We start from the raw sequence: 288,358 nt of genomic DNA on the forward strand, positions 1-288,358 counted from the left end.
AACTGCTTTGGAGCTAAGATGGGCCACAAAGTCCTAATGAACTGTACCTTGAATAAAAAAAAAAGTAATGTTCCCTTTCCATGCAAACCCAGAAGCAGCTTGATAAAAGCTAGGTATATAACCATGTTCCATGATAAAGTATGATTTCAACTGCAAAAAGAAAGTTACTGGCATTCTTTCTAAATACATCAAAGATGTGGATTGCCTCTGAAGTTTTCTTATCGTGGTAGCACACATTTACCTGCTGTAATTGTGATTACAGTCCCTGTGCTTTTTTTACCCAGTGATTAATGAGCTGTACCTGAGCTCTGATAACTGCTTCCATGGAAATAAAACCAGTGTAAGCAGTTTAGTGTTTTATTTAACTTTATTCTTTCAATAACAATACTGCTAAATAATCTTTCTATGTATTTCAAATAAAGTGGGTTATTCACCTGCACTAAGGCAGTTGTGCTTACTCAAATAAGAATTACCAGTGATTAGACAACCTGGGTATAATGAAACAAACAGGAGAAAAGAGGCCTTAAATTATTTACATCATTCATAAGAATAAAATATACATTTTTTAAAAGTATATATCCATGTGTGTTGGATAATTAGGATTTTACTACTAATTTAAATTTTCAGTTTCAGATTCACACCTAAAAATGCTCAAAGTATAAACACCTATAAAACTAGTAAATCTCAAAACATGAGAATTTGTAAATAATTTTCCCCACTTATTATTGTTGTTAGAAAAGGACAATAAACAACTTTTTTTTAAAGTCCATTAAGTTAGAAGTCATTTGACAAAGCGCTTAAACATATAAGCTAAACCAGAAGATGACAGGAACCAGGCTTTGTTACGTTTCAAACACTTCTCACACCAGGGTATTTAAGGAGGAGGTGAGGGTTATTTTCATTACATAGTAACTAGCATCGTAACTACATTTTCTACAAGTTACCTCAAGAAAGAAGAAAGAAAATGTTCTCAGTTGTGCCCAAAGTACCAAATACACAACAAAAGTGCTTATTACTTTGATCAGCAAACTAACACAACGGTTCCTTACTGTGCCCCTTCAGGCTGCTGTTTTAAAAGGCTCTAAAGTGATACCTACAAGTTCTCTAATTATCAATACAAATGATAAACACTTGCTTATCAAAATAGTGCAAATAGGAACAAAGAAAAGTGCTGTCAACGTAAGTAAACCGCAGGGGGAAAAAGGCAATTGGACATCACGACCTCGCACCATTGCTTCAGAAAAATCAGTAGTACTTTTCTCAGCACGCCAGACCACTTATTGTATTATACCACCACATCACCATTTCACGGGGAAGGGACTGGGACTTCTACAAACCCTCCTTCATGAAAGTAAATGTGCCTGTTCTTTGTATTGTGCACTAAATAAGTCTAAAGACTTTCTCAAAACATTAATTGATCAAATCATTAGAGTAATTAATACATAAAATTCTGTCTTCCCTTTTTCCCTTTATAGCTTTCTTTGGAGTGCATAGAAAAGGCCACAGTGACACATCACATACAAAAATCAAGTTTAAGTTCTATTTAAAATCCTCAAGTATTTCTAGCATTTATGTATATAAATTTATTTACCATACATTCTTTCTCACTCTTTCCTTAGATACATTTTTATCTTGTTTCTTGGACATATTTCATCTATCAAGTTAGGCATTTAATCCTAGTATAAATAAGAGAACTTAGGGGAAATAAATGTCAGGAGAATCTCATTACAGAACAAGGAACACTGTCACTGCAACACTCCTGTCCTTGCGTGTCACAGTGCAACAGATCATAAAACAGAGCAGGTCTTTTCTGTGTTTTAGACTCAGGTCTAATTTCAGAGTAGTTTGAAGACGTAAGGTAGAATGCAGTAAGTCTTTCTCTAAATACTACTTTAAGTGCAGTTTTAAAAATCTTATTTAATTAATGCTTAGGTCCAGATACTGATTTTCACTGTAAACATTCCTGCTCTTTGTGCTTTCAAAGGTTTTTGAAAGGAGCTGTGAAAAGAAACTGAACCACTTAAAGAACAGTTATGTCACAGGATAAAACAACATTCATGCCTTTGCTTTTATAGGGCCAAGGCTTTTATTGTAACCTGAGTTCTGCTTGTGTTTGCAGTTAGCCCTTAACGGGTACCTTTGTTAGCCCCACTACCACCTTCAGGGGATAAAATTAGTGATCTGCCAGCTTGCGACAGTCTCAGGCTTCAAACACTCCGTTTATTTAATTTACTCCTAGATGGTGTAGCTTTAGAGCAGGGTATTCCTCATAACTCTTTATTCAAAATATACATTCTAAGGAAGATTCTTCTCTCACTACTATAACATGATTTTTTTACATGTGTCTTTGGGGTGCGGGGGGGAAATCACAATATGGTCTTCCTCCACTATAACAAGAAAATTTAAGTACCTAGTTGTCTGTTAACACACTTCTCCCCTGCTATATCAAAATCTATAACCGCTTATTAAAAAAGTTGCTACACAAAGATATGTTTGTCTCCTATTTATCATCTTTGTGTTAATTTCTACAGGTTAACCCAATGCTAGCAGCAGAACTCTTACAGCATATCAAAATGTTACATAATTTGGCATGAAGTTATTGATGGATAATTGTACAAAGTTACAGAATTCATGTAGCAATTTTAAGTGCATTAATTAAGGTGATATTGCATGAAGTACTGTTTGCATTAATTATTCCATTAAAAACTCTTTCCAGTAAAGAGAGAAAATACTGTAAATTAAAAAATATTACAGAACTCTAGAAACTTTGCACTTTAAATGGCTGAGGCCAAATGTCAATAATTACCATGGACTTGAATAAAAATTGCACTTGTATAAAAGAACAAAACTTAGCTCTCATTAATAACCTTCTTATTACTTTTCCAAAAAGAAGTAATAAAACATCAAGTAGTTCATTCCTTATGGCTTCACACAGTGAAGTTCATGCTAAATTGTCCAGAAGGAACAGTTTCTCAATAGCTATCTTTTGTGAACACATCAGTTTCATCATCGTTCATCCCTCTTTGATAGCGTACTGAAGAGAAGGCACTCCAGTGAAGATGCTTCTTTTTATAGAGATACCATACCAAGACAACAATGACGACCAAGACAATTAGCAGGACAAATGCTACAGCCACCCCAGTGTGATTAGAACCTGTAACAGAACGAAACACAAATAGTTACTCTTTAACAGTCTTAGTAAGAATATTTTGTCATGGGCTTGACACCTAGGTTGGCTCTACACTAATACTGCATGCATTTAGTTGAAGTTAAGGGCAAACTGCTTCATCATATAGTCTTCATCACATGGTAGTTAGGTTCCCATACAAATTAGCTCCTATTAGCTTATTTTTGATCATTCTGTTGTTAATTTCCTCATCTTTCAGTTGGAAGGGACCCTAGAGGTCCAAAACACCTATTAGTAAGTGCTGCACTCAGCACTATACTTCAGAAATCTAGTGAGTTCCTGGGCTCTCTTGGAGTGGAAGGGAATTATGTTTCCTTTGGATTGAAAAGATCTTGTTGATGTCTTCTTTAGCAGTATAAGTCAAATCTATTACTGCATTTCCAATTCAGTGAAGACTTATATAAAATCAGGAAGATTCCACTGCTTCTCAGGAACTTGATTGCTTAATGCTCAGGTAACTCCTTTTTCCTGCACACAGCAAAGTTGGAAGAAGTAGCATGAGGCCCAACGGAGCTGTGGGGCACCATTTTCAGAAGGTTCCTCAAGACTGAAAACACAATCTGCAGTACCTGCTTACTTGGCATCTCTTACAAGCAGGTCTTTCTGTTCTCACCTACACAGACTCACCCATGAGAGATACCCCGTGGTAAGAAGTGACAGCAACTACTCTAAGCTGTCTTCCAAGTGAAAATTTCAGTTCTCTCCCTTACCCTTTATGTGGATAGGGAGAAGTAAATTTCTAGAAAATTTGGTCCTGAAATGCAATTTTATGGCAAAACAGCAACAGAAGGGTCCTGCTTAGGCAGAGGTACTTGGTAGATTCTTTTGTGAATTGCACTTCCATTATTTCAACACAGACTTTCACCACCAAAAAAAAAGAAAATCCTGAATATAGTCACTAAAAATTAAGTTTCTGCTAAAAATCAATGTTTCCATACCTAAAGGAGCTTTACAAACCACTCTGCTTTGACTATGACTGCAGTCAACTTTGGACCACGTGCCAGTTGTGGACAGGATAACACCACATTTTTCATTGACTTCTGCAGTTTTATTTTCCCAGTTGACGTAATTTACTGATGAGCCATCAAGCCAGTTCAGAGACTGATCTGTTGAGGAAAAAAAACCTGCTTAGTTTAGATCACCAAACCATGCTGCAATGCTACACAATGTTATTCACTTTATGTTGCTAAAAGAAGCAGGGCTGACTATCCCATATATTAAAAGCAATAAATATGAACCCATCACTTTTAGCCACACCTGTTTTCCCAGATTTTTAGCATTTGCATCAATGACACTGTTGGGGATAATGAATTTCAGTGGCTCCTGTTTACCTTAAGTGTGCAACAGGAAGAGACTTAAGCTACAAGGAAGTCCAAAGGGCTTTATAATCCTAAATGAGGGGCTCTCAGGCAGAAGTTACTGTAGGCCGCCAACACTACAAAACTGTATTCTTGTTTGAGGATTTAAGTATTCTTATTTACCATGTGGGACACTCAACTCATACGTGGTTGCTACTTCTTACCCTTAGAGCTCTGAGCCAGGCCAAGCCACACGTTCTTGGTGATGAGATCATTTTCCTTTATGTGTGTGCTCACAAATGCATTTTCTTCAGCATCCACAATAGTCAGAAGGGTCGCTGAAGGATCTAAGGGGAAGAGGAAACTGGTCAGAACTGCAGCTTCAGAGATTTTTTTTATGGTGCTTGTACATTGAATTTTCTGTGGGAAAAGATTTGCTGATCTGGGCTTGTAAAATTAGCTTGAAGTAACCTGCGGAATAAAGACGTAAACCCCCCTGTTCCCTAAAATACAGCGTAAGGCAGTTTCAGATGACTGGTTATTCAAGTAAGTCATACAAAACAAAATGGGAGTAAAACTGGAGCTGTGGACTACGTACCTGGAAGATACACCACATTCTGAATTACTAGTCTTGTCCAAGTAATAAGCCCTTTTCAAAAACACAGGTGAAGAAAAACTCAGCGTTTTGCTGAGTCAAGTTAATTTCTGAATCAATCCCTCACTGTGCCTCAGGTTTTATACAGTGTTATAGCAATTAAGAAATAAGAGGGAAGAAAGGGTATACTGGAGACAGGCTCAGAGCACTTTGTTTACAAGTATACAGAGATTCCTTACAAGTATATGCAAATACAAGCCAAAAGCTTAATTTAGAGAAAGATCACTTTCTCTTTCAACTACCAGGCCAGGTAAGATTGACTATAAAACTGCATCCAGGACTGGAACTACTTGCACTTTTTCTTTTTCATCCTACATAGGGAGTTCAAGTTCACACCTTAAGACAATTCAATAAAAGTTATGACAGCCACTAGCTTCTAAGCTAAGAAAGTGATTAAAAATTCTGTATACGAGACTGCTTAACACCGTCATCTACAATATAATTCCCCACATAGCTTATCAAAGAAGAGAGAAAAATCCTTTAATTTGACGTAAAATTAAGTTTTTTAGTGATATTATGAGCCTTAATAATATCTATAAAATACATGCTTTGAACCATTTGATAGGTAGCAAGTTTCCTATTAGCAAGCAGCTAATGCAAGGATATAAGAAAACACGGCTAACAGCACTAACTTTATAATAAATTAATTATATACAAATAAAATGTTTTCCTTCACACTGTAAGCTGTAAATTTCTGATTCTTTTATCAATTGCTATCTGCATTTTACTTGCAGATGTCCCTACACAAACAAACTGTCAGCACACTGCAGAGTCTTACTAAGAATATTAACCTTAATCAAATGTGCAAAAATAACGCTTGCTGTTACTTTTCCTAAACTAAAGCAGCATAAAAGCTAAAGCATAACCAGTGTATTTTTTCCAATTGTTGGATTGTTTTTGTTTTTTTCTTTTCTTTTCAAATAATGGACTAAACAATTTGTAACGTGATAGAGTCTAAACATACTCAGTTTCTGGCAGACTTTTTTAGCATCTTCCACATTATATACTGAAAAATTGTAGAACGCCATGTCAAATGCATAACAGTGATCCTTATACTGTATCCACTGTAGGGTACCACCAATTTGCGGACATCCCGGGGCTCTGCTCACTTGCTTTGGCTCTAACTGTCTCTCTGCAAAGACAAAGAAATTGACATTATTTCTGCTGCAGGAGTTTGCGCTTACTCTCTTTGTATTAACAGGACAGTAAGTATTAACAAGGACTACTCCTGCCAACAACCATGATTCCATTAGTTTGCATTCCTTCTTCATGTGTCATAGATAAATTTATTTGAAAACGAGCACAAGACAAGTTCCAAAGACTTGGGAACCATTTTTTCTTGCCTTTTAGGGGGTTTTTGAAGTTTGGTGTATGTGGTTGATACAGATTAGAATTTAGAAAAGATACATATAATTTAATATTCCTATCACACGTGATCAAAAAGTGATCAGGATCAGTTTAGATTTTCACCACTGGAACAGAGAGAATTCATCTCCCTTAAGTATCAAAAAGTGTTTTATCATTCCTGATAAACAACTCTTCTTAAAGAGGGAATCGCATGCGGCATTTCAGCCTTCATTTCTAGTTCTAAATACAGCATGTAAAGATAGAATACCTAAGACAACTACACAGCACATGAGAAATAACACTTACTGTTTGGAGGGCTATAGCAAATGGCACCTTCAGCAATGTATGTACATTTTGTACGCTTCCAAGATCCTTTAGTATCCAATAGAACACAGTTCTCAGTAGTATTTGAGTTTTCTAATTCCCAAGGGAAGTAGTCAAAGTCACTTCCATCTGACCATTCAAAATTAGCTTTACTTCCCTAATTAAAGAAAAAAACCACAACTTTTAAACCACTGCATACTAGATCTTGCCAGTCATTAGTAAGTCATGTAGAAATATTTTTTTCACTTGTAGAGTGACAAATTAAAGTGCAAGAGCCTCATTTTTTAAATCCATACTGAATAAATGTACAATGTATTTTGCATTTTCCATTCAAGTACAAATCTCACTTCCTTGTGCCACAAGGCATGATGTGAGACCTTTATATTACTTCAAAATTTCCAGGATTTGGAAAAATATGTCAGTGTGACTACATATGCTAAAACTTAATATACTTTAACATATGTTACATGGGGTTGAAAAAGGTCATTTACTACATGGAATAGAATTTCCAAGAAACTGAAAAAAAGCATCTGAAAATATTTCGTATCCTGTACAGAAAGTTATTTACAAGCTCTGATACTGAGCTCACCAGCAGTATATACTTACATCATGAATTGACAACCCAAGCCACAGAGGATAGCCATCCCGCTTGACAATATCTTCTAGAAATAACTGTTGTGATTCACTGTGTACACTTGCTAAATCACTCCTGTTGTGTTTGCATTCTCTCAACGCCTCATACCATGTTAACTTTTTCTGAAGGATCCTGTATGTTCTGTTTCCGTGTGGGATAGATTCAGGCAATGGAGGCTTGTGCTGTTGGGGTCCTATTTCAAAGAATAAGAAGAAAACAAGTTCTTCATTCACGTTACTAGGAACATACAGAAAGCATTAAAATCCACCTCTATCAATGCCATTCAAGCATTAAAGTGTTCAGTGCAAGCCACTCTATCAAGCAAATTATCTTTTGCTACTTTGACCACTGTGAGCAGTTGGAGTGCAGCAAACACATTGCTCCCGATCAGAACATGACAGCAGTGATGCACAGGCTGACCATATAACCCCAGAAGCCTATCACAGCTGTGATACGTGTCTCACTGGAAGCAAAATCAAAGCCTTTTATAGCAGCTACTGCACAACCAGGACTTAAATTATGACCCTCATCCAACACTTGAACAGTATACATAAATCTTCTCTACTACCTACCCTTTTCGATCTTACAGGCAAGAATACTGTACACGTTATAGTGATGAGCATGCCAACTTAGAGAGTAATTATAAATATCCCAAAAACCATCAAGATTTACACCAGCAAAAAAACTGTTCTTCTTTATGTTAGGTCTTCCCAGCCTCCAGTTATTGTAAGTCAGATGAGTTTCATCATACCACTTGAGAACTTTATCTGTGGAAAACATTGCATATTTATTAAAATGTTGGCATTATGTGCACAAATACCATTTAACTTTGCATATATTAATGACACTAACAGATATTCACTTTGGAAAAAATGCAGCGATACTCTGTTACTGTAAATCACTTCCATATACAATGCTAAGTATGTTAGCATTACTAATCCAGGCCTTTTTAAGCCCTGCTTTCCAGGGAAATCAAATCTAAACTAAACAGAACATACTGAATCTAATTATCACTCAAAAAGAAAGCATGTCCAGTTATTTTCTTCTAGAAGATAAAACAAATATAAAGCATTATTATAGGTTTGCATTCAGTTTGACTTTAGTTGTATACTGAAACACGCAAGAAATATGCATTTAAGGCTGCAAACTTTGTCTCCAATCCAATTATTAAGAAAAAAAACCTTAAATCTTACCACTGTCATCATAAATCACACCCAGCCAGACCCACATAGCCAGACCGCTGAATGAATGAAGCTGCTCAGTAACAAAGTTGTTCTCTTCTTCATCTCGAACGCTCAGAACAAATGCTTCTGGGTCTGTTGAATTTTTTTAAAAATAAGTTCCTTATAAACTCACTTTTCAGTTACAAAATAAATTAAATACTTTTTTGCTATTATTTTTAATAATTACTACAGACGGGTCAATATGTAAAGGCTAGACCTTTATAACACAATAACTAAATGAACAGTGCAAAAACAATTTTCAAAGGCATTATCAACAGTGCTTTCCCTGATTTTGTGGACAAGTGAAAAACATCAGCTCCAGAGATATTTGTGGGTTCTACTGTCACTTCAAGTTGTTTGTAGTGAAAAATTCTCTGCATAGCACATAAAAATATCAGCAATCTCTCATTATTTTCTTGAACTGCCTAGTAGAGAAACATACTAAGAAAAAGACTGAATTTAAGTCAACTCATGGAAAATAAAAACAGTTTCTGGAAAGATGCACACCTGACATGCCACGAGCAGTGGTTTATTATAAGAGGGAAGCTGTTCCTAAGCCTACACTTTGTTCAGGATGGACAGGAAAAGCCCACATGCTTTTCTCACTCTGTTCACATAAGTGTTCCACACAGCAAGGGACTGGGGCAGGGAACCTCATGAAGTAAATGTGACTGCAAAGCCAGAATGTTGCCAAGGGGATAACAATTACCCAACCTATTTAAAGTGTGCATATTATAAAGACGGGAAAAAAAACTTCCCAAACTTGCAATTTTCCAGAGATCTCGGAATTCAATAGTTCCTAGCCATCTCTCTTTCAAACTCCTACCCATGCTCTGGCCCTTTTTATCACAGCAGTACAAGGGAAAACAGCATCAGGCAGTGCAAAACCAATACACATTTCCAAATGCTACAACTTTTCCCAACGCTCGCTTTGCTGTCATTGTAAGACAGTGACTCAGATCTAAAACTCCTCTCCCTCAGGCTGATCTAAGTCCATAAATACCTGTAATATGACAAAGTACTTACTCATTTTCTTGCATAAATGATGAGCTTCTTGAGACTTCAGTTCTCTCCATCTATTTTTCGTGATCATGAAAGAGTAACAGTTGTTTCTAAATGATATCCAGGGTGTATTTTTAATCTTATGTGGGCACTTAACTTGTGTAACTTGTTCTTTTTCAGTCTTCTCTAAGGAAGGCAAAGACAATATTCAGGACACGACTTATTAATAAAAGAACACTTAACCTCACATACCACAAAACACTTTCAGGTGCCATTTGAAAATGTGCAAGACAAATTAAGTGCCATCCTCTAAATATGTAATACATTGTTGCTTTCAGTTTCCCCATGATGGTGATTTTTTTAAAAGTAACAAAACCAGCAGTAAGCATTATTGAAGAATATAGATGGTTGTAACTTTTCACAATTGTTATGTTATATAGGCTTAAGAATAAAATCCCTACATAAGAGTGCTACGTATGGACTAGTAACTGAAAACTCTTTTTGCGTCTTGTATGAAGGCAGATCACTGTAAGAAATAAGGTCCTTCATAGCTGGCAACACATCTCAGTTCTGTGGCTTTATCTAATACTTGAGCAGCGAGAACGACTCCTGCAGTTGCTCAGGTTGCCATCACAAAATAGTTAGACTGTCATAACGCCAAGTATACAATTTACTGTGACTCAGGATGTACAACAATGGCTTAACTGTGTCCCTTCATGGAAAAAAAAAAGGCCAAAACAAATTGTAATGGTCTCATAGGGAAGAAATCTGTGATGATCTCTCAGAAAGATCTTTTTTACTTTTCAGAAAAGGGTCATGCTACATGTTTCCCCCCAAAAAGATGTTCTGCTATATCCCTACCTATCTTGCTGTAATTGGTATATATTTAGAAGGGGTTTGTGAACTGCAGATGACTAATTTACACCTTTCAATTCAGTGTCTACCTGCCATCTTCGTTCTCCATGTCGTCATGTACCTCCACCCTGTACAGACTTTCAAGTCTGAAGAGATTTCAGGAGGTCCCTATATTAAGATGTAAATAGTACAGAGGTAGCTGAATCTTCCACATGCAAGTGGGAGAGATTATGGAGGGTACAGTCTGGCCCAACGCACCCGTGACGAATTCATTTGTAACGTGTATGAAGACCAACAGGTGCATACCACCCCATCCCCATTTCAAGTTTGTTTCCTGGCACGCAAATCAGCCTGTGTGAGGAAATGTAAGTTGTCATTTTGAAGTTACAATCTGCAGTTACCAAATATGCTCCATAATAAAACACTTTTGTAAGTATTATGCTAGGATACGTACTTTCTGATGCGTAGCAAATAGCACCTCGATTTTCAGAGGAACAGTCAGAAGTTTTCCAGAAGCCATCAGTATCCAAAAACACACACTCTTCACCTGTTTCTTCATCATCTTCAGACCAACGACTAAAACTAACATGTTTCCCATCCAGCCAGCCATAATGTTTTCCACCCTAGCATTGTATAAGTGAAAAGGATGAGCTTACATAGTAAAAAATATTAGGTACAAAAAAATGACATGATAATAGATTTACACTGGCTAGACCTTACAGTCTCTCTGGTGAGAACTGTAAGTGTTCCACTGCCTTTGCAATCTGATCTGCTGCTCACAATATAACAAGCTCCATTATTTTAAGTTTTGCAGTTGCAAAAACATGAATTAGCTGAAGTTGATGGCAAATTATCAAATGTTGACGTGGAACTACTAAGCATCAAATGTTGATGCTTATGGAGGAAGGCCTGGCAATGAGATGTCCAAATTACATCATTTGTACCTGCAAATCAATGGTGGATATAATTATCTGGTCTTAGAAAACTCATAATACCTGAGAATAAGGCCCAGTCTCAGTTACTCCACACTGAGTTGAAAGTAATCTATTATTACTTAACTGATTTATTAAAATCAGATGCGTTCCTGCCCTGGAAGACGCAGGAGGAATAAGAAAAAACCCACATTCAACAAGTACACCATCCTTTAAGAACCTTACATTTGAAAGTTTTTTTTTCAGGAAATCCCCCTGCTGCTTTGTAATTTAGTTTAGCTTGTATCTTTCTTTTCTGTCTATGATTCCAGCACTGGAGTAACAAGTTCTGTTGACCAGTTTCATTATAATTTCCTTTCATGTGCCTTTTTAATTGTGCCCAAATAATGAAGTGTTGCAACAGTGAAAAGCTAGTGCATGCCTGAGTTGTACACAGCAAAATGAATCATTTGATCTTCACTTGCAGATAACAATTCAAAAGAGATTAACATGAAGTAATAACAGAGTCTAAGTTGAGCTTTAGAAATGTATCTCCAGAAGTGTTCAATTTTTCTTTTTTTTTTTTTTGTTTGTTTTGTTTGCTACTTCTAGTTTCTCCCTTTTAAAACAGATTTTGGGTTGCCCTTCTACAGGGGCGATGATATTAAATGGCAACACTAATTACTCATTCATTAACCAAAGAGAAAAAGATGATTCGGTGATCTATGTTGCTGCTGCCCTACAACATATCCCTTCATCCTATATCTTTTTAAAGAATTGTCTCATCATCAATGTGGAGTTCAACAGCTATGTAACTTGCAGAACAGAAGATTTAGAACATCTTGGGACCTTTCAGACGGTTATCCCTAAACAAAAACAGTTACTCCAGAAATTAATTCTTCATTGCATTTCTTTATCCCAGTTTCTTTTCCACACAACTCTAAAAGCCACCTTAAGCCGCAGTCTGAGGGGAAAACAAAACTTACATCTCTGCTGAAGAGTCCAATCCACAGTGGGTAATTATGAAGGGCAGCCTGAACAGCAAGAAAAGCCTGCTGGAACTGATCTGTGATGCTAACCAGCTGCATCTGGTTATTTATGCATGCAGTCATTGCATCATTCCAGGACAAATTCTTCGGAATTACCATGTATTGAACATTTTGATAGCTCAATGTTTCATTAAGGACTTGCTCCATCTGGTTATCAGCAGTTCCTATATGTAGGAAAGAAATGTGGATATTAGGTTGTTAAATACTGGAGTATGTTTTAAATGCCAAATTTTTCTGTAACAAACAGAAAAACATGTTTGAATTGCCCCTAGAAAAATAATTAAAAATATTTTCTTAGAGAGTAGATTAGTGATTCTAGTTAGAAGCAAGTATCTTTGACACTTTAGACAGAAAATAGAAAAAAAATAAGGATTATTTTCAGCCAATCTTTTTATATTTCCTATTCTTAACCAACTGCTAAATAATGTTAAGAATTATATTTACTGCATTAAAACCATATTATACAACTTTAAATAAATATAAGAATGGGAGAGAGTGCCTGTTCTCTGCTGCAATACAGCAACAGCTAAACTTCACTCATTTATCTCTGTGGAGCCTGTGGATTTACGCTTATGTGAATCTAATGGGGCACAAAAGTTGTCTATGCAGATCTTACAGTGTACAGCACAGTCCCACAATTCCTTACTACCATCCATGGGGATACCACAAATTGATTTTGCCTCCACATGTGCCTAACTAACAGCAGAAAATCCACCTTGCACAGGGAGGGGCACAATTCACGATTTGTGCTCTAAGCTGTGAGTGCATTCAGTTACCAGCACCACGCTGAAGGCATACAGCTCAGCGACGCAGAGCAACTGCACGTAATGGAAGATGCAAATATTCCCATGGGTGGTAAATTAAGGCATGCAAACTTAGTAACCCCAACAATTTTATACACAATCAAAAATAAATTGGCTCTCCAAAAGGGAGTAAAAACCTGACATTTGAAATATCTCAAGCAGAAAAAGGCTCACTGAGGGGTGGGGGGAAATCACTCTATAAATAACAGGATATAAATGGCTGATTGATAGACTGACAGGGCCATTTTCCAAAACACAAGACAACAGAAACACAGCATTAATTTTATATTTATATGCAATTTACAGCTTTCAATAGATCAGAAAAGTGACAAGACTGAAACAGATTGTTTGAAGGGGTTTGTGTCTGCTGCCAAGTGCTTTCACTCAGTAAACAGCTACAAAAAGAACCAAGGAACCAAGGGTGCCATCACACATCAAGGTGTATCAAATTGGAAACAGGGTATAAGGGAAGTGTCCCTTTCTGAAAGAAGTAATTGTCAATGATTAACATCTCAAGAAGTTCTCCACATCACAATCATGCCAAGATTTCCAAGGAACCCGAATCATCTTTTTCCCTAGGATAAAGCCCTAGGCAACCTGGACTCTTTCACAGCTGTCCCTGCACCCTGCTCAGGTCCCTTCCAACCTGAATGATCCTTAGATAATGATGATGCAAGACCAGATCGTACCAGGACACATTCTCTGGCAGTTAACCCCCCTTCTCATTACACCTTCTACAGCTGTGGCTAGGAAGAAGTGCTTAGTATTTCAGTTGGCCGAGACTAGTAATATATTGATCTACACAGATACATTGTTAACCTTCTCTTAATAAAAATCCCTTTTGTGAATTTTTATGACTACACTTCTTCCATCCAGACTTCTAATCTGGGCACGTGGAATTTCTGAAGTATTTGGCACTGAAATAAAGAAGACTTTTTGTGTTAAAGTGTGGAAGGGGAAATCTCTTTGTGTATTTGAGAAAAAAGAAGGTGGACATATTCTTGGGTCTTTCGCACACCTGTTTTTTTTTAGAAGATAGCATGCTAGTTACTTAAAAGGATTATTTACATAGGGGAACATACTTAGAAGTGGGTATGCCACATATTAGTCCATAGCAGTAATTAAATACATTATTAATAGCTATATGTGTTTGATCCAATTCCAGTACTTGGTGTCGACCAACCCACATGGCTACATCAGAATATTATTTTTAGTTAAGATTAAGACAACCCACTCACTCCAACAGATCTGTATGAAGCAAGGGAAAGCTGCACGACTCCAAATTATCACTCTTCATGTATTCCCTCAAGGTTTTGCCTGGGAAGACCAATTTCAACATTAAAAGTACATGATACCTCGTATTCTGACAGTGCTAAAACGCATAGGATATGTTAAAAAGGACTTAAAGATAAGATTCCTTCCCTCGTCTTCTCACTTCCAGAGTTTTGAAGAGGAAAAAGGAGTCACTTGTTCCACTGCGTGATGTACATGACCTCTATGACCACAGAACATTAAAGGCACTGAAATCACACAGAGTCTCTCAGGAAAACAGACTCCCACCAAACTGGGCTATGAAAAACAAAAGGAAAAACTCTGATAAAATAGGTCCCAGATCATCCTCCACACTCTGCTTTTCCAAAATTTACCTGCTCAGTCTATACAAGAATCTTGCTCTTCAAGTGCAACAATTTACATGCCTTAAAAGATCTCCTAGCACACACATCTTAACTGCAGACTCTGGCTGTAATTTATTCTGACTCTTCAGACTTACCTATAGGCCGCTGGCATATACCCAAGAAGTGCTTGTCAGCACAAGCAGTGAAATTCCATGTTCCTACATACTGTGATTTGGGATCATTGAGGATTACACCACACTGATTGTTAAATTCTTCATCAAAAAGCTGAAAACCAGAAATATGTTTATCAGACTCAAATAAGGCATAAACATACTTGTATAGAGAAAGTGAAGGAACAATAGACTAGGAGAACTCGAGCTGTCTGAACTTGTTTAAGAAGCTTCAAAGGAGTAGTGCAATAGAGCTTACCTATTTTACAAACACTACCAGGTGCCTGGACTCAAAACGAATTCGTAAGTTAAATAAAGAAGAGAATACTAAATTAAATTATTTAATACTTAAAATAAATCTTGTTTGAGGGTGTGATTCAACTACATTTATTATACTTCACCTTGGGTAGCACAGTGATGTATAATGGTTTATAGATGCATCCTAAGTGTAACTGAACCGAGAATTTTTTATGACATCTTTTTGATGACTGTTTTCATATAGTCTTTAAATTGCAAATAGAAGTTCCAGAAGAGTCATTAAGGAGTTGTTTCAGCTTATTTCTTTCATCGTTTGGTGTTTCGTATCCCAGTTCAGAAGCTGTCATCATTACTGTCAGTCCCCTTGTTTACCAGTTAAAACCACTAACTGGGGGATTTGGTCTGTTTATATATATAAATATATATATATAGGTTTTTTATGATACAGTCAATATTCCAAATTTCATTACTCAATAGTCAAGAGAAATAAAATGTCAGAACTCACATCCAGTGGAATTTTCCTTAATCTTCCCGTCAGGAGTGGGTGAAAGTTACTATACAACAGTCTACTCTCATCTATCCATTTGTTTTCCCTTGTGCTGAACAGAAACTGCAAACCAATCCAAATATCTTTCGACATACCAGGAAGCAAGGATGTTATATAATCTGTTGGGTAGAACATTAAATGTACATACTGTGGTTCAGACAAAAACAGTAAACATCTGAAAAAAACACTTCACATAAATAAGATAATGCAACCCCTGCTTGTATTAACTTAATTTTCCCAGCCCTTTGATTGCCAAATGCTTATCATCCCTTGCTTCCATAAGATGGCACCTTTCATGTCGATTTTATCTGAAAGGAGAAGACTACTGCTATTTGTCCTCCAGATTTTCAGTTGAGGAGCAGGTAGTGGATTTAACCTATTTCTCTGCCCACTACTTTGTATCCTTGCACTTACATCCAAGTTTTGGAAGCTGCTTTTCCACAGGTCTGCAAGATCTTCTATTGTCTCCCTGCAGAGATAATAGAAGAGCTCCCTCCCTGCCCTCTCTGAATTGATGGAGGAAGTCTTATCTCCCATCTTCCTCTCCTACTGCTGTATGCCATAAAGCAGAAACATTCCTTGGATTCTGGCAGAGTTTGCCCATCCCATCATCAGAGAAAGCAGGACAGGATAAAGGAATTCAGGTTTAGCTGGAGAAAACTGCAGCCAGGAAAACCTTAAATCAGAACCCTCTTAGTGACCATGCTAGCACAAAACAATGGGCTTCAGTAACCTCCCAGGCACCAAAGGCATTCACTGAGTTGTCTAAATTAGGAAGACAAATTGAATCCACGTAATTAGCTACTGCTGACACGTCTCGACTATCGGCCACGTGCCAAACTAGCCTCAACCCATTTTCTGAGCTAGACAAAGCCATTGAAGATTTACATGTCAGAGCTAGCCAGCCACCTAATACCACTGGGAAGAGTAGAAGCAGCCCACAGAAAGAGGCAAGCTTCTTAAAGAGGACTGTGCCTTCTTTCCATATAGGTGACCTCCACTACAGTAGGGAAAGAGAAACAACCAAGAAAACACTTCCATATGCACCAAACTTGACAAAAGACCATGCTATGTAGCATTTCAGAATGGCTATGCTTTCGCAATCTTAAAAGCATCCAAAAACACACAAGTCTTAGACATGTATAATCCTGTATGGTCACAACCCTATTCCTCCCCAATAACAGTAGCAAAAAATAAAAAAAATTAAAAAAATAAAAAAAAATCATAATTCAGCTGCTGCCTGCAGGTACACTAGTGGCCTTCCTAGTCCACTTTCCATATTCCATTTGGCCAGAGGTTACTTGCTTATAAAGAAAATACACACTGTGCACATTGCAAAATTCAGCTGAGCTACTCCAGATACAGCTGCAGAGAACTGTTAGTTACCTAGAAGAACACAGATGCAAATACAGGTGTCTCATTCAGCAGTTTATCGCTGAACTTTACTTGCAGCCAACGTAAACGCACTTCTTCCTCACTGCATTTACCTCAATGACTCTAGCTTGTATGACAGCTGAGAGACAGGTCCCAAAGGTGGAACAGCTCTGTGTTTTGCAGTTCCCCTGCCTTCCATCGTCCTAGCAATGCTCTGCAGAGATGCAGGTGGTTGGTTTAGACACACTGCCATATCAAGCTGCTCGGCACGCTTAGACAAAGAGGGTTCTATGTGCGCCAGCACGCATTGTGTTCACCATCTCATTCACGGACAGGCAGCTGAGCTTGTCTTGGAAGCAGCTCCTAAGGTGGTTTTCACAGTGCAAAGTCTACCGTTTCAGTTATGTTTTAACTTGCAAAGCAAAACATGGGAATTCTTCATCCCTCAAGCCTTAATGCAAGGTTTTACAATTTTTTCTTTTTATAACAGGTTAAGATCATACAGAGAAGCTGCTATTCAAACCGGCTCAAATGTTTGCTGACTGCATTTCCATGTTATGTCCCCAGTGATGCAAACAACAACAGACAACACATTTTTAACTGGTCTTGGATTTTGACAATGCTCCCAGTATGCCTATAGATAACCAAGTGATTTAATGCTCAAGTTCTTGAGCTGAACTACACTGAATTTGGAAGAGAAGCTGCATACTAAAAGTGCCCCCAGTTCACCACAGTACCTTGCTCAGCTTGGTTTGAGATAGATGGAAGAGAGCCTCCGAAAGTTACACACTTTTCATTCGCTGCATTAAATGTTAAATATTCAGGTTTCATCTTTAGAAAACACTGCAAAATAAACAAAATGAAACTGATTTTAATCATGCCATTGCTTCCTAAGAAATAACTCATAAGAAAATGTTCTTAAACTAACTCTGAAAACTCACTTCTCATTTCCTGCAATAACATATAATTATTCTCAGAAAGTAAGGGAACTGATACTACCTGCATGCATGCATTTCTTATTAGATTCAACAGAATAGCTACAGATAAAATGATGAATAATCCCACAGACTAACTCCTCATTCACTGAGGACTAGAATTCAGTAATTTTTAATTGGCTACATCAGGATCAGATGCTGTTTTAAGAATGAGAATTCACACGTGAATTCTAAAGACAGACAGAGTTGGGCCAGGAACCTGTATTGTCATGCGTTACCTTCTGGGAGAAACTACGTGGGAACTCAGAAGCTATATTCTGCAATGACATCAAGCAAATCTGCAAACCTTGGCATAGTGAAATGTGCAGATTTGATGCACTTTCCTTCTTATGTACAGAATAATGGTGGGTCAAATAACAGGAATCAGTCTCACCAAGACTTTAGATGACTGCCTTAAAACACAGTACTGAAACACAGTATGCTGTGGCTTCTGACCTCTGTTGGTTCATTCTTAGAAGCTTCTTCTAACTCTTAAATGAATTAAGTCCTTAAGGCAACTTAGGAAGCAGAGTGGCTGCCAGCTTGCTGCCTGACTACGATAACTCAGCAAGAGAATCAAGACGCTTTTGCCACAGAAACCTCATCCCTTCCCTTTCTAATCTTTATCTTCCTTCAAAGCAAAGCCCAAGGTTAGACAATACAACTGATGTTCTTGGACTTAAACATGTGGCAATGGGATAACAAAACACCTGAAAATTACTGCTTTGAAATTAAGAAACCATCAATCCTGACTAAGGGACAGAGAAGTGGGGAAGACAATTTTAACCACTGCACATAGTTTTCAAAAGCCACCTCCCAGACAATTCCTGAACACGGGTTACTTCTTCACCTCTTTCAGCAAGGCAGTCCAGCTCATTGGATTATGAAAAATAGGTAAGAATGATTTATCTTATTGTCTCTATACCTTATTCCGGAACTGACGCCAACCTTTAGGGCAACCTCCTCCGACTGGGCGGTAACTGGGATCGTGTTTCTCTAGTAAGGAGGCATTATTTTTTTCACAGATGAAGGGCAGTTTCATATTACAGTTAATTGGGTAGTCTGCAGAAATACAAGTTTTAAAAAACAGTTATGGTAATGCCTATCACGCTTCAATTGCCATTATGACATGACAAAGACCAATCTGAAGTGAAGTCCTTTTACAGAGCAACCACAGTGAAGCACTGTGCAATAAAGCATTAAAAGTAACAGCAGAGCATAAAACAAATAAATTATTTATATCAGACAGCAATGTAATATTCCTAAAGATCCAGAGCCTGACCTCTCACTTCCAGTAGTAACACTTCATATAGGCAGAGATAACTTCAAACAGAAAAACCATGAAATAAGATTCTGAATATGAGGACTAAATCTCAGGTTCTGGCATAAAATGCCTGTAACCTAAAGGTCACTAAAGCCAAAACATTATTGTTTAACATCTATAAGGAGAGCATCTGGCCTGTACTGCTTTACATGACTCTTACAGTAACTGGACTGGCTTCCTAGTCAAGAGTCATTTTTGGCTAACAGGGATGAAAACAGGTCAGCAGCATACAACAGAATTATGTGCTTTAGACTGGAAATGGTAGCAGGCAGGAGGAACTCTTTGATCTTCACAGGTTACACATTTTCTTCCATATAAAACAATGTTGAAAAAAGGAAGTAAGAAGCTTTAAGTGCCACCAGGCAGCATTTCCATTACTTTGTGTACCTCCTCCAGGGTGACTCCACTACTTAAAGAAATTAGCATCTCCAGACGCATAGGAGCTCCAAGTATTCAGCTAAGCTCCTGTAACTAACATAACTCTAGGAGTTAATTTCCAGAGCGCAGAGTATGTAGCATAAACACAAAAAGGTAACCACCAAAACCAGATTTCACCTAATCAATTTATGTTGCAAAAAAAAGAGTGACAATCAATCATAAAAAATTGTCATCTGAATTCAAGTTTGCCTCTGGTCATCAAGAAATATTATCATGGCTTCTACCATAAGGAAGAAATAAATTTTTCAAAATTCAATCAGATTATCATCATCAAGAAGCCATTCACTTCCATTTCAATATTAATTTGCATTCAATATAGAAGTTTGGTTAGAACAGTAATTACTTTTTAAAAGAACATAATAATGACAGAAGGGTGAAAAAATAAAAATAACCTTACCTCTATACCAGTTCTTTCTAGAAACGTACCAGCAATCCCTCAGGAATCGATCATGGAAGCGTGAAAATAACTGTAAACTGGATACAAACATTTCAGAGTCAATCTCCAATCCAATGTGATCTTCAAGTGGAAACTCTGATAGTAACAGAGCCAGTGCAAAAAAAAATTTGGGCTCGTAACTGTTTCTAGGAGATGCCCTACAACACTGGAAAGGACAGAGTAGGGAAAAAGCTATACTAGGAACAACTATCTGGTAGGTTCAGTAGTTATGTACAATGCCCAAGTTGACTGCATTGAGGACAGGCGCAGAACAAGGGTGGGAGGTCATTTATCACCATGGTGCAATCGCTGGTACATTGTCAGGATAAATGAGGAGAATGGGGAATAGCCTCTGTTTTATTTTCACAGTAGTATATTGCTACGGTAAGTGAAGAATTTTCCTTGTAAGAAGCCCATGATCCTCTGGTGCCACCATGAACAGCATGATGAGGGAGCTGTTTGCTGAGAGTCATCTCAGCTCTACTGGGCTATATTATAAGCCCTCCAAGACTCTGACGTTACCTGACTGGAAGAGTGATATCTTAAATCAATGTCACATTCTCTGTTCTCAAGCATTTCTCAGATACCCTCTGAGCCAACAGACAGGGGTTTTTTAGAGAATTTTTTTTTCAGTTCCCCAACTATTAACAGAACACACAAGTGGGCTTAAAAAACCAATAAAAGCATTTTAAAGGTCAATGGAGTATGTTAGCTATTAGGCCCACAGATTTCAAGGATTCACATGACAAGACTAAGATGTCAAAGCCCAAAAACCTGACATCTAGAGGCTCCGACAGACACACAAGAAATGGATTACAAATTCAGTTATTATCAAGTTATTATGAATTAAATTTTTTATGTCAATAACGCTTGTAATGGGACTAGAAACCAGAATTTGGGAGCTAATTAAAATATTTCAACAATACTTTGAAATAAACCCACTTTCTGATTGTACACACAAACTGTCTTAACCACTACGTGCTTTGCCTGAGCACTGCACAGTTCTGCTCCCTCTGGTTTAGATACTCTGTGATCTAAGTTTAGCATAGCAAGAACAGGTGCAGGAACACGTGAGCAAAAGCGGAGAACAGTGGTCACTGAATAATGCTGTATTTTTCTAGCTCAGTTAAAATTATTTATCATACTTCTCTGGGATGACACAGACGAAGTAACCTTTCACAAATGTGCAGACAAAGTACTTTCCTTTGGAAACTACTCTAGTTAACTATATTCCTAAAAATTGCATAAAAAAAAAAAGCTTACAATAAAGCATTCCGTAATTATTCTACGTACGGTGAATGATAGCTGTAGCCATGATCAATAAACTTCAGCCACCACTTCTGTTCACTGTTTGATAACTGTTGAAATAAAGAACAAACAACTCAGTATTTGTGGTATTTTACAACCCATAGAGAAAGATCTCCAGACTCTACCAAGGATAAATCAATGACAACATTAATTAATCTAAAACGTGCAGGAATTACTATTCTTCAGTACTATGAAAGGATACAGTTTGAGACTGATGTGCCAAGTAGATGGACCCCTGCACCTACTAGAAAAAAAGCCACTGTGCTGGATAAAGCTACAGAAAATCTTGCAGCACTGTCGTAAGTGTGAGCTAGACACATCATTCCCACAAAATTCATAGCAGGAACTCTACCAGACAACTAGGACATAGCTGCAAGCTGCCTTAAAGCTGACATGGTTCCACAGGACCAACCTTCTTTCCTCAGAATAATCCTGTTCTTCCAGCAGATAGCCTAACAACAAATAGTTCATGAAAAGGCTAGAGATTATGCAGGTTAAATCCTCAATTTCTCCTTCCAGGTAACTTCCTATCAGGAGAAATTTCATTAAGAGAGCTTGCCAGCTGCTAGCTTCAGAAAGTACTGTCGTCTCACAAGCAGCAGCACTGAAGAAAGGTAGTAACAGAGGTGCTGAAACTTGAAATGTTTTGGTAAGATTGTACTTTCATGCCATGAACACCACAAACCTCTTTCAGTAAAGGCTATCAGACCATCATGCATTTCTCTTTAAGTGATCTCATCAGGTAAAAAATTATGGGCTTTCCTGTGCATGAAATTAGGAACCGACACAATTGTTAGTGAAGTATTTGCAGACAATGGGGTGCTTACATGGTGGTTCTGTTATGACACTTTCTCTTCATTTGGAGGTGTAGGTTTTTTCATGTTTTTAAGGCTATTTTTAAATTTAAAAATTATTTTTACAATACTGACATTAAAATAACGCTCTTTCAACTCATCTTTTCAAGTAAAATTAAAAATATTAAGGCCAACAGGAAAAATAAAGACATTAAGGATTAACATTTTCTTATATTGAAAAAACTGGCAAGAACATTTCCCTATAGTGGAAAGCACCCGTTAGACTGATTATACCTCCTTACCTTTTCTATTTGAGATAGTATTGTCCTGAGTTTTGGGTAAGACTCCACAGAGGCTAAATCACTATCATTTTTTTGACAGTAGAAAATAGCTTCCTGGAAGCTCAGGTTTTTATCTGGTACAAACCACAGCTCTGCTCCATCAACAACAAGTGGGGCTCCATGAATTCCAATTTCATCTATGCAGAAGAAATATCACGCACATAAGAAATCAATTCTGAAAAACTCATCCTTCTTTTTCCGAATGTAATAAGAAATTTCAGATGCATTCTGAGCTCTCTCAGAACCAAATTCTATCAGTCATGACCTTTTCTGGTATCAAACAGGTATTACAGCAGTAATATAACAAAACGAATAAAAGACAGAGTATTAACAACTATATACACTTAGCAGAAGAATATGCAAAAAGTCCACTTACCTGGTATATACCACTCAGGTGTCTTTGGAGTGCTACCTGTCCAGAGGGAAAAAAAAGGAATAGTCACTTCAAGTTCACCTTCTACCAAGACTGTGGTCACCAATAATGGAAGCGATGTATTGCACTAAAGCTTCTCAGTATGCATGATGGAAAAAATAAAATGAGAAGGAAATCATAGACAGGTTTAATAGTTTAAAATAAGCTGACAAAACTAATGGGAGTTTTGCATACCTCAGTCTTAAATATCTGTAGATTTTTTTTCCTCTCAAGAAAACACAAGCATCAAAGTGGGGTATCTACCCGTACCTCCCCACAACAAGAAAGTGGGCAAGTATCCCATGCCATTCTTCTGTAGTCCCACTCCTCTGTCTCACTACAATGAGCAGCTTTACCAGAAGGCTAAGGCTGAAGCAAACTGTACACCCAAGGTGTTTGTGGCCATTTAGTTACAAATATCACTAAGAAAGATTCAGTAAAGTCAACAAATGCTGCAACTTGATGGCTTATATCACCTCAGCTAGTAAGAAGCCACTTCCCGCTTCATGGGACAAGAAAGAATATGGGACCACTGACACTGCACCCTCTTGATGGTCATTTTCCATTATAACTTTGAATATTCTAAGTGCACATCTGTTTGCACGTAACATATGTGAGACATCTCATGTACTGACCTCTTAACAGTTCAGAGAAGAAATGTTAAAATATTTTTTGCAAAGTTTGCAAAGTTTCTGTTATTGGGCAACAATGACAAGTCAGTGGCAATAAATAATACGCTCTTTTACACGAATAAATTGATGTAAATGCAGTTTACCTTTTGTTATCTGGCAGACCCATTCAAGTTTAGCTTCGCAATCAAAAGGCCTGAAGTAAAATTCCAGGTCTCTGCCTTCATGGAAATAAAATCTCCAAAATGATCTCCGTGAAAACTGAGAGGTCTGTAGAAAATAAGGAACAGAGAACGGAGTTAGTAAGGCACAGGCCTTTGAAACATGAAATGGAATTATTAAAAAGGCACTTTGGCAAAGTCAGTATGTGTCACTGTGCTGTTAGTCCTGCACAACTTCGTTGCAAAAATGAGCAGTCACAAACGTAACTCTTCAACTATAACTCTCCACACTAGCCAAGCTTGTGAAGCAATCAGGTAAAGGGCTCAAGGTCAGTCTACATACCAAAGTCCCTTCTTGAAATGCTGTTCCTTTGCTTTTTTGTAGCACACAGAATCTCATCAATGCTTGTTACTGAATTATCTGTTGCAACTTGTTGCCCTGAAATTATTCTGATCTCTGCTCAAAAGAAGCAACCATCTGAACTGGCACAGAAATAATCTTTCTTATTTAAGATTATTTCTTACAATTAAGCTTAAAATATGACTTCACTTTAACTGATCTCTCCAATAAAGAGAATTTTTACCACTTAGTGAAAGAACATGTCTATACCTAGCACGTAGGGGAGGGAGGTTACTATATCCACAGTGTCCCCTTCAAACTGCTCTCCTCTGGTCTAAAATTTTAGTAGCTTAATGCTGACAGCTTCTTGGCCTAGTGTCATGAACACAGGAGAAGAGAATGAGAGGAAACAGCTGTGGACAGAAGTAAAGAGAAGCAAGGATCCTTCAGTAAAAGCAGAGGTGATTCTAATGAGGCTAAAAGAAGGGATGGTATTGAAATGATCTTATAAAAAGTTAGGTGATGCTTCAGAAAAGTTAAAAGCCATTTTAAGACTCATGCCATCAAGCCTAAATTAAACAATGAAGAACATAATTAGGAATTAAGCAGAAGCCTGCTTTGAATTAGAAACTGACAGTTTATTTCCCAAGTAAACAAGGAAACACACAGAATAAACACAAACAGTCCTGGCTACTGCATTCCCCTACTTTAGGTTTCAAACATTTTCTTAGCTTGCAGTTCAGAAAAACTAACGTATATTTTTAAAGTTACTGGTAGGGGTCTGTTTGCTTTTTTTTGGTTTAGACTCCATGTTACATCCTGAAGCGTCATATGTAATACACAAGAGATACACAGTATTGCATGATGCAATACAGAATAATATTATTACTAACGTATCTGGTAGTTCAAAAGAAGTCTTATGAAGGTTATCATTAGCATAGCACTTGGCTCATAAAAAAAAACTGCTTGAATAAAGGAAAATTGATAACAGGTGTGGACTGATAAAGGGAATGAACACTAGCAACTTTTTCACTATGCAAAGAAAACATCTCAGCAGCCAACCTAAATTCAATATGTGGCTGGCGTAAGTATTTTTTCCAAGCACTTCCATGTAAAAATATGCATCCTGTTATTAAAAATCTTGAAACTAACCTTTAATGCAGCACAGTCTCTTGTATCATATTCATCTTCCAGATAATCGAGTGGCATAACAACGCTAGTTACCTACAGGACGGACAGGATGAAAGAATCATTACTTTAGGACTATTTTTGCCATAGTAATACCTAGAGACAACCATTCAAAGCTGGGATCCCATAATGTTTATCACTATCAAAATATGTGTTAAATGGCAGTTTGTGGATCAATTTTGAGTCTGTGTACCTGTCATTATGGGGGGCATGAGGGGGAGGGAAAGAACTCACAATTTCAGGCAAATAAATCAATTACAATAAGGAAGATGTGTTCAGGAAAAGTCTGATATATCAAGGAGATGAACTGATAAATCCTCCCCTCTGTTGTGGCATGAAGACATCTTGTTCCCTCCACCAGCAATTTGATGTTTACTACTATATTTCTGCTAAAATATTTTAATGCAATAAAGACAGAAATCAGGTTAACCTTATTAAAGATATGTTTTTAATTGGAAATTTGCCTGGATGGCAGCTCTTAAGTGCACAATCTTCTTCTGAATTATTCATCTGTTGAAGGATCTGCCATATTTTAATTAAAATATTTATCAATTTACTTTCAATCCAGTCCAAGCTGAAACAAATCAGGACATGACATTTCCTGGTTAAAAGTTAACTTACGGGTTTATCATCACTCCATTGCCAGGTTCCCAAAGAATCTGGACTCCTCTTATTCATTCCAATCCATACCCATCTGTCATTGCTGTAAATAAACAAGATAAAATCTTAAGCCAAATATATGGTTCAGCTAATTTAATAAAAAGTCTGACCCATCTGATGGCATTACTTAGGATCAAGCGGCAAACCAAAGGCTTACTACTGCAAGTTGTAGCAGTTCAAAGAGAATATGGGCGTAAGGGCTAGGACCTCTTCTGCACTTCTCTTTAAGAAGATGTGTAGGTTGTCTTTCCCTGACCACAGAGAAAATTAAATCAGGTAATTCCTTTGTTCACTGCATCACCACTTAATCAGTTGTCACTTGATATAAAGGTCTCTTTTCTAAACTTTTCTTCCAGAATCACACACACAGTGTTTATTTGGCTTGCTTCTCTCTCTCGTCCATCTCAGGTTGTCTCCCTCTACAACATCAGCTCAAATACACTCTTCTTCAAACCACACAAAAACTTCTACTCATACAGAATAACCGGCTTCATATTTCCCTTAAGTTCGTCAGTGATATAAACAACCCAAGCATAGGCAGATATTTCAATCATGCACATTCAAAAAAGAGGCATAAACATGAATGAGCACATAACTCCACCGACTCCAATGCTTGCATGAAAGAGTAGCGATAGAAATTTTACTCCATTTTATAGGATTACAGTCAGAACTGTATTTTTTTTTCTAGATTTTACTTATTCATTTTTCATAAGCAGAGGACGCTTAAATTCAAAATTTCAGCTATGCTACAAAATACAGTTACCCAAAAAATGGGTTTATAATGTAAATACTTAAATCTGCAGTAATAGCCTTTATCATACTCTTTACTATTGCTTATGAATCTAAAGATACTATAACAAAATGAAGTATATGCTAGTCAAACTGCAAGGTTAGTTTTGTACTGCAACCTCTACTTCTCAAAGTATCAATTTTGTGCTACGTACTGAATTTTACAATAATTCACTCCAATCTGCCACCCTTTCCAAGGAAGGCAACAGACACTTTTCTGAATGATGGTATCACCTGGGAGCAGCAAAGGGGAGAAAGACCATGAGTCTTCCATGAAATCATAGACTATGTGGAACCCTACTGCAATCGAGCTGTGGAAAAGGCACTCTCATCAAGGTGGTCTGACAGTGATGGTAAAGTATTGATGCCACAGCACAGGGTTCTTGTAAAACTCTATCAGGAGTACTATTCCATAAATTTATGTTGTATCAAATACAGAGAAGGAATACAGGATATTTGAGGAAATGAGAGTTTAGGTTATTAACAAGAATTAAGGATTTTCTTGTCTAGCTTTGACAAAGAAATACAGGGAAAGGATATAATTATTCTTCACAATATAGTAGGAGACTAAATCCCCAAGAAAATGAGCTATTTGCGCAAAAAGGACACTATGTCTGAAGGAACCGCAACTCAGAAATAAATTTAGGCTCAAAATTGGAAAGAGATGTCTGACCAGCAGAGGTCAGAGTTTGGAAAAGGCTCCCAAAAAAGTAGTGCAGATAAACTTAAAAGTGATTTTAAGACAGAACTTGGAAAGTTTATGAAAACAAGTTTACTACATGAAGGGATGGAATCAGACCTAGGCTTACCTGCATAAGCAATGTTATGAAATCACAGGGCAACATTAAGAAATTCTTAAATAAGATTGAGCCACTACCTTTCCACACATATCATCATAAAGATGCTAAATTGAGCCTGAAATGGCTGACAGCACAGCACCAACAAACAAAAACTTAGTCCAGAGTATGTGCACTCAGTACATGAAATCCAAAAAGGGCAACAGCATTTTATTTGATAGGGTTCCCTACCATACAAAGAAAAGTATAAGCCACCAACAAATCTCCTTTCTGTTCTTTTCTCAACTCCAGTATTAATTTTCTGACATTGATATGACAATGTGATCACACTAGTGTGGTCTTATAATACCGAAGAGTCTTTAGTCTTTTAACGATATCACTAAGGAGCCTTTAAAGAGCCTAAATGCCCCATACCACTCCAGAGGGAAATCTGTGAGCCAAACATTCACAGCTGACAAGAAGCTAAGTGGCTTTTGGCAATTTGCCTTTAGGATTTTATTTTTCTGTGATTGCTCTTTCCATTTATGAATCAGACATTGCTTAACCCTGCCCTCCTAATTGTCACCTACAGGCTTAGTGCGGTTTAAGCAACTGATCATCACAGAGGAACATCTGCTAAAAAGAAAACTTGAAACACTCATCTCAAAAGGCTCTGCAGTAATTACCTGAGGAACTACAGCAATTTTTCAAAGTCTTTCAACTTGTATTTGGCTTTTATGTAATAAATATTTTTTTTTTTAATTAAAAAGGTGTGCCAAGTCAAGAATTTCTCCAGTTTATCTCCCTACTTACAATTACTGGTTTGCAAATACAATAATGGTTTTTAGCGACTGGGCACTTACACATTAACACACATTTTTGCTTCTTTTGGAACTGTTCAGACACAACCACAAGTAAGTCAGTAACTGCTACACTATCCTTGATAGCACTTTTAAGCTTAAGTAAAACCTTGTGGCAGCCCTTGGAAATTATACTATCACTGCATCACAGAAAAGAATTCCACCAACTATTTAAGACAAATAGGAATTAAGACTCCCTATTGCAACTAAGCTTGCAGCAAGGACTTTGCTTGTACTTTAGGTACCTGTCTCCTCACTGCAAAGCATGCAAAATTTATCCTATATCCTGGTATCAAAATGGGTTTATCAGTGCCAGAGTATTCTTTGAACTACATTCCCAAAATTGTCTCTGAAACCTAGATTATCCTGAGTTTTAACCTAAAAAATAGGTGCAATTTGTGCTTTACAACGGACTCCATGCTGATTAACAATGAAAGACCCTAAATCTCCAGCAAATCCTGCAGAATACTGGTGGCTTCTCTCTCACACAAAACTAAAACTTCCTAAAAATCAATGTTGTGCAGGAGTGGATAAACAGAGTTGAGATCAATGTGAAGGGAATATAAATCAGTAATTTTCTACTGTCATACTCTAACTGCTGAAACAGGAAAATTATTTTTTTCTGACCCTCACGTCAGCTCCAACACAAGATTAAGGGTCTAAGTGAAGTCACTGTGGTTTGTAGTTCAACCTACTTCTTGACGGTAGGTAACGCGTGTACATCTGGGCCAACTCCCTACCAATGCAATTTAAGCCACCATTTAATCCTAGGCAGTGCTGGCCTAAAAGTATATATGAAGCCCATCTGACCCCCTGCTCTTCCCTCTGTAACAGCCTCCTGCTAGTAGCTGAGTGCCCATCCTGCTCATCACCTACCCTTTCACAGGAGAAAGCAGAAGCTGTATTAATGCAATTACTACCACTTGCATCTCAGATTCATTGCTGTTTTGCCCAGTGTGTTGAGAATAAGAGCAGTTTTTTCTTCCAAACTCAAGTGTTAGTGAGGCTTTCTAGATTCAGAACAATTGCAGCAGCAGAGCTGTGCATATGAAAGGCAACTGATTTTTTTTTTCCAGTAAGGTGTCCTCATTGAAATGTTATTTCTAACCAATCCAAGCTGTTACTCTCCTCGCACCCAGCGTCGCTGCCAGCTATAAGCTGCAGAATGCTCACAAAAACAATCCTAAAAGAATGGAAATAACAAAACTGGATTTGCTCTGTCTGTATCATGTCTCTCAAAGTGAAAAGAGGTTATCTCCTCTTTCTTTCAGACAGGGGAAGGCTGGCAAGCAAATTTTATTTTCCTTTCCAATGGCAATCACCCGACTTGGCTGGAGCAATTCTGGCTCTTATTTGCCTCTAAGGTGGAATTCGAGTAAAGAACAGAATGGACTAGGCAAGCTGCCCTTTTCCTGGTGAACCAAACTGACTTCTGCTAACATTTAAAAACAAACAGTTCTCAATGAGTCACTGGAGAACTGTGCAAGGGGAAAAAACCTGAAACCAAAAAAGCCAAGGTGTGGCTCCTTCCCCAAGCTGAAATGAATAGTTTAGGTCAGAGTTTGCACTGAGCAAATGCAGGGAACATGGACAAACTCCATGCCAGTGCACTCCAGCAGCTAATCATTCCTAGCATTATCTTAGGACAATTTCTCCCAGTTACCTAAATTATTTGTTCTCGGTGAAATAATTCACTTGGTTTCTTCTCTCCTTTCTCAAACAAGCTATTTTCAAACAAGCTACCCTTCACTCTTGATCTCCAAAATACTTTATATAATCGCCACCTCTGAGTAATTTAAAAGCCTAAATAACTTAAACACTTCATATGTTATCCAAACAAACAAACATTATTTAAAAGACTTTGGACAATATCAAATATGTAGCATTTCTGTTCAGGAAGTTCTGTAGTGCTTGAAAAGTGGTTAACGTAGATGAAAGCACTGTGGTTTGGGTTACATTTGACACATGCAGTCACTGTAACACTGATTGCAAAGTCAGTTTCTACTGGACTCAATATATTGTCCCTTATTTACATACTGGGCTCAACACATTGCCCCTTATTTCAGTTCTGGTAGAATAATACTGAAGTACTGGGACTTTCCTTCTTCCACGCTAAGTTCAAGTTTTCTGAAAAATGGGAACTGCAGTAGCATCATGTGCCAGCTGACTTTCTAGAAAGACCAGCTTTAAACTCCTAACAAAAAAAAAATGGCCAGTAACTATAGTTAATACCTCAGATGATGTGCAAGCTGAAAAGTAGTTCTAAGTATTTGTAGGAAAACAAGATAAGTTACTTATCTATTCATGTTTCATAGTAGATTAGGTAGAATAAAACAAAATTTGTAACTGCAAAACAATATAATAAGATCTATAGCTAAAAATAATTTGTGCATGAAGTTTTATTTCAGGGACTTTAATCACTTTACCAAAGGAGTCACAGGTGGCTTTTATACAAACTAAACCATCTATAGATAGAGCATACAAGTTTGTTTTTGTCTCTTATTAACATAAACATTGAGTAATTTTCTTGACTTGTGCACTTCTAAAAAAAGTTCACTGGGTTTTCAAGAAGGTATCTCTTCAGTCATCAAGTTTTAAAATGTAATCACCATGTTGTATGTTGGCAGCTTCTGAAATAATCCTAATTTAGTTTGTTGATGAAAAAATTTAGATCATATAACTGGCAGCATTTGAGTTTAAGTTGGCAAAAGTTCTGAAAAACCAGGCTGCCAATCAAAAAAAACATATTACACAAGGATCTGACATCACACCAGTGCCTAATAAAGCTTTGCAGTGACAGTTCCTTTGATTAAAAATAGAGCCTTAGACTCATAAATTATGTAGCATTTAATTTGTTGATACCAGAAAACTCAACACACCCATCTAATGCCCATATAGTGTTATTGCAGTTATGCCAAATGGGATCCGTGCCAACCAGATTGCTGGACACTACCTTATTCACGTTTTCAAATGACGTTTAGTCAGGAAGTATTTCATAAATAAAGATAAGACCTATCTGAAAAACTGAAATAATAACCCATCTCTAAAGACTGTATCAGTAAGGAATAGGAAAACTATCAGCCAGTTGTGCCAAAATTCAACATAAAGAAGGAAACACTTATTATAACAACACAGACTAAATTCATGTAAAGGAAGATGCCCAAAGCAAATCTCTCTTTTCCTGCGCTCCCTCTAGCAACGTGAAACATTTGCCCAGGACATACTCCCTTGACATTTTCCAGGAAGGCAGTGACATGATCAGCAGTTCAAATGCCGCATCTAGCTGTTTCTAGTGTGGGAAACACAGTCACTGCACACTATCTCATACTTGCCATTTGGGGTCAGCAGCAGCATTTGCGATCTACTGCAGAAAGCAACTGAAAGAAAAATTTCAGTGACTAGCCCATGGCTAGTTTGTTACCTTATTATTTTTCTCAGGATAGAATGAAGTGCCTTGATTTCTTCTGAGTGACTAAAACTAGGCAGATGGCCTCCAAGTGCTTCACAGAACCTTTCTGCCTCTTCCCAAGTCCTGGTTCGCAGCACTCTTTCACTGTGGAAGAACTTCACAACAGCCAAACATCAGAGTAGAAAATGACAGAAGTAACAGCATTTTTAAAACACTCCTGTACTACTCAAATATGACCACCCTAGGTAAGAATGAATAATTGGTATTTCCATAGGGAAAGAGCTTGACTTCTTAACAATTATTTTATGTTTTTCAGTTTGTTTGACAACAGCCAGACTCTGAAGTTTAGCTGACAAAATTTATTTCAAATGCAATGTACTCCATATGGCAGACTTTCTCTGTTTTTCTTTACCAGAAAGACTTTAGAAAACAACACCCAACTCATTCCAAAATTGCAAGCCAAATTATAGGTTTTAAGGAATGTTGTTCTTTCAAATTCAGGTGAATTGCAAAGACCGGTTTTCACCGAAACAAGGCCCATTTGGGTGCTGCAGGTGAAGAAAGTCCTTCGGCATGTCCTTCACTACCTGTATGTATCAGAGCGGCACAATGGCTCATATATCTCAGCTAACATGTCCACTTGATCCCCTTGACTTCAGTCCAAGCCAATTCCCATCAGTCGGATCTCTTTGCACAGACACGCTGCACTTGGTCAACAAGAGATTTGGAGAAACTGCCAGGGCCAGCTGTCACATCCCATCAGCTATGGGACAGCTATGCTCCACATCAGCCAGACTCATCCCTTTGGGATCCTTGCCCACAGCCTTGTTATTCAAGCTGGGTTTCCCCACTCTGCTACATAAGTTGTTTACAAGACACAGCTCATTGCAGACACTGGGTCCAGAAATAATGAATAAACAATCCAATAAACAGCCTCAATTTTAACTTGATTTGATTGTTTACAGGAGGGGAAAAACCTGCATTTCTAAATACAAACTTGCTCAAGCCATTCCAGCTAACGGCATGGCTGCTTACTTCCACTATTTAGTTCAAAAACAGTAAAAACAACTGAGGCTGCACTTTTTTGAAAAAGTTTAATACTCATATTCAAAACAGAGAAAATCCCACCTCTGCTATCTACACTCTTGGAGTATAGAAAGGAGAAGGACAAGAGAAAGCGACACAAAGCGCTTTCCTTCCCTATTCAAGCGTCTCTGCATGTCAGATGACGGCAGGCAGGCAGGGATACAGACACGGTACCCACACCCCATCAGTACCAGGCTCCCAAGACGGCAGCACGGGGTGAATGCTGTCCCGTTCTCAGAACCCCACTCAGTTCTGACGTGCAGGGCTGGTCACAGAAAGAGCAGGGAGAGGAATCTCTCAGGATCTCTCTGCATCTTTCAGGAACTGACAGAGGATGACACATGAGAATATCTGCAGGCAGTCAACCTGAATCAACATTAATTCCTCCTCCCAGTGTAAAACATCTTTGAAATACCCTTCAGAGCAGCTGTAAAGCCACAAAATGGGTAATCACACACTTGCTGCAAGACAAGAGAGTAATTAACAATTAACATCTAATAGGAATAACATTTTACCTTGTAGCAGGCAAGGCCGGATCCGTTGTGCCACCCAGGGGGACAGGGATCTGTTGGCTTTGGGAGCACTTCCGGCTCCTTGGGCAGCCCGATATATTTTTTGCAGACAGAAAATGCTTTAGTGGTTTTACAGTCCTTAGTTTCCCACTTTCCAAGAGACTTTCCACTGGGCATGGCCACACATCCTCCTGAAAACTCTAAGATTTAAGCCACCAAAGATATATTTAAAACTACTGTCTGGTTTTCAAAAAAGTCCATAGGTTTCTGAACTACTATTTTATTTCATCCTTGGAGTTCTGTAACGTGGTACTCTAATGTTTGCTCAATGTAAAATGATAGTATTTTTACCTATTTTTTTAATTGTTAAATTTACCTGGTTGCAAGGAATTCCAGTTAGTGTACGTCACAGCTTCAGTTTTTTCCCCATTCACTGTACCCCAGGAATATATTCCCGATTTGCTAATATCCTGCAAACCAGTCCAGAAGTATTTTTCTTCAACTTTGCTGTGTTTTCTAATTAGACTGTTTATAAATTCTTGCTCAAATCTGAAAATTCACAGATTAATTTGAGTTAATATTTGAAAGATATCTGAAACTACTGAGACAATCTGAAAACCAGGAGCATTATTACATGAGTTATTTCAAGGGGTTGTTCAGGTAGTCCCATATTCAACATGGGGTCAGCAGCCTGAGAATTCACATACTCCCAACAAGGTTTTACACTGGAGGTTTACTATTGTCACATCATGGAAAATACCATTTGCTAGTTCTCTGCGAAAGCAATTCTATCTCTGTTTTGTTCTTTACAAACCACTAATTAGCATACAGAGGTTTTAATATCTGACTGTATCACCTGGATCACGTTGTAAAACATGCCCATGAATTACAGAGATGTGCTTTACCTGTTCATCACTGTAAGATTGCACTGTGCTCCAAATGAAACTTCTGATTTATAAATCTTGTAACAGTAGTTTCCATGTCTCTCCCATCCCTGGTTAGAGAATGAAAACCACATTTATACGTAACAACCTAACTGAGACATTATCTACAGGAGAAAATAAATCATTGCTAACATTCACTGGTGCCCACAACGTGGCACAGCATACACAATAAATAAATGCAGTGCATCATACACAAGGTCCAGCATCATCAACTCTCAGATTCACAGTTCTAAGAAATAATGCAACCATGGGAATAAAATACATCACTGTTTTAGCCTGACTGTGCAGTCTTCTGATTGCTATGTGCATTTAAAGAGAGAAACACAAGGGTGACCGCCTAGTCCCATTCAAAACAATAGGAGTTTTCATGCTGTTCCACCAATGCCAGGATTCAAACAGAGGAATAACGAGAGAGCATTACTAGCGTTTCTTTACTTCTGCAAAATATATTTTATACTAAAAATGTGTGAACTTACAGAATTCCTCTATTATTCAAATCTTTTCCTCTATATTTACACTAAAATTTCAAGGAACATTAATGTTTTACCTCTTTGCTAGCCTACCAATGCCACTGGTGTCTGAACAGCACAGAAAGCTGTAACTCTACATGCTGGCAGTCTCTGAAGAGACAGAGTGAAAAATACCCCGAGGCTGTGCAGAAGGAAAGATAAGGGGTAAACATGTTTCCTGTTGCAGGCAATATGCCACACAAAACTGAACCAAAGAACTCTGAAGTAGCTAGTAACACCATCCCAAGATTGTTCAAAACAGAAAAGACTTCTTTTCCAGCCTTATTTATGCTGTAACATGTTATACTGTAAAAAAACACCCAACAAAAAATCAGAACAACCAAAAAACTCCCTACCTTCATTCAAGTTGAAGAATAAAAATGAGAGCTAAGTGAAGCGTAACAGAAACCTAATCTCAGTTATTAATCTCTGCATAGCTTTATGTTGCATAGTGCTTATCCGAAATTTTAAAACATCCTTAAAGCAAAAGCCACAGAACAAATAGCATGAACAATAACATATCTAGTAAAAGCAATTTTTGTTTTCAAGCAAATAAGTAAAACACAACATCTCCTGGGTCCAAGCTCATAATACTTTAATCAATAAACAGAGTGGTAAGACATCTAGAGCCTTAGGACAATCTGAAATTTGGCTCATGCTATATAAATGTCCTTTTTCAGCTAAAATGTTTCATAGATGCTATTGCTTGGGCAAGAAGGAAATGGGAAGTAGAGGAAATAAATTATTTTATGCAGGTTTCTGAAACAAGCAAAAGAAATATAGACTTCTTATTACCTCTTCCAATGAACAACTTTTATCTGATTTTGTTTCATTCAAAATCTCTCCTTTTTTCTTGCACACATATTTCAATTTTTCTTCACAGGATTTCACTCTCCACTGTCCCAACTGTGAGAAGGAAAGGGAAAAAAAAGTATTTAAAATTCTAGAATCTTTATATTTCCATAGTGCAGAGGCTGAGTTTTCACAAGGGGGAAAGCCAAAATGCCTCTAGTAAAAACACTGGGGGCAGAATGCCCTGGACTGTATGCATTGGTCTATGTTTGGAAGGGAGAGAGAAAGCTGACAAATGTGGAGATGGGAGGATTCTGGATCACATCTGAAAATGGAAGAAAAGGCCAGGTTTGTGTCAGCTTTCTCTGATAAGGGAGGGAATGAGTGCAGAAGGTGTGCTCAGCTTACTGCGGAGGCATAGAGGAGGCATCTCAGAGAAGCTGGGCACATGAGCTCCACTGCAAGCCCGACAGCACAGCAGGCAGACACTTGCCCCAGTTTTCTACTGAATATGGGACATGGGATACAGCCTACTTCCCTCTCCACTCATCTTTGAGACCTCCTTCGCCCACCCACCCCCCTTGCTTCTTCTGTACTATATTCCCTCAGCATGTCCTCTCCTCTTACAGAGGTTTCTCACTACCCATCCTCAGACAGGGTGGCCCAAATTGGTCCTGGAGATGACCAAACTCAGCTTTTCCTTCCAACAGTTCAGCCCACCTCCTTCCTAGCTCTCTGTCACAGACATGCAAGAATACAACAACCCAAAATGCAGAGTGACAAGGACAACCGGCTGGCCAACAGCAGTGGCAGTCTCAGAGCTGTGAGCAATTTCTTCCATTCTTTGCAGGACACGGCTACCAAGTATCAGCTAAATAATTTTAAGAAATTTGCTTGTAGAAAAATTATTATCTGTATTTTAAAGATTATTCCAGAAATAAAATGTTATCTGCTTTACCCCCTCCTTGACTTTCACACACATCAATGTTCCCTCTACCATGACTGAAAAAAAACCCTAAAAAACTCAACACCGTATTCCTACCTCGCCTGAATACGCCACACAGTTAGGAGTGCTGTTAAAAGGAACTTTTGGTTCATTCTGATCCCAATATGTAAAAACCACAACTGAGTCATCTGACCATTTGAAGAAGGTTGGTACATCTTCGTTCCTGAGACCTATCCACATTTCTTCTTTAGCATCTGTAATTTAAAATTAGAACAATATTGTAGTTTCAAAATAATATTCAAACTAATTGGAAAGGAATGGGAAATCAGCAAAATTAGGTTTTTAATCACTATATTACACAACATAAACGCTACAATTTTTTTTTTTCCTTACAGTGGGAAAGGCGATTTGAGACAAGTACAGTGTTGCTCTTTATCTCATATTCATGAATATAACTAAGTTTCACAGACAAGGTAACAAACACGAAAAAAAAAATCCAGAAATAATGAACACACAAACAAAAAAAACTTAACCAAATTTAAGTTTTAGAGTACAGACAAAAACATAAGACCAAAGAGTACCAGTAATATTTATTAGTTCAGTGACCCAGTAGTCAAATTATTGACCCAACTATCTACAATTATCTTTGAAGAAGAAAATTAAACACAAGGTATTAGGCAACTAGAAGTAGGTTAGCCCAGCAAATAAGCAAATAAATAAATAAAATAGATCAAACCAAAAGAAGAGCTAACACAGAGGGTCTGGACCCAAACAGCAACACTCAGCACTAACCTGGGTACAAGCCCAGCATTAGCACCTTCATTTAAAACCTAGAAGTTATGAAAATCATACACTACAAGAGGTTTGTAATTTATGGTGTGCAGCAGTTGCTGCTTGATCTTTACAAGTTTCCCAACTCACCATTATGAAGCTTTGTAACAACCAGTTCGACATCTGCTAACGAGTGTATGCTGATGAGGTTACTCCTATTTGCTTTGCACAACTCATCCGCTGCACTCCAAGGTGCCTGGTTGTCTATTAGCATGTAGCAAAAACCATTATGGGGAAGCCAGCCCGAATCACAGCGAGTATCCAAGTGTCTCCAAAACTCTAACAGTGGAGAGAAACAGGATTAGAGGCTTTTGTTTTACCCTGGCTGCTACAACAGGTCGGCATTTTCTTTGTGTTTTAAACTCAGCAGCACCTTGAAAACAGCCAAAATGCAGCGACCAAAACATGTCAACATCTCTTCAGGGCTAATGTTTTAAGAAGGGTTACGGTTTTGTCAAGCAAATGGACTTGATGGAGCAGCATTACGGAGACTGGTAATATTTTGGGGCCACAAAGCAGGCAGAAAGGGAAATAAATTAGTGGGAGTGAAAGTAAAAAGCTGGAATGCATTACATTAAACTGGTCTTAGTGCAAGTGAAAGGTTCAGAAGTAATTGTAAGCAGGATTTCAAAAGCAATTAAAGGCAAATCAAGTCATTTCATTGCAGGACAGCAGCTTCAAAAAAAGCTGCTTGTTTCGTTCTAGCAGGGGTTTGCACTTTTCTAGTTCATGTTATCTATATGCACCACCACACGTAAGACCCATTTTGAATAGCTGGTAGTGAAACAAATGCTTAGTTTTAGGTATTTTTTTTCTTCTGAAAACTAAGATATTCAAAAATTCAAACTGGTTTTAAAGCATACTGAAAAAAGATATATACTAATTGCCCTTGTGGTTCAAAACACACTATAAAATACACCAATCACAAGAATTTTGGTTTTTAATAAAACACTGTACAACTGGAGAAAAACTCCAAATACCCCACTGAGGAGCCAGAGAAGAGATAAGGATGGTTAATTGACAACTAGTTTAAGAGGGACATTTAAAAATTTGAATCAGTTTAGTTAAATTTAAACTGCTTACTAGTTTTTTTTTCCTCAAAGGCACAAACCTCTCCTGAGGGAGCTGGAGAGAACACGTCTTAGCCAGAGACACTCCATGACACTTTCCACCTCCATGACACTGCTTCACCTCTTATCCCCTAGTCCTTCCGCTCATCCAAGGACTATCATCTTCCAGTAAGTTTTCCCACAAGAGCCCCACAAGCATGAGCCCTGGACACCGGTAAGGCCAAAGCACATATGGAAGAACAGGCCATGGACAGAAGATGGCTTGGACATCCAGGTGTAGGTAAAAGGCCAAAAGCATGGAAGCAATTATATGTCACAGCTGGACACTGTAAAAACTGCAGGACTGTATATGTGTGTGTAGGGAGGAGAAAACAAGCATCTTGTAAGAGCCATTATAGATCCAGTAGAGATTACAAACTGGGCAAGCTACCAATTCTTGCACTGATTTCCAGTGCTGGGCCTGTTTCAAAAGATAGTAAGGTCATTTAACTACTTCTATTTGAATTCCACAGTTTGATCCAAGGTCCCATTTTATGTCAATACACACGAAGACTGAGAGAAATGGGCTTAAAGCAGAGATGGAAAGGTCTGAGGTGCTACTGCCAGTTCCAGGCTTCCAGTAGCACATGAAAGAAGGCACAAGCTATGGAGGAAAATGTGAAGAAAAGGGCAGGACTGTGCTGAGAAATGCTTTACACGTGAATGAGAAAGCTGCAAAAAATGAAAGCTGTTTGTGACGCATCATCTTGACACCGAAGACACAGAGTTTGCTTCTGTTCTGTTAAAAAACTCAAAGCTGTTGTGTAAGTGTTCTGGCAGAGACACCTAAGAAGGCTTGGAAAGGGAAAAGAAGACTCCATAAGTGAACATTACACTCATATTGACATACAAAAACAAAAATTCAAGCTGTCCTACCTGGGAGGCTTGAAACTTCATTGAGAGACTTCTTGCAAATATATGGAAGTGGAGTCCCACAATGGTAACTCTGCCACTGACCTGAGGCAGCATTCATCACCACACAGCTAGTCCCATCCAGCAGGGACAAACTCTGCATATCTATAGACAGGAATAGAGAAAAACAGAAGAGCACAAGTTATCAAACAGTAAGGTAGCGACTGCTTCTTTTTTCTATTGCTTTTCAATACAAGAATAATATACTTTGCACAGTAGAGCACTTCGTATTTCAAGAACATAACTTACTTTGGCTGAAGGCACCTGTCCTACCCTAGGTCCCACAGAAAAGTTTTTTGTAAGAGAGAAAGTTTCAGAATCAAGGAATCTGGACTTCTTTTCCAATGTTTAATCATAGAACCAGGAGGAATGTTCTGTTTACAATACAACAAACCCTTGGCTGTGCACTTTCCCAGACCAGAAATTTCTCAGGGGAGAACCCTTTTTGCAGCCCTCAGTTTCCTTTGGCAGCCCCTTTCCAGCCCCACTCCCAACACAGCTCTGCACTCTTTCTCTCAACACTAACCATAACCCTTACCTTAACAGAAACATGAGACAAGTCCCCAAATTAAAAATATCGCAGAGAAGAACTCATTTTTGCACTTCCCAGCTTCCCCTAGAGCCCCTTTCCAACAGTAATTTTGGCTTTTTCTTTCTTTGAGCCCCAGTGCAAACCCAGGCTGTGTCCTACACCCCAGCTCCCCCTGCACTAGGTTTGTTCATCTCACACAGAAAAGGCTCAGGGTGGATCTTGGTTGTTCATGGGAGAACACAACGGAGACAAGGCCAGGCCTTTTCAGAGGCGTACAGTAAAAGGACAAGAAGTAACGGGCAAAACTTGCAGCTAGCAAAGTTCCTGTTAGATACTAGTAAGTATTTTTCACAAGATGGGTAGACATCAGTATGTCTGCCATGACTGCGGACTAAATTATGCCACTGTAACTCGGGAAAGCCTCATCTCTAGCTCTGCATTACAGTCCTACAGTGTCATCGCACTTCCAGAAGAAGGTGCAGCCAGTCGCATCAGCAGCAGCAAAGTCCTTAACCTTTCCAAAAGACAGACCACATTTGGAAAATCTCACAGAAATTTCTTAGTAAAGCGTTCAAAGAAGTAATAGAAACCACTTCTTATCTTTTCACAGAATTCATGTCGCAGCACTATTGTAGAAACTGAAGGAAAAAGATAATCCCACTTTTAAAAGGTCAAATCCAGCTTGAATGACAGAACAATATTAGCTTCAGTGTTCCTGATTATTATTGCTCCAGAATTCTCATATATACACACCCATGGCATATTTTTGAGAATATTACAAATACATGCTGAAAATTCCAAACAAACAAGACTCTCACTAATTCTATTAGGAACTTGGGAATAATTAAAAAAGGTTTTTCAAAGGTTTTATACTTCTTCCACCTTTACCTCAAAATACATTTAACCAACCCTGAAGTTCAAAAATACAAGTTAGGCTTCTAAGTAATCACATACATCAACAATTGTAACATTTCAGGGAAGTCAATGACATTCTGTCAGCGGGAGAAGTAATTTAGCAGCTAGGGAAGCTGCAGATTCTTTACTAAAATGGACCCCAAAGATACTACTTAACTTTTACCTTTATAGAGATTTATTAACCTAATCATCCATAAATACAGAACAAGTGCAGAAAGATTCACTGGCTAGGAGGAAAAGATGCGTCTGAACTTTAACAGAAATGGAACAATGATTGTTTTGATGAACTCTGATAGACAAGGGTAAACAAACAAACAAAGCAAAATACAAGTTAGTGTTGCGAATACTGTTAATACCACCAGAAACATCATTACCTGGATGCCAGTTGAGAAAATTCAAAGGTCTGTGATCTGACCACTGCCAACCTCCAGAAACGTCCAGTTGATTTAAGCCAATCCAAAAGATCTCAGCAATGTCATTCTTAGCTGGAGACAAGTTTATTTTATTAAGAAAACAATTAGTAAAAAATGCTTATCCTTTATTGGTCTCCTTTATAATAAAAATGTGATCTGAAAGAGCAGGCATTTGAGGAAAAAAATAATGTTACTATAATCAGACATACAAACTTTCTTGAAATGAAAAGGAATTCACCCACAGAAGTCTTCCCTCCCAATGCCTTCAGATGTTTGTCGTTTGGTTTTATATTCCCAAAGGCACACTGATAATTGCTGCAGGCCAAGCCTGAACATCAGTGAGGACAATTTCATAACAGTGTTTGGATAACATGCTGCTAAAACACCAGCTGCCACTCTGGTCCGTATTTGAGATTTTGTGGACATTCCTCATTATAAATACGAACAACAGCTAACCACTACAATGAAATCACACAGGTAAATAAATAAAAAAAACCTCTGAAGTGAGATTAGCAGCTTATTTTTGCTACACAAATGAAAGAACCAATGCATTTTAAGTACAATCGAGTTTTTAACCCAGAATTTTAAGACAGGAATTAAAATGTTGTCTTTGCTCTACATTAATTTGTCAAGATCTCCTGATATATGTATGTGAATAATTACACCTACCTCGTATGTAACTTAATTCAGATGCATCTTGGATACTAAGTAAATCTCCCCGTTGCCTTTGACATGAAATATAAGCTTCCTTCCAAGAAAGAGCAGACTGCGTATTAAACTGGTAGCAACTTTCAGACCCCAGATCATGTTCCCAGATGTCATGACAGCCATCCTCTGTTTAAAGGAAGCAGAAGGTATTTGTAACTACAATTATGCTGAAACATCTTGAAAGTTTCAAAAGGAAAATTATAACACAGAAAGTCTATCGATTTTTATACTGGTAATCACATATAGTGCAGAGTAAGTGTGTGCTGATCGTCCTGCCGATGCTACAATAGAAAAGGGACCTGCTTTTACCCAGCCTAACAGCAACGTGCTACACCAAGGTGGAGTCGTACATACATGAAGTGACAGAACACTTTTAGGATGTCCATTTAGAAACCCAACATGCCTGGTTGTAAGCAGACTCCCCATTTTCCATCGTGAGTATAATCTTCAGATGTGGCGCACCATTTCCCACCCGTACGTGTTCCATCCTGAATGCAGTCATGATGCCACGTCTCATTATACAGAAAGGGGAACTCACAGGGTTTTCCATAGGAGTTCCCATCTTTGGTATAAACCTCTGCAGAAAAAAAAGAAATAATTGAAATAGATACAAGTTGCTTAGGGGAGGAAAGGATGGCAAATCAATGCTACTGCTTGTACAGACATAGTTAACTTAGAAGTATGCAAATGAGAGGAAAATATTTTTCTGTACTTTTTCTTCTGAGTGGGGCATAACACAGTAGAAACTTGTTTCCCCCTTCCTGGTAAGTTAGGGACAAATATATCGTCCTATTGAAATCCAGATTGTTTGCACAGAGTACTACAGAACAAGACTCTAGGAATCAACAGGATTTGGAGAGGGAAAACACAGGAGAGGGAAAACATTTCAAACAGGAGCCTACCGGGCTCTCCAGACTGGCCACTCTGAACAATTCACATACAAAAAAAAATGTTGCTCTTAAATACAGTAAAGCAAGTTTTCACCACTTCTTCCAGCAAGCATGAGATTTCAGATGAGACTGGCTTCCACAACAAGTGGACAGACTGCCAGACCAACAGTTTGTGAGCTCGCCACAGGCACTGCATTTGACTGTACAGCCTACCAGTAAAGGAAACACCCTCAAACCCACCTAACAGCAAAATTCACATCACTGTGAAGAGGACAGTGTCAGTTCCAATAGAAGGTGGTTCATATTTCATAATTAAATAGGCTCTCACTAAAATATAGGGAGAGGGATTTAAACATGCTAAGAAAGCCACTCAATAACACAACTTCTGCAGTTGTGCATACCTATTTTTTATTAAATACAGTTAAAGTTTCAAACTTGAATATCAATATCTCTCTACAGCAAATCATTCTATTGCTTTACTGATCAGTCTTTTCATATAATTAATTTTAAGAATTTATTGACATAGATATACAGCAAAGAGCCCTTAAAAAAAAACACCAACCAAAAAAACCTCCAAGCCCCTGTGCAAAACTTACCATGGTAAGGATGCCGACATATATCGTCAGAGGAACTGTTGCTTCTCCACTGGTCTGTAGCATTTATGTTTGCAGTTACATATGAATTCATGATAGTCACTTTGTACTGAGATGCACCAAGGATGGAAGCATCAGCACATCGCCACCACAGCATTAGCTCTGAGTTACAATCAACCATTTTCAGGCGAGATGGTGATTTGGTGAATATATCAAGTCCCAGGCACTGCCTGGACCCCAAATGAAAGAGGCGATTCTGGGATACCCATTTCCATAAAGCTTCACTTGTCTCCCTGCAGTCATCTATCACTATCCGTGAGTTTTTAACTTGTATGCACTTGTTCAGTCTCTGATGGCGAATGGTAAAAGCATCATTGCCTGTGTAAGAACAAATATCCACATTTGGGTATGATTTGGCATCTCTTTCACAGGAAGTTCATTTTTTAAAACGTAATCACGTTCTGAGACATGCTACCAGAAAAGCACAGCAACTGCTGTTTGCACATTATACTACCTCTTTTGTACATGCCATGTTAAGCACATTTTCCTGCTCTTTAGTGAGTATTCTTTACTTCGGGGTGGGGGGAGATCTCTTTCAAGGTCATTTTATAATGAGGCTGTTTTCTAAGTCCAATTCTATCAATGAGAACTCTTCCTTTAATTTTAACACATGCTGATTGGATCAAACCCTGACTGACTTGCAGGCTTACTGGCTCAAGACTGTTGTTTCCACACCTCTATGCAAATGCAGTAACACACAGCAGGTACCATAAAATATAATTAATAATCTTCACTTACTAAGCACTTTAAAAAAACCAACTATGTATCATACGTGATACACAGCATGATAGACTCATACCAGTTTGTGGGTGCAACTGCAGTATCACTAAAATAACTGGCACTATTTTCAGGAGAGAGTTTTAGAACTAATATCCCACCAAAGACACCACACAAACATTAGGAGTATCATTTTCAAAATGATACAGGAACCCTAGTTTCATTTTCAGTTGTGACAGCTTGTCATTAAAAAGAAAAAAAAGTTGATAAAGCATAGTAAACAATTTTAAAGTGATACAGGCTGACACCTCAGCCAGTACAAGAACATCTCTATGACAAGTGGCAGTAGATTTAAGCTAACCAAGAAAAAAAAAATGCCCTAAAACTATTTCTGTGCCACAATAAAGATGGCCTCACAGTATAAAACTTTCACTAACCAGGCTGAAATGAACCTTGGCTGTCCCAGATCCACAAGGCTATTACTCTGCTGTTTAAATAAGAAATCTGCTGAGCAGTGTTTTGTATTTAATAGTAATGCACCGTCAATCACATTCCTACTGCGTTTTTTTAATATGACTTAATAATAGGTTTGGCTGAACAGCAAGGAAAATATTCAGTGATGTTATGCAGTGAATTTTGCCACTACTTCCCAGTATACTTGTGAATTTTCCACTGTGTAAATGCCAAACAATATCTAAATAGTACTGAGCTGGTCACACTGTGAAGAAAAATCTCTTAAGTCAGCCACCTACCAGAGTGACTTTTTCTAAATACCACATTTCAACCTCTCTAGTAACTAAACAAGAAATTTTAACAACCAATCCTGCTTTTGTGGCATCTTTATATTCCATGCATTTTCAGCACTGTATCTGCTTTTCACTTTTTTATTCTCCCCTCCAGACCTTCTTCTGCTTTTCAGTTTCTTGTAACATATTCTCTGCCTTTTCCCAGACCTTCATTTTCCTCATTCCTCTTTCACTTCTTCCCACACAACCTTCATTCTGACATCAGGAAGAAAACCACTTTTTAAAATTTCCCGAGAAATATTGCTGATACTCTCTCACTAAACTCCTCCGTAGAGCGACTTATTAATACCGCTGCTCAGTGACTCCAGTTCAACAGTCCTGGCATGAAGTTTTACCTGACATCTTCAGCTACTGAACCGAGCCTGATACTGTCACAGGATATAAAAATACGTGAGGTGCAACTATTTAGCACAGAGCTGAGCTCGTTTCCCAGCAGCTCTCACCAAGCTGGCGGCTTTGGCTTGCAAGAATCTGCCCAACGCGAAACTTTGCCACCTGCCTGCCGAAGGCCGGGTAACCCTACTTCCTCTCCCGCCCGGCAGAAAGCTGCGAACAAAAATGACGGCTCGACGCCCTGCGGGGACCTGGCCCAGCCCGGGTCAGCAGGCCGAGGCCCGCCTCCCTCCCGCCGCCCCGCACCGCCGCGGCCCGCAGGCGGGCAGCCGGAGCGTGGCACCGTGCGACGGCCCAGGCGAAGCGCACGGTCCGGGAAGGAGGGTCGGGTCTGGTTCGGCTTTTTTGGTTTGTTTCTTTTTCCTCGCTTTTTTTTCGCTCCTCCTTCTAAGTTTCCCACGTTCCTTACACGCAGTTGGACTTTGCCACCCAGCGCAACGCCCCGGGCGCCGGGAACCGGCGGGGCGGAAGGGCCGTCACCGCGCTGCCTTCCCCCTCCTCAGGCCGCGGTGGAAAGGCCCCTTCGCACCCCTAACGCCGCAGCGCACCCGCGCAGCGCCTCTCCCCGCATCGCAAGCTAGGAGCCCGGCTTACCTGAGGGGTCCCGGCGGGCCGCGCAACAGACGAGGAACCAGGCGAGGCCGCAGGCGGCCAAGCAGAGCGCTGCCGCCCTCGCCATCCTCCCGCGGCGCGGCGCGCAGGCTGCGCGGAGCGGACGCGCTGCCCGGACGGCTCTGCCCGAGCGTCGCGCCCGCCGCCGGCTGGCCGGCACAGCGAGCGGCCGGCCGGATTGGTCCGCCCCGGAGAGCGTCACTTGTTGTCAAGAGAAAAAACGGCCCCGGGTTTGCGGTGAGGTGTGGGGCGGGGCCGGGCCTGGGCGGCGGCCGGGTGTGAGGGGTCGAGGCCGCCGGGAAGGGCCGGCCCCGGCGGGAGCGGGGGTAGGGCTGAGGGGCGCGGGACGTAGGAGATGGAAAGGGTCTGGCAGGTGAAAAAATGAGAGCAAGGATGGGGAAAGCATGGGGGGGGGGGGAAATGAAGGGAAAATGAGGAGAGGGGGAAAAAAAAACGGAGGAAAAGTGAAAGAAAAGAAGGAAGGGAGGAAAAAAAATGAGGAAACCTCCAGGAAAAGTGAAGAAAAAATAGAAGAGCAAACATAATTATGACTTCATAATTAAAGTCAAAACTAAAAAAAAAAAAAAAAGTTTTTAGAAGTTCAGTTGAAAAAGACAGGGAAAGCATAAGTGCTAAAGTGAAGAAAATATAAACAAAAAATAATAAATAATAGGAGACACTGAAGTAAAATACCTAAAAACGGCTCAAATAATACATTTCTAAATATTACCCTGTGTTCCTCACCCCTCTCCGGCTGCGGGGCCGCGTGCTGGCCGGGCCCGGCATGAGGGCCACGACGCCATCCCTGAGGAAGGGGAGATCCGGGCCAGGGGTTGTGGGGCAGGGGGCTGTTCCCACAGGGCAGGGGCCCAGGGTCGCTGCCCTGCCGGGGAGGTGGCCAGAGATGCCTGGCGTCACCATAGGGTCCCTCGGTGCTGCATCAGTGCTTGCTTTGGGGACTCAGCCCTCAGCACCACGGGACCCATCAGAGACCCCCAGGCCTCTAAGCCGGCCGCTCCCTACCCTGTTACAGGTGTGCTTGCTTGTGGGGAGCAGGGGCAGGCTGGGCAGCCTTGCCATACTTTCTAAGAGTTTTCTCGTAGCTAGCAGCTGAAATTGCAGTTGTCTGATCTGTTTCTGCCAGGGAAGGGGGAGAAGGGGATGAGATTGGGAGCAGTTGAAATAACTGTTGCTGAGAAAATTACGATGCTGGCTACAGGGAGTTACAGAAACCAAAAATGAAAACACAAAGACACAGAGAACCAGTTAGCCTGAATGAGAAAAAGAGAAAGAAGGGAAACTGATGGAAAGTATGTAAAATAAAATCATGTCTTCATAGCTGCACGTTGGGTGATTTGGCGCTGACCTGGAAAGGCTGTATAGCTCAAACCCCAGCTGTGCAAGAAAGCACTTTGCAAAATTGCAAGAACAAAAATTTTTGGCTAGGAAAATCTATTTCGATCAGACTTGGAGGAGCAGTCGTTCAGGGAAAGAAATACTAGATTTTCATAAAGACGGAAGCACAACGTGCAGTCTGTTTTATCAATTTCAAATGTGCCCATCACGCAGGAATCTGGACATGCAGGGAACGCAGGAGTGGAGGGTGTGCCGGGCTGGGAATTGAGCGGAAAGACAGTGAACAAAACCAGGCATCTGTAAGTGAGCAAATGTTCTCTCCTGCTGGAAACCGCAGAGCAAGACCTGGCTGCCAAGGCAGGAGCTATTTGAAAAATCAGAAATTAGGTTCAGGCAGAGAGGGGTCCATAGCTGCAGCAAAATCGAAGCTGTGCTACCAGAAACGGTTTGTTTTGTGGAAGAGCAAAGCTTTAAAGTCTCCACGCAGAGAAGGGACCCCACTGATGAGCCTGATACAAAAGTAAGCTATTGAAACTAGATGGTGGTGGGATGCTGTGTCTTTTTTCAAACAAAACATCATAACAAGAAACAGTAGGTGTGAACTCTTCATCTCCATGAACCTTTCCAAATGCATGCTATTTTTAATACAATAACTGAATGTCCCAGTTTTGGTATGGACAGTAGTAAAGAGTTTAACTTTGAAACTAAGAGCGGGCAGTGCATATTTAATGAATGTACACCAGCAACTCTGAAATTAACAGTATCCGATTTACCAAACATGTATGAGCAAATAAATGTATTAATAGAGGGGATGTTCTCTTAAGGCATCTTAACATATATAACATATGCTCTCCAACATGCACTTCCCATTTGAGGTCCTTTTTCTTTTATCTTTTTATAAAATACCATGCTAGATAACACCGGATCAGACTCTGATCCTGACTCAAAAATTAAAGAATGCCCAAGGACAAGAAAGATTGCTGTTTGGACTGGTGCCTTTTAGTTTCAGTTTTGTGTGCGTGTGTATGCTCTACACTTAAACTCTGTCGTACATTCATGTAAGAGGAGATAAACAATGTACAGCCCTGCTCAGCCCACCGACATACATCCCTTCGCTCCGACCTCAGCCCAGCAGCAGACAGATAAGAGCGTATAGACTCACACCTGTACAACTGTTCAGTTAAAGCGCTTTACGCACAAAACAAGTGCTCAGTGTTTTGATGACAGAAGTTTAAAAAAAAACAGGAAGTTTCTGAAAATCACATGTAAACAGTCATTTTACCGCTTTTTAGATCAAGAGCATTTAAAAGAAAGCCTGAACACAAATATTTATTTTTTGCTGTGTTGTTTCTTTCTTTGTTTTGTCTTCTATGAAGATAAGTTGCCTACAATGTTTTGTGGTCTGTGGAAATGGCCAATTAAAAGCTAATATGCAAATTGTGGTTGTTAACCTTTCAGTGGGCTTGCACAGTGTCTCTGGCTAAGCGAATTTTGTGCCCTCTGATGCCATACACTCCCCCACTAAGGCAGGGGACTGTCAGCTTACCTGGTAGCCTGTGCAGGGCAAAACCCACCGTGACAACACTGATCTCTGTAGGACACACAGACCAGTGCTACAGGAGTTAGAAGGATCTGGGCACTAGAAAATATCCTTTGGATAGAGCAGTGTAGGCAGCATCCAAATGCAAGGCCAAATATTCCTTGCAGAAGGATGCTCCCAAAAGCCAGCTATGTTCCAAGAGCTCAACCAGAAATCCACACAACCTACCCAGAAAAGCCAGCCCCCATATCCATTACAAGACTGAAAATTTCTCACGCATCTCTTCCTAATGGAGCCAGCTTTTAAAGGCAGTATCTCAAACAACGGTTCCTCTGCTGAATTTGTTGATCCTCTGACCTAAGCCATGTGCCTCTCTCCTGTAGAAGACTCCTGTCCTCCTCTTGTCATTCATGTTTTAATCATGCCAGATATAAAAAAGGAGGATTCAAAATATTTCCTCAAGGTAGATGGTTGTAAAGGAAACAATCACTCTGCAAACAAACAAACAAAAAAAAACCCAAACAAACAAACTAGTATTTTGGAAAGAATAGTGCAGGAAAAATAAAAAGCAATGTATGTTGCGTGATCACTTATGAAAATCGTCTACAGCTTTCTGTTAATTGGAAAAGTGGTTTGTCAAGCTCATAACAATGCCAAAGCCTGCTTTTTAAAGGGTTTATCCAGGCTTTATCAGTGAGGCTTCTGCATTTAATGTGAGCTGCGCAGCAGCATTACTGACAGCATAATCAGTGAACAATTTCTGTATTGCAAATCACAAACATTATCACGTCCCATAAATACATACTGCTCATTGCAAAGCAGCACTAATAGCAGAGCAAACGTCAGCCATGCCTACAGAGATAACCAAATACAGAACTTCAGACACAGGAGGGACTCCACCACAGAGCTGACAGTACTGCACAGCAGCCTTTTTTGTTGCTTCCAAGCAGATTACTTTGCCTTTCCAGTCAAAATAGCCTTTCAAGGTGCCAACATCATGACTAAGAGCCTTGTATTTCTAGCAGGAGTCTTTCCTGCTCATCAGCAGATAATTTCTTTACTTTTATGCCCATATGTTTATAACAACAGCATTACTTGCAGAAAGTGTCAACACCTGTCTATCCATAAATCTCCACCCCATCTCGCTTCTGCTCACCACGTGAAACAGATACTTTGCATAAGCAACTTTCCTCCCTCTTTTACAATCAACACATTGTAATCCAGTTTTTCTGGCTAGGTTGAGCACATCCACATGCCAGTGAGCACACAGGGAATACTGGAAAAGGATTTGCTACCTCCAGCATCTCCCATGAGTGGAAAGAGGCTCTGGAGATGGTAACTTCAGCTCTCCTCTGCTTCACCCAGCAGTGACTTTGAAACTGTGACATCTGAACAGGGAACACTAGTTGTTTATTACTTTTTCCACTTTGCAATATCGGTGCTTGCAATACTCAGGCCCTTACAGAAAAAAAATCCAGCCCAAACCAACCAACCAACCAAAAAACCCCACCAAACAAAGGAGGGCTGATGACAGTTGCAGGAGCAGAGTTATTTCCTGAGGCAGAGCACTTTCTCTCAGAAAGTCATCGTGCCCAGAAAGCATCCAGCAGACAAAGATTTCAGTCCTGCCTAGACTCTGCTGCTAAGTTAAATATTATAATATGGCTCTGGTTTGAGTAAAGTGTCTGCTAACCATGTAAAATATCAGCCCTGGACTTGTTTATAGAAGTTTAATGGAACAGCAAACTGGACAATTGCAACTTTTACCATAAGTATGGCTAAAAGCCAAATGATTCTTTTTTGACATATACCAAGTTTGGTTTGAGTGAGTTAATCCCATACATGGCCATGAAAAAAAATATCACTAAAATTCAAAGGGGAGGTGACAAGCATCCAGCAACGGATTTGGACACAGAGAGATCACATCCAGAGATGTCTTCAAGCAATAACTATGACTTGGTTTTGCGTTAACTCCACCTGGATGGTCTTTTCTTCATGGAACTTACTTTATTTGCTAGCTTGCTTTTTTAACTGGATGTTGAGGACTTCATTATTTTTAAAAAAATTAAAGAATATTTTGCTTTTAGCAAAAAGAGAGCACAAAGGAAAAAGGCTTTTCTTTGTTGTTGCTTTAGATTTCCTGTTTCAGTGGCACATTATGAAACTGTTGTATTGCACAGTAAACTTCAGATGAAATCGCACACTCTCAGCTGAATGTTGATGTATTTCTTACATCTCTTTAACAATCTCTATACAAATCTTTGGGACAAGTTCCAAAGTTTTGAGGTTTTCATTGCATTTGAAGGTTTATTATTGTTAGGGATCCTTACATTTGACTCTTTTAAAGTGTCATCATTCATAATAAATAGGCTAGATGTTATTCTAGCATTTTTGAGACTGTTCTGTTTCTCCCACTACACAGAAACATGGTAGGTAACTTCCAGAAATAATAAAAGGAATTACAAACCTTTATTCTAATACTAACCTCCTTTTTTACTCAAATGTGATGGTGCCAACTTCTGTAGTGCTGCCTCCGGCTCTGTACTGCTGTGTATTCAAACTCAGGTTAGACAAAGCCTACTAAAATACGAAAAACAGGTTTGAGAAACAAGACAAAGAAAGGAGCGTGGACACATGTGCCCTCCATCTTTATCTGTTGATAGCAGGGTATGCCTTTCTCTGTGTGTTGGTTTGGCTTTGACTCCTGCTGGGATCTCTGCATGCTCCTGGAACGACAACAGAATAATACAAGCAGTACTTTAACATTCAGAGAACTGCTTAAAGTCGTAAAGTAAGTGGAAAATTATATTCTTTGTAGCACTTTTAAAAAGGGTCTCTGACACCTGTACTGTGCAATTTAATGGAAATTGTGCTCTGCTGGCAGCGTTACTATGCTCAATATCCTCAAAAGCTGTTTTCTGTTGTTACTATGCCAGTGTAGAATTATTACTCAAATTATGATTGCGGGAGCTGGCAACTCAGATAATATTTTGTACCATGATACGTTTGTTGCAAAAAGCTTAGGTTGGAGGAATGGTTTAGAAGAAATCAGCAATAAATTGGGAAATGTTTTTAAGTAAATAAAAATAAGCTTAGGTGGAAGAGCTTTTAAATTCAAATGAAAAAGCTTTTTTTTTTTCTTCTTTAAACATGCAAAGCAGAACAGTTCCCTAAAAGTGCCTTGGAAGAACCTGTAGTTTTGAGTTTTGCATGAGGTTCTGTAGGCAAAATTCACCTTGTTGGAGGAAAGATGAAGATAAGACCCTTTCCAATGGCACTCTCCAAAAAGCCCCCACTGCTTTATGTGTGACCAGAAAGACACAAGCTTTCAACATGCAGCTGAGAGGATGGTGTACAGAGCAAAATTTCAGATGATCTGGATTTGAGAGCACTTCTGAGGTAAAAAGAGCCTGTGTGGAAAGGATGGACTCATTGGGGGCTAAACTGCTGGCATTTAAAGGTTGTGATTGATTAAACTATAAACTGAAGAGCAGCAGGTGTGGGGAACACACAGTTCAGCATGCCATCAGCAAAGGCTTAGAAATCGTGCCTTTCTGAGTGCAGGAGAGAAATAAGGAATGGAAAACAGAGTGCCTTTCAAATGGGAGATGAAGGAGGAAACAAACACTGCAACAACACATACTTTTACACAAATGCTAAAAATCCAATTAATAAAGTGAGGGAAATCAAATGCCTAATCTGACATGAAGACAATGATGTGCTAGACACATGTAGGACATCACAGTACCAGAATATAAAATATACAGAAAAGATAAGAGTTACCTCTTCTGGTGATTGGATAGTGAAATTTATTAGTGAGATCTTATAATCAAATGCAATGAAGAAAGTAAGGACCCAGCAGGCAACACCAAACCAGCATGGACCAAAACGTCAGCTTTAAGCGTATGCAGTACTGAGTCTGCAGACTGCCTGCCTGGCCAGAAGGACAGAGAGGGTATGCTGAGAGAGATCAGATGAGCAAAGATGGTGGGAAATACAGCTGAAACTGTACTTAAGGTAACCCCTGTGTTGCCTGGACACTGCAGCATTGGAATATGTTATTTAAATGGAGATGACATTAAACTCCATCAATACTGGTTCACAGAGTGGTTGGACAGGAAAGCCACAGAAGAGATGCAGCCCTTCATTTGGTCCTCATTAATGTGCAAGATCTTGTCCTACATTTTCAGGTCACAGATGCTGTTCCTGTGTTTGTATTCAAAATTCCCACAGGCTTGACAAAGGCCAAGCATTCACAGCAGTTGCATCCACCTTTGAAAGGGACAGAGACATAGAAATGGGAAAGCTTGTGAAGAGGAAACAGAAAAGGAGCAGCCAGGAATAGTAAATTCTTACAGGTGGAGCTAAATTTCCTGAAGAACACACAGCACCGCATCAGTGTATGCCATCTATTAAAATCTTGAGAATTGCTAAAAGGAAGTGGGCACAGATAATCTCACCACAGGGTAGATTACTAGAAACAAGACGTTGAAGTCATCTCCAATGAAAAACACGGAAAGGATCATAGTCCGACACACTAAAGGAAAGCACAGTGAAAGAACAATAAAAAAGTGTAAGCAGCAGCTAGCGAAAGGAATCCAAGTTAATATTAAATCTTTCCTTAGACACATCAAGACCAATAAGACCACTGGAGTCTGACAGATGAAACAACAACTGCAGAGTAAAAAAGAGGAGAGGCCAAAACACTTCCAGAGAAGCTAAATGAAGTATTTGCATGTGTTCAGTGGAATAAGCAGATGATCCTCGTACTTGAACCCTTCTTTCTAGGGGAGTTGGCAGAGACTCTGCCTGAATCTGTGCTAACTGGGAAAGGCTGTAATCCAAAGTATGCAGGGTAACAAGTCCCCAGGCACCCCAGCTTTCTAAGGGAGTGTGGATAAGAAGCAGCAGATCTACTAATGAACCTACCTTTCTCTTCAAGCTTTGTCTGTGCCCGGAGACTGGAAAGTGGCAATGTGAAGACAATCTCTAAAATCATTTCAGGGGGATAAATGAGGGGATAGTATGGATGATACTAAAGGCTGGTGAACCAAACATCAGTGCCAGGCAAAGCAGTAGAAACTGCGATCAAGGACAGGATTAGTGTGCACCTGGATAACTATGATCTATTTGGCCAGTGCCAGCACATCTTCTCTGAATATAGTGTTTACCATCTAGGTCTCTAGACAGTTTTTTGATGAGGTCAGCAAGCACACAGACAAGAGTGATCCAGCTGATATGGTCCATCGGTAGTGTCTTGATCTGGATGAAAGCTCCTACTGAGTGACTAAATCAGCAGGCACTTGTAACTGGAACTTGCTGTTCGCATTTTTCTATTGATTTGAGGGAGTTTTGTAAAGAAACTATTTGTACCTTACTCTTATTATTTCCAAGAGTGAGACTGAAATAGCTTTTGTTATTACCCACAGCTTCTATGAAGCTGGGACTTGAACAAGAACTACCTGTCTGTGACTCAACACTCACACAACTTGAGATAAAGTTTGTGGGTGGACAGTGCATACAAATGAGTTTATAGAACTTCTCTCTGTGCTTGACACCACGGGAGAGATTATTAGAGTATTGCTATCAGCTTTTCATCACTGCACAAGTACTGCTGGTGAGCTGGTTTCATGTGCTTGACGCAGGATGTATGAGGGAGCATGTGGAAGATGAAGATAGTACAGAACAGCATAGAACCCTTATGACTCAGATCTGCAGTGCTCTGCACATGCACTAACCATTAATAAGCTTCTAGACAAAACTTCAGAGTAGACTTTAAGCTATAAAGCCTTTAGGATATGGTCACTTCAGAGATGACCTCTGAGTATGACATACTCCCATTGTAGAGATCATCCATCATGTTCATGCTCAAGCTGAACCTGTTCCTGGCTTTGATTTTCAGCCCACTGTCTTTCCTTTGCTGAGGCTGTCAAGGAGTAAGGCTGCTCTTTATCGTAACTTACAGAAGACTTACTTTACAACACTGCATGAGTACCTCTAGTTACACTTTTTAAATGCAAAAAGAAAAAAAAAAGTAATACTATATAATCACTAAAATAACTAAACAGTGCTATTATCACTTTTTGATTTGTATACGTCTTTATTCTCAATATACCTAAATATACCTTAAAAAATTCTCAATATGCCTAAATAAATAACAAAATTCTAAAAAAAAAAAAAAAAAAAAAAAGGAGAATGAACGAAAGGTTATAGTAGTGAAGAAAATACAACTGCATATAGAGTTCTAGCTATCAATCTATTTACGTCATGCTTGATTAAATAGCCCTATCTATATTTCTTTTTCTTTTTGGGGGGCAATAGTATGCTCATAGTACTAAAACATCAATTGTTACATATATTCTATTAAACAGCAGCACCTCACTCTATGAAGTGTGTATTCTTAAGGTTTGTGTGTATTTTGCAGTGCTGAAACAGTGTGGCCATGCAGAATAACCTGGGGCTGGATCTATGATAGGCAATATTTAAATGTCCCGGTAGGAACCTATGGCCTATATTTAGGTCCCATGGGCGTGCACAAACTTTGGAAACATCAGAAATCTCTCCACAACCAGTGAACCTGGAAGAAATACTCACATGCTGTTGAAATGAATCCAAGTAACTAAGTAAAAAAAAAAATCACAGAGATTATCTAGTGCATCCCCCTGCTTAGAGCAGGATCAGCTAGAGCAGGTTGCCCAGGGCTATGTCCAGTTGCATTTTTAATGTCTCCACAGATGGAGACTCCACAGCCTCTTCAGAAAATCCACTCCAGTGTTTGATTACAGCATAAAAAAAAAAACTTGTTCTTCCATTTAAAAATAATTTCCTGTATGTCGGTTTGTGCCTCTTGCCTCTTGTCCCTTCACTGAATGCCACTGGGAAGAGTCTGGCTCTATCTTCTTTACTCTCCCCAACTTTAGGTATTTAAATACATTGATGAGATCTCCCTGAGCCTTCTCTCCTCCAGCTCTCAGCCATTCATATGACAAATGCTCCAGTCCCTTAATCACCTTTGTGGCTCTTTGCTGGATTCACTCCCGTAAATTCATCTCTTTCCTGCACTGGGAAGTCCAGAACTGGATCCTACACTGTGTCCTGCCAGTGCTGAGTAGGGGAATATGATCACCCACCTCATCCTGCTCCTCCTAATGCAGTCCAGGAAACTGTTGGCCACCTTTGCTGCAAGGGCACATTGCTGGCTCATGTTCAAGCTGGTGATCACCAGGACTCCCAGGTCCTTTTCTGTATAGCTGCTTCCCAGCAGTTGGCCCCCAGCCCCTAGTGATCTGTGGGGACATAACTCAACAGGTGGAGGATTTGGTATTTCCCTTTGTTAACTCTGTGAGATTCTTCTTGGCCAATCTCTCCAGCTTGTCAGGATCCCTCTGAACAGCAGCAGAACCATCTGGTGTATCAGCCACTCCTCCCAGTCTTCAACTGTCTACAAACTTGCTGAGGGTGCACTCTGTCCCATCATCCAGGATCATTAATGAGAGTGTTAAAAAGTATTGGCCCCAGTATTGACCCCAGGAGTACACCATTAGGGACTGGCCTCCAGCTGGACTTTGTGCCACAGATTATAATCTTTTGAGCCTGGCATTTCATCCAATTTTCATTCCACCTCACTGCCCACTTGTCTAGTCAGCTGTTTGTTAATGAGGATACTGTGATAGCCAGTGGTGAAAACCTTGCTACAATCAAGTTGATCAACATCCTCTGCTCTCTGCTTGTCCACCAAGCTAGTCATTTAATCATAGAAGGCTATAGTTTGGTCAGGCATGATTTTCCCTTCATCAATCCATACTGATGACTCCAAATCCTCTTCATGTCCTTAATATATTTGGAAATGTTTTCCAGAATTATTTGCTCCATCACTTTCCTGGGTACTGAGGTAAGGCTGACTGGCTTGTAGTTCCCCACATTCTCTTTCCTTTTCTTCTTGAAGCTGAAATTTGTGTTGAACTTCCAGTCCTCCTCTGAGCACTGTGACCTTTCAAAGATACTTGAGACTGGCCTTGCAATGAAATCTGCTAGCTCCCTCAGCACCTCATGGATGCAGCCCATTGGGTCCCATGGACTCATTTGTGTCCAGTTTGTTTAAATGTTTTGATCTTCTCTACTGAAAGTGAATCTCCATTGCTCCAGATGCTCCCACTGATCTCAGGGGCCTAGGATTCCTGAAAGCAAATCCTACTAGTAAAGACAGAGGTGAAGAAGACATTGAGTACCTCTGCCTTTTCCATGTCCTTTGTTACCACCACCCCACTCAGCAGCAGGCCCACATATTCCCTAGTCTTCCTTCTGCTGCTGACACTTGCAGAAGTCTTGACAGTGCAGAGCTAGTCAGTGCTTCACTTTTTCTCTAAACTCTGTCCATGGACACTAGGAAAGGTCCCAGAGAGAGAAAGATAAGATGCTATTGTCTCCTTTTTAACAAAAATGTGGACAGTTTGGGCATCTTTGCTATGAAAGACTCAAATACAATCCCTTTTTCTAAGAGGAATCTGAACCCACATTGATCCAGATTAATTCAGTAACTACCAGGCTAAAGCAAGTTCTCAGTGTCTCCTTTTGGAGCTGATCCACTTTATTCAAAGCACTGAAATATTTATTAGAGCACAAAATGGAATTTAGGTCTCCCCCTTCCCTTTCTCCACAAACGTCACTACTGGAGCACAGTCTCACTCGTATTCTCATTGTTACCTGTTGAACATTTACTTATCAGTATAAAGTCTGACGGTTAGACTATGTTCACCTTATGAATCTAGCCCTTGACTTGACAACCTGAAGTCCTTAGAAAGCCAAAGTGCTAAAAGTATATTGATTTTAACTTTAAACTTAGGCATGGATATGGAATGCAATTGTAATCCTACCTTAAAAATAGCATGATCCAAACACTAACTTCAGAAGCGAATCCTTATGGCAACACTAACCATATTTGTTAAACCTAGCATTTATCGTTAACCTTTACACGCACACGCTTTTATAGCCACGAGCCCTGCCAGAGAGGACACGACAGACATGGCAAACTAAGAACAAGCAAAAGGGAAGGCAAGAGCCTTGACTTTAAAAGCAAAAGTTAGCAGAGACTCCAAGTCAGAGTATATTTTATTCATCTAACAAAACATGTTTAAACACAAACGTTGAACATAAAAAGAAAGCTTGAGCAAACACAAACATAGTGCTAGAGATCCCTTTAAACAGAAGTTGCCTTCAATTAGTTTGTTTTTATAAACAATACCATGGATTTTGAAAGGTTGCTAATGCTGTAATATAACACCGTAACAACACTGTAATGAAACAAGTTTGGGATGGTAATCTCACATTTTTAAATTAATACACAACTGAAAATAGACTTGGTTTATCCATTTCATTACACTGTCGTTTTAGCTTCTTCCTATTACTGCTATTAGCCTGAACTGAGAACAAAAGTTACTTCAAGTTTAGTTGGAAAAAAGAACTTTGGAAATTTAATTTTACCAACAACTTTCTGGCACAACATGTATCTATCTGGCCTCAGCAGCAGTCTGGAAACAGTGACGGAATGAGATACTTCACACTGTTACTGCAAGGGGATTTCCCCTTAGTAACAAGGTGGTGTTTTTGCAACTTGCGTGGTATTTGGCAATCGTTCTCCCTAGAAGACCATCAAAGATTCCCCCCCCACCTCATTTTTGTGTGTAGAATACTGAAAGCAAAAAAACCCCAAAAAACAGCTGAGTTGGCCAAGACGACATAGTGATAGTAGCAAAGCCAGGAAACAGAGCCTGGACTTCCCCACCTTCCAGCATCAGGCAAATCCTTTTGCCTGTACCTACTACAGGTAGGTGGCATGGCTCTGCTCAGTTTTTCTCTGAAAGAGAGAAATAAAGACTGGTTGATTCTTGGGCCCAATGACTGACCATTGCTCTGATGTCAATTGGCTGCTTGTTTGTTATTAGTGTTGAACTGCCTAAGCAAAGACACAGCGATGCATGCCCACACGTGCTGAATATTCCACCTGCTGGATTTGTTTGCTTGGGTTGGTGGTGGTGTTTTTTCTCACAAGGGCAGGGTGAGAGCAGCAGGACCCACGATCTAAGGCATCTTGTACAACTGGCATTTTACTAGCAGGAGTCAGGGTTCGGTCCCTTTTGCACTAACTCCTGTCCAACGATGTGGATTTTCCCCTCTGATCGTGAAGTGTGTGGTAACACATTAAGCCTCTCATCTGTGGTCACTCTGGGATGGTTGACCTTAATGCTTTCTGTCAAAAGTATTCAGTTTACTTAACCAGTTGCAATTTCAATCAGTCCTAGGTGGAACAGGAGACTTTTGCAGCATTCTGGAAATGGCACATTTTATAATTACTCTAGTTCGTAATTTGCAATAGCTGTCAGTACACACACGTACACATACATGAATTATATGAAAGCAACTATGAGAGTTGTAAATAACTAGGGAATGGACAAGTTCAGAAGGTACTTTGCTAGCTACCGTATTGCCTACTGGATAGTACTTTAGCTAGGCTTGTAGTACCACCTACAGCATTAAAAACAAGTAAAAAATATGCACATCTCTGATATTAAATTAATTGTCAAGCAATTAAACTTTAAAAAGCTTGCCTAACAATAAGATTTTTCTCTAACAATCTGACACCTAAAACGACCACACACTGAATTACAAGGAACAAAACAAAAATCCGTTTTGCATCCCATATGATCTATTTGTTTTAAACAATAACACATTCTGCTACATCTATTTTGGCATGCACTTGCTAACAGCAGATGCCTCTGTGCTGCAACCAATGATATCAAGCAGGAAAAGAGCTCCAATGTTAAGCAAATGGTAAAAGCTCTTCTTAAGTTTCTTTTCTTCCTCCATCATAGTTTTTTTTTTTTGTACCAGGATATTTTTTCCTTTAATGTCTTTTCTTTCTGCTTCAATTTAATGCTATAATTATAGCTAAACTGACCACAAGTTACTGCCCATATTTAACTCTTCCTTTTGTCTATCCCTAAAACACCTGAAATCAGGGAAAAATACCTGCACATACTGTATAGCCACCCCTCTAGTCAGGTTGTAATGGTAGGATTAGAGCATTAAGGTAGAGCAAGATGTAAATATGTCACAGTAGAGCCTACTGCCCAAAGACTATTAATTAGGCTTTTTTTTTTTCCCTTTTCATTACTTACATTTTTGCATTAGGTATCTGAACATTTATCACAGTAGCTATAGAATACTATTTTCTAAGGCACAGTATGCAGTTTGATGCTTCTCTTCTCTACAGCTTTGAAAATCCTCCTTTCATTACTGCACAGTGGTCAAGAGGCTGACAGCAGTTTTTTTTCCCCCTCTATGATTTATATCACAATAAATGTATAACTTGTATTAATTCCCTAAAATCATTCCTTAATGTTAAACTTATTTCAACCTCAGGGCTGCTGAAGCGTACTACAGGGAGAAAACGAGTCTAAGACTGAATTGTTATCCCTCTTGAGGAATTCAGTCATATATCACAAATTGTCTCCTCCCTTTCTGCTAAAAATACAAGCCAGTGTAAGTATGTCTTTTTCAAAGAGATCTACGTTAATTTTTATATTTTCCCAGAATGTTTCATACGTACATTTCCAATTCAGTCTCTTCCCTAGAGGGTTAATAATTAGCAAACTGACTTCCCCAGCTGGTTTTGTTCAAAGTGCCATCATCCTCCTGAATTCAGTCAACATCTATCAGAAACAAAGACATCAAACAAAACATATTAGGCTTCAGTATTCTCTTGTGAAGTTTTGGCCCCCAGCCAGAAAAATTTGTTATTTTCTATGTAAGCTTTATTTTTCTTTCCCTGACCAGCAGTTAGTATGGATCAAAAGAACCACTGCTTTAAAATGCAATCATAAAACTAATAAACACTAGCACTGACATAGCACCATGGACCTTAGGTTAAATCTTGCATCTGTTTTGCGTGTCCTTGTATTTGGGAACACACTCCAATGTGGGCTTTCTGGGGGTCCAGCTTTTTTCAGTGTCCCATTAATGTTCCTCTGTCTCCAGAGGGAGACAGAAAACCTCCTAGCTGTGTTAGGACTCTGTTTAAATACCATTTACAGAAACGCTGGAAAATGATCACAACAGAATTAATTTGCTTCTTTTTTTTTTTTGTGTTGTTATCCAAATGCATTAAATGCATCCAATTTTTAAAATGAAATTTTTAATGATTTTATGATACTGGTAGAACTGGTGTCAACTGTTCCTGCCCTTTCTCAGAACTTGCGGTTTTGCTTTGAATGTCATCAGCCTTACAGTCTACGCAAATCTAGATCCAGATTTGGCCACAGGTACACTCCTCACGACCCACATGGAGCTAGGAACAGGTACGTGTAAGTCTGCCAGAAGCTGCCCTGTAAGTCAGTGGTATCTCAGTACTTCAAACTGGGCAGTTGCTGTGCAGGAAACTGCTGTTTCCACTACCACATTACCACAGAGGAAGAAAGGAGAGCCTGGGACGCTGCTGCCTCCTGCACAGAAGTGAGGGCTGCTGCTTCTCCCAGCAGGCTGTCCCCACTTGGGACCCAGCTCCAGACCTGCTGAGGCAACGAGATCACTCAAAAGTACATCACAGAGACACCTTCAACCTAGAACCCAAATAAATAGATCATCAGGCATCACATTGTTTGTGTCTGTCTTCTCTGGGGGAAAACAAAAACAAACCCAAAGAGAGTAAAAGAAACAAAAGCCAAAATAGAGGTTTATTTTTTGCATATATCCTTTTTTGTTGTTGTTCTCTTCATGTAGTGATTCTGGGCTTTCACTTAATTAGGCCATTAATTTCCTTTACCCTGGACGTGGGTTTAGGTGCCCAGGGCAGGTTGGGTGCCTGTGTCCCACTGGCTGCTGTGTAGATGAATTGGATGATTCAGCTTTACTCATTTCAGAACTGGCTCTTTCTATCCCGAGGCAGACCATAAAATTAACCAAAAGTGTTTCCCATACCCCAGTTTTATGGAATTTGTGTCCACAGAGATTCTAAATTCTGGCTGTTGAACACTTGCATGGGTCAGAAAGTTTGGGCTAGATGCATCAGCAGTCCCACAAACACATACACACCAATATTTTCAAGTCAGGCTTACTCGTTTTTACCCAAACTGAGCTGAAAGGGCCATCCAGCAGTGTTATGAATCTACTCTCCAGCAGCAGTGGTGGATTGATTTGTTTCTTTCTAAACCACAGTTATCCAATTTAACGGTGCAAACTGCCATTGAAAGGGATCCTACCACTTCTGTTGGCTGCTTATTGTTCGGCTTATTGTTATCTATCACATACCTCCTGCTGTGGTTTAGTCAGTTACTTCTCGTTCCAGTCTTCCCAAGTAGTAGGAATAACTGATCCCTGTTCTCATTATACTTTTACTTCCACCAATGATCAGCTCTTCCTGTCATCTTTCCATGAGGGTTTGCTTTGGGCTACATCAGAGCAAGCAGGCAAGCAACCTGTAAAAGCAGCTGAGCCACACCTTCTCATCTTCTCACCTTTTCAGAAATAATCCTTCTGATATTCTTGAATATTAAATACCAGAAAATATAATGTCTAGGTCATTGAAGCGTTTAGGTAGGTGTCAGATTTCAGATCTGTAATAGGTAAGCCTGTTAGCATCAGGGGAAACTCTCCAAAAGAAACTAGCACAGATACAGCAGAATTATGCATAACCTGTGCTAGAAGCATAACAAATGAAGCCTTACATGACACAGAATATACTTTTACTTTATCTTAAAAGTTTATGTACACCAGCTCATTATCCGTGTGCAACGTTAGGGATTCTGCTTGCATACCTGAATGAACCTGGAAGCATCAAGCTCTGGGATGGAGTCCTGAATCCAGCGTCTGTGAAGCCACGCAGCCCAGAGCTGCTGATGAGGTAGAGTTTGTCTTTTATCAACTCCGTGCAAGCTTGCTTTTGGCTTCCAGCGGCTTCTCACCTACAATGCAAACAGAGTTTATGGCAAGAAGAAGTGGCAGAGCAGAATTAATCAGGTTGTCACTGGGTTCAAAGGTCTACGGTCATGCTTTAGAACAAATTACCTGAATAAATAGCTTCACAAGAGGAACGTACTTGATGGGATAGTATCCAGTATTCACTAAAAAAAGAAAATAAAAAATACAGAAGATTTTTTGTACAGCATAAATGAAAACTTTTAATTTTTTTTAAGATGAATATCCATCTATAAAAAACACTGAAAAGCTACAGGGATAGTTTTGTTTTTCCAATGTATGGTCTGAGACATTGCCTCAGCTATTTCGTTCTACCAGTCAGCCCAGTGGTGGCAGATGGCCTCCAAGCTCCCAGTGACTGCCACCATTACCTGCAGGCTGGCCGCCTCCATGGAAAGCAGATCATTTGTTAGGCCTTTACATGCGTGATTCAGAGAAAGTCTTTCCCTTGTTTGCCTGTGCTAGCATGCAGAGGGGAGTAACTTCTAGCCCACTGCGTATTTCAAGATTCATCTCGTATCTACAAGTTTAGCTTTTTCTCACTAAAACTATGTTTTGAAGCATTTATTTCTGAGAACCGCAGAGGAAATTTAGTCTGTAGGCTGAGGTTAAGAAAAGAGTAGGATTTGTTACAATAGCAACAAGCCAACGAACAAAAATAGCATCAGGAAGAAAGGAAATGGTAGTAGAAGCAGTTTTGCTATTTTCTAGCTGTGCACTTTCAGAAACGATCACAGTTGAGAATCCCTGTAGTGGTTATAAATTATTACAAATTACCGCGGTGTAGGACACTGCCTTAGACAACTGCAGCTGCTTCGTCACAGGCGGACTGGGAAAGTTAAGAAGAGCTGCAGTATAAGGAAACAAGATTATAAAAACTAAGACTTTGAAGTGAGGCTTTATTACAAAACGATTCTCAATGCTCTTTCTGTTTTATGGTTCAGTTTCTAGGATCAGAATCCAAATCACAGTCATCCTGCATAAAAATAATGGATATAGAAAGGGATCAGCAAGTCTTACGCTCTAAGCAACTTGCAGAATAAATTGAGAGAAGGAGAAAATAAATCTGCTTTTAACAGTGCGGTGGAATGATTACTTTTGCAACGGATGTCTAATAATTTTCATTTCTAGGTCTTATTTTTCCTTTTCCCGTGTAAATTAAGTAAATGGCTGCATTGATACAGTCAAGAAATAAACCATTAAAACAAATCCATTTACAGTAAAGAGACCTGGCTGGAGCATTTTCAGTGAATTACATTTCCATCAAAGAGATCAGAACCAAAACATATCACAAAGATATATCTACTTACTTATTTAATACTCAGGAACCCAAGTGGATTTTCCCATTACTCACCAAACAAAAGAAAAACCCACAGACCAACATAAGGATTTGCATTATCCCATTCTAAGCATTTCCATGCATCCCATTAAAGTTCTTGAGAATCAACACTGGGACTTGGAAAGCTGTCTTAACATAGCTTTGTAAAGTTGCAGCCATGGCTAGGAACAGACACGAATATTTGCAGTCCTGCAAGCTGCTCATTTAATTCAACATCTAAAGGATCCGGAGCAGATCGCTCTGCTTTTTTCCCTTGCACAGCTATTTTTGTCTGCTCTGTGTGTACCACTACCATCTACCGGCCAAACCGAGCCTGACCGTGTTTCCAAGCCTCAAGAACAACCTCAATTCCTACCATCTCAGAACAGCGTCACACCTGCGAATTTCCTCCTTATGGTGACTTACACGAGGGTTGCATCAGATTGTAAGAGATCAGTGCTAGCTGGCAGGGGTTTAAAATCAACATTCCACTGATTACCAAAGGAATTATTATTATAGCTCAAGAAGAGGAATTTATCTTTTTTTTTTTTTTTTTAAGTGAGGATTTAGAGCCCAGTTGCTGAATGTGTGCAATTTAGCTTTTAACCAAAAAAATTCTGCTTACATATAAATGCCCTGAAGGAAGGGTATGCCACAAATTTCACTACAGTGGGTTCATTACTGCAAGACACTGAGGATGCCTGTTACTACACTGAAGGGAGGGGCAACAGGATGGAAGAAAAAAAGCAGGGGGCTAAATTAAACAGGAATTTGTGCGATGGTGCCCTGGGAACCAGAGCTGGTCAAGTCTCGCAGAGCCTGCAGAAACCTACTTTTTCCCTACACTCCCTCCAGGCTGTACTGCACAGATTTCAAGCAGCCCCACAGCTTCTCTCTCCTCATGACCCAGCCACAAAAGTGTGTGTGTGCATGCGAAGGCAGGGGAAGCGAGGAGAGGAGAAGGAAGGAGGATTCCTGTGCAAGGAAGGGCAGCACCACACTCAGGAGAGGCACAGCTGGAAAGGGCTTTGCTTAGGAGCCACACTGCCCACTTAACAGCCTTGTGCCACAACCCTGTGCTCTACCTGGTCGTGTGGGACACCTCCAGCATACGTATGTTCCCATTGCAGACTTCCATCCAGCTGCGATGTGACAGCTGCATCAGGCATCTCTTTCCCTCAGAGACATGCTGTAAGAACTGCTAAAGGGACCAGGAGGTAAATTTTATCCTGGAATGGAGCCTGCAAAAATAAGCACATGGATTTTTTTTTTCCCAAACCCTAGTATCTGGTAGACAAGGTTTGTCGTATGTTGGCCTGAATATATCTATCTCTGGAAGGGGGTTCCCATCCATCCCCCAGCAAGGGAGTGATATGAAAACATCTCATCCTTCTCTTTCAGTAAACACATTCAAAGAAGCTGGCACAGCAGAGGAAAACACAACATTCATTTGCGTGCTCGGGCTCTGGTGAACCCCATGCTTGGACATGGTAGCACTTCAGTGCTACCCATGGAAGCTACTGTGCTGCAGTCCATGTTTCTCCACCTCGTTTGTGGCAGAAACGAAAAGGCTCCCACACAATGCAGCCTCTGCAATCCAGCAGGAAAATTCCTCAGCCCATCACTCATCCCTGGTGGCCCCAGCTCCCAAGGCTGCAAGCAATGGGCTGGAAGAATATCTGTGCATCAGCACCATGCCCCCATCCATCATCCTCCCCAACGATGCTGTGGCTCCTTCCTCCTCCCAGCACCTCCTGCACACATGTGCTGGGGCATCCTCATCCATGTCCTGGGAGACATTGGGGCTACCACATATGTGGAGACCATCTCCAGCGCACAGGTCTGGGTCCAGCCATGTAGCCAGAAAGGAGTGTGGTGCAAGCTGCCCTTCTCCTACCAGGATGACCCAGTACAAAGCCTGAGAACTGCTCTTACAAGACACTGAAGCCTGGCAGCTAAAGCAAGCTGCAGAAAGATTCAAGAAAAATTGCAGCACAGAAAATTATTATTCACACTTTAATTTTCCAGTTGAAATAATACAGTGAATCTCGCTGCCAGTATCATCAAGGTCAGCAGTAAAAACATAGTCACCACACACTCTGATCAGGAATAGTACAGGAGACCTCTGGTTAAGGGAAAACAAACAAAAGCTACAGTAATAAAATCCAGAACAAGGACTAGAAAGCAATCATTACATTCTTGAGTGAATAATACCTGCAATTATAAAAGTTAAATGATGAAAAATTTAAAAATAAATTGAAGGGTCTGTTCCCTCAAAATAATTTCAAAGTATGAAGGAAACCCTATTTGAAATATTTTTCCCTTAATGGAAGATCATCTACATCAGAGTCAATGTTAATCAATAATCACTATTTTGAGGTTAGGGTTATTTTTTATACTACTGCCCTTCACATATATTTAAATGATTACAACATATCTCAAGGAAAATTGATTAAAAGCCTATGTCAAGTTTTGTAAAAAAAACCAGACACCCTCATTGACCACATCAAAATCTGACAAGAGTCTGCATAACTACGTAACAGCACTGCACCCCGACAAATACAAACCCTCAAGATGACGCAGCTTACTCTCACAAAGAAAAAACATCCTGCAAGCCACGACACTTGCAGTAAGAAGGCAGCAATTACACACTTGTCAGTGAATGTGATGAAGAGGATTTGCTGGTTTAAGTTCCTCCAACTGTAGTTTAAATGGGTGAAATTCTCATGGGGAAGGGAGACATGGTCACAACCTTTTTTCTTTTTTTTTTGGTAGTAAAGAAGCTATCACAGTCCATACATAAAACCAGCAGATTATCTGGCAACTGTATTCAAAAGTTGCAGTCCACAAACTCTAATAGTGGACTTCACATAAAACCAGTCTCATAGATAAATCAAGAGGACTAAAACCAGACTTTTAAAACTTTACCGAAGACTAATATATATGGTCAAACCATTAGACAAAATATACAGAGAAAAGCTATTTATATGATGGAAAAAATCAGATTAAGAACACCCACAGAAATCATCAAAAACAGTAAGCTGGAAATTATATTGGGATCAAAACCATCTGCAGTCTCTTTGACAACATTTTTGAACAGTTCCGTAAACCAGCACAGAAATATTCTAGGTACTAAATAATTTTTTAAAAATAACCCTATACATAATTATGACAGGAATGGGCAGTTTTTGCAATGTTTCTAGAATTGGCCATGTGAAATCTAACTGAGAGGGAGTAATACATTCCTGTGCATGTGCACAAATACAATGTAAAAACATTTCAGTTGGCCTTAGCTGCTTGCTTAATCCTGAGGAATGTACCTCCATCTTAGGGCTCTTGCAAAATTGTTAGAATGAGTCATCTTGAAACAAACAAACCAACAAACCCAACAACAAACGCAGCCCTTTGCAGCAGCTTTTAGAGACTAGTGAAGGCACAGTAAATCCATTCTGAAGGAACTCATCATGACTAACCATTTGTTTTTCAACACTGTGATTAAAAAAAAAAAAAAAAAATCCCTGAAAATCTTCCAGGTATTTTCAAAGACATGGCTGGAGGACGGGTTAGGGTGGTGGGACCACAGAGAGTAAGTGTTGCTGTCCTGGGCCATGGTAACTGAGGTAGTGCAGAGACCTGAGCTGGGTCCTTCACAACCATCAGCCTGCAGACCAACTTGTCAGTAAAATGTATCTCCTTCATTAGCACCTTAGGAAGTGAAGTGTGTCCTTCTGAGGGTTTGCTACATGGGGTTATAGGTCTATAGCACCTTTTGGGAACAGCAATGTGGCTCCCGCATGTACTGTCCTTAGCTTTTGAGAGCCGGGTCTCAGAAGAGCATACATGAATACTGCTTGCAGAAGTACTGTAGGTGAACAGTAAAGCAATTTATCACCTTAACTTCAGAAAGATTTGTAACAGTTTTTTTCTTCAAAGAGATATTGCCCAAAGATGTCTTTACAATAGGTTGATGGAATTAAATTTCTGAAATAAACTAGGTGAGACATCTCACAGCGAAATCTTTAACTGGATTCTGGACGCATCTCAAATGAATATATTGACTTCAGGATGACAAAGTCCATGTGTCATTATATCTCTAGACTGATTTATTTTATAACATGAACTAGGCATCTCGGGCCAAACTACCAAACTCTGGCACTTTCAAGTCAAAAGTTACTTCATCTCTGCAAGCTTGGAAATCCACCTGACAAGAATCCACTGTCTGAGAAATAACTGCTCGTTTTGCAGAAGGAATAGCTATTAAGAAAAAAAATCTACCCCATAATCCTTGGAATATGTTTCAGAGTTCCTAAATTCAAGGGCAAATTTTAATGCTGGCTCATTAGTAGATTCTGCAACGTATAAAAACAAAACATAAAAGCCCAAACATTCCCGAAGGAAAAAGCTGCATGAAAATCCCCACTGCTCTGGGGCTTCAGTCACGACAGCTCCATGTGAGCAGCTGGAGGTTTATGGTGTGGGAGTATTTTCAGTTCCTGGCTTGTCCCAAAGCAGCCAATTTCTCCATGGTTCTGCCTTGCACCCTCACCTCATCCTGCCACAAGGCAAAAGCTCTCCAAAGTAGGAAGCCCCTACGGCATTCATACTGATGGCTGCGAGGGTTTCTCTGGATATGGGTACCACAGGAGACTCCTGAGAAGGAGAAAACCACTGTAGATTGTGGAGTTTCACATGGAAGACGTGACCATTTGCTACTTCTGATCAATTAATTGCTGTCATTTCTTTCAAACTCAGAAATGAGGATGCTCTCTTCCAAAGCTGGAACGTCAGCATTAATCTGTGGCAAATAGGCATTTCTGACCCACAGTATCCTGTGGAAGAGTCGGTTATTCTGTTTGTAGAGGCACCACAGAAAAAGGGAAATGGCAGCCAGCATCACCAATGTCACGAGAACAGCCAGAGCTACAAGCCCATGGTATGATGCTGAAAGAGAAGGACAGAAATTAATATTAAGCAAATATAGCTATAATTATATATAATTCTAAATATCTACATATAGATGTTTTATGGAAAACACATTATTACTCCTTATGTCACATATTTTAAATTACAGCTTTAACAGTGGAAAAATGTTACTTCACAAAATATCAGCTCAAAATGTGTTATTACTCCTTATTAAAAAAAAATTAAAAGTACAGAAGAAACTTACATTTTTCAGAGGGTTCTGTTGCATCAGTATCTGAAATAGAATCAAGAACAGTCATAAAATTACCCATAAAGCTAACAAAAGTTACTATTTATGCTCATGGTAAAACTGATACTGAGAAGACAATCTAACTAAAACCATACCAGAGCAGGCTGCTCTTTGTTTAACTTCACTCATGTCAATGGGATTACAACTGGCCAAGTTAAACCTAACCTAATCTGTTATCTAAAATTCCTTAAATTTGGTGGAATATATGAATTGACATTTGTGCAAGGATGAGCAGCAGCATTTATCCACTTTTTAAAGTGCAAACGCATGAGCAGAACCATGCAGCGGTAGAGGAATCTAACTACTGGGTCTAGCAGCAACTTGGGCAGTTTGGGTGGGGCTCCTGAAACGCTTCAGCTTTCTCACAGCCCCACGTTCCTACTGACTACGTCTGTGTTTTTCTCCAGGGCTCCATCTGTGGAGATCATCCTGATGCTCTGCACATGGCTCACCCGTACAACAGAAAGCCTGTTGCAGTCAGCAATAACGCACCGGCTGCCCAGGTTCCTCAAAAGGAGATTACCCTGGCTGGCTGGGTTTTTTACAGGTATTGTTCCTAATACCAAAGGACATAATTATTTAAATGAAAACTAAGAGAAAGTAAGCAAGTGACAAGAAATATGTAAAATCATGGTTATAAGAACACAACCCTTCTTTTATGGAAGCACATACCTGCATCCATTTTGCACACAAATCCCTTTTTTTCTCTGCACGGAGATAATTGCCAGACTCCATCTGTGGTCCTCAGGCTGATACAGAAATTGCCTTTGAGATTATCAAATTCAGGCTCCCTGATGCCCCAGTTAGAAAAATTTAAGGGAGAGCCATCAAACCAGGAGATCGTCTCATCTAAGGGCAGAAGTTATAAATCTTTATAAAATATTGTAGTGTTTTGATAATTATCTCTGTTTCAGTCAGACTAATCCTCACATAAATAAATATTTAATTAAAGAATGCCAGTATTTTGTCTGGCCACTATACTACTTTTTTTTTTTAAAACAAGATTTTAAAATATCCTATGTAGTTGACACAGAAGACAGCCTGCAGTGCATCTTTAAGAAAATAAAGGCATTCACATACATGCATACCTACTGAGTTTTCAGAAATAATGATTTCAGAATGCTTGACTGGTTTTACTACATCATAAACAGGTAATAAGCAGTGAAAAAATCTCAAAGGATAACAGTGTTTTAGAAGATGGTTACACCAGCATTCAAATAAAAACCAAACCAAAACAGATTCTTACACGCAGTCCTCTTCCACCCAAAACTTACTGCCTGTAACAAGCAGGATGTTCAACCAAACCATTTGCACAGAATAACCAAAACCGTGCAATTCTTCCAGAATGAAGGCATTTTCATCTTCATCTTGAATAGTTAGGAGATTTGATCCTACAGATTAAACATAGAACAAATTTTGAAACAATCCATGCCGTTAAAATGTAACACTGCATTTCAAAAACTTAGTATTATGAGCTTTAATTGAAAAGCTTAAAACATCTGGTTATATGTTTTAAGTTCTTAAATTTGCAGTTAACATGAAAATGCTCAGGCTGATATAAAACTGTTCTCACATGATTTTAAAACAAGTTGGAAGGGAAAGAAACGCATTTGATGTGTTATTCCAGACATCAATCTTTTGACATGGAAAATAACATTTTTTTGAAGTACGTTGCCTCCAATTTCATAATTGGCTTATGAGCTCCACTATCATTATCTTGAACTAGAGAAAACACACACAATTATTTCAGTCATTTCAGAGAATATATAATTTTTAAGATATCACAATGACATTTTGTGGCTACAAAATAACTTACCTTGATTTTTGCAGACTTCATATGCAGTATCAAAACTTGTGCCCTGCACAACTGTGGAAAAGCTGTAGCAACTGTTTTTGAATTTGATCCAGGGAACAGTTTTTTCTGAACATAAACCTTTATAGGCAGTCAGTTTCTTTTCTGTGATGAAATAACAGAACAGCTTTATTGGCACAACAACATACACATTAATGTAACATTCCACACGCTGTTTTGGAGTAATGCTAATAAGTATGTTATTACGTTATGCCTCTATTTTTCAAAGTGAAAATCTAGTGGTTGTATATATTTGCATTAGAACAGTAAAGCTGTTTTTATTTCTGATCAAAAACCTTGCCAGATCGCAACAGCGTATCAGGACAATCTAACTGATACTGATGTGCACAGGGAGTTATTATGAAACTATGGGCGCATCAGAGCACTCCAGCCTGCCTAGCATCTCCCAGAGGGTTGGGGATTTCCAAGGGCTGCAGAGGTTTTCTCCACTAAGCCGCAAACACAACTTCATGCCAAATACCATGGCACAGAACAGAGTCTCCTGCCAGTAAGCAGCAGCCAGCCCTTCCAGCCTGCAACATGCTGTAGCAAAGAGTCACTCTGACTCAGAGCAACTCTACCAGCTCACTTGGCGATACCCAGCATCACTTTTTGGCAGTGCTGTAGATTCAGCTACGTTACCTCCAGTCTCACATGCATCTTACTTTGCTACAAAGCATAATTTTTAAAAATTAAGTAAACTTCAGGCTATATATGGTTACATAACTTGAGAAAGAAATAAAAAAATCGGTTAACTTCACTACAAAAAACCATGCTATTGAATAATTTTTGTCTTGAAGGATTCTAAAACATCCTTCTTCTCAACAGATCCAAAAGCTGCAGTAAGTTGTAGGTAAACCTCTGGGGATCAGTAGCACCCTACAGAGAATACCACCAATTTTGAGAACTGGATGCTGCCAAAGACACTGCAGTCCTGGACTGAATGGAGTTCCAGACCTGAATTCCGGATTCAAATGAAGCCCAGGTAATTGACAGAGCATTGCAGGAAACACAACATACTTTAGGATACAGGAAAACATTCTTATCTTCAGGAAAAAAAAAAGTTGCAAAATCTTTTATGTGCAATCAGTAAAGATATGACTCTAATTTTTCACTTTGCTCTAAATGCTTACCTTCTCCTATCACACAGATAATTGCAGCACACTGAATTTATTTCCCTTCGAGCTAGGTTATTAGCAATCATCACTTTTCACAGATAATATAGTGTTCACTCAAGAGAGAGTAATTAATTTTCCTGTTTCTTTTCTATTATCAAAGTTCTCCTTCCATTCTCTTACATATGAGATCTGATAGCCAGTATTTTATGGGGAAAAACGGTTTCAGAAATAAGAGATACAGCAAGGAAATGCCAAAAATCTATTTCCATTTTGAATAATACTATCATCATTGCTTAACCTCAAACCAATTAATTTCCTTTCATATACTTCCACTGTCAATACACACATTTGCACCTGCAAAGATTTAATATAAAACTTGACTGACTTACTAGGTGGCACATGGCAAATTGCTCCTTGCAGAAGTCGTTCACAGTTAGCACTTTTCCAGTGCCCCAAGGTATCCATGTAAACACAGCTGCCAAAGGCCTGGGACTCGTCATCTTCCCAGAACGTAAACAAAGACCTAGCTCCATCTGACCATTCAAAGTGAAGCCCGTTCTGCCAAATGAATGACACAGCTCATTAGCCTGTTACTGGAAAAACTCCTTTGCAGCACCATATTCACAGCCAGGGAGTCCACTACGTACATCTGAAGTGAACAGTCCAATCCAGTGGTTGTACCCCAGCCGATTCATCAGGACCGTGAGGAAAGCTTGGTGATACTGGTTTGTAATGCTGACCAACTCTGCACCGTTTGCCATGCAGGTTTTTAAAGCTGAAGTCCATGTAAAATTCCCACGTATTAATTTATATGTTCTGTTTCCATATTCTAAAGTATCTGGCACATTGTACATTTCAGATGCATTGATGACATGTCTGGATGTGTCTGTTACAAACAGAAAGAAAGGATTTTATTTGTAATTTTTTTTTTTTTAAACAGACAGCTTGAACATAGCAGAACAGCTCCTAAAAGTCAGAACTATCCTTAAAAACAAATCTAAAAATTGCAAACTCCTTGGTTTCAGGAAGGCACTGTGAACTTTAGAAAGACAATGATGACTACTAGAACAGTATCTGAAATTCCATCACAGCACAAAACTTATCACAGGAGTGAATTAGTTCAATGTATAACAAAAAAAAAAAGAAAACCTAGATGGAATTAGTTCCACTGATTGGATCTTTGAAGGTCAGTAAGAAATCATCTAGGATCTGGGCACATCCCAAAAGTCTCATAGCAGTGGGCTGCAGAATGCTCTTATCCCAGATACCTTGCATGTAATTTAGATAACTTCTTTTTTGGCCCGTTATTTTTAATAACTTCCAAGATCAGTTTACAGCACAAAGTCTGGCCTCACAAAGAACTGTACTGTCACAATGGAGAGGATGACAAACTGGGGCTCACGGTACAAGTGCTTGGGAGCTTCTTGAGCTCATCTTTACTATCCACGAGCCAATGTAGGGAAGATCACACGACTGGCACTTAAAGAGAAAACCTCTGTGCATGGAGACTTAAATCTCTATTTGATGATAAACTAACACAGCAACGTCAAAAAAAAATGAAAGGGAGAAGTAGACTTTTTAAATTCAAGAAATAAAGAGAGAGTCTCCCAGGAGAAAAAAATCAGGAGACAGAGACCATCTCCATCCCAGTCTGATTTCTGATGCTGCCACGCTAGCTCTTCTACAGGAGGCAAATGTCTTTGCTAATGTGTATGAATGCCCACAGTATTCTTTAAACAAGACTATTAAAGTAAAGCAATGCCTCAGTTTTAATCCCATTTGTCAGTCTGGATTCATAACTTCTGTCTGTAAAACTGCTCTGTGATTACAAAATGAAGCGGTTGCTTTGCTACAAGGTGGAGTGTTTTTAGACTTGGTTCCCTTTATGACTAAAAGAGGAGGAGTGTTAACAAGCATCTTAAAACAGTAAATTAATTTATTCTTTGTCATTCACAAATAATTTAAAATTAAAAATTTCTAAGCAAGATAACTGAGCTAACTGAAGCACTCTATTTCGTTCCAATTTTCAGTGTGTGTCACTGCTTAAAAAAAGAAAAAGCAGGAAATGCAGTAAAATGCTGACTCAGTCCTAACACAGGACTCTGTAAGAGATCAGAGCCAAGTCCAGATCTCCTGCTGGTTTATTTCATTTTAGTCTCCTACAAAAAATAATTCAAAGAAGAGGAGATGAGATGCAAACAGGATGGCAGAACCAAAGCACCAGCTCATCTTTCCAGAAATTGACACATTTGTTTGGACATCTGAGCAAATTTAGCAGTTCACTACTGCCAGCAAGAGGCTGTCTTCCTTCTCCCCTCCTTGCTTCTCGGCTCTTCTGGCTGCATGTTCACATGCACAGATTTGGCATTTGCCTGACCCTGCACTGGGCTGATGCAGCCTGGAAAAGCTACACAAATGACATCAATTAGAGGAGAAGGGGAAAAAAAAAAAAGAAAAAAAAAAAAAAAAGCAAAGTGGGGGAAAGGACCAGGAAATTTTTCTGCAGAATTCGCAAGCTGACCTGACTCACAGTTTGGGTGAGTGCTACGGGTGTCAGATGGGGGAGGCAGGACTGGTCCCCTCAGCCCCAGGAGGGCTCTGCTGCGCATGGGGCAGGTGGGCAGCCCAGGGGACAGCGCATTCCCCAACCCCACCACGCTTCGGCCGGGGTCTGTGCTCACATTCACCCAGCTGGGAAACACGGGGAGGGTCCTGAGCACCCACTGCAGACCCAGTCCCCTCGGTGCCCTGCAGCCTGGCCACCCAAAGGCAGCAGGCTCCCTTCCTGCCTTGTAAAGCCTTTTCCATCTGTCTGAAGCAGCAGAAGGGGTTAAAATACAAACATTCAGGAGGTAAACAGAACAAACCAGCAGGAAAATGCATTTATTTATTCTTCCTACACTACATGCAGGATTACTCCAGCACCCCTCACAACTGTAGTTCATAATAAATGATGTCAAATACGGCTATGGTTTACTAAGAGCCACCTGTGAGCACTGCCCAAAACTTGTATTTGTTTATTCTACTTCTGGACTCCCTCTCCCTCGCCTCCTAAGCAGCCAGCAGACCAGGACTGTCTCCTAGACCCAGGCTGAAGTAAGAGGTGACACAAAGTTGAGCAATATAAAACCACCCCGGCAGTAAGTACAGCACCTAAGGACACTCCTTACAGGCTCAGATTACAGCCCTCCCTTTGCCTAAGGGTTAATAATTTGCTGCTGGTCTATTTTGGTAACACGTTCTGGCAGCGTCCCGCTGGCAGAGCTGCAGCCATCCCAGGACGCGGCTCCAAAGCTTCCCCAGCTCCCTTGGAACAGCCAGTGGCTCCCACTCCAAGAGGCAATGCCGGAACGTGGCTTCAGGAAAGCAAACAACGCGTTTTCTCCGCAAAGGCTTCATGCTTCTGGCAAGTGAACTTTATGGTAATAGAATTAGGGACACGTGAAAGGAAAAGCCAAACTCCATTCAATCGGCCAGTCCATCCACTCTGCTCACAGAAACACATTTTCTAGAGTCTAGTCTGATCTAGTATTGTGAGTCTCATCCACTAAAAAAAAAAAGTTAAAAAAAAAAAAGGTGTATTTTCATCAAAGTTACCCTCAGTTTTGCCTTTTGTTTTGTAATTTCATGCTGTAACTCTGTTTACCATAACAGAGCACATGAAATTTCATCTCTATTCCTGAATCTAAGATACGCAACAGAAAGCTCAAAGTTAGGAAGAAAATTTAATAACAATATATTGTTTCAGAAATTACTTCTACATCACAGCTATTCATTTACTAAATATTGTAGAGCTAGTCTGTCTAAATAGCAGAGTAGAACTGTCTTAGAAATCTTTTCTTCTCCTGGTTCCAGAGACACCTATAACAAGCTGCTTCTAGATGAAAATAAATTAAGATTAATTCAATATAGTAGGAAAAGAGAACAGAAGCAAAGCAAAACAAAACCTTACCACGAGTCTTTTGGCAGACAAACCCGTAATTCTTCTGACAGTTTTCTAAGTACCATTTTCCCGTAAAATGAAAATTAGGGTTATTTGATACCAATGTACATAGTGGAAGTTGTTCTTGAATGTTTGCACTGTTAAAACGTTGTCTCTGCAATCAACACAGAACCTTATATTAATTTAAAAAAAAACACTGTGTAAAAACAATGCGTAATTATTACATTAAATTTAGAAGAATAACTATCTGAAGGTCACTATTATAAATATTTAGGCAGAACAATGAACACTCCCATAAATACAATTGAAACAATAATCTCATAATAAAGTCACAAGCTTTCACTGAACAAATTAAAATGCTAATCCCAACATGGACTAATGTGGTATAAAACAATATATTAAAATATGAAATTCACAATATTACTCCTAAGCTTTGCTCAGACCCAGCATATGGTACTAACCATGTAATTCAAACTTTGGTGCTTAAAAGCAATTGCAAGAGAATGCGACTATAGCCACAAATTATGTAAATAACTGTCTCAACAGTGCCTTGTTTCCTACTTCTAGTTATGCCCATAAATCTGTGCCCACAGTTGTCTGAAGTTGCAAAAACAGAGAAGACTAAGTTGCTGTAACAAGTTGGGCCTCGTCTTTGTGGCAGTCATGATTTTTCTAGATAAAACAACTTCCCACTGTCCTTAAACGCCTTGGAAATACTCACATCCACTACTTCAACTGGAGACCAGTTGGAGTAGGTTGGAGGATTTTCATTCACCCATTTTTCATAATCGTCACTCTGGAAACCTATCCAAACACTAGTTTTCTGTCCAAACAGATTCATTGTTATGAAAGCTGGAAAATGGAACAGGAATAAAATAGAATTAACTGGTAACCACTTTGGGACAGATGAAGTATTTTCCAACACACTAAAGCACTGAAAAATGTATTACTAATCAATGAAATTATATAGTGACTAGAAAATAAAAGCAGGAGCAGCTTTTCAGTGTCATCTAACTATAAAATTGATTAACTTCAGCTGGGTTAGGGTCTAGTGCATCAACCAGCAAGTCTTCCAGAAATGTTCACAACAGCTGGAACAACTTAAGTATTAGTTCAGGGTACTGTCCCACAGAAAACAAAACTTTTCTCAGTTTCAGTTGAAAGTAGGAGTTCTCAACTAAAGATAGCCAGTGAGATTCCTCCCACCTCCAAACAAGTGGTTTTACAAATGTATGAAATTATAGCTTATGTGCTATACTATAGATCAGATTTTAAGGACTATTAAAGGATAAAAATTAGATCGCTTTTACAACAATGTGATGTTGCATTCATAAGACAGAAATCTTACACAGCAAATTTTTAAATGAATATTCCATTATTTTTTGTATATTTAATGTACAACAGAAAATTACAGTAACTCCTCAAAACGTAACAGTCATGTAGCTCAGTGGATATTTAAATCTTTACATTTTGTAAAACCAGGAAAGAGAAATACTAATTTGTTTAAAGCAGTGTAACCCTGAGTAGGGTCTGAGGATTTTTTTCCTAAATCTGTATCTAAGATGAAACTTTGCTACAGCATCCTAATGAAGATGAAATTTTATTTATTTAACAATATTTTCAGTACTCTACCTTGTTCCAATTGATCTTCGAGGGAAGCGAGTGACCCATCATAGTTACCACAGAACTCTTGTGCAGAGTACCAGCTTCTCAGATGTTCTGGATCCTTCGGAATTTGTATCAAAAAGCACTGTTTAAAAAAAAAGAAAACATAGTTTTGTTTTTTTTTCTCCAGATCACTAAGAGTGATCGCTAAAACATTTCACACACTGTTACTGAAAACTAAGTATTTCATTAGTTTCTGTCCTGCAGTGGACCTCTCTAACATGCTTGGTATCAGTTTTTCAGCTGCAATCAGGCTTGGATTCCAATCAGTTGATTAAAGGCAAACACAATCTGTGTTAAATTTATCATTGCAGTCACTGCAGTTTAGCACTGGGATAAATCCAGACACCTTAATGCATGGTGCTTTTATGGAATATATGTATCTAAGAGAAGCCTGATAAAATAATTGCCTTTTGACCCTCAATTGTAAATAGACTTCCGTTTATAATTACATTTGATGAACCCTGTTTGAAACAGCATCTTTCGGAGGATGGCAGCAGTTTGGGACAATTTAGTACAAGGGGTCAGAGATCTGTTTTGAGACCATAAAAGACTCTTGCAATTGTCCTAAGCGGAAAAGAGAGGGTGGAACAGGCTTTTTACAGCAAAATGACAAATACACTTAGAAAGCTTTTGCATATATGTGTATTCATGTCCTTCAACTAAAGTAAAATTTTTGACACCTTATTAAGACGACTTCTGTGTGTAAAGCTACTTAATAGCTGTAACCTTTGTATCACTGTCAGTAGTTAAAAACCTAAGGGCCCTGCTTTCAAAAAGGAAGAAAATCTTCAAATACTGAATAATCCTTAAGAAATCCAATTTCTGTCATAAGTACGGAATGCATTTTGAATTATCAAACAACAGGAAAAAAAAATGTTTTACTTTGAATCCAAAGTGTAACCAGCCTTTGGGACATATTCCTTGTTGATTTTGGTCTTTTGGAATCTCTTTCTCTATTTTCCATGCAACTTTACGCTTACAAATACAGGGAAGAGAGACAGTACAGTTTTCATCGCCCCAGAGTCCTGTGTAAGAAGAAAAATCACAGTTCAATATTGGCTTGAGAAATGGAAAGGTTTTTTTTCTTAGCTAGCTTAGATATCGTTAAGAAGAGTATCCTTTAGTTGTTGAGTAAAACAAGATTCTGCAAATACATTTTTGGACATATTGCATGACAGTGGATTTGATCATCCTTGGGACTCATACTTTTATTCCCAGTTGGATTTTATTAAGTTAAGCCAATTCCTCTACTCAGAGTCATATAACATATGCCTATATCATCATGTATTTAAAAAAAAAATACTAGTTATGCCAAAAAAAAAAAAAAAAAAAGCTATAGAAATGATGCCTTCCAGATAAAATAGTTTGACTTCCTTATATTGAAAACTGCTGGCAAGATCCAGGTACTGACATAAAATGCTGACCTGCTGAATACACGCTGACCTGAAAATACTTTTTTTTCAGTGGAACACAGTGCACTCAACAAGTTGTTGACCAACTCCCATCTGCTAGCCAGCTGATGGGGGAGGGTGGGCGCCCCTTCCTTTTATCCAATAGTGACTATAGCAAAGCCAAACTCAAGCATTTGAAAGTCAGGAATCAAAATCTCGAGATTATGTGTGGGGAAAAAAAGAAGGTTTTACATTTTTTCAGTTTTAGCTCTTGACACTGGGATTACAAGAGTGCAACTGGATTAATTTTTTTCAGTCCTCCCAGATACAAAGCTGGGTATTTTTTCTTTCCATGGAACCTGACAGGTCTACTTTATCATATGACTTGCAGATCATCAGAAAACAGAGACTGAGAGATGACAGCAATCACTGGAACCGGCAGCACTGTATTTTTTTTTTTTATTACTCTAGCAAACTATAGAGCTATATGATGATGTAAAGACTAGTACCAAAACCACAGTACCCAAAAATCCCTTAGCGGACTGGCTATGGGATCAAAAAAAAGCCACAACCCTGAGTATAAGTTGTGAAAAAGCAGTTGTTAGAAAAGTAGTTCATAAACACAGGAAAAATTATTGCTCACGCATCTGGCTCATTTGGTTATGACAAAACTGACTGAAAACCAGCAATGCATTAACCTTTTGCTGTGCCACACAACAGATTCTTAAGTAAGACTAAAGATTCAGTATCACTGAAATCTTTATATTTTGACATAAGAGTACTGGAACTATTAATATACTTTTAAATTCGATAACCTAGTCTCTGAGCATATTCATTCATTATTTTAATATTATTTTCTTAACCATAAAAGCAGTTATGCAGATGATAACCATTATAACAGGACTATGTAATACAGGACCGTGTAATATTGATTGCATTTCTTGAAGGCAATTTAAAAAAATATAACTCCTTTGGCCAGCAACAGAATCAAGTCACAACTCCTGCAACAAAAGGAAATATAAAATAAACCTGTTTCTGATGAAATGAAGCCACATCTTTTCCCTGGTTTCTGCAGATCTCTGTCCCTCCCTTCATTCCAGTTCTGGTACATTACTGGTGATTCATCTCTCCAGCTGCACAGAAACATTTAGAGCGTAGTTACACTTTTTCCTATTCTTACCTAAAAATGCCATCTCCATCAAAATGTTTGTAAGCAGACAGTGTAGAAAGTGCCCCTTTAGTAACTAAGCTTTAAAAAAAAAGACAACCGACAAAAGTGAGATTCACATCTTTGGCTTGTATCTTTTATACCCCTTTTAGAAGAAACACTGTTAGATGGAGATGAATTAAGGGCAATACATTCTGAATAATATTTACATGAGAACTGAAGCTGTCTCTTGAATATCCCACTCAGAGATCAAACAGTTTTAGTCCATGAGACTGAACGGCAGCCTGTAAACAGGGCATGCCAAGGGCAACTCACAGCAGCTGAAGTGCAGGCGCTCTTACCTAAACTCACTGCTGACGTTTTCTGCGTGCAATCCAATCCACCAGTGAACATCACTATTCGATAGCTATAAAACAAAGAAGTTTTGCCATATGTTTAACTGTTGTTGCCCTCTTATTAAAGCATTAGCAAACCCCTAAAATTCAGGCTTTGTTTGTGTGCAGATGAATTACATCTCTATTGGGTTCCAAAGGGAAGAACAGGTGCTGAATCCTGCCTGTGTTAATTTATGTCATTCAATAAGGTTATTCACATAAGTAGAGCATTATTTAGCCCCCAGTTTCCATGGATTGCTGATGTATCTTCTGTAAACTAAGAATTTACAGTTTTAGGAGTTTACAGTCTGACTTGAAAAGGACCTAGGCCAGAATTTGTTTTTTCCCCGCTACTAAAGACAGAAAACAGCAAATATTTCCTTTTAGCATTAATATACTGCTGGTTTTTAATGTTTCCAAAATGTTTTCTATGAACATTTACTGACTTCATATAGCTCATTAAGAGATTCCTGGAGATGCTTTCCAGACTCATGAAAGGTTCTAGATCTCCAGTCCTAAAGGGTGAAGTATTATCATAAGTCACAGAAATAATGTTATTCAAACATCCACTTATTATCACTGCATTGACTTGATTCTGCCTTAAACTATGAATGAGCTTCACTTTTAGGGTAAGCCACTCATTAGTCAGCTTTGGGGTCTTTGGAAAAGGGCCAAAGGGAAAAAGAGTTCTGAATGTGTATGACAGGGAAAAGCCACCCGGTCTCTGAGAAGGATTTTTTTTTTTTCTGGAAAGAACTGAAGCACAGTCTATGTTGTGGCAGCCACACTGTCCTTGGGCTTACAGTTAGGATTTCACCAGCTTACAGCTTATATAGCAATATCAAATGACAAAAATAGACACTTCTGACAAAGAGACTCAAGAATGCTGTTTGATTTGGTATTGCCTAGCCCCTGAGTTTGGTTTTCTAATCACAGCACTTGGCCTACACATTACAGTTTTTAAAGAAATAGTTAAAAGTGTGATTTCAAATTCCACGCTAAGAAATTTTGACCAAGTTCTCCAATGACATATGCAAAGTCTATTCAGCCTGCTGAGTACTATTCTATTGATTGCCATCGTTACTCCTGCTTCCACAGGAAACCAGTTACAATCGCTTTGGGACACATCTGGCTATAGTGGGAAAGCTTAGCTAAAGGCAGTAGGTTTTAAAATAGCTGTGTATGTTTGTATCCTGAGACGGATACAAAGGAAATTAACTTGATTTCCCATGGCAAGGGAGTAAACTTGGCTTTTTCATTGCAGAATGCTCACAAACTGCCATAATACATACCCACTATTTTTAATGATAAACCTGCTTTTAAAAGATCTCTTGTAAGTAAACTTGACTTCAAAGAAGCTCTCCGATTAGCCATTTTAAGTGATCTTAAGTTGGAAAAATGCATCGGTTTTTAAAGTTATATAATTTTTTAAGTCATAAACATTCAGTGTTAGGTTAGGCAGCAATTACAACACATCAGTCTCTGGTAGATGTGGAAGAAGACAGCATAGCCAGTTGCGTTGCCCTTTCACTACAAGCTATTTCTGCCATGAACTGTTGGTTTAAATCCAGTTAATCATGTTTTAAAACAAAATTACTTAAATAGCAGATAAAAATGACACATAATTCCTCGTAAACTTAAAAATCCCATCTTAATACAACACAATTCTACTTCTGTTTTCTATTACAAGTTAAAAGCAGGGAAGGCTGTATACACTGCAACCAAAACTAAGTGTAGGTCAAAAGCTTTTTTAAGCAGCACTGTTCTTTTAAAGATTATGCTATGATATCCCTTTACATTACAGCCACAGAATTTTGCCCTCAGTAAGGCAGACAGAGTATTTTTATTCCATTTTTTCCCCTTTATTTTGCTTTTACTGAGAACACCTAAAAGAAAACAAACTTAGTTTTTTGGGGGAATTCATCTGCTTCTGCAGTTATTTCTCAGCAAGACAGCAAGAGAATTATTTCTAAAGTAAAAGCTCTTTCAGATTCTACCCGGAGCAGCAGGCAGCCAGATATTCCAAAAGATGCACCACAAAATAACCAGTTACTGCCTGAGGGTTTATTTTATTGAAGGAGTAGTTTTTGTTACCTTCTTAATTTTATTTTGAATAAAGGCTTGTTCACCGGAAGAATTTATTGTTGCCATTTCACTGTGAAGCCAGCCACAGACAAACTCATAAGTTTCCCAGTCTGCAGGACTGACATGGAAAAGATATTCTGCTCCTTGATAATATGACCATGGCAGCTCTAGAAAACAAGCAGAAGAGTCAGTGCTGTGCAGGGGTAAAAACTAATTTCAAATCTCATTCTTTGTGACCCCTGTGGCCTGCCTTCAGCCACATGTCACAGGACAAATATGCCACAACTAACAGCAGAACCATATTTGACATATCAAATTTTGAAAAAAAATCCCAAACAATGAGTAAATTTTGGTTTTATATTCTATCCTGTGATACTGCAGTAATGTTAACAGGGTTGCCCAGCTTTTGCAAAAAGGCAGTTTTAATGTGATGGAAAGGTTATCAGACTCCTGTGCTTATTACTGGCAACATTTAGTTACCTAACTGAAGTAGCATCCAATGCTTCAGTGTTCCTTAACAAAAGAGTGGCAGATTTTGATCTGTAGTAACAAGTCCCTATGGAGTTCCTTAATGTAAATTTTTAACTCAGAACATTTTAGTTATTTTATTTTTAGCAATGGCTTAGATTGTATTTCCAAGTTGCAACGTTTCAAGATGTGAAAAAAGAAAGTGTTTCCATACCAGCTATGTACCAAGTTGGAGTCTCTGGTTTAACACCTGCAAAAACACATAAATAAATAAAAACATTGCTGATTAAGAATGAAAAGAGATATTTCACTGAAATTGCTTTCTCCACACGGTAAGGATTTAATCAGAAACATGAAAAATACTGCTATGGTTGTTCAGGGACAGAAAAAGTTAAACATGGAATAAAATAAAATTGTTGCCACACTTACTAAACAACATTTTTAGTAACCTTTAAAAATAAGGACTTTTGTTAGCTCCTGCTAACTAACTGCTAATCATTACTATCCATTTTTAAACTAACTGCACATATTAGACCTGTTAACTGGCCAACAAACCCTAATGACCACATATAGCTTTGCCACGATACCCTGCAGAAGACCAGTGAGGAGAACTCCAGATGTAAGTAAAAAAGTAGGCTTTTAGACACTTTTTTCCTTGTCTCTCCTGAATTGTAAGTAATGGATATAATACACACTGTATGTTAATTAACATTTCACCTTTTGGTATTTTGCATATCCATTCACGCTTTTCATTGCAGTGTGCTGGAAAGACCGTTCTATTTACTTTGAATGCTGCGCAGTCTCTTGAGTCATCTTCAATGTACTTGCTCTTCAAAAATGAAGACACAACCTGAAAACAGCACATTCATTATCTTTCACCGAAAATCCAAGATGAAGCATTTCAAAATCTCATTATGGAGAAAAAGGAATAATTTGGAGATGTGTGTATAGTAAGAGGAGCTTGGAGATAGTAAGAACATCATAAGCAACAGCTAGAGGACAACCTGAATTAAGGTGGTAAAATCTGAAAAACAGGGTCCATAATCACGTTCTCTGAGTGTCCTGTTCAACTTTCCCATCTTATATCAGACTCCTCCACAAAAATAATTTTTTAATGAATCTAACAATTTTTGACATGATTAGCAGCAGCTGCCCACATCCAACAGCCTTTGCTTTGGTTCAACATGTTGCACGATTGAACTTTGCACTCACATTCTGGAATGACTTAATAATGATGGCAGAGCTGGCACATTCTTTAAGGCTGAAAATCAATTACAGTTTAAAAATTTCAAAATTATTCTGTTGTTCGATGTTTAAATCCCAGGTACTAACCATCAGTGTGGCATGCGGCACCAGCATCTTCAAGGGTGCAAAATCAGGAGTGGTATTAAAACAGACAAGACTTCACTCTAAATGCAGGCATGAACCATCAGACATAGAACAAATAAAGCATGTAAGCACAGCTCTAAGGCTTTCCAGTGTGTGTGCATGTGTATATATGTAAATACATAAAGACACACTCCTGTTCACTCTGCATGTGCCTGGTCCTGGGCTAAACGCAACATGCAGCACGCAGCAGCACAGCACACATCTGCAAAACTTCATAATCCTACCAAATTGCTTTCGCAGTTGCACAGCCCTTTTGCACAGGCTGCTATTTTTATAGTAGTGTATTATCAATCCTTTGAAACAATTACTTTAAGTGAAGTATGTGGACACGAAAACCAAACAGTTTTCCTGGCCAATGTTTGCTCACAAGGCTTATTTTTTGTGAATTTAGGCTCAGATATGACTCGAAAGGTTACTGAAATATATAGTATACAGATAGTTACAGGTGTTCTGTCAGACCACTGCCATGTCCCTCCAGAACGTGGGCTTCTTTTATTAAATCCAATCCAGAACTGTCTTTCTTCTGTCCTGTGATAGAAATAAAGAAAATAACATTCCTCATGCCCTTTTTCCTTAGCTATTTCAGAAATAATTTTTAATAGTGCAAATACCCATATTCATTTATTCTTGGCTTCAATATATCATTCCGTAATATATTTCTTAACTTTTTAGTATCCTTGAAATAAACTCTGGTTTTCCTACTGAAATGTTAAATTATATTTTTAAAGATTAAAACATTTAAAATAGGATTAAAATTGCCAAACCTCAATTTCAATGGGGAATGTTAACTCAACATCACCTTGAGATTAACAGCTGCTTGACATCGACTACAAAGACAATCTTCAAAAACAATCCTATTACAGTGCTGCTAATACACTACTTTTCACCCATTTCTAAGTTTATGTTAGAGACTTCTTCATCGACTAGTAAAGAGGATGTCAGAAGCTAAATTGTATGTTTTTTACCCATTAATATGATTAGATATTGTAGATATTAAAAAAAGTATTTACCTATCAAAAATTGTATATAATAAATTGTTTAAAAACGTCTCTTCATAGATATGGCTAAAACTAGCAAGATGTGCTCCAAAATCTTGGCATAATGCTTCGGCTTCAGCCCATGTTCTCCTCATCAGAACTTTTTCATTGTGAAATATCTGCAATAAAATAAACACTGTCATAAACGTAGTTGATTTTGGACAGCAGTTGTTTCAGGAACCCATAAAAATCAAATACCATTCACAGGTTTTCCTACAGTAAAGTCATGTATATTCCAAGTATAGTTCTCATTAAGACTCTCACACACTTTAAAATGCAGTGAAGGATGGTAACAATTTTTGTTTGTTGAGTGAAAGAAACAATGCTTTACCAAAAATATTTCAGAAACAGTGCATCCCTAAGCTGATGTAGAATCAGAAAAATTCAAAGCAAGTTAGTGACATACCTTGTAGCAGCTGAGCAGATTAGCTTCCGATTCCCATCCAAAATAGCAGGAACTCAAATGTTTTTGAAAAGTAAGTTCAGGTTCTTCGTAAGAATTTATTTTTTGCTTGCACAAGGACATTGCTTTGAAGTTCTTACAGCTTTTCACCTCCCAATAACCAGTGGGGTGCTGCCCTCGCATAGCCACACATCCTCCAGAATGACCTAGACATGGGAATAAGTGTTGAGTATCGGAATAAAGCATTTGAATTTTGTGAGTTTTTGGTGACGTGACTGTTTTACTGGCATCAAATTCTGGATAAAACCACGATGAACTTACAGCGGTAGTACATTCTCTGGTCAGTGACCAGTTTATAAGCCTGTCTTGGCTGACTTTGAGCTTGTAAAATGAACCATGATGAAGGGTTCCTCTCACAAAATGTAGGAGATTAAATGCAATTTAAAATAGAACTTTTGCAAACTGCAATAGTAAGGCAATGAGTAAAGAGTGCAAAACTGAGCAGCAATAAGTGAAACGAAGTGTCTTTATTATTTTGTCTCTATTGTCATGTATTGCTCTGAGGTCTACATTTCATATTGTCGTAGTTCAGCCCCAACAGGGACCAGACTACGCAGTCTCTCTCTCACTCCCCCCGCTCTCTGAGAGAATAGGAGGAGATTTGACAAACAAAAGAAAACCAGGAAAAAAAAACCAAACACGTGGGTTGAGATTGAACAAAAAGCAAATTTAACAGTAATGACAGAAGAAAACAAGACAGTGATGGAACACAAATACAGTACAATAGCTCACAACAGATCTCCACATCCAGTCTCTTCCAAGTAGCAGGGAGCCTCCCTTCAGCACCCTCCTCACTTATATACTGAGCATGATGTCAGATGGGATGGAATAGCCCTTTGGCTAATTTGGGTAAATTAACCCCAGCTGTTAGCTAATTAGTTAACTATCCCAGCCATAGGGGCTACCAGCTTCAGTTCTCCACCCAGCTCAGGTAAATATTAACTCTATCCTGGCCAGAACCAGGACACATATGTTGAACAACTGTTTTACCTTTTCAATTTTGTTTTCTTGCAATGTTTTCCTTTAGATTACTGTAAAACAAATAAAATCAAAGAAGCAAATCAAGTATCATCAAACTGAAGGGGAAGAAGAAGAAACTTCCACACAATGCTCTTACTGGCAGAAATTTATCTAAAGCAATCTCTACCCACTTTTTTTCATATAAAATGCAAATTACAAACTTTGACTGTTACTGAATAAAATTCATGACTTCTCTGTGACCTTTTACTGGGAGTCTCAGGAAGCCCTGATCGCCTCCTTGAAAAGGCCGTTAAAAAAAATGTATGAAAAACACCTTACAGAAAAGAAACATTTCAGGAATTAGCTGTGTCTACAAGGAGAGCATGGCTGTTAATTGTCCCCCTGTCACACCGGAGGGTGGGATGAGTGACATCCAGCATCCTGCCACAACCAGGCAGCCCACAATAACAGCATCCAGGTGGAAAGTGGGGAAGGAAGCTCTGGCCTCTCCACAACTGCCAACTCGTCTAACTCAATCCACGGTAGGAAGTTGCAGAGTCGACAGAAAATGTAAGCTTCTCTCTCTGCGCTCTTGACCAGGCAGGGAGGAAAGGACTGGGACTCTTCAGTCACTGCTAAGCCACTGGTGGCAGGGGGGAGAGAGCAGACTGTCCCCCTCCAAGCTATTTCTTTTTTTCTCGGCATGCTACTCACGTGGCTGGTACTTGTTCCAGTTTGTGTAGCTCACAGAGCGATTCTTTCCCGCTGTACTTAGCCAAGAGTATTCTCCTGTGTTGTTAAGGTCTTGCAATCCTATCCAAAAATAAGTTCTCTCAGATTTTACGATGCTACGGATCATGCTGTTGATAAAAGCTTGTTCAAACCTTAATAAAACAATCAAGACAAAAAGTTTATTAAAATAAAATAGGTCAATTGGTATTTCAGTGATTTAAATAAAAAATATTTAAATTATGTGTGAAGAGAAATATATATGAGGTACTTAATTTTCTTTACAGAATGCTGTGGGGAACTTCAGGAACAAGTCTGTAGCATAAACCACAATTTTTCCCTATTTTTTCTTCAACATTTGGGCACATAGAAGAAACATCAGATTAAGACCTTATAAGCTCAATGCTTGAACTACAAGATATAAAGACAGAATATATTAATGATGCAAAAATGAAAATAAGAAACTCCTTGTATGAAGAAGAGGAGATAGCGGGGTCTGAAAAAGCTACAGAAGAAAGACAAGAAAAAGCTCTGCACAGAAGATGCTATGGGGACCGGACACACAAAGTAGCGCTAAGAAACCAGAGCTGAAGGACTCGAAGCACTCGCTGATCTGACTACAGAAGGAATCACTTTTTCCTTCTTCAATTTCTTCATTGAAGTTACGTGAGACATTCACATCTTTCTGCAACTAATACTTGTTGTATATGGTAACCCATTTGTCATGTAAACGTAACTTATTCAGATATAATTGGCATAGCATTATACAAAAATGCTTCAGTTTATGAGCACATTTAATCAGCTTCCTATGAAAATATATACAGCAAAGTAAATTCCCAGTTCGACAGAGACTTATACGACTTCTTGGTTTCACACATTGTGAAAAGAACTGCTAAATACCATAATGATGACATTAATGTAAAAAACTGAATGTATCTGTAACACTGAGAGTGACTGAGAACTTTCATTTAATTTTCATTTCCTCTGCATGCATGCTCTCTTTTTAAATCAACTCTCCTTCCTCTACAACCTACTTTTTAAATGAATATTCTAGGATCAATACACTGAAAAGTTTTTGCATTTTTCACAGCAGAACAGCAAACCTCAGCAGTAATTAAAAAAATACTCATCAATGTAAATGCTTATGTGGGTTAGCCTATGTTTTCCTAAATATTTCCAGCCATCACTCATATGATTGCTGGTGGTTACAGTACTTCCCTCATCCTACAGGAAATAGAGATTTCCTCCTTCTTTTTTTTTTTTTTTTTTTTTTTTACAATGGATGCATAGAGATTAAAGTATGTATGTAATATATCTGTCAGTATGTCATAAACTTTAACGGGAATCAAACCTATAGGGTAAATCACAAAGAGATCAGAGAAAACCCAAGCATCTGGACATCTGCAGAGGAGAAAGCCTTTGCTGAAGCTGGAATACAGGTAAATAGGACAAAGTAAGGGAAGACAGACCGCAAATGCTTTCAGACATTTACTCTCCCCCCTTATTTGCTGAGAACTCACATAAAATGCATACATAAATAGAAATATTTATAAGACATTAATTTATTTGGATTCAAATTTGATCTAGTTTGATTATAAAAGTTAAATATATCTTCATTTTTCAGTATAGTTTTCAAGTACACTAACAGTTTATTAAAGATGTTACATACCTCCGTAGAAAGCATTTTGTTTAGAGTCCTGCATGCTCACCTGTGTGCACATTACTGTAAACGTTTATTAGCCTAACAATTGCTTTTTACTAAATTTATTTTCAATTAAAAAATAAAGCAAAGCGCACCTTTGATTTTAGCCAATGTTAGTAATTATGCTCGCCTCTCACACAAATATTATTTCAGAGTGGTAATATCTTTTGCCATGCAATACTTTATAAAGTTAGAATAGCTCCTGTTAGAGGCATCTTCACGCTGTCTAAGAGGATTAACTACCTGTTGGTTACTGATACAAGTGCAGATGGGCAGAAATAACCACTGGAAGCATGTTCAAAACTTCGAGGGGTACTGTCGATTTTGTAACAATATCCACCATGTCTTTCCCATCCCTTAAAAGAAATGAACATTATTTTATAGATTATTTATTATTATATAGTTGTTAAGAACTTGATCCCCTTTTGTACTTTCTTTCTGGTCATCACTGATGTCCCTGTAGCCCTTTTCCTTTCTACCAGCTCCGCAGCGCCCAGGGAGCCAGTGGGCTGCCAGCAGTCCCACAGGGGACGCAGCAACGCCACTTTCACTTTGATGTGCACTTTATCTCGAGGAAGGAGGGCCAGAAGAGGGCTAAGTATTGACCAAAAAACTCTCTATGGGGACACAGGTAAGAAACAGCAAATGTCTAGTTTCCTTCGACCGGAATTCTTGAATGATAAATGCACTGGATCGAATGAGGCAAACTCAATCAACCTAACCTCTTGGCAATTTTAATCTGTAGCAAATGGCACTGCATAACCTTCCTCTTAAAGCTTTCTTGGGGCCTAAAGACTGGAGGAAAGTAATTTGATACTAATCTTTACTTAAAAAAAAAAAAATAACAAAATTGTGGAGTAACTGGAGGCCAGTAAGCTTACACTGAGGGCAAGCACAGACTGAGAAATTCCAAACTTAAAATGCTGAGTAATTGGTAAATAAAATGGCAGATGGCATTCTGTACAGATAAATATGAAGTGATGCACAGGGGGACCTTCCCTGCATCCCCCAATCATTTCACGTATGAAGCGAGGGACAGCTACCTCACTCCCACTGTGCAGGGAGGGGATCTGGGGGTTATGATGGTTAAGTTCCATGAAACATCAGCTTAGTCAAAAAGTCAAATTGAACCTTAAGAACTGTGAGGAGAGAAAGAACAGAAAAGGTTACTCTGTCCCTTCAAATTCACTTCTTGCCATTTTTTTGAGTTCTGACCCCCAAACTCAGAAAAGGATATTAGAAAAGAAAGGCACCAAGGATGATGAAATGTATAGAGCTGCTTCCAGATAAGCAGTAACTGAACAGGCTGGGACTCTTCAGCCTGGAAAAAGGAGATGCCTTAGGGAGGGCATGACACAGGTCTACAAAATGGTGAGTGGTGTGAAGGTGGGCAACTACTTCAGTACAAGACCTTGGGGACAACAAACAAAGCTAAGCTAGCAGGAGGAAAGTCCAACATGGAAAGAAGGTGGCATTTTTTTCATTCAAAGGGTAGGAGATTTATAGATCTCCTCACTGAGTAATGCTGGGACTGCAAAAAGTTCGCATGAGTTCAAGGGGAAATCATCAAGCACTTGAACGGGAAACCATATGCAGGCTGTTAGATACACAAACCTTAAAAGGCTCAGGAAACCCCCTGAATGGTTGGAGGTCAAGAGAAAACTGAGGGAAACTTTATCCGTATTTGCCCTGTCCTGCTCTTCCCCAAACATCACTTGCAGCCACCTGTGGGAGGCAGAACACAAGGCTGAACGGACCCTGAGCAGCTGCCCTTCTGCTCTTTATGAGGTTTTGTAGCCTTAATAGAAATTATCTTCTTAAAAGTACAATTCTCTCCTGTTACAACAGCCATAAAGACAAATGTTTGGTTTAGTACAATACTGTTATCTTTTGATGCACTAAATAAAGTGTAAAGGACCAAAAAGGTCACCAGTACCAACACAGTCAGTTCTGCACATAGAAACCTCCAACTCAATTATCAAGCAGCTGACAGCTCCACAACCAGTTTCAAAAGCTGGTTGAAAGAAAGTGTTTAAAACTGTTATTTCAGTGTTGGGGAAAACTGCCCAGAGAATTTGACCTTTGCAATATAATATTTCTTCTCAGTAATAGCGGGCTGACTAGGAAAAAAGAATAGTTGATGTGCTAAGGGAAGAAAACACTTAGCACTTTTTATGCCTTAGGATAACAGAAGTGTAGGAAAAAAAAAGAGAGCTCAGGTTTCTGGTAATTTGATATGGACATATTGCAAAAACTGCAATCAGCAGAACCACAGAAAATGTTAAAGACGAGTTCATCTGGTGCACAAGTTGTAAAATCAACATGAGATGAAAGCTCAGTAATAACACATAAGACTATAAAGCTTTACAAAAGCAAACAACTGTGCCCGAGGCCAAAGCTCCCTGAGAATCTACTAGCAATCCAACGTGAATGACAGTATGAGGTTAACGAAGCAGAAGATCAAATGTGAGAAACACCAATAGATATTCTGTACATGTAAGTGAAGTTAGCAACAGAAAAATGGGGGAAAAAAATAGGTAAATCTGGATGAAATAAAGACTTAGCCCTGGAAAATTAGGTCCGTAACTAGCAACAACATATACACTGAATGTTAAAAGAAACAGTTTTCAAGACAAATGTCTGAAATCAAACGTAGGTTTGAATAAGCTTAGTACTTTACTTCTTTTGATTAAAGGAATATAACTTTTTTCACATTAGAAAGAAAACGATCTACTGAAACCAAGGGACTGTAACAGGTTTCAGCATATTTTTTTACAGTGTGAAACATCAACAAGCAAAAATTTATCCTGAGTAGGAAGTCTGCCAGAGTAGACCAAACTACCTGTGACCAGTGACTCAATCTCTTGAGTCTCAATCCTGTGAGGTACCAGAAGGTGAAGTGCTGTCAAGCTCCTGACTACAACGGGAAGTCTTGATGCTCTGCACATTTTTCACATGACCAGGACTGTGACAAACCTTTCATAGACCAGTAACATGCAGGATTTTTGAGTGATAAAATACATGAAACTTTCCAAAACTTTTGGAAATGTTAAGCTGGAATCAAGCAGTAATTTCTGTCGCCATAATGGTATGACCTGAATGCTGGATCTGACTACTGCGTGTCTGGGGAAAAACAGCATCCAACTCTCAACAGTTCAGCTTCACCTTTCTTATAATTCAACTGAGTTGGTTTTGTTTTCTGACTTCTCAAGAAAAATGACAAATAATTAAAAAAGGAAGACAATGAGCTAAAAGATAAAGCAAGCTTGAGAAGATAGATTTTTGTTGATAAAAAAAAAAGTTCACAAAACTCCTCCAGAGTTTTGAATAAAATTCTAAGAACACAAAGTCTACAAGTTTGTTCTTTTCACACTCTGAAAAGGATCCCGTATTTTAACACATCATCTTTTACTACCAGGACGCAGAGTCTAAAAGCCTGTTGCAATGTCCTATTTGGATAGCTGTGCTTCTTCCCATTTTTGTTTGAAAGTAAAAGGAATGCTAATGTACGAGTGGAAGAGTTCACTCTCCACATCAATGAAACTGACTGTTTTTCACCCTGACATTCCATTTCAATGTATGAAAACCATGTGTGAGATGAGGCATCATATAACAGCCATTATTTGCACAGATGGTGGACAAAAGGGGTTTCACTTTTGAACTAGAAAGAAATAGGAACTTGGGTCACAACCACTGACAATGCAATGAGCCATGAAAGGCATTTGGGAAAGCTTTTAATCTTACATTAAAATTTAGTTTATATACTTTTAAGGCAAACAATGAGATTTTTCCTAGCAAAACATGCATGTCATTAATAGGAAAAACTAAAGTTATCTATTTACATCCATATGTTCCGTAGCTATATTTAAATGTTTCCTACAGAACTCTGTTTTATTAGTAAGGCTCTAACACACAAAAACCACAGAACTCCTTACCTCTGGACAATTTGATTCCAGCTCAGGAGACACATGATTAAATTCCCCTGCTTTTTTGCAAATGTAGAAAGATCTGTCTTCACATCTTTTAAGCTTCCAATGTCCCTCCTAAGGGAAAAAAAGAAGTATTTTCTGTCCATACTCATATTCTGATGCATATCTTTACACACACATTAGATTACACCCCCTCATCCTATTTTAACTTTTCAGTAAAACCAAGTAATTTTTCTCGCTCTATTCACTTATTTTTCTTTAGATGGATCATTTATTTCTACCAACACCGTCAGCAGGACTTTTCAAATCAGTCATACAAAAGGGTTTGTCTCTTTGAATCACTCTTTGGGATGTAACGCATTTTAATTAACTGACAGTATGGCCATGCCAGAGCACACACTTTTCAAAACAGATAGGAATGTTCTTCCTATCTATTATAGTTCTTCGCAAGACTAATCTTTATATTTGAACAGTCCTTACTGAAGATATTACAAAGTTTGTATGCTATAGTTTTCAGACATCTACACCTACTGGACACGTACCAAAAATAATGCTTGAAGAATTATATCTTGAACCTCCTTTTCCTTTGTATTTTACATCTTTGTTTACACTTGCAAACTAAGGAAAATACAGTTTTGTGTATCTAAACCCCAAAATTTTACCAAAGTCCTGTTTTCTGCTTCCAATGGGAACTCGCTTTTCCAGAACACGGCGATTGTCTTGGCTTTCCTAAGAGTTAAAGATTGCAACCTGGACCCACTACTGGAGAGGCAACAGAAACTCTTTTCGATAAAGTCTTCACACTTTAACATACTTTAAAAAAATGGATTATAGTGCCTCCTATGTAAGTCATGTATTAGTCAATTTAAATATTGTTAATTGTAAACATAAAGGAAATTTATTTCCAAATTATGAAAAAATTGGCAGTGCTAAGAGTTGTGATTTGACAGGACATAATGTTATTTGAACACTACTTGCAGTTTTACAACACCTGACTGATTTGGGGTCAATTTTACTGCTGTCAACTTCTGTAATTTTAAATAGATATAGCCTACTATCTGTTTTTCAAAGATATTACATAAAATTTATAAATATTGACAGCAAGATAAAATAGGCACAGCTGACAGTTTTTCAAAACATGAATTTGAAGCTTTCAAGACAGGGACTGATGCATTGTAAATTATAATATACACTACTTGGATTTAAAATTACATTGTCTTTATCAAAATAGCTGTTCTTATTTGTTCTCTTTCATTTGGCTAGCTTTACCTATGTAACATTTTTTTTATTGACTATAAGTTCAAAATCTATGATTAATTTTCTGTGCATCAGCACTGCAAAATGGTTTCTAAAGGCTACACTGTATTTATCCCAATGTGAATATATTAGGAATCAAAAGATAAAGTCTACACGTCATGGTTTAAAAAAGTACACACACAGAGAAAATAATTATTAAACATTATTATGAGTCAAAATAAAAGTGTCTGTCAAATTCTCTCAAAAACAAAAGGAAACTTACAGATCCTTGTGCTGAAACACAGAGTTGTCCTGTTCTTTGAAAAGTGTTAGGTTCTTGGCGGTGCCAGTTAGAGAATTTTACCGCGGTGCCATCTGACCACTCAAACACAACTGGAGTGTTATTACTGTATAACCCAATCCATGTTTCAGTTACATTTTCTGTAAAATAATAAGTGAATTCAGATTTTAACGTGGAGAAATAATACCTGTTGTTCCTGTAACACCAACACCACTATTAAAAATTATTCATAGGATTTTCTTAAGAATTACCTTATTTCCGGGAAAAAAAAAAAAAAGGTGTATGAACTTTAGGAAGTTTCACTGATGAGATAATGTTCTACTGCCCTTGAAGACTAACTTGTTTCAAAAATAGATTAACATACAGGATAATATGCTTTGAAATACTGAAAAATACAAATCAAGAGCATATGAACTTATTTTGAAGTGCACAGGGCAGAAAGCCTGACGTGGAAGGGAAAGAGTTAATTTTATTATCTTCCATGGCACGCTCAGCTTTAGGTTTCTGAGTGACACTTAAAAATTCCAGTGACAGCACAGTTGTAGCCACAGTGGCTGGCAAACATAGGAAAGACAAGTCTTGTGGTTTGATGTAGTGTCTTAGCTGACCAGCTACTACAGCGAGAAAAAGCAGACAGGCTTTCCGGCATGTAAGCCCTTCTCCTGAAGAGAAGCCTGGAGCAGGTCTGAAACAGAAGCAGCAGACTTAGGAGTTGAATACAAGCTGAGAACAATAACATCTGTTACAGCACCTCTGGAAAAAATGGTGTTTGGTATCTATGGAGGGTGTCAACAGAGGTGAGGAAGACGGCATGGTGCTTAATCTACGAGAAAGACAGACAGGACAGTGAAGAGGATGGGTGGCGGGACAGATGATAATAGGAGATGATGACCAGTAAATCCCATGTAATGCACTGTCCTGCACCCACAGCTGACAGGGCAGAGTTGATAAAACCTGACACACTGGGCCCCAGCTCTGGGAAGCTTAAACTCATGGCCAAAGTGCAGCTCTGCCAGCACACTGATCTCAGCTGGAGGCACAAAATAGTCACTTTGCTGCTGTTACGACAACAAAAGCCTTGGCACTGCTGCACCTAACAGCCTTTCATTAAGTTCCTTGTGTAATTATGCTACCTCTTAGGACAATGCGGACTAGCAGAACTCCTTTGACACGCTCTGCTGCCATCAAAGGGGAGGCTGCCAACATACCACCACCAGCAGCTTTGCAGCGTGGACAAGGCTAGCTTGAAAGCAAAAGATACTCTGAATTGTTGTTACTTCTAAGCACAATTCTTGCATAAGGATGATCACTGAATATTTTGCAACAGTTTACAAGCAACAAGACAAGAACAGGAAAGGACAAAAGCCAGTGTGTTTACTGTGGCCTCACTGTGTTTACTTTGTTGATTCATTTCTTTATTTTAAGTATGATTATTGGAGATGGTGAAGCTATATATTTTAAGACTCCTAGAAAGAGCACACATTATGCTTTCTTTTTTGTAAACATCATTTGAGTGTGCCATGTAATATACTGTTTAAATGGCTAACAATGTTAACGGGCTGCACAAAAGGGCATCATGAAACATTTCAAGAAACACTGCACACATCAAACTAACTCCTAAAACTCACCACTTGCAAGCAAGTTAAGGAGAAGCTCTGCATCTGCCATGGAGGATATACTAATGAGCCCGCTGTTGTCACTTTGGCATGAGATAAAAGCATCATTCCAGCTCTTCTGCTCTTTATGAAGTCTGTAGCAGTTGCGATTGTGTGCGTACCAGCCAGCATCACAACGAGTGGCATAAAACTTCCATGTATCTGTTAATTAAACATACAAAGTTTGTGTATATTAGATAGAATTGCCAAGGTTATGCTATGTTCATAATGCATTCAGAGCTTTTTTTTTTTTTTTTTAAGTTCAAATGCTGAAAACAGTCAAAGACAACTTAAGGAGGCCAAAACACAAAACACATACTCACCTACCAAGCAAACTGAAATTTCTCCCACTTTATTTTATGATTCAGCTATTTGGGCTGCTGGACTAGTGCAAACATTCTAATGGATCTGTTATTCAGTTTAAAACATGTTATAACTCCCTTATTACCTCTGAACAAGTAGGGAAACTTTATTTTAAGTTATCAGGAAGAAGCTGAACCTATATAACTTGTTCTTATCAAAACAAAAATTAATGTTTAATAAACTCAATTCTGTGTTTAACTTTCCCACAGGATGTGAGTCTGAGGCATTCTATGTACTATACATCCTACATTCACTATATAAACACTTTTTACAAAAGATATGTACAATGCTTTTTTGTATATCAAAAGTAAAGTATGCCATAAAAATGACTGCAAATTTTGAGCTGCATTTCTTCATGGGCCACTGGTTAATTCCATTCAAAGCTGAAAACCAATTTTTAAACTCTAAAAGTGTAGCTCTATTGTAATAAAAAGAGAATAAGCATTGTGTAAGCCTCCGATAACGTAAGGAATCAATTAAATGCTATGTATATTAAAATTATTTGTTAGTTTTAAGACTCTTGACATGTTTTCCAGGACTGCATTAACAGAAGAAAGTGTTACTACTTGAGTTAAAGTAAACTGTATTCAACTTAAACTAGCAAACCCATACATCTAGTCCAGCTCGGACTCTGAGCTGCTGACTTTATATTCAGGTGGCTTCCTGTGGTTCTCCTTCCACACCCACAAACAGGATACAGTAACATTGACAGACTTACCCAATGTTTCATGTTCTGTCTTTTTTAAGTATTTTTTGCATACAAAAGGCAATTCAGATTCACATAAATAACTCTGCCAGCCGTACTTCATTTTTGTATTAATCACTGCACAATTATTTTCTCTAAAACGGTTATCAGAGATACCTGCAAACACATTTTTAAGCACAAAATTACAAAAATTCAGTTCTTACTAGTCAAATGGTGTTGTAAGGCTCTCTGCATCTTACTGAATCAATGTAGAAACATCCCTGCACACCCAAACTTCTAGCAATATTACACCAATAGTACGGACAGCTGAACATTGACCATGATTTATACACGTGCAACAATCCCTCCTTGGCTGCTGCTATCAGATAAGAGACTGAAATAAGCTCTGGTGTCTATGTTGTATCTGCTGGTGGGCAGACCTCAAAATGTAGCAAATCAAGTCACAAAGCTCATGTTAATGTGCTAAGGTTAATTACTGCATGTTAATGTAAACAAATTGAAACTCCTTTCCTCCATGAAACCAGCTAGAGCACAGCATTTAAATATGCAATTAGAATCTTAAAAGCACCCTTAAAAGTAAATTACAAAAGGGCTAGATTATTACCGCTTTGAACAGATCCATCTCAATTGATGCGACATCCCTAGAAGGGGCTTTTAGTTCATGAATATGAATAAATATTTCTACAAAAGAAGAGGTACACCAGTTCACTTGATTAACTTTTCAAATGTAGCTGCAGAAACAGCACTCGTGTATCTAAGCTGCAGTTACATAGAGCGTATAACTACACTGCTACAACATATCAAAGAGGAACATCAAGTACTTGCTCTCCAGTTCACAAACACTAGTGGTGCTCCATCTGACCACTGCCAGCCAGCATCCTCCTCCAGCCGGTTCAGGCCTGTCCACAGCATCATGTCTGTGGCATTTAATTGCCCTGAAACAGAAAAAATAAACAAAATTATACTTCACACTGGCCCCATGTTTTAAAGTATCTACAGGTATAGATCTGCTGTCCTGACTTGTTACAATAGGAATAAACCAAAACTTCTAATCATAGAATCGTTTAGGTTGGAAGGGACCTTTAAAGGTCATCCAGTCCAACCCCCCTGCAATTGAAAATCAGCAATAATGGGAAGCAATGGAAAGAAACCCGATACAGCCTTCTGCATCACAGCTCTACCACCCATTCCTCTACTTGGTTCTCTCTGCGCACACTAAAATACCCACAAAAGCCATGCTGTCAGAAGGCTCTGCAAAATTTGTCTGAGATGCTTGCTGCACAGGGGAAAGCAAAAGGCTTATCAGAGAAGGAATACCACCCATTTATGAAAACAGAGTTGGCATTTTTCCCATACAGGACATTTACTTCAAGCCTGCAGAAATGTTCTTGTCATTCACATTTGGTGAAGTCCAGCTCGCAAAGAAAACTTAACAGAGGAAAGGGACACCAGGGTACATTGCAGAGAAGGTAAATATTTGTATAATTCTCCAAAGAAAACAAACACACTATAACCACAGCTGCAAGAATGAATGGGAGTCTCTGTGGGGAGGAAGAATTAAGAGAATTACACCCTCACATAACACATACCACCACTTCTGCGCTCAGGTTATTAAGGTGGTAACTAACCTTCACCCTCGCATTTTCAAACAGCTCTACTGAGGTGTGTTACGTGACAAAGCCTCGCAGGCAGCAATGGGAGAGACATCACACAGAGTATTAAGCTCCAAAGCTTACCCCTTTTTCACAGGTAAAGAGGAAATCTAACTACAGGTTTCCCACAAGGTCCCCAGAGAAATGTCTACTTACTGCTTAAGTTACTTATGTAGTTCTGCTCTTCAGGGTCGGCGACACTCAGCAGGTCTCCTCCTTGCAGCTGACAGGTGGCCCGTGCCTCACGCCAGGTCAGCACAGACCCAAGGTTGAACTGATAGCACAGGTGTGTGTTGGGGTTCTTCTTCCAAAAAATGCCACAGCCACTCTCTGCTCAAAAACAGACTTGTCACCAACAGCCCACAACTACAAACTAATCAGAAATATAACACCCTGAACAACTCAATTAATTAATGACAGTAGCATCCCAATGGAAGCATGATTACAAACTCCTTTCCTGTTCCTTTGTTAAAGGGCAGGTGGACATAAGGCACTAACGGAACAAAACATTGCTCCATATTTCATACAGTTGATAAAATACTCAGGAGCTGATCTGCAGCTCGTGGTGACTTTTCACAAGCCAACAGAGCTACATTTTAATTCATACCAGCTGACCATTTGTTCCTAAGGCTGAATGTTGAAATATTTAAACTATGAACATCTCACCCAACTAGCAGAGCAGCAGTCGCTGGATCTCCTGCTATCTTGTACTCAAGAGAAAAAAACTTACTATAATTACAAAGTATAAGTAAGGCTGAAAATAACATCTTTTATAATGGTTGCCTAGAAATCCCCATTACAAAGACACATTTACAGATGCCTTCTGATGCTTTGAAACAGAGATCTGAAACATAGCAGGGAGGGCTTTTCCAAACCACTTCTGCTGACAGATTCCTTTTCTATTTTGCTTATTTATGCAAAAAGCTAGAATATTCATGTAGATTATACATACAAAATCTTTCAGATAGCAAGTATTTTTAAAGCTATTGCTTTAAAGGCCCAAGACACATCCCAGTAGAGCACAGAAGCAAAGGAATAAGCACAACGTAACAGAGTCAAAAGCAGAACGTGACCTTGCAGGAGCAACCCTCACTGTAGATGCTTCAGAGGAGCTCCCTGTGTCACTGGGACAGAGGAGAGAGGGTAAGGGTAAGGTCAGTGGGCTGACCTTACTGCAGGGTAAGGTCAGTGGGCTGCGCAGAATAACATCCTTCTACTCACCCCCTCTAGTTTTGCTTTTGGGATGAGGACTTGGGTCTGTAAAGGCCAAACATGATAAATTACAATAAAATTTGCTAAAGTCTTCTTTTGTGTTTTTTTAAAGAGACATTCCCCTTTAACAGAAGGGAATGAACCCAAAACAGAGTGCATCCTAGAATTATTAACAAACAAAGAGCAAAGATAATCTTGGGGGTGGGGGGAGAGAGAAGACCAGCAACATCTTACCAGCACTTGGGCAAAACCCCCACTTTTCATCTTGTTCATAGTGAGTTGTTGTGGCACACCAGTCAAATTCCTTTCCATCTCTGGTACACTCATAATACCACTTGTTGTTATATTTAAATGGAAAAACGCATGGGAAACCAAAAGAATTGCCCAGCAAGGTATATGTTTCTGGAATAAACAAAATGCAGAGATTAAAAGAACTCAGACCACAGAAATTTCTTCGCCCTCATATTTCATTATTCCCATTTTTAGCAGCAGTGATAAAAATAAAATGCCTAAAGTTATTTTCTAGTTTATAGTTTATAATTGATAACACAGCATTACAAGTAAGAGCAGCATAACTTCAGTGAATAGAACTTGAAAATAATAGTTTATGAAATTTGTCAGCATGAAACAAGGCACATTCTCATAACTTCCTACAACTGAAAAAAAAAAGAAAACCAAACCTGAACAATTAACATACCAAATCTGAACTTACATTTCAGAACAACTACCTAAAACAACAGTTAGCAGAATCAGTACACACTCAGATGCAAACTCTACTTATTTTTTATTTGTTTAGTCGATGACAGACAAGCAATTTAGAATTATTTCCCCTGCACCTCCCACTCCTTATAAAGTGGAATGCTAATGTTTTTTCCATTCTCTTTGTCACTCTATGGGAAAGGAAATGTGAAAGACAAAGGAATATTAAATAAACTTTAAAAAATAAGTTTTTATACCATGAGGAATAATAATCTAGCTAAAGAACTGATGTTACATACATCTGTTGTCACAATCAATTAATGCCTTATAAAATATTTAAAATATTTTCCTATTGTAGTTTGAGTACCAAAATATTAAGAGAATCCAGTGCAACTGAAAGCTGTAAAAGCTTTACCTCAGTGTCTCCTTATCCTCAGAGCTTCTACAGAAGGTCAAAGAACCATAATAACACTTAAAATGAAATTGTTTGTCAAAGATCCCGTGTTGATAGCCTAAAGATCAAAGTCCTTCAACTACAGACTCAGTACATACTGCCAGGTTCCTAGAGGTTTCCAGAGTTAATGGCTGGCTGCGTACATATAAAAAAAAAAAAGCAGCTTACACACTGTAAATCCCCTTTAAAGCCTTCTGATATGAAGAGATGACAGAAAGAACAAGGGTAAAAAAAAAATAAACCAGGATTGCTTCTCTATCTGCCTGCTACTATACAGCTAGCCATGGAGGTGCGTGGGATCATCTCAGTCCTGGCAAGAAACCAAATTCAACAGCTATTGGCCTCTCACCACAGTTATATACATTTTTTTTCTTTGAAGGTAGAGATGCTCCCCCAATCTCATGGACTAACCGGCTGGCTTGCATTTGAATAAGATAAGGTAGAAGGAGTAAAATAGAAATTCGAGGTGAAAGAAATTTGCCAATTCAATTAATTACTTTGGTACTGAAACCAAGCTAGAAGTGCCTGCCTAGGGCTGATCCTCTTCTCCCAGATGTTGCAGTACTACAGCTAAACCAAGTCTGCTTTCATCTCACCATAAATACATAGCAAATGCGTAAGACTTTTTGTGGGTTTAAATATTTTCTGCCTAGTCTTAAGTATGAACTCCACTAGGTTTTAAAGAAGAGGTTGGATGCTACAGTGCATTCCCAGTTACCACAGCTCCAAAAGGAATGACTTTGGGGTTAGCAGAGGCCAAGCCCAGCTACACCTACAGAAAAAACCACCAAGAACAGATCTGCAATCCAAACACCCAGTTCAAATGGGGAGAATCAACAGCTCCAGTCTGAGACACGCTGTGCAAACATTAGGTCCTTCCTTCTACAGAAATGCCGAGGCAGGGGTCAAGGTGCAGTCTGTCTGTTGCTGTTTGTAGTCAATGGGTTTCTCTTGGTCCTTACACCTGGAAAAACTGTTCATGTCTGCAGATCTGGATCTTGACATACATTCCTATGCCTTCACTAGCTGTACAGCAGGATTAATCAAAAGCCTGATCTCTGCTCCAAAGTTTGGCACGTTCAGAGTCCAGGTGCTGAACGTTGCAAACATTTGGTCCACGCATGCTGCTATCACAGACTGATTCTCAGTGACAGGAATTACAAATCCTTTGCTATCTCTCTTGAGGTTTATCTGACAATTACAGTTGCAGAACAGGCAACGACAAATCCTTAGTTCCCCTTTTTCGTTTATAGAGGATTTGAAATGAGCATTTCCTGGTTTGCAAGGATACTGGTGCTTTTTTAGGTCCATATAACAGATAAGGGGATAAAAAAAAAAAAAATCAATTGTATGGTATGCTCATCTCAATCATTGCATATAAAAAACCAAACATTGAGTCCCAAATGATAATAGAAGCTGAAAGGGATCATAAGCACCTGACTTTGCTTCAAAAGAACTTTTGCACTTTTCCCATCTACATTTCTAAGATAAAATTTTATTTTTACCTTGAAATGGGTGTTCACAAAGGTCTTCATCATAGGACATGTACTCTTTCCACTGATAAGTAGATTTTTTTTTGGCCACAATACGTTTGCTGTTTTCAACAGCTAATTTGTACTCTGATACACCAACTAATGCTTTTCCATCACAATTCCACCATAACGAGTATTGAGTGGAATCACATTCAAGCATACTTAACGGCTGTTCTGGTCTACTGATGTTCAGTCCTAGACAGGTACTTCTGCCGATGTTGAAAAGACGGCGATTGGATACCCATTTCCATAACATGTCTTTTGAGAGTTGGCTGCAGTCTTCCAGGAAAAGGCCAGCTGTGTCCACTTTAATGCACAAGTTGGAGTCCTCACTTTGGATAATAAATATCCCTTTATCTGTAGAGAAAAAAAAAAAAAAAAAGAAAAAAGATGTTTCAGTCTGTAGAACATTGCAATTGATCAAATAGTATCAAAAGACAAATGTTTTAGTTAGAGCTATTTTGGAAGAAAACTGAAAATACCCATCAGAACAACTAGCACTTAAAAAAAAAAAAAAAAAAAAGAGAGAGTACTGATCTAAGTTTATTGCCAGTTGAGTTTTTGAGTTTTTAACATGTGGACTGCTTGCAAGAGCACAAAAATAAGGCTAGATAATATTTCTCAAGTTGGATAAGAAAAAAAAAAAAAAAAAAGTGCCCAAAACCAACAGTCATGTTAAAAGGAAAAAAAACAGTAGTCACCAAGAAATACTCCATAATGGAGCACAGGTTTCAGCATTACAAGAAGTCATACTGGATATTGTAAAATACTTCTCTGGGGGTGGGGATTGGAGAGGGCAATTAAAGTAAAAGCTAGAAAGTTTAAGGCTGACATTGCCATATTCTGTGCCACTCATTCTTCACCCTCTGCAACCACAGAGGCAGAAAGAAAATATTTTGCACTGTAAATAGGATACAGAAAGGGCAGGATCTATCTATAGCACGAGAGCTGGTGGCCGAGGGTTAAAGTATGCCTCCCCTATTGGATGCATATTGTTCCACCACACATAACTACCTTGGACCACAGCAGATGTTGTGAGGTTAGCCTGACATCCCAGCTTTCTTGGAATCATGTAGAAATTCACTGAACTATGTGACATCACATTCTAAGTATGTGAAAAAAAGTCAGCTGCTTAACGTCTTGGGAGCAAATGTTTAACGGAGCATATAGACTGAAAAAAATGAGGGCAGCTGAGGAACTGGAAATCAGCAAAACATAACCTATAACAGCTCAGCTATTTCAGTCACTCTGAAATACAATGGTAATTAACCCATGGAGCTCCTCTCACATTATAGGCAAGATATTTATTTTATGCCTCAGGAGATTATGTGTTGAAAACCTGAGCAGAACTTCCATTTTACCTTGAAATTTTACAGTGATTATTTTTGCCATGTGTGCTTTCTAGCTGCTGCAATTCACTAGTAAGAGGTAACTGTAATAAAAAAACCCTCTAAAACTGTCATAGCCCACATCTGAAGTATGAGATGTAAAGGTCCACCCAAACGCCGCGTCTGGGCAGTTTAGGTGTAGCTCTAGAAAAGAAAGATTTTTCAAGCAGCAGTGGGACAGTGCTGTGTAACAGACAGAGAGGAGGTCATGCACACCAGCAGGACAAGAGAGGTTTTTGGTTACAGATCCTGCACATAGCACATCAAGCAGCTTGACTTACAGAGAGGACAGAGTCACACTGCAGACTGGCAACAGGGGCTGCTTTCCACATGGCTGTAGGTGTTGGTAGCTTGTGATGGTGCAGGAGCAGGGACCAGCCTTTCTGACAGGCAGCAGGTGAGCATCGGGCTGTTATATGTAACTGCATCTCCCAAGCACCTAGCAGCTGTTCTACGTTAAGCCCTTAACCATTTGGGGCAGAGCAAGGTTCCTTTAACCCATCATATTTCTACAGCTCTCAGGTGCCTGAGCTCACTGAAAAACCATCAGACAATGCTCCATGACAGATACTCTGATCGGCCCTTTGCTTCTTAGTTTTCTGTGAAGTTGTACAGTTTGTGCTGGTTTCATCCTTCTTATCCACCCCAGTCCCCTGTGGGTAACACAGGCGACTCTATCTACATGGCCAGAAAGGGGTTTTGCCTCTCATGCTAGGGTACATCTTTCCCACAGCAGTTTTATCTTGGTTGACCAAGAAAATACACAGTTAATTTGCTAGCAGATGTTAATTCTCATTGGAAGCTGGGATATTGTTAGCACCAGTAAACACTGATTAATGAGGTTAATTCACCATGATACTGGGATTCACACTTAAGTAAAGTTCTTATGCAAACTCCCAATCTATCTCCACCTCAACAGCCCACAGCAGCTGCCATGTAACAACTTCCTAGGGGAAGCAACACCACAACCCAAAGATGAAGGATCCTCAACCTTTGAATGCCTTTATCTGTAAGGCTCTTAAGAGTTGCAGTGACTGCTGAGAAAAGATAAGGGTCTTACACAGTCTACACAAAAAATCCAGCTGGAGGATCTCTGTGAGTAAGAGCGCTTTCCTTTTTCTTTCTGCAGCATCTTACGCCAAGAACAGCTAGACCATAACTCTTGAGCCACACAGCCCCCTTCCAAATGTGGTTTCTGCTCCCCAACTATAAAAAAATGCAGCTGGCAAGAGAGCTGTGCTGGCCTAAGGACTGCCAGGTAACTGCCAGCGCATGGCAGAGACAAGAGCTGGCAGGCACAGCAACAGCTCCACGGGCTCCTGCTCAGCTTTCTCTTCAAGAGGGGTAACTGGAGCAGCACTAAGCCTTGGGAAGGCTTCTAGGGCTCCCCTCCTTCCAGCTTCCCAAGTTACACTATCCATTTTACAGCTCCTGAGGCCAGGGAGGGCTCCTGTGCCCAAAATCCTGCAGATGAAGAGCTGTGAGGGGCTCTCTAACCTTGCAAGCCCCAGAGGACCCAAGGAGAAAAGGAGATATCCTCTGCTTTAGGAACTGACAGGGTGGAGAGAGGCCTTTGGAAACATCCCACTTCTCCTTAACGTCCAGGCCCCTCCATTCTGGGACAAGGTGACAAGAAACAAAGTTCCAGAAGTGATGCCTCAAGCTGATGGGAAGCCACAGATGAAAAGCCACTAGCTGACCAGTACCACCAAGTTCCTGTTTACTTAGGTTCAACACTGCTAATAGTGAATAAACGGCTGTGGCAAAACCAGGAGAACAAGCTATCTTCATTTCCTTCCTCCTCACCTCCCACTTCCCCCCCCCCCCCCCAGCAAAAGCAGTGAGAATTGCTTATGCAGTAATAGAGAAAATAACTGGAATTTATTGGGAATGAGGAAAAAAAAAAATAATCTATATTCCCTCCAGCTACAACCGAAGCAATTGGCAGTGGAATAATAAACGAGGAGGACGAAAAGGGAGCCAGGCACAGGCGGCGGGACAGGGTCGCAGGGGTGCTGCGCCTGCACGCCTTCCAAACCCCTCACCCCTGTGCGGGGCGAGACGTTCACCCTGCCCAAACCCTCCCGGCCGGGGTCGGCCTGACTGTCCCCAGCGGGGAACGTGCCCCCGCCTGACACGTCCCGGCCGGCCGCAGCATTGGGGGCCGCGGGGCAGACCCCGGAGCGGGAGACCCGCGGGGTTCCCCGCCGCTGCCAGGCCCGCGCGCCGGGACGGGGCTGGGGAGCGGCCGAAGAGCTCGGTACCGCCGCCACCGCCGCCGCCCGACCAACGGCGCCCCTCGATCCGCTGCGGAGCCGGCCTCCCACCTTCCCCCCGCGCCCCGGGCCGCCCCACGGAGGCGTCACTCACTCCGAAGGGAGGACACCTGGTCCCGGCTGAGGACGGCCGTCCCCCGCGCCGGGCCGCGGCCGCAGAGCAGCAGACAGCACGCCAGGAGCTGCAGCCGCACGCCCAGCATTGCCGCGGCTTGGCTTGGCACGGCACTGCGCCCACCGCCTCCCGCTCCGCTCCGCGCCGGGGGATCGGTCCCGCCGAGCCCTGCCTCGGGGAGGGCGGAGGAGCGATCCCACCCCGGCGGCGCCCCGCCGCGGGGAGGAGGGAGGGGACGGCCCGGGGGAGGGCTGCGGGTTCTCTCCGTGCGGCGGCCGGAGGCGGGAGGGGCGCGGGTTGGGGGGCGGTCGGCGCGGTGGCGCTGGAGCCGCACGCAGAGCCTTCGCCCCCGCCCGAACCCCGGGAAGGGCCGAGAGAGCTCGGCCGGGCTTGGGAGCGGCGCTCGGGCTGCCTGCCCGGGTCAGGGCGGTGGATTCCAGTGGACAAAAAGCTCTGTTTTCATCTTATTTTCCGTCTGAAAACACTTACTTTCTCATGCCTACACTCCAGGTACTTCTAAAAAGAACCAGAAAATTACACAGAGGCACTGGAGGTGGGAGACCGCTGACAGCACAGTCCGTGTTCACTAGTTTGTTGCTCTGTCCTCACTTTTACAACCCCAACTCGGAGATTTGGTTTTTTTTTTTCTGGCTAGGTCAGCTCGAAGTCATTTTACATTTCGGCATTAATTGCCTTCTTCCATTTTGTTTATCTCTGTCGAGCATTCGCAGGAGCTGCCTCACTTGGCGTGAGTGTCGGTCTTACGGAAGCTATGAATAGCAGACGGAAACTCGAAAGCAGAACCTCTGTGTTAAAGATAGAGTAGCTTTACCAGAATCAGCAGGACAGTTCGTTTTTAATCGGCATAAGCACGTTTCTGCATTGTTCTTTATGCATAGCAGACAAATAAGTGTATAAATATATATAAATGTATACATAAATGTATAAAAATAAATGTACAGTGTTGGAGCATGACCGGACTGAGCCTCTGTTCCCCCGTGTCCACCTCAATCATGACACGAGGATGGAAACAGAAACCTCTGGGCTTGCGGGGAGCTTCTCACTGGTAGTTTGATAGAAGAAAGAACTGAGAAGCAAGTCAAGCCAAACACTTAGAAAGAAGCGGATAACTCCCAGTTTAACAGATGATAAAAATTTCTGGCAGAGGACAAACAGCAGGAAACATTGCTGAGCAAGCTGTTCTAGAAGCGACCTGATTTTGCAAGACGAAAGGGTTGTAACACTCAAGGAACTGTAATGCACCTCTCAGGAAAGCTGCAGCTTTCAGAGAATTTTGGATTCCCATAGAGAAGCTTGTTAATGAGCCTTTTATTAAAATCTGGACACTCAGCACTGTCTAGATCTCTTTACAAGTATTTGGCCACTGCTTTGAGTACTGAGCTCCAGAAAAAGGGCTCTTTTGCTCCAGGACCTGCTTCTGGGTAACACTGAGAGGTCATGCTGTGTTTGTGGTACTACACGTAAAAATAAAGGTACCAGTGAACAAAAATGAGGCTGCTCTGGGCTGTGGGAAGGAGCCCCACCTCAGGTGGCTTTTTCTCCTCATTTCACTAAGATCAAAGTAAACACACTCTGATTACAGATTCCTAATAATGAACATATCAAGAATGTTTTTGTAAATATTTTACTAAATGCGAATTAGCAACTTATTAATTCTAATAAGTATTTTTTCTTGCTTTTTTTTTCCTTTGATATTCAGCTCTTCCTCTGACTAAACAGTCTTTTACTGTCTTGAATCTATTCTGTTCTTACTAAATGGGTAAATCCTTTCTAGTGCAGCTGCACTTATACTGGCCTGGGTATTTATAGCTAAGCTATACCTACTTAATTACAATAATAAGACATCTTTGCTGGCATAGTGTCTTGTAAAATCAACATGGTTGGCAACATTTTCTGAAGTAAACTTGATAACATAGTTATTTTATCTTGCACATTAAATTGTATAACTTTCTAATTTTGTTTGTTTGCTCATTTGTTTGTTTATATGAAGCTTTTTACCTGTCTTCCTTCAAGATGTTTGCTGTAGTGATTTGGCTCCTTTATTTATTTTTCTCTCTGGAAACCACTTTTTGTAAATATTTTTCTCTTAATTTTTCTGCCAATGATCTATTCTCTTTCTTTTTGTGTATACTTGGACCCATATGTGTATAGAAAAGAAGTTGTCTGAGCTGATCTGCCTTTGATATTTAGGAACTCTACACAGGTGTTCAGTACCTTCCCCTGTCTTTGCTTAGACATTAACTCAGCCTTCTGTATGAGACCTATACACAGATATGAGTCTGGTGCACGTTTGTGGTCCTCATCCACAAATGCAGGCCCGCATCAAATTCACACTAATTCCATTTTGTCACAAACCCAGTGCTTTTACAAGGCACACACACACGGATCCACTGGATCATGTGCTCAGCATTTTTTCATGCAGTAATTTCTGTTCATAATCTGAAGTCTGAGGGCAGGGCTCTATTTTTTCTCTTTTTTTCTCTACCAGCCAGAATGGGAATAGCAAACAAAGTAATAGCTAGGAAGAGAAAGCGGGACCAAAACTACTTGCATTAGCCATGCCCAGCAATTCCTTCTTTTTCAGAGGCACCATCCTAGATCCTGTTTAACTCTGAAAAATGACGGTTCCCAGGCATCTTGGGTCAACTCCCAAGTTTGTATTCTTCTTCCCTTTCACTTAAAAGTTTTCCTGTTTACCCTAGAGACAGAAGTAGTCTCATTTATCAGCTCCGCCACTGCAGTTGCACTTGGCTACAGGCACTACAGGCACAGCTTCCACCTACCCTACCTCCTCCGACACGTCCCAGCCATGCCCAGCAACACCCTTTTTCCTTTTGGCAGCTCTGCCTGTCTGTTTCTGTTACTCTCCTCATCCACCCGTGCTTCAGGGCAGTCGCTGCGTCTGCCAGGCTCTGCAGTTTCGGTCCCCATCAGCCCATGTCCGATAAGACGGCCCTACAGGACAGCTTATACTGGCCAGTTTCAGGTTAACTGGAATCCCTAGTTGCAAACTGCCTGTTTAATGCTCACTAGTAAGAATGTGTTTTTGTTTTTTTTTCTAAATGTGACTATAAGTTTTATTTATTAGCTGTTCATAGCTTTAGGCTAGAAACTTCTATTTTCCAAAGTGAAAAACTCCCTTACAAGGGTGATGCCAAAAACATTAATAGAGCCTTACGCTTCTAAAGCTCTGCCAGATAGCTGCTATTCTTGGTGGGCATGAAGCAGAGAGAGTAACTACCTATGTGGCTGTTACTGTGCCACACGAGCCACCTCCTGGTGAATCCTCACCTTTCCGAGCCCTCCGTCCCTCCTCTCCCAGTAAATGCTCATTTGACACAAATCTAGAATAGTTTGCTATATTAATATTCAGTAGAAATTTTACTGTTACTATAAACCTAGCATGTCAGACTGGCTGTTGATTGTAGTACCAAATTCAATAGCAGACAGACATTGATGTAATCAATCCGACGTAGCATTAAGGGAAAAAATTCAGTACTGCAATATTGCAATAAACCGAAACTGGCTTCTGGGGCCAGAGCTACCTCTGGCCTGTCCCTGTTAGCTTCTCAAACCCTGTCTTTGCCTCATGCTTTCCCTTTGAGATCCTGGGCATGACCATACTTGCTGCGTCTTTCATCCTTCCATGTAACACAGTTGTTTTTTTCCCATTCTTGCCCTTTTCTCACAAGGATTCCCTTTCCATGCTTACCCAAAACAGTACTATGAACAAAATCCGCCCACCTTACCTATATTTTTCCCGTATTCAAGGCTTTTAAGCAAATCCTCATTTCATTAATATGTACACACCAATACCAAGCATTTAATATAATTTTATCTACCTGCAGCTAAAGCAAAAATACACTTATGCTTATAAATTATACACACTGCAGTTTCAAATGCCCCTCAGCAGTGGGGCCAGAAGGACACGGGTAAAATAGAGGTTGAAAAGAGTTCTTTGGAGCATGCCAAACATGTCAGCATCTCTGCAGGGAATGCCAAGAAGGCAGGGAAGTGGCTGTGGCTGTCTCTTACCCTCTGAACATCCTTTCTTGCACTCCTTGGCAGGAGGGACGCTACCATGTTGTGCAGGGAGCAGTCTTGGATTTTCCCTTGGTTGCCTTTTACTGAACTTCTGAGAAAAGCCAGTATTAGGTCAGGACTTTGGATCAGTACAGCAAAACTAAATCGTACTGGCACTGTAAAAAGCGGAATTACATGCAAAGATTAAATATTCAGTGGAAATCTATTGTTGTCTGCAGTCTTTATGCAGCCCCACATCTGAATGGCCTACACAGCCTATGCCTAGAGATTTTTCCAAAGTCTTCCTATCCCTGTTAACTAGCGCAGGTTTACAGAGCTCAGAGCTGTAACATACAGCTCATCTGCTGGTTAAAGCATTTCAAGAATTTGTCACATACCTGACCTCAGTGTTTAACTTAAATTTTAAACTCTGGCAAGAAAGCTAATTTGTTGCTTCAGTTTTAAGCATTTATGTGTTTATAATAACTTCAAGCCTCTGTATACCACCTACACCTCTAAGGTAACTGAGACACCGAAGCACTTGGCTAACCTATGATCAGCATGCTTAAAACACACGTGGCTGCCGTCAAGGCAGCCTTCCCTTGTTAGTACTATTATAGTGAAATCAATTGTAGAATAAGACAGTTTTTGCAAAGATCTGCTACAAAAGAAAAGCTATTAATATTAGACTATAGATTTGTTTACTAAACAAACCTATGACTCATTGTACTCAATACCAGAAGTTACACAGAGTGTGATCAAGAAATATTATACTTTTTAAACAAACCAATGAAGCCATCATTTAATTGCTTAACAGATATTTTAGAATAACTATAAATTCCATAAAATTTTCACAGCTTTTGTTTCATTGTTTAGATGCACCTGGGAGACTGTTTTCTCTGTGTTTCTTAACTATATGCAAACACGTTTGTAGGCGAAACCATTCCTGATTTCTTTGGCCAGATGTGTCTTCTACCCTGTGCTAACTCATTCCTTAAGCACAACCCTTCTTCATTTTATCAGAATGAAGCTTCATAAATCAGAGTAACAGGGAATAAGCAAGTTCCACTATAAAAAATAGGAGTGGGCATTGATTCTGACAGTGAAGCGTCACAGACACTTTTTATCAGCTCCAGGAGAAGTGATGCTTTCCAGCGCAAGTCCCTCAGTCAGCGCATTCCCTCCAGCTTTGCGTGCCCACGCTGCCCCACCAGCCCACACTGGCAGCTTGGCAGCAGAGCTGCAAGGCAGCACAGCAGTGTCCAAGCCTGCAGTCACTGGTCTGCAGCGACCACCACCAAAACACTTCTTGCTGGGTCCCATTGCCTTTCTGTGCATCCTGTGCTGAGTTAACAGGGTCTGAAGCCAGGATCATGTCTGTGAGCTGGGCTTGGCTTTGGGACAAACTAGAGCAGGCAGAAGTGAGGGTTCAGCGTAGCCTTAAGCTTTGTCATTTACTAAAAGACAAAGAACAACAACTTAGGAAGGACAGGCAACCTCTAACAATGTACTATCAATCTAGTCAGGAAAAAAGCTTACCTGTGTGTAACACTCAGAATAGGGATATACGCTTGCACAAGTTCTAGGCCATCATGTGTACCTGGTCCTGACATGACTTCACAGGTTGGGAGAAGATGTGCCTTTGCACCTTGTACACTCCTTCTCAGAAGGGCTGATTTTTTTTTTTTTTTTTTTTTCTAGCCATGCACACACATTTAGGCTCAGAAATCCTACAGCTAATGGAAACCTTTGCTGTGCTCGTTAGGGAATATGCACACAGAGAAACACAAAGCCATTTTACTTTCCCTATTTTAACCAATTTCTTCTGTGGAATAATTTTTGCATTGGATTCCTTACTTTATATTTAATAAAAATGCATAGAAATTTTTTGTTGTTATTTTCAATGTTTTGTTTTGTGGTAAATCAGATATATTAATATATACTCACTCTCATATCTGAGGATTTAAGAACCAGGATTTAAGAAAGTCTGGAAGCCAGAGCTCCCATTGGCTTCACACAGTGATAGAATCCATCTTCATTACTTACATAATTATATTTTATAATATATCCACACACACATATACAGGTAGGCACCCAAGGAACCACTTGTTAAAATTTCTGCTCCCTTGTCTGAATTTTATGCTGGTAGGACAATAGAAAAAGCAAAAATATTTTTCCTTTGCATCCTTCCATGCCCAAACAGAAAATTTGTTAACAAGCATAAGAAATTAAATTAGATTGCTAAAACCAAATTATCTCAAGTCACTGCTCATTTCAGGTAGGAGGAGAATAACATTTGCTGGGAGATACGTTTGTGAGAATAGCACAATTTCTCTGCAGGGAAATTCTGTTTACTGTCGTGAGGCTGTTTGTCAGCCTCATCAGATGCAAGTGTGCAGTCAAAAAACTTAAATGCTTTCCTTGCAATAGAGTAAACGCTCTGACTATGAGTCACTGAAAGGCTCTAACAACTTTCTAACCAGTGGGAACTTGCCACCGATGCTATTAAACCAGTCAGGCCAGGTATCTTGGGCTTTGATATGGAGAAAGGCAGGAAAATTCCCAGCTGTTCATCTTTCTGCTCTTTTATCTCCTTAGGATCTCAACATGGAAGAACTCAAAATTTAATCTAAATTAATTAAATCCGTGACAGCAAATGAAATAAACTGAATTAAACATGTTCAGACACTCTAGTTCTTACTTTGGAATAGAGGTTAACTAGATTAAGACCAGTCCAATTCAAAGTCTACACAGTTTTCACATGGATTATCCAGCCCACAGTAAATTCCTTGATGTATTTTGGAATGGATTTCCTGAGTGCCGCTAGTGGACAAACCCTAAGAGACAGTCTTTCCACAAGCTCTTTTGGGATGCTGACTCATCACCCGCAGCAAATACTGTGTTCAGTGAGAAGCCGCTCTCTCAGATAAAGCTCTGTAGCTGCCAGATTCAGAGAGCATCAGAACGGGAATCCAAAACCTGTGGTCTATGGGAGGGAGATGTCAAACTGGTTACTCACAGCTGCTGTCCCAGACGGCTTGTGAAGCAGTAGCTGCAGGTACTCCAGGATGAATACGAGAGGTACAGAGCACTGTATCAGTGAAAAGTCAAATTCTCTTGCTTGACCATGATTCATTTGATTGTCACCTTGTGTGTTAGCTCATGACACATTACCACAGAGGACTTTCTCTCCCTGCAGACATTGGTGGGGGAGAAGTGTGTCGAAAGTTTTTGTAATAATTCATTGATTTTAAGGATTTCTAGGACTGTTAGCCTAAACTGTTCTTTTCCTGCTTTGGTATATTTTCAGGCTTAATTTCTCCACCACCTTTAAAACTATTTGGGATTTTTTGTTGCTGGGGTTTTTTTGTTGTTGTTTGTTTTGTTTTTCCTGTTTGATTTGGAGTAGGGGGGGTGTTTTCTTTTTTTTTTTTTTTTAATCTGTCCTTTTTCAAATCTACCATAACCTAAAACAGGAACTACTGAGAGTTTGTTACATGGTAATTATACCATAATTACAGGTCTGATTTTTAAGTCAATTGAGAGTTTTATAGGAACTAAGTTTTAACCTCTCACCTAAGAAGATCAACAGGAGATACAATTTGCCTTTGAATTAGAGTTACTAAATTTGAAGCCCCAAGCACACGCTTTTCCAAACACAGGTAACATCCAACTGCTGAACACTAAATAGAAATTTCCTGTTTCTTCATACATAAAGACGTTGTCTTTATTTACACTCCTGCGTATTCTAAATGTGGAAACAGTAATGAAAAAGCCCACTGTTGAAAGAAGTTAGCCTGTGGAAAAATGGCTTTTTGAAAAAATGCATCATGCCTTGAGAATGTCATCTAGCTGAATAGAGAAATGTCTTGAAACTGTTTTAAATGGTCTGATTTGATTAAAAATAAATCTAAACTGTAGTGTAAATAGCATGAGGAAGTGAGAGGTTGCAACGAAAATTGGTTTTTGATTCTCTCTGCTTTTGTGTGACTGGTAGAAGAGAGAGACCAAGCCAGCTTCAAGAAACAAATCTCTCATCTACCAAGACCTTTGAAATACCAAAGCATTTGTATTTATCTACACTACCTGTCAATTATTGTGCTTTTGTTGCTTTCTGTCGATATTAGCTGATACATATGTCAGCAAAAACACAGAAGAAATGTTTCTAAGCACGAACCATTCCTAAAAACAAACAAAACCAGAAAAAATGTATAGGCTTCTGGGGGCAAAATGCATTCTAAATTACACGCCATGAGTATACATTATGCAATTGTATCAGTTTCAGTTTTCACAATCTGCTGTGACATGCAAAAGAACCTGATCTTATTGTGTGCCTGGACAAATGCAATAGACTTTAAATACAGTTCTGTCAAGGCTGTAGAGGAATGTTCTCTTCCTCAGAACAGGAAATTAGTAGACACCAAAATAGATGACTTCTCATTAGAGGAAAAGAAAGGATTAGAGATATTAAAGAGAAAATACGCACTTTGCCATGTAGTTCCAAAAAGATATTTCTGCTGTTACAGAATGGATGGATCTTTAGCTTTAAGCAAGTTGTGCAATTTAGGGATCACTGTTTAAAAGAATGCCATATGTAATCAATCAGAGTTCCAGAAATAGGTTGCTTACAGCATTCATCCATTAACTCATTTCCTTGAAAACGAAAAGGTTCACAAATAGAAGAAAATCCAGATGTTGCATCTCATATACTATCTTTAGAAAGCGAGGAGTTATAAAATAAGGTCTAGAGTATGCTAAAGCATGAGGTATTTGTTAAGATTTATCAAATTGTGTGAAAACAATGATAAAGACACATGCCAAAATGGAAAACGAAGAAAGGACAATAAAAGTACCTTTAAAAACCCATTCAATTTTGCAATCTTTATTGAAGGTTAAATAACTCCCTTTTTACAGAAACAAGCGAAGGCATTTACCTGTTTCTTTCAAATAGACTAACACAAAAACGGTCTTTTTTTTTTTTTAGTTTTAGACTGTGTGTGTGAAGTTTTGTGGGGCAATGCCCCTTATGCCCACTCCAAAACACACTCAAACTTCTGTATAAAGGCAGACAAGACTTGGAGAGTATTGCACTTGGCATCCGAGTCCTGTATCCCAGACTCATTACCAACTCGTTACATTACAAAATGAAGCTGAATGCAATCTGGACATATACAATACAGGTTAACATGCAACTTTTATAAATCAAATGAAAAATTATCTATTTAACTTATATTACTGAAATTACCACTCTACAGAGTGTAAAAGATACACAAATACCATAAAATTGCTAATGATTATTATTTTATTCAGTTTAACTCTTCAGTGAATAGAAGTATTACTGTTAAAAAAATGTTTTGGCCACTGTGAAGGTCCAGCCTCAGGTCAAAACAATATTAATGAAAACAGCAGAAAGACTTTTTCATACACACAAACCCACGCATAATTTGACAGAGGAAAAAAAAAAAAAGAAAAAGATTAACTTTTGTACAAATGCTACAAGATAAAAATAATATAGTTTAACAAAAAAATAATACCACTCTTGTTTCTAGTGTGAATGCCAAGTAAGATCTTGAAAGTTCTTGAAATCTGGGGGTTTAGTCAAAATTTATTATCTAAATTAATGCTGTTAAAAGGATGGCTCGTATCAACGAGCAGCATTCTTTGATATTCCTCAATAGTAGAGACCTTCCTCACCAAGCCCTTCTATTTTCTCTCTTCTGATGAATTCTTAATTATTTGAGTGATTTCCATCCTGATGGCTTTGAAGGTGCACAGAACATTTATAGTACAGTCAGTCACGGCAGAGAAATTGCAAAATATACTGCCTGATTTCTGTACATCTTTGATAATTGGAGAGAGATTGCTAGGAGGAGTAATTGGACTGTAAATATTGTCTGCATACCAAATTGGATCTTTATTGATGATCAGAAGATGCAAGTGATGGGAACAGAGCAAGTAGCTTTGTGAAATGAAATCTCCTGCAGAAACAGGGAATGTAGACCACCAAGTGTTTAATATGAAATACAAACACCACTTTGTTAACAATGTTTGAACACTGAAATGTGTTTCAATATTGAAATGGGTGACCTACAGAAGAAGGGGGTTCAACCCTAATATTGAGCAGCAGAATCAGTCCCCTCAGAAATAAAACTTAAAAGGTATTTAATTAATAAACAATATAATTTTTATTATTTTAAAAGTAATAAATATCTTTCTTTTCCTTTCTTTCAGAGAAAGTTTGTAATTTGATGACTTCTACATGAAAAAAAGAAAAGAGTAACAGATAATTTACATGGGCTAAATCCAGATTTCCCTAGTCCCTTAGGCAATCCTGACCCAAGTGGAGTCTGAGACAGAATCCAGGGGTCAGCTTTGCCGCCCATGAGTTTATCCATGTGCCAGGGAAATAGGATTTGGTCCCACATGTAACTTGCACTGACAAGGAGTGGGAGTCTAGTGGTTGGAAGGGCCGCAGATGCAAGCTTTTGTCTGTGCACAGTTTCCACTATGAGATATGCAGGAATACTGAAGAGTACAGGTGTGAACCTGTAATTAATCTGTTCTAGTTTAATGACAGCCATAATTTCCTTCCCACTGCAATCATTTTGTATTTAATACGTGGTTATAGCATCACCTTCTTTCCAAAGGCATCTGATACTGTTTATTTCTCTTTGCACAAAAATACATACTACAGGTTCTAATCCACTAATAGATAGTATTAACCAGTTTGTTTAAACAAAACAATATTTGTAAACCACAACTAATAGTTTCACTGAAACTAGATCCTCATCTGTAGCCATTGACTCCGGTAGGCTTTGGATCAGGCCCTAAAACAGGCATGGGTCAGAGCTAGCTAATATATCAGTCTTGCGTCCAGGAACTGTAGAGGATGTAGAGACTGAAGTTGCACAGACTTTGTAACTATTTATTACAAAATGAGCATAGAGGTTTTTAGATCAAATAGGTGATTTACCATAGGGAATGGACGTAATTGTTTGTCTGTGGCTGTGTTGATGTACCTTTGACTTCTAAGTCCTCTTTTGTAAGTACAGTCATATGTACATTTTGACCATCTGTTCCAGAGTACTAAAAAATGCAGAGGAAAAATGATATTAAAAAGTAGAGTACATTATTGTTAGCTTAAAATAGCCAATGTTGTATTTTTTTAAGCCAGCATGTTAGCTGATTTTGTTGGGGCTTTTTTTTTCCCTAGTCCTATGCATGACAACAGCATTACAATTTAAGAATTTATGCCAAGCCATTAGTAACTAGCTAAAACTGAGATTGAAACATCCTCATTAACATAATGGAAATCAATAGGAAGTGAAATCCATAGATCTGTTTGTTGCACAGTTTAGGGGAAAAAAAAAAAAAATCCAAACCCAGCCCCAAAGAGCTGAATACATTATTTCACCCATGAATAAATGGCTTGGCTGCTGGGCATTGAAAGAACTCACAATTTTGGGCATATCAACAAAAGAGTACTGTCTTTGTGTGTGATACTGAGTCCTTGTTTGTGAACTTTTCCTGCATGTAAAGGGCTCCTGCAACAGTTCATGTGATGGTCCAGCACACAAGGTTTATTTTGAGTGCCTAAACAGGATATAAATGGTGAAATGGAGTTCTGGTGGTCCTCTGATCCTCTGGTATAAAGTTTCTGTACCAGGGTCTGTAATTTACACATATTTTTCTTTTGCTCTGGATCCTCTCCACAAAAATTTAAAGGAAACTGGGAGGGGGAAGCAGTCTATGCCTGGACAGAAAACAACTCTGCAAGTGAATAAAGGCTAGATTTAGCTTTAAGAACTGGGTTCTTAAAGAATAACAAACAGCAACAAGGAAAGAGCAAACAGAACAAGAAAGAAGAATTAGAGAAGAGATGTTTCTGTGTACCTTGGATACACAGAAGATAGGCAATAACATTACTTGTTTCTGATGAAAAATTATTCACATAGGTGATATAAGGAACCACTAACCTCAGTAGTTTAAGCAGCATTCATGAAAAAAATAGGTTTTTAAATTTAAACCAACCCACCAAATAGACTGGTACAAATACATTCCTAAACACAAATATATGGGATTGTGTGTATGAACGTAGTAGTATACAGCTTTGGCATTGTATATGCCTAATTTAAAAAAAAAATAGGCTTATATATGATAATTTTTAATCCACAATATTAATGAGAAAATGAAAAATATTTGTGATGTCTTCTTTTTTTTTCAGATAGGGGGCTTTAATACTAAAGGTTTGGGTTTTTAAAATATTTCTACTAACCTGTACCACTGATACATCATCTACAGTTATCCCAACACAAGATATATTTTCTCTAACCACTGCAACGTGCAAACAAATACCACATAATCAGCCGAGGAGAAACAAGTTGTTTTGGATTTCCTGCCAGTAAAACTAAGTTTATAGTGTCGGAGATGCTAATAGAAATCTGCAGCCGTGGTCCCTTTTTGCTTTTCTTGGTTCTTGTAAGTTACGTTTTTAAAAGTGGTTGTTGAGCCTCTGTACAGTGGATTTATTTCCTAAAAAAGAAAAAACCAACAGAACAAAAACAGAAGAAATGGGAGTCATGCAGTGTTTTAACTCATCTTGCCATTGCTTCAGCTGCAAGCAGAGGTAGCTGCACACCACTTGAGCGTGCCTCTTCAGCCAAGGGATCATTTTGATACACAATTACTGACCCAATGCTATGATGCATGCAGGTTGTACATGCACCAGCTAGTACCACTCTGCTTCCCAATGTGCAGAAGAAGATAATTTGTGCTCTGCTTTGTTAGAAACTTGGTCCAGACATCTGCATGGCCCAGCAATTCATTCCCAACAGCGGGCAATGCAGGCTGTCAGTGGAAAAGCTGACACATTTCACAAACCTCCTGGATCAGAGGGGATGTCCTCCTTCTATGGATTTGTCTGTAGACATTGTGAATCCATTCAAATCTTTATCATCCAGAATATATTTGGAAATAAATTGTATGCCCTAAGCAGATATTGTGTAAGGGTGTCTTTTGGCTTCTTTGGAGCCTGCTATCTCACCATGCTTGTATGGGAAAATGGCAGTGAACAAACATCTCATCTTCAATTTCCCCAGTCATAGTTTTATAGACCAGTATCCAGGAACATGCTTCCCTTTGCATCTGCCTCCCAGATTAAAGTAATGCACATCATCAAACAATACTTTATCAAACATGTCCAATATAATTTGTGTATCAAATGTTGTGGTTGGACCATTCTAAAACCACAGACAATGTCTCAGTGGTGAGGTGTGACTTGTTGTGGTCCTCTTGCTTGACCCACACACTGGGAGAAGGGCAAGTCCCACCCAGGCTTTTAATCTCGGTCTCTCATAATTCACTTCCTATCTTTTCCTCTTGTGACAGGAAAGAAAATGAGAATGATTCTATCAGGTGTATCCTTCCCTTCCCCCTTACCATATGTAGCTCTCCTGAAGGATTAAGAAAACATTCTCTAGTGGCCTTGCCTGTAAGTAACTCATTTTTCCCATCTCAAAAGCTCAAAAGCCAGCAGCGTCCATTCTTGCAGAAATACTGCAATCACAGCGCTTTGTACGAGAATGGAGCCGAGTGAACGGCAGCATATCGCATATCCTCCTGACACCCACAAGAAACGCTTACTCAACATGCTTATTTTCAAAGAGCCTCAGAAATCTTAAAAGTTTTGCAGAAGAGCAAAATATTCAAGGGCAGAAAGGAAAGAAGAAAAGGGAACATGTGGTATCAGCTTGCATTAGGCATCTGCAAGCTATAGAAGTTAAAGCCTTAATTTCTCTGTCTTTTTACCTACATTTTGGACAGCTTACGTTCATTGCCGTTCTGTGTAAGTGGGCTCTCATCATGGCAGAGGCCATCGATAATCTCTCTTTCCTAAAATAGACTCTTTTTCTAGAAAGAGGGATACGCTGATAATTACATAGGCAGCAAACAACTTTGCTAAGATTAACCAAAGGTGAGGTACTAATTAAAAAAAAACAATCATAAAAAATGTTATCTACACACTTTTACATGTGGAAGTAATTAAACCATGATATCAAGCTCTAGCTTTTGTTCATCCCTAAAAGAATCATAATTTTGCTTTATGGAACACTAAATGTAGTGAAAACCTACCAGTAAAATCTACCAATTTAAAAGAACAAAACTAAGAGACGGAATTTTAAAGGCAGTTGTGCATCCTCCAACCAAATTAAAGAACTTAATACAAAATCAATGCATGTAACATACCGTCTGCCATTTAACTTTTGATTTTTCTGCTTCAAACTTGGCCACCTCTTTTCGGTCTTGAACTGACACCAGTAATTTCCATATACAGAGTAAAACAATGCCAATGAGAAGGATAGCAAGGGTGACACCCACCATTATCATTGGGATATTTGGAAGCTGTGGGCAATCTGTGGAAACAAAACCAATTATGACTGTGGATTTCCAATCAATAAATTTTAGGCAATTAAAAACAGCCAAGAGGCACGCTGGGCTTCTCATTTTCTGCAAGCTGTGCATGCCTTTTTCTGTGAGCTGAGCACGTCAAGTCCATGTAATTTTCCTCCTGCTAGCTTCTTAAAGGATTTGTGAAACTGGTTGAAGAATGTTGTATTAAAATGTTAAAAAAATTAATTGCTAACTTCTTCCACTGCTCTTTTACCGTGTTGATTAGCAGCTGCTGGATACAGATCTAGATACTGAATAGTTAGAAAATTATTTTCACATCTGTGTCAATATAATTCTAAAAACCAGGGCTGAGTTGACAAGATTATGAATTGTTACAGCAGAAACTCTACTGCAATTTAGTGATATTTATTATGTTGCAGAGGAAAAGATTCTAGCGAGATCTGTATCAGGGTAAAGTCACCAATGATATTGAGGAAATAGAGGAAACTATCTCATTTATGCAAACAGTTAGAAAAAAATCCATTAGACTTGCGGAAAACATTGGACTGATCAATTTGAAGGAATTTTGCATTTCAATTTCTGCAATAAATTTTAACATACAGTATATCAAAGACTCAAAATTAAAACTGAAGGGGTTTTTTTCCCGAATCACAAAAAAAAAGTTTGATTATTTTAATATTAAAAAGTATTGCTCATGAAAGTTGGTGAATGCTACTATTTTTAAAAATTTGCTGCTGAGCCAGTTTAAGGACATGGAAAAATTATTTCAGTCTTATTTGGCTTACATGATTGTATTTCACATTACTTTTTTCTTGATGTTGTCATTTAACTAATTCTGAGTGTTCTGGTTTGAGCAGTGGGTTAACATTGAAGCTATTGGTGCCGTCTTGGCTTCAGATTCATAAATTCAATCAATTTCTAGAGATCTCATCTCCATTCAGGTTTGTGTGCATCACAGCTGCCACAGCACAATAGTTTCAAGGCCCAGGAGCAGAAGAGCAGACGACAGCAAAGCTGGTTATTGAGAGTTGTTGAAGGGCCAGTACACAGCCTTTCATTAACTGTGTCTTCCTTAAGGTATTTATTCATTCTTTTTTTTTCCCCAGTTCTGCTAAAAAGGCATAGCAAGTGTATTTAATAAAGAGAGAATTTTACCTTTAAATTACTGAGGGTGTAGTTTACGATGGGATGTGCTTCTTTAGTACTAGCTGTGTTAGAACCATCTTTGCTGTAATAGTAACCTGTACAAAACCAGGCTGCTGTTCTTATGGTAGAAGCTGCTTTTTTGTGCAGTGACATCACTTTCATTCTTACACGTACACTAGAGAAAGGCTACACAAAGGGTTAACAAAATAAGTGCCATTTGTGCGACAGAATGAGGTTCCAAATTTGCATGGCGTTCCTGAAACATAACTAACATTTAGCACTGGGACACTGGGTGTGTCCAGATAAATAAATAAATAAATTATTGCCTGGAAACTAAAGTGTTTGGCAGCTGAAAAGTGGTGTCTGTGTCCTCTCCTATCCTACATGATTAGGAGCTTTACTGAAAAATCAGTAGTGAAACAATAGTAAAGAAAGAAATAATGTTAAATGAAAGGATATAAAGATATAAAGAAATCTGTTGAATATGTTAGTTATGCAAAATATTGAAAATTAATAATGCTACAACATTAAATGTAATTGTAAATATATTTTAGAATTTAATCAGGTGTACTCAATCGGATAGTCTTTTGGATATGTGTCCATCTGTGAAACACATGTCATTTAAAAATGAATTATAATTTTCTTGTAAAATGCAGAGGACATTCAGTATCATCATCTTAGAACTGCACAGGGCTTTAGAAAAACTAACTTACCTTTGCAGCCCAGGGATGATTCTGCCCGTCTTTCATAAAAGGCCAAGTATTTATTTTGCTACCACATTAAATAAGTATTTGAGGAGATGCTCTTCTGACCGGGCAAAGGAGAGCTACAAACACAAGGAGGTGCAGTGCTGCTTAAAAGAGCTCAGCTTCTGGACAGCTCAGCCTACCTGTGTTTTTAAATCAGATTTCTAGCAGAAAAAGCAATATTCACTGCTTACCTTTCTGTCCTATGCTATGAATGACTGTCCTTCCCTGTTCATCCATAGCCAGTAGAAACGTGGTTATACATTCATTTTCCCACCGCAAAGAGCAGGGAATGGATTTATCTGCTGAATAATCTGCAAAGGGAGGCGAAAAAAAGTAATTCATCAGGTCAAATGAAATTTAACATGTAATAACAAGAGAAACTGCTGGCATAATTTTTGTCACAGCCTCATCTGTGGATGGTAAAGAGAGACAGATGAAAGCAGAAATACCCTCAGAATTTCTACTAAATATAATGACTTTTTTTCCAACCCAAGCTTTGTTTTGTTTCCGATTTTTCACTTATATTTCTGAAGAACAGATCCAGGTGTAGCCAATCTGTGCTGACCATCTAGTGCACCTTATTAAACTGGTGCACAGTGAATTTCAATGAATTGAAAGTGCTTCCAAGATGCTTAACCACCAGCTGTCTAGGAAATGTAATAAGTCCCCAATTACAGGAAAAAGTAAACACTCTGTTCTCTTTGGTTTACAGCTACTCCTATGTGTCTAGATTATGTTTCAGAAGTAGATATACATACTTCAAACAGCAATGGATACCATTAAAAGGGCTGCCATTCCACAACAGCCTTGTCAAAGATTACTGTGTCCAGAACTGTCACAACAGTAAATATAGATTAATAACTATATAGAAAACTGCCATTCTGGGATCTTCGTAATGTGATTCCAGGGGAAGCAGATAAAAGCAACCCGAGATGACGGTCTATCCCCCTTTATTTATCTCTCCATTTAATGTAGAGCTGCAGAAAAACTTAACCCCCCCCCCCCAACCCCACCCCACCCCGCCGGATGATTCCTAACTGGGAAACCTTTTCTGCTGAGAAAAGTTAATACAAAGGGAACAGGGAGACAGGAGGAGGCTGGGTGTGAGGGGCAATATAAAGCAAATAAGAATCAAAAATTCAGACTACAATTACAGAGTCAGAAATGACATAATTTGGAGCATAACCATTATATAATATTTTTACAACGGAAAAATATCCAACCTTGTAACAGTATACGGTGATACCTCTACAGATGAACAGTTATGTTTCCCTATAACCCTTGATTTCAATAGCATTGGAAATGCTATTGAAACACATATTCAACACATTTTCAGAAAAACATCTTAGGTTTTCTTTTTAGGGGGAAAAAGAAAGAGTAAGCTTCTCAAACATTGATGTGAAAAAAATTGTCACTCTCCATTACTTCTTACCCATTCAAAACTCTTACTGAAATTCCATAAGCAACTGTGCTAAAAATCTTAAGTCCTCAAACTTTAATATGATGAGTAGTGAAACATAAAGTAAGAATCAGACAGGAATATCTATTTTAAAGAAACCTATCATGCATAAAGAAGCAAGTGTTCACTTTTTTTCTCCCCCCACCCCACCCCACCTCCCTCATATGGCTTATTATCATAAGGTTTGGTGTTACAGAAAAAAATATTAAACACCACCAGTACTAGAAAATATGAAACTATAAATAGTTGACTACTCCTCCAGCCCACTTCTCTGCTTCTTATAACAGAATCGTATTTGGTTGTATTTTAATGGAAACTTGCTCTTGATTTGTGGTAGTCTTGTATTTAACCTGTTGCCTGACCTTGGTGGCAGAGCAATGTGCAGTCTATCAAGGTAAGAGGCAGACAAGACTTGCTGATTTAACAAGATTTGTTTTTGTTAGAAGGGCCACAAACTGCAGACTGAGTGTACTGAATTAACGGCACTCATTGCCAGGTCACAATTCCAGTAACCCTGTCCCAAGTTTTGCAATATTTGTTGTTTCCCAACTTTTTTAGGCAAGCAGATCCAAAGAATATTAGCTTGCTATTTTTTTTTTTTTTAAAAAAAAAGAAGGAAATTAGTAGTTGTTAGCTCTCCTGAAGGCAGAAAAAAACCTTGCAGGCATATTCCAAGTATCGTCTAGAAGAAAGTAACTGCAAATATTAGTTATTTTTAAGTTGTATTTTTTGTTTAATGTCATAATTTGAGACCAAGGGGAGCAGAAATCCGATTATGTGCAAGGGTGTAGAAGATGCCAGTCAAAGCTATTCAGAATCTGGCTTACACTTATTATTTTTATTTCTCTGATGTTATTTTTGGATGAAGGATCCTAAAAGAGCATAGATTATTTTCAGTTCCTTGACACAAAAGTTTGCCTAGGTAGGTAAACTTCTGTAGTTTACACCTGCGAAATTTTCTCTGTTCAGCTGTGAATCATTATACTTTACTCACTTCTGCCTGCAGCCTGATTCCATTAGTTTCAATCGAACTTGAAGCCACTGGAGTCACACTGGAAGAACTGGGTAACAGCGGCAAGCTGGAGCCTCAAAGTGCAAAAGACTGTTTCCTAACAGATACTTAGATTAAAAAAATCAGTTTAAAAATGACTGTAAATTTAAATGTCACTATGCTCTTTCTTTTTTTTTTTTTGTCTTTTGTGCAACAAAATGCTTTTTTTTTGGACAGTTTTGTCTCACTTTGAGTCAGAACAGCAGAGCAGTACTGATTTAGGGGTTTATTCGGGCTCCAGCATCCACTTTGTTGCCGCACTGGGAATTTGTGCGGTGTCAGTGTTGTGGGGTAGTAAAAACTAAGTTTCTCCAAGGACAGTGTAACTGTGCCTTGTTGGGCTTGTGGCAGAAGCAGCCTGGTGTCCTGTGGCTGGGTGGCAGAAGCCACTTTTTAGGAATTGTGGTTCCTCCTGGATAGCGAGTAGAGAAACAAGGGCTCCTCTTACGCCCATCTGATAAAGCAGGGAGATTAGCTCGATTTAATATTGAAATATTTTAAATGGACTAAAATAAATATTGGAGAGCGATGCCTGCCATGGCGATAAGCCCAGTAAATGTGAAGCCCTCAGCACGTCCAGAGCTGCTGTGCCAACCCGCGTGCTGCTGGATCCCCGGGCGGAGAAGCTGCCCGACTGCGGCCATGCTGCGAGGGAGCAGCAGGAGAAACCCACAGAACCAAAGAGGAGGAGGCTCAGAGGCTAAAACAGGCATTCCCAGGAAACAGGAAAATGTAAACCCTACGGTTTTTTTATTGCTCCACACTTGCAGTCATTGTGTTGCAATGTATGCATGCAAAAACGAAAGTAAATCTTTAAGTGCTAATATTCTATCGAGAGCTATTTCTAGTTTTCAAAAAGTCTTGAAGCATTAAAGAAATTTAAATATAAACCAGAAAGCAGTGGGATGCTACCATATGAAGTTGCTCAATAATCTGTCTTAAATATGATGTGGTGATCTGGTTATACCGCTTTAAAAAATGTTTCTGTTTGGGTAATACAATTTTGATTTCAGGATTTTTTTATTATTATTTTCAAGATTATTTTTGTCCCTTTAGGACTTCTTAATGAGGCTACTTCCATGCCAAAACCAACCCTTTGAGCTATGACACAAGCTTTTAAGATGAAACACAATTTGGAACAGCTTTTTTTTTTTTTTTTTTTTTTTTTTGGAAAGGTTAGAATGGGAACAGTTATCCAGTCTTCACTACAGCAGTTGGTGTAACTGCTGCAAATAAATTTTAACTCTAAAGAATTAGCAGGCAGTCTCAATCAGGGAAGCACAGGACATGAAAAAAAAAAGGAAATAAGCAGGAACAGGAGGTGATGTTGTCATGTTCATATTCCTGTGACTTCTCTGTGTGGGAACAGAGCCATGTAAGTGGCTGTTCCTGCTCTTGATTAGTATTCATTATATTTGAAAGTAGAATGTCTTCTACATTCCTAGCTACAAATATCTGCCATCTGGCAATAGCAACCTGAAAACTTTACTAACTACAGAGATACAATAAAAGTGCTCATATGTTTTTGAAGCTTGTAAAGACTTTTTTATATTTATAAACAAATACTGGTGCCTAGAAAGGCAAAGCATAATAGTAATTTTGATAAAAAGACAAAACTAGAATTAGTTTTCCTTACAAGGGCAATATTTGCAATTTTTTGAGCTCTATATTATGATGTAATGTCATCAAAAACAAAAGGTGTAGCTTTGTTGGAAAGGTGTGTATCAGTGAAATTTCTGCATGCAAGCAGCTCTGGATGGACTTTGAATGGTTTGCAGGCACAATCCTTAGATGTGCATACAGCATTCTGCATTGTCGTCCTAACTTTGACATTTGTCTGATTTAATGCTTACATCTGTGGTGTGGATATAATGCATCTATATCCTTCCTCTCCTAACAATTGCATTTTGCCATAGGATTTGGCTTAGAATTGCCATAAGAGTAACCACAGACTGCCTACTGTACAAGCAAGCACCTTCCTCTACAGGAAACAAAAATACTTCGATGTACTATTTCGTTTAAACTTTTGTGGTTTTTTTTTTCTGTGAGTACTATTTTATTCAAGGTTAATGCCCATTCCAGAGATTCGCATTGATGGAGGGCAGTTTTGAATTACAACAAGCAACTGAAGGATTTGCTTAGCCTTTAGAATACTAGGAATGTCTCAATAAAACCTGACATGAAGTAGAATGTCTTTGCTACAGGTTAAAGGGCTGTGTCTGGTTGCTGACTGTAACCAAGAGCCTGCATAAGGACTGCAGTCAGGTTTTGCCTTTGTATGGTAAAAGAAGCCACACTGGAACTCATGGTGCAGGCTGACTTAACCGCAGGGGTTTTCATCAGCCACTGGTTTGCAGGGACTGGTATTTAATAAATTCTGTCCTTTCTTACATAAACTGCTTAGAAAGTAGGCATGACCAATGAGTTAATTAACCTGGAGGAGTAATGACTTACCACCGAAGAACCATAGAGAGATAACAATTACCTTATGATCCCTAATATAATTCCACAGCAGAAAAACAAGGCTACTTTCAAATATAAAATTACCGAAACTGGAAACTATCAGTAATCACACACACACACAAAAGGAAGATTGAGTGTACAGACCCTCTGCAGTGCTGACAGTTGCATCAACCAATTTGCATTTTTCACTGCATTCTCCTGGTGACTTGTCATCGGAAGCCAAGTGACATTCCACACAGCTCCTGCAGAAAATAATTCAGCAGAATGTCAGTCTTTGCCTGTCACAAAGGAACAATATAAAAGCCACTACGTACACATCTGCATTTTAAAAAGAAGCCAAACAAAAGGTCTTGTGCTATGGATAGAGTAGTTCTCACAAATATGATAGGTATTGCCACCAAAAAACCCCCAATCAAAACAAAAAAAAAACCCCACCTGAATAAAGGTATTGTGGAAAAGCTCTCTCTTGTCCTCTTTTCTCTCCCAGATTATTAGCTACCAGACAGAACTCCAGGCAACATTACTCATGTAGGTCTATCAAAGACATGGGGTTACTCACACATGACATTCATTTTCAAAAATAAATATCCTGAACTAAGCTCACATTAAATACCAGCCAAAGGAATGCCTATCAGATGAACAATATCTGAAATCGACTTCAGAGAGATCGAGCTGGGGCACCTACTATAAGTCTTCCTTTGTTGAAAGTCTATGAATAATGTATTAAAACACCATTCAGGTGTCTCTACAGGTGTCTCTTGGATGTGATTACTTGTCTCAGGAATTACTTACTTAATTATACTAGTGGAATTTACTGGAAAATTATTTACTTTATTTAATGATGGAATGACAGAAATAATATTTAAAAACACAGAGTCTAAACCAATTCCTTTAGAAGCCTCTGAAAAATCTTCCCAGAAATGCAGTGAGCATTTTAATAAATCCAGAGTTCATTTATGGAAAAAGGAAATGATGAACAGAATTCATATATGAAAATTTTTGATGCAAAATGGATATTTCTGATTCTTCACAAAGAGCTTCAGTCAGATTGAGGAGCTGAGAGTCTGGGAAGCAGCCTGAAGGACTGACAGCTTAAAGAAAAGGAAAGAGAAGGACTGCAACAGAACATTCAAAAAACCCTGGCCATCTCCTGTTGCATGGAGTTACATATATCCATGGGAATATGCTGAGCCTGCTGAGATTATCTTCGCGGGATGCAGATGACCTTGTCACTCGCTCTGGAGACAGTGAATAGTAAAAGCGAGCAGGTAATGGGATAGCCTCTATCTCATGGAGACAAATTCAGTGTTGTTGTTGGTTTTGTCATATTTGCTGTGTTTCTCATACAGCCACTCTTTGTCTCAGCTGCCATTAATCTCAATCCCCTCTGACCTGGCCTTTCAGCGCTGTCAGTCACCCCGCCCGAGTATTTCCAAAGTTCTCTCTCTTTTGGCTTTCCCTGCCCTGTGTTTCAGCAAGGGAAATGACTGCAACAGAGAGGAAAGATGTAACAGCACATACAATATACATGCTTAAATAAGCTAATGTAATGATCAACATGTAACTTTATATTTTATTCTGTGCCAAATTGGGCAGAGCAAAGCAGCAGCATTGTCCTTCATGTTTAGAGCAGTTGCATGTGTAAGCTTTCTTTACTCAAAGCTTTGTACAAACTACATGGCTTGGTTTTGTGGGTCCAATTTAGCCCAAAGATAAATGATGATTAACTCACATGCCACAGAATAGGTTCTCATCTCAGATATAATGTAGACTGCAATGACCGGCATGAAAATAGGTGCCCCATCCCTGGAATTGTTCAAGGCCAGGTTGGATGAGGCTCTGAACAACCTGTTCTAGTCAAAGATGTCCCTGCTTCTTGCAGGGGGGTTGGACTAGATGACCTTTGAAGGTCCCTTCCAACCCTAACCATTCTATGATTCTGTGAAAATACAGTGGTAGAGAGCTGGAGTGGAAGAGAAATGGGCCTCAACTCTAAATAAGAAGACATGACATCATCATGAAACATTAATGCAACTTACCACTGACTTGGTGCTCAGCAAGCAAAACCAAGATCATTAAAAACATGTATTCTGTGAAGTCTAATTCAACTTCTAGCTTAAACTTCTACTGAAGCCTGCTCATTTTGGACTGACTTTAGCCCTGCGAGAGCTCACGTAATACAAGCATAAGCATGGGTGTATTTTGAGTGGTCAGCTTTGTGTCACACGTATTTTTGGTTGCTTTTCCTATCACACACTGTAGCATATGCCACACATCACAGCAGGAAAGCTACATGAATTTTGTCTGCTCAGTGAACAGAAGACATTTCACCATTTACAATCAATTTATCATTGATTTATACATGACATACAGCTACCCACTGATTTAATCGCCAGACTATGACCTAGTTTATCATCATTTGGCCTCTTTAATTCAGCCAAGCTTAACTGAATGTGAATTTTCACATGTGTAAAGCTTGAGCAGGCAGTGTTGACCTTATTACTTCATATGCATGAGAATGGTAACATAAATGCCAAATTTTTCTGTGAGTTTTTTTACTGCAGCAGCTATGCTGGGATGTTTTCATGCTGTACTGTGAACTGAAAGGAGGTTCATCTGGTTTTGTCTGATATTATCATATAAGGCCACCATTCTGATCAGCTATACAGCCAGGGACAGCAGTGGAGGTGTGATGTTTGACTTGTGCTGCTTGAAGGTGATTAAATTGTTTTCCCTGAAGTTCTTTCGTAGAAGAGTAATGCTGATAAGTGGTTGATGAGCGTTATGACTGCCCCTCTGAAAGGGGAAGCTCTGGGGTTCTGATCTGTAAATCCAATTTACAGCAGTGGCAGTAAGCACACTGCTGAGGCAGTATAGGAAATAGACACCAGGATGGTACAAACATCAGAGACATAAAACCAGCACATTACCGCCTGGAACTGCAAGGGTCACCGCAGAGAGGGCATTTTTCACATGTTTGGCCTGAAGCCCCAGGATGGGTGCAAGCACACAAGCCACAGACGCATTCGCCTCTCCCACTGCACAGCGTCCCGTCTTCAGCAATGCAGGCGCTGGTGTCAGTTGTGCAATTACAGTATTCACCAGTCCATCCACTGTGGCACATGCATTCCCCGCAGTCACAGTCACCATTGCCTGGGAAAAAAAAAACATTTATTATACTTCAAATCAGTCTCTTAATAAGAATCTGAATTATGGCCTTTAAAACCATTCTGCTTAATGGCAGATGTTTTCCTCTCTCCAACTCTTCTCACTCTTAAACATTCTTCTTCCTCCCCCAGCATTTTCAGTTTTAAGCCAGAGGATCAAATTTTCACTTAGGCTGGCTGTAAGCCAGTGCAGCTCCTTTCTCTTCACTGGAGTCCTCCACACGGATCTTATCTCCCAATAGTGTACAACCTAATGGGTAAATCCTCTTTTGTTTATAGCAGCATAATTTCAACCTTTCTATTCAGCACAATCTCATTGCTGGTTCCTGACAGTTTAATGCTATTCCCATTGTTTCAATAGAATCGCTTCTGATTTATAATGGTGTAGCCCAGGAAAAAAATCGTAAAATTAAAAAATTATAAATACAAGTTCTCAAATCCTGCTTGTATCTTACTAAGGTAAACCAAGAATCATTGAGGTTACTGGGTTAAAATCATAAAAAGATCAGGATTATCCTAAAAGTGATTAATTAAGATGGCTATGCCATTACGTCAGAGTGAAACTGTAGACTGGCGAACACCAATGTATGTCAATATACTTACCTAAGCATCCTTGGAGCTGCAATCACCTACAGCCATTAAAAGTCTGACCCAGTCTGATGGTAGCTGATGCGCTCCAATAAAGCCATGCCAACCTCGACTAGCTATGGCCTGGTTAAAGGTGTCTCATTGTTAAATTTGAAAACAAAGTTTCATGTTTCAAGATCATTCAGAAATAGTAAATTACACTTTATACAGAATTGATTGCAACTGAATATACGATGAAAATATAGATTCACAAGCTCATAGTTGAGAGTGAGACAGTAAAGCTTTAAAACACAGACGCTAAAAAATAGTGTCAAGGGACCATACCTCCGCACTGGAGCCCTCTGTGCCTCACGCAGGAGAAGTCGTCGCACTCGCAGCGTGGCCCGTACACTTTGCCGTACGGGGAGGGGTGGCAAACGCACCGCCCGCAGTAGCAGTCGCCTCTCCCGCTGCAGGAGCTCTGCTCTGCCGAGCCCTTGCAGGAGCTGGCGCCGAGGGAGCTCTCGTCACATTCGCAGTGCGGCCCCACGTACCCCGGGCTGCAGACACACACCCCGCACTCGAACGATCCTTTCCCTTTGTTGCACTTTGGGCTGTTCATCTCGGCCTGTGCCTGACAGTTACAGCTGCACTGGGGATCCAGCTCAATTTCCAGTGTGTCACTGAGCCCCACTGGTTTTATCACAATGTGCCTTCTGTTTTTTTCACAAGAGGAGAGACTTACAGTCACGTTGAAAGAGACCTGGAAGAGAAAATGGCGGCTGTTCAGAGCTGCGGCACACGTAGCCCTGCGGGGTCCTCTGGTAGGACATGCAGAGGACAGAACAAGGGTGTCATAGCTGTCGCTGCTTTTTTGTCACTTGTTTGGAGGAAGGTTATCTTATAAAGAGCAAACTCTCTGCCTTGGTGTCCTAAATTCTTTGGACTTCAAAAGGCATCTTTTGAGAATTTGTTCTTTACTTACTGTGTCTCCCACTTTCACGTGAGAGCATTTCCTCTGGTGTGGAAAAAAGGTCCCGTTGTTACAGATGGCCGTGAAGGAAAGACTGAGCCCTTCTGTCTCTCCCAAGGCTTCCAGCTCCACCTCGGACCTCAGCTCCTTAAAGGAAAAAGGTGTGAGAGGAATGGAGTGATAAGAGTGCTGAGCGCCACTAATGCTCCATGTCTGTGTAACGTGGACTGTAACTTACCTTGACTTACACAGGAGTAAATCTGCGGGTTTGGCACTTTATTTGCGGGCTTCTCTGTTGCAAGAAAAATGGGGAACAAGCAAAACAAAGCAAGTGTCGACAAAACTGGTTTTCAGTGGAAAGCAATAGTGGTACCAATTTAATATCCGCTATCACAGGGCTTATTTCCTGCCCTTGCAGGAGAATAAATTCAGTCTTCTATTAAATCACCTTTCGTCACTAAGTGTTCTGCTGACTAATACAGATTTTCCCATAGCTCTGGTCTTGCTGAGGAATGGATTTGTATCCCCGATTGCATTGCCAGCACTGGGCTTTTCCTGATTAGCCAGCCTATGTCAATATTACTCCCTCTTTGTCTGTCCTGGTAGAATCAAACCTCACAATCTCTCTCATGGCAGGGCAGGCTCCGAGCTCAGTTTTTCCTCAGTGCAGGGCCTCCATGAGTTAGCCTGATGTTTCCAGGACCAGAGCCAGAGTCAAGTCCCATGGTGAGCTCCTGCAGCCGAGGGGCTCGCTCCCTTCCTTTCTTCTCCTGATGGAAATTCCTGCTTCATGAGCTGTCAGTGCTTTTTCAAGTTGTATTCAACAATGTTCTCATTTCTTAAATCGACTTGTTCAACCAAGCTTTCATTTATTAAGTGAAAAACTTACTTCCTGAACTCTGTCATGCCAGGCTTTTATATTTAACATTTTAAAAGATTTTATAGCAACTTTGCTTACACAACTTAGCCTTAATCCAAAGCCTACAGCAGACCATGGGGAAATTCCCTATGACTTCATTGGACTGTGGATCCAGTAAATGGAAATTTTTCAAAAGTACCTTAGCAATTCCTGAGCAGAAGTCTTACTGACTTGGCTTTGTACTCTTGCGATCTTAATTGCATTACAAAATACCCACTGCACTTCAATCAGAGTGTGAGGAGCTCGCTGGCCTTGCTTCAGTGAGTCATTCTAGTAAAGGCATCAGGATGACTCACTGGAGCAAAGGTCTGGTGGGGTAAAACAAACTAAAAGTAGAATAGGTATAAACCTGCATAGACAACAACTCCCTGTCCTTTGTACATGTCCTGGATTCCTTGGAAATTTGTCTTAAGGTTGTGTTTGGTGGGGGGGTTTTTAACATGTTTCCATTTGGAAAACCTTGCCAGTAAACCAAATTATTTTATTAAGGGACAGCAATATGTCGTGCAAGATGCGTTCACGTAATACCCAGAGCTCTTTCCAGCACACAGGCAGAGCAGTGAAACTGCACTGGGCATTAGGTTGGTAACCTTGGTAGCTCAGGATGTGTCCAATTTTCCCTTCACATTTATTTTAAAGTTAGGTGCTTATGTTGCTATTGAAACAATGCAGAAATTCTTAGATAATAATTTGTTTGCAATAGCTGGGCTCTCACAAAAGGACTAAATATAGCAAACCTCTAGATAAAACTGTGATCGTTGGTATGTGCTAATGTTACAGGAAATATTACCAAATAGTCCCTCATCCACCAGCTGCAAAACTGGCTCAGAGTGCTCTGGTTCAGAGGCTCAGAGTGCAACTGTGAGAGCAAATTAAATGCCAGTGAAGACCAAATTGTAATACTTTGAATCCTGGCGTCTGTACATGTCATTATGAACATGCCTTGCTGTTGTGAGTGGTCAAAACAGGCACCTTACACCACTGAAAATGAACACAACCTGTGACAAACTCCAGTTTCTTAAATCTTAATATCTATAAGGACTTCTAATCATGTTTTAAATCTACTAAAGCTGCCTGGCCATAGTTTGGGGACAAATAGGGACAGTTTAGTGAGCTCTAAGCCATTCACAGAGAAACATTGTCATTCAAAAAATTTTCTAAATGAAACAGACAAAGTAGTGTTACAAACTTGTGCCCTTGTGTTACCTGTCCTGTTTTAAGATATTTCTTTGGTTTTATTTTCCTGTAAGTGGAAAGAGAACCAAGCACTGGGAGTGTATGGGGGGAAGAGAGTGACATTTTTCTGAAATTTTGAAATCTCGGAATAACTTTAACCAAACAGCCTGATATCTGACACAAAGCAATTTAGCCTACAGCTCTGCAATACAAAGTTATGCAGAATTCAATGTTAAACAAAGCAGACAGAAATATGCTTACAGAAGAAAATGATTCATACTTGGAAAGAACACAAGAACTCCTTGTAACAAATATTTTGACAGCTCAGTTTTTCTTAACTTGCTGACTTCCTCTCTGAAGCATTTAAATAGCAACACATAGTGAATGGTATTAGCAAACCTTGTGTTTGTACAGCAAGTAAAGACTCGAAAGCACTTTAAAATTGTTTAAAGATTTAACCTAACTCTACTCTTGGAGGGAAAATAGTTATTTATTCCTTTTTTGTGGGTAAAGAAACAGAGACACTGAGTGTTGAATTACACTACTGAGAGTATCATGAGAGGGCTGTGGCAAAAATGGAATTAGATCTACTTTTTTTGCATGTGATTTTTAACCCTCTCCTTCCAGTCAAAAAAAAAAAATCAGATGTCTTAACTTATGTCAAATAAGGTGATTTTCAGTGTTTCCTGCTTGGAAGATTTTCAATCACAAAGCATTAAGATTGTTAACCTTTAAGGCTGAATGTAATAAAGTGGCGTTCGGGAAATTTTGAATGTGACAGGTTGCTACTTGTACACTTTGTACATCTCAAAATGAATGTGGGAGTTTAAGAAGCTGTGAGCAACTCTGGCACATGGTCCAGACATGCTGTACCTGAACGAGGACACGAGGAGTTATGGCCCGAAGGCAGGAGCAGAGCTCTCTCCAAATCCTGCCCACAGCATGGCTAAACCCAAGACCGGCCGAAAAAACTCAGGAGCTGCACCGGGGTCACTGCTAACAGCTCTGGAATCTCATCTGCTCAAAGCATGCAGGAGCTAAAAAGCTAACAATGTACTGGGTACCACAAGCAAGGATGCTGAGAACAGGACACAGGGCACCATTTTGCCTCTGACTAAACCTTAGCGTGCCCTGTCTTGCGTACTGCAAGCTCTTCTGGTCTCCGCATCTCAGTAAGGACTCATTCCTGAGTAAAGAGAAGATCAGCTAAAGTCACCAAGGGGATGGGACAGCTGAGTAGAGAGTTAAAAGGCTGGGATTGTCCAATTTGGAGAGGAAGACAATAGGTAACACTAAGGGGAAGAGGCAAGGGTGCACTCTCCACCTTTCCAGTATTCCAGCAAGGGAGAAGGTGCCATGACAATGCAATTAGAGGTAGGAACCTCTGTCTAGACATTAGAGTGCCATCCTCAAGAAATCCTGACAGGAACTAGATGTGACTAACGGGTTGGACTCCAGACATGAAGTCTTGGTGCCACTGGATGCTTAGCAATAGCTTTGCTCATGTAAAGGTTTTCCCCCCCAATTCATTACAATTTGTAGGCTCTCAAGTTCAACCTTAAAGTTCTTTGCTTATTTAATTTTCCATAGTATAGAGAATCTTCTGGTATCTTTTATTTAAGTTTTTAAAATAATAACTCACCAATTGTAGTGCTTTTATAAGAGTTAGAAGAATTTTATTTGCTTTCCTGTCATTAAGACCAAAATAACTTTGGGATATGATGGTCTTATTCAGTTGACAGAAGGAAAAGCAGAAAAAAAAATGTAAGGAAAGAAATAGAAGCTCTTTGCAAAGGTTTATTTTGCATTGTAGCCAACTGGTAGAACAGGTTTTTAGTAAAAAGGGGCTGAGAGGGAAGAGAGAAATCTATGGTAAATGAAAAACTATGTAAGACTATCTAAAAACATTCCCTTGAAAGAAGAGAACCAGGCAGCCAGGATGCATTTTACAAACAAAGCTCTGAAGAGCAGCACTGTGTTTATCTTCCTGTCATCTTCACGATATTATCTAAACAAACCCATTTCAGCTCCTGTGTTCTGCTTTTTAAAAACCTCAGAACAGCCTCACAGGGGCAGCATCAAATTGCTAAAGCGGAGAAGAGCAGTGAGCACAGGATAGTGGTTTTTTCCCCAGATATTCCTGCAAAGCAATTGTACATCTGCTCTGGTGACAGTTACCGACGGGAAGAGAGTGGAAGTATTGCACTGGGAGACCTGAATACCTCTATCAAAGGAGGCTTAAGAGTAGATGTGAACTAGAGGACTATGAAGAAGGCAAGACAGATGAGATACTGATGTGAATTGAGCATTCCAATGTAAGGAAAGACAGAATTTTAAGAATTACAGCAATTTTGTTAGGAAAAACATGAGAACTGGATATAGTTCTATATAGTAATATAGTTAATTTCAGTAGAGTAATAAACATAAATTACAAATAAAACTACTGTTTCTGTGCTCACTTAATCCTCAGAGTAAACAAAGCTTTTCCTGTTAAGGTCAGCACCTAAGCATAAAAAAAAAAATCATGTTCTTGTAATTAGTGCAGAAAAAGACTCAAGGACACTTATTTTTACCAAATTGCAGCCTAATTTTGAAAATATAGATGTGCAAGAAGAAAACATTATCATCTTCTTACCTGATATGCAGCAATGATCAACTGGAGAATATTTCCAGAATCCTTCTGTAATCGTCCAACAGTAGCTCCAGGAATAAGCTTTGCATAGCTCTGAAAATATATTAAGAAAAATTTAAAGCGTTTATGAAAAGACGAAGTAACAAGGTAGGTGACAAGGAACTACCATCTGGAAAAGAATAAAATACATTGGAACTAACTAAAATAAATATTAGTGACATTTTCAAGGCCCCTTGCAGACTCAGTGAGACACATCCTATCGAAAAAGTCCTATAGAGAAGTGTTTCACTGAAAATTAATGGGATGTATATTGCTAAACCACCTCTCTGTGCTTGGAAGTTTGATACTACAGCATTTTTCAGCTATATTTTTAAAAATTTAGAAGGAAGATATATTCTATCAACAGTTGTGTTTTTCTTTAATAAAAATAACCCAAACCAGATTCAGCAGTTCTACTGTTGCTGTACTATTTGACAGTCTTGGACTCTACATTCAACCACAGCAGTCACTTTTTTATCTTTGCAAACAACTGAGCATCTTGAATTCTGATTAGTGAGGGCACAGAAGTTAAGAAGTTTAAAATAAGGGCTACGAGAGCTTTGAACAAAGGTCGTTGAAAAACTCACCGCTGGTTTATGATCGATGTAACACCCCACCATGTATTCCAGTGGTCTGTGGCTGTGATTGATTGGATGTTGACTTTTATGTTAATAATAGAGTGCCAATTTAACAATTTATTTTTGTGTTAAAAATTTTTCCTTTTGTGTTAAATTGCATTATCACAGTTAGATGATATATAGCAGCTAGACTTTAAATATGCTCAGTTAAAATTTATCTTGCCTGATTGTTAACTACATGAACTTTCCTTGCTTGTACCTATGCCTTTGGGAAATAATAAGGGTTAGTCATTAAAAACACACATTGTAGCATTCATTTTCCTTTGCAATTTGTCATATCAATGCTGTTAGTTTAATTTAAAAGAATTCCAGAAAGCTATTAACACACATGGATAATTTGATACCTTTATATCCTTCTTACACTCTACATCTCCAAAAGCCCTGTGATTACTTTAATATGTTATGTATGGAATACTTATCATTCATTAGATTTCTGAAGTGCTATTGTAAATCAGTGGGATTAACTGCATTTTATGCTACAGCTGGTGACTTTGAATTCCTGACTCCTCTTGTGATTAGTGCTCTCTCAAGGATTCTTAGAATATTGAAACTCTGCATTTTGTACACGTGGACCTTTCGGGAGATAATTGTAAGAAAAGACGATAAACCTGGAATTTAAAGTATAGTACCCTTTAATCTGTGGCATGCAAAACAAACAGCAGGGATATACTGTTCTGAAGACTTTGTTTTATCTTTCCTCTTTGAACAAAAATTTTCTGCGTGGTGATTCAAGGATGACGTTGCAAGCCCAGTCTGAGTGTGTATCTCCAGTCCACTGGTTAAACCCTACCTTTTAGCAAATACTTCTATTTAACCATTAACAAGATGAGGCAGACTGATGTTTTTGGAGTGCTACTATCACAAAACATCCAAAGAATGTCATGGAATTTAGTCTTTTAGCAAATATTCATGAAAAGGTGAACTGCCTTTTTATAGAGATACTCTGATTCATGTTAGTGTAATTTGACAATTATATATTTGAGTCCAGTGGGGCTATGTCTAATTTTTAGCAGTGTAAATGATAGAAGAATTTCCATCATAAACAGTGTCATGCCAAATTTATAAAAATAATCTGAAATTCTGTACAAGTGTGGAGACTGGAGTATTTTTAGTTCAATTTTCAGCAGTGGAATGCAGTCAATTTTCAAGTTGTGTTCTGCTGTAAGTAAAAAGAAGTAATTTGTTAAAAAAAACACCCCTAGTTTCTGCTTCAACATCAGTGCTGCTTAGTCAGGATTAAAGAGGGATTCTTTCCCCTCAACCAAATTTGAATTATTTTTTAAACAATTCTGCTTGAAAACAGATAATATAAACAATAATAATAACTACTTCATGAAACCTTGAAGACTGATGTTTTCTTTTCTACAAAAATAGGATTTAAACAGTTTGTCAAAATATCATTATTATTGCAGTATTCACAGATGTTTTTTAAATGGACAGCTTTTATACAATAAAAACATTCCCTGCTGCTTTGGTAAGACTCAGCTGAGACTAATGGTGCAAAAAGTTAAACATATATGAGTATACTTAAAAGATCTTTTTTGGGGAAGAAAAACTCCTTTTTATAAATAATCTCAAATTATTAGGGCTCAGTGTAAGGAACTTCCTCCCCTCTCTTGCATTTAATTTTGAGTGGCCTTATAAATGTTTCCACATGGCTGCTTCTAAAGTTCTTGTGGTCAGGGAGAGCACCAGACCTAAACCTTCTCCCTCTTTTAGACTGCTGTGGAGGAGCTGTTCAGTTGCATGAAAGGATCAAAACTGAAACCAGCTATGTTGCAAGCATACATATTCTGTGCTTGTGCAATCCATCATTGTGTGTGTTAGATAACAATACACACGTGTGTAAGTGGATAAACTGAAAATTCAGTTGACAAGGATCAAGAATATTAAATGACTGAAACATTTTGGGTTAAATTGTTGGGGATTATACAGGGCTAGAAATATAAAATATATATTTGACAGTCTGAACACTGCACTTAAGACTAATGGAATCTATCAAGTCTATTTAAAGACTTGTGCTTTCTACATCCTGACTACATCATTTTAATGTATGCTTGTCCCTAAGAACTGAATTATAAAAAGCAGTGGTCAGTTTTGGGGTCCAATATAATTAGATCCTGAGTTCAAGTAGATTTTAGATGAGATATTTGAGGAGAGGCTGTCCACCTCAAATGATAATTAAGTTTGGGAGGGTTTTCTGAGGGAGACTGCAGAATATCCATCACTGAGGCTTTTAAAAAGAAGTAAGACAGCCAGACGAGAGTGGTTTAATGGTAGTGCCAAGTGCCAGTTTAGGGTCCTCTCCCAGCTCTTCCAGGCTACCTGAGCAGTGGCCTTAACACAAGAATAACTCTCATTGTCTTCTTTTGTTCTTTTTACATTCTTAATCATAGATATCTGGTTATTTACATTCATACTACAAATTTGAATCACGCGGATGAAAACATGACACTATTGTTCTGTTGGCAGATCCTACATATGCTCTTGAAAGCATAATGTAGTCTGGAAAAACTGCTGTGAGACACACATGATTTTTGTACCTGCTTTGACTGATTTTCCACATCACCTACAGCACTGAAAGCAGACCGTAACAGCTATAGCAATCCAAACAAGTGACAGAAGGCAGTATTGAAAAGATGAAAGCAGCACAGAGAATATACTGAATGGGATTACTATATACCCTACAAGATAGAAGGTAGTAGCATTTTTTTCCTAACAAAGAAAGTAACAAGAACAAATCATTGCCCAGTTGGGTTGGCAATGGCTTGAATTTTTTGTTAGCTATAAATCTTTGTTTAGTGTTCCCAGTGAACACTTGATAACTTTGATACTGGTATAACACTGACACAGGGATACTGAAATAGAAACCCCCTGATAAGAACACTGTTGGCCAACTCTGAGGGTGACCACCAGCAATTTCCAAAAGAAAATACAATGCCATCAGTAAGAGAAAAGTTTCTTTGGATAAATAAGGCTCTATAAATCAAAGAGATACTTCCAAACTGCCTCCCAGAACAGCCCTTATTCATGCAGCTTCTATTAAAACAGGGAAAAGATTTCACTTGTCATTAATTATGCTCCTATTAAGAAATTGTTGAACAATAATAAGATTTAGTAGAAGTTTTTTAATGTACAAATTTTAACTAAACTGTGCTATGACTATATAATCCCATTGCATTTGTGATTGACTTCTGTTATTGTTGATTTCCATTTTCACACTTCAGCTCAGTATTCAACTCAATCTTTAAAAAAGCCAGGCAGTCAGTGCTCCACGATGCAGAGTTATTCCTCCCTTGTCAAGGCTGTAATCTGAGAATCAGTTTATGGAGGATGTGACTCCTGTAACTTTTGTCAAACACCTGGAGTGTTAGACTTACTGAAGACAACTCTACAACTGGAATCAGTCAGAGAAGCACTCGAAGGGTCTTCCCTGGGTTACACAGAGGATAAAAATAGAAAACTATCATACTGGTGGGTACCTCAAGGGCTCGTCTGCTTTCTCTGCTGTAACATAGGGCGTTTTTCCTTACCCTTCTCTATTTCCCATATGGTTCTCACACCAGAGAAACATCTTTCTTCTCATTCCTTTACTTTTGGCTTTTAGTAAGGAATATTGTGCAAAGGTTTTTCCTTTGGAAAGCTGAGCTTATTGTATCAGCAGGATCAGCTTTATAGACTCCCTCTCAACCAAACCAAATAAATTTGGAGACACAATTTCCCTCCCCTTGTCCCCCTTCACATAGCAGTATGTGGCCAGGCAGCCAAGCACAGGCTGCAAACTCCTTCTTATCCTTACTGAATTCTTACCTAGAATTTCTTTTTTTTCCATGTGAAGATTTTTTTTCCCAGCATCAGGACTGGACAGAAAAGGAAATAAGAATTGCCAATATCCTTCTTATTTTATCTCAGAGGGCTTTTGCACACATTCACTGCAAAAAGCAGCTCAGCAGCCCTTGGTGGCTTTGCCTCAGCTCTCAGCTGGACGCTAACGGGACCAAAAGCAGCACAGAGCTTCTGTCTATGGATGTTGAAAACAGGTACCTGCACGGATGACTGATAGAGCTGCAGGTATTAATGATATTCAGTTTATTAAAAACATGGATTTTGCATCTCTGTAACCACTACTCCTCTGCTCTCCCCTCTCTCCCAGCTCCCATTTCCCATGATATGGCTTCACAGAACAGGAAAGTACTTCATAGAATTGGACTCTGTGAATCCTACTATCAAAAATTCCTATAAGAAAGTGTTTTCCCTCAGTGGACAGGAGGAATGATACATGAGGGAAGAGGACTTTGTTCATCACATTTTGTATTTTTAATCTTGCCACTACTTTCCTGTTTGTCTGGAAAGAGACACAGGAACAAATTAATGAAACTCTCAGGTCAACAGAAAAAAAAAATAAAATTATCTCAGAGTTGAGCATGAAGACAAATGTATTTTTCGGAATATATTCTTGTCTTATAAAAGTAAGAACAAGTTCAATAATCCCTCTCTAGCCTCATAAAACATGAAAGGCTAATCATAATGATTACACTGAACAGTTTATCAATGCTGAATTTGACAATCCTTGACTTAAAAAAAATTAGTGTGATTCAACTTGAAATCCAATTTAGATGTTACCTAAGAACATCAAAATCAATACATGAATAAGCACTTCTTAGTAAAAGACCCTTTCTCTGATGTATAATTTCTTAGCTATTTTTACTACATAAATAACTTACAGAATTCAGTCCTTAATACTAGAATTCCTGTATCAGCTGTGTAAAAGGGTGAACCTTAAAACCGGAACCTAAAATACTGGAGAACTGAACATTTTCATTTGCTCACCTCATATGTTTGAACTTGCTCATTCGTTACAGCAAAAATCAATAAAACATTGTTTTGCACAAGTTTGTCAATTAATTGTCCAATTGTAGGATACTCCTGCAAAGAAACAGAAAAGAGTTGCATCAATCCGTTTTTCATGTGCAACCAGTGGCTAATTATCTCCCATGAAACATATATTCGAACATTCAAATGATGACAATTAATACTATATTGTCTGTATAGCATAAACTGTAATTAGGCACTACATGTACACAAAATAGAAGATATTATATATCATTTCTTCGCCTTGTTTTTAAGGAAACTCCTCTGAGAAAGTACAGTGCTGACCTCCATACTGGGACACTTAACTCAGTAACATCTGTGATAACATATGTATATATATATATATATATATAAAACTAAAGAATAAGACTGTGCCATAGTGACTGAGTATTTGTCCTACAGTGAACACAATGATGTACACATTCAGTATTTTTGAACACCAAACCTTAAGCTGGTAAATTCTCCTACGTGAACAGTGTCCTGCAAATTCCTGAACTCCTCCTGAATTCACACCCTTGCAGGGAACATGATTAATGCAAATTTTGCCTTCCCTGCAGAAGGAAATACTAGTCAGTCCTGTTCCATCTGTTTTCCCGGTTAACAGGAATAAGATTTGTGCTTTCTTTTTCCCTAGCTATAATCTATTATAATTCTATACAAACACACTGTTTTCTTTTTACTAAAATGTGCAATTACAAATAAAATAGATTACAGTAAATACCTAGATTCCTCAAATCTTACACATTTCAGTCATGAAGGTATACTTTCATTCATTTTCTAAGTTGCCTATGTTAGTCTTTAAATTTCCAGAATGCAAGACTTGTACAAAATTAGCAGTAAATTACCAGAACAGTTGACATGGAATATTCATTATTGTGGTCCAAATGACAGTTTCCATCATTAGGAATAACAATCCCTGCCAGTTTACTGTCCATCCCAAAATGGGAATCAGCATCACTCACAAACACCAGCAAATGTAGAGAATCATTCCTCCATCCAATTTTTTCCTGTCATTTAAAATACATTAGTTTAGCAGGCTTTATTGCACTCACAATATAGAAAAGCAACAAAAGATGTGAAGAATGCCACCTCAAAATAAATGAAGGGAATAATTTTAAAGTGAGTGTTAAAAACATGACAACATCTCTTTTTAGCGATTATGTTCATTCCATTGTCTTTGGCTAACATTTTGTCTTCCTGTTCCTGTGTTTAATAACATGGGCTGGCCATGTTCATGTCAATCTGCTTACTACTCTAAACATAGTTAATCAAAAATAGTTAAAGAAAAAACAATCGAGAAAACAGACCCAGTAATTATACAGTTCTTTTTCTTTTTAAACCCTGCCAATAAAAAAGAAACACTAAAAATATTGCAATATGCATGTTTAAGTTGATAACTGCCAAAAGTATTTTCACACAAATCTAACGAGTCTCTTGGACTGCGTTAAAAAATCTTGAATGACAATACTCTTTGAAATATAACCATATAGTTCTAGAAGTGATGCTACATAGAACTATCAATATTATACCTAGAAGTTTCAATTACCTTGCAAACAGCTGCTTGCATAATTGCATCAAATCCTCCCTCTGGAGTGTCTATATTAGCAGAGATTCGTTGTCCTTTCACAATTTCATTGAATTTCTCAGCATCATTTGTTAGTGGCAAAACGTGTTTGTATCCAAAGGTGGGTAAGCACTCGTATGGCACACTTCTACAAGATAAGCAAGACAGCTTGGATAGTACAGAGTGGAAAATCACTGCAATGGCTACTTCACAGCCCTATCCAGATTAGTTTCTGGTCATATATCTCAGTGTCTGAGATAAAACATAAGAGAGTCATAGAGCATCCAGTGAGGTGGGCAATGCAAACAGGTCTGCATCAAGCCTGGGAAATGCCTCCTAGAGCAGAGTAATTCAGCCAGTTAACAATGTGCAGTCCTTGCCGTGCTCCCTGCTGCATTTTGTTTTCACACTCGGAAGCACATTCGGATCTTTGGTCCGTCCCTGTGTGACATTCGGAGAGCACCACCCAGCTGCTGCCCTCCGGCTCCAGGCTGTGGAGCACAGCTGCTTCTCTGCGCAGGTTAGGAAAGTGCTAGGGCAGCCTGGGTGCGGGGGATGCTGCCGGACCATAAGATAAAAAATTAGCAAAACAACATTAATGGGCCAGTGAAACTGCTGTTCTGTGTTGGGATTGAGTTTGCACCTGCTTGGTATAGCAATGCCATAAGATTCTTGTATATATGTGTATTCTAGCAAATAAAAGAAAAATACCTAATTATTCTGCATACCTGTTTGTTAACCCATTAAACACATTTGTAGCTAGCAGCAAAAGTTAAAAAGCAGAATCACTCCCAGATTCCTCTCTCCAGATAACATAAGGCTCAAGAGAATGATGATCAGAGCGCGAAACTAAAAGAAACAGATTTTATTCTCCAAACTGACTCAGTCACAGCTGGAAGAGGTTCCACTGAGGCTGCTGAATTGAATTTTATGCTAAAGATTACTATTGTAACTTAGTGCTGGCATAAAAACAGAGGTACGTACTTTCCCTGCCTACCTGCAAGGGTTTTTTATTTCTTCAGCCGTAGTTTTAATAAATGGTGAAACTGGTTTTTCAACAAAAGATCCAAACCCCAGTCTGAAGTTGCTTGTCAGTTTCGACATTTCTTTGGAAAGAGTTGAACCCAGTTCTTTGATGGTATTCAGATCATCATCCATGGAGGCTGAAAGATCCATGAGGTAATAGAGATCAATTGGATAATCTTCAGTTTGGCGAACCTTGATCTGTATTGTTTCTTCATGTCCTATAACAGCCATGGGAAAAAATGAGATACATTTTAGCACTTGAAAATAGAAGTATGAGCAACACAGGTTGCTTATGAACAGGTTGTTCATAAGTTTATGTTTATGGTGAAAATTATGTAGTATTTCAAATCATCAGCAGAATTTTTTAAGAATGTCAAAAATTCTCTGCAAGCTAAAATCTCATACAGGAGGTTTGAAAAATTAAAAGCAGTTCTAGTGGTTTTTTCTGAACTGTTCTTCAGTAAAGCCATAACCATAGATTTACAACTGATTGTTGTAATTTAAAAATGTGATAAAATCACTTTGGCACTATGCAGCTTTAGAAAATTTAGGTATGATGCTAATTAACACTAAAGGTAGCATTTGTGGGACGTACCATGTACTTCAGAAATTTAAAGAAAATCAGGGTGTATGCACAGGTTTTAGTCTCCATTCCAACACTATGGCATGACCTAACTGGCTTTCTCTTATGTTTCTTTATTCCAAATTTTCTGCAGAAAAAAAAAAATCATATCTCAAAGACCCCAAAATAGGTCTGGAGTGTTTCCATAAATGTCACGGGTACCTTGTAAATCCTCAAAGCAAGATTTTATGCTGTCTCTGAGACATACTGTTTGCCAGACCTGTGGGGGAGAGGCACAGGAACAGGGCTGGAGAGGTTGGGGGGGTTCCACACTCTCACTGCCACCTCAATGGCAGGAGAATAGAAGAGCTAAAAAAAAAAAAAAAAAAAAATCTCCTTGCTTTTATGATGTACCCAGCACTTGTGAAAGTATTTTGAACTCTGTCAAACCTAGCTTTCATCTGATGAGTCAACAGATAATTTTGCACTCAACATAGGTATTTTATCTTTATTCTATCAAGATTTTTTTTTTTTTTTTTACACCTTTCAGTCTGAAAAGATTTGGTATATCACACTGGCTGAAAAAAAATCCCACATTTATGAACTGAGTGACTTACCTGGTCGCAGCCTGAGAGTTAATTTTTGAGGTGAAATCTGTGTGACATCAGAATTGTTCTTCTGGGTTGCTACAGTTAGGGGCTTGTTTCTTTGAATTTCTACTTCTGAAATGGGGAATTCAATCAAATTCAACTGGCATCCTTTTGACAAAAGGTTTTCTGGGGTATCACACCTGCCATGGATTCCAGCCGAGTCTGTGTAATTCTAAAGCAAACAGCAGAAGGAAGGGATGAGTTACCTGTATTTACTGACCAGCCACCACCAGCTGGCTGATGAAAGGTCAATGCAGGGAATAGAAACAAAGGTGCAAGTTAGTGAAAACTAGTGCAGAAAGAGATCTAGGTGGCACAGAAATCTAAATTTGCCCTTCATGGATCATGTCACACAGGTGTATAATGAATGTAACTGACACCGATTTGGTACCCTGGGAGAAACTGCTCTATTGTTGGGGAATGGGAATTGTGCCACTCACTGCATTTGGCTTCTCACAGTGTTGGGAATGATAACACAAAGCCCCTCTGAGCCTCTGTTACAGGATTATGCTGCAAATCCATCAGTCTTTCCTAAACAGTTTTGAACTGCTGATGGAACAACCGAATTTAATGACAGAAGAGGTCTCACAGATAATAAATTCCTACGAATTTTGTGACAAACTAACAGTAGGGTACCCAGTGTTCATTGGGGTTTTTTCTGACCTATTCTTTCTTCTCAGCACTCATTTAACATGTTCACTGAAGCAGGTAGCAGGTCCTTGTTACGCTGCCTGGTGCCCAGCAGGCACCACAGCCGCCCTCCCTCACCCCCCAGTGCCGGCGGGGCCCCTGGCATGCCCACGTCTATCTGGTGAGGTTTGGCCCAGCGTCCTACTTGACCTTCTCCCCGTCGGAGGAAATCACAAGCCTATCAATATCAGTTGGATAGCTCACAGTTTATTTTTGTTACACATTTCAAAGCACCCGATATGCATTCCTTTCCACCACACTGCTGCAGGGCAGGTACTATCCCCGCGTTGTGGTGAAGTTAATGGTTAGTTTTACAAAGAGGCTTTTGTGCCTTATTACCATTTCCTAGAGCTATGTCTGCAGTCCTCAAAATCAGTCAGCTGTCTCCTAAACTAGAAACTGCTCTGGCCTGAAAGACATTTTCACCAAAACCTGGGCAATGGTTGGCAGAACCGGCACCAAAACATTAAATTTCTGGCTGATGGTCATGGGCCCATACCACAGGGCTGCTCTCTTCTCTTGGATTTGGGTAAGCACCCTGGGGTTCAGCCATTAATCACAAATATTCTCTGAATTCAGTCACTGCGGAGCTTTCCATCCAAAGCAAAACAAATTTACTTTAAACGTATTAAAATTAGAACCAGGACCCTTCTTTCTACCAAAATGTCACCCTTCATGCCTGAAAATTATCAGGGATCTTATACATTTTGGCAGAAGCAATGTTGAGACACCTGATGGGAACAGTGTTTTATTATTCTTCAGACCAAATCAGATGTCTTTGCTCAGGGAAAACTCTCACCAACTGCTGCCAAATACAATGCGCATAAAAATCATGTACCATTATAAAACTTTAGCGAGGAGATCCGTATCATCTCCTTTAGTTACACACTTCGATTCGTTGGCTTTTCAAAACATATATGTGAGGAGACAAACTCATATTCCAAGTGCAATTACAAGGTGTGGTTTTATCCTACAGAAAACAGCGGTTTTGTTGGAGGCACTTGTGTTTACTCTGACACTAAAGCTCCTGCGTCTTTTGCACTCTTGATGTGTTATTCTCTAGCAAACAAGTGAATGAGCCTATGAACAAATAAAAAAATTATGTTTACTACTCTGAAGTTTTCAATAGTTCCGCAGTTTTGGGGTTTTTTTAAAAATCAATAATTGTGTTTTCATTTTTGTTTTCTGAAAATACATTATGTTAGTCAAAATTATGTGATCAAATTGATTTCAAGAAAGTTCTATTTTTGTTGTTAAGTATAAACATAAAAACTACTGCAAACACACTAATGTGGGTGGGATTTTTTTCCTATGGTAACATTTTTTGCAAACTGTTGTATTATTTTTAGCAAATTTAGGGGTTTTTTTTAAGTGCTGTTTGGTCTTTGTCAGCTGCTTCGTAAAGCAGTATGTTAGTCCCATCCTAGGTACCATTTTGCTATTCAAAAAAGCAAGAAATACTTTTAACAGCAAAGATGTAAATCAGAAACTGTCATGAAAAGAACATTTCATTTCTTTATTTTTTCTGGCAAGATTTTAATTGTAATAGTGGACTATCTTACTAACTTTAATCACCTAAGACCTACAATATTTCCTGTGAAGCTGGGAGATATTATTTAGCAGGTGAAAGTTTTAAAATCAGAGATGTTAAGTGGCTTGCCCAGGGTTACACAGAAAGTCTGCGACAGATATATAGGAAAAAAATCCAGATTTTTTTTTTTTTTTTAAGCCCAATGTTTTAGCCAAAGCATTGCACCTATATCATACTAATTATAAAACCAACACTATCATCATACGTAAAATCCACCACCGATTAGTCACTTGTATATGCAAACTGACTGCAGCACCTTCTGTTTACACTGTCTAGCTTGACATGGAATATGTAAGATGTGGTCTGGTCTCTGACTTGATCTCTGGTGCTTCATCTTCAGTGCTGTGGGCGAGTCAGCCCTGAGGCTAATGACTCGAATCCCTCTAATAGCACTTTTATTTCTGCCTTAGATAAGGAAGGGTTTAAAAAAAAACAAAACAGACCCAAACAAAAAACCACAACCCACCCACCGCCCCCCCCCCAAAAAAAACCCCACCACAGCAACAATGAATAATAGACCCTAAACTGTAGATTGAATTCTACTTTTGATCCCCAGGAAGGCTTCACTAAGTGCTGTATGCATTAGAAAACCACAGGCTGACCCAATTAAGTCAATACTTCATCACTCAGAGCTACTATAAACAGTTCAAGTCTTTGAAATTTTTTGTATCATTTACCCTACCTCTTGAAAACACCAAGCGCAGTGTGGTCCAGAAAGCAAACAATCTTCACAAGTCACTGCACTTTCCTGAGAACAGGCCCCTAAATTTAAATCCAAGAAGATAAAAGACTATTAATAATGTGTTTAATCATTCAATTTATGAAGAATGTTGTCATTTAGATAATGTGGGAGGTAAAAAATGCGCACATTTAGCCATATTTAGGATTACTGATAAAATTCCTTCATAAAGGTATTTCTATTGGTAGAAGATTAACTCTCTAATAAAAATTAAAACCCCACAATTGCTGACAATTAACACGCTTGCTTTATGGATGGCATTCACCGAGAACAGGTTACACATTTCTCCAGCGCACCTAATAAAGCGTTACATGTGTTTCTGGTATGGTGCGGGTGAGACACTGCCAGCAGAACCAGGGATGTTAAAAGAGCAGATTTGTGTTCACTCTGTATGCTTAATATTGCTTTACTCGGGTGTCTGTAGATATTTGACATGATTTTAATTTATTGTGCAAGTACTAGTGAAATACTGAATTCACAGGCATAGTATTAAGTTTCTCAGCGGATCAAACACTGATTAGTATAACCAAAATTGCCCAAATGCCCATCACTTTCATAAATATTGTGCTATGTAATGATCGTATAAATCTTAGATGAATTTGCAGGGTAGCCCTACAGCAGTCTGTCAAAAAAAAAAAGTCATTAAACAGAAAGGAATGGTTACATATAGAAGCAAGAAAGCTATTTAGTATCAACTTCAAGCAAGAAACAATGCAAAAATGGATATGAAATGGATCTTCCTAGCCCTGAGCCTTACCTTGCACATAGTTATTTCTTTGCAGAAATAGGAAACAGAGGCAAAGCAATTCAATCCCCATTCGTTCTCAGTGCTGGCTGCGTGACAAAAAAAAAAATATTAGTGTGTTAATTATCGTCTGCATAAAGGTAGAATGCCGTAAAAATTGTATGTTCCCAGAGGGTATGTTTTCAGATGTCACCTGCACCGGATTGCAAGGAGACTTCAACCCTACCGGGACAGACCATGAATAAAAGTGAAAACAAGGGCTACCTGGGCAGGTAACAAGGACAAGCCACGCATAAAGCAACGTGAACATGGTTATCACTTCCTTGTTTTCCTGGGCTCCTTATAAGGTATAGGGGGAAAATTCATTCAGGTGGAGATTTATGTCAATCTCAGTCGCTCTGGGTCCTAGAGCAACCCAGCCAAGGGAGCGAGGTTTTGAGTTTTCGTGTGTACAGCAACTCTTAAAAGGCTAGAATAATGCCTTTAATTGTTCCCTGAGGGAGTGCGTTAGGTAGATGGATCGTTATGATTGCCAAGTGAGTCTACCTGGAGAGATGTAAATATCCCATTTTTTCAGACTTCCTGATGTGGAGGGAAACTTGTAAAGGTAACTGTGAAAAAAACAAAAAGCAATCACTTATTATAATTGAAGATCTAGCTTCAGTAATTCAAGATACAGAGGACATTTATTTTATTAACATTGCAAACTGAAAAGGAAATGCTGCAGTTGTGATTTTTTTTAATATGTAGAAGGAGGAATAATTGCATTCCTAGTTCTACAAATTACTTGGAAAAAAAAATCATGTCAGCTTTAACTGTGTGAAAAGGGGCCAAATATTCTACACCAGAGATACAACAGTATAACAAGTTATTGCTATCTCTTTTCCCCCCTGCAACCTGGAATGAAGGCAAAATATGCATTTCTTACAGCCTTATTAAAAGGAAATAAAATTTCTTATATGTAGATTTCATCTCTCTGCATCTTTTATGCTCTGCTATTTTCTGTTTTGAAAATCATTTGTTCAGGACAAGCCCTCTCTTATCATAAGGGTTTGCAACAAACTCTACACCGTGCAATATGAAATTATAATTTAATCAGTTGTGTTACTGGCCTGAAAACATATAACCTTTTTTGCTACAGTCAGAAATCCTACAAAAGTTAGCTTATAGGACTAGGTTGCTCTCACCAAGAGAACTGGTGGGATCAGACCTCCCTTTTCAGACTGGTGGTAGCTGCAGCCTTGGGGCAGGATGCGAGGGCAGGGATGGGTCTATACTAGTTAGGCTCAACATGCCTGGAAACATTCCCGGGCACTGAGGCCAACTGGCACAGAAAGACCTGAGTTTGTACTTGCAAATTGCCTATTGGGACTATTCTATCAACCAAATTGTGCCCAGAAATTGTTTGCAGAGAGTGTTAATTGGAAGAGGTCAAACTGATGTCAGGGAGCATTTTAACAGTTTAAGAGCACAGACAATCTCATTCTAGTGCCTGGAAATATTCCCAGTTTTACTCGTATTTACCCAGTCGATGGGCAGTTTCGTAGCAGCTCGAGCTGGGTTACGTGGAGCCTACTTTTGCTCTGCCCTTGTGTTCCCACCCTTTCGCTCCTACTAGTACTCGTGTCCAAACAAACAGTGAGCTGATTCAAACTGATCCAATTAAAATCCAGTCACCTTCCGTGGGGAAGGTGGGAGGCTACTTTTCACTGGGTGGATCCCTTGAACGGTGTGGCTGCCCAGTCCAGAGCAAGTGCCCAGGTCAGGGGAGGGAGCGGGAAAGACAGGCAGAGCTGGCAGGAAAGGTGGGAATACTTTAAACTGAATTTAGCCCAGCTTAGGCTGTTGTGGAACTGTATCTCAACATTTCTATTTACAACAGCATTCCTAAGTCTCGTTCAACTGCTTTCAATACCTTGGAGCGTCCTTTGTAAGACACTTGTTCAGCTACAGCAATTTCCTCTGGCTCGACAAAAGCAACGATTAGATTGTGTTCCCGCAGCTGATGAAGGCACAACTGTGTGAGGACACTGTCTGTAACTACTTAAGCTCAAAAAGAAGTGGAGTCCACTGAAAATGCCTACTCACACTAAGAGAAAAAATCCTTTTATAAGTGCCATCCAACACATCTTATTTCCTCAGTTTTAATTTGCATTTGTGTACATGTCCTTTAATATTCTTGCTACATCTACAGCCTTGCAGAGCTCCAAAAACCAGTGCTTTCCCTTTCAACATAGAAGGTCACTTTGTAGCTCTTATTAGCCCCTGGTAATATAATGACGCATCCAAGCACGTGCTCAAAGGACTTGGTGGCGGTCCTTCAGCCACCACAAGGTACCAGACACCAGCAGTATCCCAGATTAAGGACCAGCCAGCTGAACAGCTGGCAATTAGCAAATGCTTATTTTCAGATTCAAGATATCCAACTTTTTCGTGTATGGACGACAAATAATACATCTTACATAAAACTTACAAATTCTGTTTGATATTATCAGTTCCCCATTTGCTTGTGCGGTTATATTTTATATAGGTCTTGGCAAGGACAGCATGACTGGAGGCTGAGAGCCTGCCTCTGAATAGGATGGTTGCCAAAGATTATCTGTATAAGCCTTGCCTGAATAAAATAAGTTTCTGCAAATTGTTAAAAACAGACCTTCTTCCTAGATTATCTGGAGAGAGCAGAGAAGGAAAAGAAAGTAGCAGAACAAACAACAACAAAAACATACAGGAAAAAATAGAGAAAAATTAAGGTCAGCTTTGATTTTCAAAAACTCACAAAATGAGAAGCTTACAAGACTGGACAGAGCAGGAATAAAAAAACCTCACTGATATGAGGCTGAGAGAGCTCTAGGAAGGGAGACAGCACATACCAAGAATAGATCTTGGGCAAGGCAAAAAAACTTAGGCAGGAATCTGACAGATTATTCTTGTTTTGAAACGTCACCAAGTATCTTCTGTAATATCTAAAGGTAAGTTGATCAGGAAATCCTCTACTAATTTAATGCTTTATTGGCTTTAACTATCCCACATGCTAGAAGAGCAGAATCACAATCCAGAGCAGCCACACTGATGTGAGGAGGATGAGTAAAAGCCTTCAGGGTCCTGGCGTTGCTTGGTTTGACAGCAAGGGTCCCCTTCTTCAAGAATGTTGGTAAGAGTGTCTTGTTCACCCCCACCAGAGGCATCAATCCAAAGACATTAACAAAAAGGTAGTTTACAGTACAGACAGAATGCAATTATTATTGTATTCATCAGTAACTACATATTAATTCTGGAGCAAATTCTGGTCTCAGTTAAATCAGTGTTATGGTTTTATGACGACACATCAGAACAGAAAACAGATATTTATCTTTCCACATGGGCAATACTGAGCAATGCAAGTCAGTGGTTCTTCAAAAGAAAAGAAAATCTGTATAGGATAAAATCTTTAGAATGATATTCTGTTCATCCAATCAACTTTAACAAATTCACTGTCAGGTAACAAACATTGAATATTGAGGTACAGAAAGAAAGCAAGTTAATGTTGGGGACAGGGAATAAGAAATAAAAATATTAGCCCCAAGAAGCATTTCATTAATAATAGTGGGCTTTTTTTCTCTGGAGCAATGGTTTGTCTTTTCTGGCACACCAGTTGAATCCACAGGTTAGTCTGGTGATGGGTTTGTGAAGATTCCAGAATGGGAAGTGTTTGCCTGCAGAAGCGTGCCTCACCATTGGCTCATTCAAATCTAAAAATTCATTTTAGAAAAAACACAAGCTGCTTCTGCAAATAGGGTATGAACTGATGTAGCATAATTATACATGCAGAGAGACCAGCCCAAAAGAAAACAACAATCAGTTCCTTCAGTGTTAGGCAAAACCTAGAAGAGGAGAATATTAGCTCCAGTGAAAGCTTATCAGTCAACATAAGAGATCAGTATGTCCCAAGCTCATCAGAGCATGGAAAAATCTCTTTGAATTGGAAGCTAGAGAGCCATTCATATGAAGGAGAAATTCTTGTAAGTGATCTCTTGGCCTCACACATACAACCCAGCTCTGAATTCCCAATGCTGTTCTCAGACACACTCTCACCCTGAAAGCCTGGAAAAATATTGAGCAATTTAAAGTCTGAGTGTCCCACAAGTTGAGACACTTCTCAGAATATTTACAAAGGTGGGAGGAAGCATTTCCTGCACTTCAGAAACCATTTTTCTCTTCCTGTCCTTCATCAGAGAGTTTTGTGGGACTGGAAGCTGTGAGTTGGGGACCTCTCTGCTCTCCATCACCTATCGTACCATTCACCGCACCAACCACTAAGAGGCAAAGGGCTACACTCATTCAGTCAGAGGCAGGCTGCTTTGCATTTGAATCATCTGCTGACTTTTTTTTTCCTCTCCCTGCTTGGCTTCCAAATCGAATCTGTCTAGAAAGCTCATGGTGATCCCTAATGATGGGCCAAAGTAGACGTTAAAAGTTTAGGTCAAACATTTTGATGCAAAAGATGGCAACAGAAGAATATTCAAAAGTCTACAGTATGAGTGGTTAAAATACTTTCTCCCAAAGAAGATACATGTTCTGTAGCTGCACAGTCAAGTGCTTCCAGACTCTTTGGGCCAGCAGAAAGGGAAGGCGTTTTCTTCAGAAAAAGCCTACCCAGAAATATATCCCCCAGAACAGCCATGACAGATGTTTCAGAGGATGCCTGTCAATTAGCTAAGCAAGGAAGCCTGAAAAAAAAGTTTCCAGGCTTGAAACTTAGTTTCACCTCTAACGAACTAGAGGTGATTTGAGTAACCGCACAGCGATGTGAATGTCCTCAAACAGGAGAATCCAGCACAGTCAGAAACCACAAATATGGCAGTGACACTGGAAGGACTGTCCTGTCTCTACCTTTGCTGCAGCATAGGTCCTGGCAATACTTTAGGGAGAGCTGGCAAAACCATTTAAAGAGGAAGCAACAATCCCTAACGAACCATTGTATTTAACAGGGAAATTCACAGTGATGGTGAATGGCAGTAATCAGTAATTTTTCCTTTTACTTTTTTTAACATGATTTTTTTTTCTAGATATAAAACAATAGTTTTACCTATCAAATCACTGTGTGAAATAAATAAATGTATCTGGATTCATACATTTTAAATGCCTTTTGATACTATTTCCTACTATCTTTCTGTGTTCATCAGCATGGTGAGAGATGGGTATTGCTCCAACAGAAAATGGCATCAATCCAAGGAAACCGCCATAAGCATTTGGGTCCTGTATAAATGACGTGGAGCCTGCGGTAAGCAAAGATCCGAACATACAGTGACAGAGCTGCTTCACTCCAGCTCCCGTGTTTTGGGGTATACTTATACCGTACCCCATTAGGGGCCTAGGACCAAAACCATGCTCTGTAGGGTAAGCCGCACGGAGAGCCCACCTGAGATATGGGCAGGCGTGTGTGTGGAAAGGCAAGGGCCTCCCTTACTGTCCTCTATGGGTGCTGTTTGCAAGCACAGCTACGCACAATGGAGAATGGCTTTAGAAGGTGATGAGGGGGTCTGTAGCTCCTTCCAGCAGGTCACAGGAGCCGAAGAGCTGCACAGAGGAAAGGAATTTTTCCCCTCCAGCTCTTAACAAAGCGGGGCGTTGGGTATTCGTGACTCAAGCCGTGATTCATGCTCTGGTCTCCTCTCGTTTCCGGAGCAGTGCGCTGCTGTTAGACGAGGGCAGAGAGTGAAGTCAACAACCTACCTCTGAACAAACAGAGAAGAGGAGGAGGAAGAAGGAAGAATTGCTCACCAACTGTGCAGTGAATAGCAGGCAGGTAACCCAGGCTGTTTTCAACTCGTGTTTACCTTGCCCACGGATCTGACCCGGCTGGTTCCAGCCAAGGGTGTGAGCCAACCTTTGTCCTCAGTTTCTTTCACAGGGGTGAGCACCTTGAAAGATTTGTTTGCTTTTCAGGTTTGAGTACACTCTCACACTCAAAGCAAAATAATCAAACCTCCAAACTGCAGAAGGGCTCAGGTGGAACCGGTAGGAAAATCACATGGCATTTGTGTGGGACTGCCAGCCAGCCCGCAGCACTCAAACCATGCCAGGGATTTCCACACAGCATATCGAATCTGGCCTCAGTTTCTGTTTGCTTTTTACAGTTACATAGTACACCTTGTTCTCCCTGTGCTATAAAAGCCCAGAACTGGGGCACCAGAGCGAGCACTTCCACTCAGTGCTGGAGGCAGGAACCGTGCTGAGCACTGGCTCCACAGTGCCTCTGACACTCCTAGCTGAAGAGCTTTCTGTGACTTAGTCCCTCCAGATTAATGCTAAGTGCAAACTGGACCTGCTGTCCCTGTCACATAAGGGCCAAAATGAGTCCCAAGACAGGCAGGTTGCAGCAGCACCAAGAGAAACACGAAGCTTTAGTGCAGTCCTAGGCGACAACACCGAGGGATGACTTGCTTTTGAAAAAGGTGGTGAGGCTGTGGAAACACGATACACTCAGGCCTGATTTATCCAAATGTAAATTCTGAACTACTGAGCTGGGATTAAATAACCTGTAAAAAGTGATTCCACTCTGGAATAGTGGACCTTGCTGTATTTAGAGCTACAGAAGTCCAGCGCTTTGCTGAAACACAGGGCTTGAACAAGGTTAATCTAGAATAACCAAAAGAGATAAGCGTGTTCAGCTTGGCACCCAAACAGCTGCTAAAACTGAGGGAATGGGCTCAGGCACTGCCTGAAACCAGCTACACTTCTGCAGCTTTCCAGGAGCGATTCCCAGCCTGGCCAGCACTGCCGGGCCGCTCGCCGCACCTGTGGGTGCAGGATTTCTGGGAAAGAGCAGGATTTCGGTTTCAGGAGCTCTCCGTGCAGAGTGCTGCCATCTTACGGCTACTCTGGAGCAGAAAAATGATTCCTTCAAAACTTCCATGGGAAGAGTGTTCAGCTACTACAAGCCCCAGGACCTTTTAGCAATATTTTGCCTTGCTACATATGAAAGAACCTTTGGAAATGTTCATATCTTTGTTAAACAATTTGGTTATTTATGTCACATTAGAGTTAGTTTTTTGTTAGCGTGCTTTTTTCAAATTCCTGTCTCACCTGTCACAGTAAAGGGAACATTACTTCTAGCGTCTGTTATAAGCTCAGTTACATGATTCTGAACTGTGGAAATTGCTTCCAATATCTTTGTCAGTGTAAATTATTACTGTATTTTGAAAATCTTGCCTTCTTGTTATTTGTGCATGTCCTATGGAAATAGGAAGGAAATTCAAAGCAACAGTGTCTGCTCACATGTAAGCAGAAGCATTGGAAAAACAATCTTACAAGGAACAATTAGTGCTTCCACAATTCTTCTTAAAGAACTGATAAAAACTGTTAAGAACTTATAAAAACCGTTAATATTATATATCAAACTAAAATCATACAGGACAAAGAACATGTAGAAGCATCCCTAAATAAAAGTAAAATCCCATAAATCAATTCCAGGTATTTTGGTTGAGTAATACCAAAAGAATAAGGCAGGGCCTATTTTCACTAACTCCTTTTTCCAGGAGTTCAAAATAATTGATCATGTAAATACTGACAATAATATTTGATCCATTGATACCTTACGCTTCTTATCTCACACGTATGCAACTGCATTGCTGTGCTTCAGTTGGACACTTAGCACACAGAATTACTGTAATTTTAAACCAATTTTTTTTTTAAATCTAATTCTTAACATTTTGTAGCTCATCACACTGTCACAAGAGGCCATAGGGTCATGCTTTCTGTCTGAATCAATAAATTAACAGAAATTTCAAATCACACTATTCCCACAGTAGTACAAAGCAGAGGGCACAACACATCAAAGGATCTGAAGATCCATAGATATTGAAGATGTGTCCTTTCACCATACACAACTGTGTTAATAAACCTATGAAAAATCCATTATAGACTATTTTCTGGCACAGAGGCATATAGAAAGTGGTTCTACTCACCTTTATGGTGTACAAGAACTAGGTGAATTCTGTATTATCCAATTTGAAAACAAATAAGTTCCATTTTACTGTGATACCCTCAAGTACAGTGGTTTCTTCCTGTCACTCTTACTGGAAGACTGTTTCAGAGAGACCACTCTTCTCATGGCTGGAAACCTTCAAAACTCCAGCCTGGATGGACTAACTTTCAATTTATATCCATTTGTTTTAATGACAACATTGTCTGGTAACTTAAATAACTTCTTTCCTTTCCTAGTATTTGCCCTGCCCTTCTTTCCCCTCCCCTTAACATATTTATAGACAGCAATTGTATATCTCTCATTCTTTGTTTTGTCCAGCACTACTTCTCCGTATTTCTTTCAACACCCTTTCCTAATTACAGGTGACAGACTGTTCACAGTACTCCAGAAAAGCTTTGAGCCTCCTACAATGGTGTCCATACTTATGTGTCTCTCCTTAAGTCTCCTGCATCCTATCTGAGGAGGATCAGTTTCGCCTTTTCCATGGCTCCATCCCAGCCCCCTCGGCATGCCTCTATGAGTGACCAAGATACTATGGTCTTTCTCTTGCCCAACTGACAAGCCACAATTTATATAACAGAAATAATTTCCACCTCCATTTCAGTGTGATCTGGCACTTGTGCTATTAAATTCTACCCTGTATCTTAGCTCTCAAGTTCCCCCACAATGTATATATAATGATATGGATATTTTTCTCATCTGACCGTGCCATTTTTAGCAGCAATGAAAGTATTAATACTTTCAAATACTAGCTGAAACTGTAATGCTTGAAAATCTCTACCCAACCTGTAGGTAGCCCAGTAATTCCCCTTCCAGAACAGGTGATCTCATGCATATATTTCCTCAGCCCTTATACATTGTATTAAATTTTTAATGCTTTCATCTTATTTTCTTCATTTTATGTCCACACCCTTATTTATTCTTTCTTGTAAAAAAAAATGTGTACAAAATTTCCACATTAATAAAGTCAGATTAATGAAGCTGTAGATGTGAGGTCACTTTTTCCTCTGTTCTTCTATCTGCTTTGTTTTGATGGATCTTTTAAGAAAAACTTGCTCCTGTACTTGAAATTTAATTTGCTTATTCTTTCAGCATTATAGGAGAGATAGTGAACATCACTCCACTGTGGGCCTACTGTACTCGGATTTACTTTTCAGGTTCGTAAACGTTAGCTTTTCTTTCTACACATTCTTCTTATCCTGATTCTATTTTTCTCTGTTATCTATACCTTCCTTTCCACAGAAAAGAAGGAAAATAATTTGTTTAGTTCAGGCAGTGTCTACACGATCTTTAACCTCTACCTCATCCTTGCCATATACTAGACTCGTTTTTACTTGTATGGTAGAAAAAACTTTCAGTCTTTCAAGTTTTGTTTACAGATGGTAAGTCTGTAAACTTGACAAATCTGACTGCAACTTCTGCTTCTTGGTTCCCAAGGTACCATTTTCATTGATGATCTGGTATGGTGGGGTTTTCTTCCCCTATGATTTTCACTCTCTGTTCACTCCTATTATATTTTTTTTAAGGATTTATTAATCCAATAAGGTGCCAACACCCTTCACTCTCTACTCACAGTGCAAAGTGCAGATTTAAAAAATGTTATTTAAATTAAAGAAATTCTAATACTCTACATTTGGAACCTTCAGCCACTTGACATTGCTAACTAGTTTCTTTAGGTACAACACTTCAGAAGGACAAATTTTAATAAACTGACAGGCCTATTCTTGTTTATTCTTTCACTTATTTTCAATTTAATCAAGTTGGGATAACTTTAGCTAGGTTATTTTCTACAACCAGCTGCTCTATGTCATCACTACCTAACAAAGACCATCTAGAATAGGATCATAGTAGTCCAGTGACTGCTTAATGATGAAATCTGCCAGCTATTACACCCTGGAATAACTGGCTCTACCGTTATCAGTAACATTTGCTTTATACTCTATTTCTGAGCAGTTAAAGTCTCCTGCAATGTAAAAAGTGCTTGGAAGTTTCTCTTTCATGCTTGTAGTCATCTGTGTTAGATGTATACGTAACAGTTCTTAGCGGTCCCTCAGAAGACTTTTAGTTTAACAAATTCCTCTTTGCCCATGCCACCTCTCTCTGCCTCTGCAGGCAACTTCATTGCTACCAAGTGATGCGTCTGTATCTCTGGTTTTATTTCTGGTTTTCTTAATGGTCTACACATTGTTTTAAGTGCATTTCAGTCACAGATCACCCATACACCATACTTCATTGTTCTTGGGAGATTTGAGGTCATCCTGGGTGCTGCAGTTCTAGCCTGCATCTGTTTGCGCACAATTTTTGTACACAAACATTTCAAATCATCTTCTACGATAATGTGCAAATTTTGTTAATTACGTTGCTTACATCCCTTTTATTCCTGACATCCAGGCCACTCACATCGCATTCCTACCTGTGTCAATACCGATTTTTCCGGTCCATTTTGCTCCTATCTAATATTTCTTTCTCCCCCATATATTCACTGCTTTCTGCTTTTTCAGAACCAGGTGTGGAAGTTACTTACAAATGTCCCTCTACCTTCTCTCCTATTTCCTATCTTACAATCCTTTTACTGATTTTACTGATATATAAATATATATTGTTATAATGTATTATTTTGTAGTATGCTACATGATGTAATCATGTTATACTATACTGATATCAGTTACAGCAATCTTGGTGTCAGAAAATTAGTACCACATTTGCTCCAATGGGGTTCATCTAGTGTGTGTGGAAAATCCTCTTTCTTCTCAAAAGTTAAATGCCTTACAACACTCCTCATAACATCAATTCTTAAGATATCTGCTGCTCTTTATTGTCTTGCATGCTTTAACACACCCTGTTCAGGAATGAAACACTGCAGTGCGAGCTTTTCCTTCAGGACAAACCTACTGACACAGATTTCCCCTGTTTTGTGGTCTTCTTAGCGCTCCCTCCTTCAATCTTTTATCCTACAATATGAGCTGGTACAAAGTTATATTTAATCCCAGAGATGATTGCATTGCCACAGGTGCTAAAATGGCTTCTGTTTTATAAATGGAATGGATAATAAAACTGCACACACATACTGTGTGTGCATCTGCGTGGAATATAATCATTTTAGCTTGAAATTATGCTACAGTAGTACTGCTGACTTTACATTTATGGGGCAGTTTTAAAATAGCTTCTGTTAAAATAAATGTACTTTTGAATGAAGGAGACAAAGTGAAAGCTTGAATGTATTTTTGAACTTGCATAACTGTGCGAGATGTCTCATCAGTACTCCTGGAGATATTTTAGTCATTGGGAGTTAATCATTACCTAAAACTATGCGAAAAACCTTTTCAGAGTCAGTCTACAATACAGTGCTGTGCTGGGGAAGAAATGCAGACATTGAGTCATAGCTGTCAGTTATTCATTATACTTCAGTCAGCTATGATGTGATTGTTTCCAGCATTATTCTTGCTTTTGATTTACAGTAAGATACAGAACTGGTGGATGAGATTCTCTCAATTAGAGCAAGACCCTGCCCACTGTAATCAGGAGAGATGTTTGAGTGTCTAACCACCATAAGGCCACCACAAAATTTTAAAACTGTATGAAAAATACACATAAAGGAAAAGAGGTTATCAAGTTAACATTAATTTGGAAGAGGCATCTGAACACCCTTTTACATCAGAGAGTGATGGCTGTGCTCAGTAATGTCTGAGAGCAAGAGGAGAGACCAAGGAAGGATTCAAAGAGGTCAAACACTGGTGCTGTGCTTGCACCCCGGGACCGTGCCAAGCCGTGATTGTGGCTATAAGCAAAATTCCAAGGAACAGCAAACGTGAGCCTTGGGCTGACACACAGGAGGTGCCTCGCTCTGCGTTTTCTATAGACACAGTCAGGAGCAAACTGGTTCCTAACTTGGGTACAGCAGGTGCTTACTGCTAGACAGAAAAAATCTGGGCCAGAAAAAAGTCAATCCAAAATATCATTTGTTAATTTTATTTTTCAGCTATCTTTCTGTATTTCAAAGCTAGGGAAGTTCCTCTCTTCAGTAGTGTGTGAATTTTCTTGCATGTAGGAAAAACACAAATGCCCTCTTCTGCTTGTGTCACGTTATCCTGAAGATAGAAGAGGATGGTGACACAACCTACAAGTCAAAATCATGGTAACAATTTCAAGCAAGGTTATCTAATAAATAGTGCCAGCAGTGGAGTGAATATGCTAATAATGTCTTGTGGAAAGTATGTATTTATCATCTTTTCATGATGTCATCATTTTCTGTCTCATTTTGTGAAAGTTGATCAATATTTATGGTTTTAAACATATACAAAAGCAAACAATAGCATTGCAGTTTATCCAGACTGTGCTGACACCCAACTACTCACGGTGCCTGAGCAGTCACATTACTGATAAAAGCACATTTTTACTAGGTCTCCTTCATCATCCGTTTACCCAGGTGGAGCAATAAAGCCTATTTTTCCTTCATCCTGAACAGATATTTATATTTTCATGTGTTACCATCTGATTCATCCTTACCACTTTTATAGGAGCATTTTTCTTTTCTTCCCCTGCTGCTTCAAAAACCCCTTCTTAGGTTTATTTGCTATGCTTGTGTGTTGAGCAATGGTAGCTTGATTTAGCTCATGCTTCTGAACTTGCCTATTAACGAGTCTTTCAAGACTTGGCCTTTTGCTTACATTCTCCTAAGTTCATGGTCTTCATAGTATATAATTGTCTTTATGATCCTGGTACTGTGCTTCTGTTGTTATAATGATGCTTGAGGAAGATTGTTCCCTAGAAGAAATTGCTCCTCTCCTGCAAGCAGAACCAGTCCATGCTCAGGGTCAGAGAGAGCATCACAAGCTCCAACTTGAGTAGCCTTCCTGGCTGAAAAAATTCCTTAGTGCAGCTCTTGTGGGAGAACTCTGATAATCTCTTTCTGTTTATAATGTCTGTTAATACTCTGAATAACAGCATAGGCTTCACAGAGGCCTTGAGTCAATTCTACAAGGACAGCAGGTAAATACTGCCAGAAAAAAAATAACCAGTCCAGTGTCAGGAACAGGGGATTTCCAAATCTGAGCCTGAAAGCCTAGGTGGAGGGCAGCCAAGCACAGGAGATGTGGAAGCCAGGAGAAGGTCAGAGAGGGAGCAAAGCTTGCTGAAGCTGATTTTAAACAACCATTTGAGGTATTGGCTACTGGATGAGATGAAATGCTGCTAGCATGGCAGTGTGCTAGCATGGCACTGTGGGACTGAAGGGGGCAATAGACGTCTTCTAGGGATGATAAGGAGCGTCGTTATAAGTAGGTTTTCTACCTTGAGGAGAGATGGCAACATTTGCTGTCCTACCCTCTAGACAGTCCTGCTAAGGGAAGAAAAAACATTCTCTCTCTAACCTTAATAAGATACCTCTGCAGATACAGCCAGGAGGCTTTATCATGAGTGCTGTTCCTAGGTAGTCTGGCAGGGTCTCATTTCAGGGGCAGCTAGCACTAAATGAAAGCTTATTTTGATCAGGCTCTACCTCCCATCTGACAAGCCTGCAGATGGCCAAGAATTGCCTTGTGACAGCCTTCAGGCTGTCTGGGTGCCAGCAATGGGAAACAAACCCTAAGGAGAAACCTACTCTCAGGTTTGCACCTCTGTACCTCCGAGAAAAGGTTGAGAACGGCTGCAAGAGCAGCGCTGCTCCAGCTCTGCTGAACTCACCTCAGCTGCTTCAGTTGTTACTAGAAAAAAAGTGCTGAGCAAGTGTGAGGGAAAATTCAACACATTAATTTGTGTTTCCTTATATATAACATACCAGAGAGCAAGTTGGATGAGAGTTTTGAATGCCATTGAGATGCTGACCAGGTGACAGAAATCTGATTTAAGAGGCGTATTCCTATCTTCCTAAACTTTCAAAGGGAAATATTTCTAATGACAGGACAGGCATCTTGGGAGTTTCCCCAAGCCCCTTCACTCTGAACAGATAGTGTGAATGTTTTAATTAAAGCTTTGACAGAAAAGTCGATCAGGACTGCTGTATCAGTTTCCTTTCGTGACATGCTTCAGCAAGCTGATGCAGATTGCCAGGTTGATGAGATGTATCAATATTATAAGGCACACCACGTGCCAAGCTGAACACATTAAAGGCTGATGTTAAACTTTAACACAGATCATGAATCACTCAAACTTATTCAGCCGTCCAGAATTAATACAGTCTAAGTAACAAGGCGGGCGGGGTGTTTTGTTTTTATATAAGCAGGAGGATGAGGCACCTGAACAAAAGCTCATATGAAACAACAATTTTAAGTCTGCTCATGTAGAAATGTTTCAGACATTTAGATCATGACACAGAAAGATCTACATTTGCATGTTGTTGAAGACCTCACCATAGCTTTCTGAAAACTAAGATTTTAACAACTTGCTTTGAGGGGAGCCTGTTAAGGCCATCAAGAAAGGTTAAAAAGAATTTAAAATATCTGTATATATAAAAAAAAAAAGTTTTAAAATGTTGTCCCCCACATCTCCCAAACAGAGAACAGATAATATTCAAACTGAATGCTACTTTACTCAGTTCTTCTCTTTTTGACCATTTATTGGCATTGTTAGCTAAACTTTCTTACAAAGGTACTCAACTGTAAAATTGTTTTGAGATAGATCTCAACCACAAACTCAGTCACCGAAGTGACTTACTGCACTGCATAGTCATTTACTTTACTGGCACTGATGAGGACTGAATGCCCTACAAATTGTAGGAATTTACATAATCTTACATACTTTGGGCAATACGATATCATGATTCATCATTCTTTATCTGTCTTTATTTTTGCTGATATTGTTTCTTTTGTAGTTCACCTCTGTCTAGACCAACACACAACTTCTCACAAACACAAGCTTAATCATACCGAGACATGCAAGCTCAGCTGGGCAAATAGGTGATGTTCTGTAGTACTTCTCATCAGATTAACAGTTTCCCTTTCTATTTCAGTAGCATGGAAATATTTTGTTCTCAGAAGAAAAAGGTTTATTTTTTCCTTCTTCTTGTAGGATGCGCATTGATTAAGTATCTGATCATCACATTCACTGCGGACTATTATTAAAAGCACTCGCTGCAACAAGATTACTCATGCACTTTCTGCATATTTTTGGTAAGCCTGTTGTACCTCAGAACCTGCGCCTGTCAACGGGGACACCACAGAAGCACTCGGTGAGCTCTGCCAGAAGGAAGACGACCGTTTCTGGCACTCTGAATAGCAGCAGCTCTAGAGTGAAAGACCATTGTTCAAAAATGGCACAACTGTCAGAGATGGTGGCAGAGCAAAAGAAGCGCCGAGAGCATTGCAACCATAGAAGCAAGTAGCAGGTCTATTCATAGCCCTGCTTTTCCCCAGGGGATGGCGTCTTGCGAGTGACTTCATTAACTGCTGACAGCAGACAGACTGGGAGCGAAAGGGAAACACTCATCAGATGGCCCCAGCCACAACTGAGGAAACGCACAGAAGAGATAACTGGCAAGCCTAGTGCTTTCCTCACTGCTCAGAAGTTATTCCCATCCCTAAACGTAACGCTCTATTCCTTCCCTTTCGATACAGCAATCCTCCTGCGTACACGCTTGCTCTTTGCACAAAGGGTGCTGCTGTCAATTCAATTCCCTCTTGGAAACTTCCCAGGCTGTGGAAGGTGGGGTCTGAATTCCAGAGTGGTTGCTAATTGTAAGGAAAACCCCCAAATATCTTGGTATTTGTTACTCTTAATAGTCAGATGACATCCACCAAACCTTGTTACCTGTCATTCAATACCGTGCTGCATTTGACCTCTTGCACTGCATGCAATAGAACTTCCCTTGCTGCATGGCAGCAGGACATGTGCTCCCTTTGGTGTCTCCAGCACATGTACTCACAAAAAGGGATCGCACAGCCCAAATGACCTGTATCTTTCGAACCAGGGATCCCCACTCCATCCACAAGCTCAAAAACATCCAACTCTTCCAAACCAACCTGGAGGTGCCTGCAGGTGCTCTCCACACTTAAAAGGTCATACTAACAGCTAAACAGCTGATAGCTGAAACATAAGATTTTCTACACAAAATTACTTCCTACTTTGCTCAAAAAATATACAGAAAAACACACCATCTTACCTCCTGTTCCCCAGTACCCTTGAGCATTTTTTTGGGAGCAGAGCAGCCTTTCCGACATTGCAGCCGTCCTTGTGCCACAGTTCAGCTTTCTGCTGGATCACAGGGAGCTTCTCCTTCTCTGCATGGCAGCTGCATTGCTCCTGGCCAGCCCTGCAGCCAAGCCTGCTTTCTGCTTTTTTTAAAAGCACACCGCCGTCCTGGTCCTTCTAACTTTGGTTTTCTTGGCAAATTCTCCAGGCTTACCAGGTGTCTGTGTTTCAAACATTAATACCTTGATTATTTCTTTATCGGGTTTTCTACTCACTCTGTCTCCTCTAGAAAGTGTACAGAAAACTAGCCTAAAATGCCATTAGTCAAAAGTCCTATTCTTCCCAGAGGAAACACTAATAGTCCTTCATAACCAAGCAGGCTATTTATAGGGATGGTGACAGCGTGTCTAACCCCACAGTACAATGAGCATGAGGCAGTCCACACGAGACACGATGATAGAGGCTGTTCATAAAATCAAAACTGGAATTCATCTGCTGTATGTCAATAGTGACTTAAGCAACCACTTTCTTTCCTCGCTCCAGAGGGAAGGAATAAAAGCCCTTTTAGCACAGGGACGCATAGTACAATGTCACTGAAATAATTAATCCATTATTTTAGAGAGTAATGTTGAAACTATTCAGGTTTTTTAAAGTTATGTATTTCTTATAACCCTAATCCACTCTCTTTCTGCAATGCTGTGCTTCCACCTCTCGTGCACTTGCTTCCTGCCCAGGTCACACACACTTTCTGAAGGTGCTTCTTCCCCATAAACCCTACTGCATGTTCATCTTAACAGATATAAAACTAGATTCTTCAAGTGGAGTAACAGAATACAATTAGTTTGGGATAAAAAAAACCCAGATGAATCTCAGACAAGCCCCAGCCCAAACCAGAAATGGCAGAGAGGCAAAATTACCTTCAGATATGAGCAAGCATCAGTACCAGCTGGGTTGTGAACGAGAGCAACAAACAGCTCTGACATGCTCTTCCAAGGTACGAAGTGAGAAGCTGGGCATAAAGAGCAAAAGCATCTGAGTGTATACATCATTTTCCTAGGCAAGAGATGAGGAGCTGGGGGAAGCACTGTAACGAAAGGGAAAGCACACAGAAAGCAGGCAGGGTTGAGATGAGGAGCTGATGAAGGGCTAGGGAAGCACTTAGTGGAGGACTGGAAAAACCTGAGAAGAGGCAGGGAAAGGGCATTACTTGGAGTGGGGCTGGGAGCTGCAGTGCCCGGGCGAGGTCACGGTGGGGTCAGCAGCCCACTGGCCCCTTCTGCATGGCCAAGCTGCTCTGCTATAGGGGCAGAGGAGCCTCATGCAGACCCCATGGGCCTCAGCTGAGGACCCCTCATCACCAGTACTGCCACTCTCCCTCTGCTTACAGTAATAAACAAAGCAATCACCCCATCCCTGCAAGACCCAAGTAGGAAGATAACAACCAGCACATGCTCCACCCTCCCTCATCACTTCCATTCCACCCTGCCTGGGGCACAGCCCTTTTGGCTGGTGCACCTAGGTGGGGAGGCAATGGGGCCCCAAGCTGACTCTCCCTTTCCTGTAAGTGCGTGGGGTGTGCTGCTGCATCATGAACACCCTATATTGTCCTCTCCCCCTCCCTGCCTTTGAAGAAATTAAATCCCTCAGCAAACCTCACTCACCTTGTACCTGCAGGTGACTCCCACCAGCAAGCTGGTGGCACAGCTCCTGGGGCAGCTGCAGGGTCCCTCAGAGGGTGGGTGATGTGGGGTGCTGCAGGGCACCCTGCAAAGCTCTGCCCCGCTCCAGCTCTGCTCAGCCTGTCTATGTCCTGAGCTGCGCTCAGATGTGGCCAGCCAAGCTGCAGTGTGGCACTTGGTCAGGAGTATAGGTAGAGAGCAGACCCCAGGGAGGTACGCTGTGGGGAATGCTGGAGGTCACTGCTTTAATGTCTGTGTCACCCACGCCTGCCTCTGCTTTTCGACAGAAAGTTGCCTTGGGCCAGAGACGGCTCTGCATTCTGCCCAGCCTGTGCTGGGGTGTGAAAGGACAACAGTGGAAGGCAATTTCCTCTGAGAGCATCCAAGCTGCAGAGGTGTTTCAGAGGTGAGGTCAGAGGGAACAACCAACCAGCAGAAGAGCTTCCAGGAGCCAGGCATGGGCCCAAAATGGAATTGATAGGAGAGGCAGTAAGGTCAGAGTAGGAGTAGTAGGTTATACTGTAAGAGCAGCATCCCTTAGAATAGGATGGAAAAGGTAGCAGAGGATAAATTTTGCTCTGAAGGAGCAGTAACACTTGTTGCCCCCTATAAACTTTTAATTGGCTTTATATTTATATGTCCCTGGAAGGTAATTAGAGCCTCAAGTTGTAAACTGGCAGTTGCTTACGAGGCCAGAAGCGCCCAGACAACATGGATGTGGAAGGACAAGAAAGCCCACCACACTCCTCCAGCCAGGAGCCGCCCGGGATGGGCAGCACCTCCCCACTCTCCCCTGTTTCTGGCTGCCAGCTGCAGTTAAATACAGTCAATCATAAATCACCGTGTCCGGCACATGTGCAGCATGTCCATGGTGTGCCGAAAGTGCGAGCTGCTCGCGGCAGCTGGGGAGTGCAAGGCAAGGGGGGCTGAGCAGTCCTGCTGACGGCAGGTGAGACCCAGTGTGTCGGCAGCACCAGAGATCTCCCCAGCCTCACACAAACCAGCATCCTAGCTCCATGTAACGGGTACCGATAGGCATGTATATGTATTTATACAATACAAATCATAAAGACCATTTTCCTGGGCTTTGACTGTCAATGTGTCACGAGGACTATGACACACTAATGAATTCTATTACGTGCCCATAAAAATGGAATTTAAATGCCTAGAATGACTTTCTAATAATAATCATCAATAAAACTTCTCTACTGAACTTCTGGTCCATGGAAAAATACAATATACCATTCTGATTGTTTTAGCATAAAAGTACTGTTAATTTGTCAGAAGATATTGGACAAAAACGTGCAAATATCAGGCAATTTATTAGATCTGAGAGGTTTTTTTCCTTGTTTCTAGTATTTTTATTTACTTAAATAAGTGTAGTCTCTTTCTAAGTGCCGCTTGCCAAATCCTCCTTTCAGTGGAGTGTTTCTTGCTACCTTTTTAGCACATTATTCTGTCACTTTCTTTTTTAATCTGCTGGCTCAAGGAAGTCAGGTGTGCAAACTCTGACCAGCCAGGATGCCTCCCAGATGCCTCCCAGAGCTGAGGAGGACAGAATATCCTAATTTCTCCCTAGTTTTCGTATGGGGCCCATGCACGTGTGACTGAGGTTGATGGTACATTGTTGTGGCACTTTCCTTTTGGGCACCAATTAAATACCAAGGTTGCTGCAAATGACAACTGCGAGCTGCACTTGTCCCCCGCGGGGCATCTGCTTTCCCTTTTGGAAGAAACATTACATCAACAACGAAGTGAGCCCAACGTAGACCTTCATACCTAGACTTGCTACTTAATAGTCAAGATCAAAAAAGCAAGGGACATTAACAGAATTACTATGATTAACAGCTCCGTGGGAAGTAGTTTTTAAAGCTGTCCCATTAGCAGTACCTGAAAATGCATTTAAGGGGTTTTGAATTATGTAAAAAATTCACATAAAAAGAGAAAGACTGAGCCCTTCCAGTAGAGATGGTTGGATTTTGCCTTTGATTCCTGGAATATTGCTAATAACTGGAACTGAGTTTGTCCTTAGATACACACCCCAGGGAAAAAGATTACCCAAGTTGTCTGCAGTAGTAGCAACTCATTACCATAATTTTATTTTTCTTCACACAGGCACAGAATTAAAAGATTAATTTCCATTTTACATAAAGATCTGAGGCTAGATTCATCCCACATATAATTTTGTAACTTCTGATTCTGTTGATTGATTATATTTTTTCAGTAATCCATAAGGGTTAAAAGTAATGGAAAATGTGAAGGGAAAGAGGATGTTTCTTAAATACAACTACAAGCGCTGTAATGCACAAAAAAGAAGTAAGACTAGAAAATACTTCTCATGTAGTAAAATGCAGCCCCACAACCCCAGAAATTCACTGCTTTTCTTCAGAGCAAACATTGATTGGCAATATACCCTTCCCTGAATTAGGTAAAGCTCGCGGCTGCAAGAACAGTGGTGGTAAACCAGTGGTGGTAGTATTCATTGCTAATACGCAATGAATAAATTACATGTAAAATTATTTTTGACAAGCTCAGTGAAATCAAATGCTGTCACCGCTTATGACAGCCCACCTCACTGACCGTATTGAATTTGCTCAGATACATCCCTGAGAGAAAAAACCATCGCTACCTGGTATAAAAAGCCTAGATATAGAAGCCAAACAAACTCCCATGTGAGAACTTCATCAGAGCATGGAGGATAAACTCATGTATACCCCTGCTAGGCAAAATGAAGCCTTTATTTGATTTGTAGACATAAAAGATGCCAGAGGTGTGGTGGAAGCAGTTTGTATGTTATTACTTCTATTACCTCAGACAGAAGCAGATCTTTATGGTGGAAATTGCACAAATATCATCAGATTCAACTCATACCCCAGAGACTCAATGCAGGTGAGTTAATTCCACAGCAATAACTGTAAAATTTGGGGTGCACACCACACACAGAAGTTGCTGAAAAGGGGGCACGGCAATGGGGATGAACTCAAAGCATGATGGATTCTGTGAGTAAAGAGCTGCACAAAAGAGTATCAACTGAGGAGGGGCTTTGTCGTGCTACAGGAGGGAATGAGCTTCATTTCTGCTCTTGGTAAAGGGACTACTGAGCAGTGTGCTGGGAGAAATGCAGGCACAGTTCAGGGGCTGCCCCACACCAAGTACAGTGCCACAAATTACTGTTCAAAACAGAATCTGGTATGAAAAATACGTAGCTTTATTTTATCAGTCATAAGCCTGAGTAGAGTGAAGTGTTAATAATCTCAAAGTATCAATAAGGAAAATTTAGATCAGTCAAAGTGTAATTTTCATAACTGTTAAACCAGGCAACTGTTGTACCATGCAGTGACCGATTACAGGTGTCATGTGGGACTGAATTCTCAGCAGACATGAAAGATCATTTCAGTACAACTTCACAGTTGCATTTTTTAATCATTCTCAACGCAGTAAAATATCTGAAATAGCCACAATGGGTTTAGCCTGCATAAACAGACTGTGACCTTAATTCATGTTTAAAAAATAAAAGATACAAAGCAATGCATGGTTATAGAACCCTGACAAAACAGCTGAACTGTAACTTCAAGCATACTGTTTTCATAGCCATATCAATTTCCGAAGAACCTTACGAAGGACATGCTAATAAACCCTTCATGTTATTTACACAAATTATCAAAAGAAATGAGCATTCACAAACTTATCTATATTTCAGAATGAACTATGTTCTCTTTTGCAGTCAGCATCAGTATTTTATCAAGAAACTTGTTGGAACCACAGAGTAATTATTTATAAATAGATTTTAAATTCATCAGTTGCATGTAGTTTTTGTATCCTTAGCTGCAAATTACAGCATAATAGGAACAGACCTAGAATTTGTGCTATGAAGCCTTTAACCACGCGTTGCACTACTTACCATTCAGGACAGACCTTTCAATTCAGAACGTGCTGAATGCATTACCAGGCCCATTGTCCAAAACCTCTGCTAGACATATCATTTGTCTCTACTGTGGTAATAAAGAGATTCCTGGCATTCTGGTATTAGGAAACCAGAAGTAATATATTAGTTTTACTTTTCCTCTGCTACTTAAAAACAAACACATATGATAGAGCACATAGTTTAGAAGACTATGAAGATAGCGTCCTATTGAATGACAGACTGTCTGGTTGATTTACATGAAATACCAAGTGCTTGTATGAGAAAAGGTTAAAATTAGATTGACGAGCAAATGTGTTACCAGACTGCTGGCTGACAAATGGCAAAGTTATGCCAACGTATTACTTATTCTGGAGGCGCCCAAGAAGCAAGCAGGAGGATAGTAATTCATGTGCTAGAATACATTCACGTTTAGCATAAACAAAGAGTCCTCAGGGTCTGCAACAGGAACATATTAACTATATGTAATTTATGTCAACAAATAAGTCAGTGGAACAATTTCATTGTTAGATACAGAATTTGAATGACTTTGTTTTCTTAAGTCAGGAGTGGGCTGCTCTACTGTCATTTAAATTAGTTCGAATAATTCCCTGTTGAATGACGACATTGTTCTTCCATTAAATTGACTATTGTGCTACATCCTCCTTCCTCCTACCAGTCACACAATGAAAATACAGATTAGTCATGTAGCTTTTCACAGAGGCTCTTAGATTAAAGTCTGACTGCTTCTTTGTCACTGTAAAGAGCAGTCTAGTTCAGTGGTGGTAACTCCTTTGTCTTCCAACTCCAAACTTTCAGCAAGTTCTGCTGACATCCATGCAGTCAGCTATATCAAAACCAGTTGATTAAGAAATGTTAACTAAGGACAAATTTTAACTTGTCCAATTGAAGGCACTTTAGTTCTTAAAATTCAGCAGTGAATGAATATACATCACAAACTGACCTTTGTGCTCTGGGCACTCAGCAGATCTTAAAACAGAGTTCTGCGAGAGATGGGTGCTAAAATCAATACATCAGAGATGCAGGACACTTCCGTAAGCACTAGCTTTAATGATGAGCAGCTAGAGAATGGCAGTAATGAATAATAACCTGTCAGCTATGTCTCAATTTTGTCTATAAACTGGAAATACCATCCTGAAGGAGACAGAAACAAGTTAAATTACTGACGGCTGTTACTTTTAAATTCATCCTATACAGTTTAACTAGTTACTGCTCAAAATTTAAAAAGCTGATACTTTATGAAGTAGAAAAGGCAAAACTGTATCTTTCTCCCTTTGGAGTTAGTGGAAATTCTGCAGCTGACTCCTGTGGAATTACAGGTTGGCTATAAAGTGAATTTTTAAATATGTGAATATGAATTAAATAGGAATTTACAAAGCAGAAAATATGGGCTCGAACCTGCTTTCATTGGAACAACTTTTTGACATTTTGTTAATACAAAACTATGTTAAAGCCTTAATAGACCCAAACCCATTTGCCAACCTGTTTCCTTAGGGAAAAGTGTTCTTATTCCCTTTCAAATCGCCATGACAGACAGCGTGTTAAGGGAGGGAGCTAATTGTCCCCATTAGTCATCACCTTGTCAGGATGACTGGCAGCCAGTAGCCTTCATGCTTGCTTGAAAAGCTAAAGCTAGTTAAGATCTTCTTAAGTCTGGACCGGAGAGAAACCTCTAGACCCGCTGCCCCTCAGCAACACCTGAAAAGCTGGTTCAGTATTTTATGCCAGGTCTTTAATATGTCTAGTGGTTTCTTCTTTTTCCAAAGCTACTGTACAGTAAAAGGGGAGGGGAAAAAAAAAAGGAATTTAAGGTTTGATTTCAAGGTTTGAACTGCGGCAGGGTCTCCTTCTAGCCTCCTCCTCCTGCAAAATTATTCTTGCAAAGGATTGGTGACCAGGGATATGCAGGAACAATTTGTTACTATCTAAAATAATCCATGAGGGTGCAAAATAGCCTCTATAAAAAGAGTAGCCATTTCTGGAAAAATCTCTGCTTTTTAAAGCTCTGATGTATTGAATGGAATTTACCATCGGAGCCTCCTCAAGTAGCTGTTGGAAGCAGTTATTAAAGTAGGTATTAGGCTAGATTCAGAACTTGTGCGAACAGTTGTAGCTCCCACGAGTACGATCACACTGACAGGCTGGTTCCAGTCCTTCAGGCAAGAGAGAGGCAAAAAAGTGAGAGACGCTAGCAGAGCATCTGCTAGTTAGATCAAAAAAAAAGTCTGTCTCATTGGCAGAGCTATTGTCCTTTGGTCACACCAATCCTAATTTGAGTCCTGCTTGCAGCAGCATATAAAACCTGTGACAAACATAGCCATGCTGACACTGAGGTGGATGCCAAAAGATGATAATCACAAGTACTCGAAACTGCAAAGAAAAAAAAAACCACAGAGAAGAAAAGCTCTCAGGTCTGAAATTTGGAGAAAAAAATAGATTTATGTCTTTTTCTCCCCAATCCTCATTCAATATAAAAAGCAATCCTCAAAAATTGCAAACACACGCCTGAATCAGATCCTTTTCTAGAAATTCAGGTCTGTATCTGTGCAGTGCTTAGCCTAAGATTAGGGTGTATGCAAAACAGAGAAATACTTTATATTTCCAGACTTACAGTATTTTTATTCATTAAAGCCTATGAACTGTACTATCTGTTCTGGTTGGTCTTTCGCTCTTTTATTGTGCCTGATACAGCAATTTGGCCTGGTCCAGAAGTGATTCATCTAATTACTTTGAAGAGTGACAAAATCCCTGGCAGAGATTAACAAACGCTTCTTGTCATCCACATCTAAGAGCAAGACTGTGTGGGTCAGAGCCACCGGCCTTGCCTGGGGTATTAGCGATGCAGCACAAGGCTGAGCGTCCAGCAGAACCAGCGGCACACACAATTGTCTGAAGTGCGTAGGCAAGTTGATCCCCTTGACCAAACGGGACGCTACAAAAAGCTTCTGAGATTTGAAGCACCAACAGCCCCTGTGGGTTGTGGTTAATTTATTCATTAGATTCAAGCGGTACTACAGAGACAAGGCAGCAAAAAATGACTCTTTCTATTGTCTCCTCCTCCCACCTTCCCCATCTGTATTAGTAATCCGGATAGATACATAAGAAGTCATCTTTGATGACCACTGAAAAGGTCTTCTTGAATTAACTTTGCAAAAATGGGCAGCCTTTTCTACATCATCCCAAATACTTTGCATAGTTTTGTAGTATAGAATTTTTTATTTAGCCCCTAAAATACCAATTTATTTTCAGAGCTTTATTTGCTTCCTGAAAAGGTACTTGTTTCTTTTACTCTGTGTTTTGATTGAATACATTTTAATTGTCTTTGCCCTTAAAAAGACATAATAATAATAAGGATGCTCCCAAGAGTATATGCAAATAGACTGGCTTTAAGTTAATGGGAAAAAAAGGTTTCTTGGTCTGGTCTGGGTTGAATCTTTGCAGTCTGCTTGCCTTCTCCAGAACTCCCTTCCTGTTTGCCTCCTCTTGTGTTCGTCTGTCACATGCAAGCTACTTGTTGGTTCTCCCCGACCCTGCCTGGAGCACTTGTGGCTTTGGTGATGTTGTGGTTTTGATTAGATTCTTTTTTTCCTTTTTTTTTTCCTTGCCTGCTGTGCAGTGAAGGCACTGTCATGCATTTCATTAACCAAAAGAAAATTACGGCTTTTTTGTTTTTCCCCTCTGATAAAGACAATCTTATTGCTGTCTTAATGATGAGTTAAAACACATTATTAGAAATGTATTGTATTGTGCAGAGGTAGGATGAGGTTTTGCTTTTAGTAATAGGTAACTATAAAAGCACCATAATTACATACTATGAATGGGATGTCACCTTTTTTTTTGTTATTTCCACTTACAACCAAGATGCCCTCTGGTGGCTGCAAGATACGATGTTATTTAAGCTCTTGCTTAAGAACAGCAGCAGTGGGGCTGCTGGGGTGTGGGGGGTCTCCCCAGTCTGTCCCCCCACTGCACTAGCAGCCAAAGGCAGCTGCGGTGGGGAGAGCCTGAGCCCAGGGCTCTGCACCCCTCGTCACCTGGGCAAGTCCGGTTAAAAAAAGAATGGGTCCCAAGGCTTGGGCTTGCTGATGAGCACAACGTTTCTTAGGAAATGAGTTGCAGCCTTGAACCAGGGCAGCACTGCACGTTGCAGGGCTGATCAGATGACTGCCATCTGGAATAGATGAGCCGTGCATATGCTTACTATAACACATGCAACAGCATGGTTTGTCCTGAATTGTTTTCCCAGAGATGACTGGCTAGTTTCATCTGCAAAATATTTTCAAGGAGAGGAATTTCTGGAACTTAGGGTTTTTTTTTGTTTTGTTTTGTTTTTTTTCTTTTTTTTTTTTAATAACTGCAATCTGGATTTACAACACTTCAGTTCCAAAGATTTGCCCTAGAGTGGAGGGTAAAGCTTTGCTGTCTCCAGAGGCACCACAGTGAAGATGGAGCTAGCCGCTCTTTTAAACAAAAATAAAATACACTAAGAAACCACTTAACAACCAAGGGTGAAACTTGGGCTTCGTTTTTAAGATTTATCTTCCCATTCTTGTAGGCAAGCTCACTTCCCTACTGCTGTCTTTGCTGAGTAACTGCTGTGGTTTAAGAGCTCACGGTACAGTGACTGCACAAGCAACGAGCTCTTCACTACGCGAGGCCTGTGACCTGCTGATGAGCTGCCTCCATCCTGCTCATGTGGGAGCCCTCTGCCTACCGACAGCTGGAACTTGTAGAACTATGGAAAGTGAGCAGAGCCAGGCTGAAAGAGGTTGTGAACTTGCAATGCACACAGCTGGTAGCTTCTGGAGCATTTTGTTCTACCAAGTTACACTGGCCCTTCTTAAAGCTGTTTGAAACCTTGTTCTCATTCTCCTTTGGTAAAGACAGCAACACTTGGAGCTCTTTGAATACCCACTCCTCCAATGCACTTGAATAACGTTTGCACGACACGGGGAAGAGCTGGAAGGTGTCAGCCCCCTGCTGCAGGCCCTGCCGCGCGCCTCCCTCCCCTCTCCCAGGGCTGCAGCAGCCTGTGCGCCAAGGCCCAGCTCCGATCTGGCCCAGCTGCGTAACCTTGCCTCAGACTGCTGAAAAAAAACCTTGTGAGAAAGTCTATGGAAGGAAAAGAAAGGTAAAATTACAGCCAGAGGTAGGCAGAGCTGCTGAGACAAGATTGCCAGTAGCTCAAGGATTCAGGAGGGAAAGCAGCAACGTGGAAAGGTATAAAAGCTAAAGGAAGAAAAGAGCAAGGCAAGCCAGGACGCATCAGGTCGGTTTGCTGGGGTAAGTCGTCAGTGCGCTTGGCAGAAGATGGGAACGCAGCAAGGCTGAGGGTCTGCTCCAGGGAGCTGCAGGGACTGACCCTTCCCCTCCCGCCCAATGCCAGCCTGGCCAGCAAAGCCACCACCAGCACCTTGCTGGGAGAGCGTACTCATGCTTGGCCTAATAGCTCATGAAATCCAACCCTTTTCTGCAATCTAGTCAAGAAATAACTGCTTTATGCTCCTAGTTACGTGTATTCTGCTTACAGATTATCTCGTAGACTGGCTAAAGATACCCGAACAAACTGATACAAAAGTAAGGCTGCAACAAATACCTCTAAATATATTTTCATATTTTTTACATTCACCATAAGGCAAAAAAAATATAGCAGAGTATTTTCTCATTGGTGGAAAAGTATTTCCCATTGCGGAAAGCCTGAAGCACACCAAGAAAAAGTAATTTTCTATTTGTGCCAGCAAAAAGCTGAAACTATTTACCAAAACATCCTGTCCACTAGCAAAGTTTTTCTTGGCTTTCTTTTAAACTCTTGTTTTACTCCATTACCCTTAAGTGTTTCACCGATACTGCTTAAAAACATCAGCCCTGTGTGTGAGTTTCAGGTGGAGAAAATACTGCAGGAAATTCCTCCTGCAGATGACTTCTTTAGGATCAGCAGAGTGTATGTGCAGAAATCCTTTTCCAAATGTTTTTTCCCTTGGTAACATTAGCATGCTAGGCTCAAAACCAACAAAGTTACTTCGAAAGTTGCCCAAGCAGGTTGATCTGAACACCTGTAGTGTGTCTTTAGGGTGCCACATACCTTCATTCTTTAAGTTCTCCAGAAATCTCTATCTCAGTGAAGCTGTCCAAAAAGATCACATTCAGCTGAAGGGAGTCTGACGAAATACAGCAGAATTCAGAACACCATGATGTAAGTACTGAGTGAAGGGATACTGTTGAAAAGGGCAAGATAGAAGAGAACTTAAACAGTTAAAGCTTGCCCGTTGACAAGCTGTCCTTTCTTCTGGGACGCAGAAAAAAAATCCAGTAGTATTTTCCTGTGACACGATTTCTTCTTTACTAGAGAAATGGGCTGCGCAGGTCTCAGACGGCAGGTGCAGTTAGAGCTGTTCTGGAAAGGAAAGACTGACTCATTGCACATGCAGGCTTTTACACACTCCCTCTGGTCACTGCACTGTAAATCTTTGCTGTTCTGACATCAGCTTGGCTTTTCTTAGTAGCTGGAGGAGAAGCTGCCAAACAGAATAGGTTTTGTATATCCTAACCCCTGTTCTGGATAGAATTAATGGACCAAGTGTGAAAGCCAAAAACCTCAGATTTGTTTGGGTTAATCAATGCCAGAATTTGCTGGCTAGGGAATGATACAGATGATCTTTCACAGTTGAAAGAGTACATCAGTGTTGCAAGCGTTTGGAAGGTAACAGCATACATGTCTTAAATGCCACCAAGTAACACATTGGCTTTCACAGTAAGACACTGCTGGACAGGATAGGATTGAGTATCTTATTCCAACGCATGTGAAAGTTTGCAAATAATTTTGGAGTGGTTGATCAAAGCAGAAGGAACAGCTGCAGTGAAGTGTGCACGGGAGGAGTAGGAGTACAAACTCATACAAATATTCTGGCACATAAAATGGATTTCCCATACGATGTTAGCTGTTTCTGTGGAAAGTGAGGTGGCACAGTTTTAGTCAATCATCGAGTTTGTCTGGTATGGTGGAGATACTGTAACATAATTAAAGCTAGAAGGGGAGAGCAAAAGAGGACTTTTTTTTTTTTTCCCCAAGATAACCTGACAAAGAGTACCAGGAAAGTGCTTCAGACTACTCTGACTTACTCCACAATTACTCTAGCCCAACATATGCAGTCAGTCTTTAGTAGAGCTCAGGTGATCAACAGTACTTTGTCACACTGCTGTCAGTGCACTGCTTGCACTTGGCTTGCACCTGCCCAGTGTAGTTAATTTAAAAAACAAAGATAAAAGATTTTGTTCAGTGCCTAAAGAAAGGCTACTTTCTAATCACTAACAACCAACAAACAATAGGCTCTGTGCATAATCTTGCACAAAACGCTTTTATCAGTATAAAATCATCCCACATGAATATGATGTTTATCGGTATTTGTTAAGAGGTAAAAGATTTTATCAACAGCATGTCTGCAGGCAGGGTTCAAAACAGGTTGTATGCAGCAGGACGGAGTCAAGGTTTGAACAAGCCAGTTAGTAATAAATGAGTTTTATTATATATAATAAAAGTATATGACAAAGACATGGCATTATTGCAGATTGCCTGATATAAACGATACACACCACCTTATTATCAGGCAAAAGGTACTAATCTGAAAGCATTCATTCTTATAAAATATATGTGGAGTTACAGTAAGAAAGCTAAGTTTATCATAGGGCTAACTGGAAAAGCAAAAAAAATAGCAAAAAGCTTTTCCAACCTGCATTATTCTGAGTCTATTACATACAGCTTTTGTAAGGTAGCATTCATACTTAACTCAAAAGGACTGCTTATTAATTTGAGATTAATTCAGTATGGTGGTGAACAGGAATAATGTAACAAAACCCTTTCAAAGTTTTCCGTATTCATCTTCTCATCCATTGCCTTTTAGACAGGCAACATACCAGGACAGTATTTAAATTACCACAAAATGGTTAAAATGGCATTTCTTCAGTTACGGGAGTCTAAATGTGTTTAGCAGCACATAGCATGAGGATTTTTTTCTCTTCATTAATAATAATAGCCATAACTGTCAAAGAGGTCTTCATTGCATAAGCTAATGTAAATGAAGTTTCCTAATCTCCAGGTGAGTCCCTTTCACTAGCTCCACTGAAAACACATTTATTCTCAGTACCTCATGCTCTTAGTATCGTGCATTGGTATCTCCTGTCACACACATCGACACAAAGCTGTCGAGGACTGTGCGACTGGAAAAGCATTTGGCTGAGGAGACACCCTAGTTGATATTCTCCTCTATTTCTTTTCCAAGCCTTACTTTGGGCAGAGGAGACCTCTGATACATACCATCAACAGGATAATAAAATCCAAGATTTTCTTTAAAGACAAAAAATGCTCAAAGATTGCAGCTGGAAGGCAAAACTCGGGATAATTTTTAATTACGGTGAAGTATCACCTCTGCTCTCCAGAACTGGGTATGCCAGCCAATGCCACTGCACTGGAGAAGAGAAAAGGACTTTTGGGCAGCAATGCAATGCTGCGAACGACCAAAGTGACTCTCCATCTCCACCCTTACTTCCAGAAAACTGGCTTGCATTTACAGCTCCAGTGTACAGGCCTGGTTACATACAACTCTCTATGTGGGCTGACACAAAGGACAACAGACTTGCATTCAAATTAGACATTTCATCATGTATTTCTCATTTGTCTTTTCCTGTTTTGTCTGAAAGAATAAGTGACTTTGTAATGTGGTTTGTAAGAGTTAAAATTTGATTTCAACGAAAGATAGAGGAGGGAAAAATTCAGACTATAAAGCAGAAAGCAACCCTGAGTACTTCAAAATAAAGGCAAAGGTTTTACCATAACCTGTTTGGGTTCTCCCCCAACAAGGAAGGGCTAAAGGAAAAAGACGATGCATTTTCTTTTTTTAATCTTTTTTATTCAAAAGTTTTCAAAGAAATAAAACAGAAAAAAGCTAACAATCTAATCAAATTTACAGTTCAAAAATGTCTTTTGGCGTTTAACAACAAGTCCTAGGAAACAAAACTACAGAGTTATCTTGAACCGGACAAATAAGTTACCACTGGCAAGTTTGTGGCACTAGTAAAACAAAAATAAAAAATTAACTCTCTTGATCATATAGATATCTCTATGAAAATCTTTTTTTTTTTCAATCTGTACAAAAGGTCTTTCTTCATAAATTAATTTTTTATAATTTAATGGCTGTCTACTATGTGATGTTTAAGTAACTGATTAATTCTTTATGTACAGAGGTTAAATTTCCCAAATCTTACCCAGGCAATGAGTATGGCACTTAGTTCAGACATTTCTGGCAGCAGCTCTTCCCTCCCTCTAACACAGCTATCATACTGCAGTTTTAATTAACGCAAAAATAGCAAGTAGTGAGAGATCCAGGTTTGGAAAGTTACCAGATACAGGCAAGGTGCTGCAAGAAGTCTGGACTTTTACAAAGCAGTAATATTCGAGGGAGCATAGAACCAATAATACCACAACTTTTTAAAAAAAGAAAAAACAAAAACACATCTCTTATGACTATGTATTTCACTAGAATCTACACTTCTCAGAGCAGCAATTTACTTTTGAAACTATGAAATGTCACCGACATCTATACTCCAATACTCACACAAAATTTAAAAACTAAAAAATACTTGAAAGAAACAACTGCTTAGCCCTAGCTCCCGAGCTAGGATGATTTGGTCTGTGGAAACAGGGAGGGCCAGCAACCTGTCCCAATACAAAAGGAAATAATCTTTGAGGTAGATAACTGATCATATACAGCTGACCAGAGAAGTACACAGTTTTGGAAGACAACTTAATTTATCATTCGATTTAAAACATATGCAATTGTAATAAAGAGCTTTAGTAGCAGTGAATTATCTAATATGTGAAGTACAAATAACTGCGTATTTATGAATCAGGAATTTCATAGTTTCAAAATTGGTTTTCTTTACACTTAACACTTGTAGTGATGATGTAAAGTGTGGCACTGCTTGGATCCAAGTCTTCCTTCATGCTTTTGTGTCCATACATCAATTAAAATTATAAAACCTAAATGCAAATGTACAAAAAAGGCACATTCTCCTAACCGCAAACTGGTCCGGCAAAAATAAAGAGTACAGAAGACGTAATGCTGAGACAAATCAGAATTATTGGTTACTGGCTCTTTGTTCTTTGGTAAAGTTACCTTTTAAAAGTGCCAAGTCTTTTTATTTTTATTTACCTACTATAGAGAGCTAGTACCCAATCAATTATGCTTCTACTTACATCTCAGCATATGTTGTTTTAAAACAAGTCCTTTAGCTTTTGCCATTTTGCTGTAATAGCAACTTTTCTGTTTGCTAAGTCTCAGCACAATCCTCATCCTAAAGCACTATCATTACTATAAAGGAAGGACAAAAACATTCGGTGATATCCCCACCCCAAACTCCCTACTCTACCTATGCTAAAACTAGAACATCAAGTTAGTTTCTGAAAAAAGGCAAAAAAAAAGATTTTACATTGCATCATACAGCAGAGTTCCTAAATCATTCAAACTACCAGAGGGAACTATTGGCATATGGCCTTACAAACAATTTATCCTATTAAAATTTCCCCAGTCAGAAAATGTGTTTCACACAAAACATTTTTTCCCCTCTTGCATTTCACTACCTTACATATTATGTGAAAAATCATTAAAAACACTTACTACACATTAAAAAAGCCAAATTTTCAGCAATTTTTATTTACTACCTTTAAAAGCCCTATGCTGCTGTTTTACAAGGCATAATAGACCAGCTCATTTGGTCAAAGCATTCTACACCATTAGTTTGGACTACTTACTGAAACAGCTACAGCATTGAAAGATTTAAGGCAAATTGGAATTCATAGAAAAGGATAAGACACTTCACACTACATTAAAAGAAAAACAGAAAGCTAAAAGACCAGACACTATAACTGCAACACTGCACTAAAGCAACACTCACACACTGCAAGCACAGAACATCATCTTAGATGTTTTACTATTTTAAACTTCAGAAAACCCATTTCATACAATTAAACAAAAAAAAAAAAAAAGAAACAAACAAAATAAAAATAAACCAAAACACAAATTCTGTCATGCACGTGAATAAGTCTTCGTGGTCATCTGTGCATACCCAGAAATTTGAAATTTTTTTTTTGCGTCATAACACTTGATAAAAATTTTTTTTTTTACTAAAATAAACCTGTTCATGGGAACAGCTACTAGATGAATTTAAGGTTTTTCTTATGCACCTTATAGAACTTATAGCAAAAATAGTTTTAGTTGATTTCATTATAAATAACATTTTCAAGAACCTGTGCAAAACTGTCAATAATTCCTAAAGCACAATTGATCAGTAAAATCCATGATTGTTTCAGCCTTTGCACCCTTCTCCAGGCCAGGTCAACACTGGGCATCTGCAACACAGAAAGGTCAGAGCTAGAGCAGAGTTACAATCACAAGCGTGTTCTTCTAATGTAGCTGTCCATAAAACTAAATCAATCTCCTACTTCAGACAGGTTTCAGAAGACTAAGTTAATCTGAGTACAAATTTGAGAAGTAACCCAGGTGGCACTAGAGGTGCTCGGCCCTTCCCAAGGGTCTCCGCTGGGACACAGCCTGCACTGTGCTCTCCCTGCCGTCGCCAATGCCTGCTCAGCATGCAGAGTTCCCACTGGGGAACGGTGGGACTGCATTCAAAGCTATTCCATTCTTTCTTGGTTTGTTATTGTTTCCTTTTAACTGACAAAAAGTGGTTGAGTGTGGGAGCTTACTCGTGTGGCATCTCCAAGGCTTCTGATCTCTGGAAAAGGAACACGACTTTCCTTCCGTGCAGCCTCAGAGAAGCTATGGACAACAGCTAATGCAGAGACAGCTACTGTGCCTCTGTGATGGTTCATACTTAACAGCAATACAGGGCTCATTACATTTGAAGGAGGACTTCTCAATTTACTATATTGGCTTATATTGCCATACTGGTTTAGAAAAATTCCCAGCTAATGAAAAAAAGTTTAGACAATTTTTAAATTTTCAAGGCAAGATAAAGTCTGTTATTTTAATGATTGTACATTTATAGGTACATACATATATATATATATGTATCTTTTTCAAGTCTCTTGACTATTTTCACATGGTAGCAACTTTTTAAAAGAAGCTATAAAGTTATTAAATGTAGCCACAAAGGAAAGATGCTGTGTATTTCTGATTGACTGCATCCACTTGTGCGAATAGTCGTTACCTCTTATTTATGGCAATATGTGCACTGACTTTTAATAGGACATTCCCAGAAGCGCTGCACATGCATTTAGAAAGAAGTTTCAATTTGACAGTAGCAATGAAGCCACCGTAATTAAGAGACTGCAGTGCTCTCTGTATTTAGGGCATGAAATAACTGTCAACTCCCTCCCCTTCACCTGTTTGGAAAATGACAAGTACCAACACGTTCCAGGGACAGAAATACCAAACGCCACACTCTGAGGCTGAAATCAGTTGAGTAACATTAACCTTCCCCACGTGCCCACTGCCATAGCCATTGCTGGCACAGATTTCACTGGCTCCTACCATGTAGAAATTCAGGTAATGGTACTTCTCTGAAGAAAAAAAATACATGGAGAACTGGCTTCTAGCAAACATATGGAGTTGCTCAGAGAGCTCTGTGTTCTACACAGCCATCATTACAGAATGTGTTTCAGATAGCAACACATCTCATCCTTTCAGGAAACTAAACACTCCTCCTGCCCGGCCACAGCCTACAACTATCAGGGAAAGACACCGACAGGCTGGGAGAGGGAGGCAGGACAGGGAGATGCAGGATTATGCTTTGCAGTCTACCACAGATCTCTGTTGGTTCGGAGGTTTTACATGCCCACAGGGGAGACTTAAGGCAAAACAAATAATTCCTTAAAAAGCGGTTAGCACCAGCCAATAGCCTTGGCACAGGAAACATGCAGGAGCCATGATTTTAACACTAGGAGATGGATAACGAGAAGAGCCTGTGGCTTTGCTTTCTCCCTGCCCTGGAAGCAAATCAAGGATGTGGGCTTTCTGTAGATGCCAGCATTTGGCCAGACTACAATAATAAACACAGGTCATGCGTTGCGCTATGCAGACTGTGCCATCTGTTGAATGTGCGAAGTTTCCCTATTGGTTTGTTTCTATCTTTACATTAAGAAGTTGTTACGCCAATAAAGGAGATGAGCACTGTTGTTAAATAACACAGCTGACCTGCAAAATCAAAGGTAACAGCAAAATGTGTGTACTGTTAGATCTATACCTTTTTGGGAAAATACTACACAACTAGAAGTTTCTCACACATAACTGATTATGATTTTTGAGTAAAAAAATGCTATGAGAGCTCTAGAAAAACACTTCTAAGATGGTCTCTAGTACATTATTGCAGCTGAACAGAATTTTTCAGTACGAGGTCTTACAAAATTTGATTTAAAAAAAAAAAAAACAACAAACAAAAACAACAACTATGTAGTCAAGTTACCTGGTTTGCAAAGCACTCAGAAAAAGATGAGTTAAGGAACAACTAAATACCAGAATTTTAAAACATGAAGGATGGACAAGGGGATGGTTAGTGCAAACAATATTATCAGGATGGCAACCTAAAGAAAGCAAAAATTTTGCATGGAAGGAGTTCAGGTAAAGCTAACAATTGGTTAGTGAAGAAAGACCATGCAAGCAAAACCAGAGGAAACCTGGAGTAGGAAAGTAAAACAACTCTGGGATTAAAGCCAAGCTAGAACATGGATTAAAAATTAATTGACAAAATTATGAACCAAACTGTTTTTTCCTAGAACGAAGGATGAGCAGAGAAGTCTTCAGGAGAAAGGGTCAGCAAAGATTTCTACCAGGTCACCCCTCTGCCTGTGGTCTGTAAGTCAGTCACAAAGCTGCTTCCAAATCTTACATGTACCACAGAACTAGAGGATGCTATATGTATAAATACAGTTCCCTTTAGCATTGTGATTCTAGTATTTTTGCACTAATTCATTGTTATTCTTGCATAAAGCATGCTGCCAAGATGAACAAACTAAAATACAACATAATCCAGTTATGCTATACAGAAATTATTAAAACGCTATTACTCATAATTCATTAACTCACTTCTGGAACCTGTGCTTCCTTTCTGGCTGCTAGCTCTGGGTAAGTTCAAATTAACTTCACTGCCTGTCCTCAGATATTATCGGTGTTATTTATGTGATATAAAAAAAAAAATTCAACACAGAATACTGTAAGTTACGAAATAAAGTATCTTTGAATTCATATCATGTGACAGGACAAGCCCCTACCTCACAGTTACTTATTTTGCTGATACGTATATGGAGAATGGTCACTGGACGTCTCTACTGTAACCTGTTGTTGACCACTGGCTTCCTGTAAATAAAACAGAAGACAAGGCATGAGACACAAAATCAGGCAGCATTATCTGAAATCTGTATTTCCACATGACTCATGCAATTAATGGTCTTCAAATCTAAAGTCTTTCTGACATTTCTCAAGTGGAGTATTCCAAATCTGAGGTGTTAACTATGCATTGATTTGCATTTCAGCGAACAAGAGAAATAAAATGATCATGCAAACTTTGTATTTCCTCAGCTGCTTTGATGATAATTAAAAAATTCACAAACTTTTGACAATATGGAAACAAATACATAGAGGGAGTAAATAACTGCTAGTATATTTTCTATCTGCAAAGTAAAAGAGCATCCTATTGAGATCTACTTACCACATGTATAAACACTATTGCTTTGAGTACCGTGGTATGATTGGCATTAGGCAACACAAAGAATTGTAGTTGGGACTTCGCACACAGACCCCCAGAAATCAGGGAATTAATTGAGCCAATAGTGCTCTGGCAGACAGTGCAATCAACTCATTACCAAAAGTCTTTCTCCGACCCACATGGGCAGATGCATAAACTGAACTAAACAAGTTCTGGAGTTTCTGGACAAACAGACTTTGAAATGAAATGTTTTTTCTTACAGGCTCTGGAAGAGACCGTCTAGCACTCATTCTGAATGCAAGAGCTGCAGCACACCTTGTCTAGCTCCTCTGTTAAAGAAGTACTGACCTATGAAAGGGTGTACGGTAAGTCAAAATAGTAGAGAAACTATTGTCTACCATTTAGCTACGCTCTTCAACTGGACTTGGAGATGAGTTTATTAGGGAAATATGCATGGTATCCAGAGATGCCAGAGTAAAATCGGGATTCTTTGCAAAAAATTACAATCATGAGCTGTTAACAGAGAAGTTTGCTTACAGGAAAACAAAAGATCAAAACTACAATATACTCTCTGGTTTGTTCCTATTGGAAGTCAAGTTTCAGAAAACACAAAGTTTGTCTGAGCTAATCTCATACAGAAGATTGCTCCAAGCACTGTACTGCTACAAGTACAGGTCACACTTTGTTAGAATACTAGTTCTATTAGTTGAGAATAATGACATTATATAGTTTTAATATACATTGTAGTCACAGTACACTCACAGTTACAATGTTAGGCTTTAAAAGGTAGTTTTCCTAGCAAAAAAAAAGATCTAGTATCATATTTATGTCTCTTATCTCTTGTCTTTTATAAAATATACTGACCTCAACAGGAACTGCTGCTGTCTGGACGTGTGTATATTGGGGTATGTAGGCTCCTTGCATAGCTGTTGTGGCTGGCATGTACTAGAAAGACAGAGAGTCCATTAAGTTGAATTAAAGCCCAAAGTGAATTTAAGAGTATTCAAAATACCTATAATGATACTGTTTAATAGATACTAACTGTTTCCCTAAAGCAATATACATGAGAGAAAGACTTTTGTGTCTGAAATCAACAGGCTTTTCTGAAAAGTGAGATACCTGTTTTGAGAAAACTCAAAGCTAGCCTTCAAAAACTAGGTAAAGGACTTTTCCTTCTCTGCTAATCCTGATCATCATATTTTCTTTTTTTTAATTCTATCTGCTCAGAAAAGAAGGGTCTTTCAAGTTTAGAAGCTAGCCTGCATCTCGTCTTCTGGCTTAGTTTCTGTTACACACTTTGTATTACTTTCTGCAATTCTGATCTCCCGAAGAGGAAAACCAACTATTTTTTCTCTTTTGATACAACTCTGGAGTCACCTCCTGGGTTCCTTTCACTTGTTTTGATCTACTTTTATTTACTCATTTCCAATTTCTGATCAGCTAATAGACTGAATTAAAACTGCTGAAATTATGTAAAAATTGAGACAATTCTTAATATTTTATTGGATTAAAGACTACTTAACGGACTACTTTTTTCCTACATGCAAGCTGCACATGCATACTGTGATCTACACACGGTATTTTCTACTTGTGTAAGTTCTATTTTGTATTAGACTGCTACATACTGTTCCAGTACTGCCTAATGAAAGATGACTCATCTGCTGTGTCAGAGGGCTTATCATCGACGCAGGCTGTAGTGACATGGTGTGGTCCATGGAGGGAGTCAGTACAGCACCCTATTAAAACACAGAAAGAAAGAAATGGTTGCAGCAACACTCATATTTTAATTACATTTTTTATTTGAGAGTCTAAGTACGGGCCGTCCTTCCAAGGGGATATACCACAAGAACTCTCCCTGATCCCAGGCACTGACTTGGGAAGCAGGTCTGGGGCATTCTGAATATTCTACTTGGGCAGATGTGTTTTGCACAGTTTGGTAATGGGGCAAGAACTGCATTGACTTCCTACTGAGCACGCAACTGATGTACAATGCACTTGAAATGCCTGCTGAAAAAACTGTAAAATATGAGTGTAACCAGATGCTAGCTTTAAAGCAAAAATCTGCACACACGACCAGGTATAGATTCACTTAGCTTAAGCCTTGGAATTTCAGGCTTTAGAAAGAAACTTTCATCTCATCTTTAGGAATGGAGGCTTTGGAGGAACACTGGCGTTGGAAGAATTCTACCTGTCACGTGCGATGCTCACACAGAAGACAGCTGCCCTATTTAATGGCTGGTTTCATCAGCACACACATTGTACAAGAGTGAGTTAGCAATGCTGATTCTTTCTCTAAACACCAGCTACTGTGATGACCTTTCTGTCACTGCTGTATCATTTTGTTAACACCATTAAAAATATATGTTGAATTTTTAAACACTTGAGATCGCTAAATATGGAGGGCACTCTCATAAGATTTTCAGAGTAATTTGAAATGGAGGGTTATCAACAAATTTCATTTTACCAATCATGTTCTACAAAAACACATTTGCAAGCACTTTGTATGACTTATGCTTGCAGAAGTGCTGATTAAATGATGGAGGCTCAAAACTAACAGAAGTAATTGCAGTGTACCAAAAGCCAGTATTTTGAATCAATAACTAATCCTTAAAAAGAAAAAAAACGTACAGAGTTGGAAAAACAACCATGTGATCATTGTAGATGAAATGAGTCACAGGCACATCAAACACTAAAAGAATTTCCTGTCTGTAGACTGCAGGCTTCTCTGCAAAGCAAATGAGCAAGACAGCACCAGCCTCTGCACAGGGCAAAACTGAGCTTAAGTCAGGAATCTAGATCTTTATTTTCAACCATGAAATCTCATCTTGTATACCTGTAAAACTTATACACCTTACAACACTATAACATATCAACTCGTGTCTTTCATAGCATCATTTGCAAGATTTTTTTAAATTAAAATCTGTGTTGAAAGAGAGAAAAGTCAAAAACAGTTGTGTGCATGTGTGTTTAACACCAAAAACCACAAATAAAATAAAGTGTGTGAGAGGGTGTTCTGGTTCAGCATCACCTTCTCTGCATGCACAAAAAGAAAATGCTCTGACAAGAAGATGTACATTCTAGAATCTGCATGGAGAGGTTAATTAAAGTCAAGACAATATCCTTTCTATATCTGGAAATATATTTGTTTGTTAACTACAGGAGTGCATATATTAAAGTGCCTGTTGATATTTGTAATGCTTATCTTAAGAAGCCTAAAAAGTCCCAGACATAATGGTACTTAATTGGAAAATGACATATAGATAAGAAGCAAAATATCATGGGAGAGTATAGATCAGAATACGTGACAGTCTGGTACAGATGCCACAGCCAAAAGTGTAGGGAGACCAGCATTACTCATAACCAGTGAAGACAGAACAAGCTATGCAGGTTTTCTCCAGTTAAGTGCCCATAATGTCATTTATATCACTTCATCCATCTGTCTTTCACAATTATCCAGTCTGAACTACTCTAGACCCATTCTAAAACCTTGAGTCTTCACTTCCAGCTCCTGATAGGTAAACAGTATGTAAAACATTGGTATTTGCAAAGTGCTTTTCATTTAAATAAAAAAAAAAAAGTTTCCTCAGGATGCTGACTTGGTAACTCATATCGTCCTCATCACTTCAATACCCTAAAGGGAGCTTCCTTTTTTTCCAAATAAAATGAGGCCCCAATTCAGGTTACTATCTTCGCTTCCTTTTCATTTTGATTCATTATTTAATTATGATGTAATTGTCAAAGCTCTGGAAGTAATTGAGTGGGAATTGACGTATTTTCTGTTGTTTAAAATATGTAAAGTGTTTACACAATCAGTAACAAAACAACTGAGAACCATAAAAAAACTTACTGGGTGCTGCATTATATATGGTTGAGGCTGCATCCAAGAAGGACTCTGAACCTAGAACAAAATCAGAATTTTATTTTTCATTTTAGTCATTCTTTTCCTGAATACTCCAACTGAGATACAGTAATAATTTAATAAATCATGTTAACAAGCCTCCTCCCTTATTTATTCACTTTTTAATGCAGTTAGTGGAGCAACACTGATTTCTATGAAAAGTGTATTTATTGTACCTGTAAATCAGAAACAAGATTTTGAAACAATATACCACATACATCTTTCAGAACAGTATACTACGTTTTCAGTGCCGGTCTCAGAAACTTGCAGTGAAAGGGTTCAAACAGATGCATGAGAGATTTCTGCTGTACTGAAAAAGAAGGCATCTTCTATCTTTGAAATTCCTTTGGGGAAAAGTAATTGGGATGTCAGAAGGTAAAGCATCATTTGCCTTCTGGTGTGATTGAAATAAAATAAATTATTGGATTTTCAAAAGGGAAAAAGAAACCAGGAATTCTGCTGGAATCTTGTTCCAGGGACAAGAAGACTTAGGAGACTTGTTCTTCCCCAAGACATTGCAGTACGCTATTCCCAAAGTACAGGAAGAGAAGGTTCTGACAAGCATTTCTGCTCTTGCAACTAGCATGTTTTCTCTCCAGAAACACTGATTACCCAAACACTCAAATTGAGGTAGGATGCCTAGCTTTGCATGACAAGGTAAACTAAAAAGATTAAAAGGTAAATTAATAGGTTATATGGTTATCTTAGTTAAAAAGAGCTGGTCGCAACAGCCCTTTGAAAAAGTGTGCTGCAAGAAATATTGAAGGTAAGAATGGAAAGGTTTCCTCTCCACCTCCTGTAGGCATGCAGGAAACGGCAGGATTCTGACCTGCACCGCACATGCAGAACTGACTCACCACTGCTGTCGGATGTTTAAAGCCCCTTAAATGCCTCTACCATCATTCCCAGAGGTGAGGTATTTTCTGCAAGACGGAAATATTTCCTCCCTCCTTTTGGTACTGACTTTCAAATTAGATTTTTTTTTTTTTTTTTTTTTTCAATCAGAAAAGGAGCAAACAGGAGTTCAAAAATGGAAAAAAACTGAACCCTCCCTTTCCTCAGGCAAAAGCTTAATGGCAAAAATACTAGTACAGCCTGACTAAAGCTTTGGCTAATCTACTCATGCTACGATAGTAACTGGCTTAGTACTGTCATTTGAGTAGACAGGAGTTGCAAAAACAAACCCTATCAAAAACTTTATTATATTTGTTTACCTTTAATAAGAATAAATGTAGGAACAGGTTATACCATGCCTCAAAGAACAGATACATAAAGCATGCTCTTGTGATTTTGTCCTGTTGTGTAGATGACAGAATGCTGCAGGTTTCAGTGAGAAGGAATCAATAATGAAGATGTGACCCAAATTGTGAAACTCTTCTGGCCAAGAACCTCCTTCCTCCCCAGTACAGAATACCTGAATTTAATTTTCAATTCCTATTACTGTGCCACTTTAAGCATAATGATGTTAATAACTCCATCAACAATAATTTAAGCTGCATGCCATGTATAATGGAACACTGGTAACAAATTTCTGGAAACATACAGTATTGTAGTCTGTCTATCTCAATAAGCCCAGAAAAGTGATACGATATTCCTAAGAAGTATGTTTCCATGCCAACTTCCAACTTTTACTTGGATTCTGAATATCTGAGAGTCTTACATTGATAAATAATTTATATTTTAATAAAGAATAGCAGCCAATTTTACTGGAATATGTTTATGGGTAAAAGCTTGCTGTAATTTTCAGGTAATGCTGTACAAAGGAGAATTATTCAAGATACTGAAAAATACAGGACTAGCACTGTCTGCCAAGAGCAAACATTTTATGCGTAAGTCACCTCAGAAATTAATATTAAATTAATCCAGCTGCCCTTTACCCTGAAATACACTGTTTTACCTCCTACATAACGCTTTGCTCTGCACAATAAGTCATTAGACCTCTGAAGTAATATTAGACAATTCTTCCTCACTCTTCTCACCCAGAATGGGAAGTTACGTGGAAATTTCTGCAAGGGAATAGCGAACAAATGATCCACAGTGCCTCTGTTAGCCTTCTATATGCCTTCTGCACAGCCTACATATTCTACACAGCCTACATATTCATTTTCACCCATAGTAAGATAGAAAACTCAGCACGCCTCTCTCACTAAAAAGTAAACAGCCTCTTCCCCTGACATACACAGGTAAGAATTTTCCAAATTTAATTAGTTTTGGTTATTTATGACCTGAATCACTGATGTTTACTTTGTCTATGTGTTAAACAGTAAAATGCAAAAACAGCTGATCATTCAGCTTACACTGGGATAACTGGCATGTCTCAAGTAGTAATTACAGAGCATACATCCGAGACTGCCATACTAATTGCACTAAAGGCAAGTTGTTTGTAAACGGAAATGTACGATGCCCTAAAATTGAGCATTCCCAAAAGATTTATATCAAAGCAGAAAAACTGTTCCATATAATTTCTCAGCATGTTGAATTGTTTGTCAGTATCCCTTAGTGGGGACTCAAGATGACACCTACCAAAATTCCTTTTCATGAAGCTTTGGAGCGGGCTCTAAGAACAAAAAATGTGCATGACTCAGGTTTTAATTTATTCTTCAAAATAAAGTACCTTTTGGTTTAGAAATACAGTTCTAGACTATTAAATGCCTTACTCCTAATATAAAAAAAATTGAATTTGAATGCTAATACAACTGGAACTCTGAATTCTTCAAATTTCCTTCTCTAATGTCAAGCAAGTTTCTGTACCCTTCTTAATACAACATTATTGTTGGGCTTTTTTTTCGCACTGAAACAACCTGGAGAAAATTTCAGAGCCTGGAGAAATATCTTTGAAATAGAACTTAACTAAATCAACAAGACTTTAAGTAAAGAATCATTGTTTTAAAGATATATTATTGACATTAAAAGAACCTGACTAAGAGAAAATGAAAAATCATATATGAAATGCAGAAGTGGCTACAAGTACCTTAACCATCAGCACAAGTTAGAGAATTTGTTTTGCAAGACACGTATCTCATGAAATTGCTGTGCTTCCTGAAATAAACACACTTTTAGTTTTCAAGGCCATCATTTTCATGCTGTATAGCATGAAGAGGCCACTTCATTAAAATGAAGCATTATTGGAGAATTCATAAAACCGTATGTAGAAATTTATAAATAAACACAAGTTCTGCTGAACCATTTCAGCTACTAAGATCTAAAATACAAACCTGGTATGTAGAAACCGGAGAAGCAATATATGGCGTAATAGATGTCTGAGTGATCATTCTGTTTGCTGTAATACTGTAGGGTGACGGATAAAATCTAGAAAATGCAGAAATATTTATTAAATGCTAGTTCTGTGTATCTTTCATAATGCAAACATTTTTTTCTTAGTGTGCCGCTATTCAACATACCCATTTTGTAAAGCAGCTGTGGTTGGATCATACGTGAGTGTCATCCCAGCCTTTAAAAAAAAAAAAAAAAGTGGAAAGAAAGAGTTGTGAAAATTAATTTTGATGGTAAATTATTTCTCTTACTCTTTCTTTAGTCATATTATTTTTAACTGAAAGTTTGTACTGAAATAGTTTATTACTCTAAGTCAGGGAAAAGTTAATTGACAGAAGTAATTATATAGTGAACAGAGTCAGTGATATTGGATATGAATACAAGTTTCCAAGTTCCCAGCAGGAGGAACAAAATGCAATCTATTAAATCCCTGGCTTAGAGAATGTGTGTGTTTGCGAGGCAGGGCATGAAGATGATTATGCTAGGGTGTTGCCTAAAATATATTAACTATAAGAATTAATTGAGAGTGCTGTTTTTCAGAAAATACACTTGAATTTTCTTGTATCATGTAAATGAGGTGTCTAGGCTTGCTAACCACAGAAAGCCTATGAAACTATTATCTTGAACATTAAAGATGCGACTAAAAAAAATTAACGCTGCACTGCACTGGTATACTATTTTAGTCTTATGAAAGTGATATGCATTTCAGTGCTGCATAAATCAAAGGATTATTTACTACATGTAAATAAAGTTATGTTTCAGGTAGTTTCATAATATGAGAAATATTTCAGGCATATTCCTGACCAAGCTGAAGGAGATTTAATGAGGTAGGATTTAATGTTTTGCATTTTGCCTTTTTTCCTCTTAAGAAAGATACAGTTAGGTATTTTACAGAGTTGCAAACTGTCAGGTAAGATTTGCTGGCACATTTTTAATACGCCAAAGAGCCAAGCCAAGAAGTCTCAATGCCTATCATTTTCATAAGCATTCATTATGATACACCCACACTAAAGCTTGAAGGGAGGACTTACAAGTCTCACCTCGCCTTCTCTGTGCCATGCTCTTCCATTCTGTATGTATTTATTCTGATTCTGTCTCTTTTTCTGTCCTCCATCAGCAAACTTGCACAATAAAGGTTCTGCAGGAACTAAGAAAGAAGGAATATTAGTTGAAGTAGCCTTCACATACAGGTGTCAGTGCTCCAAATGAGGTATGGTTTTTAAGTTGCATTCCCAATATGACAGTTAAATAACATGGACTTATACGACAGCATCAACAACTATTCTGCATAGCAAAAGATAGCTGCCACACATAAACAGAGCATCTGGAATGCCTTACATCTTTGCTTTTAAACTACTGCTGTAAAACCTGTTGGAAAGAAACACGGTCTGCATACCTTGAGGATGTGTCTGTTGGTCTGACGATGAATGTGAACTGCCATCTGAATTCTGAGTTTTGCCTCTTAGGATGTACATCTAAGGAGGGTGGAGAATAAATCTGGCCAAAGGCCTTTAATATATGCCGCCTCCACCTCTTGGAGGTTTCAGTAATGTCCCAAACCAAACTGCTCCGCTCATCCAGAAGAGCTGGCACTGTACCTCCACTTACTCTAACCAGCAGGGTGGAGTGGGTACCTTTAGCTCCTGTCACCTTGCACTGAAAGAATGCCACAAACGCCCATTCCCTTTTTATCTCTACTCTATAAGGAGCACACAATGCAACCAGAAATTCTTCAAGATTTTTATTTTATCTTGTTTTTCATATGCAGTTATGAAATGGTATCACTAAACCTTTTTTCCTGCATAATATAATCCTGACCATGACTTCAAGTTTTAATGTCAAAATTCAAGCAATGAAAAGTAAAAGTTTGCATAGTATTCTTTCCCTGTTACTAGCTTAAACTGCAATAGTTTCTGAGTACCTATGGCTGAAGCACAGCTCTGCTACATCACACCACACCCTCCCTAATCACAGGGTGGGAGCATGGTTATGACTTGGACGTGAACACTTCCCTGCCAATAATTCCTGACACATGAGCTGTCTAAGCTTTACCATGACACTCCTCCAGTCATTCTGTTTGGAAACACCTTCATGAGACACGGCTGGATCTGAAAACATGCAAGTTTCCAAATGCAGAGTAAACACACAGGGTGGGAGGGCCACCCGCAAAAAGCCAACCCCAAGAAAAATTTTAATGCATCTGTATCATACAATAAAATCTATTAGTATAACCACGGCCAGCGCTGACATGGTCTTCACTCTGTCTGCATTTACAAAAGATGATTTGTATTGAAAATCGCAGAGACTTGGAACCTGGAAAAGAGCTTAACTTTTACAATTTTGGCACAGAACTGGCACTAATGGCCAAGTCATGCCTGGCTTTGGACAGCATACCTAAAACATCAGGCTGGTTCTACTGGGAAAATAGACACTTCCTGCATGATACATCTTTTGACAGCTTTCTCTCTATAAAAGATGGATGGACTGGGAGAAAGAACTGATATGTGGTTCCCTGTCTCATCTCCAACATTACCCACACATCCAGAGACTTGTATTTCTCCTACACGTGCGCTGTTATTCAGCAAATAACTTTAATATCAGAGAGTCAGACTTCAGTACTAAACATAACAACTGAATTAATTTTAAATGTATTATCTTATAGAGAATGGTAATCAAAATCCTATAATAATAAAATAAGCCAGCAAAAGGCTAGGCTAATGACATTGGAAAAAAGTATTGGAGACCTATGGATAGTGGAGTAAATGCACAAGGAAATAACAGAAACCCTAAAGTAGGAGACAGAAACTGGACATCATTGTCTTCAAAATCTAGCATTTCTGAAGGAATTTTTGGCATTCCCAGAACTGAGTTCTGCTTTGGCATCTTCTATCATGAGAAGCAACTTCTGTCTTAGTATATTTTAGGCAGAAAGGTTCTATATCAACACGCTAATGAACAATTTGATGTTACTTAATAAAAGCTAGATCCCAACAAGCTTGGTGATATCACATAGCATTTTAATCCACATACAATTCTGTTGAAATAAGAGGAGTTAATCTTAGCAGATGTTAGTCAATATACTTAAAATTGTCATTTTCTGGTTTGAAATTATTTTGACTTTGATTTTACACAGCAAGGAAGAAAGAAAAAAAAAAAAAAAAAAAAATCGATCAGAAAGGGAGAGCTGAGATCCAAATACTGAAGTTAACTGCCTTAAATGAAAGAAAGCTGTTTCCCAAGTTGAGTATCTCTGGCTACTTATAAATTATTTCAAGCCACCTAGTATTGCGGGAAGCATGTATGACTTCCAAAACACACATTATAAATTTTTGGATGAAATAAAAAAAACTGGCATGAGAATGGCTTATAAAGACATCAGAAAATACATAAAGGTTTCTAGCCCTGTGGTTCTGTATTCTAGCACTCACAGGTAGTAAATACTTTAAAGTTGCATTATGCTTCCATTAAAAATCCCTATAGTAAATTGTGCGAAACTTTTCTGAAATTGTTATGTGCGCACATTTCCCATCATTGTCTCAAGATAAAGATCATTCTTTAAAAAAGTCAGAGTAAACCTGTTCAAATGTTTGAAAAAAATGTTCACAAAAATCTGTTTTAAGAAAAAACATGCTTTTTTGTCAGTAGATAAATGAAAACAGCCAAATTTTAACTGCTGAAACCTATTCCGTGATGCATTGGAAACACTCTCCTGACAAATTTAAAGAGGAAGAAAAAAATGGAGCAAGAATTATCCACATATATTGGATTTTGCATATCCAATACATGTAATAGCTAAAACCTGCAGCAATGAAAAAAAAATAAATTTACAAGGATTAATTTGTGATTTGCCAGAAGCTGGTGCTCCATCTTACAGATCTGGTCACGGGAACCCTTGTTTTTCCAACCTTCCAGCTTCTCTTGCTCCTCACTGTGTCCATAAATGAAGCCAAATGCTGTGAAAGCTCCAACTCACATTAAAAAAAAAAAACAAAAACAAAACCCAAAGCAGACCATCTATTTAATACTGCCAACTGCTGTGAGAAGGCTCTACAGCATTTGCTTTCCCTGATTCCAGCTCAAGATCTGAACAGTGATAGTGGGGCCTACTGCAGCTGAAAGCTTAACTGCAATTTTTGGCTGCTCTTCCACACATATGACCTGAGCACTACTGCATTCATTGCTTCAAGAACACAATGACTGATGGACATCAGAGGGTCATGAGAAGGAGATAAACCTTCATGGGAGCCAACTGTGATCTATTGATCCCACTCCCACAGAAGAAGGAACACAACCCTTCTCTTCAAAATTACACCTGAAGTCTATTTTTTCAGCTTACCTTTCCTCATATTTTTCACAAATACATAAGACATTCTCTCTCTTGCACATATTAACATGTATTTAACAGATATACAGATATATATATATATATATATAAAAACAAACAACTCCGACAAGCCCTACAGACCAGTCAGGCAATTTTTTTAATGGTCCAGGAAGGAAGGGAGAGTCATTTTTATTGTTTAATTGTTGGGAAGTGTGCAGGCCCTCTGATGAAAGGAATCATTAATCATTCAGTGACTTGTCTGGATGTGTAAGACAGAGGTATACTACAAAAATTCGGAGCTGCATTCACAGCTAAGAGAAAGCTGACATAAAAGGCTACAACTCACAGTGGATTTACGCATCTGCAGCTAAGACACCATGTTTAAAATGCCCACTCTACTGACACTTAATGCAAATGGTTTGTAGCTGTGTGCTGAGCTGCTGCCACTGAGGCGTTCTGTAACCATGAGCTTTCACGCGCTTTAACAGCAGGTCAGTGCTTCAAAACCTGGCTGTGAAAAGGGACCATCTCCTCCTGCTCTAAAGCACCCTCCTCCATGGCTAACGTTTTTACAGAAGAAAGATGCGAATGCAATATTAGTCCAGCGAGTAAATACTTCCTTGTATACGTTGTGCACATGTGTACATTAGAATTCAGCCTTCATTTGTTCAGTGTCTACCCAAATACACACCAGGTGATAATATAAACGCAAGAACAAAATTGATGTTCTTATGCTGGACTTTGTGTTTACACCCTTAACTTTACATGGCTAATTTTATCAACTTTTCAGTAAACCCTACTTTCAGATACTAAAAAATACAACAAAATAGTTTTAAAATACTACTCTTTTAATTAGTTTTCAATTAAACTGCATCTTTTAGTGACTTTCAATGCATATTTTCCAGTGACAAAGCATATGGAACTCATGAATTCTAACATTAAAACATCACTTTAATGATAGAGCAAGCAGCTAGAAACTTTTGCCGAAAGCTGCGAGATTTAAACAATAAGTTGTCAATGCAAGATCTCAAATATCATAGAATGGTTCGGGTTGGAAGGGACCTTTAAAGGCCATCTCATCCAACCCCCCTGCAAGCAGCAGAGACATCTCCAACCAGGTCAGGTTGCTCAGAGCTCCGCCCAGCCCAGCCTTGAATGTTTCCAGGAATGGGGCATCCACTACCTCTCTGTTCCAGTGTTCCACCACACTGATCGTAAAAAATTTCTTCCTCATGTCTAATCTAAATCTACTCTCTTTCAGTTTAATAACTTTACCCCTTTTGTCCTACTGGAACAGGCCCTCCCCATTTTTCTAATAAGCCCCCTTTAAGTATATAAAGTCTGCAATAAGGTCTCCCTGGAGCCCTCTGTTTTCCAGGCTGAACAGCCCCAACTCTCTCAGCCTTTCTTCGTAGGAGAGGTGCTCCAGCCCACTGATTATTCTTGTGGCCTCATCTGGACCCACTGCAACAGCTCCACGTCTTTCCTGTGCTGAAGACTCCAGGGCTGGATGCAGTACTCCACGTAGGGTCTCACCAGAGTAGAGGAGTAGATAACAGCAGTTTTATATGTTCAAAGAGAAATGAAATACATATTCTTCACCATCCTAATTATTGCTTAAACACAGTACTCAGGGTTACATTTCTTTCATAATTTACACAAGGTTTAATAATTTGTCACCAGAGTATATTTTGAGTTGTTTTAAGTAGTATTTTTCTTTTCTATTCCAATGTTGCTTTTAAAACTAAGCAGCAATTACAAACTATAAGAATTAGAGCAGTAAAAGCTTCTAATCTTTGATCTAATGGGTAAAAGCTTGGTTCCCTCTGCCTTCAGTGTGGCAATCAGGACTAATACCAGCACTGTGACCTCTTGATACCCTTTAGCAGTCATTCTCAGGCTGTGGTTCACAGATTATTTCTAAAGGATTTGTGAAAGATAACTAAGAAATGTGAGTTTATGGTCAAGCGGCTTAAATTCACCATATAGAGATCTGCAGTGCTGGATACTTTGTAAAGGCAAGCAAATGAAAAAGCTCAAAAATGACTGCCACAAGATAACTACTTCAAGGCTCCATCTTCACTCCTCTCCTGCACTAGAAAGATGTCCAAGATCACAATCATCTCCAACAGTAGTGTCTACTATACCTCGTGGACCTCTTCCTAGTCTACTGTCAAGAGCACAGGCAGGAGCAGAGGTCTCATTCCTGTCTTCAATTTCCTTCCTAAAACAGAATCTGAGTGACCAGTACCTTTACCATAAGTGGAAAGAGAAGGGTGGGTCATGGATAACCTACGATTTTTGGGTCACCACATTAACCCACCACTCCTGAAGCAAAAGTAAAAATGCTATGGACTGCTCAGCAAAAATGCTCACTACCGTATGCCTATTAAAACAAAATCACATAAGTTATTTTTGAGTAAAAGAAGTATGAAATAATTCATAAAGCCTATACACCAGGCAGGAAACTTTTGTAACTTTTTAACTTTTATATTTTTCATTTTAAAGGTAAGATACACAAATAGATTTAGACTTACATATACCTTACATATTCTAGAGCACAACTGCTTTATGTAATTATTTATATAACTATTCTCATGTACCATCATGCAGCTACACGTTGCTGTGATAGGGAGGAGATGCCTTTCGTGATTTTGCGCAGCAGATCATTTCTACAATTCTTATGTGTCCACAACAAGACAAAAAGACAGCAAATATTACGTATCATCTTTAGGGAAGGGAGGCTAAGCATACTGCTCTGTCCTCACTACTCATCTTCTGTGTGCTGGCTCCTCACACTAGCCTACTCTATTGCCTCCAATTCACGTCATGAGGTTCACAATGTACAGGAGAACAGAAAAGCTTTAAATATCACACTATTCACTGAAAACAGTAATTCTTTAAAGAGAAAAGGAGAACTAAATGCAAAAGTTATTTCAAGATTATAGCAATCATGTAACAAACATACGATTGAGAAAATAATTAAATACTGAAAGTCCTGAAATGGACAGAAAGTCATAGCCCATAAACCAGAAAAAAAAACTATTACAATAACCTACATAAAAATACAAACTCCAGCTAGAACAAACAGTGAAACTAACACACCACTTTAGTATTACACCAACTTGCAGTGCATTTGAAACTGCTCTCTGAGCAATTCTTCCTTCTTCCTGACTGAAGACTGTCCACTGTGAAGGACACACTAAATATTGAAAATATTTCATTAAGCTAATACGGAGCAAGGAAATAAAGCTTGACTAGCTTGTTACAGCTGGGTTCAGCTTGCTCAGTATCATCAATGCCCTAGCCCTCTCAGATTCACAAAGGTTTTTCTGTTCTGTTTTCTCATGCTCCAGAGGAGGTTTCACCTATGTTTCCGATAACTGTGTTTAACCCGTTCTTATATTTAAACACAAACTTAGTTAAAATAACAAAGCTGCATTATGAAAGCATGTTTTTGTTTAACAGATGTGCTTCCTCCCACACCTATTTCATTACAGGCCTGTCTCTCCTACCCTCCTCGTCCTGATAACAGCATTTTTAAAGCCAGCTCCCTTTACTGATTTTAGTCAAGTTTCTAGGACACAATGTTTTAATGTAATCATAGTTCCAGTCCTACGACTTTATTTTGCGTGTATTTGAACTTGCTCCTCTATAACCCCAAAGGATGCTAATCTATTTCAAAACATTTTCCTAACCTTTGTTTGTTCAAGAGCTTTCCCACTACATCCACTTTTCTCTATGCAGGTAGTCAAGACCAGAGTTGTCCCGCGACTCTGCCCTACTTTTTGGCAGCCTGCAGTATATTATTATGCATAAGCTGCATCCTCTAATAAAACTGCATTATTAGACACGTGCTTGCTATGTGGTGAGGAACTCCAGGAAGAATTTGACCTCCATAAAAACCTTTCCAAAGAGCAACACAACTTCACAGCACCAACATGGAAAAGTAGAGTTGCAGCTCTACCCTTCACAACAAAATTGAGGGTCTTTAACAAACAAGGTTCTCACGACTCCCCTATGCATCTACTTACTCACAGCACTTTTCAGCATCATGGAGGGTGCAATCCATCTCACTTAACTAACTTTCAGACATTTAGAGTTACTTATTTCTGAGTAAGGCATCTAGACACTCTTTCTAGGCACAAGGACAGATGACACCAAAGACTTCAGTCTCTGGAGGTGTGTGCTTCTTCACCTATTTTAGACAGAGAACCTACACAACTACTTTGCTAAGTAAGCATTAGAAGTCGGAGTCCATGAGGTGGATTACATCTTGAGACCTCTCTTTAGTTTCCACTTTCTGACAATCACCAGTTCTGTGCAAATTTCTTGTCCCTAATTAATCACACTTTTCAGGCAAATGTTTTCCTCCACACTGCAGAAATAATTCTTAAAATTCCATGCAGTAACTTTTTATTTCTACCTGGCTGAACCTGATCATAGAAGGGTGCAACTCCAGCTTCAGCAACGGCCCACCAGAGACAGAGCATGATTAGCGATGACATGCTTGACGGGTCATTCATTGAGAATAGGATAATGCAAGTGAAAATAAAAATGAGCAAACTAAAAAGCACTAATAGGAGGTTCTGTTACAGTTTTTTACTGGCTCTAATTGAACAGAAACCCCTACATGTTAATCTGAACTCTTGGTTTCTTCATACTTTTTACTCTTAATTATCTCCAAGCCATAGCAGCACCATAAAACTAATCACAGAGGGTGGATCAGAGCACAGTCAGCATTCAGAGAAAATCGTTCCATGATCTCCTTGCCCCTAAAGGGATTTTCCATCTCATAAAACACAGATTGCTAAATATATGAACTAGAAAAATAAATGTTACAGCCTTTACATATAACAAAGTTTTAACTAAATTATCTTGGCAATCAATCCCAATGCAAAGGGTCTGCAAAAGCGAAGCCAGGGAAGTTAAAACTCTGCATTAGATTAGTGTTGGTGAAGGGAGTGGTTTCCTGTGCTCTCAAGCAGCTCTCCATCCCTGCCACAGCACAGACTGCCTCAAACTGCAGTAATTTTTCAGGGATAAGACATGTATGTAGTTTTGCTAAAGAAGCCAGATTCTTGGCTGCCTGCCGAGGGCTACTTTCCTTCTCCTCGGTGTCAGGGTCTGACCGTGGAGAATGTTTCACCAGCAGGATAAAGGTGGCTTCAGCAATCACATCAACAATGTAATTTGTAAAATTCACACTGGGGACTCTCAATAAAATGGCTGCCTGGAATGTCAGGCATGTATTATTTCCTCCTTTATTGTTCTATTTTCTTTATTTTACTCTGCTGCTCTGAATTTCCTTTCCTCATTTTAAGTGTTTATGGATATAGCTTTTGCCTCTTAGAAACAGTGCTGACACAGCAGGCAAACTGATGAGGAACTTGGTATGACAACAAAATCGCTCTACATAGCTTCTCTGCAGTTTGCCTTGCACAATATTTCTAGAAGTAGCATTCTTCATTGACCTCCTTCCGTCTCCCTGAAGAACCTCAAAGCCTGCTCATTTGACTTGAGTCACGGCTCCGCATTGAAAGAAAGTACCTGGCATGAAGGCACTGCTAAAGAATTTATGTTTTTCTAATAAAATATTTTTTTGAAAAAGACTGAAAAAATCATCAACAGATAGCAAAAGTAGTCAATTTTTTGCCTCTCAAAAAAACCCAAACTGTCCATGGACAATCAGCCAAATTATGTTCTGATACACATACAACACATACTTGTCTCTTGACTTCACCTGGGATTATGTGGGATGTGAATTTGTGCATAGCTGGCTTAAGGCATCTTAGCTGCCTGTCTGTCTGCTAGGAGGGAACACTACTAGATTCCTAGAAGAGATTTACAGTACAGAAGTGATATAATGTGTTCCAAGTGAGCAAGCACTACAGTCATCCAACAAGTCACAGTTTAATTTTAATAAGCTTGCCTCTGAATGAGAAGCCAGCTACAACAATCAGTGTAACAGGCTTCCGCTGCATAAGCAGTAACCCATTCAAACATCTTCTTAGAAATACATGCAACATACCAGAAACTCCTGCTGGTGTCTTTATGAATTTTCCATTAAAATGAGCAATCACTGCTTCACATTTTTCTGTTGACTCCATCCTAAGAAAATAAGAATAATTTACATAAATTAAACACTCATCCAGATTCCTATGTTTGTGATTTTTTAAAGCATATTTCTTGCTTTTTCTTGCTTCTCTTCTGTGGCTTGCTTTCCCATGTGTGAGCAACAAAGATGTTTTCTAAGAACACACAACTTCAGAAAGGTAAAACCAAACTCAGCTAACATTGTGTGCAACCTGATGCCAAAGTCAGTGCCAAACTGCAAATACAATACCCTCATTTACTTAGAGCACAACTTGGACAGCTATAGTACAAAGTACTGGTGCTGTCTTGAAGGAAGCAGAAAGACTGACCCACAATCATTCATAACTTAGTGTCCATGATACATGCAACAAATGTTAATGCCACTTTTCATACAGGATTCTGAAGTGTCTGTACAGTTTAAGAGTAATAAACTCAAATACAAACATGCCTGACCGCATGACCCAAACTGCCTTTGCAGCTCTGAGCTGATACATCATTCCAACTAAATGATGTACCTGCCTCTTATTTGTCTCCAAGGTACCTTCAAAACAGGAGCCAATAACAGAGTAGCTGTGATGGCTCCTGAGAACTTATCCAGCATCCTGAGCAGGTCTGTGCACTACCATGGTCAAAGCTAGACTTAATAGACTGGGTGTACTTCTGGTGAGCTAGCGCTAGCCTGGGAGCGGCTCCGCAGGGTGCAGCTGCATCCGTACATTGCTACGTAGATGTGTCAGCCCTAACTGCCAGCATGGACTAAGCGGCAACAGATGACCGGAACATGCGAGTAAAACAACGTTTACTTTAAAAGAAGAAAATATTTTGCAGCTCCTGCAAGATGATGTTTAGGTAATGTTGAACAGATATTTTCTTATTTGTTCATTAAGTTCTGTAATTCAGATCCACAAATTAGGCCAATGGCCTCAGCAGCAAAGAAGCAGTACTAAAAATTGCTAAGTCTTGGCACCTTTTCAATTCAAATAGCCTTTTTGCACAGGCTGACAAATTAGTCATAGACAAGAACCAAAATCATCAAAATCATCAGACTGAACAAGAAGTTTTCTTCATGGTTTAAAAAATATCTTCTAGAGAATTTTCACAAGTTCTGGGTTGTTGGACCTGCATCAAAGAAACATTTTTTTTTTTTGTCTCACACAAAACAAACAACGTAATTTAGTTTCAGACTCAAGTCTGGATTTGATAAAATACACTACCCCTTATTAACCTAATACAATGCGCCCAAAGGCAAGAAATTAAAATCTTTATTTAAATGTCTACACGTTTCTTGTACAATTTCAAATAATATTTATCCAAAAGCGTTCCAATAGGTACCTTGCAGAAGGAGAGAAATTCTGATTAGATATGACAGCAACAGCTTAGTCTATAAATTATGTATAAGATATGTATGTGTACAAATAAATAGGCATATTAAAATAACTTCATGTTTATGTATATATATAAACCATGCAATGTACAATACAGAACCTAAACTTTAAAACTAATCTTTTTTAACATCTTCAATACAAGCAAGATTGTAGATATACACAAGTCTTTTGGACTTTTACATAGAATTCCAAAACTCTTCTGGCTATATTATGATAAAAGCATTCCTAAAATACCTATTCAAGGTAGAGCTGGTAAGCAAGTTTAGGGAGACAAGACCGAATAAATTCATAATGCTTACTGAATTTTAGCTTGGGTGTTACTGAATTCTGCCCTTCATAATAACAAAACTTGAAAGCTGCATCTCAGCAAGCATCACTATTTTTCAAAATTAGTAAATACAACTTTGTACATATATTGCTGTGTGTAAAAACACATACACACATTCTGTGTATACTTGTGTAAAACACATACACACTTGTGTAAAAACACATACACACATTCTGTGTATACTTGTATGGAGTTCACACTCAATATAAGCATATGCTTATACAAGAAAAAAAAGAAAGTGTATGAATGAAATAAAAATGCTCCACTAAATTTACACCAAAATTTTAAACTAATTAAAATTAAATTAAAATAAATTAATTTCAATTTAAATGAAATTAAATTTTAAAATTAAATTTTAAAAAATCAAATATTTATTGATTTGTTTAAAGGGACAGGAAGACATTTTGGTAGAAACCAAACCTGCTGGTTTGGCACTCTTAAATAAAGGAATATTATCCCATTGTTTCTGATTTTGTTCCTTTGTTCTAGCTTCCTGAAACTGGAAAGCCTGCCAAGTAAATAAATTGAAGAGGGGGTAGATTTTAAAAAAGAAAACTAAAAATCACAGTCCTGTGAACTCCCCATAGCCAACTCACAGGGAAATCAATCCCTAAAAATTCTGGCTTCACCAGGAGATATAATTTGTTCAGCTCTTTTCTCTGCACTAATTTTAGATCCTGCTATTTGTTCAAATACAGAGCTATCATAATATTGGCTGAACATCTGAATCACTAGAATTTGACTGTTGACAGAGATTTTACAACATATTTTGAGAACCCCAATTCTTCGCTCAAAGCATGTCTCTGTTTTTGACATTAGAAATCTCCAATCTAAAGTCTCCTAACTTTGATTGCCATAGAAGGTTTAAAGTAGGATTTCATGCGAGACAGAAAAAAAAATTAGAACAGCACAGAAAAGGCTTTGATGAAGAGATCCCAGAGCAAATAACTGAATTAAGTAGAGAAAAAGTAGACTCACATGGACAGAGTATTTGAGAGGTATCTACTAATTTATGAGAAATATTTGTTCTGGTTGATTTGGGAGAGACAACTGAGTTGTCAAACATTTTAAGGTGAGATTTATGGTGTAGTGAATACAAATATTTTCTTTCCCAGATGACAACACGTTAATGACTCAGAAAATTCAAAGGGCTGGTGTTCAAAGGGCAACCATAAGTCAATTTTCTCAGAGGAACTAATGAAGAAAAAGAAAGAAAGGAAAAAAAAAAGGAGGAGGAGGGATTCTTCCTTATGGTCTCCTGTCTCAAATTCAAGCCTCAAAAGCCAGAAACGTCACAGATGTTTCTGTGAAGCACTGCATAACTATCGCTTACTGGTTCAGGGACAGAGGAGAAAGGAGAAGTACAGAAAAGAGGAGGAAGTGGCAGACAGTGAAGTCTTATTCCAGATAGTTGTCCAGAAAAGCAATAGATTCAGATTTCAACTATCTAATTGAGATGAGACACAGCCATTTTGATTTACCAAAAGAAGAATTAACAACACTCTTCTGGTATCTCCATTTAGATCTCTCTTTTCTTTAAAAGCTTGGTCTTTTTCAATAATTTCTGCCTTTTCCTCCTATTCCTGCCTTTTCAATTGAAATTAAAAAAAAAAGAAAAAAGCTGCCAGCATGGTTAACACCACTGAAGTACCTTGCAAAGCCAACACCACGGCTTGTCCCACTCGAGTCCCGCAGTATCCTTGTAGAGATAACCTGTCCAAACGGTTTAAGCATGTTCTCCAGCTCCTGCTCATCCATTGAAAGTGGCAAATTGGAAATGTATAAGTTAGTCGGATCTTGCTCTTGTTGCTGAAAGAGAATTAAAACCAATTGTTACTGCCACTGGAAAGACATTTTGAATATAAAATGTAACAGCAATTACATTTAACTACTGGTACAGATTTTAACTTCTCAGGCCCCTTTCTAAAGGCCACTCTTCCCTAGTATTAGTGACCTGCATCTTCTGTCACTGTATACTGCATTCCTGAGAAAAGCTCCCCTCCTCCTATTACTGCTGACAACGACATTTTAAAGTGGACATAAAGGTGAATAATTGACCACTTTATAGTCTACATTACAACTTCATGTTTCAGATTTTTCTGAAAGAAAAAAAAAAGCAAAATCAAGATAAAGGAAAAAAAATAGCTGACAAGAAAATAGAAGACTGGTGGAAAGAGCTAAACAAAGTCAGATGTAAATTAAAAAGAGGAAAGATTGGAATGACAATTTGAAAATAATACCGGGGAAAAAAGAAGATAATTAATTTAAGAGTATGTACACTGCCAAAACATTACAATAACAGGTTGATATACACAGAAGTGAATGGGACACTGTCAACTTCTCCCACACATGATCCGTTTTGAGTTTTTATCAAACTTTTATATTATGCATTCAGACAATACAAAAGTCTTACAAAAACTTTCTCTAGAAACAGACAAAACTACAGAGGAGGGCAGCCAGGAGAGGAGCGATTAGGGAGGAGACAAATGTAGTCACATTTTTGCCATTCCCCTGACTTTAGGCTATCTACTTCATGTGATCTATGTATGTACCACAAAATTCCACCTCAAAGATACAGTTTTGTTCAAATTGATGACTTCCAGTGTTTGTCTACAGATACTCCAGCTGCAGTTAGGGAGGATCTCTTGCATCCCTCTCACACTGCTAATTGCTGGCCATGCTCCGTGATGAAATACATTATTAATGCAGATCTACATGACTTGGCCTTTACAGTTGTGCATTATCTCAATGTCGTTACTGTGGCTCCCTGTATAGATCTAACTCTCTGTAGGATGCATTATATTCACCAGAACTTTTTTGGCATTTGGCATGATATGATCTGAAACAAATACAATTTTGTTGGCATAGTCCTCAGCGTATTTTCATTCTGTACAAGAGGGCTAAACTGATTTACAGGGAAGTTTGAATCAAACCAGAAAACAAAAAACAAAACCACAACACTTTCCTACTGTAATTAAAGCATTTTTCAAGTGATTATACTTGTATGGGCGGCGATACCTTCTCATGCAGATTAGACATCAATTTGTCTTTAAGTTGCCCTTATATTAATAGCACCTCAGTATCTTCAGTAGCACACTGTGTAATTTAACAATTTGCTATCCTGGATATCACTTCTCTGTTGGGGTTGGTTTTCACTAGGACAAAAAAATAAAAGAGCAGCAGCTGGGGCTGGGGGAGGGGGTGTCACACCTTTTAGGCACAGACATGAATCTCATGTTCCAAAAACTAATGAAACTTAAAAATGGAGAAGGAAATCGTGCTTATGGACCTTCACTATTTGCATTTTCACCTGAAGTCTCTCATCCATTTAGAAAGGGCTTTCAAGTTTTCTGTAAAGGTTTTTAAGGAACTTCAGCATCAGAGGACCTATAAAAGGGAAATACATCCCCATTACACCCTCCTGACCTGCACACTATGCCACTGATATGATCGCAATTCCTAGCCACGCTGAAATCTCACATACCTTACAAAACACAAACTTTTCAAGCTGTACAAGTGTTATCCCAGTCAGTCCCTTCATAGTTCATTACAAATTGCATTTGATTACCATCTATGTTCTCCCTTGCGTTACCTAGTGGAAATATGCACCATCTCCAAAATACTACATCTATACAGTACACATAGAAGTTTGTGATTTAAATTATCTTAGAACTTTTGATATCTCTTTCATATTAAAAAAAAAAAAATCAGCAGAAAGAGAAGAAAATAGATTCACTGAGAAGCCAGGGCTGACATTAATATTCATTGTTGGGCCGCGTTCACCCATGATGGGAAAATCTATCTTACAGTAGTTACATCTTTGAGATACAGTTCAAATTTCGTCAGATAGGAATGTTAAATTAAGATAGCTTTCATGTTTTTAGAAATAGTTTGTTACTTAGATTGTATTAGCCAATTTGGTTTTGTACCTTAAGATATGTACGCTTACCTCTTTCTTTAACGAACACTATTGGCAAAAGCTTTACAGGAGGTTTTAGCCATGAGGATCACAAAATTGCATTTGTAATTTGTACCTACAGCATAATTTCCTGAAACTCAGAATAATATTTGAAAGGAAAAATTTTGGATTTTTTTTTTTTTTTACTTTTTATTATTAGTTGTAAATATATTGCACACAAATATCCCAAAACTTCCCTAAAAACACCTAAAACAGTATACAAGCTGGAAAATCAGACTCCTTGCATTTTTTAAATCTAATTTGCTCATGTTTTTATTCTATAATCAGAGAAAGTCTGAATTATATTCTAAAAATGTTCTCACTAAAAAGCTGAACAACATTTGGAAAGATAAAAAGGCCTCATTTTGTTCACACTAATAAAAATGTAATTTACATGCAAAAAAAGAAATGCTTACATTCAGAAACAGCTAATAAAGAAAGAAATCCAGTCAACTGCAGAATGTCAGAGCAATCTGTTTTATTTGGGTAACTGGAGAGATCACACTCCCCCTCTCTCTTGGGCTCCCATTCCGGCCTTGGGGATGACCACACTCTTGCATTATACAAGCAGTGTATTCAGGGTGAGAGATCATGAGCTTTCTTTGCCAAAAGGGACGTGAAGACCTACTGGGATTCACTTTAAGGCAAAGATCTTCCTCCATACATACTGGGAAGCTCATTTCTTGTATCTATCCACCTAGCAGAGAGCACTTCATGCCATAAAATCATGTAACAACATTGTTAAAAGAAGGGAATGCTCTGCTTTGAAAGAGTATTAGCAACTACCACTAAGTCACATCACAAATCCCTTAGGAACAGAGGGGGGGGAAAAAGTGCATCTGAGGAAACTGTTCCAAGGAAATTGCTTTCTCTGAACAGAAAGCATTTTGAGACGGAAAAATCTGACTTGTGGCCCAAGAAACAATCCGTATTTTGCATTAGTAACTAGATTGGGTATTGGTCAGCTACATGCTGAATGGGTGACTGGAAAGGACTGGCTTCTGCTCTCCTGACCTTTTCTCTATGTCAGTCTATTACAGCCTCAATATGCCCAGGGATTCAGTTATTTCTGCTTTTGATCCTTCAACATGACATAATGACCACAGTGGGAAAAGGAGAGTTTAAAGATACTTCTACATATGTCCATAGCTAGAACTGGGAAAGATGGCAGACATGGGAGAGGAAGAGCAAAAAAGCTGCCAAATGAAATCCTGAATAAGAGTTGAAATTTCATTCATCTGTAATTCTTCCAGAACAAAATAGTTGAAATGCCAACACACACATTCCACTGTGCACCAAGGTTTTATCTGCACTGCAGGTGCAAACCCACAGCTGCCCTGGGGAGCAGCAGCAGCTCAGCTATAAGGACAAATCATAGAGTCACAGAATATCACAAGTTGGAAGGGTCCTGTAAGGATCACAGAGACCAACCACGTCAGGATAGATTTAATTTCGTCTATTTCTTCCCTTTGCAGGGGAAAAAAGAAAAAATAATAAAAAAAAAATACGGCCGTGAGTTCTAAAAAGAGCTCATTTACAATATTAAGATAACACTGTTGGGGTAGACCTAAAGCAAGACTGAAGTCTTTCTAGAGTGTATTTGGAATTTTATACAGTTTGGCAGCAGAAAAATTATACTTAGTAATGCGCAGAACACCTCCTCTCCTCCTGTTAATTACTTACATTACCGTGCAGCTTCTGTCACCTCCACAGGACTATTAAACCTTAAACCAGCTATCTGGGTTGCTTTGGGAGATCATAAGCAGCAAGTCATTTCCTTTCCCTCAGAACACGCTGGATTTCCAAGCTGATTTCCAAATGGCAACCACAACTAGGACTCCCCATCCATCTTTATCCTGTCTTACACAAAAGGCACTGTACAAACAGATGTTTGCTTTTATACAAGCTTTTGGCATGGAAAATGGTTAAACAGTTAAAAATTCAGGAAGTCAGGACACAGGCAAACTTTTTAACTCATCCCTCTGTCTCCCTGCAGACACTAAGTTCTGTGACTTCCTTCCTTACCAAAACACGCCTCACCATAGTTTGTTTTTTCACATGGTTACGACAGAAGAGAAAACTAATTATTTTCATAGCTAAGTTTCTAATTTTTTTCTGGAAGTCAGCAAAAAAGTGACATTGACTAAAATATCTGCAAACATAACTCAGCTCAAACCTTGTCTATGCACTGTAATCGTTCTAAGTGCTTTCAAAGGCAGGGCTTTTTCCTGTGCTTAAAATCCATGAAATCATATAAGCTGCTTTCACCTTAGAAATCTTAAATCTCTATAAATCACTTGTATCATTTTATGGGAATGATCAAAAATAATTACTAAAGTCAGCGGAAACTTTCCTATTTTATGGTAGCAAGCTAAAATTAAAATATAAACACTGAACCATTTAGACTTTTTTTTTTTTTTTTAAATTCTACACAATTTAGGAAAACTGCTTAATTTGAGTCTTTCGTATCTCATGCACGGTCGTCTCAGCTAACAAAATCTTCAGCAAGTCCTGAAAGACACCAAAAGTGCTCAGTATTTCTAGATTATAGGCAATGTCAGGGTATTTGTGGGCTACTGTATCTATATTATTGAGGAAACTAGGAAGTCTTATTTTTAGCAATTCACATCAGCAAGTTTCTATCAGTCTTTTCTCACCAAACACCGTTAGCCACGTCTCCAGAACTCTAGCAGAACATCTTGCAGATTAACGCACATCTTATTCCTAAAAAGCACTTACAGCACTAATTGAATAAGCTGACTAAAAGATACAGTATTTCCCATTAAAATGGTAGGAATAATCAACGGCTAATGCTTATTTCTGTAGAAAAGTGGTGATCAGGAGTCCTACATAGCACAAAGTGCTCTACCATCATCTGAAAGAAATTAACAAAAACCTCCCTGTGCGTGTGGAACCGTTCCTAAATTGCAAGCAAGAAACTTGGCAAAATGGTAAGACATCTGTTTTCTCTTGCTCTGTGCAAGGTCAGAGCGAACAGATAGCCATTCAGAACATGTGACTCGGCCCTGCTCACAGCATGGAAGATCCTCTGGCTGATAGGGAAGGGATTAAATGCTTGTCTGCCTTCATATAGGAACCACCTCAAAATTTACAATTGGCCTGTGTCTCACTGAAATATGTGTGTTTTAGCCACAGTTTTAATACCATCTGACCACAGACTGTTAACAAGACAATTCGGTGGAAAATCACTGCCACAATCTTTACTTGTTCTCCAGAACTGAATAAACACCATATATGATTAATAAGCTAAATATTTTAATTCATTTTCACAGGCACATCTATTACAAAGAGGAATAAGAACTGTACGCAAAGGAATTTTTAACGACAATAAGCATTGTGTCCAAGTTTGTAATCCGACTACCACTGCAATCACACGTTCCCTTTTTACCCCTTGCCATTCTTGCTTTCCTTTTGCTAGAAGGGCACGAAGGTGCTCCCTGTGATTCTGCATGTTGCTCACAGATGCCACTGTTTTCAACAGAAAGCTGAATAAGCCCACCACAGTTCATAGGAGGGCACTGGACCCTTGTCTGAACAAGGCACAGCATTGCTTAGCAACTGAGGTGGGACTTTGGTGGGCTGAAGCTGTGCATTGAAGGGAAGCAGTTGTGAACATCTTATTTAATGCAAAACAATTCCTGAAATGATGGTCATTTAAGACCCCAGGTAAGCAAAATTTGGCTTACCTTCAATTTGTTTTACCATGATTTTTAAGAATTTTATTAATAAAAGGAGGAAAATCAATTACACTTACGTAAAATAGTCTATTACAGTAAGATTTAATACTGTTGCCTACAGAAAGTACTACAAATTAGGTAAAAAGAAAACTTTTCTTACAAGACAGTTGCTAAAAACTGCTGGAGAAATCTGCTTGAGTTAGCTCCTGTCTGTCTGTCATCTGTTCATTGGCATTCAGAAGCCCAGATGTAGAACAAAAAGAAATTGCAATATGCCTACCTTCTCTAGTTAGATTAAGTGCACTAGCTACCATGGTAACCTAAACTTATTTTCTTACTTTACTCTGTAGGAATGAAAACTGATTTAATTCTCCAGAAGGTTGCCACAGTGAAGACAAGTACAAAAAGCAATACTTTATTAAAAAGTCATAAAAAGGTGTTTCTCATTTTTGCTAACTCAAAGCCATGTTCTTCATCAGTGACATAAAGGAAGACTGGCTTTAATACATTATGTTTAATAGCTGTGGAAAAGCCTTGATTTCTGCTACAGAGATGAGGACAAGAGGCTAAGCAGCCTTTCCCTCCCAAAAACCCTACACCTGCTGTGCAGTTCACACTTTATATAGTGTGACAGATCTTTTCCAAATATGCTTGGAAAAAACTCACCTAAAGTAAGCTTAGAATAGAAAAAAAAAAAGTGTTTGCATTGAAATTAGTTGGAAAGAAAGATGCGCACATGGGGAGTGCTTCACAGTTCTGCCTCTGTAACTACCAGTAAGACATAAAAAGATTACAAATACATGTCATCTTTGGGTTCTGGAGGATCAACATGAACTCGGACAACAGGCTAATATTTATCACAAAATAAAAATTACCCCCACGTAATGAGTTTCAGAGAGTTTGGCCTGTTGCTTTGAGGGCCAATAGACCACTCCAGAAAATGGAAATTGTATCTTAAGAATGGTGGAAGAGTCGGTATATGATGGTACACACTTCGCACTGTCATCATCGGCACCCTTCTGGCACAATTTGAATAAGGAACAATTCTGAAGATGGCCTCATTTTTTGCATAAGCCTAAAATATCTGAAAATATTTAGTGATTTGTTAATGTGAGGGCTCATACAATATAAGCAGGAACATACTTAATTGTGTCAGTGGAAATGATGATTTTAAGGAGGAGGAAATTATAACATCATGAATCTGAAGCCTTAAGTCCTAAAAATGTGCGACCGTGGGGAAATCTTTGAACGGATAAACAATGAGTCTACCCCCAAAAACGCACATTAGTACATGGAACAACATTCCTTGGCTCAAGACAACAAGCTTCATTGACCACAGAAATCTTCCACATCCATGGACTGCTTTCATTGGTTCTATTATAAGTGGGATACGTTTACTAAAGATATGTTTGTGCTTCTGTATGGGAAAAAAAAAAACAACAGTAAAACACAAACTGGAAAAGAATGAATATAACTTATTTAAATTATAAATTATCTTGACAGTCTTACAGCAAAGTTGTACATACAGAACTAAAAATCTCATTAATAGAAAGAGAGAATAGAGGAGACAGGAAGGCAGGCAAGGTCTTCAACAACACAGTCTGGAGGATCAGGCTCATGGAGTCTATAGCAATTGTGTTGGACTCGGATGATTAAATCCTTTTAAAGGGAGGACATTAAGCTAATTTTAAGGACAGGGCTGAAATACAATTGTGATAACACTGGAACACATGTTAATCCTTCTTCTGATACTCAAAATACATTACAAGTTCATTGCAAAAAGTGGTAACTCCATACGCAGAACAGTTTTTGTAGATATAAGCCTGTCACTATATTATCTCAGGAATCTGTTAAGGTACCATAAGCTAGCCAATACAGCCATACAGATGTCATTGCCACACCAGGAAGGAAGTTGTTTAGCGCCTGACAAACTCTGAGCTGCCACAGCCAGGCTGGTATTCTAGCTTGCTTCTGTATCTCTACATTATTGTCAGTACAACATAGATACTCTCTAGTTGACTTTTTTGGGTTGCAAACACAATCATTCTCCTCCTGGCTTAAGTTTACTACAGAGAAAGATGAGAACAATCGTGGTTTTTTTACTCACCATCCTTATTTAGTAGTTCTTTTTTACCTTTTATATTTACACATTAGTTTATATCCAGAAGGATAAGAACTAAATTCAACTTTCCACTTAAAAGTGCCACTTTTCCAATCATCTGAAACACAGTTACTTCAGTAACTACAGCTGAACTTAGCAGAATACCATTTGAGGAGACAGAATTTTGTCTGACACTGACTCAAATGCCTTATGTTAAATTCAAGGTCAAAAAAAAAAAATGAGGATTTAGCTAATTCATATTTCCATAGCATTTAGACCTCACTATCTCTAAAATATCCCTTACAGTGTGCATCTAAGAATCACAGAACAGTTTGGGTAGGAAGGGACCTTTAAAGGTTATTTAGTCGAACCCCCCTGCAAGAAGCAGGGACATCTCCAACCAGATCAGGTTGCTCAGAGCCCCATGCAACCTGGCCTTGAATGTTTCCAGGGATGGGGCATCCACCGCCTCTCTGGGCAACCTGGGCCAGTGTTCCACCACCCTCAATGTAAAGAATTTCTTCCTTATATCTAGTCTAAATCTATCTCCTTCTATTTTAAAACTATTACCCCTTGTCCTATCACAACAGGCCCTACTGAAGAGTTTCTCCTCATCTATCTTATAAGCCCCCTTTAGATACTGGAACACTGCTATAAGGTCTCCTTGAAGCCTCCTCTTCTTCAGACTGAACAGCCCCTACTGTCTTAGTCCTGTCTTCATAGCAGAGGTGCTCCAGCTTTCTGATTATTTTCGTGGCCTCCGCTGAACTCACTCCAACAGGTCAACATCCTTCTTATGTGGGGGGCTCCAGAGCTGGATGCAGTACTCCAGGTGGGGTCTCAAGAGAGGGGAGTAAAGGGGGCAATCACCTCCCTCGACCTGCTGGCCACGCTTCTTTTGATGCGGCCCAGGATATGATTGGCTTTCTGGGCTGCAAGCGGTCATTGCCAGCTCATGTTGAGCTTCTCATCCACCAGCACTCCCAAGTCCTTCTCCTCAGGGCTGCTCTCGATCCATTCCCCGCCCAGCCTGTATTTGTGCCTGGGATTGCCATGACCCAGGTGCAGGATCTTGCACTTGGCCTGGTTGAACTTCATGAGGTTGGCACGGGCCCACCTCTCCAGCCTGTCAAGGTCCCTCTGGATGGCATCCCTCCCTTCCAGCGTGTCAACTGCACCACACCGCTTGGTGTCATCGGTGAACTTCCTATAGAAAATAATTTGCTATCTGCTCTGAACAGTGTAGAAATCTACAGTTATCTCACTGATTTTACCTGTGGGGTGAGGGGAAGAGAAGAGAGACATTTCTCAGAAAATTCACTCTGACAGCAACTGTAACAACTTTTCTAACAAACAAAATGGGCAGAGCCTTTCAATACTACTAGTAATCTTACCTAAGAACGCAAAGCTCTGCAAAATCAGAGCTTTTGAAATTATCATTAGTATTGGCTTATTATTGAAGCACTCCATTAGAAGCAAGGACAATAAACTAATTACATTAAATATATTTCAAGAAATTAAAGTGAATTAAAGTAAGAATGAGACACTAGGTCAGTTAGTAACTAGCTTAGAAGTAACAGTACTCTTGCAAGACATGTATCTGCTCCTTCTGCGCCTTATCTCTAGAGTAAAAGATAAGCTACTGGTTTTGTACTAAGTCCTCAAACAAGCCAGGTACCACTACAGCTAACATCATCTCCCGAACCCTTTCCATAGCCACTTATACACACTGAACAAGATGACTGACAAGAGTGAACGCTGGCAATACTCAGTGTGAAGAGGAGAGGGGCAATAGCCCATTACTTCCATTTTAAATTTCCATCCAAAAGCTACTCCCATCCCCTGACAATGCTATCTATGTAAGCTCTTAGCAGCATTATCTGACCAACAGGAACTGCTGGAGGCATTTCATTTCAGCAGTGACCAGAAGATACTCTTAACCAGCACAGAGCTGGATGAGGGTGAGAATACTGAGGAGCCAGGCTGCTGGCTGACACCCTGGACTCAGCATAACACCACCTTCCCACAGACAAATCCTGTCAACAGGAATTTATTTCTCTTTGGAACTGAAGCAGTCGTAGTGGTCAGCGAGGAAATCCATTGGCCAGACTGCTGAAAAACTACCCTCCAAATCTTTCTCTGTGACATTCAGGCGAAGGCTTGAACAGTTTCACTGCAAGATGAACACTTGATGGCACAGGTGGTAACGTACAAAAGGATAAAATATTAAATACACAAACACAAGTAAACTTTTATAGTGTCTTGCATGTGAAGAGTCTGACTTGCTAATCTTGCTAAAACAACTGTAAGTGACTGGCAATTCCCAGTTTGGAGCATCCAAGTGGAGATACGATTTTTCAGACAAAAGGAGAGCAGCACTGCCCAAAAAAAAAAAAAAAAAAAAAAAAAAAAAAAAAACCACACAACCCACAAACACAAAACCAATGGCTCAAATAGACAAAAATCAAAGCACTCAAACTCTTAGTCACTTGTGACTTTTTGTCATGGTACTGTTCATCCAGTTGGTTTGGAGGCTGGTTTTTTTAATAATTCAAACACTCTTTCCACATTAAGGAGCAGAACAACAGGTTTTACCAGAATGCAAAATTTATAGTTACAGATTTCCCACAGGTCACCAGGCTTGACAGTGTCAGAAAAAACAATCAAAACTGTCAGGTATGATGGTGCACATTTTTTTCATTAATGCTAACAGAAAGAAATATTAGCAACATTGCAACTAACTGTCAGAGGAAATTAGTCAGGAAAATATACCATGGGAAAAATTAAGAAACTATTCATTAGATTACTATAATGAATTATTAGAGCTTCTCCATCTACTCAAGAAGAGAATTAAATCAGACATCAAAATTCATTAGCAAAACAAATTTACATGACTTACATTCTCTTTTCTCCCTAGATATCATAGCCATAAGACAGTAGACAGAGGCTTTGAAAAATCTGGTATATATTTTACAGTGATTACCTAAAAATGAAAGCTTAAAGGTCTGTATTAAGCATATATAAAATCTTATTTTTAAAAAGGGAAAAAAAACAAAACCCAAGTGTTTTCCAGTAAGCATGTATGTTTGTGTCATGGCTGTAATGAAACATGCATTAAGTATGAAACATATGGTTTCCATTTTGTTGCCCTGGAATCTATCCAAAGACATTTTATGTTAGCTTAACTGTTCTCCTCAGCTGAGAAGCTGTGGAAAATACCTCATCTGAAAAAAATCTGTACCTAATGGATAACTACAAAAGACTTGCTAGATCTTGCGGCAGACTGTTTTAAAAAGTCTCTGAGATCACTATTTAATTACCAGATTTTTTTTTTTATTAGAATATAATTTTCAAACTCAAAAAAAATTTGCTTTAGGAGGTACCACAAATTATATGAACAGGTTATGTTGGTAATATTTTCTTTTTTTAATAAATTTGTAGTGGTGTTTATGGCAGTCTATCAGAACCAGGCCACCTGACCTAACAAGAATGCACAACAAAATCATTACTAATGTATCATCTACCTGATTTTATAGATGAAGAAACTTATCTTATGCTGAAAGAGCACTGCTCTGAAGATCACTTTTGTCTAATAACCTGATTCAGAGGCAAGGATCAGTAAAAGTAAGAGAAAAAGAATAAAGATTGTATTTCTTTTTAATAATGCTTGGGTTTATCTTGATGCAGAAATTGGCTGTCAAAGAGTTGGCTAAGAAATTCAAGACATCTATCATGAATGCTTAGATTTAAATTTTACTTATGTTAACAGAAAACATACTAGAATGGCTGAAGACAGAGTCACAAGGTTAAATTTTGCCGTGCTGTGCTTAAAAATTCATCCCCAAATTGCAAGGCTGGTAACCTCAGTAACAACAAGCAGGCAATATACAAAGTCTTTCATACTTCTGTGCTGTAAACTATTTCAGCTGTTGACTTGTTCCAGGAATTGACATCTTGTATTTAAACCATTAAGCCTGCTGTAGTTCTTACAATTTATTGCTGATCTTGCACTATTGCCAATGGAAAAAGAGTATCATGAATAAACCGATACATGCAGCCAGATGAGTTTGGAGACTTTACCATACTACGTTTCTTTATTTCATTAGTTGAGATGATTTGGGATATGGCAGTCGAAAGTCCCCATTTTGTTACCCTAATATATCACGTGGCTTGATGATTGTGCTCTCTGTAAAGGGTCTGCAACTTGAAAATTCACATTGCCAGTGCTCTGCTAACATACAAGCTTGTTCATCTTCAGAATCCATTACAAGAATTAACTGGTTATTTTAACTCACCTTTGCCATCTGTGCTTGGACTCCACTGGCCTTCAAGGCAGAAACCGCCTTCTGAGCAGCTGCTGGGCTGTCAAAGTCAACAAAACCGTAACCTGAAATAGAAAACGTATTTCATTAATGAGACAGCAATCAGTTTATAATCAAACAGCTCATACGCTACTAGCACAGTTCTTTAACACAATTTTCTTGTTGGTGAAGAAAACCAATCTGAACTCCAAAGTTCTTCATATAGTCTCCAAAAAAAAAAAAAAAAAAAAGAAAAAAAATCTACAGAGGTCCTTCAACCTTGAACTGGTGGTGACCTACCCTAGTGGAACAGATCAATTTCCTTGCCCACCCATTGTCAGGATTTTATCCAAATTGCTAACATTCTTAGTATGATGGTTTGCTTTGTGTTACCCGGTATGTGTCTGCTAAAAGGAAACATAACATCATCAGTTTATTTCATAGAGATCATGAAAGCATAATCTGTTAATAAAGCATAAAGCATAATCTGTTAATTTTTCTAAACTAAATTCTTAGTCCAGTTTGAATAAGTGACCAGTAAGCCTTTAAGTTACACGTCATTCACTCAAAACTGAGAGAGGAATTTAGTTTAAAAGATGCATATCACATATCTACTGCATCACAACCCAATTTTTGCTGAATTGGCTACTTCATTTTATATACATAATAGACAGCTAAATTTAAGAAGTGAGTGAAAACTCAGCTGGAGTGAAATCAAGTGAGTTTTTACCACTGCTGTTACTGAAACTAGAATGTAAAAAATTGCCCTGAAAGTATTTTCTAGTCCATATAATGCAATCTTTAAATGTTAAAGTAAACCTAAAGTTAATTGCAACAATTTCCATGCATTTGCAATAACTTCTTTTCTTATTCTGAACAACAACGTATAGCTAACAGATTCCAGGACACCTGAAGAGCAATATACCTTGGCCTTCACAGACACTGACCTTACAGCCTGGGATTTTTAATGCAACCTGGGAGTTGGATGCTCAGGTCTCACCAAAAGGCAGTCAGTTTGGAAGCTGCTTCCCCTAGATGTTACTGCAAACCTCATTCTGCATTTTTCAACCCTCTTCCTTCCCTCCAGTGAACAGCCTCAGATATTAAAGAAATCCCTCTCCAGTGTCTAAGCTGGGTTAAAAGAAAACAAACAAGAAAACCTCAACAACTAAAAAAAAGCTCTAGAAGAGCAGAAAATGGAATTATTTCTTCAGAAGGTAATAGTATTCTCTTGCAGTATGTCTATACTAAAGACAAAAAGGCTGTGTAAAGACATAACTGAGCCAGCTTTAAAGTCCTTAACTTGAGAAAAACAACTCGAGCAGTCTTGTACATCAGTGCAAGCTTATTTAACCTGCCAAGAAGCTGAAGAAAGCAGCATATTGTTCTGTGTAACTTGCGGTGTTGTGGACTGTTAAATCTTGACATGAAACAGAGGGAATTAGCTCATATCAAGTTTTGTGCTGCCAAGGCAAAACTAGCTTTCCATACCCAAAACTAGCTGTCCGTACCCACGACAGCCCGGGTTATCAACACCACCACACTGCAGGGTGCAATAAGATGAAGTTACACACTGATACCAAGTATGTCATCAAAGCCGGCTTTGCCATCTTCTAGATGAAACTCAATTACTTGTTGCTCCAGTTTGTTTAAATCCTATGGTGTGGGGTTTTTTTGGCAAGACTCAGAGATGCTGTCAGTCTTTTGGTTAAATTCCAGTTAGATATCTGCATTCTGCCTACTTACGTTCCTACTGCAATTCCAATTACATGCAGCGAGCTTCCTTGCAGCCTTAACTTGCTGTGTATTGTTGCAACAGACTCTTAGTGACTACTTTTCACCAGCAAGATTTAAAATCTGTATTGGAAAAGTCAGCTTAAATATCTTAAAACATTAATGTGAGAATTTCTGTGTCACTGACAGAGCTACTGCAGTCTCCAGGAACTGGGGGAACGAACAGAACAAATCAGGTAAGTGCTGTCACAGGTGTTAATGAATTAAAATAATTGAAAAGGGCATCTGCTCTTTCCTAGTCACAATATATGCAGATGATATCTGCATACCAGCTGGGGAAAAAAAAAAATTCTAGAAATTTCTGTTTCTGAACTGTCAGCACCCCTTTAATTGCTTAGGATGGGGAGCTAAGAAGCTGTGCCCCTGCACTGCTTCCACGTTCTGCACAAAAACTGTGTCTCAGTTAAATGATGAACTCTCCCATCCTGCCTCCGTCTATCAGCTTTATGCTCATTCATGAGCTTTACGCTTATTAACATTGCTAAATCAGCTGACTTAATTCTTCACTTTGCTTAGAAATTATCCTCTTACTTGTCTGAAATCTGGTATTTCAGTGTCTGCTACCACACCTTCTCCCACCATGCACGTTGCTGGGATATGACCTCACTGTAACAGCAATGAGTGACAGAAATCAGTGAACTGATGTATCCAGCTTATCTAAGGGACTTCTAATGTTTTTACCCAGCTGCAATTACTTTGGTGAAAATGAACCCTCTCTTTGCTCCCAACACTTTCAATGGCATTTAACAAAACACAATCAGAGGACTGGAACATGTAATTAAGCACTGCTTTAAACTACTCTAATCAATGGAGCTGATTTCCACAATATATAATTTTTTCAAATGCTTAGTACAGTTTAATGGTCTTCTGTAAGCTTCCCTAGTTTTTCCAAGCAAAAGGGGAAAAGCTGCTTTTAACTCCATTTTTGTTTTTAAAATAGAGGCGAATGGCCAGCCAGCACTGCGCACGTCAGCCTCTCTCCGGCTTGGCTGCCCCACTGCCACGGGCTGCCAGCTCCACTGGAAACAAACGTACTGAACACCGACTGTGGGCAAGAACACAAGGCTAGCTTAGGAATAAGAAAGGGAGGGGGGGAAAAGTTGACAGCGCTTAAAATTCAACATTACTATATTTTATAGAATCAATTAGGACTTTCAGGTGAATGTAATACAAAGACAAACGTACATACCTTTGCATTTGTTTGTTGTCTTATCCAAAATAGCCTTCGTGGAGACAATTTTCCCATACCTAAAATGTATTATACATATGATGAGGAAAATAAGAAAAAAAACATCCTATTACAACAAACATCCAATGCACATTACTGTATATCCTATATCTTTACTTATAACAAAATGGAATAACATATGGACTATATAATTATACAATGAAAACTCACACATAGACAGAAGCGACAAAAAAGATCAACAGTTTCAAGCACAATCTTTTTCTGTTCTCCCTATGTTCTCAGCAGCACAGCAGAATCACAAAACAAGCCAGAGAAAAAGTACTTTACAGAAAAGAATGCAACACAATTAAAATCCTGATACATAGAAGAAATCACATTTTAGACATAAGTTTCTTGGACTCTCTCAGTACATATACCAGATAAAACAGACAAACTGCCTTGGCAGTGCGAGGCCTCCTAACCAATACGGTATGGGGCAGGGGCGGGGGGGAGTTAAGAACTGCGTTACCTCTTTTTCCCAACACTGAAACAGGTTAAAAACTCTGTTCAGGAAGGTGACAAGTGCCAGTCTGATTTATGAAAGCTGATCAGCAAAGGTGGTAAAGAATTTTCTGTATTTTTAAAACGGAAACTTAAAATGTAAACAATTTCAGCTAAAACCAAAACTTCCCTCAGGAAAGTTTCAATTTTCTTTTTAAAAAAAAAAAAGAAAAACACACACATTGTCTGTTCCTCAGCTTCCAAACAACTGAGCAGTACAGGTGTCAATCTGCTACATAGTCCAAAGTTGAGATCTAAGAGCAATTAAGCTTGGGAAACAGGCAAACAGCAATCCCAGTTATAGGAACAATTGCTGTTTCCGAAGTGCTCTGCAAAGTTTATCAGTGTTAGGTTCTTTGATCAAATTTAGAGTAGAATTTGTCACTGCTGATGAAAACTTGCAATTTTTCTTGGAAGCCAAATCCCAATTTAAAAAAAGCAACTCCCTTGGCCTGTACCAGCAGTGGAATCTGAAATGAAGCACGAGTTTCCCAAGTTCCTCACCACAGCACACCCCACCCCCCCCACCCCCCCCCACCCCCAGTTGGTTGTGAGCTACATCTGACACAGTGCTTTGGGTATGCAAGAGAGAAATGATGCAACATGAGTTTGCTTCCTCATGAGAATAGAAAGTAACATTACATGAAAAGATATACCTAAGGTCTGCGTGCTAAGAGGTTCTTTATCATTGCACAAGAACCCAAAATGAAATTAGAAATGTTATTGGCATAAGAAAGCGGAATTTGGGGAAGAATGAAGTTTTGCCAGTTCACCTGCTAAATACAACTTCAACACAGACAGTATCATTTCAGAAAGGTATTATTTCAAATGATAACTCAATTTCTGCAGTGGCTGTATTAGTCTTAAAAGTTCTACATAATATATTAAAAAATTAATAAAGTTAAGCTTAGTTAGTGAAAAGTACTCAAATAACTGTCCACTTGCAAAGCAACAGTTATTCAAGGATCATGCCTATTTACAAAGTACTTTCCTCCTAGAGAACAATTAAATACATGTTTCAGTGTAGTCATCACTCTTTGTGATCAGTTTCAAGCACCTTCTGTTTATTCAATGAGTTATTGTATGGCTTCAAACAGTTGCAAGGGGGTAAACCTGGGATACTAGCCCCTGGGTGCTGGCTTCCTTACTGTATCCGAAATTGTGAGCATCTACACCAATATAAAATAGAACTACCCATCTATAGCCTAAAAATGTACAAGTGCCAAGGAAAAACCAGTGCATAGCTAAATACATTATGTTAGAAGTTGTAATAAAGTAATAGAAATTATATCTAATAGTTGAAGCAGGTACTTCCTTATTAGTGTCACTTATTATCCAAATATGTCATTCCATTGAGAAACCTTTATACCTTGCTAAGTCAAAACTTCTGAAACTTTCTCCAGAATTTTTCTGAGTGCAGAGTAAATGTGCATGTTTTAAATGAGAGGCAAACTGTTCAGAGTTTGTTCTTCAAGATCCATTAAACTCCTGTGTCCCAAGTCGCTTGCATCCAGCATTATATTTGATGGCCAGCATTCTCCACACCCTATCAGCTTCCCTCAGCTTCTTAAAGTGGAGAGCAACATAACCATAAATCCCTGAAGGATGATCTTGTCCCTGCTGCTGTTTCAGTTCTTGAAAGTGCAGAAAGTGGTGCTGGTGAAAAACTACAGCACTGGCTATCTACGTACACAAAATAAGTGCAACCCTCAGCCAGTTTGGTCACGGAGGAGAGGTAGGGGCTGGCTCTGGACTGTGCTGGCCCACAGATGCTGATGCACGCCAGCCCATAAACATGTGTCTGTATGTCTGCTCTTACAACCACTTCATGGACCATCTTCCAATGTGCAAGACCATGATTTAGTGACTTAATCCACTGTCCTAGATAGCATGGCTCTTGCAAAGAACCAGCTGCCATGGAAGACTGCCAAGAAGTTCCAGCAGTGTGAGTCTAGGAACAAGCTGGAGAACCAGTATAACAATAGCAGCTATTGCTAGGATTTCTTCTATGATTTTCCCTGTGAATGCTCCTCCCAAGTGTTAGCTCTCCACTCACACCACAAAGCACACAAACGCAGTTTACCCCACCTCAGCCTGGGCAGCGGGATACGTCCCCTCCCCACTGCCACCATGTGGCCTGGTATCAGGGGAAATTACTCCTTACAGTTCCTCATAAAATGATGAGGACTGTCATGAAAATGATGACAGTCATGAAAATGATGACTGTCATGAAAATCTATTTCCTTCCTCCTGAATTCTGCAGTCCTAATACTGCTGTTAACACAGGCTCCTGTGTTCAGCTGCTCATTTTCTAGGTGCAACTGCAATCCAGACCCACCAGAAATCAACGAGCTCTAAAACACATCAAAGCCATGGTACAAAATAATATGTACTGCCTGCTTAAAAAAAGGAATATAACAAGCAAGAAAAAAACCTCTATTCCAAAGATGTCTATGATGTTAGGTCTTGCTTGAAGATCATCACACCTCTCAAAGCTCACACATATCTGGCTGTCTTAGGCTTCCTGCTGAGGCTACTCTTCTGCTCCAAGGCCTTACTGCATGCTTGGTGAGATCTGCTACCTAAGGCAGAGCACATCTCTCATAGTTGGTAGAACTACTTCTACAATGATCGGTGATTGTTCATTCCCTCTCCTCTGAAGAAATTTCTAAAAAATATGTTTTCTTTTAAATTAAATGCTAATCTTGACAAGTAACTGCTAATGTGGCTGGTGACAAGCAACGAGGTATTCCTTATTAAGTAGGTTATTTTTCTCCCAAAAATAACATCAAATGAATGTTCAGCAGCAATAAAGAGTCTTGGGGTTGTTGTGGGGTTGTTTTGTTTTGGGTTTTTTTGGGGGCGGGTGTGGGGTGGTTTTGGTTGGTTGGTTGGTTTTGGTTTTGTGTTTGTTTTTTTTTTTAAGTGCTATCAACACATTGCTTTTTTAGTCTGAATTATTTTTGGAGGTGGAAAGATGTTAAGATGATTTCAGCTCTGCAATGTCAACTAACATATTAAGAAAGAGAGGGCTTGGGTAAGGGGCAGGTAAATAATTGCTAAGATGCATCAGTTATGGGAGTAAAAGGAGTATGTTCAGTAACAGCCTGTGTACCAGTGTACAAGCTATCCTTATAGTACAAAACACCAATACAAATGTATATTTGGATATGAGATAAACAAGAAACTTGTTCAAAAGCCAAGTTAGGAAGATAAGTAGTACTGCTACTTAACAGGATGCTTACCACTGCCCATTACACACTCTTTGTACAGAAACGAAAGGGCAACCCCACCTACTCAGTTGCTCTAAGATCTACTGCCAGGCAACGCAAATGTCAAAACACAGCACTATCCCTTTGTCTTAGACACTTTTGAAGTGAAAGACTTGAAGTAAAGCATCAACATATACTTTTTAAAAATCACATTGGTCAGCAACACTGTCAAACCCAGTGCAAATAATCACACTGACAGATTTATTACAAATAGCTAGGAATACTTGCGACATTTAAAACACCTCTGAAGCCTGATTTTGGTGATCTCTGTGATGATGAAAGGAAAGGGTCCTTAGAAAACTAAGTACATGGATCAAACCAAACCAGTGTTTATTTTTCTCCCTTTGTCCATCTGCTAGTATGAGGAACATACTTGCAAATGTGAGGGCGATAAGATGCCATCATGAGCATGATAAAGAACAGGGAACAAAGTAGCCTGAAGTCTCTGCCACAAGTGCTATTTTGAGTGTTGAAAGAACTTATCTGTGTGTGCATTAGGGGAGGTACAATAAGAACAGGCAGTGAGAGGTTTGATAGGGGTTGTCCAGAATGAATTGTTCAAATCTTTGTCCACAATTGCTTAATGTAATATACCTCATTCCACCAAGCTCACACTGCTTCCCTCTGCAGTACTTTCAAACTGCCTTCCCACTTCTGCTGTGAAGGGTTTCCCTACTACCTGACACTGACTTAACACTAACGTGCCAGAAGAATCTCTGCTACCACAAAAAGTCCTTTAGAGCTGCTTAGGTCCTCCAGCCTGAACTGTCCAGAATGTTGTGTTGAAGATGAGCAGTGGTCTCTCTTTGCCTAAGCCCAGTGCAGCTGTAAAAAGAGCATTCCCAGAGATCCTGCTGTTACCCCTTGCACTACTGTAGTGCTGTCACAACTCCTCTGCTACGCAGAAACTATGCTGCATATGTTCTGTGTTTTTTCTAGATTAATTTTTACATCTTAGCATCTTATTACTGCTCTTCATGGAATGCTCTTTATTTTTAAGAGCCAGAATCATGTGGTAAAACCAGGCATGGATTTCATAACACTTAAGTGGCTCTGAGTATATGAAATCACTATCAGGTGGCATTGTGAAAGGAAAGAGAAACTGGCTGAACAGAAAAATTTCAGTAGGGAGTCAATATTCTCACCAGATGACCCAAAGACAAGAGAACACAACAAACAGGCAGATCTGGCAAGGACGGTCATGTGGAAGAGCAAATCAGTTAATTCTAAAAAACATTGGAGGGCATTTCTAAGCCAACAGCACAGCCAGGAGAACATAATCACTCCCAGTAATCTTTTCTGCTGGATCCAAAAAACACCTCTGAGCAGTACAAAAGGTTTTATCTGGCTCCCATACCTCCCTCTCTCTGCTGCATCGTGGGAAAGTGGAGTACTGAATCTTAAGTTCTTGCTCCCTTTTAAGCTTAGATAAACACAGGGAGTTCTTGTTTCTCCATGCATCAAATTTTTAATTTCCCAATAAGGGGAATTTCAGAAAAGATTTGTCAATACATTACTGCTAGTCTTTGTGATAGTCTACTCTAATCCTGCTATTTAATTATGGGCAAATGTTCTCTTACAAAAATCTGATAAATTTATTCAATTCATCGGAATACTGAGTTTGGAGAACAGAATCAAACCATATGGTTTCAATTTTTAAATTCTTCTTCACCACATCTATGCCCTAGTGTAGAAGGAGACACTGCTGAGAACATTTTGTCTGTATTTTGTTTTCTGTTGTTGGGAGACACACTGTTCTTTGAAAAACTCTTTGGAATCACTCAGTTGCTTTATGGCCATCACGAACCTAAAGATTTGCTACTGGAACAAAATGAGTACTTAACACCAAAAGCTGACCAATCATTTTAAGTACATAATTAAACATTGCATTAGAAGTTGCAGTTATATTTTTCTTGGTTTTATTTGCACAGTTAATGGGTAAGCACAATCTAGCTTAGTTCAAGTTATGTTTTGAAATTGTTATGGATTTGGCTAATTTGCTTGGTTCAGCAAAATCTCCTATACTAGCTTCAGACATTCAAGCAAGGTTAATCACCTCAGTCAGATGTGCCCCGCTTCAGGCACTGGATCATGTTTTCCACTATATGCAAAACGGGACTTTCCTTATGAACCTAAACAACTAGAGAGCTGCTTTGCTTTGATGGCATTCTGTCAAATGGTCACGTGGTTTTGATCCAAAGCTAGTTCCTTTCTTTCTTATTAATTGCCCCTTTGACTCTCTCGTACTTCAGAGAGAAAGATGGTATTTTCAAGATATCCAAATATCCAAGTAGTCCTCCTTGTTGTTTTTATTATTTTACTTTGGAGACAAATAGTACCTCCAAACAAAGTAGAACTTATTATTACAGAAGTCAACTACTGTTTTGTCTTTACAAAATGATTAAAATTACATTTTGTCCACTAATGTAAAGACTATTTTTGATGAGTTAGGATCTGTGCACTAAAAAAAAAAAAAAAACAACCAAACCCCGAATAACCCTAGTCCCACAGATCTTTGTCTTTACTGACAATTCACTAATCTTACATGCTGCTGTACATTGTTCACAAGATCAAGAAAGCTTTCTTCACAAGCTCTCTACCTTTAATTCTTCATTTAAGTTTTGCATATTTGTGATTTCAATAGTAAAAGCATATCTCATCATCATTACTGATGCAGTTACCAACACTAGTACAAACTAGTATTACTTTGGTACAAATGAGCTTTTCTTCAGGCTCAGTAGGTTACAACTCCAGATTTCACTGAGAAGTAATCAAAACTAGCAAAACCAGATGCAAAATCAGATATACTATCAGCTCTTACAGTTAACCATCCTTAGGAAGAGCATAACAGACATATACAATTTGGTAGTGAACAAATGCCTTCCCAATTTCTCGGATAGATTTAAATTTAACAGATAAAATGATGACTTTATGACTCAAGGCCAGGTTGGATGATGCTCTGAGCAATCTGATCTGGTTGAAGATGTCCCTGCTCCTTGCAGGAGGGTTGGACTAGATGACCTTTAAAGGTCCCCTTCCAACCCAAACTTCTATGATTCTATGATTCTGCATACTTGGTTTATAGTGCACAGGCTCTACACAAATTTAACTACTCTACAGTTAAAAAGAACCAGGAATTGAAAACTCTTAATGAATAGCAAAGTGACACATGGGAAGATGATTTTGAAGATTATTATTTTTCATCTACCCATTTTGTTTTTAATAAGAGTCGTTATTTCCTGCTTCAGCCAAGGATGAGCTGTGGGGATAGGGAAGAAGTGTTTTCAGAATCAGGAAATGTTTGTTCCTCTTGCTTTGTAAAGATGTGAATAACCTCTGTCCATTCCTTAGAAACTGACTGAAAGTCAAGGGGAAAAAGTCCTGTTAGCATCCTACAGCTATTTTTACGACATCTTGCAAAGGTTTTTTCAATTAGTATGCTCCTTTTTGCACAACAAATTGATTATTTTAAAAGCACGACCCGCTGTACAGCGCCCTTTCATTTAGCACAACTGAGGAAAATAGCTGGTTTAGTACTCTGGGTATTTTAAATGTTTAAGATGTATTACAGCTGACAACAAAACAGCACTCCTAATGGGGCTTTCTAGCATGCACTAAACCAACAGATTTCCAACAATTCCCCGCAGAGGTGTTTTCTCCATCAATCTTAAATCAACAAATAAAGTAAAGGCATGTTTATTTAGTTTTACTTTATAAAGTTGAGACTGTTGCAATATGTGAAAAAAGCAGTTATTCTTCAGTACTATGATGACACAATCATGGAGAAAGCGGGGGGGGGGGGGGCGGGGAAGAAAGAAAGAAAGAAAAAAAAAAAAAAAAAAAAAAAAGTCTAACATATCCATGAAGCCTCCCTCCACCAGAGCTTTTGGACTTGGAGTGGAAGGCTCTCATATTCTTCCCTGACAGGCATGGAGAAGAAATCAACTGATGCTACTTTGATAAAAAACACAACAGCAGTAGAATCGAAATAATGAGAGATCTAAAAATCTAAGTATAAAATCTTTACATTAGGGTTTGTTTGGGAGCTTTTTTGCTAATTTAAAAGAAAAAAAAAAGGCAAATTCTGAAGGATGAACCTATAACTTCTATTCCAGGCTCTGACAAGTTTATTGGCATCTGTCACCTCAGTCACTCCACTGAAGATATGAACACAGACATTTGGCAGAATTATGATTAATAATCACCCACTCTTCAGGGTGAGTTTTTTTTCAAAGCCTTGAAAAAAATCTTGGCCTATACTAGCTCAGCTGCAACATTATTTTTACTACTAAACACATGGTATTGGATTTCCATTATTGTCTTGCTAGCCTATGAAATATTAATGATCAACTTGATGGTAGGGAGAGACCAAAGCAACAACTCCAGACACTGAAAAAGGAAAGAGTAACAGCAGGAAAAGAAGCAGAGCAAAGCTCTTGCCCTGCACAGGAGATCATCTTTCACAGATGCATAAAGATTCTCATCATCCGAATGATTCTTATGTAAGCCAGGACACTAACATGCTCCTCCTAAATTTCCTGATTACATATCTGTTTTAACTATAAAGACACAAGATGTCAGGTGCTGTGAAGAAAAATGGAATTTCAAGCAACAAACTGAGAAAAAATGATCCCATTGAATGTTTCGTGCAGCCGCTGCCCCTCCAGTAACCCAACCTAACTTCTGACAAGCTGAGGTGATTTAGCATAATCTCTGAACCATCTGCTCAGCTATCTATCAGTTCAGCAGCCTTGTAACTTTACAGTTTACAGGTTAAGCAGGATAAGTAACCTATAGGAAACACAAAAAGATTTGCCTCTGACACACTTTGAAGTGCAAGTATTGTCTAAGTAACCACAGCTTGCTTTCTCCGAAACTGAAGAAAAATGAAATAAAAATCACAGTAATGCATTAAGCAAAGTGTCTATTCTTCGAGAAAATGAAATTGTTTACATTTATCATCATCTTGACGATTTATGAAATCAACAGTTCACCAGAGCTAAGTAAATACTTAATAACTTATTTTTTACCTACACTTTTAGGAGATGTTTCTATTTATCCACTTAAAAACTCATATGCAAAGAATTTTAAAAGGTGTGAACTACATAGAGTTACATTACATTTTCAAACATCTGTTTGCAGGGACGCAAATGCTGGTTGACATTAGAAGTGCTGTTTCCTGCCAACATTCTACTGAGTTTGATGACCAACATTAGTGAAAGACCACTCTGCATCTTTCTGATAAATTATCCACCGTAGTTTTTTGTGAAAAATATTTTAGACTTGGATGGAATATCAAGTGATGTGTGTACATTAGATTGAATGGCTTAGAATCTAATTTGCTACTATTTACTTCTAATACAGTATATTGTAATTTATATGAAGTACTCCTACACTGAAAGTATTACGGAAAGTTTAACCATAAGACACTGACCTGAGAATCATTCATATGAAAATGATCTGTGCAGCTATTCAGATAGTCACAAACAATACATCCCAGAATTATCATAAATTATCATAAATCAACTACAACATTAGGGGAAAAAATCAAGATGTCTGCCTCTCTATTCCTGCCTTACAAAGCAGGCTGCACTTTCTAATCTATACCATTCAGCACTCAGTTTAGCGAGGCAAACTATGGAGAATTCTTATTTTACAAAAAGAGATAAGTAATTAAAAAGACATTTGGAATTCTTGGCTAACCCATTTTTTAGTATTACAATCATTCTTACTCACAAAAAGAAATAGGACAATCTACATTTTCTGCAGGAATTCGCCTGTGCATCTACTGACAGGATATTCAGGTATATGGGAAGGGGTTCCAGTTTCCTACAACCACACGATGGAAGAACAAAGCCATGTTATTTTAAGAAAGCAAATGGACTCACCCTGCTGTTCTCTTACCCTAACACTACAGAATGGACACCAATTATGCCCAAGTTAAGAGTAAAACACTGGAAAAACAAAACAAAACAAACAAAAACCCCCATGTTTTACACAACTGAAAGCAAAAATTGAAACAATATTCTTTGAAAGTAAATTGTCATAGTTCCTGTGTCTCCCAGAAAGAATATAAAAAAACCAGGAGAGCACAGAGTTTCACATAGCCATGAAAGATACAGGGATTTTTTTAAAATCATAATTCATTTGCAAGCAAAATAATAAAGTTCCAAACAGGTTCAAATTACAAGTCTGGAATATTATTTCTACAGTCTAGCAATTTTTTTAATCCATTTTTTCATACTGAGAAATGATCACTAATCAAGACAATTATTTGAGAAGATGAGTAACTAAACCAGATGAATGCTAATGTATATTTATAAGCCAAGCTCATGGCAAGTCTGCAGACGTGCATGTATTGATTTACCACTGCTAGCTGTTTTAATCTGAAAGTAAGGCAGTATTTCTATAGCCAATCATAAATCTTGGCAAAATTCAGCCACACCAATTTTGCAGAGCCTACGCTAACAGCTTGAAAAAATACAACAATGAAGACATAAGAGAGTAGTTCTTGTTATTCATAATTTATAACTCCTTTCTCTTCCCTGTGCTAAACAATACAGATCAGCTTGGGAGTATCAATTAGTCTCTCTACCTGAAGATCTTCTATTTTTCAATTCCTCTTCCTCCCTCCAAGGAAGTCAGATTCAGTCATTGTCAGTGTAAGATGCACTGTCATGAATTTTTGCTTTTCCTAACAATTTTTTTTTTTTTTTTGTGGAAGGAATTAAGGACAAGGAAAGGGGAAAATAGAACTTATCAACACTTCCTAATACTTTTTCCCCTTGTTGTAGTGAGAACAGTACAAATGAAAAGGTGTTATTCCGGCTACAACCCTAGCTAATGTGAGTCTCCCTCCTAGGCAGATAGACAGACAGACATCTATTAATGCTACAAGTCTGAGTACTTGCGTAAGATTACTCTTTAATTTATTCTTCACTATTCATTTCACTTCTAGTGAAGGTTGTTAACCAAGTCTTACATCCTCAGTTTAAATAAATGACACCCCAAAGAACATGTTGGCAAAGTCTTGAAAACCATGGGATTAGAGATTGGCGAAGTACAAGGGCACTTTCAGCCACATCCCATTTCCTAAGCCCTGACCCACCAAAAAAAAAAAAAAGTCTCACACATTGTGTAAAATACATATATACAAGTACATATATATATATATATATGTATACACACACAAACACACATGTATATAATGCTTGTTCTCAAATTTATCTTGTACAAAAGATATTTGGTCATTGGAATAATGCCTGTCACTGATAACTTTTTAAAAATATGTCAATGTATTTTGTATGTTTTCCTTCTGTTTTTGTACTATTAAGACAACACAAAGCTAAGAGGATGAATCCGAGACTTGGCCTGCTGGGTTAAAACACCTTCTACACAAAGACAACTATTTGTTCTTACCTGCACCTTGCACTAATTTAACACCCAATCTTGGAAAATGCTGACTGCCCTTTTCTGTCCAGAGGGCAGAAGAGGAAAAAAACCAATACAAATAAGCAATTTAAATAACCTCCAGTCTCTCCAAACTGCATTTTAACACAGTGTTTCTTTTCACAGTAACATCTTGCTTTCAACAGCTATGCTATACTGGAATTAACACCTAATTATGAAGAAACTGTATAATTAATATTAGAGTCTGATCTCCTTTAATTTCTGGTAACTTAATGTCAATCATACTAGAAGAGCACTAAATGGACAGATTATTCAAAATCACTGCTAAACCTTCCAGAGGCCTTGCCCCCTTAATAGCATGGCATGTTGACCTGATCCCCATTTGAATCTGCTTCTCTGGTCTCAAGTCCCAGCTGCGCTGAATAGCAACTATCTCCATTTCAACAGGGAAAATGGTTGTACTAAAGTAGTTCTCTCCAGGGGTCAAAATATTTCAGAAGGATATTTAAGTGGCTGTACATTACTGAGCAGAAACATCAGCTCACATATTATTGATTATAACTGCGTGGCTCTGCTGAAAAGATGTCTGCAGTAGTGTTAAGTGCTGAGATAGGGACAGAGGAGCGTTACGCATTAAAAAAAAAAAATACTCTCCCATCTGTTGCCAAATTTTAGATACATGAGCAATCACAAGCTGTAACACAAATCTGAAGTGCAGCCTTTGTGGCTGATGCATCAGGGTCATATTCAGCAACACTTCCTCAGTTTCATACTGGTTAAGATAGACAGTCTTTTGAATATTGATTGGAGCAACCAGGAGGTAGAGTTTGATTTCTGCAGTTTTGCAGAGTGTAACAGATACTTATCTGGAAATTTGTTTGATAGCTTAAATACACCATTTTCTTTAGAAACACCACTGCCCTGTTCTGATCCCATCACTACCACAGCTAGCTGAGTACAACTGAGGTCTCCTGGAAGTATCGCACATTCAGCCTACTCGTAGCCCTGAGCTGCTGACAGATCTACAGTCACAGCACACTGCCCACTACCAGATCGTCATGTAGAACATAACCAAGCTGGCTGAAGCTAAAGTGGTTCTCCAGACCCTCATTTCCAGCGAATTGTGCATAATGATTATGTCAAGTGCCACCATGGAAGGATAAATCCAATGTCCCAGACTGCGCCTTGGCTGGTGTATCAGAGGAAGCACTTGGATTGTTTGGCTTCACAGTGAAGAATGCGGACAAGGGAGGTTAATCCTGGCCTTGCAGGGAAAACCCAACCCATGAGCATCTGTGCAAAGGGGTGACTCAAGACTGGGTTAACTAGGCTCAAAGAAAATTGGGATCTCCCAGTTGGCTGTATCAACTGCAAGCCTGGATGGCATCTACATTAAACAGACATGGATTCAAAGCTTCTTAAAAGGAGCAGTCATGGCGGTTTCAGGAACCCAGAGCACCAGCAGCCACAGAAGGGACTATTCAAAAAACACATTCTCATACAGAGCCAAGAAAAATCAACCAACCACTGCATGACAGCAAAGCTGACAGGCAAACCCAAAGTCAGTGAAGTTAGCTCTGTATCATAATGTTTCGTGAACAGACTCAACAACATATGTCAACAAGGAAGACTGTATGACATGGTCACAGTGTTTCTGGGCCTTACAGAGCTTTTTTTATTATTGAGAGCCTGAGATGACTATTTCTTTGCCTGCAAGAGGGCAGCAGAACAAAGTTTTATCTCAGAAATGATAAATTACCATATGAAAGAAGGCAACTTCTACTTGAGGATGAATCTTAATGCCTACACTTCTGATTTTAAAATAGTTTGTTTACTAATTTTTCCAATCAATTTATTTAAATAAGATGCTTAAAGTAATCCTAATAGGAATTCTAAAGTATTTTAACAAAAAACACTCCGAAGCAGGAAAATTTAACGGATACAGCTATAGCATAGAAGAGGACTCAGAATCCAAATAGGTAATAGCTATATCCAGTGTCAGAAAGCCACTCATTAGTAAAGAGTTAAACAGTATCTAGGTCACTCTACAGTCTTTCCTGCACACCCTCCGCTCACTGCATATCGGAAATGCTGTGTGGGAAGGCCAGGGAACTAAACTCACAGACCAAGTATGACTCAGACTGCAGTAATTTAATGATACTTCTTCCCTCTTAAATTATCCCTGGGATTAAAAGAATCCACACCCTGAACATAAAGCCAAATCACAGTGAAAGGAAGAAATCACAAATTCACAGACCTGTGAGTCAAAAAAAGGTACCTAGAAGTAAATTAATTATTAACGGTAAAGGACTGAGACCTTTCCTGTAACGTACTATACAGGCAGAACAGCAGAAGGTGAACAATTTGAGCCTCAGTCAGATGTTCTTCTGAAAGCCCTAGTGGGGATGATCTCAGCAACAAGAATGTCAGAGAACTGCCTGCCAAAAAAACAGAAGAGAGCTGCCACAACCAAATGCTGACCTCTGCCACCAGAGGAAAGCAAGCTGAGAGGAACAGACTCACATGTCCTCCACCACTGCAGAAGCTGAACTCAAGGGTTGTCAGATACCTTTGGCACAAGCAGGAGCAGAAGACGACTATAAGATCCCAGAGAAGGCAGAACACTAGCAACCCAGGTCTGAATACAAATCCAGTTAAATCCCTAAGGAACAACTAAAATTTCTGCAAATTCTGTCCCATTGAACAAAGCAGAAGTTTGGAAAGGACACTAACGAGCAGAAGAAAACATTGCCCTCAGAAATACTCCTTCCTGACTACAATATAAAATTATGAAAATTTACTCTTTTCTCTGCACTTCAAGCTGCCTCTCTCCCCTTCACTCATGACAAAAATTTAACTATTTTGTTGTGGTGATATAAACAGCAGTGGATCTCTTTTTCAGAAGCATTTTTATTAGTTTATGGTGAAGTACATGACAAGCCAATTATAAAGAATTTAGCATCCATCTTTACGGCTACATATTCAGATGTATTCTGCTCTGTTTCTAATTAAATGATCTGATTTTTTTAACCCTATGAGGTAAAGAAACTAACAATGCTCCCAAAACCTATATCCACCATATAAACATCACTAGGATGCTTCATAAGTAACCAGTTACCTTCAAAAGTACTCTTGCTGTGGCTCACCTTCCAGCTACAAGCATGGAGGAGTCCAAATCCCTCATCTCTGATTAAGTGAGGGGTTTGGGCCCCAGTGAGTTCAAGTGGAGGGGTCTATCTTGAGAATACACAGTGTCACTTGATTAATGAATTTTAAGTAACAACTAAAAGGGCAACATCTTTGATAGAAAAGACCAAAAGAGTCACCACAAATGAAGCAGAAATCCCATGTCCCATACTGATTTAGACCAACAAAGGATCTGCTTCAGGTCATTGCTTCAAAAAGTGCAATTTATTGGTTAAATGGAAACTTAGGAGGAAAAAAATTAAACCTTTCCTGTTTTTCAAAAAGGAATCTGACTCAAAAAACTTTTCCTAACATGGTTATCTATCCAAGAACATCTTAACAACTTGGGCCTTTCTGTGATCCACTGAAACCCACCTACTTTTTGCACCTTATCAATTCTACCCAATTCAGTTGTCCAAAACAGTGAGCCTATGCTCCTTAGACTACCACCTCCATCTCAGTTCAAGTGTTAGATGGGAAACAGTTGACTAGTGACAGTCAGAGCTGTCTCCTCTTCCTGGGAGGGCCACTCTTTTCAAAATATTTAACGATATTTGTGAAACTGCGTAATTCAGAGTGAGTGTCCTAGACTTCAAAGAGAATTAACAAATATTTAACTGAATAAGCAATTAATAAAGTGGATGGAAAAAAACTTCACAGTTTCTTATGGAACAAAGTAACATGCCATTCACTTGGGAAGAATGGAAGACTGACAGATCATTGTGTATTTTTATAACGTCATAGCTCTGAATATTTGGAAGATATTGAAAAAGAACTGATCCTAATTTACATTCATGCTGAGGCCTTTGTATGATGACGAATTGTTTTCAGCTGTATCTCTGCACTGCAACATGGAAGCCCTATAAGCTGCCACTGAGAAAAGGGAACGTGGAGCAACACTTTCCCTCTCAGTATTCGAGATCTTCAAAATACAGCAAATAGACTTTTGGCAACAAATGAAAAAAAAAAGCCTTAACAATGAAGTTAAGACAAGGCCTGCCACACAGTAACAAGTAGCTTCAAGTCTGGGAAATATAGGGGATTGAATACAGGATATCTGGAGAAGAAAGAAAAACGCAGACGATTTACAGACACTCGTTTTCAGATCACAGCGCTACAAAGAGTGATGGGAGGAAGGAAATGCACACCGCTACCTCAGCTCCACTGGACACCTCAGCATAACCTCAGGCCATGAAGGGAAAGAGGCTCTCTTCTCCTTGTCAAACAGCTTCTCCAAAACTCAGCCAAGACATCCAGAGTTAACATGGGGGAAGTTTCTGTCTTGGGGTACTGGCACAATGATAGATTGAAAGGAAGGGAAGTAAAAAAAAAAAAAAAAAACAACAACCAAGAAAAAAAACCCACAACACGCACACACACCCCCCCACACCAAGAGACAGACCCAGAGACCAAGGAGTTTATCTGGCACTGTGCAATTACGTAGCTGAGAAGCTTGGCCTTCACTACCAAACAAATCCTAACTCCACGCTATGGAGCACTAAGTGGCTTTAAACCCCAATACTGACAACGGGAGCTGTGGGCTCCTGCAGGTCCTCCCTGCTTTCTAGGATCGGGCCTTTGAGAGCACACGGCAAACAAACAGGGGTCAAGCTTGCCATTGTCTTAGGGGCATAGGTAAGCATTTCTGTTCTACACTGGGTTTGTCAACACATTGGTTCCTTGGCGATTTTACATACATGCCAGATAAAATTATGTACTGAACTGCAAAACTCTGCTAGCCTCCAGGCTTCAAACGCTCTGCGGTTACTCTATCAGCAGAGTCCTTGAAACCAGAAATAAGTAGCTTGGCTCTTTTTCCAGTGTTTAGATGATTTTATTTCTGACATTTAGGGTTTGCAAATAAAAGATCTAAGACTTCTCCAGTATTTGTATTACTCTGTATGAAGCATTTTTTTTCCTCCTAGTTGTACATCTTCTATTAACACAACGCTTATTTCATGATTGCATTCACTCAGAAATTAAAGTCCTTAATTAATGCACCAGAATAACTGCTGATATTTTGATAGACTTGTGAAAGCTTGTTAGTGACTATGTCTAAGCCAAAAAGCAGCACTAGGATTTGAAAGATTGATAATGTGTAAGGCCTTAAATCAATGTTCTCCTAGGCAAAAATTCTGACCCATACTCTGCCTTTTAAAAGATAGTACGTACAAGTACACAACTGCACAGAATAGACAAAACAAACATTTTTGGCTAATATACTTCAATTAAGATAGCCAAAGTGATCAATTAATTAAATGTGATTACTAATACTCAAAAAATCTGTGCAATAACACACAATGTTTATCTTGGGGGATTTCTCTTGTGGCAGTAAAGCAACGGATTGCAATTTTTTCCTCCTTTGGGAAAACAAGAGATTAAAGTAAGTAAGAGAAGGAATGGAAATGGAAAGGGTAGAATAGGAGTGCAAATCAGAACATATTTCTTCCACTGAAATTGATTCTGTTAATGGTTAACTCAACTCACACAAGTCATTTCAAGTAGAATATTTGTACTAGTAACAGTGTCAAAACAGACCCCAAATCAAAGTCTTCTCTTTTTGTGTTATTCATTGGTGTTTTTTGCTCTATGTCCGTGTATCATATCAGCACTGAAATTAAAATTTCACTTTTTTCCAGGTACTGTACATGTAGCTGCAAAGATTAGATATCTGAATGAGCAAATGTTAATTCTTCTCCCAGCGGCCTTTTAGAAATTTAATTTTCTACAGGGTTGGTCTGAGTCTTGAGTAAGGCACTGCTCAAACTGAACTGAGGCAGCTGACATTTTCTGAATGTCAAAATAGGGTAGAATTTTAGGGTAGAAGTTGTGGGAAAGGATAAGCACTGATTTTTCTCCCTTCTTTCCTCAATTACAAGTTTCACTGGAGGTAGTAGGAAATTAATTTATATTTGCTATGGGTGTTTATTATCTTGGTTGCACACGATTTGGGCGTGTAACTTGCTCAACCCTAAATGCAGCTTGGCAATAACATGGGGAAAAAAAAGAAAAGATTGAAAAGTTACAGAAAAAGTAACCAGTCTTATAGTATGTCAACATCAGAAGGCTCACTTTTTCATTTCAAGAAGTTAATATCACAGAAATCACAGGTAAGCAGAACTAACCTTTAGCAAACAAAGTCAAGACTTCATGAGATATCTGTGAGTTACATGAAACCACATGAGACACCAGACCTTAGACAAAAGAATCTGTTTGCAAATACTGATTCTGCTTTCTACACTGAATGCTATCCTGAGAAAAAGGGCAAGTTTAACATAAGCAGGCTGGAGCAGAAATCAGCTTAGGATCTAAGGTGATGTGATTCAATTCTGAAATGGTTTCTGACAGAGACACCTGTCTAAGCCGTCCTTAACAGAAGGGACAGTTTTTGGCACCTGCATCATGGAACCCACTATAGAGCCTGATCAGTACTCACTAACATTTTCAGTAGTCCACCGAAATTAAACAAGCCCCTTCAAATGTTCTTGGATTACTGGTTATTCCAATGAATAACTGCGGTGCTATCACCTCCCATCTGAGATAGAATCCTGCCATCCGGGAAGCTCAGGACCGGGACCCTGATCAAAGGCATCCCACCAGCTGCCACAGGACATTTTTTTCCTGTGGCTCGGTGACACGGAATAAGTGTTGCATCTCCGTACAACAAATAGCTGCAGATTTGCAAACGCTCACAGATTTTACGGGCCCCACATTACCAAGTAGATTTTTGTTTTCCAACAGGAGATCTTCGATGGCGGTAACTTTTACCAATCTGTTTTCCTAGTGCTTTTTTTACAAGCAGCTGTGGCTGAAACATTCCTTCCACTCTCCTCTCCTCCCTCGCCCCCACTTCCTAAAGGAAATTCCATGGGATCACCTCTCCTCTGGCCCCACACTGCAACAAAACTCTCATCTCCTAGGGGAGATAGAGCTTGTGCAACCACAGGGTCCCTGCATCTGCGAGCACAGCACAGACACAGAGTTTCTCGGTGCATTTGTATTCAGATTGCTTGTTTCTGAAAAGAGTGTGCTGAGGGGAACTGCTGATTACTGTTAGGCTAAATGAAATACTGAGTTCAAAAAACTTCAATCTTGCTTAATCACAAAATAGATGAGAAAATTAAAACTATATTTGTTTTAAATTCAAGGCATCTTCAGAGACTATCTGCATCCAGAGGATAGGACTCTAGAAGACAACTTTTTTCACTTTTTTCTCAATTACCATTTCCCAAAAAATATATACGGCCCTAATGACATTCTGCAAGAAGGCATTATTGTTCCAAAAAATACCCTGGAATGCCTCAGAGAGGATTTCAGCATGGATTTCATTTGATCATGAATGTAAAGCTGTCTGAATTTTATTTGTCTAATTAAAGTGCAAATATTGAAGGGAAGATAAAGAGTCTTCCTCCACATCACGCCAAGCTAGACACTTTGTGACGTGACTTCTGAAAGCAGCTGCTAAAATATAAAGGAAATTACTATTTAAACCAAACATCACATATCCAGGCCAATCACAATTCCCACAGCATACCACGCAAATGCCTCCTCGCCACTGACAGTGTAAGTCACGCCCTAACAAAGAGGAGCATTTCAGTCTCCATGCCAGGCCTACATCTCTCCAGCACATCTGGCAAAAGTGAAATACAAAACTGAATGCTTTTTCATCTCAGCTGTAGAAATGGGATACTTCCTTTTCATAGCAACCTCTTACAAGTTCATCAGCTAAGACATCTATACCTACCCAGCGTACTGCAGCGTCACAGAAGCTAGCAGAGCCGGTTTACATACCATAGTGGCATGCGACTCCTCCTCTGGCAGTTTGTCTAGCTGAGAAACTGGGTGCATCAGCTGGGCAGAACACAAGTGAGATTATCTAAATCCTGGTCCCAAGGTTACTGCGGGCGTTTCTCTGCAGCGCTGCACTGCGTTCCACACCAACATGTGTCTACACAGGCAGCACAGCACTGGCACAATCAGTTATTACATCTAGGGAACAGACCTTCACCATTCTTCGTGTTATGTTTGCTCTGAAGAGCAAAACCAGATGAAAGAGTGTAGTTAAGGAAATTCTACTGCAGATTATACAAAATCCAAACCATGCCACAGTCCTTGAAGAAGGAATAAAGAAAAAGACGATGCTGGTACCATACAGCATAAAGCTATACATTACAAACGACATACCGCTCAACTGCTAAAGAATCTACCTCTTCCTGCAACCAAATAATATTCTGTAAATCTGCTGTTATTTATTCAGAAATGTATGCAATAATATTATTTTTAAAAACCCATTCATAAATGTCTAAAAGAACTATTTTGTAAAGGACTTCTTTCCACCTTTACAAAAGTAAGAATGGATAGGCTCCTGCTCCAGTATAATCAGTATTAATACTGATGTCAAAGGGAACAGTTTCAGAGACACTGATGTATCACACTTAATTATATGACATGAAATCATTTTCCACATAATTATGAATGCAATATTTCACTGCAGCTGACAAACCATTAAAGAAAAATGCAAGAAAAATGGAGAACAAAGGAGAAAGGAATGAAGAGAAAATACTTCTTAAAAAAATTGAGAAGTTAGCTTTGAAATCTTCCACTTCGCTTTCCCTGACCCACATCGTCTGTCCAAAGGGGTTGTGTTCACGTGCTACAGACATTTCCTTTGACTGAACTGAGCAGCAGTCACCTGCCCAGACCATTCTGCCAAAAGAGGTAAATGCAAAAGACAATGAGACTATTTCTTAAAGTCCAGCCATGCTCTTTTTCTAATGAGACAGGCTGAGTAAAATTAGCAGATTTCTTGCTCTTAACTGACTGCAGTGACAACAGCTCCCTGCTACAGTAAATGTTTGAGCTCCAGTTCACCACTTCTCAGTCTTGAGTGTATTTGAAGGAGATGGGAAACAGCAGCATGGGGAGAGGTCACAATTACACAGCAAGCAAAGAACACCAAAACATTAATATGTTAAAAGGATGCCACATAACTTAATAAAAATACGTGCTTTATTAAAAGCAGAGAATTGAAACAATTTTTAGATGCTTCTGGCCCGAAACAGGGAAACGCATGCAACTACAAAAAAAAGCTGTGGAAACAAAGCTGTATAGCAGGCCTGGCTCATATGTTTCAAAACCACCATTAGCCTGCCATTTAGTTTTAGCTATGCTTGTGTTCATGATGCTGAATACTTAGGTAGGAATCCTTAAAATACTTTCTCAAGAAGAAATGTGATTTCCCAACACACATAAGCAAAGGCAGTCACTACAAGGTTCTGGTTTTGTGTTCTGACCATCCTGGCACAGCAAAATGGTCTATTGTGGTAATTATATCACTAACTTTGTTACCTTAAACTAGCTGCTTTCCTAATTGGAATCCCATTAAAAATCTGCATTACAACCACACAGCAATAATTTAAGTGGGAAGTCTTAAGTGAAACTGTCCAGAGCAAAAACAGGGGTTTTTTTTGTTTGGTTTTTTTGTTTGTTTGTTTGTTTTAAATCATATAGACTACAGACAGCTCAATACAAGTGACATGGTACGAGCAAACCGCCTGGAAGGGAGCACACCAAAGGGTGGGCTGGTGTGATGACTTACACTGAACTGAACAGAGGAGACCTGGGTTAAGCCTCAAAGCTCAAAATCTCACCCTGGGACTGGGGATTGTCGGGAGGGTGAAGGGTCTGCTGCATCATCCTCATTTCATGATGGAAATGGCACAAAAGGAGGTCTCTGAAGAAATTCAGCGTTACAGAGATGCCATGTTGCAGGCTAGTAAGTAAATCATAAGCAAGACTGTGGAAAGTACAGTTCTTTCGAACCGTGTGGCTTGGGCATAAAGGTCATCCACAGCAAGGCACAGCACTTAGTGAAAGTCTGGAAAGCACCTAGAAGACGTGTCAAAGCAAGTTACAAACTCCTGGCTGAATCTCCTAAGACACAATTGCTTAAGTCCCTAATCACACAAGCAGTTTCAACAATTTCGGTGAGTAACTGGAATGGATTTAGTCTTGCATCTTCAGATACAGATAGTAAATTCGCCACAAGAAATGATAACAGTCACCAAATAAGAAAGTACAACTAAAGCCTAAATAAGCAAAAGCTCAACACAACAGCTGAAGGAGGTACATCAAGCAAGTACTGATAGCCACGCCAGGGGAAGGGAGTACACTGCGCCAGCAACTCTGCAAAACCAGGGCTTCGTGGCTGAGATTTGCTCAGTACAGCAGAGCTTATGCAACGGCACTACACGGTTTGGAAAAAGAAACTGCACAGTGGAGTCCGGCAGAGAGGACAGTTGCAGAAATCAGTCCAAGTCTCACAGCCAATGCTGAGGTCGGGCAGCTTCCTGCAGGCTTCCTCAAACCGTCCTCATCAGCTCCTTACTCTAGTTTTTCCTTTCCTCTACTCTTGTCCTTCTATTTAGCTAATTTCTGCTCTCTAGCCTCCCACGTAAAAGACAGAACCTGTGGGCCACTGCATCAATCACTTTGCCAATCCTCACACACCTGATGGAAAGCGCTTACAGCCAGGACTGACTCACATGGTGTCCTCCTGAGACTCCGGGCTCTGGTTCTGGGTTGGCTGTTATAACATCCTTGCAACAAACATAATACCTACCTTATTCTTCCCCATACTTCTGCCTCTGGCACAACTGACATGAAGAAATTTGTTTTCCCAACGCAGAACTGGAGTAGCAGGCTTGAGTTTGAATGAACTATTCAGAAATGTGGCAGCTTCATTTCACACACAAAAGCCAATAATACTGTCTGAAAATAGCTGTACTCCCAGCTCCAACGAAATTATAATACGGTCTTTTAAAACACTAGAAGAATCACCAAGCAGATGAAGGTGGAGAGCAGATTTGTAGAGACGTACACTAGCAAACTGCACTCTTGCCAGGAAAGTTCCACTAAACTGGTGAACATTTGCTAACTGTGTTCATAAATACTGCACAGCTGTGCTACAACAGGAAAGCAAGCCCAACACTTCTATAATTTGATAAGAGGTTTCTCTAGTGATTCACTGAAAATAATTAATCAAAATAAAAACATGGCCAAAATTAGCACTGCTAGCTGTTGTGAGCAAGAACTAAAGTAGACATATTGATTGAAGTAAATAAAAGCCACTGTATAAACAGACCCACACACAGGGACTGCAGATTCTTCTATCCTACGTTCTGAGGGATCATATTGAAAGCAATATTTTTCTACAATAATCATCACTGAAAATAACTTTTCAGTACAGCATATGATACAAGTCCATGATGATCAGAGGGGAAAATCTGTGCCGATGGGATGTTTCTGGCATTTGTAGTGACAATGACATTTTTCAACCATTATTTCCTCAACTTGCAGGTGTTTTTCTGTCTTGTCTGACAACAGCCAAAAGCCTGCATATCCACTGAAAACTGCTTATTACCAGCTAGCAAGACCATTTCTGCAATATGCAGAGCAGCCTTTCTATCCATTCTTAGCATCAAGATCTCCAGTGGACTCCTCTTAGGACGGCAAGATCCACTCTGTATCAGGAAAAGGAGCTAAAATTACTCTAAAGTCTCCCTGTAAAACCTGAGGCATCTGGAAAGAGCTAATGAAAATATTTCAGAGATCTGGAGTAAACAATACTTCCTTCATTGACTTCTTTGTGTCCAAGATTTTATTCTCCATTTATTTTGTATTGTCTCAGCTTAAACAATGAAAATGGGAAGTTCACTTTCAAGAATATCTGCCCTCTACGTCCTAGAAGTTTAGGAAGATTTGTAGGAAGGAAACATTTTGCATCTGAAACTTCCCGTAGTCTATAAAAGTGGATTACTGAGCTCCTGTGAACAAGAAGAGAGTGCTGTCATCTCTACCTTACTGCAGCATCAAATTAGTTGCTATGGGGCTATGTTGGCAGCGAAGCCTAAGGCTCTTAATAGATTACCCAGATTTTTTTAAAGAAGTTCCAAGCTTAAAATTTCTGGACGTCTCACTTGGTTCCTCAGCAGAAATGGAGATTCTGGGGACAGGGTCTCCTTTCCTCTCAAGTAAGACATTTAGGAGAGAAACATCTCACAGGAAGAAACGCCATGACCTTCCAAATCTGTAAATTCACTTCAGAATTGATTTAATAACTTAATGGGTGCAGTTCTTGCCTTTTCTTTTCTTTCCTTGCAAAATTCATGCTGATGCAACTACAATTATATATTGCAGAGCAACAATAACTAAATTGGAATCTTAGAATCATAGAATGGTTAGGGTTGGAAGGGACCTTCAAAAGTCATCCAGTCCAACCCCCCTGCAAGGAGCAGGGACATCTCCAACCAGGTCAGGTTACTCAGAGCCCCACCCAACCTGCCCTTGAATGTTTCCAGGGATGGGGCATCTTTGGCCATCAAAGAGGAAAAGGGCCAGTTACAGCAAAGTATTGAGAATACTTTTTCTAGGATGTTCATGCAGTGATGATATCAAAGACTGTGCAATCCAAAATGTCTTCAGAAAGAGATTAAGGAGCTATAGTAAACACTGCACAAACAGTAGTTACTGGGCGGCTCCAGTGCAAAACAGCCTCACAGCTCCGGCCTAACGTAACACGAGTGCGCAGGCCAAGGTTTCTTCATCAATTCAAAAGACAAAAATGGGAAGGAAAAACCCACTTCCGTAAAACATGCGTTTGTAACTAAAATTCAAGTGACAAGGGGTCATTGTCACATGGGAAGCTGCAAAAGTGTTTTATTTATCAATGAATCATTTCACAGATTGATAACTGTTCTCTTTCCTGTAAGATGCTGTTGGGAAAAGGACCAAGCGGAAATTTTTTTTCTTTCAAGACCTGATAGCCAGTTGTTTTTATTATACCACAAATACGATTAACATGTGACTATTCTCCTAAAAGTCTTTTTGTTTAAAAAAGGAAAGCAATAAGAATTCTTCTCTATAAGTTAGAAGATTTTTCTGAATATTCAAAACCAAAGGCACCTCACATAAGCTGGAATTCAAGGCTTAGAGGTTTTCCTAACCATTTTGCTAACTTGTGTTGAGATCTTGGTCACCTATTTTTGCATATCCCCAGGTATTTATCTGCTGTATGGAAGATAAAATTACTTTAATAATTTCAGACAGTAGTGTTATATACAAATCTTATTGATTCTCCATTCCTTCAAAAGAGATCTGGGTGTTTTCTTACAGGTAGTATTAAAAACATAGCAAAGAATTTTGATTTCAAAATAATCCAGGAAGCGCACTATGAATTTCAGTACAACCAGAGATTTTAAAAATTCAGTAAAACATTTAAGAAAGATTATTTTAAACACTGTATAAACAATACAATTACATAGTCTCTTGACATCTGATGCACATCTGAAAGTAACTGAAATGCAAGTGCTGCTGTATAAACTAAAAACAGATTCACACAAGCAAAAATATCTCATGTTATCAACATTGCCTGAAAACCTTCTGCTAAGCCAGGTCTACCTAGAACTCCAGCCACTAGTAAGGATTCTTACACAAATTGACTATTTCTAACTATAAATATAACTGTGCAGTAATGTACAGCCAACATAAATTAAGTCTGAAACCAGGATAAGCTTTCAAATGCACAATGTAATTAACAGTGATGTAAAACAATTACTCAAAGGAGTTTGTATCAACACATTATGTCAGTAGTGAACAGACAAGACCCTCTACTGCAGGTTCTTCATAGAATCATAGAATAGTTTAGGTTGGAAGGGACCTTCAAAGGTCATCTAGTCCAACCCCATGCAAGGAGCAGGGACATCCCCAACCAGATCAGGTTGCTGAGAGCCCCGTCCAACCTGGCCTTGATAGTAAGTTTCACATTTGGGTGTTAATTTTCATTTATCTGATTTCAACAGCATCAGGCAGCAGTACAGGCGATGACAGTTTTTACTAAAGGAATGCGTTGTTTCTGTTCACCACTATGTTCAAACTTTCTTTGCTTCTCTGAAGTGCCAAACACATTCTTTTCCTTCTGACTGACACAGAAGTTGAAATTTGCTGTCATACTACAGCATGAGAACTTTTATTTATTAATCTATTTTAATTCACTCAATAATCCAAATGCTTATCTCGTATAACTACTATAAGCTTTTAAGGTATGACATTGTAATTTATATTTGAGCATAGTACTTACGGTTGGCATAATTTTACCAGGTCCTGATCAGTGGTGTTTGGAGGCAGTGCTCTGATGTAAAGGTTTGTTTTACTTAATTGATCCCATCCTGAGTTGCTGCTGCTACTACTGTTGTTATTACTGCTGGTGGTGCTGGGACTAGGAGGAGCCATTGGGTGGGCTGGTACAATGGACTGCTGCAAAGGAAAAAGCGCGTTAGAGAAAACTATAGATACCAGTCGCAGCATGCACATTAGCTCAGTCTACAGTAGCCTGTTTACCATTTGGAGCGCTGTGTTAAATCTGCACGTAGTTACTCATACATTTTAAATACATCTGCTTTCACACCGCCCTTGGGACAGGATTCACAGGCACATTCTAATATGGCCAGCCACCACCTGCAGCATGCACAATGCATGACACAGGCTCAAATTATATATAAACTCTGCTGAATATTACTCATAGGATTTTATCACTCTTCATTGTGGCATCTGATGTGAAAATGAAATAGAAGACAGTGTTTCTGTAGGTTCCAGCAGGTATAAACTACGTTCACATCACTATGACTATTCCACCTGTCCATGAACTCTATGAATTATTGCGGCAGACATGAAGATTATGCCATTTCCTTAATGTATTCAGAAATATAAAAATAATTAGAAGCCTCTTTTGCATCTCTTCCACCTTTTAGTACTTCACACAGTACAGCTATTACTTTTTTTTTTACAGATAGAGAGGGATCACAGACAGCTTAAGGACCAGATTTTAAAGTAATTGTGCGCTTGGCAGAACATTCATAGTGCCACTGATCTCAGCATTTGTGAATTATTTCAAGAGTCAAGAAAAAGATTCCCTATAATGGCAAAAAATTCAAGTTTCAAAAGCACATAAGCACTTCTATGTAGTCCTCAAGGTACCTAATGCTATTGTTCTTAAAATCAGACCCTAATGGAATGCAAAAACATCCTAAAGAAAATCTGCAGCAGAACTGTCTTAATCATTTGCATTAACAACAGCATAGCAGGACACAATACAGAAAGGATTATAACCAGGTCTGTGGTGCTGTAAGAGAGGAATACTTTAATGGATATACTGTAGAGCTAAAGGTGCCAGTAAAAGTCGTGTGACTACAAGGTTTTCACTGACAGAAAGAACTGGCCGCACACGGCCCCTTTCCCGCAAAAGCCTGGGCCTCCACGGCTCGAGAAGCTTATAGCAAAGAACTGCCCTGTGAACCACAGAGGAAAGGCACCGGGGGGGGGGGGGGGGTGTGTGTTTAAAAAAAAAAAAAAAGGTGGAACATAAAGTGAGATGTCAGCATAGACTCACTTGTTCCTGCCCCGGTGCCACCCTCTTCTTTGGACTCATACAAACAGTTGTGTAGCCACAGCCTGAACCAAAAAACTTGTCTTCCCTGATCTGGTTCACCACATGTGGTTTTGTGCTACGCAAACGCTTTGGCTGTCACAAGGCAGGGAACAGGAATGTGTAGGCAGGGAGGAGGGGATTACAGTTTCCCTCAGTTTAAAGCTTTCACGAAACTACAGCCTTATTATACATGAAAAGTGAAACTATTTTGGAGATAACCTCAGGAAATTGGAATGAAATTGTGAGTGGGAGAAAAGTACAAAGGCATGCCTTATATCAGATACTTCATGATAATTATCTGTTTCTTTTTTGTGTTTCCCTAGGAAGGTTTTGAAATCTTCCAATTCAGCATATTACGAAGTTTACTATGCAGCAATAATAGCGTGCAACAGCAAAACGCAATGCTTACTACAAAAATCCAACACTGATATACATAAACATTGTTCTGTATAAACATTGTTGTTGCCTAATTTAATTGAACTGAAAATTAAAAAAAAAAAAGAAAGGAAAAAAAAGAAAAAAGAAAATAATTCCTGATCATTTAAAACTTCAAAACTGACAATCAATATTTTATTGCCATTGGGCTGGGGCTTTTTTTTTTTGTTTGTTTTTAAATAAAGATTTTTAGAAACATCAAATCTCTTCCAAAAGATTTATACTAGGAATTGAAGCATTGGTCTAGAATTTCTTTCAGGCATGATTTAAAATGGGAAAAGATTAAACCCTCCCTCCAAGTTTGTAATGGAAACATTGACGGATTTTAACTATAGCAGCACAAGTCGGGCTGTCAGACCGTCCTGCTTCCAGTAACGCCAGGCAATTATTTTTAGGGTTACAAGCAAGGCAGAATGACAGAGCAACTACTTTCAAAACATTTTCCTAACAAACTTAGTCTGGCACAGTCCTATTCTTCACTCCAAAAAGCCTTCAGCGCAGTTCTGAAAACGCACACAGGGACCAAACACGCAAGGCTGACACGCGCGCTTCCCTCGTGCACGCAGGTACAGCTGCCACGGAGTCAACACACGCATACCAGTCCTCATCCTAACTGGTCGTTACTATTGCAGACCAAGAGCCTCTGTTCTGCCTTTCAGTATCTTTCATTTGGTTTTGCTTTTACTTCTTACAGTGCTTTTTCCATTAAAATCTTTGTTTTTCTAAAGAACTAGGCTTTTGTAAAATCTTGTCACCAAGGGGGCGGGGGTGAGGGTGTGTGGAGAGAGAGAGCAGGAATCCTGACTCCAGCTTCCTGTAAAACATGAGCACTCAGTTCGGAGAAATTTAAACTTTTATTTAAACATGAAGATGCTCTGGTGCTAGTGGTCACATCCAAATATGACCGGAATGTAAATGCAATTACAGTTGTCTTCCTAAGTTTACAGACAGAAGGTTTTTCATTGCTTCCACAAGAACTCATACCTGTAGCAGCCCAGGGCTTTAGGAAACACAGATGCTCGCAAACCCCGCAGCCCAGCGACACACAGACAGCCGTTAAAGGGCCAGTGACATCTTAAAGCCATACAGCTTAAACACATTTTTTACATTAAAACTTAATTTTAAAATCTGAATCACTCTTTCCGCTCTGTTCCTCATTGACAACTACTTGTAAAAACTAAACAACAGAGGTCTTTCTTTTGTCAAAAGGGGCTTTTCTTTGCCAGTTGCAGTTACCGCAGAAGGTTCGACGGTGGCACAGAGTCTCACTGCTGCCATAGCTGCGCTGGCAGAGCCTCCCATGCTCACAGTCCATGCCAAGAGAAGAGTTTTTTCTGCTGGCGTCATTGCATCACCTCCCCAAACAACATAAGCTAAGCCGATAAAAGTTCTCTTCTGCCTGCACAGCTGCATCCACGCCTGGGGTCCTGCCAAGGCACCGATGTCAGCGAGGATGTACGACTTTGTTCCACACCCCTGGCTGATACAGCGCTCACTGGCAAGACGGTCTGCAGTGGAGATCTGGCCAAAGTTTGGGGTGGTTTGTTGAGAAACAGCTTTCATGAACATTAACCGAAAGCTTTTTATAAAGCCTGAAATCAAATTTGAAAAGTTTTGGTTTACAAACTGTAGTCTCTGCTGCAAATTTATATCAAAAGCTGGTCTTAAGATTTTATCCTAAGGACTTCATGACAGTTTGCAATAATGAAACATACATACAAACATATGCATTAGCGTTTCTTTTTAATCACAGTATCTTAAATGAAAACACTGAACACAAGTAACAAATCCAAGTAATAGACCATTCCTGTCTTTCTTATAAACCACTCTATGCTTAGGACTGGAAATGAGTCAGAGCAGGATTTTGCCTGCCAAGGAGGAGAAGAATCTCTTTGCTGTCAACAGGAAAAAACCACACACACAAAAAACACCCAACCAAAACAAAATGGAACAACCTGAGAAATTCCTCTCATCTGGACTTGAGACACTTCCTGTCTTCAGACTACAGAAGTCCAAGGAAACTCCAACAAGCAGATGATAACTTGGGTAACGACTGTCCCAAAACAGAGCACGGTTATTATGGTAGCAATCCATTTAAGCCTCTAACTTTGTGTTAGAAAAGCATGGCTATGAAGTTATATAACATGCTAGCATTTAATTATGAGTTCCTCCGCCTAGCTAAAATTCCTGATGGGAAAAATACCGTGACTTTTAATAACAGAGTAAGTGCTCACACATCTACTCTAAATTCAAACCATAAATTACAGCATACATTAACCATCTGATTTAGCCCAAACTGCTACTTGGATCATTTCATAGTTTCAAAATCTTGTCGTTGGTGTTTGCCTAGCTTTGTTGAGGTGACTAAGCATCAGGTATCTGCTTACCCTGCCTGACTTTGCCTAACCTCCCTGATTTCATGAAACAGCATTTCGAAACAGCACCTTCGGTAACTGGCATTGACATAAAAATTACCAAACATTTTTGTGGATGGGTGCAAAAGTGATAAAAAGTATTAAATTACATGAATCTGGAAAATTTCTGGATTAAATTGGGAGTTGATTTTTAATTTATTAATCTACTTAACACAGAGCTTTACATGTACAATGAAAGCGAGGGCTCAGGAGAAGAGAAGATGCCACATCTAGTAAAGCAAGACACTGCCACACGTAGTGCACAACTTAGGAAACAGGAGGTTGTTCGGAATAAAATCAGGTCCCTAACAGAAAGAACTCCAAATGTTTAAAAGAAATGACTGTTCACTGAGGAAGACAGTTGCTTTATCATCTTGCTTTAGACAAAGAAAAATTAAGCCTCAGTCACTTAGTCTAAGCCTGCAGTGTGTAGTGGAGATGCCATTTTGAGTGTCCTGCACTATTCTATTTCATGGTTTCCATCAGCAAAACTGAATTTCTGGAGGCCTCTCCAAGTCCAATTGTCAGTGGACATGAGTCAACCGATAGAGCGAGAAAGACCTGCCGCTGCTGTATTCACATCTCCTGCCTTAGGGTAGGTTCTCCGATTTGTTCTTCACTCTGTCAGCACTTTTCACAGGAAGATTCAGCAAGTCAGCTGCTTTCTAAGCATTTTCAGGATGATACCAGTATAAAGCGTACAGAGTACCTCAGAAGCTGAGTCCTCCAGATGTGCTGAAAATTTCCTCAGGAGGAAAAGCCCTGAGATCTACTGCTTTTTCCTCCTTTAAACCACTGAGCTTAACTTGTCTTTGCACAGGTAAGGAACATGGTCTCACAGTGAAGCTGCAGGAGTCACTTGCAGGACTATTCCAGCAAGGGCTGGTTTACTGCACAAGGCTGAGACCATGGATACCGTGTCTTGTGATCATACAGGGCTATTTGCACACCCAGGATCCAAGTCTATTCTATCTACTTTTAGATAGCAAAGAGGGGTGTTGGTGCTCCAGCTACACGGAGCAGAAACAACTGGGTGCTGGGAAGAGGCAGGACCCCGTGGGTGGAGGCTGGCATCAAGCAAAGACTCTCCCTGTTACGAAATATCACAGACAGCCCAGGAGCACCTGGAGATGCAGCACTGAGTTTCTCCCAAAAAGCTCTCTAAACTTGGGATTGAAGAACTATGCCCAAAATACTACAGCTGGCATTACGATAATGACGAGACTGCAATAAACAGGCCGAAAATCAAGTACACACACACAAAAAAAAAAATTTAAAAATCACACTGAAGGAAGGGAAAAGAAAATAAGCGCCTCAACTTTAATTTCGTTCCTTAACACAAGTTTTAAGAGGAGCTTTGCAAGATAGAAATAGAGGGTTATGCCTTTTTTCTTGCTTGCGTGTAACAGCCAAGTCCTATGAAAACTATTTTTCTAAATACAGATAAGTCTTCTCCATACTAAAAAGAAATAAAAGGAAACAAAAACATAGACGGATATCATCACATATGTGAACGTTTTTTTAAAAAAGTTATTTTCACTTTTACTTTTTTTAATTGTCTTTCTTCTCAAGTCTATTGTGCATTAACTAATTTGAATCATCTTGCCATAATCTTGCCAAATCTATGTATTTCCTTTTTATGAAGACACTTGAAATTGTAGGAGCATAATCCTGCCCACATTGAAGTATATGACAAAACCTATGCTGATGAGTGCTCCACTGACTGATTCCTTCAGTCCAGAGACAAATAAAAGGTGCTGGATACATGAAACCAGCCCTATCACAGCACAAAAGGTATCACAAAGGAGAGAGTTGGGAGTGCTGAACTTAGCTATGTCCTGTTTCTTGCAGATGCTATCAACCCTTCTCCCTTCTACTTGATCATCATGAATCACAGCATCCCTCTCAGTTTTATATTTGGATTCACTGGACAATCCTCTGAAACAATATATTGGTCCCATGCCCTAGCCATGACAGAATTACAGACTCATCTAAAGCAAAAGTTTAGTTTCTGAAACTTGAACAGGTTGCAGCAATCCAACAGCTAGCCTATACTAAAAGAATATTTAAAAAGTCAAGATGCTGAAGTACCTGAGGAAAGAGAGCTTGGTACTAAAGATCTACTGCACAAAAAAAAAACCCCCATGTACATGTTTTGTGGTTAGCCCTTCACTGAGCAATGACACAAGAGAATTCACTGCCAATTTCTTTCTTGATTCTACTAACTACGCAGACCTATTTCATAGAATCATAGAACGGTTAGGGTTGGAAGGGACCTTGAAAGGTCATCTAGTCCAACCCCCCTGCAAGGAGCAGGGACATCCCTGACTAGGTCAGGTTGCTCAGAGCCTCATCCAGCCTGGCCTTGAACGTTTCCAGGGATGGGGCCTCCACCACCTCTCTGGGCAACCTGTTCCAGTGTTCTATAACTCGCATTGTAAAAAATTTTTTCCTAATTTCCAATCTAAATCTACCCCCCTCTATTTTAAAACCATTACCTCTCGTCCTATCGCAACAGGCCCTACTAAACAGCCTCTCCCCATCTTTCTTGTAGGCCCCCTTGAGGTACTGGAAGACCGCTATCAGGTCTCCCCGGAGCCTCCTCTTCTGCAAGCTGAACAGCCCCAACTCTCTCAGCCTGTCCTCATAAGAGAGGTGCTCTAGCGCTTTTATCATCTTCGTGGCCCTCCTCTGGACCTTCTCCAACTGGTCCATGTCCTTCTTGTGTTGGGGGCTCCAGAACTGGACACAGTACTCCAGGTGGGGTCTCACCAGGGCAGAGTAGAGGGGGAGAATCACCTCCCTCGACCTGCTGGCCACGCTTCTCTTGATGCAGCCCAGGATGCGGTTGGCCTTCTGGGCCGCAAGGGCGCATTGCCTGCTCATGTTAAGCTTCTCATCCACCAGCACTCCCAAGTCCTTCTCCTCAGGGCGGCTCTCAATCCATTCCCCGCCCAGCCTGTATTTGTGCCTGGGATTGCCATGACCCAGGTGCAGGACCTTGCACTTGGCCTGGCTGAACTTCATGAGGTTGGCACGGGCCCACCTCTCCAGCCTGTCCAGGTCCCTCTGGATGGCATCCCTCCCTTCCAGCGTGTCGACGGCACCACACAACTTGGTGTCGTCGGCGAACTTGCTGAGGGTGCACTCTATCCCACTGTCCATGTCGCCGACAAAGATGTTGAACAGGGCCGGGCCCAGCACGGACCCCTGAGGGACGCCACTCGTGACCGGTCTCCACATGGACATTGAGCCGTTGACCACCACTCTCTGAGTGCGGCCATCCAGCCATATTTCCTTCAGTGAAACTGGCCAAGGCTTTTGCTTAGGATCCAGAGATAAAATGGTACTGCATCCATTGACTATGTTAAAGTTTTTGTTCCAGTCTGAGGATTCAAGTTACAATTAGAAGAAAACATATTCACTTTCAGAGAGGCTTAGCTCACATACTAATGGGTTTATGCAAGCCTCTGAAAAGGTAGCAAGACCAGCACGTGACACTGAATACAAATAATAAAAATAATTCCTCCTTTGCATTGCATATTTGTTGGTACACGTTAATAGCAGGGTATAAAATCTCACAGCGTTCTCCACTACAGGAAACATCTGAGATGCTGCTGGTAGGAGAAATGCTTCAACTGAAACAGCGACTAACCTAAACTCCTGTGTCATGCAGTAGGTAAGATTAGACCAGAGATGGTCACATCAGAGCTGGAAAATCACATACAGCTCACAAGCACTTCAATGGCAGCTCAGAAGCCAGTACTTACAGACACTAAGTCAAATACTTTTCATGTCTCAGGTTATGTGATAGGAGAGGGGTCACACTGGGTCATATGGCAGCACGAAGGTCCTACATAGAGGCATCGGCCATATTTCCAGTGGAGCCCATGAAATGCCAGCAATAAGCACATGAGGACTTCTTAGAGCATCAAAGGTTTAAGAGGAAAAGTCCAGAAATGTAGAATTTGCAAATGCTGACAGATTACTCTTTCAATGCGTTACGAGGCTCAGAGATCCCCAGACCAGAAGGTCACAGCGGCCCCTTCTCTCTGTATATACAACTTTGCTTAAGCATCCATTAAACAGGAAACTCCTGCTCACTACCATTAGCTCTTCAGGTGTTGGCCCAAGACAGATGAAAAATTAAAGAAGAACAAGTATTCAGATAATTGTCATACTTTATTAAAGTTGCTGAATTCCCAGGACATGAAAAAAACTCCAGTCAAACTGCAGCTGGCACATATAGAAGTCCCATAAATAGTTTCACTTCCCTGTCAACCATCAAATATCTTTAAAAAAGATTATGATGACCCAGGGAATTTCACTAGTCAGCCCAACTTCAATTCTTGGAAATACCTCAGAACAAATTACTGAACAATCAGCTTACAAAAATGTAGAAGATAACAAAACGGCCAAAAAAGCAGACAGAATAGGTCTGTCAAAAACAGATCACACCAAAACAATCTAATTTTCTTCACTGCCAATGCAACCAGCTTAGTGGATAAAGCAGAAGCAGTAAATATCTAGAGATCTTAACTGAGACTTCTGACACTGTCTCACGTGATATTTTTTCACCAGCAAAATAAGGAAATATTGTCTAGATCAGCAGTTCCCTTTCTAAGGCACCCTGTAGCAGAAAGCGAGGTGTAGACTGGAGTGCAGCACAAGCCAATAAACTCACCAGCTTCTCAGCGAGCACTGGTATGAGAGGGGAGGAAGCAGAGCGAAAGGCATGACAAGCACTAATACCTCAAAGTAGAAAATACTGCTCTGATTTGAATAACACAAAATTCCTATGATTTTTTTTTTTTTTTTTTTTAGAAAGAAAAATTAAAACCAGACAGCTCCTATAATAAAAAAATGCAAAGGAAAACGGCAACTATTTTTTCCTATTTGTGGAATCTGGAAACAAGTGTACTGAGATCTGACAATAAACAATATGCATTATATTCTTGCCGCATTTACAGTGTAACGGGAAGAAGTAACACACCAAAAGCAGCATCACCAGGTGGGACTTAAAACATACAGAAAATGAGAGACCTGGATTTATCCTGGGTATTTTTGGCTCCCTTGTAGGAAAATAAGAGACAGCAGCTAACCACTTCTCTCACTGAATCCTGCAAAACTAAGCTCTGGCAGCAAGACTTTCCTGTATCAGCCAAGGCAAGTACTTCTGTTCGGAGGACAGACTCTTCTGTTAGAAGAAGGCACATCTCCAGCTCAACTGCTATTTTGTTCACCCTTCTTGTCACACTACCTGTTGTGACCTTTTACCTCCAGTGCCAACAAACAGGGCCATAGACAATATTCAATGTGATCAAAAAATTACTGTTTTCAAGTACTTTTATTTATTATATGTTAAAATGCATATTCTTATGGACATAGGTAATTAAGTTGTTAATTTCATTAAGCAGTAAATATGCAACATTCATGAGGCCACTCTCTTTTCTTAAGAATTAAAGATGCCATCCGTCATTGTAACTTGGTGGTTAGTCCAGCTAAGTCTATATATCTCATAAAGCTGCTGTTTAGGAGTCTAAGTGCCATGCTAAAAAATAGCACAGTACATACATGTAGATGTAGACCTTGGTTTATTCAGAGAACTGCTTGAATATCTGTATTACAAAGACTGGCAATACAGTAAAAAAAAAAAAAAAAAAAGTATGTTTGGTCAATCTTCAGTTCCTTAAAATAATACAGAAGGAAATGTTCTCTTTTGAAAAGTTAAAAACTCTGCAGGAAAGTTTTCCAAGTATTATTTACTGTTCCTTCCATATCATATTAAATTTAAGATTTCCGATAAGCTCTTGCAAGTGTTGTCTCTTACTTTAAGTGTCACAGGTTTCATGAAGCACACATGAGAATTCCAGTTTTATATTTCAGCTTTTTTATTTTAAATTATTTTTATAGTGTTTCTTTATTTTTTTATTATTTTCCAAACTCTTGTTCCCCCCCCCCCAAAATCACAACGTAATCATTTTGCTCATCTGGCTATCCTATCCACCCTCCCTCTACAGACAACAATTATAGGATAGAAACAGCACCACATTGAAGATGCATGTCAAAAGAAGCATCTGCTTTTTTGGCAAACTCCACACTGTTGGTGGCAATGGAATTATTGCTATACTGTTTGTCACAGGGTTAGACCACAGATGGCTCTTTTGGCTGACATGGGAACTGCTATGTCATTTTCTGTTTATTCAAGTTAAAAAATAAATTGAGGAACTTGTGCCTGACCATGTATGAGGGAGTTAATTCCTATCAAAATCCCTTTGTCTACAATTGCTGGTTCCATATGGGCGGTATAGACCAGCAGAGTGGCAGCATTGTTGCTGTGCATCCCTTTGTTCTATTTTAAAGAAGAGAATGTATGTTCTTTTTGGCAAGGTCATCTTTCTGTTACACCAGTACCAGTGCAGTATACCCCAGTCTATTCCTGCTTCTCCTGGTGCATTCTTCAACAACGTAGATGGGACTGTGCAGGCAGCTGGCTCTCGCTATTTCCTCTACATTTCTAAATCATAATATTTCTGACAGACTATGCACACTTCACCGAAGCCAGCATCTCCAGCTAGAGGAAAGATGGCATGTCAGAAAAAACCCTGTAGAAAAAGAAGACAGTTTTGTAAGACCTCATCATCAAGACTCAATCCGGATGACCCCATGAACAGGCTTCTTTTGAGCTGCGCAATTTACGCTTTATAGGAGAAGTCAGTTTAGAGATTTTATCCTTTCTACTCAATTTGTAAACATTTTTCCTTTTCTAACCATCTAACACATTTCTGTGTCTCCAGGCCTAACTACTGTGAAGGTATCAGCAAAGAACAAGCCAGTGTAGATACACTGCACAAGTACAACACAAAGGTTATTGTAACATTGATACCAAGAAGGTTCAATTCTGTTGCTCAGCAGTTTGTTATGTGCCTATGCCAAGTTACAGTCAAATTGGCTGCAGTGAGAATGGTAGCATCTTGCATCACTTTCCATGGGAACGAATGACTCCTCCAGGAGCTGAACAGGAAAACATACTTGGAGCATCACTGCCCTTCCTAATTACTCCATTGCAAGTATTTCCATAGCCCTTTACAGCATTTGCCACAAAAGTGAGGTCAGTATAACCTGTACCGGACTGAAAGTCTCCTTTCATCTTTTTGTTACTCACTTCCGAAATTTCAGAAAGTGTCCTTGTGGTTCTTACATTCTGCAATACAACAAAATGCAGCAGAAAAATTCATTATAACCAACACATTGGACGGGGACATACACAACATTGCTGGTAAAGTACTAAAGCAAGTCTCAGGTGTAACTAGGAAAGCACATACTTAAGAAACACTAACAGTGCAGATTAAATACAACGTCAGGATTTCATACCCTGCTACCTTCTATGCGCTGTCGGTTGAAGTGACTAGTAACTAAATTTCAGCAGAAATGGAACTAAGTTTGTGCTAAGTTTGTCACTGTATTTTGACATTCAGTGAGTTCATGGTTGAGACCACGTTGCTGCAGGTGTCATATGTGCATACAGACACACACACACTTATGGTCTGACACTGAACTTGCAATTCTTTATGGCAAGCTGACTACACCTCCATAAATGGGATTTTCCCTGATGCCAAAACCACTAAACTGAACAGAAGCAGCCATGTATTATTAAATTAGCAGTGTAGCTGTTTTTAGAACAAGAGCGAGATCAGCAGCAACTTTTACAATCACCAGATTCATTGTGTAAGGAGCCGTCAGTTTTCCGCGCTTGCACAGGTCGGCCCAGTCCCACGCCCAGCCAGGGGTTCTGCATTCACTTACTAAAGCTGAAAATCTGTCCAAGAGTTTTCGATATTTCAACATTGTATAAAACTGACAGACCAGAAGACACAAATGTATCACGTTGGCAAAACTTTTCAACGCAGGGCTTTTCTATGGAGTACCAGGGAGCAAACGGTTCGGTTTGCGCGCTGCAACACGCGTGACAATTTGCTTCGGGTTTTAAGCAGACCACGAGCAGCACGCACGAGACTGCAAATGGAATTCCCAAAGTCTTCTACATGACTCTTGAGACTTTATGTAGCCTCCTAAAATAAAATGTTTAATCTCATCAGAAAAGAACTGGTGTTGAACTTCACTCCTAAAATGCTTGCCTCTTGCATTGTTTCCCATTTGGGAAGGGATTACAGCAAACCCCACGCAAACCTCGGTGCGGGCACCCGGCTGCGCTGCCCGCAGCGTGGGTGTGACACGGTAGGATTACTTACCAAAGATTTTCACTAGTGCTGCTGAATCAGTGCAGTTACTCGTGTGCTAAAAACTCCAGGACAGACAAGCTGTTAGTCGTATTCTCAAGGAAGGCGATGAATGCTGTAATGCTTTAAGTATGCTTTATAACCATCAACAGTGATTTAAAGCAAAAGCTGAGAAAGAGCCATGTGCAGAAGAGCTGCTGTTAGCATCAACAACAACTGTTTCTAAATTTTGGGGATCAGTGGCTGTCAGTCAATTTTTGACATTTCTCAGAGATTATATTGTACTGTGACACAGCCATCCTATAAAGTCCACCACATCCAACCTTTGTGGCCAAATGTTCCCTACAGGATATTCAGCATAAGTGGCATAAAAGGTCTATTTTCTACAGAGGTATGACATAACACAGCCACACACAGGATACCCTCTGCTCTTCATGAAAAAAGAATGAGTGGTCTGTCATGCCCAGAAAGATTTGCACAACTTTCTCCTATGTAGCACACGGAGGTTTACCCATGCACAGGCACCACAGAACAAATGACAACCAGTTAAACATAGCTGCTTTCGTCATGCTAAACTGCTGGGAAAGACAGAAACAAGAACAGCTCATTGAGCCGATGAACAGCTCAGACAGATACCAAACACCACTTACCCTGCAGCTGCTATTACTACAGAAAATGCTGCTAAGACACCACAGACAACTTAAGATGGCCCCAGCTGATCTGGAAACACAAGCAGCAGAAAATGCAGCTTGATGAGCAGCAAGAAACTATTAATGTTTCTCTGATTTATCACCATTCTGCCCCTTAAAAAGCGTGCGAGTATGTACACATAAGCAGTTGTATCTACATTCTTTCAGATTTGTATATCACATCTACTCAAATCTTGAATTAAACTACAGGTTGTTTGAACACCAAGGACTAAGACAGTATCACGCACTTCCTACTTTTTCCTCCCACAAGCTTTTAAAATGTGCTTTCTTGAAACTATTGGCTATGAAGAGTACAAGGAAAAATGTTGACATTTGGACAATTTTTTCCTGGAAAAGACAAGGAGTCAATTCTTGTCTTTAGATGTCTCCAAACTCCTAACCTGCAACTACAGCTTGGTTTAGCTTCTTAGAAGTTAGAGGGAAGTATTTTCATCTCACATCTCCAGTCAGTGTGCCTCGTGCATCTCAGTATTCAGCGATTATGCCCTTTTTCTCCCTTCACCAAGAAAATTTTTTTTATACACAAGAGTAGAAAAAGAGCATTTACTTTGTTTCTTTAAGGATGGGTTCAGATGTTACAGTAGCACACATGCACTTGTTTCATTACCGGCATACTTAATGGCGAGATCACTTTTCCAGAACCATTTGAGGAAACAGAGCCTAGGATACTCAAGAACACAAACCTTCGTACAGTACCAATACTATTTAATCCCATTCAACTTGGATGAAGCAGGGCTTATTAGAATTTGCACAGGAGTTTCAGCAGATCCAGGCTGTTTCTAGCAAAACCATTCTGTTTGATAAAAGCCAGTTTGGGTAGCACGTCTACCTCCATCACCCAGAGAAGTTGACTTTAGAAGTCTGTTTAAAGCACAGAGATGCTGATCACCGATTTAAGATGATCTGTGGGTGAACTCATCTGAATTTTAAGCTATCATGAATAGGAGCATGACACACTTAACTTAAAAGTAGCAGTTAGGTAATCTGATCAATTAGTAAATTTAATCTTCTTTATGCAAAGTTACTAAAAGTGTAAATATTTTCCTAAATGTAAGTGATCAAGGGTACACAGATGAGAAGGAATCCTTTCATAAATTAAGGCAATTCACCACAATACTGTGAACAAAACAAATCTGGAAACTTGATGAAACACAGCAAGGAGTTTGCTAAAATCAGCATAGCAAAATCCAGCAAATAAGCCTGCTTTTATAAATAGTAGTTTGATTCTCTTTATAAATAAAGAACCACTATTCCTTCAGTAGGATGAAATTCTCAAAGTTGTAAAGATAGGCAAGATTAAAACTGAAGATTCATCCATAAAAACTAAGGCAAGATTTCCAAAGGCATCTTTGGAACATCTGGTGGAGCTCCCCAGTAGATGTTTAGTTGCACATTAGGGATGGTTTGTCTGTACTGACATTTGACGGTCTGAACGTGGCATCAGGTCAACCAAGAACAGCACAGAAAAATGAAATTTTTCAAACGCTATTGACAGGGTGTTTTAACATGGAAAGTCAACTCTTCTGAAAGTTGCAGTAGAAACAGCACTTAGAGATCTAGGATGCACAGATAGGGAAAAGGAAAAGGGTGGTATAAGTAAGTCAAAAAGCCTTAACATTGGTGGTTAGACCTGCTGGTCTGATAAGCTGGCTTTGGTGCAGAAACAAGTAAAGAAGATGACTTTGCCAGCCCTGTTGGCAGCTCAGCTTTCGAGTCAACCTTTCCCTTGGTTTGGCTGAGAAGATCAAAATGTGATGGAGGCAAATGCTGGCCCTGGGCACCTCAGCTGGATCAGCTTTGCAATCTGGATTGCCCCAGAGCTGCCACAAGTGTGAGAGAAGGCAGAAGGTACAGGGACAGGAAGGAGGGAGAGATGTGACCGATGGCAGGCTAAGGACAACTGTGGACCCACAAACTGAGATGGCAGTTCAAGGAATAGCTTAAGCTGATACTACTGTCAAAAGCAGCAGCCTTGCCCCTACAGCTGTTCTTTCCCCCTCCCAATGTCTCCCCCTAGCTAAAAAAAAAAAAAAAAAAAAGAAATCTGACTCATGAAAGTAGTAACAGCACTAGGCTGTCAAACAATCAGGAATTGAACCAACTTTGGTTTTACATACACAAACTAAGACAATTGCAGCAAATACACGTGGTACCTGTGTCTGTAACTAAGCCTTACAAGTAAGGCAATGGGGAGCACACACAAACCTGTCTGCTAAAACTTTGGTGAAATCCTGCACGTGTACCTTGTGCAGCAACGCTGCTCTGGCCTTAGGGTCAGATTTCCTTTATAATCTTATCTGAAACAAACCCAAGTCAGTCTTTTCTCATTCTTTAAAGGATGATGTTTTGGTAGACTCTTATCACTTATTAGATCCAATATCTCTGACTACTGAAAACAGAATCTATTTTCTCTTTACAAATGACAATCTTTTCCAAAATCCTTGTGCATGCACTTCCAAACAAAAAAAAAGTGTACTTGCATCTGATTTAGTTATAATTTCCTGTTCTTTTCGAAATCTGGAATTTATATTTGAATAATGCAAACAGAAGAGCTATTCTAACTCACTTCCACAGTACTCATCAATTTCCCTCACATTTTGCCTTCTAATCTGAAACTGAAAAAGTTCAAGCTCTCAGTTTTAACCAAGAGAGAAACTTTTTTTTTGTAAACTACAGTTTTAACTCATGCAGCTAGTTTTTAACTCTAAGAGATTTTTAATTCTGAGAGAAAAAAAAATGGTTTTAAGCAGTTAAGAATATTATTCAGATGTCTGAAACTCAAGCAATACGATATTACTTATTCTACAATTAAAATATTGGTGACTTCACAATGCATGATAATTAACGATGACTTTTACATCCAGAAACTTAGTTCTGAAGTTGAGTTCCAAATGCTTAGCAGTAGCATGCTGAGCAAATGCAGGATGCCATTCCTCGGTGCATCTTAAGTTAAAGGAAGCAACACTCCAAATAGCTGCTGGGGTGAATGTCTGACTGCATAATGAATCATTTTCATAGACACTACAGATCATTGTTAATTCTGAAATTAAAAAAAAATAAAATAATTAGATAACACCTAGGAAAGCTTCCAGATGTACTGCTAATACAACACTTGAAACACACTAGGAATTTCACTGCCAAGATGAACTGGTCCTGGCAGCATAGCCAATAGTCTAACTCAGACGTATAAACGGTTGTAGCTAAAATTGCAGCAGTAATACAAGCAGCGCTCACAGTCATCGATGTATTTAGAACCCCGTGCAGTCAGCAGGCCACGCATGAGCACAGCTGGCACATACAACTGCAGCACCCATGTGAGAGCCTCCGTCTCCAGAAGGGGAAGGGACATTTCACTTCAACCATGTCTGGTGCTCTGTATGGCTGGAGATGATGAACATCGTGTCAAACACTAGTCAGGAATAAACCAGCTCATTTGGGCACAGAGCCCAGCTCATCCACAGCTTTATTAGTCATGTTCTTGTCCTTGGTACAAGAATTCAGCTGAGGAATCATACCCCTGAACACATCAGAAACTTATAGATAAAGGAAAATACTTTTGATAAGTACACTCCGAATTTATAACTAACTTTAAAACACTGCCCTCAAAGGGAATCTGCCCAGCTAACAGCTAACATTTTAGGATCGATTAATCACTTGCTTCTATTTACCACACAACTACACTCCTGAGCAACTGCTTTCAGGTTTCCCTACATTGCAGGCAATTTTTAATAAGAACATTCCACTTTTCTTAGCAGCAATTCTACCTTTGTAGCTTATCAATCTGTGCAACCATTGGATGTTTAACAAGAACAATCTTGTAAGTCATCATTAGTTTGCTACAGCAGTCAGTAAATTGAAGCTGAAAGACCATGCATTGTCCTTCCTAAAAGAATAAACTAAATATTTGAATTTATGCAACTTAATTATATTTCAAAATTAAAATGGGACACAGAATATTGGAATAAGGACTTCCCAGAGGAGGGGAGAAGAAAAAAAAAAAAAAAAAAAAAGATCATTTAGTAGGAAAGATAACGCCACAAAATAACTAAGGCTATCAGACAAAAATTCTGCAAAATCTAGGCTAATGAACTTCATGGAGCTATTCCTGTTCTCGGTAATATTTTAATGGTTGAACTCTGCCTTTCTGCACACTAAACTTCTGCTTCAAAATAAATAAAACTACCGCTACCAGAAAAACAACATCTACTCCTTTCTAAAACTTTAGTACTAGATAGTTTTAGCAGTTCAGTTTCCTGCCGAAACAAACTCTCCCATTGTTATTGATCTGTAAATATCAATAATAGAATTCACAGGAAGGCTTCCATAGACTGTAAGGAAACTACTCACACAGTAAATGACACGCAGAATTTTAAAACAAAGTTTTATCATTCTGAATAATCTGCTCTATCCTGAGCTTTAGAGAACAGAATTAAATGTGTATCTCTATATATGTATTTGTGCAGGTGTGTGTGTATGTATTTAAGGTATTTAATACTAATTGCTGTACTATCTGACCAACTTCTGGACCTTAGTACATTTCTGCACAAAGTCTATGAGACAGGAAACTACTATTAACAAATACTTTTTGAAGAGCCAAACCTAAATAATTGACCTAAGATTATCCAAAAATACCATTAATAGGACAATTTGAACTTCAAGTCACCATCTTAATCCCTGTACTGTCCTTGAATAAATCTTATAGGTGTGGCTGACCTGGGACTGTTATTATCACCCACGACAATAACTCAGTAGAGAACTGATTCCAGGGGAGGAAGAAGGCGGAGATGGAAATTAGCTCCGAGGATTCAGTAATTTTGAGAGAGGGCTGTCAGAGAAGTTTTACAACAGAAAAAGGTCTTTTGATACAAGGATAAAACACACAGATAGGCTAGATCGTTCATCCCATCATCTCATATATTGGAATACAAAACCATACATTAAAAATACTAAAGACAACAATAAAATTGCAAGGGAAACATAAAAACAGAAAGCACAATATGGTCAGGAGCTTCAGAGCAGAGAATTCCCAACAACCCATCAGAATATGTAAAAAATGGTTATATGAAAAGCCAAAGTACCTTTTCTAATGACTAAGTCAGTCTTCAGCCCTTAGTGACTTCCCTGAGACCATGGCACTCTGCATCTGACATCTAAGAACATTGTGTTTGTTGGCAATCTGACAAAGTCTGGTTCAAAAGTTAACCTGATTTTGTCACTATAGCAATTAAAATATCAACGTAATACTGAAACAATGAATGACTTCCTTAACCGCTTCCATCTTGCATTAACCTCCCTAGGATCATGGAATATTGTAACTGGGAATGGAGGCAGCTCCTAGGGCACCTCAAACATTGAAAAAACCCACTGCATTCTTCTCTTGGTGCCACAGTGTGCTCTAGATTTCACTAGCACCTTTCGCCATGTGAAACTCTACATAGTGAGTTACATTTTGGTATTATTCACCATAAAAATTACTCAAACTTTCAAAGATGCTCTACAGCTCCTCAGTACCACAGGACACTGCTGGTTTTCTCCTTTCAAAACTTGTCCCTGATTCTGGAATATTTACATGTACATGCATGCATTGGAAGCATTGCTGCCCTAAGACAACAAAGGAACAGTTATCATTTATCTTTTTGTTTAAGCTAAACACTGCAGAAAAGTTTTTCTGAAAATGTGGTTTTGGTAAGCATTCCTCATAAGCAGCATCCAAAGCTATATGTCCTGGAATGCTGAAGAAAAGCCAAAAACTGTCCCTGTTTCAAAGGCTACTAGCTAAGTAGTTGTATTAAATATCTAACTCAAATGTTTTTCCCAAATTACACAGAAGTACTTTTAAATAAGTAAAAGTGCTACTGTCATGAGGATACATAAGCCAAGCAGATTGAATGGAATAATATTAAAGCAATTTAAATACCATTTGATTCTGCTGAATGTCAGTCTAACGCCAGCCCTAGGATACACCAACCATTCATCTCAGGTTTCTCATTGGGGAAATTCAAAGGTCTCCTGGTTCTCTGTCTCAATAAGCACTTATTCATGTCAGTAGTCTCACCACAGGCAGTGGCACCACTGGGTATGTAAATATGCACTGGTATAATAAGCAAGAGTCTTAAAATTCAGACCCACATTTTTAGAACTCTTCTTGAACTCATCTGGAAGACAGACCACTAAACACTTCAAAAGATCTCGCCCTGCTAGTGGTTGCTTTCATACCTCACAGAAATCTGTGGAACTGTGTGCCCAGCCCTGCCAAAGCCCAGGTTTAACTGGTGCAGGTGCTGCCTCCCCCGGCTCGCAGGAGGCCATGTGATGATGCATTCACAGATGCATGGCACACTCACTCCATCCCTCCTCTCCCACAGCACAGCCCCAGTGGGCCAGGTTAACACAAATTTGTACTGTACGTTACTTCTACACTAGGTACTCTAGAAGAGTTTCATGTCGTAATAGGTTATTCAAAGCCTTAGCTAAGTGAATAGCTAAGCTGAGCCAGAACAACAAGGACATGCATGTAGCAACAGAAACGATTCAAAATGGGTGACCATGGCCATCCTCAAAGATGGGTACACAGGCTACACAGCTGCCAGTCACCTGCAGCGGCTGGGATAAGAGTCTCCCCCACTCAAATAGTAGCCGGGGGGGGTTGGGGGGGGGGAAGAAAAAGAAAAAAGAAAAAATCTGTTACACAACTGTTTAAATCATTATTAGCAAACTATGCATACAGGTAGAAGACAAAGAAGAACACCACTACAAGACCTGAGATTCATCCATCATAGCATGAAATCTCCTTTGCAACACTCCAACCCCAGATTTAGTGCACAGCTGAAGAACATTCCAAAGGCTGGGCGGGCAACATTGCACTGGTGATGCCCAAGAGACATTAGCACTTCCAAAGCAGGAAAAAACAACCCACAGTCAGTCTGGTGAAAGAAGGCTTAATAATCCATCACTGATTTAAATGATAGAAAGAATCCTCTACCCCTTGCCCCCTAAACGGATTTCAAGTATAAAAGGAAACATAGAGCCTTAAATCAGAGTCTCTTCTCTGAATGCAACCTGAGGCAACTGGATTGCATAATTACCAGGGTCTCCCTGGAAAGACTGGAAGTCATCTGCCACAGGGCTGCATACAAGGTGAACAAAACTTTCAAGTCCTGTATCACTGTTTTGTTTTTCTTTCCATTCCTCAGTTCTAGGAATTTTACATTTTTCATTTGCAGATTTGTAAACGAGGATCTGCAGTTGATTTTACCCTCACCTGCCTGGTATTTTGAGTGATTTCAGATTGTTGCACTGCCAAGCACAACCTGATATGGTCCCTGTGGGTCAGATAAACCCTAAAACAGGATTCTGAATCACCTTGAAGGAGTCAAACATCTACAAACATTGCTTCGGATTGTCAAAGATGACTGGATACTACTCCACTAAGCTGCAGCAGCCTTCCTGGGAGCTCGTAACACCTCAGGCTTGAAGGAAGAAGTGTCCTGCAGTGCCCAACAATCCTGACGAAAGCTCCCTGTAACACTCGCCCAAACTCACACCTGAATCCCGGTTTTCACCCCCCAAGCATGCTAAAAATGGAAGTGCCACACACGTACCTCAGATATCCTCAAGAACTGAATTCTAGCATTGTAATGCTGTAGTACCCAGATGACAGAATATATGAGCTGTAGTTAACGTAAGGAGTCAGATTTCCACTTTCGTGAAGCAAAGCACCATATGGCAGAGGAGATTCACATATAAGAGAACAGAAAACAATAGAAGAAAAATCCCCTTCCCACCTAACTGGAGAAACAGAAAAAACGCTTAGAATAAGGTGTGAAAGTGCCATTGCCAGTAAAAGACACTGTCAAGAAACAGAACCAATGAGGAAATAAAAAGTTACATATATTTAGTTGCTGTGAAGAAGCATTTCTTTTCACAAACAGGTAAATGTCAGGCTAGACTACGTTTGATGCCCACCTTGCTCTGCTGTTTGTGCTGCTCTTCAACCAAGGAACATGGAGCCCAAACAGGGCTCCCCAGAACAATGTGTTACTTGTTTCCACCACAACCTCGCAAGGTTCTACAGTTCTACCAACACAGTAAGTAAAATCAAAACACCCACTGCATTTGACGCATCATTTGTCTAAAGCAGAATACTTTAAACAAATAAGACACACACCAGCAATTTCCTAAACTATTATAGTTAAGCGAACAACACTGCTTTTACAAGGACACATATCTGTAATTATCAGCTTTTATTTTGCAATAGAACATAGAGCTGATATATCCTCATATTACACCATAAATTCAGGGGGAAAAAAAAAGACATTTTTAAGTGCTGTAACTGTATTTCTGCTTTGAAGAGCTTATCACACTTCAAAATATTTGCTAGATACTTTAAGCCCATGCATCTTACTGCATGGTTTAGGCCTTAAAATTGGTATAAAGTTCTATTGTTAAAAAAGCAATTTACATAAACTGTAATAAACATTACTAAATTTAAACTGTTATAAATAAGCTAACTCAAACTGGCATAAACCTAGTTTATCTTGTCTCTGTTCAAAGCAGTCCTTCACCAGCACTCAACAAGTTCAACTGCAGTTTAAAACTCCTTTGTGTGCCAATGCACAGCTGCAGCTACGCTGCTCTCCCTGCAGTCCCTTGAGGAAAGCAGAGCAGAACCTGTGCTAATCACAATAACCAGCCCGTACAGCACTTGATTTTTTTGTTGTGTGTATGTTTTCCTAAGCGCAAGCCTCCTAACCCAGCAACTTATCTAACCCACAGCTCTCCCCCACGTTTCTCCTCTATTTGAGACTCATCCCTTCCCTTTCCTGTTGCATCAGGAAGCTGCAAATACAGTGGCTTCTGCAGGGCTGTTATAATTACCACAGTACACTGCAATTCCGAAACGTATGCAAAATAACTAACAATTACTTCAACAAGGTTTCTGAGAGCATTTAAGTGTGGTTCTGGTGGCTTTCTAGAAATTTTCTGACCAACACACTTCAGCCAAGGTCAAAACAGCTCCATGCACCTTTTCATTAGGACTACAGCTTTGTAAGCCTTCACAGTGTTCCTTAAGCAAGCTGTTTTAAAAATAATCTGATGTAGAAACGCAAAAAAAAACATTCCTAAGAAGCTGGAAATAGCCGTGAGGAAAAGCCAGTTAAAAAGTTCCTATTCTCCGCTGACTTCTTTTGTTATACACCATCTCACGCAACAAGCAAAGACCAAATTTAATGAAGACTTTAGAGATTAAAAAAAAATGCAGATCGAAACAGCTATCATATCAAACGACCATTATTTTTATTTACTTTGTTGCAGCTCTGTGCGGATGTTTTAGGAGTCATCTCATCTCTCAGGAAAGGATTTTCCCCTCCCTTCCTTCCTTCCCCTCTCCTCCCTGCCAGTAATCCTAGTTTAAAGGATCTAACCCTTCTGAAACGTGTTAACTCAAGCATTTTTTTTTAACAGTTGGAAGTTTCAGGGAAAAGAAATGAACTCAAAACAAAACAGCAGATGTTCAAGACACAGACTTCTATTTTCCCTCCCATGTGAAGCTTAATGGCAAAGATACATACTTTAAACAATAACACTTCCAAAGAGATAAAAATATATTGTTCACCCTGTTAGAAATACTAAACAAAAACTTCAAATTCCTAAATACAGATAAGACAATCATATCGCTTTTCATAATCTATAACATCATGCCTGACAAGATAAGGTGCTTCCTTCTATTTCTTTCGTTCACGTTTGTATTACAAGTATAGAAACCCACTGACTGAGCAGTTTTGCTCCCTTGAGAATAAAGCAGAACTGCACAAAAAAAAAAATCTTACAGATGCACTTAAAAATTTAAAATAGCTGGTACTTAATACAAGACCTGATTCCTGTTAAACTCTGATAGACTTGTTAACATCGTATACAATATAAAGGGAAATAGATCCTGTCAGTGCAAGCACATAATACAATACGACATAATTCTTACAATTCTGAAAGAAACCACTCCCACTTATTTAGGGAACCAAAGATATCTGCTCATTCTTTGGCTCCTCAGCCTCCTCGCAGCAGCATGTGTACACACAAGAGGTGCAATGTGGAACTGGTCTGGTCACAGACCACTCTGTGGGGCTGCACGTTTTGAGATACGACCATGCCCAGGTCTTCCAAGTTCAATGAGGTTCCTTCTCACACACACGGACACCACACACAGCACCAACTGGGAAATAATAAAGTAGGATTACAGGTGTAGCTTCTTGACACTTTAAAGCTATAGATAGAGCGAAAAGCTAATTCACATTTTCAGCCTAAGATTGGCAAAAGCTTTCTTAATTTAACTATGATTAGAAGCCCATCTTAAGCGTCATCCTTCAACAAAACCCAGCCTGTGACATGGCACTTGATGTTAACAGAGCTGCATGAAAAGATTAATCAAAGGCTTTGTAAGTCTCTCCTTACACAGGCCAAACACCAAATCAGTGTTAAATTCCTCACGTGCAGCTACACCCAGTTAATCTGCTCAAAAGCAGCAAACTATGTAAATTTCCTTACCCTGGAGAGATAAACATTACACTCATCAAAACTTAACCAGAACCACTGTTACTGGGCAAAGCTGTTAAAAGGCACAGACAAGCGGGGCTTCCTGAGCACCCAGGCTGTTGTAGGCGGGACCCCGCACTCGCCTGCATCTCAGGCCTCCAGAGCCGCTTCTGGCTTCCTCTTCGAGAAACCTGAGAGCAGAGGAACCTCCTAGCACAAAGTGATTTAAAACCCCTAATCAAATAGCTGCGCTAGCTCTGTGGATTCAAGGAGCAGATGGCAGAGAAAGCCTAATTTTCCACTTACGATAATTTCACAGAGTGTAGAAATATTTGCTTCGGAGGAGCGCCTCCCGATTTACATGAGAATAATGAAAGTGGGCGGTGGGACAGAGAATCATCATCTTCTCAGCACACACAAACTGAGAGCTAAGAAAGCCTATATTACACAGGATATTGTATGTCATTTTGTTTCCTTCACATTACAGATGCACACACGTGCATTCTTTGCATAGCTCAAGTAATCTTGTTAGTAAAACTATCAGCTTACGCCTACCTTTTTCAGATAGGATGCATGGCCATGAAAGTTGTGATAGGTTATTCCTGCAGATACTGTATGGCCTTAATTCTTTAACTAGACCTGAATCTGCATTTAAAGCCAATTGTCAGATGAGTTGCTACTCCTTTCAGCAATGTAAAACTTTTTAAATTGGTAGGAGTATTTTTAATATGCCTGTCTGGCCATAATGCAGCAAATTCTTTTGAAAATACAACTTCAGAGACCATATTTTAGTATTCTTATAAGTACTCTAAAGGAAAGAAAAATATTAGGCGCCACACAACCGAATCTGACCTGAATCTGAGGATGTCGACCAGCTCCTACACGCCTGAGTTACACACTGAAATAGATACAGCAGATAACAAGCATAATACCATAAGCACAGATTCGTTTATAAAACAAAACATAGTTCCTTGGGAAAACAAAAAGGGTATGGATAAAACTCTGGACCTCCTGTAGCTAACTGGTATTTTGTCAGTGTTTTAAATGAAGGCAGAATTTCACATTACATTACAGTGCCTTAAAAATATAGCGAAAGTATCGCCTTGCCTTTTACCAATAAATCACTCATCTTTTCCCCTGAATCAGTTATAGACTCTTAAAAACGTAACAGGAAAATACTAAAACCGAAGTGCTCTTACACTATTCTGATATCACATATGTTACAACACTAACAGTGACATACAAGCTACTCAAAAGACTTTAGTTTCATTTTTAACTGATTTAAATTTTTTTCAGCTGCATATACTATGTGCTGTTAGCACAGGAAATCTGGTTTCTCCTTTTAGAGATGATGGCAGACTACTTTTCCTACACTAACAGTACCTAGTCTCTCAGAATAGAGCACAATTATAATTCAACTGTCTGAATATGGGTTACACCGAGCAGGCAGACACTTAATCTGAACTATTCTTAATTATCAAGAGTTGAAAAACAAGGCTCGTAACACTCTTCAGCATTATTTGACATCAGCTCAGCCCTGCAGGTGAAGTCTGAGTGAAAGGAAGATCAGAAAGTCAATCTTCAAACGACCTTACTCTACATGAATGAAGTTAATGGGAGTTTTCCATGGACTTAAATGGAGAAAGGCACGGGCCCCAGCTCCTTATGTAGGAAGTGTTTGAGCGGAGAATGGCTACACACTGACAAAAGAAACCTTTGGTACCCAGGGTCTTAAGCCCACATAATACCCCCGCATTCATTTCTTTCTCTCCCTATTGGGAAAAAAAGGGTCTGTTTGTTTTTCCGATTCAGTCGGCCCTTTTAGCTCTCTGAATCCAAGGAGTGCACTGTGAAAAGAAGAGCATCTTATCAGCCTGCTCTAGGCCAGCGGGAGAACTCACATCCACACGCAAAACACCGCCCGCCAGCAACAGGCCTGGCCTGCGCTGCCCTGCGCTGCTGCGGCCACCCTGCCCAGCGCCCCGACCTCCCAGCAGCTCCAAGGGGCCCTCCTTAATTAATGGTCCTTTCAGGTAGAGTGAGAAAATAGCATCTAATACATTGGCTTCATGTACAAAGTATGCAGGAGCACCAGACAAGATCATTGGTGTGGGCGTATCCAGGGCACTTATTAAAAACAAACCCAAACCAAACCAGCACGCACAATGAACGTGTTTTATTACGTATGGACTTGAACATTTTGAGTGCAAGATACAAAGATAACTCCACGCACTGCAAGGCAGCATCTGCAGAGTGCTGCTGAGATAAAACACCAGCGATTCTTATCAAAAAGATATTTCTATAAAATAAGAGAGGAGGAGAAAGGAAGTCACAATTTTTGTTTAAGCTTCAAGAAAATACAGGAGTCTAACTTTCACTGTCACACAGATCACACGTCATCCCAACAACGCTCCGAGAGTTCAAAATTTTGAAGCCCATTTCCCCATTATTTCTACAAAACCCTTCACCGTGCGCGGCAGTGAAATCCAATCTGCTATTTCTGCCCTTAATGAATTCTGACCCTGAGCAAAATAGGAGCACTCCCCCAGTACTGCTAACCGAAGCCCTCAATGACTTGTTCCAGCTGCTAGGAGCAGCAGACAGGGAAGGATCCTTCCTCACCTGGAAAGCAGCCTGCCACAGGATTTCTGGCACGCTTTGTCAAGTAGGGAGCTTGTCAGTGACCTCTACTCCATGTACTCTCTGGCACACAAATATACAGCACACTTTCTGATGAACTTAAAAAATAAGATTTTTTTTTTTTAACCAAAGAATCAATAAAAAAATAATACACTTCGCAGTAAATGATGTAACACCAATGCCAGCATTTTCGGGGAAAAAAGGCAAAAAGTGCAGCCAAAGAGACAACGGCCCAGCAAGGCTGAAACCCAGCTATTTCAACTATTTTATTCCAGCGACTAAACAAACAAACAAAGAAATACCTCTTTCAGTGCAGCTCCATAGATGCGAGCGCTCCGAGCTTATCGGAGCGATCTGTCTGCCACAAAATGTCACAGGATTTCCCTTGCGCGCTTCACGGGGGGGAGAAGGGGCAAGCCCGGGGCGCGGCGGAGCGTTTCTGGAGGGCTGGCTGCGGAAATACCGCGCCGCGACCCCTTCGCTCATTTCACGCCGAGCGAAAAACATCCAGCCCGAAGTTTCGCTTTGCGGCCCGTGTTGCAACACCGGGGCCTTTCCAAATCGTTGCCCAGTTCAGCCCGGCCGGCCGCCGCCCGGGCCCCGCCGGCCGCACGCACCGGTCACCGCACCGGTCACCGCCCGCTAAGGTCGCCCGGCGGGGGCTGCCCGGGCACTCGGCAAGGTCACGGCGCGGCTTTGAAGGCGGGAGGGGTGGAAAAAAAAGTAGAGAGGAAAAGAAAAGAAAACTAATAAAGAGTTTATTTTCGCAAATCCCAGCTCTCCAGAAACTAACAGGCTGCAAGTCGCAACTCACGCAAGTCGCCACCCCTCTCCCCACTCCTCCCCCAGCACCTCTGGGGGTGGGGGGAGCGGGGGTGGGGGAGCCACACACACACACATCCCCCCGCCCTTACCTGCTTCCGATACGGGGTCCGGCTGCCGCCCGCCGCGCTGCTGTTGCTGCTGGGGAAGATCATCGCCCCGCCTGATCCCCGGCTGCCCCTCGGGACGGGGAGCAACTTCGGCGGCCGCCGGGCTGCGGCGCGGCGGGGCTGCAGGGCGCTCCCCGCCTCCGTGCCTTCCCCGCCGGCTGTGCCTCTTCGGTTTCCCCGCTCCCCTCCGGTCCCCCGCTCCGCTCCGCACGGACCCTACCCCGCGGCGGCCGCCCAAGCTGCCATCAACGGGCCCCCACTGAACGCCACCGGCTTCCCCCGCCCGGCCCGGCCCGGCCCGGCCCACCTCCCGTCGGCCTCAACCACGTCCCAGAAAGAGGGGAGGGAGCGAAAGGAGAGGAGGGAGCGCCGAGCCGCAGCCGACAAGCGCCGAGCGGAGACCGCGCCCCGCCCCTGAGCTGCGCGGGGCGGTGCGGAGCGGGGCGCGGCGCCAGGGGAGGCGCGGAGCGGGGCGGTGGCCCCCCTCCCTGCGCCGCGCAATGGTTGCGCCTAAGCGGGGGGGGGGCGGGCCGGCGGCGGAATGCGCGGCACGCGGGGCCAGGCGCAAGTTGCGCCTGGCCCCGCGTGCCGCGCATTCCGCCGCGGGCCCGCCCGGCTCGGGACACCCTGCAATTCTCCTTTTTATTTTTTTCCCCTGATTTTTGAGTAACATTCTCCCCCGCCCCCGCCCTTCTCCAAACTGCAGGGCGGACTGCTCTGAGTGCAATAAATAGTGTCGGTTCTAATTCTCGAGTTTTTCTTGATTAGAGATGGGGGGCGGGGGGGAGAGAACATCCGGTCAAAGCCCTCATTAATGCCCCAAAGCGGTATTTGGTAAGCAGGGGGAAATTCTGATTTTCTTCACAAAATTTTGGCTTAGAAAGTATTACACATCTTAGGCAACAGGACTGGGACACATGGAGAAAAGGGGTTTCCAACAGCACTCGCTATTACTCGGCGTTGTTTACATTATTACATTTACATTACTCAGAGATGCTGATAATCTACTTTTTAAGAACTCCAGAGTTACAATTCTGTCAAGCCACTGAGTTTCTGATTGGCAAGACTGCAGAAGACCTTCTGGCATGGACATGCATCATCAGCCACCTTTTGGTTTCTCTTCCTCTTTCTGGTCATACCGTGGCCCTAATCTCACACACACAAACATGACAGTGGAAACAGCTGGGAACAAACAAAAAATTGCCAGGTAGTTCGTTACTGAAAGGCTGAGTAACACAGTGCCATCTGACAATGCTAGTATCTACAAAAGCCATAATCTTCAATTGCTCAGTTCCCTAGAAATAATCATCAAGTATTTTGGTATCCTCATTTATTGCCACCACAGATCAGAGCCCATCTAAGTACAGCCAATGGCAAGAAAGCATCGTCACTTGGCAGAACTACATCCTGCATAACTTTCCTTTTTTTTTTGCTCTTTCAGGTCCTAAAATGGATCTCATTCAGTGTGGCCTTGATTTGGTAACACAAGTTTAAGGGCTGGTAGTACTGGGTGAAAAGCACTGGCAGCCGCATGGTGATCACTGCCATTGAAAAATGTTTGATGGGCTAAGTTTGTACCAGCAGACTCTATGCCAGATCAGGGACTGTCTGTGCTACTCTAACTTCATGCTGGATCATGGATCATTTGTATTCCCACTGCTGGCATGAAGTTAGCATGAGGCTTAAAGCAAAGATAAATTCATATTCCCTGGTCTGGGTAAGGCTGTAGCCTCATGGCCACTTTAGAACAACATCAGCTGGCACCACTGCTAAAAAAAAAAGCAATGGTTCGGCAATTGATTCCGGGTGAAACCTTTTTTTTTTCTGCCCTGATCAAGTTAGTTTTCTTCCAGATCATTTCCTTTGTCTGGTTCGGCATGTGGCTGTACTACTGCTTGTACCAGCGTAACGCAGAAGGTAGCATGGGAGCAAAAATAGGCAGGGGCGAGAGGATGGATCTGACTCCTTGATTTGGCAGCAGTATCAGATTATATTGGCTTAATATGTTCATGTACCTGTGGCTTAATTTGACAGAAACATAGCTGCGTGCTCATCCCTTCCCGAGATGTACTCCATAGGGTAGGCGATCTGTGCTCTGGTCTTATTATAGCCCCATGCTCACAGATGCCACAATGGGATTCAGGCTGAAACACTGCCTTAAAGCCGGAAAAACGGTAACGGTGAAAGGCCACTTCTCCTGCTCAAATCTGTATTCCCAAACAAAAAACAGAAATAATATTTTTCTGCGCAGTGTTCTGGTCACCAAAGGGGTGACAAAGCTCCCATCTGCTACACCTACAGAAGGGCTTTGTTAGCTGGAGATGCGTAGAGTGACCACACCTTCCCCTCGCTGGAAAAAGCTTTTCAAAACCCATCAATCATCCCTTGCTTCCTTCCCTCTCCTCTTCCTGCCCCATCCCCCAGGGAAGAGGCTGCAGGGATGTAAACACTACATGCTCGATTGGGCCTCTCCTCGGTGGCTGTCATGTCAGGGAAGGCGCTCAGGAATATTCCAAAGCAGCATCTCAAATGCTGCCATCCTGCTCTCTCTGCTGCCACGTCCCACAGCTCCTCATGATTCGGACATGGATTGCCCTCTCTTGGATTCAGTATGTGACATATTTCCCTCGGCTACCATTACTCTCTTTCCTAACATACTAGGAAAACACATAACAACAAATACAATCCCATAAACATCTAGTAGGTCACAATCAAAGGGTATCTGCTTATTTATTGTTGTTAAAGAAAAAAACACTACAGAATTTTCTGGGAAGAAAACCTTGATGTCCTGTCCTAAGTGCTAATCTACCTACCAACATTTTCTGTTCTTTTTGAAAGGCTTGAGTAATCTGTCTCCATTTTTGTCTCAAAAGGGGAAATAGCTGCCTTCCGATAGCTATGACAAAGTTATCAGGAATACAGAGCCAGACTCCTTACAGCAGCGTGGTTGGAGGGAAGGGGACCACAGATGTAAATTGAAATGAAATAGTTTCAACAGACTGGACATAAGGACAGCCAGGCACTGCCCAGAGAGGCTGCGCAGTCCCCATCCTCGAACATTTCCAAGACCAGACTGTGTACAGCCCTAAGCAACCTGACCCGACTGATCTCTTCGCTGATGCTGCTTTGGGCTGGAGGTTGGACTAGAGATCCCCTGAGGTCCCTTCCAACCTCAGCCTGCACTTATGTGAAAAAGCTGCTTTGTTCTTACTCCAGAACATAGGCAAAATGATTTCTGTGTAAAGCCTTGCATGTGAGATTAAGTTGATAAGGCTTGAGATAATTCCCTGGACTTTTCAGTACGTGTACAGAGATATATCAATTCAAGATACTGAGAACAGGCCCCTACATATTTTCTGGGATGCCAGAGGCATACTTTGTTTGCAAAGAGCAGTCTCAGTTTTACTTATTTAGCAATCCCAAAACTGAGACACCTAATCTATAAAATGTATACAGATGTGATAATTTAGATCCTATTTTCAAGGACTTTATTATTAACTGTGTTACAACAGGTGTGAACAGACTTGCAGGTAGCCAGGCATCTTGCTGCTTCCAGTTATAAATGAGCAATTAATTTTGATCCTGAGGGAAAAATGTGACCATAGGGTCTAAGAAAATCTAAGTGTCTGTATAAATTACGTTTTGAGCTTCTTTAAATTACCCAGAGTTGCTTATTCATAAATAAGGAAAACTTGCTGAGCAGATATGGTGCATTTTGGAGCTACAACGTTATCATTACATGTTCTGGTTTGGTCGGGGGTTTTTTTTTTATATACAGTTCTGTAATGTAGGTTTGCAGAGAGACTGGGTGAATACAGAAAGCAAGATTTCTCTGAAAACCTGGAGGCAACTGGAAATCCTCAGGAATCTTCCCAGTAATATTTATCAATCTTAACAAATAGTAGACTGGCAAAACGAAGCCGTTATTTTAAAAACAGTTCTAAACATTGAAGTTGCTACTTTACCATTTCTGTTCTAAATCAAATCCATGGCTTCCCTTATTTATCTCAAAATTCAACCAAAGTAGCTAGTTCCCCTCAGGGCACTCAGAGCCTCTGTAGGACAGATGGTCCCTCAGCCCTAGATCTGCTTCAAAAGGGAAACTTTCAGCCTATTGCAAAACCCTGTGAGTCCAGATTGGATCTCCCGAATTTCCTCACAACCCTGCTCTCCTGGCCACTCAGGGCCTCCTGAAGATCCATAAGTGGAGAGGTGATTGCGGCACCTCATTTCCCCACCTCCACAGGACCTACCAGACCTACGGGCTTTCCACCACAATGCTCACTTGCGTGAGGATCCATCCTCTCATCACACCCAGCCATATGTGAAAAGACACAAACCCGAGCAGGCAGGAGGCTGAACCACAACAATGTAAAAATACTTTTTAAATACTCTATGCAAGCCAAGGAAACAGTAGGCAGGGCTGAACTTTAAGAGATATTAAGCATTTCCTGAAACGTGTTAATAATGGGGTATGGGAAGCTAAGTATCATATAGAAGCAGATTTTAAATTTTAGGCTTAAATTCCTCTATTCAGAACTGAAAGCAAGAAAAGCATTTATAGCAGCCAAAGGAATAAAGTAACTTCACTACATGGGAAGCTCCTTTAGAGATAAATATTGTCATAATTAATTGTTTTTATTATTATTCAAGTATTTTCAGTACACAAGCAACTAAAAAAAAGAATCTGTATCCTTCTAAGTGAGGATGAGAAGGAAGGGTCAGTAGAAATGGGGCACAGTAACACCATGAACATGCAAAACGCTTTCTAGATAAAAACTTCTGGTACCTTTTTCTTAGAAAAAGAAAATTATTAAGAAACAATTACTTCTGCAGAAGTATATGATCTACTAAGAGTGAGATATTGCACACACAATGAGAAGCCACTGTTTAAGAAAGCAGTTTTCAACAATAAGGAAAGAATCTCCATGACGATCACAACCAAAACAGGAAGACAAATAATCTTTTCCAGCTGTATCATTTCAAATATTGGTACCAAGATACCAAATTACTTATACTTTAGATTAAAATACAAAAAAAAAAAAAGTGTCGTTTTATCACTCATCATAAAATACCCATGCACAGTCCCTGTAACATTTCTTTTGATTCAAACCCATCAGCTCATTCTCTCTGGGAACCCGCCAACTTGTCTCTGATTTTCCCATCACCTCTACTGTGGGTTTTTTCCCTTCAATCCAACAGCTCTCTGTGACAAAAGAGCAGTCCTCTGCTCCCTTCAATGCACACAGAATGCCTCTGCTGTGGCCACCGGGTTTGTGCCTCCCACGACATGTTTTCACTCCTCCTATTCATTTTAGCTTGCAGTTCATTCCTTCCATGCTTCCTTACATGTTCCTGGAAGGACACTTCATAAATCACACAATTACAAGTAATTGTTGCCATTCCTTCACTGATGACTGGTGTTGAGAATACGAAAATAGAGAGCAACACAATTTCTTGTTAATGCCATGCCAGCATTTTATATTATGGAATGCATTATTTATTCTTTGAAAGCCACGACAAGATACTTCCTTATAGAAGCATGTCCACTGTCAAACATCCCCCTCCTAAATATACCCTGTATATTCTGGGAAGCACAAGTATGAAACAGAATTACTGTAAAGGATTACTATGTAACAGGAATTTAAGGAGGCTGCTCATAATTGGTAATTAAAACACAGGACAAAATGCAATCTTGATTTGTGGAATTAACTAAAATGACTTTAAGAGATCTGAACTCTGCCATCAGCCTGATAATGTTGCCAGACACTTGTTTGCAGCTATAAAGCAGTCAAAGTCTGTAAACACTTGCCAGATTTATTGTAGAACAAAATAATAAAGTCTGTCTGAAATGACAAAGTATATTTTTTCTGCTTTGTTATTAACAATGTAGGAAATTCTTCATCATTATATTAAAATACATTTATGTTTTAAGTGAGACTACTAAGAAGAGCTTGCTGTTTCAATATGCTTTCTTACATTTTGTGCAGAATACATTTATGGAACAGACGGAGAAGAAAGTAGTATTTTCTAGGAAACAACGATTCTATGCAGCTATTTGGTGTTTATATAATTTACATATTTACATTTTAATACAAATATTAATAAAAGATGAAGCCAAATCTGGAAATACACAAACATTTTTTCTAAAACTTCAGAATTAGCATGGTTCTAAAGTAGGGCTATATCTGCTGGTTTTCCAACAGAAAAAAAAGGCCCTTTCTAGCCACCATTTGTTCAGTAGTGGTGTGCAGGATTTTTTTTTATTAAATTTTTCATCGTATGGACCAGGCTTGAATGGTTACTATTTTACTAGAATCTTAGAAATATGCAAGAAAACAAATTAAAAGACTCCTACAATTAAAATATATTTAAAGATTGAGAACAGTTAATGACACTGAAAAGGTAAGTCATTATGCAGTGGTTAGAGTGGAAGGTCTGATCGAAAATCAGCCAGCCTTTAATTTTATTCCTTTGTCTGTTGTTCTCTTGGTATCTAAGTCCATGAAATAGCTTCAGATTTGTCAGTGCTCTGAGGTTATGGAAAAAAATAATTCAGACCCTTACCTAGTCTTTCCACATCTGTAAAATGGGACATATACTTTGAAGTCTTGAATGAAACACACACTAAACGCATTAACAGCAAATTTTGTACCAGAGCAATGAGGAGCAGGTAGGAATCACAACACACACTATATCCAAAATGGTTCACTATGGAAAAAGAGGAAAAAGGCAGAAAAAGTCACTGAAAATACAATATGCCAAAAAAGATGGAGTTATTGTCAGTAGTGCAAAACCAGGCTTGCACACTGCAGCTATGGGTTTCCAGAACACGTGAGGAAAATCCAGAGCGGGAACGGCTCTGCCCACCTCTGCTGCAGACAGCTGGCAGGCTGGCAGGGGCGACAAGCCAGACTGGCGATTGTGCACGGTAGGTGTAGACGTGTGGATATCTTGGAACAAACCCACAAAACACAGCTCTTTCCAAACAAAGCTGTTGTCCTAAGATGACTCTAATTGCTTTTTTTTTTCTTTCCCTGGAACGAAGTCCTTGTGTGTTTGTTCAACAAATACTAGTGGTCAAGCGAAGAACTGACAGCTCTACCTGCTGACATGCACTGTGCAAATTTTCCCTGTCCTCACACATATCCCTGTCAATTAACCTCGTTTCTGACCTGCAAATGCCTTTACAGTGCTCAAACTCCCCTGAGTACACCAACAACACTGTACGGGCTCCCTGTGTCCATATACATCATCTCAGTTGGAGTATGAGACACAAATTTCCATCTAGATTTCAAAGGGACATTCTACCTGTTTCAAAATTATAGCTTTTAACCTCCAAGTTTGTTTTATAATCGCATATAAACAGAAACACATTTGTTTATAATATACAATCTGATTATAATGACCTAATTTAGAGTACGAAGGGAAGAAACAAGATCATGTGGCAGAAGTTAAGCAAATATTCAATAATGAGTCTGGATCTTATCTCATTTTCAATATCTTTAAAATAAAAGTATCCACATAAACCTTGATAGAATTGTTCCTGAAGTACCTGGTGTAGCTTACATCTCTGGCAGGCATTACGGGTTTCAGTCTGCCCACTAAGCTATAATTTTTTTTTCCCCTAAAAATGCATGCTCTACCCCTCTGAGTTTTGAAATTCCATACTGGTCACATTTGTAGCACCTACCCAACACCAAAATAACACAGAGCAAAGTAATCAACAGATACATCTTCAGAATAAGAAAATTCTTCCTCCTGCGTAAATTCAGCGCTCACGAATGTCACCCACCCGGTGGTCATGGCAATGGAAGATCTCCACCAGCAAGGCAGCCGGCATCTGCAGTGGAAAGTTCCCTGGCCTTGTGACTGTAACACGCAGAGCCTGCTCTCGGGGTGAAAGAAGGAGGTAGCTCCTGCGGACACAGCCCTTCCCTGCAGGGCTACGGGATCCTGTATCTGAAGGTACAGGATGTGGCTGATGACCACAGACAGGTGAAAAGCAGGAGCAGAACACCAAAGCCATTTTCTGACACGCTGTACAGCCATCGGCTGTACACTTCAACTCTGAGCTAAACTAGCAACAAACTTCATTGCTATCCCAAGTCTGTGTCTTCACCTTCATCATTTCAGTTCCTGTAATTTTAAATGCAGAGATGATCTGAATATTTATGTTCAGTAATCAGTAGATTAATCAAGATGGCTAGGACAATTTATTTCAGGGAGTAATTCACAGAGTTATTTACTAATTGTTCTACACCAAGTGTCATGGGCTGGCAGCAGCACAAATCATGGTGGGAAAATATTTCATTGCATCATAATTAAGTTTTATATTTATTTAGGTAAATAGATTCTTTAAGTTATTTTCAACACATTCTCTCAACTTGGATTCAAAGTATCTATCAGATACTGCATAACCGTATTTAACAGGTCTGTTCACCAATATCAATGCTCATAAAAATAAAACCTGGAATGAAATCGTGGCCTGCTCAATAGGAGCTTTACCAGCAGGTCCCAGATTTCACCCAGAATGAAAGCACTTACACTGTGCTTTTGTGATCTACTGAGTGCATTTAACGGCTCAGGGATGCTGAAAGGAGGACATCTTCTGCTCCTTTCCCCCCTCCTGCTCTGAGCTGCATGGTTTTGAGCCCTTTGCTTGACCCTCTGTTTCTTTTGCTTGCTGATTCAACTCACTAACCCAGTGGAAATCTTTCTGCTTTTCTTTCTGCCGTGACAAGGAGCTGAGCTGGGTCACCAGGGTGTTTAACAAGACCACCACAAGTTAAGTGGCAGGAGCACGTGGCTGGGAGAAGGCAAGGTGGGGACGGTGTGTGTCCCCACAGGAGGTGCTGCTGGCTGGGTGACTTCTCCCGCTCTGGGGCTCCCTCATGGAATTTTCCTCAGAACATTCTTCACTGGTGACCATTTTTTTAACCATACATTTCCAGTCAGAGTCCAGAAAAATGAGGTTATTGCAACAACCAGTCCCCGGCTATTTTGTGCAGATGCGCTCCAACCGAGTTGGGTGAGCGAGTTCGGATAACACAAGAATTAGGTTGAACTTTTGCCTCTGGTTCCAGGATTCTTTGAAGTTCTTCACTGCCTTGGCAACTCCTTCCCTTATCTTCCACTATTGCAGCTTCTGTCAGAGGCTCTGCATAGCCAGGATTTTCTCCATCCTGCGATCTTCAAAAAGAATTTTGCACTAAGCTCCCCGGGGACCAGATCTTCACAGTATTTCAGTGCTTGCAGTAGAACTTGCTGCACTTATTTCTGAGCAGAGCAAAACTCCCAGCAGTGTTTGCTCAGCAGGGCTCTAAGACAAAAAGGATTTCAGCAAATGGCTATGGGAACCTTCTAGGACTACTTACTAGGAGGAAACAGATGATCATCTTCTAGTGGGAAGTGAATTCGGATAATTTTCTCTATAGTATTTTAACACAAATCTAGGCGAATGTGGGCCCTTGCATGCACATCAGGTTTTTGTTACCTGTCCATCCAAACTACCAAATAAACAACTGCTCACTTCAGGACCCGATCCAGTTGTCCCCTAATGTGATCCAGAAGTACATAATAAAGACAACTGGGTACTATCATAATATTGCTTTTGACCTTAAGATACAATTTACACTTCAATAGTCTAAAGATCAGTGAAAAGTTTTCATGTGAGTATTTGTTTACATAATGATAGCTGGAGCTTTGCTGTATTTTTCACAGTTACCTGTCAGATATATTGTTTAAACCGATTGGCTGAACTCTAGACCAAAATATGTTTGGTGAAGCACACACAAAATGATGTTTGGACGAACAGCTGGATTTTGGAGACCCACAGATAACATTGCTGCAGAACGCAGGCTTGGGTACTTTAGAAGCAGGGAGAGGTTAATGGCTTGGAAAGGCAAACATGCCTGCTTCTTACACCTTCATTGTAATCAGTTACTTTACAGCAGACAGTCTCATTACTATAAATTGCAACTAGAGGCACTTTTGCCTTGCAAAGGAATTCATGAAAACATGTCAGATCATGTCAGCTGAGGTGTTATATAAATCACACTCTGTACAAAACGAAAAAATAGATTTTGCATCCAAGAAATTTCAGATTGTTTTCTGAGTAGAGCCCACTGTTTCACAACTCAAGAAGAATTTTTTTCAGAATTACAGACACCACTTAAGACATGTAAAGAAAGTTGAAAATCTAGATATGCCTAAATGCGTCCATTTTAATCCCCTTGTTCATTCTATTTCCACTGAAGCTGCCACTTCATTCCAGAGAAGGGTTGCTCCCAACGCTGCCTCAGACCATTTCAGCATAGCACTAACTTCAGCACTTGCATGTACGCAATCTAGTGACATTATCTGGAGAAAAAGGATCATTCTTAAATCAACTACAAAGGTACTGACAAGAGGTACGAGTAAAGAAAAATCCTCAAGTTGTAATACTAATTTCAACTGCAGGCTCCTAACACCAGTCACTAAAACCTGTGAAAACTACTAACTTTTTTTGACATTACTAGGTCTTTGGCTCTTTTTTTAATCTATGTCAGTATTCGGTAACCTGAGAAAGAATGAACCCTTTTTCCTAGCAACAACATACAATATGACAGTTCATATGAGTAAATCATGTAGGCACATGATTTTGTAGGAACCAGGCCAGAGTGAGAAAAAGGCAGAGAGCCGTATTAATCCCTTGGTGAGTATATGCAGTGGGCTACGCATTGCCTACACCAACAAATTTGACCAAACTGTTCTTACTCACAGATTGGAAAAGAAAAATAGAAGCAGCTAAAACTTAGAGATATAAATGACTTAAACTGCAAAATAAGAGTCCAATCTGAATCTTCATTTTAAAAATGTAAACAATAAATTACATATTTTGTATCAAAACATGTAATATCTGACCACAAATCTATTCGAGCAGAATCACACAAAAAAAAGTTACTCATGTTGCGCTTCCTTATTGTAGTTCTTACTAGTGTCATTGTAGAATAAAGAAAACATCTGCTTATTTTCCTTTAAAAAAATCAGGTTAAGTCTTTCAAACGTCACCAATGTAGACAGTCTTTATTTTTTTTAACAAAAAAAAAGGCAGTTTTAAATAAACTGAAAGGTTAATTCTAGAAAGTATTACCATAACATTTCCATTCAAAAAAAAAAACCATCTTATCATCTGTATTTTAGATTCCGTGGTTACAGTTGGTTTAAATGCTTTAAATTGTCTAATTACTGATTTTCTATTACGTTTGGCTCATAAAAGTCAAGAATTGAATCAAAACTGTGCTAGAACTCCTTTGTTAAAATGTTAAAA

The 288,358-nt window shown here is 39.4% G+C and overlaps 4 protein-coding genes across 9 annotated transcripts in view; all 4 read right to left on the minus strand.

Moving 5' to 3' along the window:
* Window positions 1-348: 348 nt before the first annotated feature.
* LY75 (lymphocyte antigen 75) lies at window positions 349-46,500 on the minus strand. Its single transcript, XM_086750952.1, has 35 exons — window positions 46,355-46,500; window positions 43,788-44,162; window positions 42,705-42,878; window positions 42,263-42,427; window positions 41,555-41,665; window positions 39,698-39,838; window positions 37,803-37,991; window positions 36,978-37,135; window positions 35,939-36,049; window positions 34,596-34,684; window positions 34,067-34,239; window positions 33,694-33,890; window positions 32,105-32,247; window positions 26,220-26,301; window positions 25,563-25,634; window positions 24,056-24,179; window positions 23,245-23,280; window positions 22,830-23,005; window positions 21,719-21,783; window positions 20,387-20,463; window positions 19,153-19,289; window positions 17,991-18,096; window positions 15,838-15,998; window positions 15,060-15,189; window positions 12,423-12,649; window positions 10,980-11,148; window positions 9,695-9,856; window positions 8,639-8,761; window positions 8,018-8,212; window positions 7,418-7,638; window positions 6,794-6,968; window positions 6,105-6,272; window positions 4,710-4,832; window positions 4,126-4,293; window positions 349-3,154 (listed from the first exon to the last, which is right to left on the minus strand). Exons 1-35 carry the CDS (start codon window positions 46,437-46,439, stop codon window positions 2,973-2,975), a joined length of 5,190 nt encoding a protein of 1,729 aa, XP_086607078.1. The 5' UTR covers window positions 46,440-46,500; the 3' UTR covers window positions 349-2,972.
* Window positions 46,501-66,556: 20,056 nt separating this feature from the next.
* On the minus strand, window positions 66,557-107,781 carry PLA2R1 (phospholipase A2 receptor 1). Of its 2 annotated transcripts, XM_086751151.1 has the most exons (30): window positions 107,611-107,781; window positions 103,826-104,209; window positions 101,402-101,569; window positions 100,112-100,285; window positions 99,125-99,238; window positions 98,316-98,459; window positions 97,208-97,396; window positions 95,562-95,719; window positions 94,049-94,156; window positions 90,357-90,469; window positions 88,397-88,566; window positions 86,666-86,868; window positions 86,233-86,378; window positions 85,666-85,750; window positions 84,551-84,683; window positions 84,048-84,083; window positions 83,375-83,532; window positions 81,248-81,312; window positions 80,768-80,871; window positions 79,230-79,372; window positions 78,312-78,429; window positions 77,401-77,531; window positions 76,689-76,833; window positions 73,384-73,622; window positions 73,126-73,294; window positions 71,583-71,723; window positions 71,041-71,157; window positions 70,439-70,615; window positions 69,722-69,751; window positions 66,557-69,495 (listed from the first exon to the last, which is right to left on the minus strand). In XM_086751151.1, the coding sequence occupies exons 1-30, from the start codon at window positions 107,717-107,719 to the stop codon at window positions 69,278-69,280; spliced, it is 4,389 nt and encodes a 1,462-aa protein (XP_086607277.1). In that variant the 5' UTR covers window positions 107,720-107,781; the 3' UTR covers window positions 66,557-69,277. The 2 variants fall into 2 exon arrangements, with proteins under 2 accessions (XP_086607277.1, XP_086607278.1); XM_086751152.1 differs by lacking the exons at window positions 66,557-69,495; window positions 69,722-69,751 and having other exon boundaries at window positions 70,504-70,636.
* Window positions 107,782-119,913: 12,132 nt separating this feature from the next.
* On the minus strand, window positions 119,914-152,111 carry ITGB6 (integrin subunit beta 6). Its single transcript, XM_086750557.1, has 16 exons — window positions 152,050-152,111; window positions 151,516-151,592; window positions 150,702-150,781; window positions 147,706-147,910; window positions 146,498-146,744; window positions 145,483-145,648; window positions 144,782-144,943; window positions 143,895-143,990; window positions 138,391-138,480; window positions 133,673-133,807; window positions 133,033-133,450; window positions 131,884-132,106; window positions 129,098-129,195; window positions 124,172-124,291; window positions 121,921-122,087; window positions 119,914-120,207 (listed from the first exon to the last, which is right to left on the minus strand). Exons 2-16 carry the CDS (start codon window positions 151,574-151,576, stop codon window positions 120,106-120,108), a joined length of 2,370 nt encoding a protein of 789 aa, XP_086606683.1. The 5' UTR covers window positions 151,577-151,592; window positions 152,050-152,111; the 3' UTR covers window positions 119,914-120,105.
* A 29,964-nt stretch (window positions 152,112-182,075) lies between these two features.
* RBMS1 (RNA binding motif single stranded interacting protein 1) overlaps window positions 182,076-288,358 on the minus strand; it is a 148,203-nt gene continuing 41,920 nt past the window's right edge. For 2 of the 5 annotated variants that reach the window (XM_086750899.1, XM_086750902.1), the window contains exons 2-14: window positions 249,800-249,975; window positions 224,255-224,313; window positions 221,266-221,357; window positions 208,865-209,022; window positions 205,436-205,515; window positions 196,112-196,227; window positions 195,209-195,258; window positions 195,023-195,116; window positions 191,757-191,807; window positions 189,535-189,645; window positions 188,774-188,854; window positions 187,476-187,560; window positions 182,076-184,595 (exon numbers count right to left, since the gene is read on the minus strand). In XM_086750899.1, coding sequence (XP_086607025.1) covers window positions 187,483-187,560; window positions 188,774-188,854; window positions 189,535-189,645; window positions 191,757-191,807; window positions 195,023-195,116; window positions 195,209-195,258; window positions 196,112-196,227; window positions 205,436-205,515; window positions 208,865-209,022; window positions 221,266-221,357; window positions 224,255-224,313; window positions 249,800-249,975 — 1,146 coding nt within the window. In that variant the 3' untranslated portion in view covers window positions 182,076-184,595; window positions 187,476-187,482. Of the gene's footprint in view, window positions 184,618-187,475; window positions 187,561-188,773; window positions 188,855-189,534; window positions 189,646-191,756; window positions 191,808-195,022; window positions 195,117-195,208; window positions 195,259-196,111; window positions 196,228-205,435; window positions 205,516-208,864; window positions 209,023-221,265; window positions 221,358-224,254; window positions 224,314-249,799; window positions 249,976-277,029; window positions 277,244-288,358 lie in introns of those variants that run through there. The other 3 variants (XM_086750903.1, XM_086750900.1, XM_086750901.1) reach the window with 3 other exon arrangements.

This window comes from Chlamydotis macqueenii, chromosome 6, assembly GCF_036417535.1.
Source record: "Chlamydotis macqueenii isolate bChlMac1 chromosome 6, bChlMac1.mat, whole genome shotgun sequence".
Taxonomy (NCBI): Eukaryota; Metazoa; Chordata; class Aves; order Otidiformes; family Otididae; genus Chlamydotis; species Chlamydotis macqueenii.

What these genes read in the sequence shown, in the direction of transcription:
- LY75 (XM_086750952.1), bottom strand. Translation starts at nt 46,439, where the DNA reads ATGGCGAGGGCGGCAGCGCTCTGCTTGGCCGCCTGCGGCCTCGCCTGG. An exon ending in CTGGAATTCCTTGCAACCAG is followed by an intron (nt 33,891 to 34,066) that starts GTAAATTTAACA and finishes CTTAAATCTTAG; the next exon opens with AGTTTTCAGGAGGATGTGTG. An exon ending in CTCAAACCAAGCTGAGCAAG is followed by an intron (nt 15,999 to 17,990) that starts GTACTGTGGTGA and finishes TCTACCCAACAG; the next exon opens with ATTATATAACATCCTTGCTT.
- PLA2R1 (XM_086751151.1), bottom strand. Translation starts at nt 107,719, where the DNA reads ATGCTGGGCGTGCGGCTGCAGCTCCTGGCGTGCTGTCTGCTGCTCTGC. An exon ending in GGGGTTTTGCCCAAGTGCTG is followed by an intron (nt 100,286 to 101,401) that starts GTAAGATGTTGC and finishes GTTTTTGAGCAG; the next exon opens with AGAGTGGCTGTGGCATTTTT. An exon ending in GACAGAACATGAAACATTGG is followed by an intron (nt 97,397 to 98,315) that starts GTAAGTCTGTCA and finishes TTTAATTAACAG; the next exon opens with ATACATGGAAGTTTTATGCC.
- ITGB6 (XM_086750557.1), bottom strand. Translation starts at nt 151,576, where the DNA reads ATGGGGATTGAATTGCTTTGCCTCTGTTTCCTATTTCTGCAAAGAAAT. An exon ending in AACTCTCAGGCTGCGACCAG is followed by an intron (nt 146,745 to 147,705) that starts GTAAGTCACTCA and finishes TGGCTGTTATAG; the next exon opens with GACATGAAGAAACAATACAG. An exon ending in ACGTGAAAGTGGGAGACACA is followed by an intron (nt 133,451 to 133,672) that starts GTAAGTAAAGAA and finishes TTTCTCTTCCAG; the next exon opens with GTCTCTTTCAACGTGACTGT.